At 39.5% G+C, this 288,358-nt stretch overlaps 1 protein-coding gene across 1 annotated transcript; it reads right to left on the bottom strand.

Annotated features, from left to right (window-relative positions):
- Positions 1 to 80,003: 80,003 nt before the first annotated feature.
- Positions 80,004 to 280,585, bottom strand: LOC134534814 (neural-cadherin-like). Its single transcript, XM_063373458.1, has 27 exons — positions 280,483 to 280,585; positions 278,438 to 278,557; positions 230,557 to 230,672; positions 208,585 to 208,749; positions 180,711 to 180,848; positions 178,953 to 179,139; positions 167,540 to 167,773; positions 162,548 to 162,720; positions 159,289 to 159,438; positions 156,336 to 156,641; positions 155,426 to 155,699; positions 138,074 to 138,282; positions 136,255 to 136,418; positions 131,449 to 131,617; positions 130,270 to 130,470; positions 120,546 to 120,817; positions 119,623 to 119,828; positions 119,304 to 119,446; positions 117,877 to 118,137; positions 115,296 to 115,631; positions 108,726 to 108,839; positions 102,178 to 102,364; positions 99,220 to 99,409; positions 89,050 to 89,291; positions 85,744 to 85,944; positions 82,985 to 83,143; positions 80,004 to 80,850 (listed from the first exon to the last, which is right to left on the bottom strand). The coding sequence occupies exons 1-27, from the start codon at positions 280,583 to 280,585 to the stop codon at positions 80,741 to 80,743; spliced, it is 5,130 nt and encodes a 1,709-aa protein (XP_063229528.1). The 3' UTR covers positions 80,004 to 80,740.
- Positions 280,586 to 288,358: the final 7,773 nt, after the last annotated feature.

The following is a 288,358-nucleotide window of genomic DNA, read 5'->3' as shown; positions in this document are numbered from 1 at the left end:
AGTAAGTGCCAGCCATGCCACCGCCCCATTGACCCTTTTTTTAATCACAGCAAGAAATGATAAAGCGTGGATTTTCCAAACTTAATTAACTTACTACGTAATCTGATTGTTCAGCAGTTGGTTACATTCCGCGTGCAAAAAAACTATACTCGACAGACGTAGAAGTGTAAAGACCGTCAGCGTTAGACAATGACTTAAACTGTGAAAGGCCTTTTGTTTTAAGCCAAAATTTTGGAACTAGATAAATTTTTAAGATATTTATTGGGATGTTAATATGTGTTAATATGTTGTTACATTACGCTTATCAGATGCAAAAGTTTATCCTTTAATATTTATAGTTGTACTATGCCTGGCGCGTCAGAGGTTGTTTTAATATGTTATATATATATATATATATATATATATATATATATATCTTTAGTAATATTTTTTTTGGGGTATTTATATTAATTCTTCGGAGCTCCGAAGTCTAAGATCAGAGTATACCGTTGGTAGTAATTGTTGAAGTATTTTGTGTATAGTTTAATAGAATTTTTTTTTAAATATAATACAGTATGTATTGGAAGTGGTTCGCGCCGATTTGTGAGAAATTCTCTTATGATATACTTATCTAACTATTAAATGGTGCCATATAAATATCTCTTTTTTTTTATAACTTGCTGTCCCCTCTCACTGTTCATAATCTTACTAATAGTGTTGTTGTGTCTGCTATCTGTTTGGATTCAAATATTTTTTTTTTGGGGTTTTCCTGCGCTCGCGGTACGAGTCATTAGAGCCTTTTTACGGTGTGGCGAGGCGCGGGAGTTGTACGTGTTGGCTAGGGTCAGGGCCAAAACGTTACACCAAGACTGCGATAGGATGGTCATGTACACTAGCACACCACAGACCCCAGAGAGCAAAGAGTTAAGCCTACAACAAACTGGATTCATGGGGGATAGTATTTTCCAGGCTGTACAATGAAGCCAACAATCTGAACCAGGTATATGCATGCTGGAACTATGTCTGTAAAACATACATGCCATATGATCTTCTGATTGATCACTCATCGATTAACAGTCCATTCGAACCCACTGCTTCCACCCAGACGGTTTAGTGAGATGGCCCGAAAAGGGGCCCAATACCCATCTACTAGTTCCCCAGACCTTACGACAAAATGTATAAGTTAAATACGACACTCTTCGCTGGCCACTCAGGCATGGCAGAAACTTGGAGAGCCATACAAAGAGGCTACTGTTGGGAGGGGATCAAAAGAGATGTGCAGGAATATGTAGGACAGTGCCATCTGTGCAATACCACCAAAACCTATTGCCCCTCGGGACACAGCCATATTCATCCTCGATGCCTCGAGACACTGTAGGAGACAGTGACAATCGACTTAATGGGACCCTATTCAAAGAGTTTCCAAAGTAACAGCTTCCTACTAGTGGTTACTGGTTACTGGTGGCCTTACCCTTGAGAACTTCTAAGACATCAAAGTGCTCAGAACCCTTGAGAATGAAATCTTTTCCTGCTGGGGATCCTCCCAGACAAATCCTTACACTTTTTCATTGATTTTGTCCAGATGGTGGACCCACATCTGGTACTATTTACTTTTATATAGTCACATATTTTAGAGATCATCGGGGAACGTACCAAACATAAACTTAAAACTTTATGATAGCGAATACATCCTGGAATATATTTCTACTCTTGAATGGTCATAAAAAGAAATAATGTAAATTTAAAAAGTACATAAGAAAATTAGAAAGACGGGTCCATTTTTGGGCGATGATTCTGCTATCTCTAAGATTTTTGCCATAACAATTGTATCGATGATTGCGAAATATTCGCTAGAATGCACTGAAACCACTTTCTAGTCTCGCGCAAGGCGCCATTTATTAAAACTGTTTGCCATTCTGTTTCCTCACTGAGAGTCGGTTTGAACTCGTTCTGGTTTACGTCCCGCGAGTTATGTTATGGCCGTGTCCCAAAGGCAGAGCTTATACGCTTCCTTACCCGAACGTCTTGGAATACCACACCTAGTTGTATATATAGCCCGGGAAAACTGAAGAAAAAAATCACCTGATGAGGTGACCGAGTGGTTACTACATTGGACTGCTAGAATTGTCGTGGCATAGATACCCACCCCAGAGTAGTGATGTCAAAAATTTTCAACAGATGGATGTATCGGTCTTTCGAGATATCGCTTGAATTATATCGATGCCAAGAAATATCGACTTGTAAATATCTATATTTGGGATACATCTGTATATTATTATTATATACAAACTTTTACCCAAGGTCTTTATTACATAATTATTATATACGTATATGTTATATTCAGTCCTGTATAACTGAAAGTCAATATAAATGGAAGTTCTTTATAGCAAAAATAATGTTTTTTTTATTTTTTAATTTTCGGTAATTTTTATGATTGTTATTGTTATAGACTTCTAAAGATTTAAGTGAAAAAGAAGCTAGCAAACATGCAAACATGTACCAAAGTTAATAATAAATAATAAAACAATAATTTTTAATAATTATTTTAAATATACTTATATATATTTTTTTCGAATCCATACTGAGAAGTGTTAATAGAATTATTACTTATATTTATCTCTCCCTAATCTCTTTTTCCCATACCATATCCCCACCCGCTAGTGACTCTTTAGAGTCTATTGGCAGTTTTCCCTCTGCTAACGACTTCTCGGGAGACTGTGGGCAATCCCCCTCATGCTAGCGACTCTCTGAAGACCGTAGGCTATTACCTCTAGCAAGAGACTCTTTGGAGATCATGGGCCAATTCCCTCTCCCCCTCTCCTCCTCCTTTCCCTGCAGGGGCCCATACCCTTACCTAAATCTCTTCATCATTCTTGGTAAACACAAGGATAAGTCAAGAAAATGTAATGGGGAACTTAATAATATTTTTATGAATTAATATAAATTATATACATTAGTTAATACCCTTGTGCGAGAGTCCTGATATCAATTATAAAGATTTCGGGGTAGTTGAAAATTTACAGATTTTTCGAAGACAGACCATTAACATGACATCATACCTCCTGTGGCAGAAAAGCCTGGTCCCTTTCCGCTGAACTTGCCTTGTCCTGCCTTGGCTCTGTTATCTATCGCTGAGCGGCCTGGGGAATTCCGCGGGCCTCCAGGGGGAGTGGCGCGAATTGACACTGCCTTTATGGACTGTTCAGGCTTCGGGTCAGCCCGGGATGACGCGACTTGTCCCAGCTGCTCTCGTCGGTTCTCGAAAGATGACCTTTGACTACTTAAGCAGCGACACCGGCCTCTGCGGGAGTTACGAGCGAGTTCTGAAAGTTCGGAGAGTTCCGTGAGAAAAGGGAAGTGCGACATCGACGAAGAGGGAGAGGAAACACCCCCTCCCCCCCGGGAATGGTGCGACACGGAGTTCTACTGGATCGCGAGAGTGCGGCGACTGAGTGGCGCGAGACTGTGTGTAAGGACAGGCGCAATGTAAGAAGCGAACCTCTGTTGAGACTAGCTACAGCGAGGAGTGCGAACTGCGGAACTTGACAGACATTTAGTGACTTAAGAATAAACATTTTTAAGTGCTAGTAACTTGTGATCGGACATTTTTAGTACAATTATTTATTATTAATGTAAATATTAGTAACTAATAAAACTGTAATAAAACCAAATTGGGCTATCCCTTACGAACCCAGTTCTCCCCACATAAGTCGTAACATATTTGGTGTCAGAAGTGGAATAGCCCTAATTAATAAATTTAGTCTACAGTTTTTTTAAACTAAAATTTCAGGAGTAGTAAAGTTAATGTTAATTTTCAGTAGAAGTTTAGGTTAGCCTGTAGGTCAAATTACACTGTAGGTCGTAGGACCGTAGTGATAGTGGCAGACTTGTAGTGTATGTGGATAAGAAAGATGGTTGCTGACAAATTTAAGAAAATAATGGCTTTCTTAGCAGAAATAAATAATAAAATAGAGAAGGGCTAAGAGGAAATGAAAAGGGGCCAATAAGAGATGAAGAATGAAATGAAGAACTGTCAAGAGGAGATGAATGCTACGAAGACAGAGATAGAGGACATCAAGAAGAACCAAAGAAGAAATGAAGAAGAAAATCGATGAAACCAGCATCCAGTAGGAATGCAAAGTGCAGTGTTTAGAGCAACATATAGCAGAACACGAAGAACTGACGGCGCAACAGCTAGCTCAACTCGAGCAGGCCACCGAACAGCGAGTAGCAGCTGTAACTGAAGAGTGCCATTGGATGATCAAGGAAGCTACATCTGCTACGAAACGGAATAGTTATTCCAGAGATGTGAAGTGAAAGGTGCAACTGGGCAGCTGCTGAAGTGAATGCTTGGGACGAGGAAGAAAGGGCTCTAACACTCGTCTTGGCCCTGCGAGTATCTCCACTAGAGCTGCTGCAGACCATACCAGTTACAGACCAGAAAGACTATAAAGTATTAGTAGAGGCCCTTGAGGTGAGGTATGGCGATCGTCACGTGGGCGAGGTGAAACCCAAGGACTCGCTGATGGTTCTATTACACCACCCTCCCTCATAACCACGATAAACTTCTCTGCTTCTTCCTGTTTTGCTAGAGATAGCTGCCGTGGTACTTGTTGGATTGGCTATGCATCACTTGTATTTAGAGATGGTAGACCTAGATTTGTTCTCTTAAGGTCAGTATCCCCTAAATAAATGATTCCTGGTTGCTTACCAGAAAAGCTGTGACTTCTTCTATTTCTTCATCTGTTAGATTATTTCGGCATTTCTTTAGTATATGTTCTAGATTTGGGTTCAGTGATTGCACGTCAAGACTTACATTGGCCTACCCAAGAGATTGGTTTAAAAACCATTGTTCGAGAATCGAGATTGGCCACCCTGACTGGTACAACCTCGCTGAACCTTGCAATGCTTCGAGCGACCAGGAGTGTATTCGATCCTAATGTCATATCTGGCGCTATCAGGTAGCTCATGTTGCCCCTATGGTCTACCATTATTCCAGCTGCTATTATCTGCTCATGGTTTGCTGGATTTGAAACAGATTCGTTAAATACCACTTGCATTACAAGAACTTCTAATTGGACGGGGGTAAACAAGGCCACCTCTTCATCTTTAATATCCAGTTCCTGTCCTTCAATGTCAATAAAGAATCAGTATCGATTCATGATGTCCACTCTTAAGATTACCTCATCGGTGATATCAGCAACAAGAAAGGTCTGTGTGAATGTCAAAGTTCCAATCCTTACCTCCAAATCCATATGTCCATGCACAAGTGAAGTGGCTGTTTCGAGTCTATATGGGATGGGTGTTCTCTTCAGCTTTTCTCTACTTACAATGTCTGTACGAACTATTTTAGCCGATGCACCTGTATCAACAGTAAGTAAACACTGTCTGCCATTGATCAATCCATTAAGCAACAAACTGTCATGGCTTCTACGAAATACAGATACAAGATAAAAACGAAAAGGCAGTAATGGTGACTATCGACAGAAGTGAAAACTTAAAACTTTGTTTTTAAATGTGTAATATGACAAACTTTCTACGTCAAATGTACGTAAGAAAATGATTTTGGTATTATATAACTAACATGTCTGTGACGCGAACCCATGAGTTTTGTTCCTACCAAAAATCGCTCAATACGGCTAAAGAAGTTTTCACTTCAATAAAATCTTCACTGAGTAACTGAAATCCATTTATTGCAATAGTAAATTGTCTAATTAGAGGTGTTACTATTAAATATCATCTCAGGAATTATACACTATTTAATACTGTAAACATTACATATGTGAATTTTATTAATCAATATCCACAAAGAAAGTTGGATGCGAAATGTATCATTTCTTTATTATTTACACATGGCACAAAGAGACCAACGCTTACAACTTTTAACATATTAAAACATGGCTTTGTTTTACGTTTACCTTCCGCATGGTCAATTAAGCAATTTACAAACTCATTTATTTAGTTTGATAAATTCCTTATAAAACCAGTGGCTGATTTATGAATTTATTTCAAGAGAGGATCTAAAAAAGAAATAATAAAATAAGAAGTTTTTTATTTTAAATTTACTTGAACAAGAAGTTTGGACAGTAACTACTCGAATCAGTGGGTTTGCACCGATGGATCGCAAAAATTGTCACAGTCACATCTCCACCGCATTTTGCACTAATTAATGACTTGAAATGGGGCGGAGCCAAGCAGTTCAAGTACGACAGGTTGAAGCGCCACTGTCAGCTGTGTGACAAATAATGCAAACCAACACTCACTCATAATGAAAAAGGCTTTGTTGATAGAGTTGCCCTGGACAAAATAATATTTAATTTGATTCATTCGAGGTTAGTTTAAGGATTTACCTCCGTCGAGGACTTTGGACACAAAAATACTTAAACAAAGAATAAATTTTTCATGTTTACATATATTATAACGATGTGTGGATAGTAACATGCGGTAGTAATGTGTTTGTGAAAGCCTATTGCTATCCACAGCAAAGAAAACGAGTAGGCCAGCTTTATTTATTTTCGTGCAGAAGCACACCTAACGGTTTAAAAAACCCTCACGCTTACATACTATGCGTTAAAGCAGGGTAGATAGTTTTTATTTAACTTTTTGTGTGGAAATGTTGGAGTATTTATGTACTGATTATATGGGTAACTGTTGGCTTATCACTAAAAAATAGTTCACTGCAAAATAAATCGCAAGTAAAAAACTCAGAAAATACGTATGCCTTATACAGCTTTAAAACCTAAAATACACTGTACAACGAGGGACGAAACAATATTTAACCATTATTTAATAAACACTTGAACGGGGGAAAAAAAAATTAAATGCTTCCTTGTGGCCATGTGCGGCATCAGGCAGCGAGTCGATTGCTTTGTGTCTCACAGTTCCTCCCCTTCCCCGTGTGTCACGTGACACTGTGACATCAGAGGGCGGGTACCTCAACTCATCCATTGGCACCATAGACTACAAAAAATTAGGATTTTTATAAAACTCTCTATACCACACAGGCTGGACTGTGTACACTAACAATAAAAATCAATGAAAAATGTATCTTATATTTAGAGAATAATTTGTCTCCTAGGAGATGACATTTTATTTACCATACTAGAAATTGCAGTGTAGTTGTGGCCTCAGCTGAGCTTACTCCAGCCACCATCCACGATGACAGTGATACATGACATACCATCATCATCATTTGCTTTTTCTATTGCTATACGTATTTCTTCAATTCCAGCTACAACTAGCCTATTTGTCAATGTGTTCTATCCACACCTGAATTATAACAAAACCATAACAACCAAAACACACGTATATAGGTATCTATATATTAATATTTGTTCTCCTCAAGGACTACGAACATACCTTTTCTACTTCAACTTACTTCTTTAAGAAAGTATTTTTGCTCATTGCTATGACATCCAGTACTCCAAGAACATTCTCGAACTGACAAAAACCGATCACCCATGTACCAGCACTGTTCTTGTCACCATGCCCCGTTTCTTCATTGCTTAGTGCGTACTTTCGATGACATGTATCACATTCAAATACCCATTTGCATTGGAGCCCAATGCGAATTTCTTTTTTGAAATCAATATCGCCAAATGTGCACTGCTTTGGAGTGTCCACTTCTTATTTGGAGGATTTTTGGAAACACACAGCTCGGGTTGATCATTATATTTCCTTTAAATTCATTCCAGGAGGATGTAGATTTATCTGCACTTTTCGTGACAACCAGTGGTGAGAAATCTTCGCATGTTTTTGGTGTCGATGTGCTGGGTTACTGAGTTGTACCTTGTCTGTGAAGTATCGTGGTGGGGGCAGGCAAGGTACCTCACACTCCACCTCAACCTCAGCACTATACCAACAGCGCGCAAAGACAAATAACCCCTTCTGCTAGGGGCATACAGAGCGTAATGTGTGGTAAACTAATAGTGAACAAGAAAGCAAAAGGCAAAATTAGAAAAAATATAGTATCAAATTTATTCAAATAATTAGAATCCAATAAAATCAGATTCAAAAATATAAATAAATAAATATATAAATATAAATAATAAATAGATGCTAACAAGATGATATATATATTTGTAAATAAGTGTATTATACAATCCATTAATATTCTGACAAAAGGACACTATAATAAGAACCTTTATAACACATAAGAAAAAGACGACGTATACATTATCCAGTAAGTGCCAAGAGGCTTAGTTACGTTACATTTAACCTTCTCCAAAGAGGTGTGCTTAAGGGAACTATGGAACAATGACACCATTAATTTTAAAACAAAATATAAAATACCGTAACATTAAGATTACCGCAGTAGTATATAATAGTTCCTCCGGGGACAGGCTTCAGGCTGTGGATTGGGATTGTCGGTCAGCCATATTGGATTGTGACGTCACGGCGGCCATATTGGATGGTTGTAACTTTGACCTTTGACCTTGACCTTGACCCCGACGGCCATTTTGGACCCGCCATCTTGGATCCGCCATCTTGGTTGAGCGTAATGGGACACAGCATAACGGGACACAGCGTAACTGGACAAGTAGTACCGTGACCATGACCATGACCAAGGCGGCCATATTGGATCCACCATATTTAAATCGAGCGCACCACTCATTATGATGAAATTTTCGTCTATGTCGCCATATTGATTTTTTTCTGTTCCACTGGAGGCCGCAATCTTGGATACCGTCGACTTTGTTTCAGCTGTTTGTTCCTAGATAGCGCCAGCATCGCTCTTGACTTTTTTCTGTTCCATTGGAGGCCGCCATCTTGGATACCGTCGACTTTGTTTCTGTTGTTTGTTCCTAGATAGCGCCAGCATCGCTCTTGACTTTTTTATGTTCCACTGGAGGCCGCCATCTTGGATACCGTCGACTTTGTTTCTGTTGTTTGTTCCTAGATATAGCCAGCGGCACTCATGTTTTTTTCTGTTCCGCTGCAGGCCGCCATCTTGGATACCGTCGACTTTGTTTCTGTCGTTTGTTCCTAGAGAGCGCCAGCATCGCTCTGTCTCATCACACAAGGTCGATGTTCCATTACCTGCCATAGCTATTATGAACCTTATCGACATTTTAAATTTAATTTTTTATGAAAAATTTATTGGAAACGCTGTGATTCGAACCATCGCAGCTCTGATATCTAGGTTGGAAAACATACGCCTTTAACCGCTCGGCCATCGAGACATTTACCAGACTGAAAATTAAATAAGGTATATATAAAAATAACATGCATATTTGGACTTGTAATTTTTTTAATTTAAAGTAATAATAGCACCACCTGTTCGAGACAGAACCATCATCTTGTATTAAGATGTAACTGTTGCAATTATCGTTATGATCGCCATCTTGAAAATCCGTCATTTTTATGCTAGAGATGCGGGAAAAAGTTCAAAATTCATTAAATAAATTGACAATAAATATAATGGTTGATTATATCGATTCCCGTCCTTGGTTCGAAAACGGTGCGGGCAAAAAATAAAAAAAAATACATCAGAACCTTCCTCCACAGAAGCCACCTACAGACTGATCTACCATCACCAATACCAAGGTTCATATATCGTCAGCTGATATGACGTCATGTCCGCAATCTTGTCTTCATACGCTGGAGACCCCCATCTTGTTTTCGTCTGCTAGGGTGTGCTGATACCATGTTAGTATAATTATCTGGTCACAACACCTTTGACCTTGACCTTGAACTTTGACCTTGACCTTGAACTTTGACCTTTACCATGAAAATTTGACCTTGACCTTGAAATTTGCCCTTAATCTTGAAATTTGACCTTGACCTTGAACTTTGACCTTGACCTTGTCGACCATCATGGATCCGACATTTTATGTTCAGTACATGCTACCAGGAGCTACCACCTGCTGGAGTACACCATCTTGTGTGTGTACTCGTATTATAGAGTACATTTACATCTGGATAATTTTATTCTAACCCGCTACAGTGCAGTAACCATTTATTACCGAGGAGCCCCCAGCCATCTTGAAATTCGGCCACCATCTTGTAATCATGTAATAATGTAGCTAGAAAAGCGGGAAAAAATCCAAAATTCATCAAAAAAATCACTCATTAACTTACATATCGATTCGATCCGCTCCAGTCCTTGGTCCGATACTCGATCGAAGCAATAATGTTTAATTTTATGAAAAAATAATAATTTCAATAAACCACGTTCAACATTCTTAAAGAGACTTTAAATCCTCTACTACCATCATCCTATCAGACATCAAGACCACCATATTGGAAATTCGTAATTGTAATGCTAGAGATTCGGAAAAAAAAAATCAAAATTCCTTAAATACATTTGTAATCTATATACTGATTGATTAGATCGACTAAGGTCCTTGGTTCGATCCCTGGTCGATACAAAACAACTTTAATTTTAAAAAAGTACCAGAAAAGTGTAAGGTTCGAGAAATAAAACACCACAAAGTCTTTTACACAATTTCTATCCCACTACAGAATCACTTGCGAAAGCCAGCAATCTCATAAACATTCAGCCCTGCATAGACGTGCAACGACTACTTCTTAGCTCCAAATGGCTCCAAATGCTCCAAACAGCCTCCAAATGGCTCCAAACGCTCCAAATGGCTGTAACAGCTCCATCTTCAATTGGTTCCAACTGATTCCAATTACTTTTCCTATCGAACTTGGCATGATTTCTAACATGTCTTTATCAGTATACATTTTGACCGGCAGTGGTAATGTATTTTGCACCTTTAAGTTATAAGTTTTATTCAGAAATCAGATTTCGATAAATGGTAGATACCATTTGGAAAGAAAATATATTAATTTATCTTCAAGTTTCTACACATACATTTAATTTAAGCCATTATGTATGTAGCCAGCTTCCCTCAGTTCTTTGAGTATGAAGGGTATTTCTTTGATGTTCGAATAGTTTCCTGCACAAAGCGAACCATGTAGAAGTCTTACCCGGTCAACCAATATTTTTGGATCTTTCCATGATGTGTAATCATTCTCTTCTACCACCATCTTCCTTGCACGTTTATTATAAATATTATGATCTCTGCTGTCCTCCGTTTTAACACCTACCACAAGGTCACATTCGTAATCGAGCCAGTGATCATCACAAGCTTGATCAGATTTATTTAATATATCACGACGTTTCCATCGTTTTGATCTCAGGACACCGCCACAGCCTTCGGTCTTGTCCGCTTTAGCTGCCTCAGCACAGTCTTCGATCACGTCGCCAGCTTCAGAGTCACTGTAGCAATCACCGCAGAAGGCATCGTCTTCACCCAGATTACCGTAAGAACTCGTTATCGTTGATGGCGAAGTGTCTGCATCGCCTTCATGCTTCCTTTTTTGGCGGCCATTATTTTTACAAAGTATGGACGATCTACTGAATATAGGCTTGAGTGTATTCTCACTTTTCACGGTGTTGATACTTCCATTAGTTTCAGTCTTCCCGAAACCATCAGCATTCTTCAATATTTGTTTCTCGTCACGATCCATCCACATCTCTTGAAGAACGCTGCATGGTATATATAATGAAAGACTCTTGGGCTCAAGAAACTAAACTATAGGTGGAAAGGATGATGCGGTTCCTAAGATTAAATGAAAGGAACTGTGATGATTTTTTTCTATATACTAAGATGATTTAATTGAGTTTGTGATGATGGGTTGACAGATTAAATAATAAAACTGGACTCATAGGCTTTTACAGAAAATGAGAATGGAGCTCACAAGATCATAGATTGTGGTTAATCTCTGACAACTGAAATGTAGAAACGATATCATAAAATGAGTTATATTGATGCAGCTCATGACAATATTGATGACAGCTATGATGATGATGATTTGAATCTGTGATAGTGACACGGATGCGGAGATTTTAAGACAAATAATATTATCAATATAGAAAAGATGGAAGCCGTAGCACGCCGATCGTGACGAGAAACAAATATTGAAGGATGCTGATGGTTTCGGGAAGACTGAAACTAATGGAAGTATCAACACCGTGAAAAGTGAGAATACACTCAAGCCTATATTCATTAGATCGTCCATACTTTGTAAAAATAATGACCGCCAAAAAAAGGAAGCATGAAGGCGATGCAGACACTTCGCCATCAACGATAACGAATTCTTACGGTAATCTGGGTGAAGACGATGCCTTCTACGGTGATTGCTACAGTGACTCTGAAGCTGGCGACGTGATCGAAGACTGTGCCGAGGCAGCTAAAGCGGACAAGACCGAAGGCTGTGGCGGTGTTCTGAGATCAAAACGATGGAAACGTCGTGATATATTAAATAAATCTGATCAAGCTTGTGATGATCACTGGCTCGATTACGAATGTGACCTTGTGGTAGGTGTTAAAACGGAGGACAGCAGAGATCATAATATTTATAATAAACGTGCAAGGAAGATGGTGGTAGAAGAGAATGATTACACATCATGGAAAGATCCAAAAATATTGGTTGACCGGGTAAGACTTCTACATGGTTCGCTTTGTGCAGAAAACTATTCGAACATCAAAGAAATACCCTTCATACTCAAAGAACTGAGGGAAGCTGGCTACATACAATAATGGCTTAAATTAAATGTATGTGTAGAAACTTGAAGATAAATTAATATATTTTCTTTCCAAATGGTATCTACCATTTATCGAAATCTGATTTCTGAATAAAACTTATAACTTAAAGGTGCAAAATACGTTACCACTGCCAGTCAAAATGTATACTGATAAAGACATGTTAGTAATCATGCCAAGTTCGATAAGTAAAGTAATTGGAATCAGTTGGAACCAATTGAAGATGGAGCTGTTGGAGCAATTGGAGCCTTTTGAAGCAATTGGAGCCTTTTGGACCCATTGGGAGCCATTTGGGCTATTTGGAGCCATTTGGAGCCATTTGGAGTGTTTGGAGCCATTTGCAGGCTGTTTGGAGCATTAAGAGCCATTTGGAGCTAAGAAGTAGTCGTTGCACGTCTATGCAGGGCTGAATGTTTATGAGATTGCTGGCTTTCGCAAAGTGATTCTGTAGTGGGATAGAAATTGTGTAAAAGACTTTGTGGTGTTTTATTTCTCGAACCTTACACTTTTCTGGTACTTTTTTAAAATTAAAGTTGATTTGTATCGACCAGGGATCGAACCAAGGACCTTAGTCGATCTAATCAATCAGTATATAGATTACAAATGTATTTAAGGAATTTTGATTTTTTTCCCCGAATCTCTAGCATTACAATTACGAATTTCCAATTTGGTGGTCTTGATGTCTGATAGGATGATGGTAGTAGAGGATTTAAAGTCTCTTTAAGAATGTTGAACGTTGTTATTGAAATTATTATTTTTTCATAAAATTAAACATTATTGCTTCGATCGAGTATCGGACCAAGGACTGGAGCGGATCGAATCGATATGTAAGTTAATGAGTGATTTGTTTGATGAATTTTGGATTTTTTCCCGCTTTTCTAGCTACATTATTACATGATTACAAGATGGTGGCCGAATTTCAAGATGGCTGGGGGCTCCTCGGTAATAAATGGTTACTGCACTGTAGCGGGTTAGAATAAAATTATCCAGATGTAAATGTACTCTATAATACGAGTACACACACAAGATGGTGTACTCCAGCAGGTGGTAGCTCCTGGTAGCATGTACTGAACAAAAAATGTCGGATCCATGATGGTCGACAAGGTCAAGGTCAAAGTCCAAGGTCAAGGTCAAATTTCAAGGTTAAGGGCAAATTTCAAGGTCAAGGTCAAATTTTCATGGTAAAGTTCAAAGTTCAAGGTCAAGGTCAAAGTTCAAGGTCAAGGTCAAAGTTCAAGGTCAAGGTCAATGGTGTTGTGACCAGATAATTATACTAACATGGTATCAGCACACCCTAGCAGACGAAAACAAGATGGTGGTCTCCAGCATATGAAGACAAGATTGCGGACATGACGTCATATCAGCTGACGATATATGAACCTTGGTATTGGTGATGGTAGATCAGTCTGTAGGTGGCTTCTGTGGAGGAAGGTTCTGATGTATTTTTTTTTATTTTTTGCCCGCACCGTTTTCGAACCAAGGACGGGAATCAATATAATCAATCATTATATTTTGACGTCGTCCCAAGTGCTCCTCCGGCTCGCTGAGGCCATTATTGCCCGTCGCTGCTTCAGGCTTGCGTGTGCGCCGGCGCCCGTGCGCAAAAGTGTAACAGGTTTTGTTTATGTAATTATGTAAGGGTGTGAATATCTATTTGTCTTGTTGTGTTGATATTGTGTTTTGTTCAAAACGGATAAAATGTGTTTCCCGGGCGACTGAGTCGCGTCTCCCCGCCTGTGACCATGTGGCTCCACGCACTCGCACACGAAGGAAAGAGGGGAGATTCATGTGCACGCGGCAAGGGGGGAGGCCGCTGAGACGTCGCGGAGCGTGGTTCGAGTCAGTCGCCAAGTGGCATGAGAGAGCGCGGACGCGAAAGTCACGTCACCGTCGTTCGCGTCGGCAGTTACGTCAGTCTTTCGTGTCATCGTCAATCGCGTCACTGCCAGTCACGTCACCGTCATCCACGCCACTGTCAGTCGCGTCACTGTCGTGTCACCGCCAGTTAGGTCACTGGTAGTGTCGTGTCGCGCTCAAGGTGCGTGGAGCCGGGCCTCGCCCTGATGGACTGTCACAGAGGGGAGCCGTGACAGCCCATGTACAGTGTGTGACGTGGGCATTAAACACACCTTAACGTCAAAAACTCTTTTATTCCACCTAAGTTAGGGTAGTTCCCTTGCCACGTGGCACGTACCCTCTCTACCGGAGCAGCTGGGCAGCGACTCCGAACCACGGGAACGGCCCTAACGTCGTCAAAATGGCACCCAACTAGTGTGGCTGACCATGAGCTTTTACATAGAAACGGACATGAAAAGTGCGGATTTTCAAAACTTTCGGGAGCCGCGAGAATGCTGCAGGGAGTCGAGCGTGGACAAGAGCGGCGCGGGAGCGGAAGCCGACGCGCCAAAATGGTGTGAGATTGCGCCGTCAAGCGATAAGAGCGCGTCACACAGGTATCGGGTTTCATTCGGCCGCGCGAGTGAGTTCGCTCTTCCCCCTTTTCCCCTTCAAGGGATCGCGCCGGATGAGCGCAGGCGAATTGCGCCCTTCGGGTCGAGCGGGAGCCGAGTCCAGCCGAGCGACGACGAGTACAGCCGAGTCGGACCATTCAAGATCACCGTGCCGCCGGGTCAACTTCCGCGGGACGAAGAGCGTGCGGAAACGGGACCTCCGACAGTGGAGGGGGGAGGCGGGCCATGCCTGTCTGTTCCCCGCCACCTGACGTCCCGGTCCGCCGCACGGGCCGGTCAGCCGCGCAGGTCGCGGAATGCTACACACCTGTGCGCGTGAATATGGACGGGGTCTGCCAGGTGTGTCATAAGCCACACGGAGAGGGCAGCTTGCGAGGGGAGGGCACTACACTATGGTGCTCATGTACCCCTAAGGAAAATACTGTAAAAAAGGAAATATATAACCATGGCACAGAGCGGGCCGTGATAAGGGAGCGCGTGACGTGCGCGATGGTAGGCTGTCCCGGGCGACCAGGCGAGACGGCGCGGTGCTATGTGTGCGGCACTGTCAGACACCGGATTTGCACGACTGCACGCGAATTCGCTGATTTCAGGGACGGACTATTTCTATGCGCAGCCTGTAACGACGGTGTGCGGCGCCATGGGGAGGCACAACCGGAACCGGTACCGCGAAATGCAAGCGTGGCGGTGTCACTACCTGTATTCACGGGGCGAGCACATGAAGATCCGCATGCATTTCTGCAAGCATGCTGGGACAGACTATCAAGACACGCGGTGCCCGAGGACGAGTTCACGGACAGAGTTAGTGGACAGCTCCGGGACAGTGCCCAAGCCTGGTGGGCGATGGCAGGCGAATACCGGATGTCTTGGACCGAATTCGTTACCCGGTTCGAATCCCGTTTTGATGACGCGCATTCCCGTGCCAGCTGTCGGTACCAGCTGTACTGTCAAACACAGCGGGCCGGGGAAAGCGTGGAAGGCTTTATTTATCAAAAGCTACGCCTCCACCGACGTCTGACGACAAGCGGCTCAGTCGCCGAGATACTGCCAGTGATTGTGGAGCTACTGTCACCGGAATTACGACCTTTCATGCGTAACGCCGCGGGAAGAAGCGTGGACGATTTCCTAGCCATGGCGAGAGAAACAGAGAGAGACATCCAGGCCATACAGAGTGCAACGGAGACCACGATGCCGTGGAGGCCCAACCCCACCCCGGCGGTGCTGTCACCAGAAGATGCTGGAGCGATGGTGCGGTACACTGGCCCGCCAGCACCGCCGTCCAGATCCGCCCAGTCGCCGGGGTCGCGGGGACGCAACCTTGAGCCACAGGGCCAGTCGCGGCTGACCTGGCGGCAGGCTGACCGAGGGGAGCGACGCGGAGGCCTGACAGCCCGCGAAGAGCGGCCTCCCCGCTGCAGGTACTGTCCAACAGAAATGTACCACTGGCACCGTGAATGCCCCGTCAAGGCCGCCGGAGAAGGGGGAAACGGAGGTGACACAACACCATCGGGAAACGCCTAGGTGAGGGCGATGAGACAGCTGGGCCCCGCTCTCCGAAACTCCAACCAGCCACGCCGCCCCACCTACCTGACGTCGGCGGGGGCGGTCCGCGCCGGCCCGACAAGCCGTGTCCCGAGTCATCGGCGAGCTATGCCGCTCGCCCCACATCATCGGCGTCCCCGCCAGCAGCTGCGGGCGCCAGTGAGCTACCGCCCCGCCCACCTGACGTCGGCGGGGGCGGTCCGCGCCGGCCCGACTGGCCGTGCCCCGAGTCATCGGCGAGCTATGCCGCTCGCCCCATGTCGTCGGCGTCCCCGCCAGCAGCTGCGGGCGCCAGTGAGCTACCGCCCCGCCCACCTGACGTCGGCGGGGGCGGTCCGCGCCGGCCCGACGGGCCGTGCCCCGAGTCTTCGGCGAGCTATGCCGCTCGCCCCACATCGTCGGCGTCCCCGCCAGCAGCTGCGGGCGCCAGTGAGCTACCGCCCCGCCCACATGACGTCGGCGGGGGCGGTCCGCGCCGGCCCGATGGGCCGTGCCCCGAGTCTTCGGCGAACTATGCCGCTCGCCCCACAACGTCGGCGTCCCCGCCAGCAGCTGCGGGCGCCAGTGAGCTTACGCCCCGCCAACCTGACGTCGGCGGGGGCGGTCCGCGCCGGCCCGACGGGCCGTGCCCCGAGTCTTCGGCGAGCTATGCCGCTCGCCCCACATCGTCGGCGTCCCCGCCAGCAGCTGCAGGCGCCAGTGAGCTACCGCCCCGCCCACCTGACGTCGGCGGGGGCGGTCCGCGCCGGCCCGACGGGCCGTGCCCCGAGTCATCGGCGAGCTATGCCGCTCGCCCCATGTCGTCGGCGTCCCCGCCAGCAGCTGCGGGCGCCAGTGAGCTACCGCCCCGCCCACCTGACGTCGTCGGGGGCGGTCCGCGCCGGCCCGACGGGCCGTGCCCCAAGTCTTCGGCGAGCTATGCCGCTCGCCCCACATCGTCGGCGTCCCCGCCAGCAGCTGCGGGCGCCAGTGAGCTACCGCCCCGCCCACCTGACGTCGGCGGGGGCGGTCCGCGCCGGCCCGACGGGCCGTGCCCCGAGTCTTCGGCGAGCTATGCCGCTCGCCCCACATCGTCGGCGTCCCCGCCAGCAGCTGCGGGCGCCAGTGAGCTACCGCCCCGCTCACCTGACGTCGGCAGGGGCGGTACGTACCGGCCCGATGTGCCGTGCCCCGAGTCTTCGGTGAGCTCTGCCGCTCGCCCTACATCGCTGGGGGCCTCGACAGTAGATGCGGGGCTAGAGGATACGCTGTCCCGGCTCGGGCGCATGGGTCCCGAGGAAGGCAGTCTACTGCGCATACCTGTCCGGGTGGACGGCCGGGAACTGGAGGCGCTGGTGGACACCGCCGCCAGCCACAGCTATATTGCCGCTCACCTCGTCGCCGGTGCTGACGTGACAGCTGAGGCTGGGACAGTCCTGCTGGCCACCAGGGGAGCTTGCGCGCCCACGTCTGGGCGCGCCCAGGTAAAAATTCACATAAGGGACCATTTTAGCCAAACAGATGCCATAGTGTTGCATGAGCTACGAGAGGAGATTATCCTGGGAGCCCCCTGGCTTGCACAGGTCGATGCCACAATCGAAGTCCGTGCCGGGCGCTTGCACCTTGGTACCCGCGGCCGTTGGACTGTCTACGGTATCCACCGGCCTATTCCATCCCCACCTCTCACAGTTGTAGGTTTGGATGAGCTGACCCACGGAGTTCCAGCCGAGCACCACGCCGACATCGATGAGGTGATAAGGGCTCATTCGCAAGTGTTTGCAGCTGCGGACCAGTTACAGAGGACTACAATTACAGAGCATAGCATACCCCTGGTGCCCCATACCCCTCCGTTCCAGAAAGTGTTCGGGTTCGGACCCCGTGAACAGGATGCCATACAGGCGCAAATCGAGGAGATGCTGGCGAGTGGCGTCATAGAACCTAGTAATTCACCTTATAATAGTCGTATCGTAATGGCCACCAAGAAAGATGGAACGCTGAGATTTTGCGTAAATTTCAAAGCAATAAATCACCTCACCATTCCGGCACCACCACCATTAATCAACATCACGGATGCCCTCGCTGGCTTGGGGAAAGCCACCATCTTTTCAAAGCTTGACCTCAAGTCGGGGTACTGGCAAGTGCCAGTATGCCCCGCCGACCGCCCCAAAACAGCCTTTACCGCCCCAGACGGCAGGCGCTTCCAGTTCTGTGCGATGCCGTTCGGCCTGATGGATGCTCCTGCGACCTTCCAGACCATGATGGTCCGTGTCCTGGATGGCTACATCGGCAAGTTTGCCCAAGCCTACCTGGACGATGTGATCATCTGGTCATGTTCGTGGGAGGAACACGCACACCATCTGGCCTTGGTGTTTGAGCGGCTCGCCAGGCACGGGCTGACGTGCGCCCCGAGGAAGTGCCACATTGGGGCGGAGGAGATAGAGTTTCTGGGCCATATTGTGGACGCAGAGGGATGCCGCCCGCTGCTCAAACAGCTGTCCATTATTGAGGGCAAGCAGGCACCCAAGACACGGAAGCAGCTCCAGAAACTCATGGGGCTGTTGAATTGGTTGAGGTCATTTGTTCCCCACTTCGCCTCGATTACCGCGCCGATTTCCGACCTGCTTTCACCTAAGCACAAATTCCGGTGGACCCAGGCCGCCGACCAGGCCCTGGGCGAGGTAAAACAACAGCTCCGCAACTGCCATACCCTGTCGCGGCTGGTGCCGGACGAACCACTGTTCGTGCAGACCGATGCCAGCCAGGAAGGCATGGGGGTGGTGCTGTACCAGCTGGACGGCCAAGGTCAGAGACGTATCGTCGAGTACGCGAGTGCCAAGTTTGGCCCAGCGGAAAGACGATACCATGTCAATGAGCAAGAGTGCCTCGCTGTGGTGTGGGCACTAAAAAGATACCGACACTACCTCGAGGGGCGCCCCTTCATTCTCCGCACGGACAGCCAGTGCCTCAAATGGCTGGATTCCGTGCAGGAGGGCAAGTCAAAGTTTACCCGGTGGGCCCTTCTCCTCCAGAGCTTCCACTTCACGGTGGAACATGTTCCCGGCCGGGAAAATGAGCTCGCTGACGAGCTTTCCCGGCACCCGGACCCCAGAACCATAGTCTACGATGATCAGGGGTGGGACAACCTCCTACCCCCGGTTCCGATTACCAACTATTCGGACCCGGCCCCCGACGATGCCCTACTGTACATGCTGCCTGGGCCCAGCACACCAGAGCCGGCCACCCAATTCGCCACCATGGCAGAGCTGGTGACTTGCGTGCGTGACGCCCAGCAGGACGACCCACAGACACGAGCCCGACTGGCCGAGTGTGGCGACCAAGCATTTCCCTATCAGCGTAGTCTCGATGGCATGCTTCAGACCCGTGGTGCTCGCAGAGGAAGCCGCTGGAGTATTCATGCACCCCCTGCTGCACGGCCAGCCATCCTACTGTTCTTCCACAGTCATGAGCTGGCGGGGCACCCTGGGGCTGAACAGACCCTGCGAGAAATCCGCAGGACATTCCACTGGCCGAAGGTCACGGCCGACGTTAAGCAGTTCGTGCGTGAGTGCCAACGCTGCCAACAGTGTAAGGCGCGTCGACCTGATGGCGTGGAGCAACAGGTTCCCCGACGCCCTGACCACCCATTCCACGAGGTGGCTCTTGACATTATGGGCCCCTACCCACGCACCTCCCGGGGAAAGCGGTTCATCATTGTAGTCACTGATTTGTTTACGCGATGGACCGAGGCGTTTGCTGTCGCCAATGTCAAGGCGGGAACAATCATCGCCCTACTGGACCGAGAGGTGTTCCCATGGTATGGGTATCCGAGAGTGCTGCTCACGGATAATGGAGTCCAATTTACGGGTCACAGCTGGCGGAAGGCATGTGGGCGGTGGGGGGTCCATCATCACACCACCCCTACCTATCATCCCAGATCAAATCCCACTGAACGCCGCAACCAAGACATTAAGACCCAGCTCCGTATCCGCCTTGATGAGGACCACACTAAGTGGGACATTCACCTCCCCACCCTCTTGTACTGCCTCCGCCGGCGCACGAACGAGGTAACGGGATATTCTCCAGCTGAGCTGCTCCATGGTCACAACTTAGCATTGCCAGCCGAACTGGGCGTCATTCACACAGAAGAACCTTTCCCGGTAGAGGACCTACGGGCTGGGGCACGCAGGCATCAGGCCCAGTTTTTGGATCATCGAACACCCCAGTCCCTAAATCCACCCCCGCAGATCATTCCAGGACAGTTTGTGCATGTAAGGCTCCAGCATCTGTCAGCCAAGGGCCGTGGGTTTTGCGCGGGCCTCGCGCCCAAGTGGTCCGAGCCCAGGGAGGTGGTGGCTCGCTTGGGGATGACCACTTACCTGGTGCGGCAGCCGAATGGCCGAATGGCCAAAATACACGGTGATGCCTTGCGGCTAGCCACGGTCCCGATGCCGCAGCAGCCGTCAACCGTAGGAGCCGCAGATAGTTTTACAGACCAGGACAGCCCCAGGGACCAACCAGAGACACCACGAGGAGGCCATTGTGCCAATTCTGACCCGATGCCCCTAGACACCGACCCTGGAAGAAACCACTGCAGTAGGGAAGGAAGGAGATCGGACTCACCTTTGGTGCCGACGAACTTCGGTGACGAAATGGTCACTGGCAATACCAACCCAGCAGGTTGCGAGGTTTCTTTAAATCCCAAAGCTCCAGTATTTTCCCGAGAAGCTACGCCCACCCAACAAGCATATGGGTATGAGCCCAACGGTTTCACCATGGACCACCTGGATGAGCTTGCTGACAGGCTGGACTCCAGGGATGCCCAAAACTCCGTCTTTAACACATCCCTTACCCCAATCCCTGATGAAGAGGACCCTGAGTTACCAACCATTGACACCATCCCTAAAATAGTATTCCCCGAGGAAGTAATGGAAGGGTTAAACGGGGATGGGTACCACCACCACATAGGTTATCCACCTGAAGGGCCCTGTGGTCCCGAGGAAGGGGTCATCATTGAACTCCTTGATGAGGTGAAGGAAGGGGACAGATCCCCACCTATGCACCCAGACACTGCACCGAATCCCCAGGTTCCGGAAATAGCCCGCCATTCCACTCGTCAGCGCAGGCCTCCCTCCTACCTGCTAGACTATTGGCCATGGGTACTCACCCAGCAGGTTACTCCTACTTCCGCCCATGGGATGCCAATATGAACGCCCGAGTGCCGAGTGTTAATGGTGAAGTGCGTGTGATCGTAGCATCAGCGGGCAAAATGACCTCGGGGAGGGGGGAGCATTTGACGTCGTCCCAAGTGCTCCTCCGGCTCGCTGAGGCCATTATTGCCCGTCGCTGCTTCAGGCTTGCAAGTGCGCCGGCGCCCGTGCGCAAAAGTGTAACAGGTTTTGTTTATGTAATTATGTAAGGGTGTGAATATCTATTTGTCTTGTTGTGTTGATATTGTGTTTTGTTCAAAACGGATAAAATGTGTTTCCCGGGCGACTGAGTCGCGTCTCCCCGCCTGTGACCATGTGGCTCCACGCACTCGCACACGAAGGAAAGAGGGGAGATTCATGTGCACGCGGCAAGGGGGGAGGCCGCTGAGACGTCGCGGAGCGTGGGTCGAGTCAGTCGCCAAGTGGCATGAGAGAGCGCGGACGCGAAAGTCACGTCACCGTCGTTCGCGTCGGCAGTTACGTCAGTCTTTCGTGTCATCGTCAATCGCGTCACTGCCAGTCACGTCACCGTCATCCACGCCACTGTCAGTCGCGTCACTGTCGTGTCACCGCCAGTCAGGTCACTGGTAGTGTCGTGTCGCGCTCAAGGTGCGTGGAGCCGGGCCTCGCCCTGATGGACTGTCACAGAGGGGAGCCGTGACAGCCCATGTACAGTGTGTGACGTGGGCATTAAACACACCTTAACGTCAAAAACTCTTTTATTCCACCTAAGTTAGGGTAGTTCCCTTGCCACGTGGCACGTACCCTCTCTACCGGAGCAGCTGGGCAGCGACTCCGAACCACGGGAACGGCCCTAACGTCGTCAATTTATTGTCAATTTTTTTAATGAATTTTGAACTTTTTCCCGCATCTCTAGCATAAAAATGACGGATTTTCAAGATGGCGATCATAACGATAATTGCAACAGTTACATCTTAATACAAGATGATGGTTCTGTCTCGAACAGGTGGTGCTATTATTACTTTAAATTAAAAAAATTACAAGTCCAAATATGCATGTTATTTTTATATATACCTTATTTAATTTTCAGTCTGGTAAATGTCTCGATGGCCGAGCGGTTAAAGGCGTATGTTTTCCAACCTAGATATCAGAGCTGCGATGGTTCGAATCACAGCGTTTCCAATAAATTTTTTATAAAAAATTAAATTTAAAATGTCGATAAGGTTCATAATAGCTATGGCAGGTAATGGAACATCGACCTTATGTGATGAGACAGAGCGACGCTGGCGCTCTCTAGGAACAAACGACAGAAACAAAGTCGACGGTATCCAAGATGGCGGCCTGCAGCGGAACAGAAAAAAACATGAGTGCCGCTGGCTCTATCTAGGAACAAACAACAGAAACAAAGTCGACGGTATCCAAGATGGCAGCCTCCAGTGGAACAGAAAAAAGTCAAGAGCGATGCTGGCTCTATCTAGGAACATACAGCTGAAACAAAGTCGACGGTATCCAAGATTGCGGCCTCCAGTGGAACAGAAAAAAATCAATATGGCGACAGAGACGAAAATTTCATCATAATGAGTGGGGCGCTCGATTTAAATATGGTGGATTCAATATGGCCGCCGAGGTCAAGGTCATGGTCACGGTACTACTTGTCCAGTTACGCTGTGTCCCGTTATGCTGTGTCCCATTACGCTCAACCAAGATGGCGGATCCAAGATGGCGGGTCCAAAATGGCCGTCGGGGTCAAGGTCAAGGTCAAAGGTCAAGGTTACAACCATCCAAGATGGCCGCCGTGACGTCACAATCCAATATGGCTGACCGACAATCCCAATCCACAGCCTGTCCCCGGAGGAACTATTATATACTACTTACCGCAGTACATACTACTCTCAGATATGGGATTACCTACACTTGATTGCCTATTCATTTTACAACACTTACGTGGGTGAGTACATGAGCCCTCAAACAAATACGTAAAACCGTTGATTCTAATAGGGCGTAAGTAAACAGTGCTTGAACACATCAATATGTATATTGTCGCGGGTTGAAATTTTGCAGGGTTGTTGAAATCAAATTTAGGGACTTTACTGACGGGACTCTGGGCTGGCTGCTCTGTTCACTCGTCAGCGCAAGTGGCGTGACCATGTAATTGGGGCACGGGGCCGGCGCGGCGCGCTGCGGGCTTGCAGAATTTTGTTTGTTTGTTTGGCCGCGCGCTGGCGCAGCCACGGGCCGCAGTTACTGGGGCGCGCTGTCGTAACAAGCCGCGCGGTGTGGCCTGCACATTGGGGTAGAGGGGGGGTAGTCTTCCCAGATGTTCTAGTTAGTTGTTTAGTAAATTTGACTTCAATAACGAGCTTTTGTTATGGTAGGCGCGGCAGGGCGCGCGAATTTAAGCGCAAGTGAGTGGTGACTCGCAGGCTCACTCAGGCGGAGGCTATGCGTCTCACCTGTGGTCACGAGTTGTTAGTTCGTTCGTGATGTAGGAATTCAAGCTTTCGGGCGGAGGCTATGGCCCTCGTCAGGGGTCACGCGTCATAGTTTTTAAAATGTAATGTTCGTTCGGGATTTCAAGGGCAGGAGAGGCCCCTACGTTATTCTTTTAAAGTAATCGATCAAGAAAGGCTTTTCGGAAAATGTGAGTATGGACTTATCTTTGTTTTAATTTTAAGTATTAATTATGATTTGAGGTATTCGGAAGGACTAGGGAAGTGTTTAGTGAAGTTCTCTCATTCTCTCTCTTGTAAGGTCGTTCAATCGTTAAGGAAGTAAAGAGATTATTGTTTTAAATTGTAATCCCGCTATTTAAATGTTCTTTAAAATGATGTTGAGTATTTGACTTTAAGAATAAAATAATTTTAATTAAGTATTATGTTATTTTGCAAAATCTCCTTAGTTCAGCTCTCACCAGACATCCTGTACGGGATGACGAACCTATGATCCTAGGTACAGTAAAGTATTTTATGAAGTTAAGACTAGTTGATGCCAAGCGAGTTGTTTCTATGTAAAGAGCTACGATTCTCGCCCCCCCCCTCTGAAGGTGGATCGTGACAGAAATGGCGGTGGCACCGGCTAGGTGCACGTGACAGAAATGGTAGAGTTCGCCGGATAGGTTCTATTTCTGGAGAGAGAGAGAGGTAGATTTTTATGTTTATTATTAAGTTAGTTTCAGCTTCTGATAGCAGGTTATTAAGAGTTTACTTGAGGAGAGGATTACGGAATTTTAGTCTATAGTGGAGGAAGTCTTTGAGATTTTTTTTTTTGACGTAACAGATGTTTATTTGAGGATACTTGTAAGGATAAAGTTTATAGTGATAAGTTGTTTTAAGTCGTTGAATTTATTGTAGATTTATATCGGGGATTATTACGTGAGGAGAATACGTTATAAGTTAAATGCTTATTAGAGATAATGCAAGTGGTTTAATTTAATTGAAGTTCATTTTAAGATTGTAGGTTAAGAGAATTATAATTTAAAATAAAGTTTTTTGTCGTAAATAGGAATTATTTTCAAGAGAAGTTTGTTTTGTTTTCGTGCGCGTAGGAGACGAGACGTACGAATTAAATCAGTCGAGGGAAGGATAAACGTTAGAAAGGAATTAAAAAGAAAACGAGAGTTTATGTAAAAGAGAGTTATAGAATTTATAGTGATGTTTTGTTTTAATTAGAAAAATGTTGAGAGTTGTTTCAGAACGACACGTCAGTGGACGTGGCAGAGTGAACACGTGACGGGGAGGTGCTGAGACCTAGCGGAGAACGGAGGAACCGCAAGCGAGGGTTGGCGCACCTGATGGAATTCGGTGACGTCACGGGCTCATACGGAGACGTGGACGACCGTGACCTTGTTTTGATCAGCTGTACGGTAACTTAGCGATAAGAAAATAGACTATTGGTTAAATAAATTTAAATTTAAGTGTGTTTTAGAAGAAGAGGAACTTTCAGTATGTAAGTAATTTATTTTAAGAAGTGTATGATGTATAGGCTAGAAGTGTTTCGTTGTAAGTTGTTTATGTTTTTGTTAGTTAAATTCTACCTCGGTTTTAAAAATATTTTTTTGGGATTTGTAAACATTATTAAGGAGGTACACTATAAAATCGATAAGCATTGAGAAAACTGGGAAGGCTAGATTTTGTGTGTAGAGGGAATTTACTCCAAAAGAACAGAGAGACAAAATTAATGTTTTCATTAGGGCGAGGGACCCTAAGGTGAGGCGTTGTGTCCCTGGGAAGAAAGGGAATTGTAGCGCAGACCATAGGAGATGGGCTGACTACGTGAATTAAGGGTTAGGAGAATCCTGAGAGTTGTGAGTAGTTTGGGGCAGGAGTTCCCCATGGTAGTACCGAAGTGGCTATCCTGTATGGGATAGGGTACCATTTCAATGAAGTTTGTTGGTGGGGTTAGAGCCCCCTGTGTAGTGGGCCTATAGCAGATTGGCACTACAGTGAATTTTTTGGTTATTTTGTGAGGTAAATTCCCTGGAGGTTAAGTAAGATTGGATTCAGTTAGGAAGGAGGGAAATGAGAAACATTGCTGTAGAGAGTTAGTGTACTTGCCTAATGTGAAATTGAATGTTACTAAATTAATTTAGGAGAAAGTTTTGTTCGGTAAATAAATAATAATGGAAGATAGCTAGATAATTAATTAATTTTTTTTGAGTAAGGTGTTTTAAGTAATGAAATAAAATAAGGTGAAGTAATTTGAATAATTGGGGAGGAGTTTCTTTAAGAGTTTAGATAATTGTTTTTGAATTTATTGAGATATTCAGCCAGTGGAGTTTGAGTATGAGAGATACAGTGAGATTTCAAGGAAATTGGTTGTTTATTAATTAGGACGAATGAGATTTTATGATTTAGAGTCAGTAAGCATAGTTAAATTTACGACATAATATTTGTTGACAGTTTACAGTTATTAAGGAGAAAACAGAGTAATCTATTTATTTTTATTTTAAGGGTTTGAAGATAAGATTATGAATTTTTTTTTTGAAAGTTTCTTGGGCATGTTTGAATAATTTTTATTTGGATTTTAAGAAATTACAGAGAAAATTTAATTGATTTACATTAGTTTGGAAGTATGGAGGTTTAGTGTTCGATTAGCCCTAACTTGATGGTCGGATCCCAAAAGAATGCCGTAAAACCGATAGCCAATTGAGAGGAATGCGGTAGGCGCTTGTGTAGAGAGGGGTTGTGGGAAAACTCCTTGGGACTGATGGCAGATCAGGGGCCCTAAATAGTGTGTGATGCTGTAAAACCAGTGCAGAGAAAGCCTGGTATGCTTAAATTTTTGGGCACAGGTTATGTAAACCTGGGGTTCCATGGGATTTAGTCATGTTAGCTGCTGTGAGACATTAAGATTTCCAGGCTCCATAGTAAATTCAATGTAAATTTTTGTTTTCTTAAAATAATAAATTTGTGTTTAATTTTTTTGAGATATTTGATTTGTAACAGTGAATACAGACCCCGAGGAATAAGAGTTGTCATGATGTGAGAGGAGAAGGTGGTAGGCCTAAAAGGGTACAGGCACCACAGAGGTTATTTGTATTGCATAATTTAAATATAAGGAAACTTGAGAATTTGAAATTTTGTTGTTGGTTTGTACACCCATAAGAAGAGTATAGGCAGAATTTTTATTGTTATGAGATGTCTAATTTAATTGAAAAGAAGAAAGTTTAAAGATGCAAGGTAACATTATTATTGTAATAATTGAAAGAGATTAAGAGGTAGAGAGAAATAGGCAGTTTTTGTTTGTAAGTACTAAAGTTTACATATAGAAATTTAGTAACTAAGAATGAATAATAAGTTAAGTCTAGTGTAAAAGTTTTTTTTAAGTTTGTTAAGTTAAGAGTCACAAGTAAATTTTTTTTTAGAGAGAATGTCTTTGATAGGAAGTATTAGAAACTTATGGGAATTTTAGGGTAACATAAATAATGTAGGTAATGAATAATAAATAGATGGTAGGTCTTAAGTTAGGATTAACATTTGAAGCAGAATTTAATTAAGAAGAAGGAAAATAAATAGGCCTAATGAAAAGAACAAAAAAGGATTTTATGGTAAAGCATTTTTTTTAAGTAATAAACAATGAATAATAATGTTGTTTCAGGGTAATGTGTACTAATAATACAATTTTTTTTTTAGGACCAAAGAACAGGAATTATGTAATTTAAATTAACATGTATTTTTGAAACTGTTACAGATTCCTTAAGATGAGCTGAGCAGCAGTCCAGTTTACAAGATGACAAGAGTTCGAGAGACAAGATACAAGATCACTGAAACAAGAGCCAAGACTGAAGATTCAAGAGAAGAGAAAGCTGGCAGCCATGGACTTACAAGTGGAGATTAATAAGGTCATGTAAAGTTTTATTTTTTTTTATGGAAGACAGTAACTGGAGTTTTTTTTTGTTATAAACATTATTTACAGAACTTTTTAGGTTATAGTAATGTAATGGAACTAGTGAGTTGTGGTAGCTGTCAAAAAGAACTAATACCTTAAGTTTAATTTTTAAAGTTAATTTTCTTAATTTACAGAGGGATTAGTAGTTTTTTTTAAACCTTATTTAGGTTGGAATTTAAATACAATAGCTTATTATAAATGTGTACGAACAGTTCAAGTTCACAGTACTGATAGGTAGGTCAGATGATCTTATTGATTTTGATGATTTGTTGTTTTGAGTTGATTTTTAGGTGTTGTGAATTAGACAATGAAATAGTTTTGAAAACTTAAATTATTTCAAGCTAAGAAATAGTAAAGTTAATTGTAACTCAAAGGACACCAGAATTTAATTTTTTTTTGAATTAGTAATGTTTGAAAATTTTATACTTTACAAGAAAGGTTATAAACAAACAGATCGGATGGAACAAGGATGCAGTAAATCACAATTTCATTTAGAATTATTGATTAGCTTTTGAGGTTATGAAGTAAAAGTAATTATAGTTTAAAAGTTTGAATAAAAAAAAATGTTTTTTTTTATTTGTTTGAAATAGAAAGTTTAAAAGTTAATTAGTCATGATCTAGGTGGGTGATGGGGTGGGAATTGGCCACTCTTTTTCCCTATAACCTCCCTAACATGGCCTTCTATTACATCTAACAGAAAAAAAAAAGAAGAAAAAGAAGACTTATTATTAGTTAGAATGTTTTTTTATGAAGATACCTGATGAACTTTTTTTTTATTGTTGGGAAGAATAGTAGCAAGATTAATCAGATGTTTTACTCAGAAGAAGAAGAAGAAGAAGATAAAGCAGTTTTATGACTCGACAAGCCAGAGATTGGTGTTTCCCCTCTGCGCTCCTATTGACTACGTTGTTTACTCTCATGGGATAGCTGGTTCGGCACCATGGAGAGAGATTGGTGGGCATTGTGGTTGCCCCCAGAAGAAAAGAAGAGTAGAAGAGGTTATGGGTGGGTCATGTGAACTGACCTTCAACCCAGTTACTTCGTGGGGACTATTTGCTGTATAGAGAAGATCAAGACTCAAGAGTTAGGGAAAATTATTGGAGGTCATGTTTCCCTTCCTTAAGTTTTTCCTATCAAATTATTTGCCTGATTAGATTATGCTAAGGGTGGGATACTTTATGTTAGCAGTTGAATTAATTAATTTTATTTTTTTGTGTGTTTGCATCCTTGCCCATCGATTGCAGTTTAGTAGTTAGTTTTGTATTTGTCAGGCGTGATGGTAATGCCTGTTGATGATGTTTCAGAATTGTAATCTGTTCGTGATGAGGATGGCACAACTCCGAAGCAGATGTGGGGAGAAGTTGTGAGCTGCCCTGGAAGCCAGTCCAGTAGCTGTTGGAGTTGAGTGGTGTTTGCTGATGGCCAGCCCAGGGAGCTACTCTTCTCGACAACACTGACTTCGAGGAGTTGCACCAACCTTCACGAGATAAGAGTTTAATTAATTGAAACACTGTAAGGACACTTAATTTTTTTTGAAGAACGAAAGAAGTATGGTAATAAACGGAAACTGAAAAAAAAAATAATAATAATTATCAAGAATTTGCACATTGTTTAACGAATACTGAGAAACTAAGAACAGTAATTTAATTTGTAAAGAGAGCTTCACTAACAGAACAATTTTTTTAGAATTGAGAACTCGAGCCTCTGAAGGTTCCTGTGAGAACAAACCAGATAAAAGTTTTACATTTAATTTTATGAATACTTGTTGTTTTAAAATAAATCTTATGCAGAATTTAGATGTATGTTCAGACAGCAAGGAACTAAGAAAATTATTATTTTTGTGAAATGAGGAATTTATAGTTATGGTTTAATGGAAAAAGACAATTTGTAATTTTGAGGTAGCTCGATGGGGCTCGAGCTCTGTGAGGGGAGGGTTATGTCGCGGGTTGAAATTTTGCAGGGTTGTTGAAATCAAATTTAGGGACTTTACTGACGGGACTCTGGGCTGGCTGCTCTGTTCACTCGTCAGCGCAAGTGGCGTGACCATGTAATTGGGGCACGGGGCCGGCGCGGCGCGCTGCGGGCTTGCAGAATTTTGTTTGTTTGTTTGGCCGCGCGCTGGCGCAGCCACGGGCCGCAGTTACTGGGGCGCGCTGTCGTAACAAGCCGCGCGGTGTGGCCTGCACATTGGGGTAGAGGGGGGGTAGTCTTCCCAGATGTTCTAGTTAGTTGTTTAGTAAATTTGACTTCAATAACGAGCTTTTGTTATGGTAGGCGCGGCAGGGCGCGCGAATTTAAGCGCAAGTGAGTGGTGACTCGCAGGCTCACTCAGGCGGAGGCTATGCGTCTCACCTGTGGTCACGAGTTGTTAGTTCGTTCGTGATGTAGGAATTCAAGCTTTCGGGCGGAGGCTATGGCCCTCGTCAGGGGTCACGCGTCATAGTTTTTAAAATGTAATGTTCGTTCGGGATTTCAAGGGCAGGAGAGGCCCCTACGTTATTCTTTTAAAGTAATCGATCAAGAAAGGCTTTTCGGAAAATGTGAGTATGGACTTATCTTTGTTTTAATTTTAAGTATTAATTATGATTTGAGGTATTCGGAAGGACTAGGGAAGTGTTTAGTGAAGTTCTCTCATTCTCTCTCTTGTAAGGTCGTTCAATCGTTAAGGAAGTAAAGAGATTATTGTTTTAAATTGTAATCCCGCTATTTAAATGTTCTTTAAAATGATGTTGAGTATTTGACTTTAAGAATAAAATAATTTTAATTAAGTATTATGTTATTTTGCAAAATCTCCTTAGTTCAGCTCTCACCAGACATCCTGTACGGGATGACGAACCTATGATCCTAGGTACAGTAAAGTATTTTATGAAGTTAAGACTAGTTGATGCCAAGCGAGTTGTTTCTATGTAAAGAGCTACGATTCTCTCCCCCCTCTGAAAGTGAGACGTGACAATATATACAATTCTATAATTACAAAAGAAACGTGCTGTCTGTCCGGGCATGGAGCTGCGTAACAAAGATCACTGAGCACGGAACCTAAAGGATGAGAAATGCGCGACCAAGATAAAAAATGGGTCTAATTAGCATACACGAAAAACGTAAGCAAGCTATACAATGGGACCCGCAAGTCACCACTAACGCAGCTATAAAGTAGTGCAACGGCCACGCCCGCCGTCAAAGGGCAATCAGAAACTCAGTGTCAACAGCTAACGCAACTTTAGTACTCATGACCACAAATTACCAAACGTTAAAAAGTAAGCTACCGACCAGAAAATGAAGCTTGCCATCGTCATTATGGCCGACGTCGCAGCACCACCGGCGAAACCGTGAACCCGAACAGAACAGCCCCAGCTTATGCTAAAACCAGAGCTATATACCCAAGCTAGAGGGCTCTAGTGTAGCAATCAGTAGGCCTGGAGAGGGGAGGAGCCTACGTCACGCGTAAGTTAGACGGCAAGGCGGGAGGAGAACTCAAGAGGGAGGGAAGGGGAGGAGCCGGCGGGCGCCGACGAGGTAAGGCGCACGCTTCATCTGAAATAAGAAAAGCATAGTTTCAGTATGTAATAATATGAGTAGTATAGGAATGTATGTCCGGGGACAGGGACCAGGGTGAGGATTGAGGAGTGTGCCGACCGCCATCTTGGATTGTGACGTCACGGCGGCCATCTTGGATGGTTGTGACCTTGACCTTTGACCTTGACCTTGATATTTGACCTTCAAAATGTGTCAAAATCGTCCAAAATTGGGCAAAATTTACCCAAAATTCCTCAAAAATCGTCAAAATTTCCATTTATGTGGAAAAAAATTCCGCCAAAAAATCTCAAAAAATTCCACAATTCAAAAATTAGGATTTCGAAAATCCTCAAAAGCCATTTTGCCTTAGAAAGAACCCAAATTACTGAAAGTGGCTTAAGCATCCTTAGAGCTAGCCGCTTTAAGCCGCCAAGGTCATGACCTTGAAAATTAGGATGTCATGGCAGCCATATTGGATGATGACGTCACCGTTGCAATTTTCGTTACGGTCGCCATCTTTAAAATCTTCATTTACTATCCGATTTTAATGAAAAAAATTTTAAAATTTATTAAAAATCCATTTAATAAAATTTAAAAAAAAAATATTTAAAAATCATACATTAACGACACGGAGCTCGGAGTCCGCGGTTCGAACCCGACGAGTGCAAAAAAAAATTAAAAATGACGACAGATCCTTCCCCCTAGGTGGCTGCTGGCAGACTGACCCCCACCACTTTTACCAATGCACATATACCATCAGGTAGTATGACGTCATGTCCGCCATCTTGTCTTCGATGCTGGAAGCCATCATTGTATCGTCGGCTAGAGTGCGCTGACACCATGCTAGTTTAATTCTTACCCACTAGAGTGCAGTAATCATTTATTACTAAGGTGTCCGCCATATTGAAATTTGGACGCCATCTTGAAAAGCCGTATTTATTTAGCTAGAAATTCGGGAAAAATTCCAAAATTTATTAAATAAATTTGCAATCAATATACTGATTGGCCCGGTCAGTTCCTATCCTTGGTTCGATACTCGATCGATGCAATATATTTTTATTTTATGTAAAAAATAATAATTTCAATAAATCATGTTCAAAATTCTTAAAGAGACTTTAAATCCTCTACTACCATCATCCTATCAGACATCATGTCCGCCATCTTGGAAAATTCGTAATTGACTTATTAATTCGGAAAAAGTTCAAAATTCATTAAATAAATTTGCAACCAATAAAATGATTAGTTAGATCGACTAAGGTCCTTGGTACGATTCGGAATGAAGATGAAAAAAAAATAAACATAATATAATAGTGGCAGGTCCGAGAAATAAAACAACACAAGTTCTTTCACAAAATAAACTTTATTACATAATTTCTACTTTACTACACGAACACTTGCGAAAGCCAGCAATCTTATAATCATTTAGGTCCGCAGCGGCGTGAAATGACTAATTCTTAGCTCCAATCGGCTTATACTAGAAAGAGTCCAGCCAGAACCTTTACAGACATAGTCCTCCTCTTCTTGACACAGTTTCTGGATACCGTTTTTAACAGTATGCTTCACATCGTTAGAACTGTAAATTACTGCAGCCGATGTCTTGAATGCACACTTCTTCACTTCGTCTTCGAATGGATACGGCTTTCCATATATACAGTCCAACCACAAGTTGTATTTTAATGGACCGTTTGTTGCTACATCATCAGTAAGCTGATTGATTATGTTCTCTTTGATATCATCAAGAAAATTACAAATGTCTTTCGACTCAGCTAACGTATTTAGATAATAGTAGTCTTTTAATGTCCCACGAAATGCAGACTGCGCCAAGTAGAACCCATTATCATTCACTTGTAATGCGCCGAACACAGTCTTAGGTTTATTTTCATGTTCAGACGTCATACCAATCGGTTGCTGCACATCGGTTTTCTTGCTTGTTCTCTTACGAGTCTCCAATCTAAAGCGAGGAGTCGAAGTTTCTACAGGTAGTTCTTCAGTAGACACACGGACTTTACCGTTGCATTTTTTCACATGTCGTCGCAAACTGTCAATACGTGTAAACCATTCATGACACCCATCACAGCGAAACTTTATACGAGATGGATTCTTCTTGCATTTACTGCGCTCATGTCTTCATGCATCATGAGAAAATGCGAACGACATATCACAGTAGCTGCAAGGATACCGTGGTGATGAAGACGATCCTTTCAGACCCGAACCAGATGATGTTGTTGCAGCAGTTACACCATCTCCAGGCATACTCTTATGAACATCAATACATCGTTGCTGCACCGAAACCTTTACTTTCTGCCGCACAGCAGGACCTTTGCATGTCTTCATGTGCGTTTTCATATTATCTTGTCTTGCAAATTGCTTGTGACATTTCTCACAAACAAACATTTTACGATAAGGGTTCTTAGCGCATTCTCTCCTCTCGTGTCGTCGAGTATTGCTGCTGTTTGTGAAAATCTTGTCACAGTAACAGCACCGATGTTCGTTAGTCGTTGTTGAATCACCAGTCATTGAAGTTTCCATCAAGGGCGAAACGAAGTTCGACGAGTTTTCCTGCGTAGTCAGCACCACCGGCATTAAAGTCTCTCCTGCTGACGGTATCGCGACTGTTGAAATCTCCTCTTTTGATGACGTCGTCTTTGCCGACGGGATCTGCACCTTCTCCACCGTAGCTGACGTCAGGGTTCCCGTAGACAATGGTGCGTCGTCCATCAAGTTCAGCGTTTTAGATGGTAAAGATGCTATCGAAGTCTCAAGAACAGGCAATTACACGACGTATGCACCAGTAGAATCAAACTAGGTGATCCTTACACCGACGACGTAAGTAACAAACTGAGCGACCTGCTGTCCAGGACTCGCTTATATACACGCACCGGTTGGAATAATACTCTAGTCAAATCAAGAACCAATTACTATAATACTCGAGTCAAAACACCATTGAAAGAAGAAGCGCACCAAAATAAGGTAACGCATTTGGAAACAAATTCATCAAATGAAATGAACACGCAATGCACGCACTTGCAGCTTTCATCTCAAGGTATCATTTAAATTTCATTCAAGCGAAGTATCAAGCCAATGTCACATCATATTATCATCCTATTGGTCATACTATCCTCAAAATTTAACAGTCTTATAAATCACACCAGTTATAGAAGGACTTATAGTTTATAACACACATCATTTCAGCCATTGTTCTTTAACAAATTCGAATTTAAAAATGTAAAATGTAAGTACTTGTTAAGTTGAAGAACCAGGTACGTAAATATATTATATACTTTATGGACACTGTAGGCACATAAACCCTGAAAGTACATATGTAAGAATGATATTTAATAAAACTAATATTAAATTGTATATTTAATCACAATAAAATACTTACATCAGATCAAAAAAAGCAGGTTTTATTCTATAAACCCTGCATTTCGTAGATCATGTTTCTTTGAGGATGCATAAATTTTCAACATTTTGCGAACCAAGTAGAAGTTTTAGCCTATTCTCCAATCATTTGGATTGACTCTCGATGATCAATTTGGTCTCGCGTGCTACGGCTTCCATCTTTTCTATATTAATAATATTATTTGTCGTAAAATCTCCGCATCCGTGTCACCATCACAGATTCAAATCACCATCATCGTAGTTGTCATCAATATTGTCATAAGCTGCATCAATATAACTTATTTTATGATATCGTTTCCACATTTCAGTGGTCAGAAATTAACCACAATCTATGATCTTGTGAGCTTCACAATATTCTCTATTGTTTTCTAGACATGGTTAGCTCCATTCTCATTTTCTTTAAAAGCCTATGTGTCCAGTTTTATTATTTAAACTTTCAACCCATCATCCCAAACTCAATTAAATTATTTAATTATATAGAACAAAAATCAACAATGTTCCTTTCATTTAATCTTAGGTACCGTATCATCCTTTCCACCTATAGTTTAGTTTCTTGAGCCCAGGAGTCATTCATTATATACCATACAGTATTTTTCAAGAGATGTGGTATACTACCAGTTCTACATACAAATCCATCCTATCATTGATTTTTTACACATAAAAAAACCTTCACGTTATTTTTACACGTTTTATTAAATTATCACTTCGACTGAAATAATTACCACTCATAGTAATACATACAAATCCATCCTATCATTTAATTGAATCACATAAAAAAAAACCTTCACGTTATTTTTACACGTTTTATTAAATTATCACTTCGACTAAAATAATTACCACACATAGTAATACATACAAATCCATCATATCATTGATTTCTTTACACATAAAAAAAACTTTCACGTTATTTTTACACGTTTTAGTAAATTATCACTTCGACTAAAATAATTACGACTCATAGTAATTTCTACAAAGAACTCTTTGCCCAAGACATTTTAACCATCATCTCCGAAAACAACCATGTCACGTCTATATCACAAAGTAAAAGAGGGTAGAGGAGTAAGGACAAACAAGTGCTAGTCACTCATAGGGTAAGAACCATGTGTTGGATACCTATCTCAGACATTGTAGCAACTCTGTATTTTTCTTACCTCATGTAGAAAAATATCTTCCTATACATACGTTTTTAAAATTATTCACGTACGTCTAGTCAAAAGTACCTAAATTCAAGCTCGTTAACCTCAAAGAAAATTTAAAAAATTCTCAAGGATAGAGGCAGAGACTACACGATCGTGACACGCATACCGTCACCCGCAAATGAACATTGACCCCTCGCGCATGAGTTGCAAGCTTGCAGAATGCTGCAACAGTCATATGTTTGCTCGAGTCATACATACATAACGTCGCCAGCCTTCCCACTCATTTCACGTAAAGCTCCAGTGAAATAGTAATAAAGCTCATGTAAAGTACTCGCTGGAATCAGTTTAAAAGTGCTAAACACGGATCCAGAGCAGAAAATCAGCCCTCGAATGTATAACTCGATACTATAAAAAAATTTGTAGTGTATATAACAGATTCAAACCCAATAGCATACTCTTTACGGTGAAAATTATAAGCGGAAAAATATTTTAAATCATGACCCCGGCTAGTATACATTTTTTTCGTGAACCCTAAATTCATGTTAGTAATCGGTACGAATGTGTGAGTAATTCGGACGAATAATCGCTTACCAAGTATCCAGAATCTTACTGGTACAGCCCAGCCAGTGCACCAGAGTACCCCGAAGTATGATCAATTGATTAACATTATTCAATTTTTTAATATCACCTCCGTAGTGTACACCAATATATGACAGGTTACGATTTAAGACCATAAATTTCCCACAAGTCTGTTAGTTTTATTTCGGGAAGTAATAAATTATTTCTAAGAAATAATAAATCAAGTTCCTATCAGATTTGCTCTAACGTTACGGTATTACATACACCAGCACTTTACCAAAACATCTCCCATAAAAAAATCCTAAGAATGCAGATAACATACTCAGACAAAAGTAATTTTAGCAAAACTGTCTTGAAGATTATTCGTAAAAATAATAAACACACAAACAAGTCAAAACGTGCATTACAACTCCGACCAAAATTACGTGTCACATGTAGTTTATTACATTAGGATGAATGAAGTAGGTTAAGAAAAATAAATGAAACAATATTTTTAATTCTATAATTTATTTAAAATTGTACATTTATACACAATAAAATCTGACATGGTATATATATATAATACATTTCTCAGTTCATGTGAGGATCATTTTTATTAAAATAAATTATTATATTTCGTTTTTAGAGTGACAAAATACAAATAATTCATGCAGATCACGTTACATCAGTTCAGGAGTGTAGCACCTTAGAGGACCAGAGATGATGCTAGAAACCCACCTTTACAAAATTTATAATGTTTTTTCAAGTATAATTTTCGTGTAACCTGTACACCGCACTTCTCACACAGAAATTTTACACGGTCAAGATTTCTTCTGCATCCATGCTTTTCATGGATGCGTGTACTTCGTAGTCGCTCAAATCGTTTACCACAGTAGCGGCACTGATACAGATATTCATCGCAATTACCATCGCTTCCCCGCTGTACAACTTGCAAATGAACTTTGCTTTTACAATGCCTAATCAAATTACTTTTGTTTGTGAAATGTACACCACATGGGTCACACGGAAATGTCACACGATTAGCGTTTCTTCTACAGACATGATTTTCATGTCTTCTTGCATGTTGACGGTATTTAAAACTTTTGTCACAGTAACAGCACCGATGTTCGTTAGTCGTTCTTGAATCACCAGTCATTGAAGTTTCCATCGAGGACGAAACGAAGTTCGTAGAGTTTTCCTGTGTAGCCAGCACCACCGGCATTAAAGTCTCCTCTGCTGACGGTATCGCGACTGTTGAAGTCTCCTCTTGTGATGTCGTCGTCGTTGCCGACGGGATCTGCACCTTCTCCACCGTAGCTGACGTTAAGGTTCCCGTAGACGATGGTACAACATTCATCAAGTTCGTCGTTTTAGATGTTAAAGATGCCATCGAGTTCACAAGAACAGGTAATAACGCGTCTTATGCACCAGAAGAATCAAACTAGGTGATCCTTACACCGTCGTCGCCAGTAACAAACTGAGCGACCTGCTGTCTAAGACTCGCTTAAGTATCAGCGTCCGCTTGTATAATACGCAAGTCAATACATCATCCAATGTTATTACTAAAAAAAATTAGGAATTTCAAGGAATAAAAGTTTAAATTATATATTGAAACAACTAATCGCACATCCTACATACACGGTTCATTTAGACTTACTAGAAGGATTAAGAGTCTCTGAACAATGGAACTTTCACAACCCAAACATAATTTAAACTAGGTACCCAAATTTAAATTTTATTATGTACAGCTACACATAACCTCCAACTGACTCCAAATGACTACAACACATGACCAAAATAATTTATACGATACCAGGTTAGGTCCAAAGTCAATTTTTTTTGTACCTCTCATCTACAGTTCAGAGGACCTTCAGTGTTGATATAGCTACAGACAAGACATGCCCAGTACCATACATCTTCAAAGCCTTCAAAGTCGATCCTTGTTAAGCCTTATGACAAAAGTCTCCAAAACAAGAGTCCTACTCTATAAGTTTACTATACACTTTTATGCCTTTTCATAGCACACATCGATAAATATATTCATAAATAACCCAAAATATTATCAGACCACTAGCATTCGATTTACGCACCAACATATTCATCAACACAAGTCCATTCTACATTAAGCTCCTCACTTATTTTCATCAGTCTACTCGGCTACACTCAGCACACAAAAACCAAAAGAAGTCAATTACCAACCTAGTATTTATGTACATTCGCTCATTTAACATGAGGTGCCCGCCATATTGAAATTTGGGCACCATCTTAGATATTTGTATTTATTGACTTATTAGTTCGGGAAAAATTCCAAAATTCAGCGAAAAAATCACACATTATTTTACATATTGAATCGAAACTTGCGTCGATCTATGGACGAAGCTGAAAATAAATTTAATTTAAATACCAGAAAGTGTCAGGTTCGAGAAATAAAACACCACAAGTTCTTTTATAAACATAATATTTATTACACAATTTCTATCCTACTACAGAATCACTTGCAAAAGCCAGCAATCTTATAAACATTTAGCCCTGCATAGACATGCAACGACTACTTCTTAGCTCCAACAGCTCCAAATGCTCCAACAGCTCCAAATGCTCCAACAGCTCCAACAGCTCCAAATGCTCCAACTGCCTTTTCTTTCAACAGCTGCAATGATATTGGGCTACAATGCTACGAGTCTAAGAGACTACGAGGCTACAAGGCTACGAGTCTAAAAGGATCTAGCTGGTTCCGAGTTATACATGGCGGTGAGACTGCATGACTAAAAGACCGCTTGGCTACGAAACCATATGTCAATGAAGCTACTCGGCTCCAACACGCAATGTACACACAGTACACACAGGAAACGGAACGTACACACAGTACACACAGGAAACGGAACGTACATACAGTACACACAGGAAACAAAACGTACACACAGTACACACAGGAAACGGAATGTACACACAGTACACACAGGAAACGGAACGTACACACAGTACACACAGGAAACGGAACGTACATACAGTACACACAGGAAAACGGAATTTACACACAGTACACACAGGAAAACGGAATGATCACACATACAGTAGCGGAAACACACACACACACACACACAGGCTTAGTGAGAAATCAGGATACAAGAAATAAATCATACTTTTTTAAAATATAAATAATTCATTTCATTTTTCAATAGTACACGCATGACAGTTAATCAAATGATTATTGTATGTAGCCAGCTTTTCGCAGTTCGTTAAGTATGGACGATACTTCCTCCATATGCGAGTAGTTTCCTCTACGAACAGATGCCACCAACAGTCTTAGCCGGTCAACCAATATGTTGGGATATTCCCATGAGCTACAATCAATCTCTTCTGCTACGTTCATCTTCCTATTATGTTTATAATAAATATTATTATCCCTGGTGTCTTCTGTTTCAACACCAACTACAAGGTCACTTTCGGCATCGAGCCAATGATTATCACAAGCTTGATTAGGATAATTTATTTTATTACGTCGTTTCCATCGTTTTGGTCTAAAGACACCATCACAGTCTTCGCTCTTGTATGATTTAGGTGCTTCAGCACAGTACTCATTCATGTCAGCATCACAAGATTGATCAAGATAATTTATTTTATTACGTCGTTTACACCGTTTTGGTCTTAGGCCGCCATCACAGTCTTCGATCTTGACCGCTTTAGGTGCTTCAGCACAGTACTCAATCATGTCAGCCTTAGTTGTGTCAGCACAGTCATCGATCATGTCAACCTCAGATGTGTCACCACAATCTTCATCCATGTCAGCTTCAGATGTTTCATCACAGTCTTCGGTCTTGTCAGCTTCAGGTGGTTCTCCATCTTTCACATTTTCATGGAGACGACTAGATATTGGTGTAAATATCTTTTCATTTCTAATGAGGTTGCTACTTTCTTCGTTTGTTTTTAATTTTAAATTATTGTTTTGATCTATATCAATATTTTTAGCATTAGCTTTTTTACAGTCTTCATAATTATTATTGACGTCTAATATTCTGCCTTCGTTCCTCTTCCACGATGTTGGAACACAGTCTTCGTTATCTTTATTCATCTTAGTTGTACAGTTCATGCAATGTCTATCCAAGTAATATCGTCTACCAAAGGATTTATGACACTGACTGCAATTAAATGGTATTTCACAAGGACCCAAACTACATTAGCTTCTCTCATGACGTTTAGCATTCTTTCTCAAGGTAAACACCTTGCTGCAGTATCTACAGTGATGTCGGTTTGATACAGCTACAGGCAACGAATCAGGGTACATGTTAGCTTCTGCGACTAATGGTAGATGAAAACTAAGAGTTGTAAATTAAACCATTACTTAAATAGAATTTTTTTTAAAATAATTATTTCGTCAGCGGGAGTTAAGTTATCTCATACAAAAGTACTGGTTGTAAGTAGTTCTACTTTTCATCAACAGTTGACTCCACATGTTGCTAGCTGGTAAATAATAATTATTACTTTTATGCCGGATGCGGGATGCTCACTAACGATCTGTTGAAAAAGGTGTGCTTCCCTAGATCTCAAGAGGAAGAACATCGTCCTTATTTTAAAAAAAATAGTGAATATCATCATGGCCTAGCGAGAATCACAAGATAACCTATTCGCATATTAGCATCCAGCATGTATCAGTTGTCTGTATAAGCAGTCAATGTTTTGTGTGGGATGCAGGATGCTCGTTAACGATCGCAACAGAAGGAGGGCTTCGCTAGAACTCAAGGGGAAGGGAAATCTTCGTGTGTGATAGAGTTTCTCAGTTTTTTCATGACGTAGTAATCGTCTGATTAATGATCTTCCGTTTTTGTCTGATTTCCACCTGATAAAAAAAAATTTAAGTACCGATTTGTTAATATGAATTCGGAAATTTATACGAAACTCTGAATAAAATTACCTGTCTTAGACACCAAGGACAATGCAGTCTGTCTTACATGTTAATGCTTCTCAGCTGTCCCATAGCATATTATTTGTCTGAGTAAGGTTATTTTATTTTAAATCCACCTAATAAAAATATTGTAAGTGCTAATTTATTATCATTTATTTATTATTATTATTATTATAATCAAAAGCATTTGATGAGCAAAGATAGAGTTATAGTACAAGCCAGAATTTTATGTATTTTTTGTTTTTATTTTAAATTTTTTATGATTTTTTTTTTTAATATTTTTTTTCCCTCTAATTTTATGATATCAAGAAAACGCGTGGTGGTTTTCTCCGTGTGCTTCTGATTATTCTTCTCATAATTATGGTGGTTTTCTCCGTGTGCTTCTGATTATCCTTGTCAATATTATGAAGGTTTTTTCCGTGTGCTCCCGATTATTCTTGTTAATATTTTAATGGATTTTTCCAAATGCTTTTAATTATTCCTGGCTAGACATCTGATGGTTTTCTCCGAGTGATCCTGATTATTTGTGAGAAATCGATCTCTGCATGAATGAATTTTTACTAAATGCGTCATGTCATTTTATTCAGAGTTACATTTAATTAGTGAAATCCTGCTAATAAATTAGCACTTACAATATTTTTATTAGGTGGATTTAAAATAAAATAACCTTACTCAGACAAATAATATGCTATGGGACAGCTGAGAAGCATTAACATGTAAGACAGACTGCATTGTCCTTGGTGTCTAAGACAGGTAATTTTATTCAGAGTTTCGTATAAATTTCCGAATTCATATTAACAAATCGGTACTTAAATTTTTTTTATCAGGTGGAAATCAGACAAAAACGGAAGATCATTAATCAGACGATTACTGCGTCATGAAACAACTGAGAAACTCTATCACACACGAAGATTTCCCTTCCCCTTGAGTTCTAGCGAAGCCCTCCTTCTGTTGCGATCGTTAGGGAGCATCCTGCATCCCACACAAAACATTGACTGCTTATACAGACAACTGATACATGCTGGATGCTAATATGCGAATAGGTTATCTTGTGATTCTCGCTAGGCCATGATGATATTCACTATTTTTTTTAAAATAAGGACGATGTTCTTCCTCTTGAGATCTAGGGAAGCACACCTTTTTCAACAGATCGTTAGTGAGCATCCCGCATCCGGCATAAAAGTAATAATTATTATTTACCAGCTAGCAACATGTGGAGTCAACTGTTGATGAAAAGTAGAACTACTTACAACCAGTACTTTTGTATGAGATAACTTAACTCCCGCTGACGAAATAATTATTTTAAAAAAAATTCTATTTAAGTAATGGTTTAATTTACAACTCTTAGTTTTCATCTACCATTAGTCGCAGAAGCTAACATGTACCCTGATTCGTTGCCTGTAGCTGTATCAAACCGACATCACTGTAGATACTGCAGCAAGGTGTTTACCTTGAAAAAGAATGCTAAACGTCATGAGAGAAGCGAGTGTAGTTTGGGTCCTTGTGAAATACCATTTAATTGCAGTCAGTGTCATAAATCCTTTGGTAGACGATATTACTTGGATAGACATTGCATGAACTGTACAACTAAGATGAATAAAGATAACGAAGACTGTGTTCCAACATCGTGGAAGAGGAACGAAGGCAGAATATTAGACGTCAATAATAATTATGAAGACTGTAAAAAAGCTAATGCTAAAAATATTGATATAGATCAAAACAATAATTTAAAATTAAAAACAAACGAAGAAAGTAGCAACCTCATTAGAAATGAAAAGATATTTACACCAATATCTAGTCGTCTCCATGAAAATGTGAAAGATGGAGAACCACCTGAAGCTGACAAGACCGAAGACTGTGATGAAACATCTGAAGCTGACATGGATGAAGATTGTGGTGACACATCTGAGGTTGACATGATCGATGACTGTGCTGACACAACTAAGGCTGACATGATTGAGTACTGTGCTGAAGCACCTAAAGCGGTCAAGATCGAAGACTGTGATGGCGGCCTAAGACCAAAACGGTGGAAACGACGTAATAAAATAAATTATCTTGATCAATCTTGTGATGCTGACATGAATGAGTACTGTGCTGAAGCACCTAAATCATACAAGAGCGAAGACTGTGATGGTGTCTTTAGACCAAAACGATGGAAACGACGTAATAAAATAAATTATCCTAATCAAGCTTGTGATAATCATTGGCTCGATGCCGAAAGTGACCTTGTAGTTGGTGTTGAAACAGAAGACACCAGGGATAATAATATTTATTATAAACATAATAGGAAGATGAACGTAGCAGAAGAGATTGATTGTAGCTCATGGGAATATCCCAACATATTGGTTGACCGGCTAAGACTGTTGGTGGCATCTGTTCGTAGAGGAAACTACTCGCATATGGAGGAAGTATCGTCCATACTTAACGAACTGCGAAAAGCTGGCTACATACAATAATCATTTGATTAACTGTCATGCGTGTACTATTGAAAAATGAAATGAATTATTTATATTTTAAAAAAGTATGATTTATTTCTTGTATCCTGATTTCTCACTAAGCCTGTGTGTGTGTGTGTGTGTGTGTTTCCGCTACTGTATGTGTGATCATTCCGTTTTCCTGTGTGTACTGTGTGTAAATTCCGTTTTCCTGTGTGTACTGTATGTACGTTCCGTTTCCTGTGTGTACTGTGTGTACGTTCCGTTTCCTGTGTGTACTGTGTGTACGTTCCGTTTCCTGTGTGTACTGTGTGTACGTTTTGTTTCCTGTGTGTACTGTATGTACGTTCCGTTTCCTGTGTGTACTGTGTGTACGTTCCGTTTCCTGTGTGTACTGTGTGTACATTGCGTGTTGGAGCCGAGTAGCTTCATTGACATATGGTTTCGTAGCCAAGCGGTCTTTTAGTCATGCAGTCTCACCGCCATGTATAACTCGGAACCAGCTAGATCCTTTTAGACTCGTAGCCTTGTAGCCTCGTAGTCTCTTAGACTCGTAGCATTGTAGCCCAATATCATTGCAGCTGTTGAAAGAAAAGGCAGTTGGAGCATTTGGAGCTGTTGGAGCTGTTGGAGCATTTGGAGCTGTTGGAGCATTTGGAGCTGTTGGAGCTAAGAAGTAGTCGTTGCATGTCTATGCAGGGCTAAATGTTTATAAGATTGCTGGCTTTTGCAAGTGATTCTGTAGTAGGATAGAAATTGTGTAATAAATATTATGTTTATAAAAGAACTTGTGGTGTTTTATTTCTCGAACCTGACACTTTCTGGTATTTAAATTAAATTTATTTTCAGCTTCGTCCATAGATCGACGCAAGTTTCGATTCAATATGTAAAATAATGTGTGATTTTTTCGCTGAATTTTGGAATTTTTCCCGAACTAATAAGTCAATAAATACAAATATCTAAGATGGTGCCCAAATTTCAATATGGCGGGCACCTCATGTTAAATGAGCGAATGTACATAAATACTAGGTTGGTAATTGACTTCTTTTGGTTTTTGTGTGCTGAGTGTAGCCGAGTAGACTGATGAAAATAAGTGAGGAGCTTAATGTAGAATGGACTTGTGTTGATGAATATGTTGGTGCGTAAATCGAATGCTAGTGGTCTGATAATATTTTGGGTTATTTATGAATATATTTATCGATGTGTGCTATGAAAAGGCATAAAAGTGTATAGTAAACTTATAGAGTAGGACTCTTGTTTTGGAGACTTTTGTCATAAGGCTTAACAAGGATCGACTTTGAAGGCTTTGAAGATGTATGGTACTGGGCATGTCTTGTCTGTAGCTATATCAACACTGAAGGTCCTCTGAACTGTAGATGAGAGGTACAAAAAAAATTGACTTTGGACCTAACCTGGTATCGTATAAATTATTTTGGTCATGTGTTGTAGTCATTTGGAGTCAGTTGGAGGTTATGTGTAGCTGTACATAATAAAATTTAAATTTGGGTACCTAGTTTAAATTATGTTTGGGTTGTGAAAGTTCCATTGTTCAGAGACTCTTAATCCTTCTAGTAAGTCTAAATGAACCGTGTATGTAGGATGTGCGATTAGTTGTTTCAATATATAATTTAAACTTTTATTCCTTGAAATTCCTAATTTTTTTTAGTAATAACATTGGATGATGTATTGACTTGCGTATTATACAAGCGGACGCTGATACTTAAGCGAGTCTTAGACAGCAGGTCGCTCAGTTTGTTACTGGCGACGACGGTGTAAGGATCACCTAGTTTGATTCTTCTGGTGCATAAGACGCGTTATTACCTGTTCTTGTGAACTCGATGGCATCTTTAACATCTAAAACGACGAACTTGATGAATGTTGTACCATCGTCTACGGGAACCTTAACGTCAGCTACGGTGGAGAAGGTGCAGATCCCGTCGGCAACGACGACGACATCACAAGAGGAGACTTCAACAGTCGCGATACCGTCAGCAGAGGAGACTTTAATGCCGGTGGTGCTGGCTACACAGGAAAACTCTACGAACTTCGTTTCGTCCTCGATGGAAACTTCAATGACTGGTGATTCAAGAACGACTAACGAACATCGGTGCTGTTACTGTGACAAAAGTTTTAAATACCGTCAACATGCAAGAAGACATGAAAATCATGTCTGTAGAAGAAACGCTAATCGTGTGACATTTCCGTGTGACCCATGTGGTGTACATTTCACAAACAAAAGTAATTTGATTAGGCATTGTAAAAGCAAAGTTCATTTGCAAGTTGTACAGCGGGGAAGCGATGGTAATTGCGATGAATATCTGTATCAGTGCCGCTACTTTGGTAAACGATTTGAGCGACTACGAAGTACACGCATCCATGAAAAGCATGGATGCAGAAGAAATCTTGACCGTGTAAAATTTCTGTGTGAGAAGTGCGGTGTACAGGTTACACGAAAATTATACTTGAAAAAACATTATAAATTTTGTAAAGGTGGGTTTCTAGCATCATCTCTGGTCCTCTAAGGTGCTACACTCCTGAACTGATGTAACGTGATCTGCATGAATTATTTGTATTTTGTCACTCTAAAAACGAAATATAATAATTTATTTTAATAAAAATGATTGTCACATGAACTGAGAAATGTATACGATATATATATATATATATATATATATATATATTTATATATATCATGTCAGATTTTATTGTGTATAAATGTACAATTTTAAATAAATAATGGAATTAAAAATATTGTTTGATTTATTTTTCTTAACCTACTTCATTCATCCTAATGTAATAAACTACATGTGACACGTAATTTTGGTCGGAGTTGTAATGCACGTTTTGACTTGTTTGTGTGTTTATTATTTTTACCAATAATGTTCAAGACAGTTTTGCTAAAATTACTTTTGTCTGAGTATGTTATCTGCATTCTTAGGATTTTTTATGGGAGATGTTTTGGTAAAGTGCTGGTGTATGTAATACCGTAACGTTAGAGCAAATCTGATAAGAACTTGATTTATTATTTCTGAGAAATAATTTATTACTTCCCGAAATAAAACTAACAGACTTGTGGGAAATTTATGGTCTTAAATCGTAACCTGTCATATATTGGTGTACACTACGGAGGTGATATTAAAAAATTGATTAATGTTAATCAATTGATCATACTTCGGGGTACTCTGGTGCACTGGCTGGGCTGTACCAGTAAGATTCTGGATACTTGGTAAGCGATTATTCGTCCGAATTACTCACACATTCGTACCGATTACTAACATGAATTTAGGGTTCACGAAAAAAATGTATACTAGCCGGGGTCATGATTTAAAATATTTTTCCGCTTATAATTTTCACCGTAAAGAGTATGCTATTGGGTTTGAATCTGTTATATACACTACAAATTTTTTTTATAGTATCGAGTTATACATTCGAGGGCTGATTTTCTGCTCTGGATCCGTGTTTAGCACTTTTAAACTGATTCCAGCGAGTACTTTACATGAGCTTTATTACTATTTCACTGGAGCTTTACGTGAAATGAGTGGGAAGGCTGGCGACGTTATGTATGTATGACTCGAGCAAACATATGACTGTCGCAGCATTCTGCAAGCTTGCAACTCATGCGCGAGGGGTCAATGTTCATTTGCGGGTGACGGTATGCGTGTCACGATCGTGTAGTCTCTGCCTCTATCCTTGAGAATTTTTTAAATTTTCTTTGAGGTTAACGAGCTTGAATTTAGGTACTTTTGACTAGACGTACGTGAATAATTTTAAAAACGTATGTATAGGAAGATATTTTTCTACATGAGGTAAGAAAAATACAGAGTTGCTACAATGTCTGAGATAGGTATTCAACACATGGTTCTTACCCTATGAGTGACTAGCACTTGTTTGTCCTATCTCCTCTACCCTATTTTACTTTGTGATATAGACGTGACATGGTTGTTTTCGGAGATGATGGTTAAAATGTCTTGGGCAAAGAGTTCTTTGTAGAAATTACTATGAGTCGTAATTATTTTAGTCGAAGTGATAATTTACTAAAACGTGTAAAAATAACGTGAAAGTTTTTTTTATGTGTAAAGAAATCAATGATATGATGGATTTGTATGTATTACTATGTGTGGTAATTATTTTAGTCGAAGTGATAATTTAATAAAACGTGTAAAAATAACGTGAAGGTTTTTTTTTATGTGTAAACAAATCAATGATAGGATGGATTTGTATGTATTACTATGAGTGGTAATTATTTTAGTCGAAGTGATAATTTAATAAAACGTGTAAAAATAACGTGAAGGTTTTTTTATGTGTAAAAAATCAATGATAGGATGGATTTGTATGTAGAACTGGTAGTATACCACATCTCTTGAAAAATACTGTATGGTATATAATGAATGACTCCTGGGCTCAAGAAACTAAACTATAGGTGGAAAGGATGATACGGTACCTAAGATTAAATGAAAGGAACATTGTTGATTTTTGTTCTATATAATTAAATAATTTAATTGAGTTTGGGATGATGGGTTGAAGGTTTAAATAATAAAACTGGACACATAGGCTTTTAAAGAAAATGAGAATGGAGCTAACCATGTCTAGAAAACAATAGAGAATATTGTGAAGCTCACAAGATCATAGATTGTGGTTAATCTCTGACAACTGAAATGTGGAAACGATATCATAAAATAAGTTATATTGATGCAGCTTATGACAATATTGATGACAACTACGATGATGGTGATTTGAATCTGTGATGGTGACACGGATGCGGAGATTTTACGACAAATAATATTATTAATATAGAAAAGATGGAAGCCGTAGCACGCGAGACCAAATTGATCATTGAGAGTCAATCCAAATGATTGGAGAATAGGCTAAAACTTCTACTTGGTTCGCAAAATGTTGAAAATTTATGCATCCTCAAAGAAACATGATCTACGAAATGCAGGGTTTATAGAATAAAACCTGCTTTTTTTGATCTGATGTAAGTATTTTATTGTGATTAAATATACAATTTAATATTAGTTTTATTAAATATCATTCTTACATATGTACTTTCAGGGTTTATGTGCCTACAGTGTCCATAAAGTATATAATATATTTACGTACCTGGTTCTTCAACTTAACAAGTACTTACATTTTACATTTTTAAATTCGAATTTGTTAAAGAACAATGGCTGAAATGATGTGTGTTATAAACTATAAGTCCTTCTATAACTGGTGTGATTTATAAGACTGTTAAATTTTGAGGATAGTATGACCAATAGGATGATAATATGATGTGACATTGGCTTGATACTTCGCTTGAATGAAATTTAAATGATACCTTGAGATGAAAGCTGCAAGTGCGTGCATTGCGTGTTCATTTCATTTGATGAATTTGTTTCCAAATGCGTTACCTTATTTTGGTGCGCTTCTTCTTTCAATGGTGTTTTGACTCGAGTATTATAGTAATTGGTTCTTGATTTGACTAGAGTATTATTCCAACCGGTGCGTGTATATAAGCGAGCAGGTCGCTCAGTTCAGTGAAAGTAAACACCGATCGAGCTGGGGATGCCGATACGAGTGGCATGCTGCTTGCTGCCGGGCATGGTAGGCCTGTGGTGCGTCGCGACGATATAATTTAAAATTAGTGGTAGAAGTCGTGTCCTGTGATACGTGTTTGCCCGGATAGTTAGTGCAAATAAACACCGATCGAGCTGGGGTTGCCGATACGAGTGGCATGCTGCTTTCCGATGGGTACCACTGCTGCAGGGCATGACTACTTAAAATTTTGAATATTTAAAACAATACGAGTGCTCTGTTCCCATTCGCCTGTGACTTTATATGTTGGCAGTTCTACCACTATATTTAAGTGCGTAGATATTAAGATACTAAATAAAGTAATATAATATATTAGGCTAAGAGAGAAAAATTAAAAATAATAAAAACAAAAAAATCAAATAAAATACCAAAAATATAATAGTTTAATTCATATTAAGTTATTAGCTTTAAGATATCTTAAATAATGTAGCCTACGCTCCGCACTAGCAGAGCGTACACATATTGAAATATGTTCTGTTTGTGTATGTTTAGTAAGTAAGGTGTTCTAATTTTCTTCTTTTAGTTTAGGTGCTACTGGAGGCGGAGTGGGTGGCCCGGTGTGGCCAGCCACCACCAGAGGCGCTCGCGTCCCTGGTCAGAAGATCCAGAACTGCAGAACAACAAACAATGCGGACATTTAAGTCCAAGCGCCCAAACCCCGCATGGTAGACTCTTTCTGCTCTGACCAACTCTTCTTCCTGAACCATCCTTCTTTCTCCCGTATTGAACCTGCCTGAAATTAATGCATGAAATTTGGCATCCCGCATGAAAGTGCCCAGGGTTTTCCCTGTGTCTATGCAGGTTTTACCTGGGCCCAACTTATCTAGTAGTTTAGTCTAGAGTTAAGAGTGAGGGGAGTTAGTCATGGCGCCAATCGCTGCCATGGCTGGCCAATCCCCTCCTAGCACACGATGCATGCGACCCTCTCCCTGCATGGCTAATCCCAGCATGACTAAGGCGTATAGGCTTCGGCCTGAGACGCACTTAGGTCCCTCCCTAACCCGGACCCCTCCCAAATACACTTAGTTTTAGTTAGGTTAGAAAAAAAAAAAAAAAAAAAGGTCGCTCAGTTTGTTACTTACGTCGTCGGTGTAAGGATCACCTAGTTTGATTCTACTGGTGCATACGTCGTGTAATTGCCTGTTCTTGAGACTTCGATAGCATCTTTACCATCTAAAACGCTGAACTTGATGGACGACGCACCATTGTCTACGGGAACCCTGACGTCAGCTACGGTGGAGAAGGTGCAGATCCCGTCGGCAAAGACGACGTCATCAAAAGAGGAGATTTCAACAGTCGCGATACCGTCAGCAGGAGAGACTTTAATGCCGGTGGTGCTGACTACGCAGGAAAACTCGTCGAACTTCGTTTCGCCCTTGATGGAAACTTCAATGACTGGTGATTCAACAACGACTAACGAACATCGGTGCTGTTACTGTGACAAGATTTTCACAAACAGCAGCAATACTCGACGACACGAGAGGAGAGAATGCGCTAAGAACCCTTATCGTAAAATGTTTGTTTGTGAGAAATGTCACAAGCAATTTGCAAGACAAGATAATATGAAAACGCACATGAAGACATGCAAAGGTCCTGCTGTGCGGCAGAAAGTAAAGGTTTCGGTGCAGCAACGATGTATTGATGTTCATAAGAGTATGCCTGGAGATGGTGTAACTGCTGCAACAACATCATCTGGTTCGGGTCTGAAAGGATCGTCTTCATCACCACGGTATCCTTGCAGCTACTGTGATATGTCGTTCGCATTTTCTCATGATGCATGAAGACATGAGCGCAGTAAATGCAAGAAGAATCCATCTCGTATAAAGTTTCGCTGTGATGGGTGTCATGAATGGTTTACACGTATTGACAGTTTGCGACGACATGTGAAAAAATGCAACGGTAAAGTCCGTGTGTCTACTGAAGAACTACCTGTAGAAACTTCGACTCCTCGCTTTAGATTGGAGACTCGTAAGAGAACAAGCAAGAAAACCGATGTGCAGCAACCGATTGGTATGACGTCTGAACATGAAAATAAACCTAAGACTGTGTTCGGCGCATTACAAGTGAATGATAATGGGTTCTACTTGGCGCAGTCTGCATTTCGTGGGACATTGAAAGACTACTATTATCTAAATACGTTAGGTGAGTCGAAAGACATTTGTAATTTTCTTGATGATATCAAAGAGAACATAATCAATCAGCTTACTGATGATGTAGCAACAAACGGTCCATTAAAATACAACTTGTGGTTGGACTGTATATATGGAAAGCCGTATCCATTCGAAGACGAAGTGAAGAAGTGTGCATTCAAGACATCGGCTGCAGTAATTTACAGTTCTAACGATGTGAAGCATACTGTTAAAAACGGTATCCAGAAACTGTGTCAAGAAGAGGAGGACTATGTCTGTAAAGGTTCTGGCTGGACTCTTTCTAGTATAAGCCGATTGGAGCTAAGAATTAGTCATTTCACGCCGCTGCGGACCTAAATGATTATAAGATTGCTGGCTTTCGCAAGTGTTCGTGTAGTAAAGTAGAAATTATGTAATAAAGTTTATTTTGTGAAAGAACTTGTGTTGTTTTATTTCTCGGACCTGCCACTATTATATTATGTTTATTTTTTTTTCATCTTCATTCCGAATCGTACCAAGGACCTTAGTCGATCTAACTAATCATTTTATTGGTTGCAAATTTATTTAATGAATTTTGAACTTTTTCCGAATTAATAAGTCAATTACGAATTTTCCAAGATGGCGGACATGATGTCTGATAGGATGATGGTAGTAGAGGATTTAAAGTCTCTTTAAGAATTTTGAACATGATTTATTGAAATTATTATTTTTTACATAAAATAAAAATATATTGCATCGATCGAGTATCGAACCAAGGATAGGAACTGACCGGGCCAATCAGTATATTGATTGCAAATTTATTTAATAAATTTTGGAATTTTTCCCGAATTTCTAGCTAAATAAATACGGATTTTCAAGATGGCGTCCAAATTTCAATATGGCGGACACCTTAGTAATAAATGATTACTGCACTCTAGTGGGTAAGAATTAAACTAGCATGGTGTCAGCGCACTCTAGCCGACGATACAATGATGGCTTCCAGCATCGAAGCCAAGATGAACAAGAACATGAACAAGATGGCGGACATGACGTCATACTACCTGATGGTATATGTGCATTGGTAAAAGTGGTGGGGGTCAGTCTGCCAGCAGCCACCTAGGGGGAAGGATCTGTCGTCATTTTTAATTTTTTTTTGCACTCGTCGGGTTCGAACCGCGGACTCCGAGCTCCGTGTCGTTAATGTATGATTTTTAAATATTTTTTTATTAAAATTTTATTAAATGGATTTTTAATAAATTTTAAAATTTTTTTCATTAAAATCGTATAGTAAATGAAGATTTTAAAGATGGCGACCGTAACGAAAATTGCAACGGTGACGTCATCATCCAATATGGCTGCCATGACATCCTAATTTTCAAGGTCATGACCTTGGCGGCTTAAAGCGGCTAGCTCTAAGGATGCTTAAGCCACTTTCAGGAATTTGGGTTCTTTCTAAGGCAAAATGGCTTTTGAGGATTTTCGAAATCCTAATTTTTGAATTGTGGAATTTTTTGAGATTTTTTGGCGGAATTTTTTTCCACATAAATGGAATTTTTGACGATTTTTGAGGAATTTTGGGTAAATTTTGCCCAATTTTGGACGATTTTGACACATTTTGAAGGTCAAATGTCAAGGTCAAGGTCAAAGGTTAAGGTCACAACCATCCAAGATGGCCGCCGTTACGTCACAATCCAATATGGCGGTCGGCACACTCCTCAATCCTCACCCTGGACCCTTTCCCCGGACATACATTCCTATACTACTAATATGCAGTATTATAAGCTTTAACATAAGGTTAATAAATGTACATAGCTCTACCTATGAACAGAGGAAAGAAATAGCTTTTCAAAGTGTACAAAGACTGAATATATCAATTATGAGACAAAATGATACAGAAAAGATGAATTTAATCTAATTGACAATTTTTTCTCAGTTATACCACTGGAAACACGGACCCAATTAAAGAGCGAGCCGGTCTATATTTACGATTGGTACTTTTAACCTTTAATTTACGTTTTCTATGAGCTCTTGATGATGAGTCATTTAACCCATTACTGAGTGTTGTGAGCGCAGGCCACGCTACAGTGACATCCCTATGCTTGCCGAGGTAGGATGATCCCGCCATGATTAGTCATTGCCTTCCGCGGGATGAAGGTGAACCCAGGAAGAAGGTTCGGAATCCCATCCCCGGCCGGGAATCGAACCCGTGCACCTTGACCACCAGCCAGATACGCTAGCCACTAGACCACCTGAAACTTCTATATCAATTAAAAAGTTACATTGTAAGAAAGTAGTGTTATATCATTTTGTAATATCTCTACCACTTAAAATTTTATAATGGTATTTACCATTTTCCTTTTTATAAATTTTGTGACTAAAAAGTTTCCTTTTTAAAAATTTACATGTAGTAAACCTACAAGATATCTGTAGTAAATTTGTACATTTTTTAAAGGTCTTGTAGTAAACCTGACTCATAATTCCAACATAGTTAAATGACCGTAGTTTTGAATAGTCAATAATTAAATCCTTTAATATTTATAAACAATTAACCAATATTTTACAATAGTACGTAAATCCATTTAAAAAGCAGCATGTTTGGTTTTTAAATTATTTGTCCGTACATAGCATGTGGTCCTGTCTATGAACGCCAGTAATTACAAGTGAATGATGTGAATTCCTCTGTTTACTGGGCTTCCAGTTAACAGTCGTTGAGTTACATTTAAATCGCAATGACTCTTTGAGTGTTCCTGAGATGTCTGCGGTGGCATCGTGGAAAAAAAAAAAAAAAAAAAAAAAAAAAACACTGGCCAAGTCGAACCAGGCTCGATTGCTGGCAGGAGCAAAATCCTTATTTTTACACTTTCGGAACACGGATGTCAGTGCCATTGCCATTGATTGGTGCGATTTTTCGTGGTATTATAAAGGTTGAACTTGTTAATTTCATATAACAAGATGGATGAACAAAATTAATGTAGCAGTAGTATATAATAGGGCATACTGGGACACGGGTTCTGGGTGTGGTGCCGGTGCCGGTGTCCGCCATCTTGGATTGTGACGTCACGGCGGCCATCTTGGAGGAGTGTAACGGGACATAACGTAACGGGACAAGTTTGACCTTGACCTTTGACCCTCAAAATTCGCCAAAATTGGGCAAAAATTGCCCAAAATTCCTCAAAATTCGTCAAAATTTACATTCCTGTGAAAAAAATTCCGCCAAAAAAAATCTCAAAAAATTCCACAATTCAAAAATTCCCGTTTTCGAGAGAAAAATTCCCGTTTCGAGGGAAAATTTCCCGTTTTTAGTCCTTAAAAATCCCAGCGGCTAGAAATGTCCATATGTAGGCTTAAGCATCCATGTCTACAGCCTACGATAAGCCTCTGACGTCATCATGGATTATGACGTCACTGTTGCATTTTCCGTTACGGCCGCCATCTTTAACTTTTTTATTTATTATCCGATTTTAATGAAAAAAATTTTAAAAAATATAAAAAAATTCAAATAATAAAATTTTAATAAAAAATATTTAAAAAATAAACTTTTACGACACGGAGTTCGGAGTCCTTGGTTCGAACCCGGTGAGGGCAAAAAAATTAAAAAATGGCGACCGATCCTTCCCTCACAGTGACTGCTGGCATACTGACTCCCACCACTTTTTTCATAGCATATATCATCCGGCAGTATGACGACATGTACGCCATCTTTAAATTTGGACGCCATCTTGAAAATCTTTATTTATTATCCGATTTTAATGAAAAAAATTCCAAAATTCATCAAAAAATTAACGTATTTGAATTCTGTTTGATTATACCGATGTACGTCCTTGGTTCGATTCCCGGCGAGAGTAAACGGTCGATCCTTCCTCCATGAAAGCTACCTAGACTGATCTACCACCACCAGTACCAAGGTATATATCATCAACTGGTATGACATCATGTCCGCCATCTTGTCTTCATCCGCTGGAGACCACCATCTTGTTTTCGTCAGCTAGAGTGTGCCGATACCATGTAGTATAATTATCTGGTCACTATACTTGTGTCCTCAACTGTTGACATTGAACATTGACCTTGAACTTTGACCTTGACCTTGAAATTTGGCCTTGACCTTGAAATTTGACTTTGTCCTGGAAATTTGACTTTGTCCTTGTCGACCATCATGGATCCGACATTTTATGTTCAGTACATGCTACCAGAGGATACCACCTGCTGGAGTACGCCATCTTGTGTGTGTACTTGTATTATAGAGTACATTTCCATCTAGATAATTTTATTCTAACCCGCTACAGTGCAGTAATCATTTATTACCGAGGTGCCCCCGCCATCATGAAATTCGACCGCCATCTTGAAATCATGTAATAATGTAGCTAGAAAAGCGGGAAAAAATCCAAAATTCATTAAATAAATCACTCATTAACTTACATATCGATTCGATCCGCTCCAGTCCTTGGCTCGATCCTCGATCGATGCAAAACATTTAATTTTATGAAAAAAAAAAATAATAATTCCAATAAACCATGTTCAACATTCATAAAGAGACTTTAAATCCTCTACTACCATCATCCTATCAGACGTCAAGACTACCATATTGGAAATTCGTAATTGTAATGCTAGAGATTCGGGAAAAAGTTCAAAACTCATTAAATAAATTTGTAATCTATATACTGATTAGATCGACTAAGGTCCTTGGTTAGATCCCTTGTCGATACAAAACAACTTTAATTTTAAAAAAGTACCAGAAAAGTGTAAGGTTCGAGGAATAAAACACCTTTAGTCTTTTACAAACATAATATTTATTACACAATTTCTATCCTACTACAGAATCACTTGCGAAAGCCAGCAATCTTATAAAAATTTAGCCCTGCATAGACGTACAACGACTACTTCTTAGCTCCAAATGCTCCAAACGGTCTCCAAATGGCTCCAAAAGCTCCAACAGCCTCCAAATGCTTAACACAGTTCCAAATGGCTCCAAATGCTCCAAACGGCCTCCAAATGCTTGACAGCTCCAAATGTTTCCAGCAGCTCCAAATGCTCCAAATTCTTGACAGCTCCAAATGCTTCAAAAGGCTCCAAATGCTCCAAATGACTCCAAAAGGCTCCAAATGCTCCAACAGCTCCAAAAAAAGGCTCCAAATGCTCAAACAGCCTCCAATGCATAACACAGCTCCAAATGGCTCCAAATGTTCCAAACGGCCTCCAAATGGCTCCAACAGCCTCCAATGCATAACACAGCTCCAAATGGCTCCAAATGTTCCAAACGGCCTCCAAATGGCTCCAACAGCCTCCAAATGCTTAACACAGCTCTAAATGGCTCCAAATGCTCCAAACGGCCTCCAAATGCTTGACAGCTCCAAATGTCTCCAGCAGCTCCAAATGCTCCAACAGCTCCAAAAAAAGGCTCCAAATGCTCCAACAGCCTCCAAATGCTTAACACAGCTCCGAATGGCTCCAAATTCTTGACAGCTCCAAATGCATAACACAGCTCCAAATGGCTCCAAATGCTCCAAACGGCCTCCAAATGCTTGACAGCTCCAAATGTCTCCAGCAGCTCCAAATGCTCCAACAGCTCCAAAAAAAGGCTCCAAATGCTCCAACAGCCTCCAAATGCTTAACACAGTTCCAAATGGCTCCAAATGCTCCAAACGGCCTCCAAATGCTTGACAGCTCCAAATGTTTCCAGCAGCTCCAAATGCTCCAAATTCTTGACAGCTCCAAATGCTTCAAAAGGCTCCAAATGCTCCAAATGACTCCAAAAGGCTCCAAATGCTCCAACAGCTCCAAAAAAAGGCTCCAAATGCTCAAACAGCCTCCAATGCATAACACAGCTCCAAATGGCTCCAAATGTTCCAAACGGCCTCCAAATGGCTCCAACAGCCTCCAATGCATAACACAGCTCCAAATGGCTCCAAATGTTCCAAACGGCCTCCAAATGGCTCCAACAGCCTCCAATGCATAACACAGCTCCAAATGGCTCCAAATGTTCCAAACGGCCTCCAAATGGCTCCAACAGCCTCCAAATACTTAACACAGCTCTAAATGGCTCCAAATGCTCCAAACGGCCTCCAAATGCTTGACAGCTCCAAATGTCTCCAGCAGCTCCAAATGCTCCAACAGCTCCAAAAAAAGGCTCCAAATGCTCCAACAGCCTCCAAATGCTTAACACAGCTCCAAATGGCTCCAAATTCTTGACAGCTCCAAATGCATAACACAGCTCCAAATGGCTCCAAATGCTCCAAACGGCCTCCAAATGCTTGACAGCTCCAAATGTCTCCAGCAGCTCCAAATGCTCCAACAGCTCCAAAAAAAGGCTCCAAATGCTCCAACAGCCTCCAAATGCTTAACACAGCTCCAAATGGCTCCAAATGCTTGGCAGCTCCAAATGCTTCAAAAGGCTCCAAATGCTCCAAATGGCTCCAACAGCTCCAAAAGACTCCAAATGCTTCAAAAGGCTCCAATTGCTCCAAGAGCTCCATCTTCAATTGGTTCCAACTGATTCCTATTACTTTTATCGAACTTGGCATGATTACTAACATGTCTTTATCAGTATACATTTTGACTGGCAGCGGTAACGTTTTTTACACCTTTAAGTTATAAGTTTTATTTAGAAATCAGATTTCGATAAATGATAGCTTCCATCTGGAAAGAAAATATATTAATTTATCTTCAAGTTTATACACATACATTTAATTTAATCCATTATTGTATGTAGCCAGCTTCCCTCAGTTCTTTGAGTATGAAGGATATTTCTTTAATGTTCGAATAGTTTCCTGCACAAAGCGATCCATGTAGTAGTCGTAGCCTGTTAACCAATATGTTAGGATCTTCCCATGAGGTATAATCAATCTCTTCTGCTACCTTCATCATCCTTGCATGTTTATAATAAATATTATCTCTGGTGTCTATCGTTTTAACACCAACCACAAGGTCACTTTCGTCATCTTGCCAGTGATTATCACAAGCTTGATCAGGATAATTTATTTTATTACGTCGTTTCCATCGTTTTGGTCTCAAACCACCATCACAGTCTTCGCTCTTGCATGCTTTTGGTGCTTCAGTACAGTACTCAATCATGCCAGCTTCTGATGTGTCACCACAGTCTTCAATCATGTCAGCACCACAAACTTGATCAGGATAATTTATTTTATTACGTCGTTTCCATCGTTTTGGTCTCAGACTGCCATCACAGTCTTCGATCTTGCCTGCTTTAGGTGTTTCAGTACAGTACTCAATCATGTCAGCCTCAGATGTGTCACCACAATCTTCAATCATGCCAGCCTCAGATGATTCATCAAAGTCTTCGACCTTGTAAGCTTCAGGTGGTTCTCCATCTTTCACATTTTCATGGAGACGACTAGATATTGGAGTAAATATATTTTCATTTCTAATGTGGTTACAACTTCCTTCGTTTGTTTTAAATTTTAAATTATTATCTTGATCTAGATCAGTAATTTTAGCATTAGCTTTTTCGCCTTCGTTCCTCTTCAGCGATGTTGTAGCCCAGTCTTCGTTATCTTTATTCATCTTAATTGTACAGGTCTTGTAATGTCTATCCAAGTAATATCTTCTACCAAAGGATTTCTGACACTGACTGCAATGAAATGGTTTTTGACAAGGACCCAAATTACACTCGCTTCTCTCATGTCGTTTAGCATTTTTTCTCAAGGTAAACACCTTGCTACAGTATCTACAGTGATGACGTTTTGATACAGCAACAAATCCCGTTTCAGGATTCATATTAGTTATTGAGACTAATGCCAGATGCAAACTAAGAGTTTTAAATTATATATATTACTTAAATAGAATTTTTTAATTATTTCATCAGCGAGAATTAATTTATCTCATTCAAAGGTACTTGTTGCAAGTAGTTCTGCTTTTCAATAACAGATGTCGCCACATGTTACTTGCAGGTAAATAATATTTAGTTCTTTTATGCGGGATGCGGGATGCTCACTAACGATCGCAAAAGAAGGTTGGCTTCGCTAGACTCCAAGGAGAAGGAAGTTCGTCCATCCTGTTAGTGCTTCTTAGATTTCTCAGAGATTATTTGACTGATTAATGATATTTTTTTTTTAAATTTCCACCTGATAAAAATATTACAAGTGCTGATTTATTGACAGAATTTCAATAATTAAATGCAACCTTGAATAAAAAAATGACATGACTCATTAAGTAAAAAATTTTTCATGCAGAGATCAATTCCTCATCAGTAACCAGAAGCACTCGGAGAAAACCATCAGATGTCTAGTCAGGAATAATCAGAAGCACCCAGAGAAAACCATCATAATATTGTCAAGAATAAACGGGAGCACACGGAGAAATCCACCATAATATTGACAAGAATAATCAGGAGCACACGGAGAAAACCACCGCAAGTTTTCTTTGATATCATAAAATTTCAGGAAAAAAAATAATAAAAAATAAAAATAAATTAATAAAAAATTAAAAAAAAAATAAAATAAAAAATACATAAATATATTCTGCTAGCTTGTGAACTTCTCATTGTTGAACAAAGATAGAGTTCTAGTACAAGCCAGAATTTTATGTATTTTTTATTTTATTTTTTTTTAATTTTTTATTAATTTATTTTTATTTTTTATTATTTTTTTTTTCCTGAAATTTTATGATATCAAAGAAAACTTGCGGTGGTTTTCTCCGTGTGCTCCTGATTATTCTTTTCAATATTATGGTGGATTTCTCCGTGTGCTCCCGTTTATTCTTGACAATATTATGATGGTTTTCTCTGGGTGCTTCTGATTATTCCTGACTAGACATCTGATGGTTTTCTCCGAGTGCTTCTGGTTACTGATGAGGAATTGATCTCTGCATGAAGAATTTTTTACTTAATGAGTCATGTCATTTTTTTATTCAAGGTTGCATTTAATTATTGAAATTCTGTCAATAAATCAGCACTTGTAATATTTTTATCAGGTGGAAATTTAAAAAAAAAAATATCATTACTCAGTCAAATAATCTCTGAGAAATCTAAGAAGCACTAACAGGATGGACGAACTTCCTTCTCCTTGGAGTCTAGCGAAGCCAACCTTCTTTTGCGATCGTTAGTGAGCATCCCGCATTCCGCATAAAAGAACTAAATATTATTTACCTGCAAGTAACATGTGGCGACATCTGTTGTTGAAAAGCAGAACTACTTGCAACAAGTACCTTTGAATGAGATAAATTAATTCTCGCTGATGAAATAATTAAAAAATTCTATTTAAGTAATATATATAATTTAAAACTCTTAGTTTGCATCTGGCATTAGTCTCAATAACTAATATGAATCCTGAAACGGGATTTGTTGCTGTATCAAAATGTCATCACTGTAGATACTGTAGCAAGGTGTTTACCTTGAGAAAAAATGCTAAACGACATGAGAGAAGCGAGTGTAATTTGGGTCCTTGTCAAAAACCATTTCATTGCAGTCAGTGTCAGAAATCCTTTGGTAGAAGATATTACTTGGATAGACATTACAAGACCTGTACAATTAAGATGAATAAAGATAACGAAGACTGGGCTACAACATCGCTGAAGAGGAACGAAGACGAAAAAGCTAATGCTAAAATTACTGATCTAGATCAAGATAATAATTTAAAATTTAAAACAAACGAAGGAAGTTGTAACCACATTAGAAATGAAAATATATTTACTCCAATATCTAGTCGTCTCCATGAAAATGTGAAAGATGGAGAACCACCTGAAGCTTACAAGGTCGAAGACTTTGATGAATCATCTGAGGCTGGCATGATTGAAGATTGTGGTGACACATCTGAGGCTGACATGATTGAGTACTGTACTGAAACACCTAAAGCAGGCAAGATCGAAGACTGTGATGGCAGTCTGAGACCAAAACGATGGAAACGACGTAATAAAATAAATTATCCTGATCAAGTTTGTGGTGCTGACATGATTGAAGACTGTGGTGACACATCAGAAGCTGGCATGATTGAGTACTGTACTGAAGCACCAAAAGCATGCAAGAGCGAAGACTGTGATGGTGGTTTGAGACCAAAACGATGGAAACGACGTAATAAAATAAATTATCCTGATCAAGCTTGTGATAATCACTGGCAAGATGACGAAAGTGACCTTGTGGTTGGTGTTAAAACGATAGACACCAGAGATAATATTTATTATAAACATGCAAGGATGATGAAGGCAGCAGAAGAGATTGATTATACCTCATGGGAAGATCCTAACATATTGGTTAACAGGCTACGACTACTACATGGATCGCTTTGTGCAGGAAACTATTCGAACATTAAAGAAATATCCTTCATACTCAAAGAACTGAGGGAAGCTGGCTACATACAATAATGGATTAAATTAAATGTATGTGTATAAACTTGAAGATAAATTAATATATTTTCTTTCCAGATGGAAGCTATCATTTATCGAAATCTGATTTCTAAATAAAACTTATAACTTAAAGGTGTAAAAAACGTTACCGCTGCCAGTCAAAATGTATACTGATAAAGACATGTTAGTAATCATGCCAAGTTCGATAAAAGTAATAGGAATCAGTTGGAACCAATTGAAGATGGAGCTCTTGGAGCAATTGGAGCCTTTTGAAGCATTTGGAGTCTTTTGGAGCTGTTGGAGCCATTTGGAGCATTTGGAGCCTTTTGAAGCATTTGGAGCTGCCAAGCATTTGGAGCCATTTGGAGCTGTGTTAAGCATTTGGAGGCTGTTGGAGCATTTGGAGCCTTTTTTTGGAGCTGTTGGAGCATTTGGAGCTGCTGGAGACATTTGGAGCTGTCAAGCATTTGGAGGCCGTTTGGAGCATTTGGAGCCATTTGGAGCTGTGTTATGCATTTGGAGCTGTCAAGAATTTGGAGCCATTTGGAGCTGTGTTAAGCATTTGGAGGCTGTTGGAGCATTTGGAGCCTTTTTTTGGAGCTGTTGGAGCATTTGGAGCTGCTGGAGACATTTGGAGCTGTCAAGCATTTGGAGGCCGTTTGGAGCATTTGGAGCCATTTAGAGCTGTGTTAAGCATTTGGAGGCTGTTGGAGCCATTTGGAGGCCGTTTGGAACATTTGGAGCCATTTGGAGCTGTGTTATGCATTGGAGGCTGTTGGAGCCATTTGGAGGCCGTTTGGAACATTTGGAGCCATTTGGAGCTGTGTTATGCATTGGAGGCTGTTTGAGCATTTGGAGCCTTTTTTTGGAGCTGTTGGAGCATTTGGAGCCTTTTGGAGTCATTTGGAGCATTTGGAGCCTTTTGAAGCATTTGGAGCTGTCAAGAATTTGGAGCATTTGGAGCTGCTGGAAACATTTGGAGCTGTCAAGCATTTGGAGGCCGTTTGGAGCATTTGGAGCCATTTGGAACTGTGTTAAGCATTTGGAGGCTGTTGGAGCTTTTGGAGCCATTTGGAGACCGTTTGGAGCTTTTGTAGCTAAGAAGTAGTCGTTGTACGTCTATGCAGGGCTAAATTTTTATAAGATTGCTGGCTTTCGCAAGTGATTCTGTAGTAGGATAGAAATTGTGTAATAAATATTATGTTTGTAAAAGACTAAAGGTGTTTTATTCCTCGAACCTTACACTTTTCTGGTACTTTTTTAAAATTAAAGTTGTTTTGTATCGACAAGGGATCTAACCAAGGACCTTAGTCGATCTAATCAGTATATAGATTACAAATTTATTTAATGAGTTTTGAACTTTTTCCCGAATCTCTAGCATTACAATTACGAATTTCCAATATGGTAGTCTTGACGTCTGATAGGATGATGGTAGTAGAGGATTTAAAGTCTCTTTATGAATGTTGAACATGGTTTATTGGAATTATTATTTTTTTTTCATAAAATTAAATGTTTTGCATCGATCGAGGATCGAGCCAAGGACTGGAGCGGATCGAATCGATATGTAAGTTAATGAGTGATTTATTTAATGAATTTTGGATTTTTTCCCGCTTTTCTAGCTACATTATTACATGATTTCAAGATGGCGGTCGAATTTCATGATGGTGGGGGCACCTCGGTAATAAATGATTACTGCACTGTAGCGGGTTAGAATAAAATTATCTAGATGGAAATGTACTCTATAATACAAGTACACACACAAGATGGCGTACTCCAGCAGGTGGTATCCTCTGGTAGCATGTACTGAACATAAAATGTCGGATCCATGATGGTCGACAAGGACAAAGTCAAATTTCCAGGACAAAGTCAAATTTCAAGGTCAAGGCCAAATTTCAAGGTCAAGGTCAAAGTTCAAGGTCAATGTTCAATGTCAACAGTTGAGGACACAAGTATAGTGACCAGATAATTATACTACATGGTATCGGCACACTCTAGCTGACGAAAACAAGATGGTGGTCTCCAGCGGATGAAGACAAGATGGCGGACATGATGTCATACCAGTTGATGATATATACCTTGGTACTGGTGGTGGTAGATCAGTCTAGGTAGCTTTCATGGAGGAAGGATCGACCGTTTACTCTCGCCGGGAATCGAACCAAGGACGTACATCGGTATAATCAAACAGAATTCAAATACGTTAATTTTTTGATGAATTTTGGAATTTTTTTCATTAAAATCGGATAATAAATAAAGATTTTCAAGATGGCGTCCAAATTTAAAGATGGCGTACATGTCGTCATACTGCCGGATGATATATGCTATGAAAAAAGTGGTGGGAGTCAGTATGCCAGCAGTCACTGTGAGGGAAGGATCGGTCGCCATTTTTTAATTTTTTTGCCCTCACCGGGTTCGAACCAAGGACTCCGAACTCCGTGTCGTAAAAGTTTATTTTTTAAATATTTTTTATTAAAATTTTATTATTTGAATTTTTTTATATTTTTTAAAATTTTTTTCATTAAAATCGGATAATAAATAAAAAAGTTAAAGATGGCGGCCGTAACGGAAAATGCAACAGTGACGTCATAATCCATGATGACGTCAGAGGCTTATCGTAGGCTGTAGACATGGATGCTTAAGCCTACATATGGACATTTCTAGCCGCTGGGATTTTTAAGGACTAAAAACGGGAAATTTTCCCTCGAAACGGGAATTTTTCTCTCGAAAACGGGAATTTTTGAATTGTGGAATTTTTTGAGATTTTTTTTGGCGGAATGTTTTTCACAGAAATGTAAATTTTGACGAATTTTGAGGAATTTTGGGCAATTTTTGCCCAATTTTGGCGAATTTTGAGGGTCAAAGGTCAAGGTCAAACTTGTCCCGTTACGTTATGTCCCGTTACACTCCTCCAAGATGGCCGCCGTGACGTCACAATCCAAGATGGCGGACACCGGCACCGGCACCACACCCAGAACCCGTGTCCCAGTATGCCCTATTATATACTACTTGTAGCATATTTATAATTTCACTTCACTACACATTTTATTTCTCTATGAACCATAAAATCAGTAATTTGTATTTATATCTTTGAAGTTAATACTTCTTTGCTCAAGTAATGATATTTGTTTAACGAATAAGAATGATGTTTTTTCACAGTTCATATGTAATATTATATGACGAATATTTGTAAAACAATCTGGTATTGGTGGAAAAGATTTAACAAAATTTATTGCTAGCTAATAAAAGTTTTGTTTGGAAGGAATAGAGAAAACGAAAGGGAATTGATATAGGAACTTCGAATAGGAAAGACATGATATTTTATGACTGCAGAAATTGAACTTATAACTAGTGAAATATTTTGAAGAATTATAAGAAATGATAGCAGACAGGAATAATATAAATGATTTGAAGAGAGTTATTGAAATAAAGAAGAATTATTAGTTATAAGAAGATTTGAGTACTACAAGGCGATCCCAGGAAGAAGACTACGAGTATAAACTACGAAGATCTGAAATCATATTAAGGCGTTCCCAGGACGAAGAAAGAAGTATTTATAATAGTCAACTGTACGAGAACATACTGAAACGACGAGAGGCGTTCCCAGGACGAAGACAATCAACGATAGGCGTTCCCAGGACGAAGAAGATCAACGACAGGCGTTCCCAGGACGAAGACGATCAACGATAGGCGTTCCCAGGACGAAGATGGTCATCTAGAGGCGTTTCCAGGACGAAGGTTTGAAACAACGAAAGGCGTTCCCAGGACGAAGACGACTCGTTAATACTAGGCGTTCCCAGGACGAAGGTACAAGACAGCGAATGGGCGTGCCAAGGATGAAGACGCAGCAGATTCATTGCTGAGGTCCTGGCTGAAAGAAGGCAAACCTAGTAACGCATATGTCGTTACCACGGAACTATAATAACAGGTCGGTTATATAATGATGAATGAATGTCACCACATTTACTAGCTTGCAAAACTGATAATCGGGAATAATTAATATCACTTGAAATCCCTTACTAAATCTTTTCACACTACCAGATTGCTAAAGTTAAGGACAACTTGAGTTAAAATTCACAAAATCGTTGTATACAAGCTAATCCAAGGTTTTACGAATTTTTCCACGACTTACCCAACTCTACCCCTGAATAGTCCGGACAACAATAAAAGAAAATTAATTAATGGTGTGTATTACAAATTAATTAAAATATAAGTAATTGTAATGGTTATTCATTATTACAACTTCGTAGAAGTTGTTGGCGCCCACAAATTAAATTAAATGATTCGTTCTTTTGTTCTTATCATGTAAATACACTAGAATGAGTCTAAGTACTTTCGAGTCTTATAAAGTCAAATATATTTATTATAAATAATAAAGAATTTGATAGCTAAGGCCCGTTTAGTATTTCCACTTAAACTCCTTCCTTTGATCGTATTTCAATGTTGCCTCCATAAAAACCTCTTATTTTCACTGCTGCTACGGAGACTATAGTTGGTAGCGTTACAGATCTTCCAAGTTTTGCGACACATCGTTACAAACCCATTGATTCGGGTTCTTTTGTTTGTTAAGAGATTTAACATTAGATCTCTAAATAAGTACCGTACACGAAACTAAACTACCTTTACATTATGATAAATTCACATCTCTATGGTTCTCAAACACCTTAAATGTACTTACTGGTATTCGACTTTACTTTCTTTGTGAAGCAAACTGCGAAACCCGCAGAAACATGACACACATCAGTGTTGGCAATTGGAATTAAACCAGTTAAAGTGTATGAAAACTTGCATGTTAAACCTATAACGTAAAATAATTATTTGGAAATTTGCATGTTATACATAAAACGTAAAATAATTCAATGGAAATTCGTACACAATACCTAGAACGTAAAATAATTCTTTATATTATTTTAAATTTTCCACCCAAGTTTTTTAAACTGTTGAGATATGACCCAATAAAATAATATTTAGGTACTAACACCAAGCGAGGCATACTAAGTATTATGAGTAAAGATTAAAATTCAATTATTTAACTTCCCTTTAAGATCTAAAAACCAAACGATTAGGTACTTGCATGTAATACCTATAACGTAAAATAATTATTTGTACATTTGCATGTTATACTTAGAACGTAAAATAATTCCATGTAAATTTGCACATAATACCTAGAACGTAAAATAATTCTCTATATTGAACTTTTGTAATATACACTTAAAAATAATAGTTTTTAAAAACTAAAATACACGCTTTTATAGAAAATCCAACTAAAAATAGAAAATAAATTTTAATAAATTTGAATTAAGATTAGTGTGAATAAGAAAAAAATGTATTTTATTGTAAAAAAGGTGTGGGGTGCTTTTTAAGATATTATCAAAATTATAATCCTTCTACTCATTTCTGTAAATAAAATATTTATAACTATTGACCCCATGCACCCTACGCTTTTTTTTACAATAAAATACATTTTTTTCTTATTTTCAGTATTCTTAATTCAGATTTATTAAAATTAATTTTCAATTTTTTAGTTAGACTTTCTATAAAAGCGTGTTTTTTTTTTAGTTTTCAAAACTATTATTTTTTTAATTCTTTATTTGGATTTTCTATAAAAGAGTGTTTTTTAGTTTTTATAAACTATTATTTATTTTTCATTTTTTAGACGGATTTTCTATAAAAGCGTGTTTTTTTAGTTTTTTAAACTATTATTTATTTTTCATTTTTTAGTTGGGTTTTCTTTATTACATCAATTTACAATTAAAGTGAGGTTGAGTAGATATTGGCTGCTTTTAAAACATATACCTATTCGATATAGCGTGTTGAAGAAATATAGTACACAATATTTTCAATATCCTACTATAAAAATCAATGATTTACAATAAAATTGGGAAGTCATTGATGTTTATTCTGTCAGTAACTTATCCGAGAAATGAGCGATTTGGGCGCCTGCTGTCTCCCTTGGATGAGATAGTCGGTTCTCAGGTTCCCACTCCGAAAATTTCATCTTATTCAAAGTCGGTAACTTATCCGAGAAATAGGTGATCAGCGCGCCTGGTAGTTTCCCTTCTTGGTATTGGCGTAAATACACTAGGTACCAGTTTTAGGAAAACAAAAAATTGCTAATGCTGATTATCCTAGTAAGGATAATGGGTCTAACTGTTTAAAATATTGAATTGTCATCGGTCCTTGATAAGTATGCCAAATTTTGAGTAAATCCGACGTTTTGAAGGGGGTCAAAATCATGTTCAAAGTTTCCGTTACATACTAACATACATACGTATGAAGCTAATAAAATCGTGTTAAAAAGAGGATACCGCCTAATATTTGAAACTCAATAATTCTTTGCTAACAAAAATCTAAGCATCAAATATTTTCATGGAATTTATTTTTATCTTAAGCTAGCTGCCCGACCCGGCTTCGCAAGGCTATACTAATGGAAAAAAATTAAGCCACATCTCCAATTTACAGTAATGGTAAATTAAAAAAAAATCAGTGAAAAATTATTACAATGCTGTATAATGTTCCGGAGAGAAAATGAATAGCACCGATTGTTTCCCGACTCGTGCACGCAACGTACAACTGATGTACCCGTACTTCGCTACGGCAGTCCACAGGCAGATCACTATTGCGCCGCTCATTATACATGCCCCTCTTTGTGGGTACGCCACTGCCGCGCGATGCCCGTTGCCATGGAGACGCAGAAGGCATGAAAAATGCAAAATCCTGTTCTCATGCGGACAAAGTACCCACTGTTGCCTGGTTTTAACCACCCATGGGATCTAATTTTCGAAAAATGTCATCCTGCGTAACATAAGGAACATTACTGTGAAGTTTCAAGCCTGTAAAATATATATACTTGAAAAAAAGGGCAATTTTCGATATTTAAAGTACCCGCAAAATTTCAAGGGTGATGAGGACAGCACTAACAATGAAATAGTCGTTGCCATAGAGACGAATGAAGCATCAACAAATCAACAGCCATTGCCATGGTGATTTCCTACCAAAAACTTGAAATTTTGATATATTACGCCCCCGAAACTCCCCTTGGGATTGGATTTCCGCAGAATCCGTTCTTAGTGAGCGTATTCATCACAAAATGAGTAACTATGCTAAATTTCAAGTAAATCGGGAGTATAGTTTTAGAGATCTCGTGATGAGTGAGTCAGTGAGTGGTATTTCGCTTATATATATATATAAGTCCTTGTCAGAATTCTAACGAGAGAGGAAAATTATTGATGGTCCGAAAAATGAAAATTAATTATAAATAATAAAAATAATTCTAGTAAAAGAAAAAAAAACAAATTAAACACAGAGAGAGGAAAAAAAACAATAGTTTAGGTTTGCGATTTAAAGTGATAAAAAGTATTTAAATACTAATTGAACTCTTATGAGGGTACTGATTGTTTCGTTGTTAATATCACACGGGTGTTTTTTTACTTGTATGGGAAAATTAAGAATGATAAGGCATCTAGTGCGTGTCAACAATGTTAATAGGCAATAGGAAATAAACTTCTAGCGCCTGCGGCATTGTCAACACACACTTCGTACGTGTACTGCATGTTGTATCTAACCCCCTCCAACGCATTTGATTCTAAATTGGACTTTTAGTAAGGATCCCTAATGTTATTGATAATATAATATAGCCTATAGCCTTCCTCGATAAATGTACTATCCAACACTGAAAGAAATTTTCAAATCGGACCAGTGGTTCCTGAGATTAGCGCGTTCAAACAAACAAACTAACAAACTCTCCAGCTTTATAATATTAAAATAGATACATATGGGTATTAGATATTTTTCATATTTGTGGCGAAAATTTTAAGTTTATTAATTTATTTGCCAAACACCGACGCTTTGGGGCACTATCGGTTACTGCTTTCATACTATAAGCTACGCTACGAGAATTTGTGTCGCTCTTGTCACCGAGGTTCATGGCACCAAAGAAAAATATATCCTGCTGATTTATTTTAGGGAAAATTACACATTACGGATTGATTGTGCGTCTACGTTGCTGTCAACGGATTATATAATATGCTCAAGCCTCTTAGGTAAATAATAATTTCACTAAGAAATGAGGGTTGAATCACATGTTCACTGGATCAGGACAAAGTTGTTGTGGCAGTATTAGTGTTAAAGAGACGTCAAAAGCGTCAATATATGTGAGCTAGCCTACATTTCACTCACTTCTGCAGGCTCTGTTAGTAATATAGTTCAAACATTGTACAGCAGAGCACAAATAAAGAAAGTATTCTCAATAGCAGCTAAGAAACAATGAGGTGTATAGAGTTTACACTGAAGCAAAATGAATATGCAGTCTAAGAGCTAGCCACGCAAAAAGGGTTGCAATTTATAGAGCAACGAATCCACTCAAATCTGTCCGATATATCTTCATTATTAATTGTTTTGGGAGCCTGACAGCGGTTTATCGGCGGGGGTGGAGTGATACTTACGCAGTGGGGTCGCAAATCAGTTGGTGTTCGATTAATAGAACTCTGGTTTTTTTGTGTGGTATTATAGCTATATGTTTTTAATTTGAATATAATATTGCCAGGCGTTTTGTTTTGGGGGAAAAGTAGCGCCAGGAGACGTTCAAGGTGTGTAAAAAAAAGTGCCGAAGTCGTCTTATTTATAGAGAGCTGGGACTAAATTTTTTCGTTACATAGAACTTTCAAAATCGAGTGTGCAAAAATACAGGCAAACATATTCAGCCAAACACCCCGCCAGGCCCCGACAAAGAATGATAAATCCGCGCTCGATAATCAGTCAGATGTTACAGTTGCTTTTGATTAACCACGTTGTATGTAATTATATTGTTATGCATTACAGGGAGAAACATTTTTATTCATTATTATTTGCTATTTTTAAGCAGTATTATCATTTACTATGTCCAACAAGCCGATAATCTCAACGATGGTGATCATATACATACACTAAAATCAACATAATTGTAGAATTATTAAATAATATTTATTTGCAATAAACAAAAATAACTTACCTTGTTTCAAATGAAAAAAATTGGTTGTCTGTAAAATCGGTTTACGGATGATAGTTTAACGTGACGTCATAACAAAACATTAATGAAATGATTGATCCAGAAGAAAAGGAAATATCGTATTCGGCCTGAGACTGAGCCGTAATAGGTTTTTGCAACCAAACCATTTAGGCATTAAAAATCTTATACTCTTTGAGGAAGAATTTTTTATTTTTATTTTTCTATCTTTTGTATGATAAAATCTACCTCTGCATACTTTTATGAATAAAATTGAATCATTTTTATTGAATTATCACTATTTTGTATGGATACAAAGGAGTGAAATGAAATGTACAATTTAATTAATAAATTTAATTTTATTTGCATTCATTATTCAAATATATTTATTACTTTTGAAATGTTACGTGCGCCGTATTTATTTTTACAAGTACAAAATAAATTTTTGCACCTGCCGGGATTCGAACCGACAACCTTTCAATTAGAAGATAGCCGCTGATCGCTTTTTTTTAAAATGTATTTATTATTATATTAAGTTACATATAATGCACACAAAACCAATGGAAAATTAAGTCAATAACATATTGGACAACATACTACATTCCTGTGTTAAAAAAAAAAAACTATTGTTTAAACAAATCTAAAAACAAATACAACAATACTTAAATACTTTCAGTCAAAATAAATAATACAAATATAAAAAAAAATTAATGGCAATTCATCTGAGGTCCGTAGTAAAAGGTATAAATATAAAAAGTAAAATAGATCTACAGACACATACAAATACTCTTTTAGTTTTCAGTTCATTATGTGGCCAAGACAGATTTAAATTTGTCCTTTCAAAACGAAAATAAGAATGTTCCAAACCATGTTCGCAGCGTGCCGCGGCGGGCCATGTTCCACCGCTCCTGTCGCAGGACTTGCACGAAGTCTCGCAGAGTCACCGGCCCCGTGACGTCCTTCAGGAAGTGTACAGCTTGCAGGATGGACCACGCCGCCGCTCTTCTCTTCACTGACGGGAACACGAAGAAGTCGCAGTGTATGAGACGCTCGTCGCTGACGTCACCTTGAGCATCGTTGATAAGTCGTCGCACTCTTGTGCGACACCAGTGCCATATCGGCACCGCGTACGTGCAGTCACTTATCCTGTGCAAGGCTGTATCAACACTACCACAGAGCGCGCATGTAGGGTCGTCTGTTAGATGTATCCTGTATTTCCGCATTGCAGTGGCTGTTAGATTATTGTAGAAACTGTATGCTGCCGATCGTAAATCTGAAGAAATATTATTGTCCGCAATAATTCTCCAAGTTCGCATCCAATGGATACTTTGCGTGCGACTTACTATGACTGGTACTGTCTCCCGGGATTGTATGGTTTTGTGATACAGATTTTTGACTGAGGCAGTTGAGTCTTCAGGCATGGCTCGTACGACAGAAGCAAGCGCTTCTTGTGCTCTTCGATATATGAGCGGCAGTCGCCCTGCTTCCGCCCAGACGTTTTTCTGGAGATCCGCGTACATGTCCGTCTGTCGTAATACAGTGGCGATAGCGGTTGCGTGATAAATTGCTTCGCATTTTGCGCCATGATCGACAAGTCCCAGCCCCCCTTGGTTCGTAGGTAGGTAGAGTTGTGGCCGGGCTAATTTAAAGATATGCGATTTCCACAGAAGATGACCGACGTACGATATAACACGAGCATTATATTCTCTTGCTATAGGAAAAAAAAATGTGACACATACCACATCTTTGCCAGTAAAAAAGTATTTACTAGGGATACCCTTTGCAAGATGTTCGTACGTCGATAGCTCATGCTGATTATACAAGTGCGCAAATTATTTGTGACTACGTCCCAGTTATGTTGCACAGTACGAGCTATATCTGCCTGAAAATACACACCTAGTATTTTAATCTTATCCATGGATCGAAAAGGGCGTAGTGATGTCAGTTATGTCCCCCGTCGTTCCTCTGCCAGTCGATATGCATGCCGTTTGAAAAGCCTCATGACGTTCGGTTTTACACACTTCTCCCACCAAATAGCGACCGAAGGAAACTGTTGTTTACGTCCTCGCCATCGTTGCCATTGTTCTGTGAAGTCAGCTGTCACTTCTGTATCTTGTAGCAGTTCCGTGTTGAGACGCCACGTGCCTCGCCCATACCGTGTGACCTCGGCAAATTTTTCATACGTGAATATTACCGCACAGTGGTCACTGATTGCTACTGGTAGTACCTCGTATCGATGCACTTTATTCAAATGCAGTGTTTTGATGTAAAATCAGTCAATCCGTGATCGGGTATGAGTCGTAAAAAACGTAAATTGTCTGTTTATCCTGCCGGTAGTTACATCGCTCATTTCTAGGTGAGTTATCAATGTAGAGAGGGCTGCGTTTGTGGGACACACGCCACCCTGGTGGTCATCTGCTTGAGTGATGCAATTGAAATCGCCACCAAAAACTACCTGGTTGCAAGCAGTGTTAAAGAAAGGTATCAAATCTACTTCGAAAAAGGTTGTTCGTTCCCGTCTCGCCTGAGTTCCGGAGGGCGCATAAATGTTCAGAAGCAGTACGTCGTGGATACGCCCTGCCATCACGCGGCCTGATGGATGGCAACGGAGGTCTTGAATTTCCAGTCCAGCGCGGGTTATTATCGCTGTTCCCCGTCCCCGATCGCCAACATTGGTATACACATTGAAAGATTGGAAGCCGCAAAAATCTTGTGTCACAACTTCTTGTAAAAACGCAATATCGACTGCCTGGGTTCGAAGAAATGCTTCTAGAGCCGATATTCGTGCAGGGACTGAGACCGCACAAATGTTTAACGTCACTATGGTGAGGACTGTAATCATTAATAAAAGAAAGCTACACTAAACCGCAACCACACGCAAACATTAGCTAGCCTGACAGACGTGAGGAAAGAGTTGTATCGTTTTGTTTACCTTCGCAATGCCTCTCAGTCGTGTCAGTCCGCTGGACAATTTACTGTATGATCTTGTCATTGTGAACTACGAATTTTTTCAATAACTGATTTGGCAAGTTCTAAGGATTCTCGTCGGTCAGTTTGCTCGGATTGTTCTGATTTGGAGAGCGCCATTGATTTCCTTGCTGGGCTTTTACTTCCGGTACGTCTGTCTCGTTCGTGCGGTCTTTTATCCCGCGCGCTGTTTTTTGTCACTTTGTGTGTGTCCGTGTCTACATTTTCACCTGCCTCCATGTCATCCGCCCATAAACCAGTTTGCAATACGTGTTCCATTTGTGAACCACCCTGTGTGTGTTCTAGGTTGTCGTTACGCGTAGCATGTTGGTTACTTGTTTCTCCCGCCTTCGCCTGACGCGCAGCGGTCAAATGCGATTGTAGGTTGACAGCTCGCTCCTCAACTGTTTCCGCAGCTGGCGTCTGCACGGGTAGTTCCCGGTCACGCGAGTGTAACGGAGGAAACTCCTCGTCACCAGAAGACATGACAGTCGCAGTTACCCGATTACGTGAGCTGCCTTCAGCCGTGTTCGGAGCGCCCCACCGGCGCGTGGCACGCGCGTCTCTCTCCTGGAGGCTCGGGCAAGCAATGCGCTCGTGCGCAGTGGACTGGCAGTAGCTACATGTTCGCGGCTGTCCCGGGTATATGATACCCGTCAATAGTTACATAGGACGGAATGTCTTTTTTAATTTCCATTTTCGCAAGACGAACTCCCGTTTTTACTTTATACTTGTATTTTGTGCCCCAAACCTCGTCTTGCAAAGTTACGACACGGCCGTATCCTACTAGTTCTGTACGAATTTTGTGATTTTCTATTTCTAGAGGCAGGTTCAGGATTCTTACCATTTTCAAGTTGTCAATGGCGTGTTCAATGGAGACGCTGATCCGTTCTTGATCGGCAGTGACGAATGATGACAGTCCGTTGGTGCGACGAAAAATGGCTTCACATGGTCCAGACGAAACGAATTTCAAAAATATACAGTTTTGGTGACCGTCAAGCTGTAACGCCTCGATTTGGTCTTCCGTTACATTCAAAACTGTATCTAACCACTCGTGGATTTCAAGGGCAGATGGCCGTTTAGCAAAAACTATATGCAAAGTATTTACTCGAACGTTGGACATGTTTACTAGACACTATATGCGACACAATCAAAAACTGGCGTCTCACTGCAGAGACGTTACCCCGTTTGTCACGTGAGTGACCCGCGCCGCGCTCGGAACACGATGTGCACTCGGCGGCGACCCGCACGGAACTATTATCGCTCAGCCACGAGGCCATATTCGTTAGTTCATAGTTTCAGATGTTATATATACATTTATAAAAATTTTGTTCACGGTAGGGGAATAATATTATTTCGTTTTTATAACTCGATTTTATAACAAATACGCATCCCAAATACACCAAACTTATTTATAATGTGTTACAATATTTTTTAAAACATTGTGCAAAAGATCCCGGTTGTAATTTGATTTATTATGTGTAACTGTAAAACACCATTGTTGGTTCAAAAAGTATTTGAATATTCAACATTACTTTTAAATAACTGTACCGATTGTGCTGAAAATCGGTGGACGATCGTTAAATTACATAATATTAATAATTCAAACGACGAAAATATGATTGAAAAGTCAAATCGATGGTCGTTCCAATCGAGTGGAAGAGAGATGCCACGCATGCGTAGGCCCTACAATGAGCATGAAGATAGATGCCACGCATGCGTACAATGAGCAAATAGGACACATCCGTAGTGGGGCATCCATAGTGGGACACTTTTTCGTGCGTGCAGCCGGCGTTCATCGATTTATTACACGTTGTCACGTCAAAAATATTTTAGATATTCTAGAGGCTTAACTAAACACAAAATGTTCGCGCTCAACTTTCATAAATAACTATAATGTAAATCAGTGCATGAAAACTGACCCATCCTGCCATCTATGAGTAGCCCCACTATTCGCATTTCTTGTGCTAAGTCTTGATGCGAGATTAGTCAACCCGCCTCACAGCACCGTCGCGAGGGAGAGGAAGATCCAGGCGCTGGCCCTGAATCTCTATTCACTGGCGGCTAACTTCTTACAAGAAGGCATCGAGAAGCTTGTGTTACGATATGACAAATACCTCGATCATTCTGGTGATTATATAGAAAAATTAGTAAGACACTGATGTAGATTTGGTAATAAAATTATTTTGTTATGTAAATTTGTCTTTTCTTTTAGCCCATCGATGGTTGAAAAAAAATCCCTCTTACAATATAATACATAGATAAAGAGTTAGTGCAGGAATGGTTTAGTGTTTACTCTGCATTGCACTTGTCCATACTAGTGCTGAGCAGCTACATTCCATAAAGTTCTCACTGGAAGTAAAGGACAACGAGGTTGCACAGCAAAGTGCTGTAACTTGTGGATCAGAATATGAGAATATACAAGTTAAGCTTGTAAATATAGTGTGATTCGTTGTTAGATTGTTGGATTTAGTTTCATGGGCAAGGACGAGGCATCTTCGATAAGCACTTTGTTTTAGTGAATAAACAATGTACTAGTCTTCAGAACTTCTGTTATAATTTACCGTGTGTCTGGCAGCCTACAGCCAGGCTTCTTTCACAGACATCGTTTCAGGAATTGCTATATTGGAAGTTCCCACGACCTAAGATGACCATTCCCTTATGTTATACCATGAGCTGGCACATGGCAACTCCCCTCCTATATCACAAGCCCAAGAACCTCATCCACTTCATTTTCCCAGTCCTACAAACTTATACCACATTTACACCCCGGTTTTACCCTTCTCATTGGTTGTGGCACGACAAACTGATGCTTGTTATTAAAAAAATATTTGACATAACTAAATATTTAATTAAAATATACGTTCGTTAAACTCTCCTATTTTTGATCGAGTGAGTAATTAGAAATTTACTACATGATTTTTCTTTTTCATGCCATTGTATGTAACTTTTACATAAATTTTTGTCCGCGTGTCAAGTGGTTTCTTTTAGGGTATCCGCAAGTATACGATTTAGGGTTCTTGTTAATGTAGTGTCGCTATTGGGGGATAGCCACTACGCTTAAATGTTCTGTAGTTTTCATGTATATTCAGTCAAGCCATGTATCATAACTTCCGCCCTTACGTAAGCATATTTCATCTCAATTCATTTTCATTTCAATGCAGCGCGTCACCGATGTTTGTCCTGCTAGAGATACAATCTAAGGCCAGATGGCCCTTAATAAATCACCAGCAACATAAGTACGTCACCTTCATTCACGACCTCGTTACCACTAGTACGTGTAGCGACAAACCGAGGATGTCTTAGGCAGCTCATGTACGAGGGTCGTGTACGAATAAAAACAAACATACCCGAGTTATCGTAATAGTAATTCAGTAATTAGTAACCTTCATTAGCATAGCGTCCCCGGTGGTTACAACAGCCGGCTGTTCTCTGTCAATACATGCTGTCTGTTGGCTCCGTGGTGACAATACGCCCATAGAAGAGACTTGGTTCTACCTGCGGACTAGCTTGCAGGCCCGTAATAATTATTATATATCATCATCAGCAACTTCTTAGCAGAATACTAGTGGGATGGTTTATGATTGTCGTATAGGAGTTTTGACCGGTCATGTGTGAGTCATATGTAACTTAACAGACTTAAAAGAAATTGTTATTATTTATATTTTTCCTTAAGAAATATTTGGTGATAATTATTCTAATGTGTGTCAATTATTGCTATTGTACGAGACTATAAACATGTATTCACAATTAATAAATATATATTTTTACTATATAGCCATTTTATTTTGGCTTGAAATAGATGACAATAGTATAGCATGAACTAGTATGTCGTCTTGCCGCCTTGCCGTGGTGAGTCGGGCACCGCTGGCAAGGTGTGCGGGGACTATGCACCCAGGCGTGACGTCGCCACGTGTCTTTAAGGCGGAGAGCCCAGTCACAGGGTGTAAGCTATACTAAGGATGAGGTCTGATGAGCTATCACGTGGCACACTCTCACAGATGCTGCCCGTGGTCGTCGAGAGCAGGCTCGTTGCCACATGTCCTGGGTGGCAGCCTGGCCAGGTCTTAGGGAGCTTGAAGTGATGGCGTCACGACTCGTGCTATCGCCACGTAGTCATGCGTGTGATGCGGAATTGGCTGAGCCGTGAATGCTCGGGTCCAGCGAGGGAAACCGGGTGCTACCGCCCGCGAGGTTGGGGGTCGGCACGACACACAAGTTATGCGTTAATATGAGTCAATTTACACTCGTACAATAGTTGAGAACTGACACGTCACAAACTTATATGTCCACGGGAGAAAATTAACCCCCATACATGCGCACCGTGGCCCATGTTACAAAACCCTAGCAAACAACTGTTACTGAAGCAAATGAAATACGATGGCTATTAAGTCCTTTCAACCGCGTGGGTATAGTTACGTAACAAAAGAAACTCCCACATGGGGCACAATCACATAATTCAAGCGGCTGGCGGGTTCAGGCCAGCTGCGGGGCTAGCCGTGCAGCCTGAAAAAATAAAGATTCAGGAAAAACTAATTTTTGTTGAGTGGATCGGTGAACACAAAGGATGATAGGCTCCGCGGTGCGATACGCGTCTAGCCACGCCAACGAGATATGACGAAATACCTCGTGACCCTGAATGGCCTCGGCCGCTAGGGGTCTCTTCCCGCAAAAAGACGCTCGCAACTGTGGTTTAGACGAGGCCAAAAATTTCAGTGAATCCTCATCACATCAATAATTTTTTTGTCTAAATTGTCAGTGAGAAAACATTGTCTAGTAATCCAGTACATAATTAATAAAACATATCTTAAAGCAGAAAGACCCCCGATCGATTGTCGCGCGAGTGGCGATCAATACGCTGGTGGCGGCGTATGTTCGGCGCAGCACCACGTTGCTCTCGGCCGACACTAGTGTGTTCGCTGCACACACGAGACTGCATGCACGTCCATAGGCCACGATGGCCTGTGCGAGCAGAGGCAGCAGTAGTGAGTGTCGTTAAGTATTTATATTAAAGTTAAATATTTGTGCTCAATCATGGTTGTGAAATTTTCATTTTTACACTATTTCGCTCAGCGTGGGCTCAAAATGATTGGACATCAGCCCTAAGACCTCAGAAATTATTACTTTACTGGTCGCTTTTGGTGATACCAATGATTTTACCATGTTATATAGCTCAGTGCCCCATACTGTGAAAAAAATTGCCTGTATTCCTTTATGTCATTAGCTCTGTTCGCCACAAAATAATACTGTAGACGCTAGGACATATGTCTTCCACGTATCTATTCCAGGCACAAGCTCGCCAAACGAACTAACAAAGCCGTTAAAAGTTATGAACTGCCCATAACCTCAATCCAACTACACTTTCAATTCCTCAACTAGTCACATCCCAGAATCGCGTAGGTACATTCGTTCCCCTCGTCGCCAATTCTATATTTCACCTTCCCTCGAATACACTATGTACTACCAAAACTCACATCATTCACTTCCACGTCCATAACAACTGCTCAGCTCACCACCTTGGCATGGGCTGGAGGAAGGAATGCCGAGTGTGAGAGATGCAAGGGACCTGAGAGACACCTAAAGGGGGTAGGATATTGAGTGAGGGGAGGACTCCTTGCCACTGGGTGAAAGACCAATTGCGAGTGTAACATATCAATCAATCAATGGCGAATATTAAATTTCTAACTGTTATACAGATAGTAGTTAATACATTATTTGGCACTTAGAAAACATATGGAAATTTTATTTCAAGATTTAAATTACGAAGACATGGCAGCAAAATATATTTTGCTTAGTAATTTTAAAAATTGGCAGACTAACTTATTTATGTAATTTTTTAAAACTTGTTTTCTAATTGAAAATTGATAAACATATTTTCTTGTAACCACAGAGTTAAAAGGGTCTTTATGCATAATAAGATTGGGAGGGAAGGTTGTTTTGATTTTTCTAATAGTCCTAGTTGAGTATTTTCTAAGTAATAAATTTAGGATTTTAAAAAAATAAGTAATAAGGGGTTCCCCCTGAAAAACTGTAAATAATTAAATTAAAAAAAAGAAATCACATATTTAAATTTTTTAATACAAAACTCAATATACATCACATCTGGCAAAAAAATAAATTTTTTAATGCACAATGTGCATTTAAATAAGATAATAACATGCATTAAAATTAAAACAATTTAACATACAATTTCACTTTTCAGTCACACTTTGAAATGTTACAATCAATTCAGAACTTCATTTAAAGCGATTTAACTTTACCTGACACTTTATGAAAAAAAAAACACATTAAATTAATTTACTGAAGAAACATTTCTTTGAGTATTTGATTACATAAAATATGTTTTTATTCCTTGATTTGTACTTGTGACCACATTAGCGCATAAATAAATAATAATTTTTTTTTAACATGGTCCATTTATTGAGGCAGGAAATCAATATATCTATGAAAATCACAAACATGCTTTCTGCACTTACATTCATTAAAACATGAAACATTTTTTTGCACTTACAGCGCATATAACAACAGCCTTAAAAACCTTATCACATTAAGTATAATCTAACATCATTTACGAAAGTTTTTCGAATGTCTTAAGCAGATACCACTATGTACAGAACGTTATATGTATCGTTTTATTAGACTCCATCAAAAAGTAAGGCATATCTTCTCGAACTACGTATGGGTTCCATCAGAACACGAAACATTCGAGAGATTCGTCGCTTCTGTTCCGCTGTGAGCGAGCTCCCTTCGCCGCGTCGTTACAAAAATCAGTGTGCACAGCCTGCGTTGATTCGTCACTGAGTTTCTTCGCTGGTTTCTTCGTCTCTATACATGCTCGAAAGCACGCTAAAGCGTGGGCCCCACGCATTCAGGTACTCAAAGTCTTGGTCATTCTCTTCAGTTTCTAAAGCAAGATATCCAAGAAAACAAATAAAATTTAAAACATGTACTATTTGAGTCATGAAATGCTAAAGAACAAATATTTTAATTTTATCCTGAGGGCTGGCTAATAACATTATGGTGATGAATATTTAACATCAATTATCTAATTAATACAAATTTAGCAATATGTTTCACATAAATATTCACTTACAAATTTTAAGATTTACCATTCTTATTATCTTTGAAAGATTTGTGCAATGGGAGTGCATGACTTGATATAAGTTTTTGGACATACGCCATTGCTAAGCACTTTTTTCTGTAGAAGAAAACTAAAAATTAAAAATAAATAAATAAATAAAAATACCCAAATGACAAAAATACACAAATTAAGCAAAACATTGCTGTTGTCAACAGGATATAAACACCACAAAATATTCCGTATCAGGAATATGGTCAACAAACAAAGAAAAACAAAGAAAAAGTACTAAGAGAACGAAAAAAAAAACCCACAAATCATGACGACACAAAAAAATTCAGCACAACGGATGAAACGAGACAAAAACACGACAAAACAAAAATATTAAAACTAGGTCTATTGTGTTTGTTTCGTCTTTTCGTTTTGTCGTGTTTTTGTCTTGTTTCATCCATTGTGCTGAATTTTTTTGGGTTCAATATTTTTGTGTTGTCATCATTTGTGGTTTTTTTTCGTTCTCTTAGAACTTTTTCTTTGTTTCTCTTTGTTTGTTGACCATATTCCTGATACGGAATATTTCGTGGTGTTTATATCCTGTTGACAACAGCAATTTTTTGCTTAATTTGTGTCTTTTTGTCTTTTGAGTATTTTTTTTATTTTTTATTTTTTTAGTTTTCTTCTACAGAAAAAGTGCTTAGCAATGGCGTATGTCCAAAAACTTACATCAAGTCATTTACCATTCTTGTTTTCTCTTTATGGAACATCTGAATGCAAGCTAGCATTAAGAGGTTTGTTTCAGATGGGCTATGTTTATGTGAAAGAAAATAAGTAATAAACAGTATCCAAATTGTGGAGGTGGAACATTTTAAGATACCATGCAGTGACCCACAAATTTTATGGTACACTATCGAAAGATATATATTAGTAGGTTTTGTGCTATTTCTGTTAGGTATTTATCAATAAAGCTTTATTTACATAAAATTATCTTAAAATAGGCTACATTTTATAATACTTATGTGAGTATTAGGAAAGTTGCTTCCTTTGAGTAATTTAATGGTATTACTCAAATAATGGTGATGAAGAACCTACTTATTAAAAAAGGCTAAATCAATGTACGTTTCATACTAGCTATATTTTTCACTTGTTTGTGTTAAAAATGATATCATGACTTTTAATACTTGATACAATAAACAGGATAGTCAGCACAAGATGAAATATGTTTTAATCTCTCTAAAAAAGTGTTGTATCTCAGTTACAGAAAAGGAAAAGTTAAAGTTATAACAACACAAGTCGTGTCATAGACTCAAGTTCCTAAAACCCCCAAGACTTTATTTATATAGTGGCTTTAAAACTACTTGGCGTCTCACCCTGTGCTCATCGATACATTCTAGGGATTGTAGTTGAGCACATGATCCTTACATCATGAGCAAGATACCGCAGTGAGCACGGTCACCAACCCTTACTTTATTTACTTGGATTTTTAATAAAATATTTTATAGAATCAGCAAATATATTTCACCTTTACCTAAGTTTCTCACAAAATGAGAATACTGCTCACCACAGTGAATTCATGATTAGTTTACATATTTGAATACCAAACGCATGTGGGATGCTCTTAAAAATTTATTTTGTGCAAATACAATTAAAAGAAAAGCTAAAGATTATATTTAATCTAGCTAGCATATATACTTCTGCTGTTAGATGTTTACATACGTAGGGTGGAATTAAAAAAAAAGCCCTAAAAGAACAAAAAATCTGCTTGGGAAGAATTAATTGTAGGTATCTGGAAAGCACAGGTAATCTGTTTACACTGCACACTCGTTGACGCTGTTTTCTCAGGACTATCGTATCGGTGTGTGCTAGGTTACGCTTTGTGCTTCTGCTTCACGCACACACAAGTTTTTTGAATGACCCAGCAGTTACGGATGGTGACTGGAGAGAGGACATGGCCTGTGTTTGTTACCTGTCGCCAGCGAAGATAAAGATCCCGACGTGCTACCGCCGCCTTCGAAAGCAAAATTCCGAAGGTCATCGAAAGGTGGCGCATTTTGATCACCATCGGCTGCTTTCCTGTATTGCTCGATAGCAGCTGAAATATTAATAATTCTTTCCAGTGGAATTTCTGAAAAAATAAAATAAATATAATAATTACTATTTGTAACTTAATATTATATTACAGCAATTAACGCAAATACTTTTCAAATTAATTTAACATATTAAAATTTCTTAATTTTTTTTTAAAAGGGTAGCATAAAAGGGGCTAGCGACATTACATTTTTTAAAGCAGCAATCGGAAAATTCTATTATTTGCTGTTAATGGTTTAAAAGAAACCTTTTTTGTTTGTTTGTTTTAAAAACTTGGAATTTAAACATATTGTATCACATTTCACGTGCCAGGCAGGTCATCTCCTTATGTTTTATTTGGACTGCAGAATTAATAACATTTGTTACATTTGTGACAGTAAAGTGTACAAATGATTTTGATGTTCATACTAACTTATCATTAAGATGGGAAACTGATATTTCAATACCAGAGCATTAGGATTTTAAAACAGATGAAAGGCAAGCCCGTAGGTGAAGAGATGTCTTGTTTTTTTTTGCCCGTTACGCCGCCCCATTTACATTATTGAGTCAATTTTGATATCACAGAATTTTGAACAGGATTATGGTTTCCAATGAAAAGGAAAGGTGCAGCCTGAAGACTTGAAGGTCCGCTATGCCTTTGTATCTAGAGGGATCGTGGTAGCCGTGAACGCTACTGTGTCATGCTCGTGCACAGTAGAGGGCTTGATCCCAACCCTGGCATCGCACAAATTCGTGAGCACCGAGTTGTCACCAAAGTGGTATTTTAACATTTGAATACGAGGATTGTAAATAAAGTAATGGCAACATACCTGGAAAAGAGACTTTAATGTATGTATAATAGAATTAACATTAATTACACCCCTTCAATATAATCACCAGCACAGTCTTGCCAGATGTCAGGAAGCCGCAGGACACTGTTGGCAAGGCGTTGTTTGTTGATGTCAGTGACGGAGCGTCCTACTGCTCGGATCGCAGATGGCACGTCAGGAAATCGGATGCCTCGAAGGGGTTATTTCATCTTAGGAAAGAGGCCGTAGTCACAAGGACTAATCACAGGTGAGAACAGAGGGTGTTCCAACACCTCCCAAGACGACCGTCGCTACAGATCATTTATAGCTTGTGCTACATGACAACGAGTACTCTCATGCAACACGATATGGAGATTGTCCCGTAATAAATGTGGAAGTTTGCGCCCTATAGCCGGACGCAGATGGTGCTGTAGAAATCGGCGATAGTAGACTGCATTGACAGTTTCTCCTTGAGGCACAGCATGTGTAAGAATGACACCCTCGTAGTCATATGCCACAATCAGCAATGCCTTCAACCGACTGGGTTCCTGACGAAAACATCTGTGGACGTGGAGAACCTGGGTGACGCCATTCATTGGATTGACGCTTTAATTCAGGCTGGTAGGCTCGAGCCCACATCTCATCAATGGCAACAATAAGCTGCAGAAATGCTTCTCCGTCGTTGCGGTGTCTGTCTAGGTAGCTACCCGCCAGTGCATAACGGTGCCATTTATGTACGTCAATGAGTCGATGTGGAACCCAGCGGGACGCAATTTTCCTCATATTTAGTCTTTCCTTCAGCATGTGCCACACCGTTGGATGACTGAACAAACTTCAGCGGATATTTCCCGGACAGTCCATCGACGGTTAATGGAATGGAGACCATTCACGATGTCAAGTGATGTTGAGGAATGGATGACCAACCTGTGAGGTGCAAATCCACAGGCTCAGCCCAACCAGCACGAAACGCTTTGACCCGTAGTGCAACCGTCCTATCTGGTAACGCATTCACGCCACAGGCTTCAGAAAATACTTTATAACATTGCGATGCATTTTTGCCAAGGAAAACATCCATTTTAATCCACAACCGCTGATCAATTTTTGTAAACATGCTTCAGAGCGGTAGAAACGACACTGTCCACTTCAATTCCACGCAGCAAATACCTCCCTCTACTTGACCGACGTTTGTATGTACTCTACACTTCGTCAACAGCGCCAACTCACTCCTCCGATATCCCGTTTACGTAGGCAAGATGTTCAGCGACTTTCTAGGCTACATTGCCACTACTTTATTTACAAGCCTCGTATTTTAATAATATAACATAAAGCTTACCTAAAGCGATTTTTACAATAATATTAGCTAATACCGACAAAATATAAAATATGGCGGCCGGCGATGGTAGTCCGCCTTGCAGGGGACAATAGAACAACCAGTAAACCATCGGGCAGGAATGCAGATGTAGGAGATGAATAGATATGACCATTATGGCCGACGAGTTCCCATCGAGTGACGGACACGCCTGATCATGGCCGCTCAAGTTTTTTGAAATATGTCTGATTATAAATAGCCTTTAAGAGTCATTACCCTTGGCTATACAAGTTGCATGTTTTAGTTTAATTTTTTACGTGATTGGGCAGATACTTTTAGGTACGAAAACTTTGGTATCGTTAGTAGTATATAGACATGCAGGAAACCGTCATATTTAATATACTCTCATGAAAATACCAGATTATGGCTTAGAGGTGAAGAGCAACTGTTTGAAAAAAAAATATTTAAATTATTTTAGTGTGCAACCGTAAGCTAATCCCATCATTTAGGTAATGCAATATATAACTTTTCTCTACTAACGCTGTTCTTTGGATGATCCTTCTGCCACAGCGCCTTCGACTGGTATCTGCAGTGGCTTTATGTCAAAGGCCATCATGTCGTCCTCCCCTCCCCCTTCATCATCGTAGCTGATGATGTTTTCTCTAACATCCTCCTCTGTCTTGGGGTACTTAGCTCGCGACTGTCTTCGTCGGTTGTATAGCACAAAAACAAACACCAGGACTGAAACAAAACATGAACGAGAATTGCTGCATCAGTCTTGCAAACATAGACAAGCACAGGCACACAGTGAAACTGCATTCAGAAACCTTTATACTACAGACAACAAGATTTTGCTCACAAGATAACCAATATAGAGTGAATTAAGGGCACACCATTTAACACCGTCAATCCAAAACATTTTTATATTCTGCCACGAATTTCTCAAAAGAGAGGAAGGAGGGGATGCAAATATGACGTAACAATAGTATTTAAGTCTCTGATGTTGAGTGAGCGTCATTCAGCTAGACTATGTTGTCTACATTTTGTACAGAGCGACAATTATATGCTTGTGATTTCGGCGAGACACAGACCCAGGATTTCGGTTTATGAGCTTAAATTGAAGTATTTTTGAAATCGGTCATTTAATTTCTTGGTTTTAATTTCAGTCATTTAAAGAAAAGTGTTTGAATTGATGTGATCTAAGCTTAAACAAACAAAATGCATAATTTAATTTAAAGACGGTAGCCGTTGCAGTGGATTTAAGGACCTTGCAAAAACAAAAGCACGAAGAATATTTTAAATTGAACAGTTTCAGATCAATTAAAAAAAAATCAAGTATACATATTTTAATATGCTGGCCACTAAGCTATAACAAAAATGCATAAACAATTTTTTAAAATTTAAATATGTAGGTACATATTACAGTTTTTTGTGAAAACGTCTTTGTCTAAGGTGAAGTTCATTGGTGTATTTCAAGAAAGCAATCTTACAAATAAATATATGAATGCATAAATTAAGGCATAACGTCTTGTCGGCATAGGAGGAATTTTAAAATGGTGCATCGATAACTCACAGGTGGGGAAACTAGAATACCACGAGAAAAAACCCCGGCTAATGAGAACGTCCGCCATGCCCATTTGCGAAATGCTCTGATTTTTTATTTCTTTATTTTAGAGGGTACATTTTTATTTAATAAAATACACAAATTGTGTTAAACGATTATTTCATCAAAAGCTGCATGACACCACTAAGGTTCAGTATTCGAGACCATGATTTGTAAATATTCCAAGGCCAATCTCTGACTTCTTTCATATCATTTTTTGCAACTGCAACCTTTCTTTGAATGCTAGCCCCTCCCGAGAAGTATTCTCGGAGCCGCCAGTGCCACACCATGCACCACAGCCTTAATAAAACCTCCCGAGAAAGTTTGTGTTTATACAATGAAACCTCTTCAGGAAACCCGACTTAAGACAATTTCCTGCATAGTAAGTTAACAATTTTTTACATTGAACCAATAATACATATAATTCTACAATTTTAATACAATTTCCCTGTTAATAAGTCTAAATTTTAGGTCCCTTGAGAAACTTAAACATGGATTTACTGTATTATATGATTATTCAAGAAATAATGAAATTTATGATACTTTAACTAATTAACTTCAAATTCATTCCAGATTTTTTTCCGTAGTAAAGATTCAGTATGTAAAAAAAATCATACATAATGTAGGATATTATAAAAAACTGCTAAATATAATCAGCAAATTTCTTCTTAGGCTAAGTAAAATATTTTGTGTTAGCTACAGATTGAAATGTATAATTTGAATATCAGCAAAAACTCAGGACAAAATTTAAAGAGAGAAACTATTTAGAAATTTACTGTACAATTTATTATAAGTGAATGAAGTGCTATACTCACATATAAATCAATTTTTACTCAAACACTTACAGTATTATGCTTGCACACCATAGAACTTAAACCATAGAAAAGAGAGGGAGGGATAGAAAGGCCACTCTCTGAATAACAGCTAGAACGCTATTTGCAGCGCTGTTGTGGCCGTGCACAGTACTAACCGTATAAACATTGGTGAAAGAATGACCTAAATAGCTATTTATGCTAAAACCACCTATGTCACAAGCTAGCATTACTATTGAAGTTTGCCATCTCATTTACAGCATTAAGAGGGTGGAGAGTTTTCAGCTTCTCGACGTTTATTCTCTGTATCCATTCATTGTATAATGTTACTTCGTAAACTGGGAAGTGGTGTCTAACAGCAAATTTATCATCGCGACCAGGCACACAGCATTTTCGTACACGTGGCGGCATTGTATTTTACTTAATATGTAACTTTATACTCAATTTAACAATCTTACCTCAATTAAAATATGACCACTAAATAATTGAATAAATAAACGCCAGATATTTTCCAGTTTCCACCTACGAAGCAATAAGCAAGTAGCACGCAAATAACCTAAAGTCCTAAACAAAAATACGAAAGAAAAATTGCAGCCATTATAAATGAGCTTTGGCAACGAATCGTAAACAAACATTGAGCAGTGAGCACACTAGCGCTCTTACGGCCGTGCACACAAACAAAACGTTGTTCAAGCATCTCTCTAATGAGTGCACATCCCGTGACTTAAACATTCCCATGTCATAGAGGAGTTGCAAACAGTATGAAGCAAGAACAAAATAAACAGTTGTGTGAGGTGTTGGCACTCCGCAATAAATAACTAATTAGAAAAAATACGGATGCGCCAATAAAATCAGCAAATTTTAAATACCCTATAAACATTAGTATGTGAAAGATTTGATAATCAAGAAAAAAATGATTAAAATATTTCATGGAAGGGAAATTCAGAAATTCAATCAAAAGCACCAGTGTGGCTGACAAGGACTACAAAATGTATCTCTACAGATGCAATAAAACACGTTTGTATTTGCCACCGGCTTCAATGCCCTGGAAATATTTGTTTAGCACGTCTGGGAACATTTTTGACACAAAAATAAATAGTTTTATTCCTTAACTTGTAAATGTATGTTTTTTTTGAATTAAATAATTAATTGGATTGAATGTTTATTTCTTAACTAAATTTTCTAAGTTTACGCACATATTCCTGACTTCTGAGATCTAGATTCGGATTCGAATATAAGATTCAGATTTGAGAAAAAGTGGATTCGACTTATCTTTAGAAAATTATGGATTAGAACTACGTATGAAAATCAAGATGTCCATCATAAAAAACATTACTGAAAATGTATAATACAGCGATTAATTTGGGATGCCAAACACCGGTTTGTAAACACGGAGGGGTGTGAAGGGAGGCGAAGCGGGCGAGGGCTCACCGGCGATGACGAGCAGGCAGAGCAAGATGGCGGCCAGGAAGCCCACGCCGAGCCGCAGCGAGCGGGCGTCGCGCGCCGCCTCGCAATTGCCGCCCCAGAAGCGCTGCGGGCAGAGGCAGCGGTACCCGGGCGGCGGGCTCTGGTTGACGCAGACGCCGCCGTTCAGGCACGGCTTGTCCAGGCACTCGTTGCGGTCCACGCACCCCTTCCCGTCGGCGGCCATCACGTGCCCCTCCGCGCACCTGCGAGCCCAGGCACCGGCCCCCTCCAGCTCTGTCGGCAACCACGGCCTCTTCAGTTCTGTTGTGGCCACAGTCATGCTTATGAGTTTATTTTTAAAAACAATTTGACTGGGGAGTTTTAAAAAGTTGTACACAAATTAATCGGACTCAGTTTCGCTCGAAAGTCGTGAATGGCAACTGATCGTTATTGGTAAAGTGGAAGGCTTTCAGATTACCTCACGATTGTGCAAACTACGACTGCTATTAAATCATTGAGGTTTTGTTAACATAAGGTAGATTTAAAAGTTATTTTTCTTTAATTCCAAGTAAACTTTACTGAAATAAGAGTTTAACTTATAAAACAATTCGTATACAATTTTTAATTTCTCGCACCTTTGACTATTTATATATTTTTCAGTTGTTTCATAATTTTATTCACTGTTTAATAGGCAGTATAAATAATTGATTCGAGTTAGTTAAAATATGGTACTGAAATATCAGTACACCCCAATTTAAAAACTTTTGAAATATAATTCAGGAAGAATGACACCCTTTCAATTAAAACCATAAATAATACAATTTATTGTCCTCTATACACTATCTCTCCATATATCTCTATCTCTCTATGCAACACTGTCCCAATCTCTATATCAATATCTTTACCTCTCCTATGTATATTAAATATATATTTCTCTATCTTTATATCTATCTATCCCTATCCCTATCTCTCTCTAATATATATGTTGGTTTGTTTTGCAGTCTCTTTTGAACCTTTTAACTCCCGGGGCGCCCTTGCATGTTATACTTGCGGGAAACAGTGTCGCAGATGGCTGTTCTGCTCGAGGGAGTAAGATGCTCTCAGGTCAGACAGGTTATACCCTGGATGCTTCTCCTCTCGAGGAACAGTTGCGAGGGCAAGTCGTCTGCCAGGTGTTTGCGTGTTATCGTCTACTTCTGCGTTGTTCGTTATGTTCAATGTGTTATGATATTTAGAACAATGAATAATTTATTTGCCACGTTATATATAACAATGTTTGAGAATTAAAATATGATTCTATTTCAATAAAATATTTATATTAATGTGTATTTATTTTATTACTACAGGTTATGTAAAGCATGTCCTTATTTATGATTGCAAGTTTCATTAAGCTCTTATCTCTTGTAGAATGATATAACATTTTGCGAAAGCAGTTCCACCTTCAAATGAATCTTTATTCGCCATCGTATTAAGTTTTTAAGACACCTGCTTTTGTGAAGGTAAAAAAAAATATAGTCATTCTATTGACGTACATGAGAGTTACCAGCTCTAACTGACCGAAGTTCATTTGCTACTAACTCTACAACTCCTAGGGAGCAAAAGTAACAGTAGTAAAACAAACCTTCTATCTCTAACGTTCTTGCTGTGGACAAGGTATTAAGCCATAATTACCGTCACCCGAGGTCTCGGGTTCGGGACCCGGGATGAGCCCAGTGATTGCTGGCGGAGATTATTTAGTTCTCTTCTTTATGAGGGGGCGCCAGGCTAGCCATTGTGATTGCGTGGGTCGTCGGCCCCAGCGTGGATCACTGGACTCGCGGCGATTATTAAGTTATTAACCTTACAAGAGCTTCCAAATAAAGCTGGTTCAGGCACACGGTTCTTACACAGTAAATATGAGTCTTCTCCTACATAAGTTACATGTTTGTTGTGGCAGCTACAACACTAGGGTGGATGTCACCACACACAATTATCGTCTGTCGCCATTAACGTGCGCTGTCGAGCGCAATCGCAAATGTTGTCGTCCTTATCAAGATGCACAGTTATGTTCTTTACCGCGTGACAGAGCGTCCGCCCTAGGCCGCGTCCTGTTGGCTAATGCCTCGCGGCAGCTTCGCGAACATCCTCCGTGCCGCGCGAGGGGTGCGTTCAGCCAGCGGGATTAGTTGGTATGGCTGTCTCATCCTCTCTGGCCCGCTTGGTGGTGTGGATACCTTCGGGGCATTGCGGTCCATTACATAGTGTGCCGGAAATGAGGCATTTCGGCATGTTTGTTTAATTTTTTCATAATTTTTAAATTATTTTTGGAAATAATTTTATTTTCCATATAAATTGGTTACATAAGGGTGTAGTTTTTTTTAAGTTGACTACCGCGACTCACTCCTGGTCGACCTTAGTGCGTGCAAACTCCGACAGAGGGAAATCTTTTACGATAGTTCACTTCGGGCCGGACGACGAGAGTTGCCGAAGGTTTCTGACGCCCCTCCACCACCTAGGACGAATTCCTTGTTTTAATTAGCGATGCGGCGCGGATGTGAGGGGACTCTTGCTCTGCACCATGGAATGACCGCGTCGGTAGTCAGCTGATCGCGTTTCGGGCTCCGTCCAGTTAAATCAAAGCTGACGCCGAGCAGCAGTACTAAGATGTTTTCTGATCAGAAAAGGGATGTTTCCCTATTTACCTTTTGGTTTTTTATTTTAGTCATCTCAGCATAGCCTCTACGTAGTAATCCAAGTTTCTCCGCGAACCAAATTTCTTGGCTGGTGCCGCATATTTTTTTCTTTTAACCGCGATGTCGGCCGCGCATCGCCCTCCATCTTCCTACCAGGCAACATGGCTGTGCCTAACAACTACTACCCTGTTTTGGTAAGTTCTCTCTTCGGTCCTTTGAACTTTGTCTCTTTTGCGGTCGTTTTCTGACCCGACCTTGTTCTGTCTGTGGTGCAGATCTGATTTTTTTTGTATTGGTCTGTCCACAGACATGGTCTTAGTCCCCCCCCCCCCCCCCCCCACCAAAGAGAAAGAAACCATCATGGGGAACTAAGCAAGCTCGGCGACCTCCAATTTTGAATTGGTGGTTTCGCCAGTGGAAGCCCTCACTCCCGGCCTTTTCACCATCAGCTACGAACCGGCAGAAAATATTCAGTTCGTGAGAGCAAGTGCCAGTGAAAGTTACTTTTGTTAGTTTCCAAATGTAATTTCAGATATCAGATTCGAACCAGTTTAACAGTTTTCGTCTCTTCAGCCATCTCGAAATTGTATATGTGAAATGATTATAATTAACCAATGATAAGCTAATATGGTGATTACAGATTATTGTAAAATGTTAAAACTTTACGGTTTATTTAAGAATGATGGGTTGTAAAAATAATTTTCTATTCGCGGCCCGGGTCGGCAAATGATTAGGTAAACTGAGCTCTTTTAAATAATGGTTAAATGATAGAAGTGTTTTCTCGTTATAGCTTGTAACAGAAAATCTTGAAAACAAACTTTGATCTTAAATAAAAGGATGCCTATAAACGTAACTGTTTGTTTTTATTACTTAAGGATTAAGGCAATAACGATCCACACTATGCTCCCAGGTCTTGATAGGGAGTTTACAAATTTTTGTTGGACCCACCCCGTGTCCGCCTCTGATGTTTAAACTTTGTTCTTAATTATTCTTTTCTGCCCGCCACTTCCAAGGCCTGTTTTGTCGACATCTTGTCAATATTAATAACAAGGACACGAGGGGCATTTCAATAGTCCAGCAGTCGCATCGGGCAGCAGCATTTTCGCTTGGGTCTACCTACCCCCTGCTCATCTGGCTTGTCCACTCGGACATGAAACGTTGCGTCAGCGAGTGTCGCCGGGTGACCCCATCCTCCTCGCGTTAGTGTTAGACTCGATTTGGCTTCTGGTTCGTCCGGTTCCGTCACACAGAGAACCGTTTCAGGTGGTTGATCATCCTGTTCCTGGAGTTCCCCTGTCACCATTTCTGTTATCGTGAGATGGGAGGGGTGGGCCCTGCATTTCCAGCTCGAGTCTTCCTCCCATCTTGGCGAGGGGTCTTCACCGATCTTTCCCTCTCCTTGCTTCGCGATCTCCGTGGCTGGTATTTCGTCATCGGATATTGGCTCTTCAGCGATGTCGCTGTTCCCCTTTTCGTCTGAAGGACGGTAGCTCTGTTAGCCGTAGGTCATCCCGGTGTATATTACGGATTCGTCGGCCCCCCAGGTTCACCAGGTAGGAAGTGGCCCCCAGACGACATTGGACCATATATGGACCTCCCCATCGTGGCGCGAATCCAGCGCAGTAATTGCGCGGCACTGCCGACAAGGGGTGGACTCGCGCGAACACGCGACTGCCGGCTCGTAATGGGTACGGAGGTCGTGTGGTCTGGGGGGTTATCTCCTGCACATAGCTGGTTTGTCACTGTTGTGCGACTGCGTGTTCGCTTTCGCGCCGCTGGTTGCGCTCCTCTGCCCCTTCTCCTGAATGGGGTATGGCATGGGTAGCCCACTCGCCAGGCAGGGGGAGATTATGACACTGGACCATTTCTGCCGGGATCATTCCATTGGCAGCGTTCACGCGACATTGGACACAGAATAGTGCATCAGAAATATGGCATACCCACTGGGTGTGGTCGTCATCGAGTCGTAGTCGCAGCTGTACCTTCAGCTCCTGGTTCCTGCGCTCGGTGGGGTTCGCCCTTGGGTGGTAGGTGGGTGTGATGTGGTGGACGACGTGCATCGTCCTACACAGGTTCTTCCATTGGGCTCCCAGGAACTGGCTACCATTGTCTGTGAGGGCGGATTCTAGATAGCCCCACTGAGGCAGAAACTAGTGGGTTAGGATGTCTATGATAGTCGATGCTAGCACGTTTCTACAGGGGTATGGTTCCATCCACCTGGTAAACACGTATGTTACGACTACCAGGAAGCGCTTGCCCTGTGGCGAACGCGGGTACGGCCCCATGATGTCGAGAGCGATAGTCTGGAACGGGTTGGTTGGTCGCCACGTCGGTTTTTGTGCAGCTGGCAGGTTTCACACTCCCAGACGTACTCGCGGACATCCCGGGCTGCCCCTGGCCAAAGGTAGTGTTGACTGACTGTTTTACGGGTCTGATCGGTACCCGGGTGCCCCATGAGGTCGTGGTCATGATAGAAGCGTAGCACTGCTTCGCAGGCCTCGGGGGGCACATAGGTCTTCCAGCTGGTCTCTTCCCCGGGTGGCTATTTCATAAGTCTCCCATCCAGATTCTGCCATGTCACACACCCTTCGCCCTCCGCCTGGCCTAGGCGCCTCGCGGCATCGGGGAACAGCTGTTTCGCCACGAGCATGCGGCGGTCCACGTCGGCTGCCGTGTTCGGGGGTGTGTCCGCTTCGCCTATGCCCGCGGTGATGCGAGCGCATGCTGGGCCAGGCCAGGCCCGGTGCGTGTGCCTGGGTGGTGGTGGTGGGGGGTGGGGTATGATGTCTCCCATTCTTCTGTGTCGAGTGCCTCATCTCGAGCATCCGGCTCATGTGACAGCAGATCGGGCAATTGATTTTTGACCCCGGTACGTGCTCGACTCTGAAGTCAAATGATTGGAGGAGCAATGCCCTGCGAATCAATTTGCCTTTTTGTCCCTGCATGGTATGTAGCCAAGTCAAACACCGATTGTCTGTTCGGAGGGTGAATTGTCTGCCTTCGAGGTGGGGCCGGTACTTCTTCACTGTCCAGACTACCGCTAGGCACTCTTGTTCATTACTGTGGTATCGTCTCTCGGCTGGTCCGAATTATGAGCTGGCGTAGTCGATCACTTGTCTGTCTCCTTGCGCGTCCACATGGAATAGCACTGCACCCACTCCCAGTGTGCTCACATCTGTTTGTAAGAAACGGGGGCACTCGGGATCCACCCGGGTCAATGAGTGGCATTGGGTGAATGCAAGTTTAACTTGATCGAATGCCTGTTGCACCAAAGGGCCCAAGTGGTAGCATTCTTGAGGCGAGAGCCAGTCTGTGAGGGGCGAGATGATTGGAGAAAAGTCCGGGATATAGCTGTGCAGCCAGTTTATTAAGCCTATGAATCTTTGCAGTTGTTTTCGCGTTCGGGGAGCTTCGGCTTCTGCGATCTTCTGCAGGTGGCCTAACTGGGGACGATTCCCACTCTCGCTGACGATGTGACCGAGAAAGTCTACCTCACCAGCCCCGATGTGGCACTTTGCAGGGTTTGCCATAAGATGGTGGGTGGCCAATCGCTCCATCACTAGGGCCAGGTGATGGCAGTGGTCCTCACACATTTCCGAAAAAACGATTACATCGTCGAGGTAGGCTATCGTAAACTGCCCTATGTAGCCTTCTAGGACCCTGTCCATCATGGCCTGGAAGGTGGCCGGGGCGCACTGTAGACCAAAAGGCATCGCTCGGAACTGAAAGTGCCTGCCATCAGGCATGGTGAACGCTGTCTTTTCCTTATATTTCCGTCTGATTGGCACCTGTCAGTAACTGGACTTTAGGTCCAGGGTGCTAAACACTCGTGCCCTACCCAGCCCGGCTATGGCCACCTCGGCACAAATATGCGGGGGGGTGGGGAACTGATGGTTACTGCATTCAGTGGCTGGAAATCAGAGCAGAACCGGAGGGACCCGTCCATTTTTAGGCTAGTACTATACCGGCATTTTAGTGACTATTCGAGGGCTCTATGATGCCATTCTGCAGTATTTCTGTGACTTGTACACAGATTACTCGGTGTTCGCGAAAACAATACCCGCGTGGGGGGTCGTACACTGGTTGGTCTGTGGTGGTAGGGATAGAGTGTTTGGCCACTGTAGTGTGCCTCAGTGGGTCGGCCACGGCGAACACGTCCTGTCGCTCGCGAAGGGCCCTGTTTACCCGGTCTTGGAACTCTGGGGGAACATTGTGCCGGAGGTCGGTCAATGTCAATACTTCGCCAGTTGGTGCAGGCACTCGTCCCATGGCAAACACTGTGAGTCGTTCTGTCAGGCCAACGTGGACAGGGGTGGCTACCTTCTCCAGCACTGAATCGGGCTCCGCCAGCCACGGTTGTCCCAACATGAGCTCCTCGTGTAATTCTTTTACAACCACAGCAGTGACATTAGTAACGAATTCCCGCAAGCTCACCTTGACATCTGCGTATCCGATCATCTGGCCAGCATGGGTGGTGGTGGCCAGGTGCAGCTCGCCAGAGTGTGGGTGTAGTGCTCCGAATGGCACCAGGGAGGGGTGGACGAACACGTGGCTCGCCCCGTGTCAACCAGGGCAGTTGTGGGTCGGTTGTTCACTTACACTGGGATGCGGAGTAAGTTGTCCGTGGTTCGACCGATCTGTCCCAATATCGGTGGCTGGTAACTTCCTGTTGGCACGAGGAAGGGGGTTTTACTCCCGCCTCCCCTGCGATCCGTTTCCCGAAGGCGGCTGTTGTGGTTGTGGTTGCTGTTGCGGTGGTTGCGTGGTTCCAGCCTGTGGGTAGGCTGGTGTCCGCGGGCATTCACTATGCCAGTGGTGTGTTCCTTGAGGGCAACCTTGATGGCAGGGAGGGAGGCGATTGAAGTATGCTGTCCCTGGTGGTGGGAACCCTGACACGTTGGGCCACCGGTGGTGGCGGTGCCTCGTCAATTGCCGGGGTGCGTCGTGTTTGTAAAGATAGCGGGGCTTGCAGGGCGGGTTGTCTCCAGCTGCTGGGTGGTCCCTGGTCTCCCCTGTGTGCTTCCGGTGGTTGTCGGCGCCAGACCTTTTGAAGGTTGCGTTCAGTCGCTACCGCCTGCTGGACATAGTCCTCAACTGTCGGTGTGTGGCAGACTCATAGGAAGGGCTGTAACTCATCCCGTAGTAACATGGTGACTGTGGGTAGTGCATTGATGGGATCAATATTCGGTGAAATTTGTCTGAACAGTTGCAGTTTGCTCGCATAATGAAGTTCTCGACCGGTTCTCCATCTCTCCGTGTGGAGCCGTAAAACTGTGACACACACTGTACTATAGGTGCTCCAGTGTTGAACCGGCGCTTGAACGGCTCTTTGAACTCCTTTCACGTGATGTCGAACCTTCCCAACAGGTTCCACCAGTTACGGGCGGTACCACACAGTTGTTCGCTGGTACTCTCCGCCCACTCATCCTGTGGTAACCCGCAGCGCGCCAGTCGAGTTTCACACTGTTGCAAGTATGCCTCTGGGTCCTCGTGTGGGGCTCTGCTAAACTCTGGTAGTGTTAGCCCGCTCATCAGGGGTCGGGGTGGGGTTGTCCAGCCTAGCTAGGCTGAGGTCGGCAGCTCCATGTGCACCGTCCTCTCCATGACATGGCCGGCGGGGTTGGGGGTTGCATCTAATTTGCTGTTCGTCTGCATTCCAGTTTAGCGCTTAATGGTGTTCATGGGCTGCGGTTTTGTTTTGGGTTGTAGGGGCCGTGTTAGTTCAGTTCCTAAATTTTCTCTCCAGATGTCATCCCAGTTAATCTTCCATTGTTGTGTTACTGGTTCGCTTTTACCTTGCACGAGGCTTGACTTTGGTGGGCATGTGCATGTGTTCCGACACTGCGAGGGGCCCGTCAGTTTATCGACGTTTTGTGGTCTGAAACATTGCGGACACACCAACAGTATCTTCGGTGGCCGCATTCTGTATATTTACGAGGTGGATTAGGTTGCGCGCAGCTGCTTCGCTGACGCGCGCAGTTGTTCACTCGCCGAGTCGCGGCCGCGTGGGTGATATGCAGGAAGGGGGGAGGATGGTGATGCGCGAAGGAGTGTTGGCTGAAACAGGCAAGGGGGGGAGGGTATTCCGAAGCAGGGAAGAGAGAGGAAGCGCGTGTGGGTAGGAGAGTGTGCGTGCCGAAGCGGAAGCACGTGTATTAGGGAGGGGATGAGTGAAGATGGTGGTAGGGGGTTGCGAAACAACAGAGAATAATAAAACGAGAGGAGCCACATTAGGGAGAGGGGAGGGAGTCCTTTGTCGCCTCACTCCGTCGTCGCTTAGTCTGGCCACGATTCCCTAGCACGTCCAAAATGGCCTTTTTTTTGGCCATTTTGCGCTTAATTTCCATTAATTTGCTTGATTAGGTAATTGCATTTTTGCCACACGCAGGGGCGCCATTTGCCGTCACCCGAGGTTCGGGTTCGGGACCCGGGATGAGCCCAGTGGTTGCTGGTGGAGATTATTTAGTTCTCTTCTTTATGAGGGGGCGCCAGGCTAGCCATTGTGATTGCGTGGGTCGTCGGCCCCAGCGTGGATCACTGGACTCGCGGCGATTATTAAGTTATTAACCTTACAAGAGCTTCCAAATAAAGCTGGTTCAGGCACACGGTTCTTACACAGTAAATATGAGTCTTCTCCTACATAAGTTACATGTTTGTTGTGGCAGCTACAACACTAGGGTGGATGTCACCACACACAATTATCGTCTGTCGCCATTAACGTGCGCTGTCGAGCGCAATCGCAAATGTTGTCGTCCTTATCAAGATGCACAGTTATGTTCTTTACCGCGTGACAGAGCGTCCGCCCTAGGCCGCGTCCTGTTGGCTACTGCCTCGCGGCAGCTTCGCGAACATCCTCCGTGCCGCGCGAGGGGTGCGTTCCGCCAGCGGGATTCAGTGCTGACAGGGTGGGGACCAGGCTTTACCGCCGCAGGAGGTACGATGTCATAATGAACACGAAAAATATTAGGATATTTGTGTGGATTTGATTTGATTCAGATTGATTGGCGCAGGGGCGACTCCGGAATTATTTTTGTGTAGGCTGTACCGAAGGGGCATATGCACAGTTTTGGTAGTCCCGGGGGGGGGGGGTGGGGGGTGGGGTGTTCTGGTCACCATATCAGAGGGTGGTCCGGGGAATTTTTAAATTTCAGGTGCAATATTTTAAGTTTTGTGGCTTTCTGAGGGTAATATATTTCTCTCTGAAGTCCAATATGTATAATATATTAATCATAAGAGTTATTATAAACGTATGAGCATATGCCTACATAACACACTTGAATACCTATAAAGGTATTAGGATTAAACTTGTGTTTATATAAGTTGAATATTACAACACAACTCGTACGTTTACGTAAAATGTTACAAATCAGCAGGCGAATGTATAGTTTGAGTTCATTGCCAACTGCTTTTTTCAAAATAAACCTAATGTTTAGTATGAATAGTGTATGTTTATAATAAGTTTAGTTTCCGGCTGTGGACTGTGAAGGCCCTCCTGGCCACGGCGGGCGGGCGCACTCACGCGCACTCGTGCTGGTTCCACAGGTCGCGGCACTGGAAGGGCTCGGGGCAAGCCACGCCGTCGCACGGGCGGCTGGACGCACAGCCGCGCTCCAGGTGGCGCGCCGTGGTCGCCTGGCCCCACTGCGTGCCGTTGGCGGCGGGCGGCAGCGGCAGGGGCTTGCCGTCGAGCCGCACGTCGTCCAGGCAGCCTGTGGCACACAGCGCCCCGCTCCCTCAGTGCCAAACTCACCCTATGATTTCTTTCTCAAAAACCTCATCGGTTCCACTAAACAGAATCAATTTTTAATCTTATCATTTTGACTTAAAAGGTTAAAAAAAAAAAAAAAATATGGAGATAGGTAATGTTGTATCCGCACCATCGATCTTTACAATGTTTCAGTACGGTAACATTACATTTTTTAAACAGGTTATATTTTAAATCTTAAATAGTTATCTTTCCAGTTTTAAAATTGATTACTTTTATTTTAAAATGAAATAAAAAAACATTCGTTTATTTATTTAACAATTTAATAATCTCAATTGTTTATTGAACTTCAATGACCGGTTAAAACAGAATGGAGAATTAAGTAGCAAGAAAAGTAGACCAATCTTTAAACACAAATTTTCAGAAAAAAAAAATACGAACAGCAAGATAAAAAGGTATAAATTTTACTAATTAATTTTTTTAAAAATGTTTTTTGACTATGTGGTCATTAGAGACTGATAAAATAAACCCAATAGAAAGGAGATCACCATGGCCCAGGGGCGTAGGAACCGGGGGGGACAGTGGGGACGTATCCCCCTGAACGTTTTGGGTGGAGGGGACTGTCCCCCCCAACTTTCTAGACCGTGATATTTTTATTTTATAATATTATTCTGCCCAACTTTATTTGTAATTTCTTCACTCATCAAATTTTATTTTAAGGAAACAATAATAATTTTAACATCGATGTATCCAATGGTTGGATACAAAAACTGCTTAAAAAGTGCTATTTTGCACTTTTAAAATCAAAATTTTCCGGTGGAGGACCCCCGGAACCCCCGTCTTTGTAAGAGGGGAATGGGTTAACATGACATCCAAATCATTATTTGTCCCCCCAACTTTATGAACACAGCTACGCCAATGCCATGGCCTTTAGTAAGAAACCATCATATCATTTTCGTGGAGTGATTTCAATAATCAGGATGACTGGATTGGGATTCATACCAGTTACACCTGAACGTGAGTTCAAAGTTTTGCTATTGTATCACTTCGCTTGGTGCAGTTGTCTCAGTGATTTCACTGCGCTAGTAAACTCGCCAAATGAAACATGAATAGTAGACTTCCGATAGTTCGGCACGTTCGGTACTTAGCAGGTGTCAGATTACTGAAAATGCCAGATTATAAGGCAATATCTTCAACCATTGCTAAACGCTAAGTTTTGGAGCGAAATGATCTCTAATATTGTGTTAGGCAGCAAAATTTTTTTAGCAGTAATATAAGGATATAAAAATGTCAACACAAATCCAGGCCAGGCCAAAACTAAATTTTTGCCAACGACTGCTGAGTTATTCTGAAGAAACACGAGCATGCCAATCATTTATGAGTGAACCCATACCGTGCTGAATGCGCCCGACTTATCCTAGGCCGTGCAGAACACTTTCGACTACCATTTAATGTGCGCACTGTAAACGCATTTTCGACCTTAGCTTAAAATTATAGGTTTTTAGTTTAAGTTCGTTTATTTGGCTGCCCGTACATTCCTCGCCGATGCCGAACCATCGCGAGCTCCAAACCGTTGTATGCCGGAGAATCAGAAGTCTACCCACAGGTACACCAAGCCCTCATGAACACAGAACAATTTGTCACTCCTGGTAAAATACCTGTACCCACTAATCAACTGACAATCGCTTCATTATCTAGCCAAATTAAATGTATACTAGTAGGTATTTGGAGATGTTAACTAAAGGAACACTAGAAGAACTGTAAATTTCAGAAGAAAAATGTGCTTTACTCAGGTTAAAAATGTATTTATTTATTTTGCTTAGAATTTTTAAATTCATGTGACAAAGCGAATCAACTAAACCGCGAGAGAATAAATCATTACTTTAAATCCCAAGTAAGCCATGTGAATATACGTAAATATTTTAGTTATAAGTGAGTGTTAGTTCACAGAGTAAGCTAACCTCTTCCACTTAAATAAAAGGTAACAATCAACAAAATAACCTGAAACTATTATGAATTACTCAATTATACTTACAAAATAGCAACAAAAGGAAATGTTTCGACACAAGAAATTATTTTTGATTTATTTGTAAGCAATATTATAATGAGTGTCTACAAATACCTGGTGAGCAATTTTAGGAATTTTTCAGGAGTTTAATAAAATTTTCTTACAACTTTTATGTATAACACAGCAATTTTTATAATATTAATAAGTAACATTAAACATAATGCAAAATAAATGTACTATTTGCAGGAACGTGGCTTTATTTGTTAGAAGAATTAAACTTTAATTAAAGGTTTGTTACTTCTAGTATCATAACTGTTTATTCCGAAAATTTTCGTGACTTTGGCCAGTCATTCATATTCGTTACTTTTTCCTGACATTCAAAATTTTCGTAACCTGTAGAGACCATGTTATATGAAGGGTCATCAAATACACGAAGGGTCTGGGGTGGAATAATGTTTTCGTGCTCCTTCCCTATTTAAACCCCAGAATTAAAAAAAAAAAAAAACGTAAAGACTCTAAGCTTTACTTTTGACATAACTGCAAAAGTGATCTGTGTGTATCGCATAACTTGTAAGGCATCCTATGAATTATATTAACAATATACATGTAATTTCGTAAACCAAAGCATAAACAAAGTATCGGAAACTCAACCTGGCCCCAGGGATTTTGCCCCCCCCCCCCCCTTACCATCTAGCCCACCACTCTCGACGGCCATGGTTATATAGGTTTAGGTTAGTAGCATCTGACGAGCTATGTGCAGGAACCTTGCTTGTAGTCTGCGTAAACCTCGAAGGTGCGGACTCCGGTGAACTCGGCCTTCCCGCCGACGTAGACCCCCTCCTGCTTGTCAACCAGCAACCACTGGTGGCCCATCGTCAGCAGTGTCTCGTTGAACCTGCGGCCCTCGCCACCGTCCAGCTCCAGCATGGCGGCCGAGCCGTACCGCGTCACCTGCAATCATCACTCGCCGTCATGCATTACTACGACTGTCACTCACCATAACTTTCACTTGCTGTCACAGAATCACTGCGAATGTCACTCGCCATCATGCATCACCTGCAACCTTCACTTTCTGTCATGCAACACTGCAATTTTCACTTACTATCATGCATCACCTGACTCAATGAACACTTTCTGTAACGCAACACTGTGACTGTCACTTGTTATCATGCATCACCTGCATCCTTCATGTTCTGTCACGCAACACTGTCACTTGCCATCATGCATCATTTGCAATAATCACTTGCATTCACACAACACTGTGACTGTCACTAGCTTTTTTTCCATCACTACAACTGTAACTCGCCTCTCGGGGTAGCTGTCCTTTAATGTATCATAATCATGATGAATAGGCGTATCCATTTCCCCATGGCTCTTGAGAGCCTACGTTGCTTGAGTTATTCTCTTCACGGGAGTATATGCACTAATCAGGCACGCGTAAGAAACTTGCATCGAGTGACAATGAATGATATGTCACTCGCCATTGAGCATTATCTGCAACCATCATATCCTGTCATGCAACACTGTAACTGTCACTTGCCATCATGGATCAGTGGCAACTATCATTGCTGTCACATAACTCTGCCACTGTCACTTGCCATCTTACATCATCTGCAATCATCACTTGTTGCCACACAACACTGTGACATTCACCTACCATCAAGAACCACTTTGACCATCTCTCACCTATAATCGTCACTGTGAACATTATCAGTGATCATTCGTCACTGCGGCTGTCACTTTCCGTCACACATCACCTGCGACCAAGTGAGGCGGTACAGTTGTGAAATAACAGGCTCAGATTGGATAGGCCATGGGTTGCTATGGTTTCGAATAAACTGATTCGGGTTTCCCATGTTTTCCCTAAATCACTTTGAGGAAATGCTGTAATTGTTCTGCTCGCTAAGATTATTCCTATCGCAGAATTGTGATGTTTTATGTATGTCTTTAATTAGCTCGTTTTCACAAGAGGTAATACCAAAATAAAAAAAAATATCATTCCACTACTGAAGAACTGTAATTTAAAGAATAATTTCAAGTGATATTCTTTGTTTTTCAGAATTCAATTAACTTAATTGTAAGTGTGGCAGTAAGCATACTCTTTGTAATAAAGAAAAATAAATGCCTTTGCCTTATTTTTATCTTTTGTTAAACAATGATGTGGTTGTTTCATCATCCTTGGGTTTCATTGCACTTTCAGCATGGGGGAGAAACTCTAATTGCCGACTGAACCTAGTTTTTGAAGTAGATTTGGGCCCTTCCAGTAGATAGTAGCTTTCTTAATATATTGCTGACATACCCTATTGACTGTTAGAAATAATGCATCAGTTATTATCAAGCAAACAAACAGGTGAAAAATTAATTTACTTTAATTTAGTAGCCAAATATTTTGTGGTGTGGCATACCAGAAATACTGCATCATCTCACTGATTTATATAGAACATGGTTTTTTTATTAAAAAACAGTATTAAGTGTTTTTTGCACTTCTATTAAGAAATTAGAAATCAAGTAGTTAAATTATTATAAAGATAACATTTTGGATCTGAATCACTCGCCTGAGATTTTTTTGCTAGTAGTTATTAGCGTGAGTCATATCCATGGAGGTATTCGTCTCATAAGAAATACGTGAGACAAGTGATGTCTGCGATCTTGGTGGCATGGAGTGTAACTATAATTTTTACCATGTGTTTTAAGTGCGTGAGAGTAATAGCCTATGGCGGCGTGGAGTGAAAATAGCTTTAAAACAATGCAGTAAACTGTCTCGCGCTTCGTCAATGATAATTGGCCACACTTTCTCATATGGTCCTATTATGATATTTGGTTACAGATCATAGCGCAGTATTCGCGTGACTAGTATAAACAAATTTATATTGCAAGTCTTAAAAAAGGGCTATTATTTTTTTCTAGAGTATATTAAGTGATTACGAAAGTTTTGGGATATAATCTAATCGACAAGTACTCTCTGTCTTGTTTTATAATATTCGCGAAGTTAAGCTGTCAGTGACAGTGCTAATCTTGTGATTAGGGAGTGCATTATATTTTGCGAATAAGCAAGAATTCTCACAAAGGAATTTCCTAATTGCGTGAGGAAACTCGATGCTTGGAGAGACTTTAAAGAACCGTGAAAATAATTTTAAAAAAGTACTGGATAACTTATTTAATATTGCACATGCTAATGCCTTTGAAAGAATCAGAATAAAGGAAGACAAAGCATTTTTGAAGAAACAGAGAGAACCTGGTTGACCGGGTTGCTTGGCTTGTGTAGACTAAAAACTGGCGGACAAAGAAGAGAGAGCAAGGAAAAGACGATTACACGAAAAGGAAAGAAATATAAGACCAAGGGAGATATTGGCTGTCGTATATACTTATACTGCACATAATTTGGAACATCCACAAGATTCAGATGAAGAAGAGATTCTAAGCTCTGAAGTCAGCTTGCCGGAGGTTCTCTGCCCTGAAAAAAATTTGAAAAGGGGTAGAAAGATTCTGATAACACCTAAAATTGTTGCAGCTTTAGATCAATGCCAAATAAGCATAAGAGACTCCGTTTATAATCTTCATACGGTTTTAGAAGCGCTAAGTCTAAGTAGCGATGATTCCCCCATTAACAAAATTTCGATCCAGCGAATTCATACTCAAACGAGAATATCCAGGGATGAAGCTATACAAATTGACTTCCAGAACAACGTCCTTGACATAGTTACAGTCCATTGAGATGGTAAACTACTACCAGGCTTTGATGAAGAACGTTTGCTAGCTATCGCTTCGTTTGACGACAGAGAAAAACTTCTTGCAATACCAAAACTTGAGAGTTCTTCTGGTAAACATCAAGCCAAAGCTGTCTCAGCTGCCCTCTATGACTGGAATGTTAACAAGGTACACATAATGTGCTACTACACAATATAATAGAATACTGGCCGCTTTAATGGGGCCTGCGTTCTTTTGAAACAGACTTTAGAAAGACAATTGTTACTTTTCGCTTGTCGCCATCATGTTTATGAGTTTGTACTATTAACTCGATTCGAAACCAAAATAAAGCAAGTCACTAACAGCCCAGACATTACGGGCATCAAAAAAATAAGAGACAATTGGATAAATATTGATTCCAATGACGTTGAGCTATGTCTTGATTTATTAAAAGAACAAGTTGCTGATACAAACATTACATCTTTGTTAATTTTTTATAAGAAAGAACTGGACAAAATCTTTGTAAGAGACGATTATTGCGAATTGGTCGAACCATGTGTGGTGTCTTTAGGAGGAGATTCAGAGAAGAATATAAAAATCAATCCCCCTGGAGCTTAGCATCAGGCGCGATGGCGATGGCGATTTACTCCTTAAAAATATGTTTGCTTCAGTCTCAACTCAGAATGACTGTGAAGGATAAAAATCCCCAACAAGATGTTTCCTTGTTTATCGTAAAATTGTATGTAAAACCTTGGCTCGAATGCACAATGGTGATTAAAGCATGTAACCAAGAATTGTGCTTCTTGAAGGAGTTAAAAGATTACGAAAAAGTTGACACGATGATTAATGATTGCCAACTTAACAAGAGACCGAATCTCAGATTTTGGCAAACACAATATCCCATCGAAGAAAGAAATGTCTCAAACGTTGTTCGGTAAGCTGAACTTTTTTGTCATCTTCTGATATTTTTTTATAACCAACCCGTTTTTGTTTCAGATAAAATGCTGGATGATTTTGTATCAGAAAAGAGCAGACAACAATTTCTTTCTCGTCTTAAAATCTACGACAGTTATTTCAGGAAGATATATTTTCTTGGAATGATAATACCGCTTTTATGGAAGCGAAAAGAAGAATAAGTGTTTTGAAGGTTGTAATTGACACTGCTGCTGCAAAATGTTTATGGACTTATCACAGCTGACGAAAAGCAGAATCAATTCCTTATGCGCTGTGTCCAGGAACATAAACATTTGTATCCGGACTGTAAAAAAAGTACCCTAAAGAGAAGTTACCCTGCATGATTGTGGTTATTTTATGTTTTAATAATAATAATAATAAATATGTCTCTTATTTCATTTTGTATTTTACTTACTACATAAAATTGAATTTTTAATAATTTTATAGAAGAACGAAATTTTTAGCCCAAAACCCGATCTTTGAAAATTTTTGGGTCTTGGTCAGAACGGGTTGTAATCGCGCTAGAAAGATAAAATTTCATTATTGAGTATGGTTTAGTATTTATAAAAGATATAGTTTGTAGTATGCATTTCAAAATTTGAAAGAAAAAAAAATCCCTCATATAAGGGACACTGTATCTAAATACGATATATAATTCTTCTGTACGTGTATATGTGACTGGATTCCTCCTCAACGGCTGGACCGATTTTGATGAAATTGTGTGTGTGTGATTAAGTTGGTTCGAGAATGGTTTAGATTTACAATTTGATCCAATAGAAAAAAGTTTTTTATTTAATTTAATTATGTTATGTTATTGATCTTTGGATGGTTTAGGTTCAGAGTGTATATATATACATATAAATGTGTTTGTTGTGTATTTATTTATGTGTTTTGATTAATCTTTGGATGGTTTAGGTTCATAATTTGATCCGGTAGGCAGCGCTGCAATCGCGTTTTAGAATATATATATATATGTATATATATGTATGTATATGTATGTATATATATATATATATATATATATATATATATATATATATATTTAAATTTTTGGCATATCAGTCAGACCTCAGACCCGTTAGTTGGTGCTGTGATCGGATTCTAGGAATTTTTATATTTTGTTGCATTTTCGCATATCAGTTACTTGCGTCGTAGCTTAGTGTTGTTATTACATTAAAATTAAAATAGAATTGCGCGCTTATTGAGAATATTATATTATTTATTGAAATAACGTTTTAAAGTGTAGCTTAATTAAAAATAAACATTGTGCAAATTTTTGAGGTGCAGTATTGAAGTGAGTATTTTAAATGATTTTTCGTGAATTTTAATTATGTTTACACGCGCATTCATTATCATTCAACTTAACCTACAAATTTAAATTGTCAGTTCTCATTTGAGTGTACGTTTTAAATGTAATGAAACAATATACATTGTGCAAAATTTGTAAGGTGCAGAATTGAGTGAGTATTTTACATGATTTTTCATGATTTTTAATATTGTATACACGTGCATTCAATAACAATCAACTTAACCTACACTTTTTAATTGTCAGTTCTCATTTTATTCTATGCAACTTATGACGTATTGAACGCCTCTTTGAAAATAAAAATATAAGTTTGTAAAATAAATTATAACATTTATAAAATAAAAATATAAATTACTCATTATAATTATAGTTTAAAGTATATATAACAATTGGAGTTATATCTTTTTGATTTATAGTTTGTTAAAAAAAATCTTTTCGAATTTAAAGAGTTTAAACAGAACAACATTTGTCTGATCCGCTAGTGTATATATACACTACTATATTAATTTATATATATATGTATATATACATATAAATATATAAATTAATGTTTGTTTGTCCCTATGCGTTCCTATACCATTCATACGACCGCGATGAAACTTGGTGAGTTGTTATGCGCATGCCCGCTGAGGTTTCAGAATTAGTACAACAATTTTACAATAGGTGGTGAGCAAATCGTTTCAACAAATGTGTGTATTTCATATAGTTTAGTGGCAGTTCGTGTGTTTTCTGTGTATGAGTGAGCACGCATTACAGAATTAAAATGAATCAAATACAAACAGCACCATTTCAGTTCGTGTGTGACATAAACAATAGGTGGTGCGCGAGTCATTTCAATAAATTAATGTATTTCATAGAGTTTAGTGGCAGTTCATGTTTTTTCGTTGTATGAGTGCGCACCCATGGCAGATTTTAATTGAATTAAATATAAAAGAGAGATAGTTAAATATATATATACATAGAGATATATAGAGACATATAGAGATATAAATATATAGATATAGGTAGAGGATGGAGATAGAGCGATAATGGTGTGTGTATATAGATATATAGGTAGAGGCATATATATACATAATTAGAGAGATAAAGAGATGGTTTGAATATGTTTACCTACGCCAAATTACAAAAAAAAAAAAAAAATAACGCATTGCAACGCATGCTGGGAATGAGCTAGTAAACAATATTTTATCGGTACTTTTTTTTTTATAAACTTCACAATACGCACACCTAGAGTTCTCCAAGTTATCAAACACAATTAACTCTACCTACATATATAAAAATGTAACACGCACATGGACAATTGTCCGATGACAGACCTGAACCCCAGAGGTGAGACTTGTATTGGTTATCGCCCATAAACCGTACCTTGATTATGTGCCACTTGCCATCGTGGACAGGTACGGCGCTCAGGGCAAGGTCTTGCTCCTCCGTCCTGACGCTGTTCAAGTTGTAGCGGAAGTGGAGGTGTCCACCTGTAATCTGAAACATGCTTGTTAAACTAGAAAAATGTTGTGCTGCCATACATCTTGACAGCATCTCTTTAAGGTGAATGGACAAGTGAAGGAGAAAACCGGTCTGGGAAGGAGATGTTTCGAGTGGAGTTAACAGAGCAAGTCTCCCATAGGCACTTAGCACGAAGCACCTCTCGGTTAACACCACAATGGTTGACACAGGCTACAACACCTCACTCTGGTGCTATGATACCCCTTTAGTAATCTCCTCCATTGTAACGAGATCTTCAGCACTTACTGATGAAGCCCACCTGTTTATCATGGTGGGGGTTGAACGTCACAGAAATGAGAGTGAAAGTGAAAGGGAAAGAGCGAAGAGTGGTTGGTGAAAGTTGCGGCTGTACCACCAGCTATCATACTAGCCTATTTTTCCCCGCTGTATGCCATACTATTGCCGATTTATAGTATAAAAATACAAAACTAGGTCACTGTGACCATGAGCTTACATAAACAGCTGATATAATCATGACTTGAAAAATATATTGGCATAAAAATAATATTCTTCAAAGTTGGGGAGGGCAGGGGTCTGCAATGCTACAACCTACTTTTTAGAATATCAATACGTGTCTTACGTTTTAGTTTTCTTAGACACGGAAAATATTTTTAATTTAAATAAATATTGTTTAAGACTTAGTAAAGGTAATATCCAATACATTTTAAACAGTTTTGTCTACATTCTATATAACCAATTAATTTAATATATACTGGTTGTGTGAACTAGATTTTCCCACTATTTTTTTTTCAATTTTTGTACAAGAATAAGTTGAAGCTTTTGTTTTTCATACTGATCCACGTACATAAGTATGTTCTCAGTTTGGTAAATAAACACAATCTCATAAGTAGACTTTATATACAGCGAATATTTAGAAACTGACAGCTGAATAATGTAAAGTAATGAACATAAAATACAATTATTAATGCAGCACAAGTATAGATAATTATTTATCATTAATTTTTTTAATTTATTTTTTAAATATATTTATCAGTCAAAATCTAAATGTTTGTTGAAATCCTTGCCAAACAAATAAACCTTATGTAAAATAGACAATGTGGGTAATATTCAAGGAAAACATAGTTTTTATTAAAATTAACAGCATAAATTAGAGCTCCCCCTCTTGAAGCGATTAGGTTTTTACTCGGTTTGAGAAAAAACTAAATATAAATTATATTATTGTTGTAATCTAACCCAATTATTTTTATAAGGGCGAAAAATGTGATTTTTTATTAAGGGAAAATGCTTACTTTCATGTTGAATATTTAATAGTTTAGGACTCTATCGCAATTCTCGTCTATTTTTTATATTACTTCTAACCAAAAAATGATGTGAAAATTAACGATCTTTGTTTCATTGAAAAACGGATCATATATGTGCCTCGTGAACAGTTCCTCAAATTCGAACAACGCGTGTATGCACATTTATTGCCCTCTATAATGTTTAACTTTGTAAAATTATCAATACTAAACTGAGTTTAAATAATTTAAATATTTAAAACATATTCTCAACCAAAACACTGAGATGCAAAGTATTTAGGAGCTAACTGTAATCGGGTACAAAATCCCTCCATTCAACGGTCCCTGTGTCCTCGGGGTTTCATGGGCCTCAAGGCAATGGTAAGAAAATATACTCTTCAAAATTGCCTATCGGTGCATATAAGGGCTGCCGGGATATTGTAACCAGCAACGGGTGGGAGGATGGAGAAAGATGTTGGCCCTACTAGTGTAGTTAACCTAGTTTGGCCACAAACCTCTAGGGGTGTACTCTGTACCTTAGCGATCGAAATAATTGCTGCGATGGAGCTTCCTACTACAACAATTCTTCGGCGAAACCAGCCAGAAAATCTAACCTGGGCTCGCGACATCAATACATTATACATAATGAATGATGCTAGTAAGCCTAGTTTGCAAATGAAGATGTGTGTGAGAAGATCGAAGAATGAGGGCAAGGCAGACGGAGGGACGTGTGGTTGGGTCACCATGTTGAACAGACCATTTTCTCTTCATAATAATTGACAAGCTGGTTGCTAAGCTGCATTATGCTGGATGCTATCAAGCCTAGTCTGCAAATGAAGCTGTGCGAGCGGGTAGGAGAAAGACAGTGTGCCGCCAATTAAAATTTTTCTGTACAAATGTAAATTTGAATTTTAAAAATTATTATTTTAGCAGTAATTTATAGCTAAAACTTAAACTTATTCCACTCACTGCACACTCCCACTTTATCTTTGTCAGGCTAGTTACCCAATTCCTTCCCAGCGACGTATCTGTTTTTTGCCAACCATCTAACGAGCCAGCATTGTTACAGCATTGTTCATAAATCAAACCAAAGTGTTTAGAAAGATAATCACGCTAAATGCTACCATTTTTGTTACATTGAGGCCGTGTAGGTAAATCAGATTAAATACATAAATATTACCAACGACATTACACACTGCTGCAATGGTGGATCTTTTATTTTCACAAGGAAATGAGGAATGAACAGAAACAAGGTGTGATTCCATCTGAATATAATTACTCTATATTTATTTAAATGATAAAACCTATAACAGTTGAATGAGAGACAAAAGTTAAAGTTAAAGTTAAAGTATAATTCCAATTACATAATTAAAAGAGCTCTCGCTTATGTTAAAAATATATAAGGGTCAGCCCTAAATTAATTATTAAAGGTTTCACTTAATATAAATAAACAAACTCAATTAAATTTAAAAAAATACAAAGCGGCATAAACAATCCCAATTCAGATGGTGAAAGTCCAGAATGAGAGTATTGTATAGTTATTATTTCTTCGAACGTAGTGATTTAAATGTTGTTCCAAAAGGTTCATAAATACTATAGGACCGGAGGTCTGAAGTTCGCTGGACAGAGTTCAGCAGGCAACATGGTGTCAGGGCGCCTGTTTGTTGGAGAGGAAATGTGCGAAATGCGGCTAGGACCGCATCCGGCTCTTGGACCCTGTCTGTGAACAGTCCGAATCAAACTTGATCAGAACTGGTACACAGACAGCAAACTGGGCAGAAAATGCCCGCAAAAAGATAAGGGGAGGTCGGGGGAATAAAGCTGATAGTAACTCACCAGACAGGGAAGTTGGCTTCTAGGGTCTGAAGCGTAGTACGTCCGGATCTGAAGATCGCGGAAACGCGGGAGTCGCGGCTGTTTCCATAATTTCAGAAAAAAATATTTAAAAAAATAAATACTATGCTGTGTACTGTACAGACGGACTAAACTACTTAAAGAATTTATATGGATAGCATCCCTTGTCTAATTGATTACATCGTCGGTTACGGCCGGACAGAAGTCTTGATGTGCGTCTCGCCGATCCGCCGATAATCTAATGAAGTCCGTCTGGAATCAAAACACAAAGTGTGCCCGGAAGGGACCGCGTCTCGTAATTAAAAGTGATAACACAATCAAAAGGTGGGGGGAGACTTTGGTGTCCGGACCGAAAGGTTCCGAAGTTCTCCGAGTAGGAATCACAAAAAACTCTGACTTCGATATCTAGAAGTTGGTAGTACTGGCCGATTTTAGCGCTACATGTTGAGTGGTGTCTGAAACAAAAAGGGATCGACTAGCCCGAGACGTCTGCTACAGCCTGGGGCTAATGATGCAGTCGGTGCTGCTCTTTGGTGGCCTACAGGGGAAGGTAGCTGGGAGGTTAGCAATGTCGCCACCAGGTGTCGCAGGCATGAGCTCCACTTGCTGGCGACAAGTGAAGAAGTTACTTTTTCTGCCGCTAGATGTCATGTGTGGTCCATATTTGCACATATGTTTTCTGTGGAAAATCGTCCTTGAAGTAGGCCACTGCCTGGCAACGATCCTGGGCTAAATTCTGAGAACCAAAAGGGGGGGGGGACTGGGGGGTGAGGGTGGACAAAAAATGCAATGAGGCTGGGAAAGAGCGTCCTAACATGACTTTCTATGAGTGAACCTAAGACGTATGCGTGACGGGAAGAGCTGTTGTAAGCTGGTCTCTGAGAAGTGGCAACAACTCGTCCAGAGCAAATTTAGTCATGCAGGGATATAATGTTACAGGCCACGGACATGACTGCAAGCGGGAGAAATGTCATCCGGGCTGCTAATGATGTCTTTAGACTTGCAAAAGATCAGATTGGCCTCTGAGAAAAGGTGCCTCGGACCACTGCAGCAAAGTTTAACTAAGTAGAGTACACCATTCTAGCAAAGTGTGAATTACCCAATTGTAACCAAATTATATGGAAAATAAAATTTCCAAAAATAATTTAAAATTATAATAAAAATTAAAAAAAGTTCTGAAATACCTAATTTCCGGCACAGCATGCAGGCTCGTTTTATCCCCGCTTCTGTGCACGTCTGTACACGGTAACACTGCCTGTCACTGTGACCAAGACCGCTTGTTCTTGCAGTCTCCCAGAATCCCGCTTTTCTGAGAGGCCACCTTACGCGAGAAATTTCTGCCATGTCCAATTATCAGTTTCTCCCACATCCTGGCATGTCCCCAGGCTCAGTAGAGCACATTTCCCACTGCACCTGCAAATTTCCACCTCCCCCCTGTCTCCAGCCTTTCCTGAGAACACTGCCTAGAGCACTGATGGGTCCTTAACCCCGGGCAGGGACGACCTGTCTCAAGCTCTGGACATGAGTGTTCAAACGTACCGCCCCTGACATCTAGTGGCAAAATTAGCAATAACTCAGAGCGGGTGTCAAGCTCAGCCTGCCCCTGGCAACTCAAGCCAAAAGCAGTGCCCTGTAATTCTTTTCCAAGCCACCAGAGCACCCCACAAGTCTTCTCCATAATCCCCATGCTTTCGAAGCAGTCTCGTGCGAGATATGTATGAATCGATTTCTTCTCGGTTTGACCATTCCACAGTAGATCGCGATGCGATCGGCCTCTAACACCAACATCGATATATCCAAGTCAGTATTTCTCGACCACCCCCTCGGAAAACTTCGGAAACTTTCGGAAATTAAGACGAGGTCCCCCCTTTCTTTTGACATCAAGCGCCCGTTTTTAATTAACGGTCACCTCGCTCTACAAGGAACTTCTTGCCACGATGTCAGACTGACTACTTCCTTTCTTGGCCAGCCCTCAGCAAGATTCCACTTCCGTCGTCGTACGAGAATGTAGTCGTCTCGTCAAGGGACTTTTCCGTAAGTTAGATAGTAGTTAGTCTGTCTGTGTTTTCAATGTAGAGATTTTTATATTTCGGCTAAATTTTAATAATTATAATTCTAAATAATGAGTGGTTCCACGACAACCGCCCTTGTTCGGTACTGTCATCGCTCACCTCCTGGTGGGCTTACTTCCTGAGAGTTAGGAGCAACACCCAGTTTTGGTGAGTATCGACAACCTTACTCTTCCCCGAGCATCTCAGTTTTTGTGGACATTTTTGCTCGTTTAATGACTGTCTGTAAAAAAGGCCTAATCCTTTTGAATGTGGCTTGTTCACAGACAGGGTCCAAGAGCCTGGAGTCGACATGGCACCACAAGCTCTTCTTCGTGCTCGGTGACCAAGGTCTGCTACAGCACCCTGGTAGCCCATCTATACCCAAAATCTTCACCCTCGGCCCGCTATATTCAAACATCATATCTCCAAATTCTCCGCGATACCTGCAGCATGCCAGTTAGGCTACTACTTCGATTATCCTGAGAGATTTGACGATTATTAACTACAGGACATTAATTAGGCTATGTTCTAAGAATTTAAATTCTGGGATTGTTTAATTTTATTTTTATTTTTGTTTTACTAAAACGAAAAAAAAAAATCTTAAAATGTTTTGATTAGGGCCGATCCATATAACAAATTTTATAGTATCCATGTATTAGTAATCAGGTATTTTAAGGTTACCAACTTATTTACCGAACACATGTATTGTTATTAACCCTTTCCTGCCTAGAAATGTAAAAAAATTGAATTTTGTAATTTTTATTTCATTTTTATATTTAAGTAGGCATAAAAGGAGGCCATAATTTTTTCCAAATTTTTTTATTTATATTTAATATAATTTTTAATGATGGGACTTTTAAGTCCTGACAGGCATTCATCATATGTCCAGCTCAACAAACAAAAAAAAGGCGCTCCAGACTGGTGCAGCGCTGCCGTTTTAGTGCTGCAACCTCTTGGCTGTCAATCGAACTTCTTCGACAACTGGCAGAGCGGAGCTATACAGGGACCCAGAGGTCCCGACAGGCAGCATGTGGTTTCAAACATGCACACACTATTTCTATGGGGCTTCAAACATTGTGGGACTCACAAGTACCGCCAGGCAGGAAAGGGTGGTAATGTATTGTGTACTCATCTTCCCTCATCTATAAGAGACAAATAAATAGAAAGCACACATAAAGATAATATTGCACTTGTTTTTATTTATGCATTTAAAACTTAAAGATCCACCAACTCCCAAAATGTACCCAGGGAGTGTAACAACAGGAGATGAAGGGAGTGGAGTGACATACCTCAAGCACGGCATACTCCTTGCCGTGCTGGTCGCTGAGCCTCAGCAGCTCCCCGCCGAGCTCCCTGGTGCGGAAGCGCAGCTGGGTGCGCGACAGGAAGCGGTCCGGCTCGAACGAGAGCGCGTACTTGACGTAGCTGAGCTCCTTGAAGGTGGCGGGCACCGTCCTGGTGACGCAGTCGGGCCCAGTCCAGCCCGGGCTGCAGAGACAGCGCGGCGCAGACAGCCCGCCCTCGCAGGAGCCGTGCTGCCGACACTGCGCGCCGCACGCCCGAGACATCATCGCGCAGCCGGCCTCGCTGCCCCGCGACAGCCCGGGTTGCTGCATGTCGTACAGCTGCGCCCAGCACACTCTAGCTTTCACCCCCCAGCTATCTGATTCTCTCCACGACAGCCCGGGTTGCTGCATGTCGTACAGCTGCGCACAGCACACTCTAGCTTTCACCCCCAGCTATCTGATTCTCTCCACGACAGCCCGGGTTGCTGCATGTCGTACAGCTGCGCACAGCACACTCTAGCTTTCACCCCCAGCTATCTGCTTCTATTCACGACAGCCCGGGTTGCTGCATGTCGTACAGCTGCGCACAGCACACTCTAGCTTTCACCCCCCAGCTATCTGATTCTCTCCACGACAGCCCGGGTTGCTGCATGTCGTACAGCTGCGCACAGCACACTCTAGCTTTCACCCCCAGCTATCTGCTTCTATTCACGACAGCCCGGGTTGCTGCATGTCGTACAGCTGCGCACAGCACACTCTAGCTTTCACCCCCAGCTATCTGCTTCTCTTCACGGCAGCCTGGGTTGCTGCTTGTCGTACAGATGCGCACAGCACACTCTAGCTTTTCCCTCAAGCTATCTCCGGTAAGGTGGAGGGGGTGTGAAACTTCAGTTCTGGTTGTTTCTCGGTTAGGTACTGGTTTATGAAGTTTTGAAATCAAAATATAACAGAAGGTGAACAAAATTCTCATAATTTTAAGAAACAAAGTTTTAACAGTCTGCTTGTGAGAAAAGAATAATCTTTTTGTCAGCAACCAGATATTTTAGTTACGTAAGTATTTTCACAGAGAATATATGGCAGTTATCACTAATGAATCATGGTCATGTGGTAAAGGTCGTGGGCTAGATTATAAAACCCTGGAATTACTATAATTTATATTTACCTTAGAGGTTTAGAGCCCAATATTGTCTTTGCAATTCCTCTGAGAAGCTTTCGTTCATAACATCGCAGCGTAACACCGAAAATTGTATCTTTTACACACAAGGTAATGACATTACTAAGAGCTAAGATGTAAAGTATTCTTAAGCTGATATTCTGCAATGGATAAGAATGAAGCACTAAGCGTACACATAATGAACTTTCCTCCTGAGACAGAGTCAACATACGATGAGTTGAGACATGATCAATGGAGCTGGCTGCCTTACCAAGGATTTGTCGCTGCAGCTCGCCCGATAAATGCATGCAGAATGAATTTTATGAAAAAAAAAAAAAATGTATCTGGGAATAACCCATCAAATTACACCCACATCAACCACATTACCCATTTTCAAACCATTCTAGATTAGTAGTTATGTTGGTGTTAAAACTGCCGCAGTTTGTGCCTCATGCTGGAGACCCGGGTCGTGACTAGTGGTGTTTCTGGTGCCGTGGCCTTGCCGAGTTGTGTCCAAAGGGTGACAATCTAGTCTGTGGGTCGTAGGTCACCGGCCCAGGGTGGTACACTAGACTTAGACACGATGACGTTTAGTGCATTATCGTGACTGACACATTAACTGATTTGCAGAGAGTCGAAGTACAGACCAGCAGAATATTCTACGAGCTGCTGTTGTCCGACTTTAGCTGACGTACACAGGGTGATACACATAGACAAAAAAAATGGCTGATGGCAAAATCAAATAACACACAACTTCCAGTCGCAGTCCACACGGGTTCCTTATTGATAAAGAAGGGATCGGATAGAGAAAGCAGGGTGTTCCGTAGTTTAGGTCAATTTTGGGTGGCATGTCGAATCAATGTTACATTAGTGTTTAATATAACTAAAGTTCCTGGCAGATGTTTGTACAGTAATTATTAATTTTCCGTGAAAGGAATACCCCGCGGAATAGTCGCGAGGCCGAGTGAATTAAACGTGGCCAGGAGAAGCCCTGCCGTGTAATTTGACCAAGGAACCTGCCCGAGGAAAAAGGTTTCAGTTGATTTAAACAATTCCCACAGAAGTGCTAGTTGGCTGTAACAAACATTATGGACATCCACTGAATTCAAATCCTCTCTGGACTGTGGCCTGCTGGAGATTACTGCTGGAAGATGGAGCGAAATTAAGCCTTGTCACAAGCCTAGTTACTAATAGGCTTGCGAAAATTAAGTTGAAACTGTTATGCTACAGGAAGATATAAAAAATTTTGCGATTACGCTAATTATTATTCTAACAGAAATATACGGAAATTAAAATTTAATGAAGCATCAGTTTTCAAGCTGTTAAGTCGAGGGACTGGATCTTTTCTTTATACGCCGGTAACATAGGTCGTGCACCAGTGTGCGAACACATTTTTTCATCCCCCATTGAGGCGCAGTGGACAGACGGTACCTTGCTGTTGTGCACGAGGTTCCTGATGCAGCCGTGGAAGGGGCGGCCGTGCGGCGCGGCCTGCCAGCGGTACTGCTGCGGGTCGAACTGCGCCACGTGCAGGCCCCCCAGCTGCAGCGGGGTGTTCACGTTGAGCTGCTCGTCGAAGGGCGGCACCGCGCCGCGCGCCAGGCAGCTCGCGCCGTCGAAGCGGGGCAGGGGCGCGTCCTCCGCCTCCAGCACGGCGGCCGCGCGACACAGGTCGACCATCAGCTGCACGTCCTGCGCAGGGCCCTTCATTCAGAACAACACCACTGCAGAGTCTTCATCACGGCGATCTGTGGTTCGGCCCCAATCCAGCCGCTCGGGATCACAGATCTGTGTGGATTCCATGCTGCATTACTGCACTGCTGGCATTCTTTAGCTTACTCACAGTTTAACTGCTTCTGCCAGGAGTGTATGCAGAATTTTATTTCAGGGAGGGAGAGGGGTGGGTAGAACCACTTTGATTGCTGTTTGCTTTCGAAGTGTTTCCTTTGGTGGGAATAAGTTACTATTTTTTATTTTATTTTTTAGAATTTCCTCTCTCCCCCTGCATATATATCCCTGGTTACTGTCACTTTAATTTCATTTACAGTATTTACTGTTTTCCTAGCACTTTACATGTCATATTTATATTTCACATATGATTTTCCTGTTAAAACTATGTTGACATTCAATATTCTGTCAAAATTGGTAACGTAGCATGTCTGTGGTCCCAAAAATGCCGGATAAAAAATCTTTGACTTTAAAACTTTTAAAAAAAATTATTTGTGTTAAACATATCGTCGAAAGCAAAATTATCAGAGAAGATAATAATACATATACGTACACAAAAAGTACGATGGGAAAGTAATCTTCTGTGGCCTATATTCTGTGGCGTAGGCAAGGAGGTGGATTGGGGGCGGGGATATATTCTCACAAAATGCTAAAAAATATTTAAAAATCCATCATTACCATAAAAAAAGCAAGAGTTTGAAACCAGGCAGAGGCAAAGTTGTTCTATCAGTCCTGCCATCCATCAAAACAAAATTCTGCGTGAACTCTTACCTGTCGTAAGTAACTATTTAAGCATTTTCCTGGAGTGATTTCGGGATGTCATGGGAATCAAAATCAAGATGGCTGAACTGTAATTATGTCAAGTTATGCTACTTATATCTTGTGATTAACATGTATGTTTACCTGTCTGTCGCAAAATTTCACTGTAAGTTGTTTGAAATAAATATTTTACTGGAAATACCTAAATTTTAAAAATTTACAAATTACGATACGTAATGAATCACTGTTAATGGATATACTAAAACAATTATTTCCTAAAATTAAACATGAAGTGAAAAAAAAGAGACTTTAGTGTACTAATATTGAATCACAAAACTTAAATAAATTAGTCAAATGTTGTAACAAGATACCTGCGTGTCCCAAAAAACATCAATCCGGTGCCACTTTCCATCATCGAGACTGTTCTTGGTCCTCACTTTGAGCTCTAAGGTTCCTGAACCAAAATCCACAAGAAGCCTTGGGCCTCCCTTGTCAAGTTCTAGAGAAATGAAATCTGTAAAAAAAGCAATGCAGCAATGAATGCATTTACGTTCTTACGGCTCATCCACTTTCATTGTGGTACATTTTTCTCCATAGCGACGGAAATTGGAAAATGAATTTATAATTTAAAATAAACGCTTAATGTTTTCGTGCCTCTTTTCTTATGATCACAGGTACTATGCAAACTACCTGAAATAAGTATTTCTTCTGGCTCGGGCGCAACTAATGGTCCATTATAAAGCAGCAGCCCATCGGGTTTCTTCGTGATGAACTCGAAGCTGAGGTGAGATTGTTCGCACATCTCCAGATGAGGAAACCAGGCCCATCCGTCACCGTTGAAACTGCGAGCGGTTTCTTGACAAGCGGGTCCGTCAAGACCCGCGGGGCACGAGCAGCTGCAAGAGAGAGAACAATTATAAAAACACGGTCAACTGCAAAGACGGGCAGACTTCCCCATGTGACCAGAGGTGAAAGCTAGGGGGTGGATAGAAAGGGGGATAGAATTTGAAAGTAAACATTTGACAAAGTGGTTATATCTCCACCCTCACCCACGAATGAAGTTATGTGTATGCTCTATATGACTATAACCAATACAATACAATTAAGTCACTAATTTAGAAACAGTGGTGATATACAGCTTACCTTCAAATAATGAAAACTTCTCAAATTTATAACGTACTTATTACAAGAAAAATGGAAATATACATTTAACTTTATCGTAACATAATAACTTTCAGTACAGTCAATAAGGCTCAGGCTCAGTATAGTTATATATTGACTAAAATGACCTAACGTCTCATTGAGGAACTATATTTAATCAAATTAAGATGGAACTTTGACTAGCAGTTGTTACGATAATTCATGAACAGAGTTTTGAAGTAGATTTTGCAGACATGAAGACTAATTCCTACAAATCTCTGCATTTGCTTGCCTGATTAGCATGCTACATAATTCAAAACTGGATTGCGAGGCTTACAAATATTTATAAAATTATCAATTTTTTGCTAAACACAATTTTATCATTACAATACCCAGCATTAAATAACTGGTACATTACTTGCTGTATAATGTGTAGAGGTAGGTCTAAAGCGATGGCCGCGGCAGCAGGCTACCTGACGCCGGAGGGCTCCTCCGAGCAGCTGCCGCCGTTGAGGCAGGGGCCGGCGAGGCAGGTCTCCGGGGCGGCGAAGTGCCGCGCGCCGCAGACGCAGCGCGCCGCCACGCGCACGGTGACGCCGACCAGCGCCGTGCGGTTAGCATCGACGAGGTGCGGCGGCGCGCCCACCGCCAGCTCGGCGGTGCAGCTGCCCGCGCAGGGCCGCCCCTCCGCCAGACACGCGCCGGGGCCCACCTGCGTGATGTTGACTCCGGCGTGGCTCTCCACCTGCCGCAGCGTGCCCGCTCCGTCACTCCGTCATTCCGTCACTTGTGCCGTTGTACTGTTTGGTGGCACTTGCTCAACTTTATTTACCTTATAATTATTATTTTTTGTTTTAATGAAGAACTGGTTTCCACACATTTTTATTATTCAATTTGGTATTTGTTAATTTAATATGTCATATTTAAATATTTAAAGTTTACTACTGAACAAAGTTGTAATTGTTTATAACAATTGTAACTAAGTGTAAATTAAAATTTTTGTAACACATCAATTTTGTTATTGTGCCAACGTATCTTCAAACTTATTATGAATCAAGATTTATTCTAAATTAATTATTTTAGTAAATATGTAAAAGAATATTTCATCAATTATAAGTTAATTCATTCTTTTGTGGTAAAATATTGTCAAGTAATAATCGATACATATTGTATTTCCAAAAGTATTCTCTACTAGTACTATGTTCTATGTTCTTCTTCGTCTTGCCGTGAGCAAGAAAGAACTTTCCTTTTTCAACACCTTGACGCCATGTTTACATAGTGATAATTTGTACCTGTTGGAGTTTGTGAATTTAACATGCTTTAAGCATTGTTATACCGCACTAAGTGGTGAGTTTTTCAGATATATTTATTAAGAACGTCTGGTAATGTTTGAAACACCGGGCGTGATAAAATATATTTGTTATTATGTTATTAGCGGTCGACGAGTGCCGGCCACGCTGTTCACTTGAATCTACCTTGTGCTGTGGTGTATGAGGCCTGTCCTCATCGGCCCTGAAGCCATGCAGTGACCGCATCTATCAGAAAAGCCGGCATCAAATTTATTTTTTGGCATGATCTACTAACATTCAAAAATAAAACCATGTGAAAATCCTTTTTTTTGAACTAAATCATGTCGGACATTTTCGCCTAAAGTCAACTACGCATTAAGTTATATATTTTTTTGGAACAACGTAACGACAAAACTAAAATATTATAATAATTAGAGAAAGAAAAATTATGTAACAAGTAATAATTATAGAAAAAGAAATTGTGTAACAAAAATTTAAGATACAAGTGTACATGACCAGTCAGCCAATTTTTGTCTGAACTAACCTTACATCAAAGCACTTCATTGAACCTTTGGTCCACAGGCTTTCAGTGTCGTCCTACCTTTCACCCTAACCTAACTAGGTTATAGAGGGAGGTAGTAGATGGCGCACACTCTGGGATAACTGAACAGAGCTTCACACGACACGGTTCCTAACTTTTTATATTGATAACATTTCAGGAGTTTTTAAGGTGCCCTTTATTCATTTCAAATTTAAATGGCTTCATATATGCATGAATATCAATAGAATTCATTTTTAATCACAGATTCCAATAAGTGAAATTATTATTATAATTATAAAAAAAATCTGCTGCCTCAACATTCGCAGAATAAACGCAGGTACAAAGAGTATTTGAAGGAGTTAGATACTATTGTGAAACACTTATAAAAAGCATGTGCGAAACATTGCTTTACTGCCAGAGTCCAAAACGAAACAATAAAAAATAAACACAACACAATCGGTCCTTAATTTTTATGCGATTTTGAATAAAACACATTTACTAAGGAGTTTTAATGGATTCATGGTGCAATTGAAGGACATTTTAAAGCCCTTAAGCAATAAGAAAATTAAGGAGGCGTATGATACCCGTATGTACAGTAATGTAATTTTACTGCGAACTTTGGATAAAAATGAAGATATGTAAAACACTTTGAATGTAAATAAAAATATATTCAATGCCATCTTTATACAGAAGAGTGTAAAAGTAATATGTGAACCATTTTTAAGATGTATGTTTGTTGTTTGTCGATATTCTAAATTTTATTTAGTTGATGGCGCATAATAGAATCGATCTATGTTTAATAGAAGTTTTACGGTAATTGATATCTAAATATGATTGTTCACTAAATATGCTTTTTCGTGCATATTTAAAGTTTTTACAAGTCAACAAAGTCTGGAGGATACCAAAATAGTCATTTTCCAAAATGGCCTGACATTAGTAAGGTGAAATGCAATAAAAAATAATTTAGGACATAAAAATTATAAAATTCAATTTATTTGAGAAGTTTTGAGTACCTATGATGGTGCAATGTATGTTTTGTATTGCCATTTCATTGCCAATATTATTTATAATAAATTTGAACAACTTTTTAAAATTATAGTAGTTCGAATATTTTTTAAGCACTATAATTTTTATTTTTATACAGCACTATAATTAAATTACTAGTTTTTAAATTGGTGTTAAAAATGTAACTATTAGTTCATACTCGGAATTTTCTTTTATTTACCACCCCTCTAATGTCAAAGATATTTATCCATTGGGTAATGGATGTATCTTGAGGTTTAGGGCCGATATTATGACCTCCGGCTAAATCCTCAGGTTAGCTAGCCTTCAAGTTAGGCTAGCCTCCGGTTAACGAACGAGGGGTGTATTATGACCCATACTTAGCCTGCAGTTGGCTAACCGGAACCTGACGATGCGTGTGGTGTAATAATGGGTGTGTTGGTAATGAAATAAACCAGAATTTGGTAACATTTGTTGCATGACAATTTTTTTTCTGGTAGAATGTTAGTCAGCTGTTTGTTTGTATTGTGATTCGTAATGTTTATAGCTGCAGTAAAGAAATATGCCGCGAACTTTATCTTGCAACAGATATAATTAAATTAACCAAAAAATACTTCGACGTCAAACCTGCTTTGTATTAAACCATAAAATTACAATTTACGATTCAAAACCGTGTGTTTTCAACTTTACTCTCGTATTGAAACTCATGATTTTGTTAGGTTATATATTAAGCCAAAACTAACGAAGTAGGCAATTCTATATAGACAAATAAATACGGATGACATTTTTGCTAGAGAACACTTATTTCTTTCATAAATTTATTTCATAATCAAATAATATAGACCCTGTTTTGGGAAAATACTTGTCGATTTTCATTTCACTGGTGTAGGTTTCATTTTTTTACTAAAAGTTTCGTATCACGTATCCAAATTAATCCGATCCTGATGGAATTAGTTTGTGGTATAGGATGCTTGCTGTTTTAATTTAGTAGGTCGAGAGATCCTAGACATATTCACTGGGGAAATAATTATGATTGTAAAATGTATACGAAATAAATACATTTTTACAAGACCTGACATATTTTGTTTGTATCGTGATATGTTAGGTATTTTGAGTTATGTCCAGGATTTTTCAACATTCTAAATTAAAACAGCAAGTCTAATGTAAAACAAGACCAACATATAAAGGGTCATGCCGATAGGATCAAGGGATAAACTTGGATACGGGAAGCAGAATAATTCCAGTGCTGTTTTCGTTTTGCACTTGCGTGCCAGGTAGATAATAAGTACCTAAAGGTTTGTAAGATAGGGAAGGGATAATTGGGTAACATTTATTTTCACATTCAATTGTATTCATTGAATTATAACCACGTCTGAAGTCGTATGAAGTGCATTTCATTCCCGGCATATGTCCACTGTATTACGAATAAAAATTCACAGATACAACTTCCACAAAAACACGCATTTTATAGGTAATAATAACCCTCGTTTTGTAATTTTAAAATTCACTTATTTACACATATTCTTAAGCAGGAACATTTAAGTTTATATACATTGCATACGTTTATGTACTTCGTGATCAATTAAAGTCAAATAATAATACACGACTCGACGAAAATAGAAAAGCGTGACTACACTTTCATGTCATGTAATTTTTAATAAAACTTTGACGAATACGGCGAAGCATTTTATATTTAGTAATAAATTATTCCATCGCATCCTGCAAATATTGAATAGAATTCCTCAAATAGTCATCATCACTATCAACAACTAACCTCGCCTGATACATCGCCATTTTATTTTGTGTTGCTTAGCCTCCGGTTAAGCAGCTAGCGGCCGGTTCATCGACCCGCTAGGTTAGCCGGAACTTTAACTAGAAGGTAGACGTTAACAGGGAGTCATAAAACCGAAATAAGAGCTAGCCTGCGGTTAAATTTTAGCCGGAACTTTAGCCGGGGGTCATAAAACCGGCCCTTAATCATTTACAGTCACATGTGCATTCTCATAGACTGCCATTAATTTGCATGTATACAAGAAGGTATGCAATGGGTAATGTCTGGAAGCAACTGTCAATTTAATTACGTATTTGAAATAAAATTCGGCACGAACGGGGCACATTTGTATGATCTCAGTTTATAAAGCAGTCTAGTAGTAGTGGTGGGAGTAGCGAAAATTTTTGTCTCTATGACAAGCCGCGACCAGTAACGTGAGTGAGAATCTCAGGGCCAAGTCGCAGCGACTTTGTTGCTTATAGCGACATCGCAGTCCCGAAACTCCACGATCGGCACATTTAGACGGACATCAAAACAGAACCATGTTTGTAATGTATCTGGGTGTGAGTGATTTTAGAAACAAATAATTTAATCACGTGTATTCGTGCATGAAAATGGAAGAACTATTTTAAAAATTTCTCCTAATGAAAAGCTTTTTAGATTATGATATTTTTATCTCGCTATTAAAATATTATTAATATTTCCTGCATGACATCAATAATTATATATTTAAAATAATTGAAAATAATTATGCTCAGAGAAACCATATTTTTTGTTGTCACGTTTCATTATACATTTCTCTATACAAGCAAATTCTCTCCAGTTATGTTTCAGAAATGTTTAACTACAGAATATTTATTTTGGAATTTTTAGATATGTAGATTCTTCACATTAATATAATAATGACCTCTTCGGTGCAGTAAAATTGTGGCTTCATGCCTGTTCATTTCACGGTAGATGATAACATTTAGGTTGAATTCACATGTTATTTTGTAGAGAGTAACTGGCCACGTTCGTGTCGCTCCTGTGTTGATGGACGAGTAGCGCCATGCGTGTCACGAGTCACTACTCAGTCGATGGCGACTTTCCCGCGGCAAGTCGCCATGTACTGAGCGGCGCTGTTACCCTTAGCGACCCATGACACACCTAGCGTTGGCTCTAGGAGAGCGTGACGTGATGTGAAATTGTCGCTGTCGCGGGTTGCGTACTGGCACTGCGATAGTTACGGCCGCGACAGCTACACGAGACATGGTTGTCACCGCGACAGTAAATATTCGCCATCCCTATCGAGTAGTCACTTTTTCAGGTGGGTCATTCCATAGTCCAAGACTTGGCAGGCCACAAACTGGCCCTCAGACAATGCGTTGGCCACAATTGAGTTCAACCATACACATACTTTCAAAATGCATCTGAATACATGCATTGGGCCTTAAGTCTGGTCAATATCGGATCCATTAGAGCAGTGGTTCCCAACCAGTGGTCCGCGGACCATCAGTGGTCCGCGAGAGCTAAAATATGGTCCGTGAAAGATTTCAAACTTTGAATGAACGCGCGTCGGTGAGCTAAAGCGAGCGCGGCACGCATGCGACCGGGGGAAGGGCAAGCAACTGACTAAACATTATGGTGCAAGCCGGTCAGTCGATCGCACGTTTTCTTTTGTTTTACTCAGCAGTGTTGTGTTAGTGATTCTGTTTAGCTGTTTAGTGAGTCAACATCTGTAACTCCTCAATATTATTATCGATATTTTGATAAAATATGAACAGGGTAAGTAGGCTACGAATTTTTCTCTGTTAAACTTTTTTAATAAAAACATGGAATTACAAAACAGAATGTGGACGTTAGTTTACGTATGATTCTTGTGTTTGTGTATTACAAATGTTCACAACTGTTAGGTACAGTTAGTTGAAAACCTAATTATATATAAAATAAAGCGATATGAAATTAAAAATTAAGATAGTAAAAGAACACTGGCCTCACAAATTAAAAAGTGGAGCCAGCTACAAAAATTCTTAAAAATATGCCATCATTAAATGGTTGAATTGTTATTATGCTGTTTTAGGTTTTTCTTAACGAAATAAAAAACACCGTTAACTCTTTTAATGCCACAGTCGGATAAATCGCCTTTGAGGAGGATCGAAAAATTGGCCTGAATATTTTTTTTTCTTTCAAAGACGCATTTACGACACTTGCAGTGCACTATACCGTTGTCGGTTTGACTCGCCCTACTATTGAGTTGCTTTTTCTCAAAATAGAGAGCAGAGCTGTCACGCTTGTGTCTTCCTTCCCTGATAGAGAGCAGGGTTCTCATGCTGTTTTCGAACAGCATGTGAAACAGATAGGTACTGCGTTTGTGCGCATTTCTTCGTTTTGAATTTAACTTTCCGTTGTGAGAAATTCAACTTTAATTTAAAAAAATATATATATTTTGATTCTTTTGTAAATATTAAGTGTTAATTATTTTCTACATAAGTATGTATTCCTGCTTATAAAAATTTATTTTGCAATTATTTACAAAAATTATATATTTCTGGCCAACAAATTATAAAGTTGCTTTATCAAAAAATAATAAGCATTTTCGTGGATATTATAAATTGCCAGTTATTATTTATTGTTGTTTATTGTGCGTTTAAAATCATTTTTGTAATAGTTGTAGTGATTATATTTTCCCGCGAAATCCTTAGTTCCAAGAATATTACTTTTATAACCATGCCCTACTCGCACGCCAATCCATTACAAATAATATAACTTTTTTCACGAGAACTTTAAAATAAAATAAATAAAAAATGCATTATATGTTTTTATTTAATCTTAAAAAATGACAAAGAATTATTTATTTTTAAGATGTAAAAAATTTATACTTCCATACTTAAGGGTAAAAAGTTATTAAAGGTAAAAAAGTAATTAAAGGTAAAAGGTTATTGAAGGTAAAAAAGTTATTAATATTTAACTCCAGATATGTAATTCATTTAAAAATGACTTGGCACTTTCAGTCTAACCGTCATAGAATGAGACAATTTGAGGCTGGCACCAAGAGGGTTAAGGGAAATTTAAGGTACCTACCAAGAACCTTGTTTTTAACGATTAGACAACATTATTTTTTAAATTGTTAAGTAAAGATTTAAGTTTGTAAAAAAAATGATAGCGAGGTTAGAATTTTTTGGAAGCCAGTTTATATTTATTTATTTAATGATTTACTTTATGAATTATGAAAAAATTTAGCTATATTATTTTTTATTCTTTTACTTGGCATTAAACATAACAGTGTACATTCTATTGCATTTTGGTTTTGTTTTCAGAAAATGCCGCCTAAGAGAAAATATTATAATAGTTACATTAAATTTGGATTTACTTCGATAGAAAGTAATGGAGAAATAAAACCACAATGTGTTATATGCGCAACTGTTCTCGCGAACGAAGGCTTGAAGCCAGCGAAATTAAAACGTCACCTAGAAACGATTCATCCATTGTCATGTCAAATGATATCGAGGAGCAACTTGTTTCAAGAATTAAAATGTCGCCATTCTTCGCTTTGCAGTGCGATGAATCCACTGACATTTATAATTGTGCTCATTTACTTGTTTTTGTCCGCTTTTTAGACGACGATATCATAATCAAAGAATAACTGTTGTTTTTTCAGGAACTGGAAATGACATCAAGAGGTATCGACGTCATGAATATAATAACTGGATATTTCCAGAAATATAGCATTATGTGGGAAAAGCTAGTCGGTTTCTGTACGGATGGTGCTTCTGCGATGTTAGGATCACATTCCGGTCTAGCAACTTTATCCCAGGAATCCGTCAACATTAACATAGCATTGTATCCTTCATCGCCAGGCGTTAGCTTCCAAGACTCTTCTTAAATGCCTTAATGATACAATGAAATTGGCCATAAAAGTAGTAAATGTCATTAAAAGCCGTGTCTTAAATTCACGCCTTTTTAAAAAACAAAATGTGTACTGAAATGGACTCCAAACATGAGAACCTCCTCTTTCACACAGTGGTTCGTTGGTTGTCGAAAGGCAATATGCTGGAAAGATTATATGAGCTGAGAGGAGAGATTGAGTTTTTTCTAGGTGAGAAAATAATGGAAGACTTACTAGTACAGTTTTCTGATTTGACATCCCAGATGCATTTGGCATATCTTGTGGATATTTTTACACACTTAAATAAGTTGAACTTGCAAATGCAAGGTTCAGGAAACAGACAATTAGAAGGCTTTTCAAATATTTTTAATTTTGAAGATAAACTTCGTGCTTTTATTTGCAAACTTAAGTTATGGATAAGTCAAGTTGGCGAGGGCAATTAGAGTGCGTTTGCAACATTGAAGGCACTCCTTGACGACAAAAAATATGTCATTTTTAGGGAAAGCATACAAAAAACATGAAATGTCTTTTGCAAATGTTGGTTGATGAATTCAACCGTTTCTTCCCAGAATATAACAATACAGAAGCTAGTGTGGACCAAAAACTGATACGCAACCATTTGACACTAACGCTAGAGAAGTTTCAGAAGAAATCCAAGAAGATCTTATTGAATTACAAAATGACAGGAATTGTAAGGACGATTTTGAATATGATTCTTTGGAGACGTTTTGGTGTAAGAAAGAAATTTCATATACTAAAATTCGAGAAATCGCTTTGCGCTATCTTATGCTTTTCTCAACAACTTATTTATGCGAACAAGGATTTTCTGCATTACTGATAATTAAAAACAAATCCAGGAATCGACTGAAAGTAAGTGATGATATGCGTGTAGCTTTGAGCAAAAATATTACCCAAAGAATTCAGGATCTTGTACAGAAGATGCAAGCTCAAAAATCTCATTGATGCAAACTAAATTGTGTACTAAAAATATATGTTTTCAATCATAACACTGTTACTTATTGTTTTTTTTTTTTTTTAGATTGCTTATGTTAAACGTTTCGATTAACATTGAACGATTAGGCTTAAAGTTTATTTCTAGATTGATACAGATTATTTTTTAACCTTGTGGTCCCTGCTAATAATAATGAAATTAAAGTGGTCCCTGATCAAAAAAAGGTTGGGAACCACTGCATTAGAGACATGAATGGTGGTGACGTGAGAATAACGCATTGGTACCTTCTCAATTCAAAGTCTGGATCGTATCCGACTTACAAAAAATTCGGATTTGACACAGCCGGGAATAAAACCAGAATTGCCTTGCGAGTGATTTGACCACTTGCCACCGAGGTTCCTTGGTATCTGAAAATACTGGGATTTACCTTCTAACTGAACCCCTATTACAAAGAAGAACCTCACTCATTAGTAAGTTTAATCTCATTGCAACATACCTGATAAGTACACACAGTTTTGGTTCTTATTAATTAAAGTACTTTAAACTGGAAATGTGACTAAATCCAAAACATTTTGCAGTGATTTGAAAAGTGTATACTTTGGATGGAAAGCCTTCCAAGTGAGGTATATATTATGAGAGTTTTTATGCAGATCGTCTGTATATGCAGTGTTTTCAGATCCCCACAATATATTAATGTTCAGCATATCATTAATGATAAAGTTAGAGGGTTTGTTGGAGTGCATACAGGGTGGACTCGCAGATGAAGCGACTACGCACCGCCTCCCTGTGCATGAGCAGCAGGCCGTTGAGGCGCACGGGCGGGAGGTAGCGCGCGCCCGACACGCGGGCCGCGAAGCGCACGTCCGTGGCGCGGGGCGCGGCCTCGCTCGCCTGCACGCTGAACACCAGCACGTCCTGCCTGCCCACGCGCAGCACCTCCGCCAGCTTGTCGCGCAGGCGGTCCAGTCTGCTGCGGCCCTGCCCCCCAACCCAGCATGTTACGAATGACAACCATTTTAATTGAAGTAAATAAACATTATATTTGTACTCATCTCTGTAATTATTTAATTTTCTAGGAAGGTAGACAGCTATACTTTGTGAATTATAAAATGAATTTCTAAAAAAAAATTGGTTGTCTGTAAAGTAGGTTTACGGACAATAGTTTAACGTGACGTCATAACAAAACATTGATGAAATGATTGCATACTTTTATGAATAAAATTGAATAATTTTTATTGAATTATCACTATTTTGTATGGATACAAAGAAGTGAAATTAAATCTACAATTTAATTGATAAATTTACTTTTATTTGCACTCATTATTTCAAATATGTTTATTACTTTAACTAAGAGATTATTTTAACTATAACGTTTATACATGTTTGCTATTTAACTTCTTCCAATCTGTGTTATTCTGTTAAGGATAGGACGATGATAGGAAAAGTAGAAAACGAATGGGAGTGTTTCAAGTTTAATGTGCCTCGAAAAAGTCAAATCGATGGTTGTTCCACTCGAGTGGAAGAGAGATAGATGCGCCGCAAGCATACAATGAGCGTAACGGGACAAAGCGTAATGGGACAATGTGTGTAACGGGACAATTAGTCATCCTTTTTCGCGCGTGCAGCCAGCGTTTATCGATTTACTAGACGTCACGTCAAAAGATATTTACTGCTCTCCTAAACATTATTATTAATTTTTTTTTGACTTTTGTAGATAAGTGTGCGCCTTTTATCGAAATGCAAAGTATACCCGTGGGAACTAAAATTATATATAGATCTTAGTATTTAAATGGATTTGCCCAATTGATTATTTCAGATGTTCAACAGGAATCATCGGAAATCGGGATTATGCGGATCGTCATCAGCGTTGTTAAGACATGAGGGGTGGAATGATGACGGAGTGCGCCGAGTGGGGGAAATGGAAGCACACCAGCTCGACCACCCAGGACAGCGCACCTTGGCGTCCGACTGCGCGATGAAGTCCTCGTCTGTGACCCCGGCCAGCCGCACGGAGCCCGAGTTCACGACCGCCTCGTGGGAGATGTCCCTCACGGTCACGGTCACGTTCGCAGGCACGTCGTACTGGCCATGCTTGCGGTCAGACACCTTGAACTGCAAGTTGTACCTGGAAAAAATCTAAATTAAATTAGGTGGGACGACCAGACACCGCCACCGTCTAGGCCAAGATATTAGTGGCTTTCAAGTTCTCCACTCTCCAGAAAATACAGAAGCACTTGTGGGTGGAGCCATATCGTTGTTCTGTTATGAACATGACGTCTAGGTGGTGAGTTGCTTTCATGTGGGCTGTAACAACAGAGTGCACTTCAGATATATACTATTCAGGGCGTTTTAAAGATCACAATATCACTATTAATAATTGTGATTTTAGAAGCTAACCAATAACTGGCTGAAACAAAATCATGTAAAATCATGCCAATATGGATGCAAATGAAATACATAGGGATGTTCTGGCGACAATTGGAGTTCACTTTGTTGACGGAGTTATGTAAATGCTTTTTCGTTTGTTACTTAGTGACATTCCCACGTTTTGTTGGTGCAGTACGCCTACACGATGCTTCTCCTTACACAATATTAAAGTGAACTTAACTATACGCAGGTCTGAATGAAGAAGCCAGGCGAAACAGTCGCAGAAATGTCTGTTAAATATGAAACCATTCACGTGATACAATCCTGGCAAGTTAGCTGGCATCCGTGGAAATTGATTTATCAGGAATTTTTTTTGAACTTATGTGTTATAAAACTTCTATGAAGCCATCGTTGTTCGTCTTTAAATCCAGCGTTGAGATATCTTGCCTTTCATCGCAATGATCCGAGTTTGATTCCCAGCTGGATCACTCTCATATTTTTTTCAAGCAGAAAATGTTAACATGGAGGACGTGGCCAAGCGCTGGTGGCATTTCTCTCGGTTTTCTCCACCTGTTCGCATGGCCAGTGCTCCATACAAACTTTCTCATCACTAGGGATAATATTATATGATGAATTGCGGTAAAGCCGAAATAACAGATATAACACCAAAAAGCATGTCAATACACCAAAAAAATGATAAATAATTTACTTTTAAACCCCCAAGTAAACCAAAAAATTAATCAGCATATTTAATCAAATCTCAACCCAGATTAAAAATTTAACCTTTTACTATATTAAATTCCATAAATGTAAATTATTTAGCATGGAGTTATTACAAAATAGTAATAAATATGTTTGTGAAAAATTTCAGCTTTTTCTGATACTGCAACTGTTATCAGTAACTAATTATTACATTACGACATTAGTACATTTATTTAACACACACAAATTTGGTGATTTATTTTAATTGTTCCCAGTAGTTAGACATTCATTCATATTACATACTATTATATTGTAAATGTACATCAAGTAAGTGTTGTATTTGTTGAAAATGATGTTATCTACGTGAATAATCAATAACACCTAAGTCTCTTGTTCTAAAAATGAAAGTGTCCTAAGAATAAAACCATCGCGGCACAGGACGCAGATGTCGACGTCCTTCCCGCCTCGGGGAGTCCAGGGAGTTTCTTATCCTTACCTCCCGCTCGGCGTGCCGCGCCTCATGGTGACCATGCCCGAGTGCTGGTCCAGCGCGAACAGGGGTTGCTCCTGGCCGCTCCACTGGAACTGCTTGTCCGGCAGGTCCTCGGGGAGTCCAGGGAGTTTCTTATCCTTACCTCCCGCTCGGCGTGCCTCGCCTCATGGTGACCATGCCCGAGTGCTGGTCCAGCGCGAACAGGGGTTGCTCCTGGCCGCTCCACTGGAACTGCTTGTCCGGCACGTCCTCGGGGAGTCCAGGGAGTTTCTTATCCTTACCTCCCGCTCGGCGTGCCACGCCTCATGGTGACCATGCCCGAGTGCTGGTCCAGCGCGAACAGGGGTTGCTCCTGGCCGCTCCACTGGAACTGCTTGTCCGGCAGGTCCTCGGGGAGTCCAGGGAGTTTCTTATCCTTACCTCCCGCTCGGCGTGCCGCACCTCATGGTGACCATGCCCGAGTGCTGGTCCAGCGCGAACAGGGGTTGCTCCTGGCCGCTCCACTGGAACTGCTTGTCCGGCAGGTCCTCGGGGAGTCCAGGGAGTTTCTTATCCTTACCTCCCGCTCGGCGTGCCACGCCTCATGGTGACCATGCCCGAGTGCTGGTCCAGCGCGAACAGGGGTTGCTCCTGGCCGCTCCACTGGAACTGCTTGTCCGGCAGGTCCTCGGGGAGTCCAGGGAGTTTCTTATCCTTACCTCCCGCTCGGCGTGCCACACCTCATGGTGACCATGCCCGAGTGCTGGTCCAGCGCGAACAGGGGTTGCTCCTGGCCGCTCCACTGGAACTGCTTGTCCGGCAGCTTCTTGGGGAGTCCAGGGAGTTTCTTATCATTACCTCCCGCTCGGCGTGCCACGCCTCATGGTGACCATGCCCGAGTGCTGGTCCAGCGCGAACAGGGGTTGCTCCTGGCCGCTCCACTGGAACTGCTTGTCCTGCAGGTCCTCGGGAAGTCCAGGGAGTTTCTTATCCTTACCTCCCGCTCGGCGTGCCGCACCTCATGGTGACCATGCCCGAGTGCTGGTCCAGCGCGAACAGGGGTTGCTCCTGGCCGCTCCACTGGAACTGCTTGTCCGGCAGGTCCTCGGGGAGTCCAGGGAGTTTCTTATCCTTACCTCCAGCTCGGCGTGCCACGCCTCATGGTGACCATGCCCGAGTGCTGGTCCAGCGCGAACAGGGGGTGCTCCTGGCCGCTCCACTGGAACTGCTTGCTCGGCAGGTCCTCGGGGAGTCCACGGAGTTTCTTATCCTTACCTCCCGCTCGGCGTGCCACGCCTCATGGTGAACATGCCCGAGTGCTGATCCAGCGCGAACAGGGGTTGCTCCTTGCCGCTCCACTGGAACTGCTTGTCCGGCAGGTCCTCGGGGACTCCAGGGAGTTTCTTATCCTTACCTCCCGCTCGGCGTGCCACGCCTCATGGTGACCATGCCCGAGTGCTGATCCAGCACAAACAGGGGTTGCTCCTGGCCGCTCCACTGGAACTGCTTGTCCGGCAGGTCCTCGGGGAGTCCAGGGAGTTTCTTATCCTTACCTCCCGCTCGGCGTGCCACGCCTCATGGTGACCATGCCCGAGTGCTGGTCCAGCGCGAACAGGGGTTGCTCCTGGCCGCTCCACTGGAACTGCTTGTCCGGCAGGTGTTCGGGGAGTCCAGGGAGTTTCTTATCCTTACCTCCCGCTCGGCGTGCTGCGCCTCATGGTGACCATGCCCGAGTGCTGATCCAGCGCGAACAGGGGTTGCTCCTTGCCGCTCCACTGGAACTGCTTGTCCGGCAGGTCCTCGGGGACTCCAGGGAGTTTCTTATCCTTACCTCCCGCTCGGCGTGCCACGCCTCACGGTGACCATGCCCGAGTGCTGATCCAGCACAAACAGGGGTTGCTCCTTGCCGCTCCACTGGAACTGCTTGTCCGGCAGGTCCTCGGGGACTCCAGGGAGTTTCTTATCCTTACCTCCCGCTCGGCGTGCCACACCTCATGGTGACCATGCCCGAGTGCTGGTCCAGCACGAACAGGGGGTGCTCCTGGCCGCTCCACTGGAACTGCTTGTCCGGCAGGTCCTCGGGGAGTCCAGGGAGTTTCATATCCTTACCTCCCGCTCGGCGTGCCACGCCTCATGGTGACCATGCCCGAGTGCTGATCCAGCGCGAACAGGGGTTGCTCCTGGCCGCCCCACTGGAACTGCTTGTCCGGCAGGGCCTCGGGGAGTCCAGGGAGTTTCTTATCCTTACCTCCCGCTCGGCGTGCCGCGCCTCATGGTGACCATGCCCGAGTGCTGGTCCAGCACGAACAGGGGGTGCTCCTGGCCGCTCCACTGGAACTGCTTGTCCGGCAGGTCCTCGGGGAGTCCAGGGAGTTTCTTATCCTTACCTCCCGCTCGGCGTGCCGCGCCTCATGGTGACCATGCCCGAGTGCTGGTCCAGCACGAACAGGAGGTGCTCCTGGCCGCTCCACTGGAACTGCTTGTCCGGCAGGTCCTCGGGGAGTCCAGGGAGTTTCTTATCCTTACCTCCCGCTCGGCGTGCCACGCCTCATGGTGACCATGCCCGAGTGCTGATCCAGCGCGAACAGGAGGTGCTCCTGGCCGCTCCACTGGAACTGCTTGTCCAGCAGGTCCTCGGGGAGTCCAGGGAGTTTCTTATCCTTACCTCCCGCTCGGCGTGCCACGCCTCATGGTGACCATGCCCGAGTGCTGATCCAGCGCGAACAGGAGGTGCTCCTGGCCTCTCCACTGGAACTGCTTGTCCGGCAGGTCCTCGGGGAGTCTAGGGAGTTTCTTATCCTTACCTCCCGCTCGGCGTGCCACGCCTCATGGTGACCATGCCCGAGTGCTGGTCCAGCGCGAACAGGAGGTGCTCCTGGCCGCTCCACTGGAACTGCTTGTCCGGCAGGTCCTCGGGGAGTCCAGGGAGTTTCTTATCCTTACCTCCCGCTCGGCGTGCCGCGCCTCATGGTGACCATGCCCGAGTGCTGATCCAGCGCGAACAGGAGGTGCTCCTGGCCGCTCCACTGGAACTGCTTGTCCGGCAGGTCCTCGGGGAGTCCAGGGAGTTTCTTATCCTTACCTCCCGCTCGGCGTGCCACGCCTCATGGTGACCATGCCCGAGTGCTGATCCAGCGCGAACAGGAGGTGCTCCTGGCCTCTCCACTGGAACTGCTTGTCCGGCAGGTCCTCGGGGAGTCTAGGGAGTTTCTTATCCTTACCTCCCGCTCGGCGTGCCACGCCTCATGGTGACCATGCCCGAGTGCTGGTCCAGCGCGAACAGGGGGTGCTCCTGGCCGCTCCACTGGAACTGCTTGTCCGGCAGGTCCCAGTCGTCCAGGTCACGCACGTGCACGCGTCCCACCGCGCTGTCCCCGGCCTGGCCCTGCACGTGCACGCATGCACCAGTCACGCCCTGGACCGACTCGGCTCACGCACACTGGCATTAACCGCTGCCAGCATGTCCTAATGTAACGGCATGTCCATAAAAGAATGTCCCAGTTCAAACGGTATATTATAAAAGTTCACTTCAAACTGTTTTTTAACAAACCATACATCAAGTTGATGTTAAACGAACCTATCATTTCTTATAAATGTTCAATAAGTGCACCTCTGGTTGTCCGGCACACATCCAACCTAAAGTCCAATTCTTCCCACACTTTGGTTAACAAATCCCGGAGTAATGATAGCACTAGTCTCTTAAATGCTGTGTCTCAACTCTGGCAAATCATTAAGTAGCGGCGGAACGTAAACACGATCTTTTATAAAGCCCCAAAGGAAAAAAAAAATCGCATGACGTTATGTCTGTTGAACGTGGAGGTCAGCGAAAAAAAAGAGTTCTGTCGTCTCGACCATTACGACCACTCCAACGGTCAAAGAATTTGATGTTCAGCCACGCTCGAACAAAGATATGTCAACGGGGAGGGGTTCCATCCTGTTGCCAAATAAAGTTTACAGGTTCACCCTCTACAAATTGGGGAAAGTACTCTCAGGAGTCACCATTTTGCCTATGTGGCTCTGCAAGCGAGTAAAAAACAAAGCTGCACTCGCGTATGCGCTTATCTAAAACAGTTTGAATTACTCTTTAATTGTGACCTTGAACCAACACTCTACAACGCTTAGAGTTGATACTATTAAATTTATAATTGTGACATTATTTAATGGGTATACAGTTTTTTTAAATGGTAATACAAAACCAAAACATTTTTTGTTATATTTATTAAATTCAAATAAGTAGTTTAACACACAAAATTAATTAAATATTTAATTGCAAATGAAACGAAATTTTAATCACTAATTGAATTGTAGCTTATACATACAGAGTAGGCCTAACTATGAAATCTTACAATCTCAACAACACACTTCTTGCATCTGCCATGACACAAGTTTTGATATTTCAATTAGCAAATATAAACCGTTTAATCTTTGGAGTCACAAATACATTTTGACTGTGTAGTTTGCGATCACATTCTTTACCTATCCACTAGCTAATAAAAATAAATCAGAAGCAAAGAAGCTACGATCTACGTTGGGTTACTCCATGAAAAACTTTTAAGTGTTAAATTGGTATAAATATTTTAAACAAAAAATTAATATTTATATTCATCTCACTTTTAAGCGTGTTTCAAAAAAGCATGTTGCGTCCGATGTCAACCGTCGACAATGAATACAGTTCAAAAATATTTAAAACAAGTTATAAAAAGGAGACCTTTGGCTGAGCATTGTTATTTAAAAAATCTCTGATATCCGAATGCAAGCAGTCCAATCGGTGCTGGATTCCAAAACAGTGGCGGACGTGTGGGCGGAGCGGTTGGGTGGGGGGGGATCACCTTTCCCTCCACCAAACTTTTAGCTGGCGGACAAAACATTTGTTATAATAATGACTTTTCATGACGTCACAAATGCGTTAAAATGGCCTTTTTTATTATTTATCAAAAATTTTGACTTGCCATTCAACCGGGAGGTGTTCCGTACCACCCAAAACCCTCACAGGTGATCCGCCCTGCCCAGAACGCCCCCAGAACTGAGGAGTGCAGTCACCAGGTAGTTGTAAACGACGACGTGCTTGTAGTCTGGTTGCATGGTGTTGTCGTTGACGTCGCCGATGACCACGGTGAGGGTGCAGGTGCTGGTGAGGCTCGGCGTCCCGGAGTCCCTGATCACCACGGGTATGAGGTAGTTCTTCTGCTGCTCCCTGTCGAAGGACCTCAGGGAGGACACGACGGCCGCGCCGTCGCCGCTCGCCCCTCCTGCCGGGAGAACCACGCGTGCAGTTACAGTCCTCACTCACGAGTGCACTCAATTGCACTTTCATTACTCACATCTTAAATTTTAATGATTAAAGTAAATTAATTACCTAATACTTCAAAATAAATATCATTCAAGATTTTGCGTATAAAGTACTGTATCATGCAAATTTTCAACCTAATTAGCTTAGAAAACCTTTCTTGATCAGCTGTCAAGTAAATCATTTTGTCTAGTCAACTAAATTCAATACAGGTAAGGGCCCATGCCCATGCCCATGCCGGATTAGCAACATCAACATAGTTTAACGGGAATACCGGGGTTAATCAAAAATCGTGGATAATCTACAAAGTCAAATACATGCAACATATAGGCCTTGTAAAGCATGTGATAGATTTAAATATTTACCATGGCCATTTAGTGGTTTCTTACACAAAAATTAAATTATTTATTTAGTGAAAATTAATTATTTGAAATAAAGTATTTTCTTCCAAATAAATTGTCACTTACGATTGGCTTATACACGTCTCTAATCACTAAATGCAGCATATTGCAGAATTAATAAAATAACTGACTATAAACACTTATCATATTTAAAAAGGTATATATTTTCATATAACTAAATAATGTTTTAGATGTAATAACAGTTCAGTACAGTGTCGGCTAAGGGGCCTCCCTGGTAGAATTGTTCAGCCCGCTGGGCTACTGGCCACGTGCTGCAGCCAGTGCATGGGCGGAGCGAAATATCTGTGTCAATTGGGGGGAAGGGGAAGAAGCAAGGGGGAGCCAGTATTGGAGGGTTGAAGGGGAAGGCTCTTTTGTCATAGTATCTGCTGGAGTCCAGTTGCTGTGTTATCTGCGAACAAGGTCACGACAAGACCTACCACTACATACACCAACAGGATCAGAATCTCTATCGCCTTGCTTGCTTTTCGACAGTGTTTATTAACTTGAAAAATGAGATTAGTCTTGCGCTCCAGACTATATCCATGAATTTCAAACAACTTTTTTTCGTGTTTAAATTTTTTTTATTTTTTTTTTAATTCTCATACTACATAATTTAAGATATTTACATTCATTACAAAACAATCATGATCTCACCAAAAATGAATGAATAGCTCGTGGTTTCAAAACGTGGAAGGCTACTTAATAAAGTTTATTAAATCACAAAAATTCTTTCAAAATAATATTTAAGTGATGAGTGGTGTTTCACGTACAGTCACACATTTATAAAAATCTTCCGGACCGCGACGAAAAATCACCTCTTACTAATAGATTGTTATCTAAAACTGGGAATAATAAGATGGAAAAATTAAATATTTTTACTCGTATAGGCCTACATAAATTTTTTTTAAAAATAAATAACTTAACTACAATTTTTTTTTAAACTTACTTATTGAAGAAAAGATGCAAGCCAAACTCACTTCCCAATTCTGTAAAGAACAAAATAATGCCGGCAAGAAAATGTGCGCTCCGACGACACATTGTCAACTTTTTTATTCTAGGCCTCAGATCGTGTTTAGTTACGAAATATACTTTACGGACACGGCATGTTACTATTTACTGGCACTTATTACTTGTTTACCATTTGATTTTTCAGCATATATGATTTTAAAACGACTTTAATAATGCAAATTATGATTAATATTTGACCATAAACGAACTGGGATCCCGTTCCGAGCTTTTATAAAGACTGTTTATGTGCGGTATTGATTTTTTAGTTTTACAAAAGGGACTACAGGTGGATTCAGACGTCATGCTTATTTAGTCACTTTGTAGTTCACCTGAGTTCACAAATGATCGAAGGAGTTCGGGTGGTATGGCAGAACTCAGTGTGCACTGACTGTTGTGCTCAAGGTGTCAGTGAATGTATAGCTGGAATTAATTTTTACCCTAAGTACGTGATTTGGTGCGAGTAGAATAGGAAAGTATTTCCGAGGACAGGCCTCAGGCGGTGGATTGAGATTGTCGGTCCGCCATCTGGGATTGTGACGTCACGGCGGCCATCTTGAATGGTTGTGACCTTGACCTTTGACCTTGACCTTGAATTTGATCCTCAAAATCCGCCAAAATTGGGCAAAATTTGCCCCAAAATTCCTCAAAAATCGCCAAAATTTCCATTTCTGTGAAAAAAAGTTCCGCCAAAAAATTTCAAAAAATTCCACAAATTAAAAATTTCTCATTTCGAGGGAAAAATTTCCCGTTTCGAGGGAAAAATTCCCGTTTTTAGTCCTTAAAAATCCCAGCGGCTGAAAATTCCTAAAACTGGCTTAAGCATCCTTAACTCAAGCCTCAGTTAAGCCATTTCTAGGAATAAGGATACCATGACCGCCATCTTGGATTATGTCGCCACCGTTGCAATTTTAGTTACGGTCGCCATCTTTAAAATCTTCATTTACTATCCGATTTTAATGAATTTTTTTTTAAAAATTATAAAAAAATTCAAATAATAAAATTTTAATAAAAAATATTTAAAAAGCATACATTAACGACACGGAGCTCGGAGTCCGCGGTTCGAACCCGGTGGGTGCAAAAAAAAATTAAAAATGACGACAGATCCTTCCCCCTAGGTGGCTGCTGGCAGACTGACCCCCACCACTTTTACCAATGCACATATACCATCAGGTAGTATGACGTCATGTCCGCCATCTTGTCTTCGATGCTGGAAGCCAACATCATTGTATCGTCGGCTAGAGTGCGCTGACACCATGCTAGTTTAATTCTTACCCACTAGAGTGCAGTAATCATTTATTACTGTGACACCCGCCATCTTGTCATTTGGCCGCCATCTTGAAAATCCGTAATTATTTAGCTAGAAATTCGGGAAAAGTTCCAAAATTCATTAAATAAATCACTCATTAATTTACATATTGATTCGATCGATTCCCATCCTCGGTTCGATACCCGATCATTGCAATAATGTTTAATCTTATGTAAAAAAAATAATTTAAATAAACCATGTTCAACATTCGTAAAGAGACTCTAAATCCTCTACGACCACCATCCTATCAGACATCAAGACCACCATATTGGAAATGTGTAATTTTAATGCTAGAAATTCGGGAAAAAGTTCAGAAATCATTAAATAAATTTCCGATCAATATACTGATTAATTAGATCGACTAAGGTCCTTGGTACGATCTAGGATGATGCAAAAAAAATTAAATATAACTTCAATTTAACATAATAGTAACAGGTTCGAGGAATTAAACACCGCAAGTTCTTTTACAAACATAATATTTATTACATAATTTCTATTCTACTACAGGATCACTTACGAAAGCCAGCAATCTTATAATCATTTAGTTCCGCAGCGGTGTGAAATGACTAATTCTTAGCTCCAATCGGTTTATACTAGACAGAGTCCAGCCAGAACCTTTACAGACATAGTCCACCTCTTCTTGACAGAGTTTCTGGATACCGTTTTTAACAGTTTGCTTCACATCGTTATAACTGTAAATTACTGCAGCCGATGTCTTGAATGCACACTTCTTCACTTTGTCATCGAACGGATATGGCTTTCCATATATACAGTCCAACCACAAGTTATATTTCAAAGGTCCGTTTGTTGCTACATCATCAGTAAGCTGATTGATTATCTTCTGTCTGATATCGTCAAGAAAATTACAAATGTCCTGCGACTCACCGAACGTATTTAGATAATAGTAGTCTTTCAACGTTCCACGAAATGCAGACTGCGCCAAGTAGAAGCCATTATCGTTCACTTGTAATGCTCCGAACACAGTCTTAGGTTTAGTTCCATGTTCAGACGTCATAACAATCGGTTGCTGGGCATCTGTTTTTTTGGTTGTACGCTTTCGTGTCTCCAATCTAAAGCGAGGAGTCGAAATGTCGGCAGGTAGTTCAGCAGTAGGAGCACATATTCCACCTTTACATTTTTTCGCATGATGTCGCAAACTATCAATTCGAGTAAACCATTTAAGGCACTCATCACATCGAAACTTCATGCGAGAAGGATTCTTCGTGCATTTGCTCCGCTCATGTCTTCGTGCATCATGGGAAAATGCGAACGACGTATCACAGTAGCTGCAAGGATACAGTGGTGATGAAGACGAGCCTTTCAGACCAGATCCAGATACAGGCGTTGCAACAGTAGTACCATTTCCAGTCATTCTCTTATGAACATCAATGCATCGTTGTTGCGCCGAAACCTTTACTTTCTGCCGAACAGCAGGACCTTTGCATGCCTTAATGTGCGTTTTCATATTATCTTTTCTGGCAAACTGCTTATGACATTTCTCACAAACAAACATTTTACGATATAGGTTCTTGGCACATTCTCTATTCTCGTGTCGCCGAGCATTGCTGTTGTTTGAGAAAATCTTGCCGCAGTAACAGCACCGATGTTCGCTAGTTGTCAAATCAGCATCCATTGAAGTCTCCATTGATGGCGAACCAGCGTTCGCCGAGTTTCCCTGTGCAGACAGCACTAGCGGCATTAAAGTCTCTTCTGCTGGCGGTACCACGCCTGTTGAAGTCTCCTCCAATGTTGACGTCGTCGTCGTTGCCAACGAGATCTGCTCCACCATCGTCGACGCTGACGTCATGGTTCCCGCAGTCGATGGTACATCCTCCATCGAGTTCGTCGTTAAAGTCGGTAAAGATGCCATCGAAGTCTCAAGAACAGGCAATTACACGAATTATGCACCAGAAGAAACAAACTAGGTGATCCTTACACCGACGACGGCAGTAACAAACTGAGCGTCCTGCTGTCTAGGACTCGCTTATATACATGCACCGGATGGAATAATACGCTAGTCAAATCAAGAATCATTTACAATAATACTAGAGTCAAAACAACATTAAAAATAGAAGGACCATCAACGAAAAGGCAGCACATTTGGAAGCACCGACAACGAAAAGGCAGCACATTTGGAAGCACCGACAACGAAAAGGCAGCACATTTGGAAGCACCGACAACGAAAAGGCTGCACCGACAACGAAAAGGCAGCACCGACAACGAAAAGGCAGCACATTTGGAAGCACCGACAACGAAAAGGCAGCACATTTGGAAGCACCGACAACGAAAAGGCAGCACATTTGGAAGCACTGACAACGAAAAGGCAGCACCGACAACGAAAAGGCAGCACATTTGGAAGCACCGACAACGAAAAGGCAGCACATTTGGAAGCACCGACAACGAAAAGGCAGCACCGACAACGAAAAGGCAGCACATTTGGAAGCACCGACAACGAAAAGGCAGCACCGACAACGAAAAGGCAGCACATTTGGAAGCACCGACAAAGAAAAGGCAGCACCGACAACGAAAAGGCAGCACATTTGGAAGCACCGACAACGAAAAGGCCGCACCGCCAACGAAAAGGAAGCACATTTGGAAGCACCGACAACGAAAAGGTCGCACCGCCAACGAAAAGATAGCACATTTGGAAGCACCGACAACGAAAAGGAAGCACCATCAACGAAAAGGCCGCACCGCCAACGAAAAGGAAGCACATTGGAAGCACCGACAACGAAAAAGCAGCACCGCCAACGAAAAGGAAGCACATTTGGAAGCACCGACAAAGAAAAGGCAGCACCGCCAACGAAAAGGAAGCACATTTGGAAGCACCGACAACGAAAAGGCAGCACCATCGACGAAAAGGAAGCACATTAATTTGTCATTGACTCCAATATTCATTGGCTCCAATATTCATTAGCTCCAATATTCATTGTCTCCAATATTCATTGACTCCAATATCCATGAGCTCCAATATCAATTGGCTCGAATTGCTCCAAAAGGTTGCATCAGCCTTTTGGCTCCAACAGTTTTTTGGCTCCGATAGTCATTGGCTCCAATAGTCTTTGGCTACAATATTCATTGGCTCCAATAATCATTGACTGCAATATTCATTGGTTCCAATATTCATTGGCTCCAATATTCATTGGCTCCAATATTCAATAGCTCCGATATTCATTGACTCCAATATTCATTGGCTCCATCAGTCATTGACAACTATAGTCTTTTGGTCCCAAAAGTCTTTTGGCTCCAAATATATTAGGCTAGAATTCTTCGAGTCTAAGAGACTATGAGACCACATGGTTACAGAACTACGTGACTACGAATCTTCAAGTTTACGAGACTGCGAGGCTACAGAGCTACGAAGCCTCTAGTACACAGGTTTACGTGACTGCGAGGATACAGGACTACCAGTCTGCATGAGTACTTGACTACGAAGCTACTCGTCTACAAGGCTACAATTACAGCATCTGTTTTCGTCAGAATTTTCTCTTTTGCTCCAACTGCACCACCAGCATTATGTTATAAGATTACAAGGCCGCCTGCTTACGTAGCTTCAAGTCTACGAGGATACTTGGATACGTAGCTTCAATTCTACGAGGTCCTAAGACGTCATGACTACGCGACTTCGAGCCATGAGGTTACGAGATTACGTGACTACGAATCTTCATGTTTACGAGACTGCGAGGCTACAGAGCTACGAAGCCTCTAGAAAACGAGTTTAGGTGACTGCGTGGATACAGGAATACAAGTCTGCATGAGTTCTTGACTACGAAGCTACTCGTCTGCAAGGCTCCAATTGACACATCTGTCTTCGATGGAATTTTCTCTTTTGCTACATCTACACCATCAGCATTATGTTATAAGATTACAAAGCTACTTGCTTATGTAGCTTCAAGTCTACGAGGCTCCAATACATCATGACTACGAGACTACGAACCATGAGGTTACGAGACTATGCGATTGCAAGTCTTCAAGGTTACGTCATCGCGAGGCTATAGGACTACGAAGCTTCCAGAACGCATGGTTACGAGAATGCATGACTAATTGACCGCATGGCTACGAAACTTTATGTCTCTAACTGACTACAATAGCACTATTCAGTGGTGAGAGTTAATTTATTTCATGCAAAGGTACTTGCTGCAAGCAGTTCCGCTTTTCAACATCAGATGACGTCATGTTTTGCTTGCAGGTAAAATAATATTTATTTATTTTATGCGGGATGCGGGTTGTTCACTATCGGTCGCATAAGAAGAATGGCATCGATAGTCTTCAAGGAGAAGGAAGTTCGTCCTTCCTGCTAGTGCTTCTCAGATTTCTCACGGTCCGCCATCTTGGATTGCGACGTCACGGCTGCCATCTTGGATGGGTGTGACTTTGACCTTTGACCGAAACCGCAGGAATGATCGCAAGCACACGGATTAACCATCATAATATTGATAAGAATAATCAGGAGCACACGGAGAAAACCATCATAATATTGGCAAGAATAATCAGGAGCACACAGAGAAAAACGACACATGTTTTCTTTGATATCATAAAATTACAGGAAAAAAATATTTAAAAATAAAAATAAATTAATAAAAAAATTTAAAATAAAAACAAAAAATACATAAAATTCTGGCTTGTACTAGAACTCTATCTTTGCTCAACAATGATAAGTTTACAAGCTAGCAGAATCAGTTTATGTATTTTTGTTTTTATTTTAAATTTTTTTATTAATTTATTTTTATTTTTAAATATTTTTTTCCTGTAATTTTATGATATCAAAGAAAACATGTGTCGTTTTTCTCCGTGTGCTCCTGATTATTCTTGCCAATATTATGATGGTTTTCTCCGTGTGCTCCTGATTATTCTTATCAATATTATGATGGTTAATCCGTGTGCTTGCGATCATTCCTGCGGTTTCGGTCAAAGGTCAAAGTCAAACCCATCCAAGATGGCAGCCGTGAAGTCGCAATCCAAGATGGCGGACCGTGAGAAATCTGAGAAGCACTAGCAGGAAGGACGAACTTCCTTCTCCTTGAAGACTATCGATGCCATTCTTCTTATGCGACCGATAGTGAACAACCCGCATCCCGTATAAAATAAATAAATATTATTTTACCTGCAAGCAAAACATGATGTCATCTGATGTTGAAAAGCGGAACTGCTTGCAGCAAGTACCTTTGCATGAAATAAATTAACACTCGCCACTGAATAGTGCTATTGTAGTCAGTTAGAGACATAAAGTTTCGTAGCCATACGGTCAATTAGTCATGCATTCTCGTAACCATGCGTTCTGGAAGCTTCGTAGTCCTATAGCCTCGCGATGACGTAACCTTGAAGACTTGCAATCGCATAGTCACGTAACCTCATGGTTCGTAGTCTCGTAGTCATGATGTATTGGAGCCTCGTAGACTTGAAGCTACATAAGCAAGTAGCTTTGTAATCTTATAACATAATGCTGATGGTGTAGATGTAGCAAAAGAGAAAATTCCATCGAAGACAGATGTGTCAATTGGAGCCTTGCAGACGAGTAGCTTCGTAGTCAAGAACTCATGCAGACTTGTATTCCTGTATCCACGCAGTCACGTAAACTCGTTTTCTAGAGGCTTCGTAGCTCTGTAGCCTCGCAGTCTCGTAAACATGAAGATTCGTAGTCACGTAATCTCGTAACCTCATGGCTCGAAGTCGCGTAGTCATGAAGTCTTAGGACCTCGTAGAATTGAAGCTACGTATCCAAGTATCCTCGTAGACTTGAAGCTACGTAAGCAGGCGGCCTTGTAATCTTATAACATAATGCTGGTGGTGCAGTTGGAGCAAAAGAGAAAATTCTGACGAAAACAGATGCTGTATTGTAGCCTTGTAGACGAGGAGCTTCGTAGTCAAGTACTCATGCAGACTGGTAGTCCTGTATCCTCGCAGTCACGTAAACCTGTGTACTAGAGGCTTCGTAGCTCTGTAGCCTCGCAGTCTCGTAAACTTGAAGATTCGTAGTCACGTAGTTCTGTAACCATGTGGTCTCATAGTCTCTTAGACTCGAAGAATTCTAGCCTAATATATTTGGAGCCAAAAGACTTTTGGGACCAAAAGACTGTAGTTGTCAATGACTGATGGAGCCAATGAATATTGGAGTCAATGAATATCGGAGCTATTGAATATTGGAGCCAATGAATATTGGAGCCAATGAATATTGGAACCAATGAATATTGCAGTCAATGATTATTGGAGCCAATGAATATTGTAGCCAAAGACTATTGGAGCCAATGACTATCGGAGCCAAAAAACTGTTGGAGCCAAAAGGCTGATGGAACCTTTTGGAGCAATTCGAGCCAATTGATATTGGAGCTCATGGATATTGGAGTCAATGAATATTGGAGACAATGAATATTGGAGCTAATGAATATTGGAGCCAATGAATATTGGAGTCAATGACAAATTAATGTGCTTCCTTTTCGTCGATGGTGCTGCCTTTTCTTTGTCGGTGCTTCCAAATGTGCTTCCTTTTCGTTGGCGGTGCTGCCTTTTCGTTGTCGGTGCTTCCAATGTGCTTCCTTTTCGTTGTCGGTGCTGCCTTTTCTTTGTCGGTGCTTCCAAATGTGCTGCCTTTTCGTTGTCGGTGCTGCCTTTTCGTTGTCAGTGCTTCCAAATGTGCTGCCTTTTCGTTGTCGGTGCTTCCAAATGTGCTGCCTTTTCGTTGTCGGTGCTTCCAAATGTGCTGCCTTTTCGTTGTCGGTGCTGCCTTTTCGTTGTCGGTGCTTCCAAATGTGCTGCCTTTTCGTTGTCGGTGCTTCCAAATGTGCTGCCTTTTCGTTGTCGGTGCTTCCAAATGTGCTGCCTTTTCGTTGTCGGTGCTTCCAAATGTGCTGCCTTTTCGTTGATGGTCCTTCTATTTTTAATGTTGTTTTGACTCTAGTATTATTGTAAATGATTCTTGATTTGACTAGCGTATTATTCCATCCGGTGCATGTATATAAGCGAGTCCTAGACAGCAGGACGCTCAGTTTGTTACTGCCGTCGTCGGTGTAAGGATCACCTAGTTTGTTTCTTCTGGTGCATAAGTCGTGTAATTGCCTGTTCTTGAGACTTCGATGGCATCTTTACCGACTTTAACGACGAACTCGATGGAGGATGTACCATCGACTGCGGGAACCATGACGTCAGCGTCGACGATGGTGGAGCAGATCTCGTTGGCAACGACGACGACGTCAACATTGGAGGAGACTTCAACAGGCGTGGTACCGCCAGCAGAAGAGACTTTAATGCCGCTAGTGCTGTCTGCACAGGGAAACTCGGCGAACGCTGGTTCGCCATCAATGGAGACTTCAATGGATGCTGATTTGACAACTAGCGAACATCGGTGCTGTTACTGCGGCAAGATTTTCTCAAACAACAGCAATGCTCGGCGACACGAGAATAGAGAATGTGCCAAGAACCTATATCGTAAAATGTTTGTTTGTGAGAAATGTCATAAGCAGTTTGCCAGAAAAGATAATATGAAAACGCACATGAAGGCATGCAAAGGTCCTACTGTTCGGCAGAAAGTAAAGGTTTCGGCGCAACAACGATGCATTGATGTTCATAAGAGAATGCCTGGAAATGGTACTACTGTTGCAACGCCTGTATCTGGATCCGGTCTGAAAGGCTCGTCTTCATCACCACTGTATCCTTGCAGCTACTGTGATACGTCGTTCGCATTTTCCCATGATGCACGAAGACATGAGCGGAGCAAATGCACGAAGAATCCTTCTCGCATGAAGTTTCGATGTGATGAGTGCCTTAAATGGTTTACTCGAATTGATAGTTTGCGACATCATGCGAAAAAATGTAAAGGTGGAATATGTGCTCCTACTGCTGAACTACCTGCCGACATTTCGACTCCTCGCTTTAGATTGGAGACACGAAAGCGTACAACCAAAAAAACAGATGCCCAGCAACCGATTGTTATGACGTCTGAACATGGAACTAAACCTAAGACTGTGTTCGGAGCATTACAAGTGAACGATAATGGCTTCTACTTGGCGCAGTCTGCATTTCGTGGAACGTTGAAAGACTACTATTATCTAAATACGTTCGGTGAGTCGCAGGACATTTGTAATTTTCTTGACGATATCAGACAGAAGATAATCAATCAGCTTACTGATGATGTAGCAACAAACGGACCTTTGAAATATAACTTGTGGTTGGACTGTATATATGGAAAGCCATATCCGTTCGATGACAAAGTGAAGAAGTGTGCATTCAAGACATCGGCTGCAGTAATTTACAGTTATAACGATGTGAAGCAAACTGTTAAAAACGGTATCCAGAAACTCTGTCAAGAAGAGGTGGACTATGTCTGTAAAGGTTCTGGCTGGACTCTGTCTAGTATAAACCGATTGGAGCTAAGAATTAGTCATTTCACACCGCTGCGGAACTAAATGATTATAAGATTGCTGGCTTTCGTAAGTGATCCTGTAGTAGAATAGAAATTATGTAATAAATATTATGTTTGTAAAAGAACTTGCGGTGTTTAATTCCTCGAACCTGTTACTATTATGTTAAATTGAAGTTATATTTAATTTTTTTTGCATCATCCTAGATCGTACCAAGGACCTTAGTCGATCTAATTAATCAGTATATTGATCGGAAATTTATTTAATGATTTCTGAACTTTTTCCCGAATTTCTAGCATTAAAATTACACATTTCCAATATGGTGGTCTTGATGTCTGATAGGATGGTGGTCGTAGAGGATTTAGAGTCTCTTTACGAATGTTGAACATGGTTTATTTAAATTATTTTTTTTACATAAGATTAAACATTATTGCAACGATCGGGTATCGAACCGAGGATGGGAATCGATCGAATCAATATGTAAATTAATGAGTGATTTATTTAATGAATTTTGGAACTTTTCCCGAATTTCTAGCTAAATAATTACGGATTTTCATGATGGCAGCCAAATGACAAGATGGCGGGTGTCACAGTAATAAATGATTACTGCACTCTAGTGGGTAAGAATTAAACTAGCATGGTGTCAGCGCACTCTAGCCGACGATACAATGATGTTGGCTTCCAGCATCGAAGACAAGATGGCGGACATGACGTCATACTACCTGATGGTATATGTGCATTGGTAAAAGTGGTGGGGGTCAGTCTGCCAGCAGCCACCTAGGGGGAAGGATCTGTCGTCATTTTTAATTTTTTTTTGCACCCACCGGGTTCGAACCGCGGACTCCGAGCTCCGTGTCGTTAATGTATGCTTTTTAGATATTTTTTATTAAAATTTTATTATTTGAATTTTTTTATAATTTTTAAAAAAAATTCATTAAAATCGGATAGTAAATGAAGATTTTAAAGATGGCGACCGTAACTAAAATTGCAACGGTGGCGACATAATCCAAGATGGCGGTCATGGTATCCTTATTCCTAGAAATGGCTTAACTGAGGCTTGAGTTAAGGATGCTTAAGCCAGTTTTAGGAATTTTCAGCCGCTGGGATTTTTAAGGACTAAAAACGGGAATTTTTCCCTCGAAACGGGAAATTTTTCCCTCGAAATGAGAAATTTTTAATTTGTGGAATTTTTTGAAATTTTTTGGCGGAACTTTTTTTCACAGAAATGGAAATTTTGGCGATTTTTGAGGAATTTTGGGGCAAATTTTGCCCAATTTTGGCGGATTTTGAGGATCAAATTCAAGGTCAAGGTCAAAGGTCAAGGTCACAACCATTCAAGATGGCCGCCATGACGTCACAATCCAAGATGGCGGACCGACAATCTCAATCCACCGCCTGAGGCCTGTCCTCGGAAATACTTTCCTATTCTACTGGTGCGGTATTTAGGCTGTCAAAGAAGGTTCAAAAGATGGCTTAATTGATGTTTGATGATAACTACTTTTTTTGTCTGAAAAAATATCTCCAGCGACACCCCTAAATATACCACTGCTATTGTTGGATTTTCTATACAAATTATCAAAACAATTTTTGATAATCCTGCAACTTTTGTCACTGTCACTAGCTGGTCTTGTATCATACAAAAAAATTGTATGTTTTGTGTATTTATTTACGGCATGCAGCTCAGTTTTATAACGTTAGTCATACATCTGTAAAAAAAATAGATTTTTTTTAGAATAGAGAATAAGCAAGGTAGAATACAGTGGCTAGTTTTAACATCCAAAACTTGATAAAGTTTTTTTGTTGCTCACAGATGTTCAAATTTTTTTTATTTCATTTAATTAATATTATTTTAAAGACCTGCAAAAATGGAACAAATTATTTTTTAAAAAAATTAATAGCTCTTCATAAGATTATAATACCCTTTCAGGAATATTTGTACGCCACCATTTCAAATATATGTATCACTTGTGATAACATATAATTTAACTACAGCAACACGCTTACTGGAAATAATGCACTATAATTCATGATTTATGATTTGTTTTTTATGCTGTTCATAACTACGCTACACACGAAAAAATTTCAATACACATAAAACTAAGGAATGATGCTTAATATTTGAAATTTGTGTACAACACTAACAGAAATTTTAAAAAATAAAGTCTTAAATTTTTACTCAAAGGGTATTTCATTTATTCAGATCAACGTAGACTACACTTTCATGTCAATTAAGCCACATTAGTTAGCAAAAAGGAAGGGCACATGTGTATTCAGTGTTAACCACAGACCCTCCAGATCACAGAAAGAAGAAAAGAATGAACGACATTCATAACATTACATTTAGATCATACATTACGTGAAGTGAATGTAATACAGATCACAAGACAAAACTGCAAACGCGAGTTATAAAACGTTATCGCATGAAAATCCTATAATATTTAATGTTAACTTAAAAATCGCCAATATTCGCCATTCGGGAAGACAGCAGTAAAAAGACACGAGTTTGATTAATTTAATTAACTTTTGCAAAATCTTTTACAACCTAACTTGAGGAAAGAAACCAAATTCGCTTTTGGATTTTACGTTAAAATATCATACCTCGGTTCGCAATTAATTTAGAGTTTGCTGCGCTCGGTAGAACACGGAAGATAAGTAACCTCCAGGTATTAACGGTAGCAAATTTATAATTAATTTTGAAGAGGGGCTCAAAGTATCTGAACAAGTTGTTGACTTTCCTGATAATCCATCCAACATTACGTAAACGGTATCCTCGTCGCACTGAGCTATCCTCGCTGCTGATCTTCCATGAGCTGACTCTTGGCATCGGGACGTCGAGCTCGGGACAAATTTCTAGGTTACCCAGAAGACTGGTATCTTGATTTAACTCATACATATTTAGCTTTATTTATAATGTCACGAGTTGAGTGCAAAATCATTTATTTCATACCGTTCCGTCTTGCAGTTACAACAACAGTCGAGAAACTTGATCACAACAGCGTTTAACTTATATAGGCCCCTTAATCGGAAGTAGTGGACCATACAGATAATATTCAAGAATTATTATAAGTAGATGAAATATTAAAAAAATTAATAGGTGAACGCAAAATAATGCATTTAATTAAAATTATTTGCAAGGTTATTTCTTGCATTTTGGGATGTATTGGCAATCATGATTTAATTTTGATTTTTGAATAAACAAATTTAAGTTCATTAAATAGGCAACTTTTTATTGCATAAATTTCTGTTAAACAAACTTATTTCTTGCCTTTTATTACTTAATATAGTTGTAGGAATAAGTCTCTGAAAGTAGGCTATACATAATCTTTATTGAACATTACGATTGCTTATACAGTTAATTTTAAAGTGGATAATAATCTTGTAATAAATGACATATTGTCCATAATTACTTATGTTAAAAATAAGTTTGTAACATTTTTATGAAAATACACAAAGAAAAAACTTTCGAAACCATGGCTGGATGATCAAATATTTTATTACAAACTCAGAAATATATTAATTTTTTTCCCATGTTCACATTAGGTACAGCTGTGCGCGCACGCAATGCTGTGTTGTTAGTTTGTGCGCGTGTCAGCCGTGTTATTGGCATGGTGCGCGCGCAGCCGCCATAAATGTGGCGTGACGGTAGCGAGCAGTACCGCTCCAGACTGGTTCCCCAACAAGCACGTGGTGTTGTGGATAGGCATACCGACAGCGATCATTGAGCATTTATTTCAGTCACCACTGCCCCCCCCCCCCCCCCTCAAGGAGCGGTGGGCTCCGGACTGGCTCCGCCGAGCTGCAGCACGAGACGGCTGGAGAACTAACAATATTTACGGAAACGGCGGAAAAGAAAGCTCGGAATTTAAAGCGATGACAAATTAATCAATTTGTTCAGAAAAATATACCTTTCTGCATATAGTTTTACATTCTTTCATTCTCCCAAACAGTACAAAATTGAACCGAATTAGGACATTTGATGATTTTTTATTTTATATTTTAGAAGATATAATTAAAGTTTTAAAAATTTATGCACAAGTGTTGTTCCTTTTCGTCGGAGAAAATTTTTCGGATTCGTAGTTCAATAAATAATGTGCCATTATGTTCCAAAAAATATAGTGTTCACAAACTTTTTATCTCGCGCGTTTAGGACCAGAGCAGTGCCGGATTAGTGTTTTTTCTGGATTATCGAAAGCCAGTACAGATTTAGCCAGAATATAAACATAATACTAATCAGTAAAGTTAATGTGCATGTGATACACATGCCTCATAATGCATTTAGCTTCAAGATTTTTTTTTGTCATTTAGTGGGTTTCGTACAGAAATGTTGGACTGTTTGTTAAGTAAACATTAGTGTATTTAAATACAGCTCTTCTTCCAAATAAATCAATACTTTAGAAGGGCATATACAACGTCTCTCATTGCCAATGGAAACACAAATTAGTGAGAAACAAGTGCTTAGTCTATTTTCAGTATCTTGTTGCACGAAAATATTTAATTTTAGTGTTAATATTACAATGTATTTTACTAGCCACAAATCTTTCAAGCAAAAAGATACCAAAAAACGTACCTTATTCACAAAAAAAAATCGCAAAAATGTGTGAACATTAATTTGTAGAAAAATGTGAGTGTGAATTCATTTTCAGAGGTTTCTAATGAAAACTAAAAAAAAAAAAAAAAAAAAAACCTGTTTTTCTTTTAATAATAAATTTAATTTGGAAGATAGATGTCTTCAGAATAAAACAAATTCATACAAGGCAAAATTGGACCTTTAATGAAGACCATAAGAAAATGCATAAACAAGGAAATGTATCTAACCTTTAGCAAGTGGCCAGTTCGTTGTTAGAAAATAAGAAATTTTACTTCTGAAACATAAAATAATTTAATTTGCTAATAATCTTCCCAACAAATTTTATTAAAGACGGAAAATTCTGTGTCTCGTTATCAAAAAAATATATCTTATTTTCATCACCTAGTAAAGCATACGTTTTATTGATGTACGTGCAAATTTTATTTTCTATGGCTTCTTTCAGTAAAGTTGAAGAATATTTTATGGAAATAAGTATTAGTTTCAGTAGCTAGACGTCTAAGGAATGGAACCACACCAAAAGAGCAAATAAAAACCTTCTCAGGTGTAATAAGTATGCTCGAACTGAGCTGTGCACGAACAACATTGTGTAAGCGGCAATGAATTTTGAGCATGCCTCGGGCGGTTATCTGCATCTCGAACAGCCTTACACGTGGGGATGTAGAGATAAGCCGGCGAGCCTGCCAACAGCCAGAAGGGGAAGATAGGGGCGAGTATTGAACAAATAAGCCCACACGGATCTTCCTCTAAACTGGCTGCAGCACGAGCAGTTTCCAGAGTCCTTATAAACCACAACTAGAATATTCAGATTGGTTAATTTTTCAATTCAATTTTTTTTAACGTCTTGGGGCGTTTAAATTATGCAAGGGTAGTGACAATACAACTGCGACAATGCATCACTGATAGCAAGAAAATTATTTTTAATTAATTTTCAGGCCGCTTTTTAAGTTTTTGATAGGATTTCAGGAACATACTCAGAAGTTAATTTGGGGGCAGGGGAATGAAACCACTTTTACAGCTGTTTTACTTCAAACTCTTTCCATTTTTATGAGAAAATGATAGGCTTTTTTCGGATTTCGGGGGGAAAGGGGGATAAATCCCCCCATATACCCACCCCCTGCGTACCGCTCCTGATTTAAAATATCTGCAAACACCCCCCCCCCCCCCAAGCAAAAAAATTAGTGAGTGGCTTGCTCTGTGCTGGATTACATACTTTGTCAAACCAAAGAACGGATTAAAGAGTATAGCTGTATTTTTTGAGATAAAGTCTATGAATAAACTAAGCAATAGTTTAAGTCTCTGAATTTTTTAAAATGTCAAACCCTTCATATATACTAAATGCATAAATGCTTAAAATAAAAATAAAAATTGTAAAAATTCTTTACGAAATGACATTTTATAACTATATAAATCATAGCATAGAACTTTCGCTTACTTAGGTCACGTACTTGGGTCGTGATCAACTTTGAAAGAAGCCTTTATAATGTCATCAGCCGTGGGATCCATTTTGAACACAAATGGTGGTCCATTTTTTTTTGAGCGGTCATCTCTATCCGTGGCTTGGAGTTCAGCAATGATCCTGGGAGGATGGTTTTCTGGGAGAACTGGTCGGTAGTCTTTAAGCAGCGTGGGGGCGTTGTCGTTGATATCTTGCACCAACACCGTGAGTGTAGCAGTCGCGGTTTGGGATGGAATACCATCGTCTACAGCCAGAATTCTCACCTGAAACAACCACAATACAGTAATAAGTATTCTACATATTCAAACGTATTTTATTTACAGTATCAGGTTCGTATGCTGGATGTACAGTAAAATAAATGAGAACATGTTTATTGCAATATAGAAATATTTTTACAAACAATTGTTAGCAAGATATTAACTACGTTGTATATTACAATAAATAGAAAAAAACAATGCTTAACATTTACATATATTAGTGACAATTCACATAACCATTTAAAGCAGTGTTTAAAAACCACTGGCCACAACCTGGTATCGTACTAAAACATTTCAGACCAAGTCTCGAAACATAATTAGGGTGCATAAGAAAATAAGAATATAATTGTTTAATTTTTGTAAACATTTTTTCTGGACTTAATAAAATAACAGTCGTGTTTTGTATTGAGAGGTTTTTATGCTCAACTAGTGTTTTAATAGAACACGTTTCTTCGTTATTTTATTTATTTTTATTAACTTTTTAAATTGCAGAAACTACAGTTGGTATATTTCCAAATGCATGCAAGGTTTACTCATCGTTCTTAAAAAGTTTGAAGAAGGAATAAAACTATTACAATGCAGTACATACATCAATCTTATGTTACCGTTTCCCATTTATTTTATCACTTGTACTTAGTTTACCTTATGGGTGGACAATTTTTCGTGATCCAGACTCCTCTGCACAGACACAGATCCTTCTTCGTCGATGGCGAACTGTCGCTTCTGGTCGGAGGCGGGGTCTATCTTGTAAGCGACGGCGCTCTTCCCGCCTTGGTCGGGGTCCGTGGCGCTGAAGGTGACCAGGTTCCGACCGACAGCCGCGTTCTCGTACACGGACACCTCGATGTCAGGTCGCTCGAACTGGGGCTTATTGTCGTTTATGTCCCTCAAGCTGACCACCACCCACGAGTAGGCCACGTGGTAGGTGTCGTCACCATCATCAGGTCTCTAGCAAACATTATGGATTATCTGAGTGAGTTTTACACCTCGTCGTTAGACTTACAACCCAGAAAATGAATAATATTCACAAAAAAATCAATTAATAATCCGGATGAATGTGAATGATTACATAAAAGGATGAATTATAATTAAATAAATAGTTGAAAAACATTTGACTTCTCAAAAATATTATTCCACTTATTTGTCATTGTTCAGGGCTTCGCCTCCACAGAGCCCGACATGCCACCACCCCTCACCACCATTCTAAGCTCATGGCACTTTTGAACTTCTCGCCAGCGATGTGCGTTACGAATACCACAAACTACCGTAAGAGGGTGTTGTAGAGTTAGTGCCTCGTTCCGTTATTAAACATTAATACACATTGTAAACTTCCTCTCTTTCATCCCCAAGTGTACTTGTTATTTCGGAATCCCGTAAGTATTTTAACGTGTCTACTTTATTAAGTTATAACTCTACAAAAACGGACCCGAATTTACTAATGGCCGTCTGAGCATTGTATAATTGTTGAACTATTCTTAATAAATCTTTATAAGTAATGTCAATACATGTTTTTGAGGCTGAAATAACTTTGTCATAATTTCAGTGGGGAATTTTTAAAAAAATATTAATATGCAAATGGAACGAATTAGAATGCCCCTACGGTCATTTAAACTTGGCGTCTGACGCACTGTCCAGCGGCCTCGGCGGCCATCGCTTGTTCCAGTCGCGTCGCATCACATCGCCACTGGAGGTGACACCCCGTCAGCACTCCGAGCACTTCATCTCTGTGGCGCAAATGATCTTCGTCATCCCATTTGTTTTCTTTTATCCGCAGAGCTTACCTCGGGGTCTCAACTGCTTAGTAAATGAAATAGTAATCCTCTAGCCGGAGTTCGGTCACTAACGCAACCACGAGGTGGCTCTGTACATGACGAGAACCAGTCGCACCCGTTAGGCGTTTTTACGGTTTTACCATTTTGTTTAATTATGTGTACGAGAGGCGTGTGGAGCAGTAGCGCGTAATACCGAAAATAGTGTGTTATTTCTGTGTTCGCCCACGTGCGTACGAGTTACTGTAAGGCCGGCGTGGAACGCCAATAAGAGCCCACTTCAGTGCCTGATGCTGAGAGCGGGCAATGTGCAGATTGTACTGGTTATTGCGCCAAGGGGCATACGAGTCTCGCCCCCGCACAGGTGACATCACGCCCCGAGGACAGTGTCCCTGTCATGCGCTATAAGCGATCCAACATCCGAAAGCAAATATTGTAACAAAAGATACGGCCTTAAAACTTTGACAATCAATACGTAACGAGACCTACTGGTTAATATGGACTCAAAAACACTTTGTTATTAGCTGGAGCTCATGAATTATGAGTTCCATCAGGAAATGAGATGGTATCGTTACCTGTTTGCCAATTGAATGTGATTCCTCAGTGTAAAAAGCAACTTATTTAATTTGAAGAACTTCCTATTGATAACGATGCAACAACCATTGTAACTGATAAACATTTTATTAATGATTTCTCTGCTGCTATAATATTTAAGGAACAGTGGTTAACGTAGCATTACTCGTAACATTTATTTTCACAAATAATGAGTTGTTAGAAGATACTGTTACCAAATTCGCAGGGATGTCAAGAAATTTGAGTCGGTAACATGTAAAATGTTATTGAAGAAGCATGTGGTTTTTTGATGGCAGGCATCAACATAAAATATAAAATGCGTGAAATAAAACAGAAATAAATGCATATAATATATGCTAATACATAAGTGGCTTTATGTTTTAATCATTAACAGCAGCACTTGATATTATTTATAAAGATCACTTTCACGAACTAAATCCTTAATTTAATAAGAGTGTAACAAATATAAAAAAAAATATGGAGGAAAATATTTAATTTAGAACCATGTGCACTGTAATCATATTGAACTTTCTGTAGTTTAATCCTGTAGTGAATGTTCAGTCAAGTATAATAAACATCGTAACACACAAATATGTAACTACAACATATTACAAAATGAGAAAAAAATAACATTATTCAACCATTTCGTGGTTAAAATGAGATTTGAAAAATATTCTTAAAACATTTATGCTTACTAAAAAATTAAAAAGGCAGAAGTAAATATGGTTTGGCATTTGCAGTTAAATGATATTAGATATCAATAGGTGAAATGTGATTTGTGGACTGCTACTGTGAACTCAAAACATATTTATATTCCAATGGCGACCAATCGGTGTGTATTAGACTTAAAACAACTCTAATTAATATGATAGCATATAAAACTGTAAGTAAAAAGCCTTTCCAATTTTTTTGTGCTGTGGGCCTAAGCAAAAATAACTCATTTAAATAATAATTGATATAATCTTTCCACAACTAACAGTCATGAGAGCACTGAAAGAATTGATTGTTGTTACATTAACCTTAATCTTTCAGGAATAAAGTAGATGAAAATTAATTCTGTCACACAATTATTGACCAGTTACAGCTTCATTCTTTTTTTATATCCATCCAACAGTTCATTAGCAACAAACTCATTCGAACTATGAAGGTACCCCCAAGGAGCAACAGTTTAATGGCTGCTGTATGTCACAGAACAAAATAAGGTTTGCATTATGATAAATTATGTGAGAAATTATTGATAGGAGTATATTTACCTTATCTGTGACCTGTATCCTAAATCTGAAACCATTCCTTTGACGGCTGTCCTCAAAGTCCAAGGGTTGCGCCACTTTAAGAGATCCAGTGCCATCGTTGTTCTTGACCAGTAAGAACTTCTCAGCGCCGAACCCACTGTTTGCCACCACCTGCAACACGCGCAGTTTCAATAGGGCTCGGGTGTTGTCAAAATTCTCACAGTATTAACATGTGACTTAACAATTCTATTGGTTGGGCAGTGAATAGCTAGGTACAAGCAGAGGCGTCAGTATTATTACAGTGTAGATCCTTAGCCTATTAAACCTTAAAATAATGATGTAAATTATTAATGAGTTAACATTTTAGCTTTCGGTATATGGCATTTGGTAGGAGTAATTTGTAAATGAAACGAAACTTGCATGGAACGGAATTGTGAAACAGCGGTGCTGCTATCTGTGGCAGATGACGCTAACCAAAGTTCACAGAGACAAAGGAGAACTTTAAATTATTAACTGTTTAATGAATTTTAACAAGATGGGCAGTATTTTAATAATATTCCTTGTCGAAAATTAGGTCAATAGCCGGGTTTTAGTATTTTTTCAAGTCTTTTTTCTTTTATCGGAACAGTTTCATTATGTACTTTTTAACCTGTAGTTCTGCAAATCGAATGATTTTATAGTATACGTAGCTGATACAGCAGCGAATTATAGCGGCGGGTGCGGAAACTACGTGTAATTTGAAATCAAGAAATGTAGTTTAAAAACGGAATTTTCTTATATTTATCACGCTCGGAATTATTTTAAAGAACACTACATTAAATTTTGTTTCAGAGATTTGTATTATAAGTTTATTTAAAACATGGGAACAGATGAATTTGCTTGTTACCAAAGTTATATTACATATTACTGGCAAGTACTGAAAGTCTAACTCACAGTTTTTTTAAATTATAATTTTCTTTGCAAAAAGGTAATTTATAAAATAACAATGAAATGCAACACAATTACATAAATAAATTTATGTAAAAAATTTCCACATACTCAAAATTTTAAAAATAAAATACGTTACATAAAAGGATTTCTATGTACCTAAATTACATAATTTAGTAAGTAAATACAGCACTACATGTAATGGGAACTGTTAAGTACATATTGATGTAGAGTGATGAGAAGTTACACAAATATTGAGCTCTGAGAATGCTTTAACGAATCTGAAAATAAACGATTGTTAGAAATATAAACATTTTTGGAAGCCTGGCTTAATTTCTCTTTTGTTACCACTTCACGCCCTTATATTAAATGAGAAAAGTAATGCCAGTAATACGATTATTGTCAAACTACTTATTAAACAGTTATTTGCATAAGTTTATGTTACACTAATGGACACATACATTTTAATGTTTGATTAAACTTTTCAAGAGAAGTGGTAACAAATGAAAGTAAGCTGTAATAAAATAATATGTAAAAACTAATATTAATTTTACTTTTTAGTGCAATAATTCCTGAATATTTACGCTGTAGGTACTAATACTAGAAATACTAGGAAAATAATAACTGCCCTATATTGCTAAAAAGCTGGCTAAATAAATGTTACTACATGTTGTCCGAATTTCCAAAGAATATTTCAAGAAATGTATTCATTTTACTAAAAGATACAATGTAATTTTATAACTGAAATGATCCCTCAAAGTATAAACTAATTTTAAAAGAACTTAACTTACAGTATTACTTTGAATGAATTAAAAACAATGCATATAATTTAATTACAAAATATACTTTTTGGAAGAGTTTTTCTGGAACCCGTAGGTATGTGGTGGAATATGGCCTTCAAAATGTAACTCCAGGTTTGTAGGAAATTAAGAGTATGGCTACAGTAGTCTTTAAATATTAATTTGAATAAAACATGAAATGAAATTGAATTCCTACCATATAAGTTTTTATAAAAAATATTTTAATGTATTAAAAAATATGAAAGCAATAGTTTTTTAAACAGTGGTCAATTTTACTGTGCAGACTTTGATATTTATGCCGACTTAAATTTAAATTCCTCAGAAGTGATGATAAGCTGATGGAGAGGTAATAAATAATTAATTAATTAATAATTTTTTATTGAATGTTTTAATGGTAGTAAATTGATTAACCATGACAAAAGTCACACATAAAATATAATGGGTGACAACACAGTGCTGTTAGGAAATTTCTGGCATAAATTTAATAGTTTACAGGGAATGCCAAAACAAGTAGTTTTTTTTAACGATCATACTGTAGGTCCAGAAACGCAACCCTGAAGAGTTACAGGTGCGTACTTGAATTACGTGCACATCTAGTGGCAGAGAGGACATTCTGTATATAACCTAAACACATATTTGACCACATGATATGGAATATGTCTGGAACCGCCTCAGTAAGAATTCAATCAGATATGTTTTCGGAAATAAACATTTTAATTTGGTTTGACTGCCATTTTATAATTTTTGAAACAACCCAGTTAAGAAAGTATTAAACTATGGAAAAAAAGTAACATTTTTTGACACTTTAACAGCGTCTGTAGTTTCGATAAAGCAATTATTTTTCAACTTTGGATCTTGAAAGTGTGCCGCGGCCATGAGGGTGGAGGGTCAGATCGTTCTCCGATCACCAAGATGATCCGGATTTGATTCACAGTGGGATGAAACCCCTCATTTTCTGGCAAGTGTGAAACATGATGGATATTGGCGTGAGTCTATGGGTTTTCTTTAAGCGCTCTCATTTCACCCATTTGTTCATTACTTCGTTGCTCCCTTCTCATCTCATCACATCTTATCGTCTCCGATGACCCCAAAGTGGACGAGACGTTACGAAACAACTGGTTTACTCAAAATTAGGGGCCTGCGAGTATAAAAAAATAGATATCCGTGAATAATTTGATATTTGATTTCACATTAATTTTTTAAATATTTTTTTACTAATATATTCACCAAGTGGGACTCATCAACTAGCATGTATGAAGCTAACACGATTTAGTGAGAAATTTGGATTTGTGTTCTACAACAAATTTTATACTTTTTTTTATACGTGACAATTATCTACTTATATGATTAAATATTACATATTGAAAATACTCTATTTTAATGTATTATTTATGGTATCAACAAAACAGATCCTTGAAATCAAAATGTTACTTTTTTATTATTTAATTAAAATTTTACCGTATTTAGAATCAAATTTGTTTGGACTTGTGGGATTGCTTGAATATTGAAGGACAATGTTCGTGAATAAGAAAGCGGGGTCGGCAGAAGCAGACCTGGTAGTGGAAGTCGTTCACTTCGTCCTGGTCGTGCACGGTGACGGTGAGGATGGGCACGTCGGGCACGTGGTCGCCGTCCGTCTCGTCCGCCTCCGTGAGCCACTCGTCCCTCGTGAACACGGGCGGCATGTCGTTGATGTCCTCCACCCGGATCGACGCCGTGCCCGTGCCTGCAACCGCCGCGGCACGTCCTCTGCACACGCTTTACCGGCGCGCTCCACCGACCACGACATCTCACACCCAAACAGTGGCGTAGCCAGAGTTTGTGTATGAGGGGTGTTAAGAAGCATGGCCCCCCCCTCCCGTATTAAAGCGGGGGGTCCGGGGGTCCTCCCCTGGGAAAATGTGGATTTTAAGGTGTCAAATAGTGCTATTTTATCAGGTTTCGGTACTTAAATTTAAATATTGTAATGGTAAAAATTTTATTAATTTTAATATGAAATTTGTTTGAGTGATGAATAAGAAATTAATTAAAGATTTGGTGTTAAGGGGGGGGGGAATTTGAACAACTAACCCCCCCCCCCCTGGTTACGCCCCTGCACCCAAATACCACCATAAAGGCTAGGTTCACAATTAAAAGAAAAGCGAGATAGTAGCAGGCCATTCACACGACTTGTGTGAAATCGGTTGACGATTGAACTCTCAACTGTTAATTTTAACCAATGAAATTTTTGCGACGTATCCGATATTTGTTAATAGTTTTATAAGAATGAAACTTTTTTTTTGTTATTACATTTATCGGTAGTGGTTTTTTTCTAAGTAATCACAATAATTAATTTTTAAAACAGGAATTACCTGAGCATTCTAATATATCGACAATTTCTAGTGATTGATAAAATATAAACAGTTCTTAAGTCCCACCAAAATAGCACCCAACACTTCTCTCATACGCTGTTGCGTCTTGCGTTCACAACATAAATAAAATATATTTATTTCTCTTCTTTACGCACACCCTCTCCCATGCACACGACCGTCATATACGCTGTTGTTAATCAGTAGGTTCGAATCTTGTATGCACGACCTACTGTTACTGTTAATGTTATTTTTGTTTTTAAATTGTGAACACGGCTTAATGCTAGACTGCCGACAACTAAAACACAGCATGCCAACTTATTCTCAAGTACACAACACATAGGACCAACAGAACTGTCAAATTCAGCCAATAAAAAAAATTCTAGTTTTGTTTACAAGTATAGGCATATATTTTCACTTACCAAGTTTAATTTATGTACAATATGATTAAATGCACTAGATATTAAATACTAAACACGCAATAACGATGCACAGGAACTCGGACACCCAAGAGTGCTATGTAAATGTATATACCCCAACAACGCACCAGTTGCGTCCACCATGACACGCGCTTTTCACAGTTCTATTGGCAACAAGCCGTTCAGTGTCGGGAGGCAATCAAATATTTCAATGCAAAGCTTGTACGCGCAGTCTATAAACATTATTAATGCCTATACTTCATCGCTTCCAAAGTGAAAAAAACCATGATACATTACCTTACAGGAGTGCACGCAAAATTTCATTTGAGAAGGGGGAGGGGGGAGATAAAACCACTTTTCCCACTGTTTTCTTTCGAATTCTTTCCATTTGTTGGTGGAAATGAAACTTTTTTTTCAGGATTTTAGAGAGTGGGGAGGGGGTAGGCCCCTGTTCTTATAAAGTGTTTTCTTCCATCACGAAGCAGTTAAAATTGGTATAAACGTGCTCTAAAATGTTGTCAGTTGCAACAGTTATAGGGATAGATTAAGTTTAGGTTTAGTTTTGAGCATTTTCGACCAGAATAACGGAAGTAGTTTTGAAAATGGTAATATTTATTAATATGTTCGACCGCAAACCTACAGGAAAAAAATTAAAATACAAAATTTGTGGTTTTTAACACACTACTGTGGTAGGTACTTACGACACTGACGGTCCATTTACATCTTTATCATAAATTTTGAGATGCCAGGACCGGTACTTGTTCACAGTAGCATACACAATATTTCATTTGGGGTGAAAAGAGGGGAAGGGGCCAGTAAAGTGAATAGAAACTCTTAACATGCTGTTTGCTTTCAAATAATTTCATTTTATTGGTGGAAGAAAATATAATTTTTTAAGGATTTCTTAGTATTTGAGGAGAGGGAGGGGAAATATCCCCTCCATATCTCCCCCTGTGTTTACACCACTGTTTGCACACACAGATAATAGTTTTACGTATTCCACTGAAGTTAGTTGTACAATGTACAATTTGACACTGCTCTGCGTGAAGTGTTCCAAACGTTTTGTTTTGGCATCTAGTTAGTGTGCGCAAGACTAATTTTTACTGGGCAACGTAGAGTGTTGAGTTAAACGACTAGTAATGTACCAAAACATTTTGCAGCCAAACGCCAGAAACTGCAGTTTGACTACTAGTGCCTCGATTACAAAGAACAATAATGAGATATTAAAATCCCTTAGCATGGGCCAATTGTTGTGTGTATAACTAAATCTTGTTTATATGGTGCTTCAATAATACATGCGTCTATTATCAATATAAGTTTATTTATATTTACAACCATTATCACCATCATTTCTTTACATACGAATCTTTACAATTTGGGTATAACCTATATATATATATCTCTTTATATGCTGTGCATTTACTAAGTACGAATGTTGTACATATTTGATTAACACTTTACTTTTACGGCACAAGGTAATAGTAACTGCTCTTTAATGTCTTCCTTTACAACAAGCATAAGCAAAACTATGTCCGCCTATGTGTAGAACCAATGCTATATGCATATTGCCTGATGATTTTACGTAACATGTTGCGGAAACGTTCCTAACGTACATAGGGATTGGTTACAGTGTTCTCGTAAATATGTAAGCGTATATTTTACCTACACCGGCTATGCGCTAACGTCTGAGTAATAACGAAATAGCAAGCTAAATTAAATAGTGCTGGCGCACAACACGCAGTTGTAGAGAGCCGAACTAACAATATAAATTGCATACAAATAATGGCGGGCCCAACACTCAGCGATCGCCGTCACTATTACCAGCATTTACTTTGCAAAATGTTATGCCGCGAATTTACGGTTTCAAGATCTACGTAACACGAATCTAGGTTCATGACGGTCAGTCCGTATTCGGGCAGCATGACGACGCTGAGTGTAGACGTAACTCGTTAGCGCTAACCGGCGGACTGTCCCCTTAGACCTACTGGGCAGACAGCAACTATAGCGAGCTGAGAGCCCGCTTAAATACTCTAAAAAGAACTAAAATCACAGGTGTCGCTAGTGTTGAATCTAGAGGGAAAAAAGGGGAAGGATGAGAGGCGGTGGAGGGGGAACAAGACACCTAGAGTGGGAGTAGGGGAAATGAAAGGAGGTGGCGCTGCATCGCGACTGACGGCGACTGAGCGCAGCTACTGCTGCAATCTAATGAGAAAGGTTACAGCTATCACTTAATGAGCTACAGACTCTGCCAAGGTTGTTTGGTCCTTGGTTGCTGTTTTGATGAGGTGTTGAAGTTAGTTCCTTTTTGGTGTTGCAGGTTTATTTAACATGCTTTGTGTTTTCCAGAGTGTGCAATGAGCTACAGCGCTTTTTCTGAAGATACTCAAATGTGAAAATTTATGAGTTACATGTGTTTACATAAAACAAAACAAAGCTAGGACAAATTAAAAAAAAAAAACATCGCAGCAAAATTTTGTAGTGATTTTCAGGAAAAACTGGAAAACCGATATAACATTGACTAGACTGTAATCCATAAAAATACATTTCATATACAGCTCAATGTTTAGAAAAATGCACCAACATTCTTGGCCGAATTTATTTTAAAAACCTTAATAATGGCAGTAACAATGACTAGAGATTATACCCTGTTTAAGTTACAAAATACATATTTTTTTGTATTATGTATAAGTACATCACAGATGTAATATGGTGACAAAAATATATTCCAGTGATAGTAATATTTCATTATGAATATTTTCCTTTTGCTGTTTCTGTTTAAAGTTGGTTACATGCATGCTCTGCCATAAGCATGCATAGTAATGTAAGTCTTGGCAAAGACAAGGTTTGCATGGTAAATTTCTTCACAATGAGAAAGGCACGACCTTAAATAAAGATGTCACGACTATTTGGCAATTCAATCCAGCAGATTATTCGATATAGATATCTACTACCTATGCCAATAATAGACATACAGACATCAGTTACTGATATTTGCAATGTCGCAATTAATATGTAATATTTTTAAATACTGCTACACCGCATCAACATCGCTATGATTATTTGGGATGCCGGCAGGGCCGTAGACAGGGTTTTGTGTTGGAGGGGTTTCAGTGTAACCATTATATCATTTTTCTACGAGTAAGTTTTCTTTTTAATCGAGTTTCAAAAAAAAATTTCACCCAAAAAAATCTCAGGGAACATTAGAATTTTAGAAGTCCAATGTTTACTCTTATAAATTTTAGTAATAATTTTGTTTAAGAAAAGAAAAATGAGAAATTTTAAATTTTTGGTTTTTATTGAATTTGTTTTTTTGTTACTTTTTTCCTTAGGTCAATTGTATGATTTTTTCTCGTTAATACAAGTCATAAATACACATATATGAATAATATTCAATACACGTGACACACATGCCAAGTTTTTATGTAAAACATACTACTAGCTCGCTGTAGGAAAGGTTTTGATGGAGATTAAAAACTGACGAAAACTAGCTTCTACTGTGCAGCTTAGGTTCCCCCCTTCCTTCTTTGCGACAAAGAGGGGAGTGGCGGAAATTCTTTGTCGCAAAGAAGGAAGGGGGGAACCTAAGCTGCACAGTAGAAGCTAGTTTTCGTCAGTTTTTAATCTCCATCAAAACCTTTCCTACAGCGAGCCAGTAGTACTTACAGCAGCACCAGCTACTTGGAAGCACAACTCCTGCTGCTTGTGCACACGAGGCATGCAGGGTTGGACGTGGGGGAAGGAACGCAGCCCCACTGGGGGAAGGACGAGGGGAACGCACCCTTGAGGCCGCCGCCGTCCACGGCCACCACCTGGATGGAGTAGTCGGGAGTGCGCTCGCGGTCCAGGCAGCACACGGCGGTGCGGATCAGGCCGGTCGCCGGCTCGATCTCGAAGATGGGCAGCCCCGTCTCCTCCTCGATCACGTTCTTCTCGATGGAGTAGGAGAGCTGCGCGTTGGCGCCCTCCTGCGGGTCGTCGTGGTCCACCGCGGCGATCGTCATCACGGCCATGCCTGCGGCACGCAACACTGGTCACCGCGGCCAGTAGAGCTCACGTGTGGACGTCTGGATACTCAGGTACTTATAGAGTGTTGTTGAAACTTGCTTCTTTGGTAGGGACTCGAACCCACGTGCTCCCGAGGGCAATGCGACGAGCAAAGAAGCGGGAGGAAATACTCATGATTGAGATTGGGGAAAAAAAAAACTGTTTTGAATCCCAGTGCGAGCTGTTTCAGTCGTACTGCCTGCCCTGTGCTCCAACTGCCAGAGTTTGTACATTGATTATGCTGAGAGTGTGCATCAGCCTTGGAAGATGGTGCACACTTGGTTTTAGAAGTCGTAATAATTACGGGGCTTGCAAAATGCGGTGACGATGATGTTGATAGTTGGCTGCTGCGCGCGGGAGTAAGAGTCTCGATGTTCTTTGCGCCAGCTGCATCTCAGGTGTCACTGACCACACCAAGCTGAGTTCGCTATGTTCGCTATGTTCGCTATGTTCGCTGTGTTCGCTGTGTTGGCGACGTCACCGGGTGTTGGGTTCTCGGCTATTATTCTGAAACGTCGCTGACTTCGCGCGTGCGCAGATAAATAAAAAAAAAATCTGTTTTCTTGCAACTGTACTTCTGCGTTTGCTTTTTATGAAGTTTAATTTCTCTCAGTATTGTGCTTGAAATAGACAAGTCGATGGAAAAGTTAACTGAAAGATTAAGAAAATATCCATGTTTGTGGAATAAATTTTTGGAAGAATATAGAAGGCAGGATATCCAGAACAATGCCTGTAATTTGATTTCAAGGGAATGCTATTAAACTAAGTTGAATTTATCCTGAAATAATCCATGATTTTGGATTTATCTTCACACGCAACTGCACTGCTTCATCAAATGTTAAAATTCATAAAATTCTTTTGTTTTTGTATTAAATTCATGAACCCATTTATTTTTACGTTTACATACTACGAGAGCCAGCAGAATGACATAATCGTCGGAATCATTACTCGAATCTCACGGCATGCGTCTCTCCGAAATCGCGAACTAGACTTTCCTGTCTGGCCACCTGGCTTAGCTTTCTGTGTGGCATCGGCTTAAGGCGTCGTCCTAGTAAGATTTTTGAGGCAAGCGCGCGAGCCAACACGTGGCTGTGGAGCCTTGTAGGCGGAGCCGAAATGCAGTGGCCGCGAGCAGGGTGAGGGGAGGAAAGTAGGGGAGGAAAGTAGGGGAGGAAAGTAGGGGAGGAAAAGGTTGCGCAGGAGAAGATGCGCGTAGAATCATTCGACTGGCTGCGTTCAGCGAGGCTGTTCATGTACAATGGATTTCTAAACCGACCTGCCTCCAGCGCAAGAGCGCACGGCGCCTCGCGGCTTGCATACACTTTCATACCGAATTCGTTGTTTATATATGTACAATATTACTAAAATACTTGAAAACACTTTAAAAAAATATGTAACTGATTATATTTTTTCTATTTTAATATTTCTTGCATGTTAGAAAAATAGGGATAGCAAATTTAAGCATTCGTGGGGCGTTTCATCTCGTCGACAGTGAGGTTATTACAGAGATTACAACTCGGTTCGATTATAGAAACTAGGAAAGGAGCCAGCTATTGAATTTAAGAAAACTTAACGACTACCTTTATTATAAACAGTGAGTTGTGTCCATTTTTCTATGCAACTTCATATCCTTCTCTTTGCGAAACACATCCGTTTAGTTAAGCTCGCGGTTGCTAACGAACTAAAGGCACTAATAACAGTTTCGTTTAGAAATTTGTCAATAGATGGCGTTGCCTTTTATTTGTAACGCGCTTTCGTTTGGTGCATCACGTCTTCCCTATGGGTTACCTGCCTTCCCACAAAATGAAGTTGAAGATTGGCGTCCCGGTTTTGCTGATGCGTAGCCTTGATGCGCCGAGACTGTGAAATCAATGGAACTTTAAAATTTACATTTCCCGGTTTTTCAAGTTTATGTCTTACAGACTTGAAACTTAGTATTTATGTTCCTTATATTATGATTTGTTTATCCTGGGCAACGCCGGGTACTTCAGCTTTGATTTTGCGTATTATTAATTATGGTTTTCATAAAGAATAAAACTTACACCTTCATAGTAACGAGTATATGTGGAATTAATGTATTAATATTGCTTTTTCCATGTAATATTTTATATTGAGTCAAGTATTTTATTCTCTATGTTTCATCTCCGGAAGCATTGAACCAACATACCTACTTGAAATTTGGTACGCGTATTCCTTTTGCTAAGTGACTACCCGCTAAGAACAGATCTTACGAAAATCAGCTCCCAAAGGAAGGTTGCTGGGGCGTTAAAAATAAAAATTATTTTTTTTTATTTCAAGTATCTATGTGCCCTACATAATTGAAACTCGGCAGGGATGTTCCTTATATTACAAAGACATCAACTTAGAACGTGGTTTTCCAAACACTATATGGGAGGGGGGATTGTGGTGGCGTAATATATATATAAGTATATTTTTGTTTCTTTCATATACAAATATACCGTTTTACTCCGATCTCGATGATATTTTGACACTTGACATTTGAAAAACGAGGAAGGTCAATGTCTACGTGAGATTTCGGAAAAACATCCCCATCCTCCATTCCCACACCCATTAAAGCCAAATTTCAGTACATAATATGTACTGTCTCATGAGATTTCGAAAATAATTATCCCCATCGCCCTACAAGAAGTCTCTTTACGATGTGTTTAGCCCGGGCAACGCTGGGCACTTCAGCTAGTTGCAAATATTTCATCAGGCAGGACCTGGAGTTTAACTGTACACTGTGTGTAATAATTTCATATCACTTCTCACATTACTAATGTGGGTAGTAAATTAGGCCTGTTAACTAACACGTTGTTGTTTATTACATATGACCGTCTGTTTCCGTCGAGACTTCGATGCATGAGTACCGATCACATTAATGTAGGCTACTTGCACACTGAGTGATCATTGGTTCTTGTCCCGCTCCTATGTAGTTTCTCGGTAAACTTACCGGCAGAACGGTGGAGAAAGTTGAAACCGCATTAATAGAACTCGTTCGGCGCACAAATGTATGGCCTCCGTACCTGTTTCTATTTATGTCGAATTTTTTGTTGTCAAAATCGGCAGCTATAAAAAATACAAACAAATAAGCTGAATGACTAAAAGCAGTGATTCAAATGGTTTTAGAGAGGAAATAGAAAAAAAAAATGTAGAAAGAGCAAAAAATAATCATCTTCTGTCAAGTCTTCAGTAGGAAATATTTTACTGTAGATAGTATTGCGCCTGAATCAGTGGTGCAAAATTTGGGTGCCACGAACAGTTTCCCTATATTCTATATCGCATAGGCCGTACTAAAAATGTTCCCCGCAATTTTTTTTTCAGGAAAAAAAGTTGTCAGGGTATTTTATGAGTTTGTGTGTGTATCGAATTTCTTCAAACTTGGTACACATACTAGTTAGGTCACCTGATCTCTATGTACTTAATTCAAATGAAGTTAATATATTCCAAAATGACGGCCAATTCTAAATTTTTTTCGCTACAAAACCATATTACAGAAACTATTTTTTCAGCATGTCATAAAACTTGTACCACAAATAGTTTTTAGTAAGGTGTCTCGATTAGTATACATTTTGATCATTTCGAGTTTATTATTTTAAAATGTTATTTGAACCTGATATCTTAGGAACTATTTCCCCAAATTTCATCTAACACGGTACACATGTAGACTATTAGTTAGTAATAAACCTACCTAGCCTTTTTTGTAATTTTTTTATACCATAAATAAAATAATAAATATTCAAACTAATCGAGATAAACTATGTTTATAAGTCCCCAATACCCAGTTAAAGGCTACTTGACTATTAATTACCTTTAGTTTTCTTGTATTTTTTGAAGTGACTTTCAAAACCTTATTTTTGGAAAAAAAATATTGTAATTCTTTTTTTAACAGCTTTATTTACGTTTAAGATATGGATAATCAGAACAACACAGTCTACAATAAAGTGGAACAAAAAACACATCGTTTAGTTGTATTTTTGTCAGTATTCTGTTTTTAGAGCAATGATTGTACTTACTTGATGCTTTGTTTTAAAAGATACGTACTCGTAAACTAAGTTACGTACAAACAATCTGTACACAAATGAATGTTAAGTTATATAAATATTCCAGAAAAGAAGTGCATTATTATGATTTAACTTAATATGCTTTTGACAGTCCTGGATCATATACAAAAATATCTTAATATTAATTACATGTATTAAATTAGCGTCCGTTTCATTTTAAACGTAGGTTATTAACAATATTTTAAATTTAAATTGTTTAATATTATAAATATCAAAAAGGAGCCGAGAATAAAAAGGCTTGCGAACACTAGTCTCAGGAACTTGAGCCAAATAAAAATAAAAATAGTACTTATTTTAAAATGATATGCAAATTAACTCTCTGCACTGTTTATTTCCAATGACCATAACCACAGAAAGAAAGCAGCTTAACAAACATATGAGCAAGTAGAAAATTTGAATCACTAGTCTGCTAACAAAGTAGTATTTACATTTGTTCACAAACCTTTTCATATGTAATGTGCTCAGGAAAAGAATAAACATTTAAGATATGAAGGTGAAGGACACACAAGTAAAGGTGTAGATCCATACGTACAAAACCTTACAAAATAGAACATGTATTTCAATACCTATAATTTCAAACAAAAACACAGTTCTTCCAACATATAAATCTTGCCATCAAATGGACCTACTGATTGAAAACATTTACAAAACTTATTTTAAAAATATGCTGATTGTACATCGAAATCAAAATTACAGTCTTGGTTGCCTGCGTTAAAGAAACTATGTTTAAACGGACAGGTTTTTTGTGTCAGTATGTATACATAAAATCTAATTTGCGTTGACACATTCACGTTAACTTCACAGCGCCGTTATATTTAATCACTATATATATATGGATCTACACCTTTACTTGTGTGTCCTTCACCTTCATATCTTAAATGTTTATTCTTTTCCTGAGCACATTACATATGAAAAGGTTTGTGAACAAATGTAAATATATATACATATATATACACACACAACAAAATCTGTATTTACATTAACATTAACTGTTAGTATGTGTCGTATATCAATATAAAATATAATTACAATAAAATAAATGCAGATCAATGTTTTATAAATTGTACATGGGTTCTTACAAATATGAATAAATGAGCATCGGGAGCGTGTGCAAATTGTAGTTTGTTGTCATACTGAGGAAATTTTTATTTTTAGGGTTACCTATTAGTACTTTCACAATAATCACTAAAATTGTAATTGCCGGCAAGCATTGACAACATGGCTTTAAAAATGTTTTATTTAAATATGAGTCGTACTGGTATTGTGATGATCAGAACGGGTTATTGATTTATTCCTTCCGTTTTTTAGAATTTTGTGCTTCTCTTATGTATGCTGGTTCCCTTATCGACATATTCCGCGAATGTCTTGGGTCAATAATTTCAGGAAGTAAGCAGTGGTTGAAGAAAGTGACAAGTTTAGTAAGCATTTGTTTTTTCCAGAACTCTTTGTCTCTCTGTATATTCAGAGTTACCATACCTTGCGGAGTCCACACAACAAAATGGCAAATTTGTCTACGTGAAATATGTAGGAGACCTTGTGCTTGATACATATATTTATTGGATGATTTTATTTGAAGAATATCATTTCTAAAAAATTAATCTTTTCTTTAACAGCATCCATTGGTAGCATTAGTTTAGCCGATGAGGGACACTTGACTTCAAGTATTTCGTCGTCGCCTATTAGGCCATCAGGTGATGCTCCTAAAAATGGAAACTCTCGTCAACAATAAGTCCACATAGCCTTACCACAATTCCAGGATTTTCGCTTTCAAACTGAGCAGCTACCGGTACATTTTCAGTGCCCCAGAATGTGCTTGAATTTCCTTTGAAGACCTGATACATTATTTCTTTAACAACGTTGGCACAAGAAGTTTCTGCTTTCATTTTGCATATCCTCCCGAACATGGATGATGTCAACAGTTCAACTTTCCATTCATGACAAGAGCTTTGCTCTCTTGTTATTTTCTCTATGTTTTCTTTCTTTTCGAGTTTCATTGTCTGTAAAAAAATTTTCCTTTGCGTTGTCAAACTCAGGTTGAGTCATATCAGGTATGACCACAGCAGCTTGTGGGCCATAATCGCTGTCTGCACTGCTTTGTATGCGATTTTCGATTTTCTTTCTGTTTGGGAAGATCAAACGACGTCTTTTTTGGTATCCTGCTCTATTTTTGCGTCTGTCAACGAAATTATTCGTGTGGATTCCAGGAATTTTCTTGAGAGCAGATTTGTGAATAACTCGAAGCAACTCTCCGCTGGAATTCACAGATACCTACATTGTTATAAATTAAACTTACATTTCATCCAGACTTTCATTATAAGAGTCACATTTCATCGTTGTTTCGTTAGTTGTGTTAACGCTTCGGGTTTCTGCGTAAACATCACTCTTTTTGACTAATTTAACCACTTTCCTAAAACAAATTACACATAACTTAGTAGGCACAATTTATATACATAATTAAGATGATGTTTTTATCCCGATATACTTGGCGCTTGCTTAATTTAAAGTTTCAAATTAATTAGTCTGTTTAGCTACTTGTACAGATCTATTTCAAGCGTATTTAGTATAGTTACAAATAAAACAGAATACTTTGTAAGTATAATTGCTATAAATTTTAAAATTTAGATCTAATGGAATATATTTTATTTTGTATTTCCACTGCATTAAATAATTGTGCTTACCGGTTTCTAGCAGAATCCAGAAGGGCAGCCGGAGCTTGTCTTTTCTCTCCTGGCACCGAGTAGCATGCGCTTCTTTTTACACGCTTTATATTAGCTTCACCTGTATGTTTGTTTGTATGTTTGTAACCGACTCATTTGGGTGCGATTTTGACCCACTTTAAACGGCCATATTTCATTCAAACTTTGTAGATTTATCGAAGACCGATGACAATACACTAATTTGATAAGATTATTGCATTATTCAATTTGCAAAATAAGATTTTTGTCCATTTATATAATTTCACAATATTTAGTAGGCTTTGTTTATATCGCGCCGAAGACAAACTGAAAGAAAAGAGTTCGCACATTGTAAAGAAAACCATTTCGTTCATGTGCGAACTCTTTTCTTTAAGTTTGTCTTTGGCACGATATAAACAAAGCCTACTTAATATTCTGACATTTAATTAAATGAAAAGTGAGAGTGGGTAATGATTATTGTGAACAATATACTTTCTTGAAGCGAATATTATCTATATTTGTAAAAATATGAAGAAAAAAAACCTGAAATAAGGGCTTTAAATGTTGTTTCTTTCGTTAAATAGAGAAACACAATTACGGCTTTGTTTCATTTTACCAATTAACCAAGAGTGAAACATTATTATAAAACAACATTTTATGCAAATATTTCACGAAACATGGAAAAATTGAGGTTTGATTTTGCTGTGAAACCAACAGCACATGGGAAATCAAACACCATATGCATAACCTCAATAGCTACACCTGATGGGCAGATTTTTGAAATTCCACTCGAACACCAACCTGCAAATCTACACCAAGCAGTTACAAATACTCCAAACTTTGCCAAGGTCAGTAAATCATTAAATAAAAGACATCAAACACGGAAAATATGGATAAGTTTGACAGATGATATATAAAAAACATATTTGGATAGAGAGCAAAACTTACAGTTTAAGGATTTTTACCTGGAAGAAATTGAGGAAAAAACAAAAAGTGCTCAATCTATACCTAGTGTATCAAATAAAAAATTAGAAAAAATGTTAGAAATATTTCTTGAAGGAAAAAAAAAATTATATCTGAAACTCAAAATTTAGGGAAAATTGCAAAAGATTTCATGATTGAGAAATTCACGGGCAGAAACTCAAATGCTTACCAGTGGATTAACAATTTCAACAAAGAATGTGAACGTTTCCTAATCAAAGAAGACAAAAAGAAAATAGAAATTTTAAAACATTTCTTAGAATACTCCAGTGTAGTTTGGTACAACTGCATGCAAATGACACTTACAGTGGAATCCGACTGGAACAAATGGGAGAAAATTTTTTGTGAGACATTTGCAAACAAAGGATGGTCACCCATCAGATATTAGAGAAACTTCTGAGATAAAACAATATTTATCGATTTTATTTTAACTGCATATATTCAAAATCTACTTTAATAGTAAATTGATGTAATAACTATCAAGTTTTTTTACATTGTTATAAAATTTCTTTCATACGTCGATAAAGAAGTATCACTCTAAATTATAAATAAACCAAACTAAAAAGTAGAAAATAAATAATATTTTAAAAAATCTAAAAAACACGCTTTTATATAAAACCAAACTAAAAATATAGAAAATAAATTTTAATTAATTTGAATTAAGAATAGTGTAAAAATTTTTAATAAATATAAATTAATAATAGTGTATATAAGAAAATATTTTATTTTATTAAAAAAAAGCGTGAGGTGCTTTTTAAGATATTATCGAAATGATAATCCTTCTACTCATATATGTCAATAAAATATTTATAACTATTGACACCATGCACCCCACGTTTTTTTAAAAATAAAATACATTTTTTTCTTATAAACACTATTATTAATTTATATTTATTAAACATTTTTACACTATTCTTAATTCAAATTTATTTTATATTTTTTAGTTTGGTTTTCTATATAAAGTGTGTTTTTTTAGATTTTTTAAACTATTATTTATTCCCATAGCGCTAGCCTTTGCTTGTAGAAAACATAATGCAACGAACTCAATTCACACACCAAAGCACATCAACACCCATACTTTAAACACTGGCTGGGGCTTCCTGCCTCTTTCACTAAAACCTGTTTCCCGCCAACTTCGTTGCCTTCCTGCACCGCCCGCTGGGCCAACCCCTCCCCCTGCCGAGCCCCCTCCCTTGCACATCCCTTCTATCCCCTCCACTCTCGTCCTCCTGGCGCCTTCCGAAGCAGAAGCAGCACCGTCCGGCCGTGCGTGGAAGTGAGGTTTGCCGGAATCATGGCTTAGCTTAGAGCAGGCCTCAAAAAACCCACAGCGACAACTATGCAATTTTATTTGATATTTGTGTTGTCGAAGTATGTATCTATGTTCCTGTAGTCTCCAAAACCTAATAAATTTATAGGATATAGTTCAAAAATTGTGTTCAATTTGCTAATATTACGATAATTGAACCGCGAATTACTAAACTAAATTACGAATTTTACGAACACAGATGACTATAGAAACATCAATACATCTTTCTTGTTAATTATTTTTTTGAAATTACCCTGACAACTTTTCTCGAATAAGCAGGACATGCTTTACCGTAGCCGTCAGTTTATTGTCTCTATTTCTTACTAGGACGGCCCCTTAAGGGCCCGGGGACAATTAAACCACTTTATAAACCCTGGAATTTTTAAAAAATCTGCAGACTCTAAACGTTACCATGGCCACAACTTGGGTACTCAGAGCCTGGAAATTTAAAAAAAAAAAGTGTAAATATTATTGTAGGTGGTGAATTCGTGTATTCACCGATAAGTGAATATGAATATGCGAATACGATTATTTTATTCATGTATCGAATCCTCTAATATGCGAATATGAATATTCTCACGAAAATACGACTACAGCTGTATTATTATTCCCATCTGCAAATATCAATATATTCATATTCATACCTCTAAATACGAATATATTCATGCTCATATCATAGAAAATAATTTTTACGAATATACCTATTTGTATTCGTATTTAAGAATACAAATATGCTATTACTGAGACAGAATATAGTATTTATAAATCTAATCTGAGTATAATTTGAGGGGAAAATATCAACTTTTCTTAAGATAAGTTAGCAAAATTATCGTCGGGATTAAATTTTCCAGGTTGGCTGAAAAACCTTCTTTTAAATAGTTTATTGTTCAAATTTTCCATGGAAGATTATTCTCTGGTAGCTTTTCCGTAACTCCCAGACACCTGAGTAAGAATCCTCTCTAAAATATGAAGGCCCAGCAAAAGTAAATAGCCCAAGGTCCAGCTAAGTCTAGGGTTGTCACTGGCAGCTACGGTTTTCTTTGCCAACCAATTGAAAAACAGAGTGACTTCAACTTCAAAACAGACATCCACTCCATGAACTAAAAGGGCCTGCCACATTCGTGCAGTTGCGTCTGTCTTATGTCGGAGTTGGTGGTGTCGACGCGGTCGTGTGTACTTTACTGGATCACGTGACCTGTGACGTCAGGTACTGATGGCACAGTCCCGTGGAGCGGACCTTCTGGCCAGAGCTGGCGAACTGGAACTTCCGAGGTGAGACAGCACCATCTGAATCTGGTGTCATCGACAATATTCGCCAATTGAAAACACGATGAGAAAAAATTAACTGTAAAATCGCACGAAAATGATTGTTTCTTAGTAAAAATCTTTATTTAGGTTTTTTTTTATCTCTTTGTCTTATACACCATTGTGTTGTAGGTATTACCACAAAGCAAGGAAGGGTATTTGTTCGCAGCTTAGTTTTTTTCCAACTTAAAACGCAGTACCTACCCAATAATATAAACAAAACTTTTGAAATATGTGTATGCGTTAAAATAAATTTTCACTACCGAGTAAATTTGTTATTTAATCTCTATTTTGTATAACTGTCGAATAAAAATTCATAGCGCTCCACCACGCTGCCCTCCAATCCTAATCACGCAAACCAGATACATCAGGCAAGCGAAGGTGGCACACTGCTAGACCCGTTCTACAATGACACGTAAACGGAAACGGATTACGTAAACGTAGACGGATCTCCCGGAACATTTCACTGTCATGTCTGCTGCTTCCACAGTGCACTGAAAAGTAAAAAAAAAAAAAAAAAATGGAGGATAATGAGATCGAATTTTGCAGTTAAGAAGTATTAATTTAATTTAAAACAGAACGGGAAGAATTTACATATATGATAAAAATAAACCACAAAGTAACAATAGAACGCAAGATAGCCTATTTTTATATGTTCTCGAAACATTTTTCAACGTATTTAGAACATAAACAAACATGGCTACCATCGCAGCCAAGTACTCTGCTTGTATTGGTGGCACGCAGTAACGTAAACGGAAGAGCTGGTCCGTGCCCGCATGCGTGCCACTGTGGCATCTCCGCGGGGTCACGTACCTCTGGTGCCGTTCTCGGTGACCTTGCCGAAGTAGACGCCGTGCGGGAAGACGGGGGCGTTGTCGTTGATGTCCTTGAGGTTGACCTGCACGTCGGCGTAGCCCACCAGCCCCTCGCCACCCTCGTCCTGCGCGAACACTGTGAACCTCCACTGCGGCCGGCCGTGCGGCAGGTCGCGGTCCAGCGGCTGCGACACACGCGCGCTTCACTGATCCAGAGTCACGCGACACTCGGTAGGAGTACTTTCCTCAATGGAGCGGAAATGTGTATCCACGTTGCTGCCATCTGTGGCGGATGGTGCAAACCAAAATTCACAAAGCAAAAAAAAAAAAAAAGACAATTTATAGTATAAAATGTTTTTAATGAATTTCAACAAGATGGGCAGTATTTTAACGGAAATTAGGTTCAAAACCGGGGTTTGATATTTTTTTCCCAAGTCTTTTTCAACTTTCATCGGAGCCGTTTCATTATACACAGTTTAACCTTTCTCTCTGCAAATCGAATGATTCAACAGTCGACGCAGCTGCTCCGGTTAAGAATTATAGCGGTGGTTGCGGAGACTACGTGTGAATCGCCTCAAAAAATGCTATTAAATTTTTTTTTAATATTTATCACTCTCGGCATTATTTTAAAGAATTCTACGTTAAGTTCCGTGTCTGAGTTTCGTATTTTACGTGTATTTGCAACAGAAGAACACATGAATATGCTCATTACCGAGGTTAGATGTCACACATCTCTGGCGAATACTGAAAGACTCGCTCATTTTAGTTTTTGCTGTTGTAAAAGCAAAAGGTAGGTTATTTTATATCATTTACATAAATAATGCATAAAATCATTGTTAAAGTAAAACTTTTCCCGCAATTTTTTCGTTCCTTTTGATAGGGTTAGAGATCCGTTTTTTTACGTCTGGATGAGCTTTAAAATTGTGCAAAATTTCAACAAGTAACATAGCCTTATACGCACATAACGTCTGTGTCAAGCAGAAGGAGAAAACTCGTGATATTTCCTTTTCCAGTTCCCGTTTAAAATAGGTATACAGTAAATAACGGACGGTATGGTAGAATGCCAGGAAATCCAAGTGCTGTCCGTTTGCGACCGGCGCTTTTCAACACAAGAATTTTATTTTGCAGAGTGTTTGGAATTCATTTATTAGCATTTATTATTTTTCCTTAAAGAATAAATACATATTATTAAACCCCCATAACCTTCACGAGTTAATTGAATATTCAAAACCTAGCAGCGTACTAATTTACACTGCATGAAAACCATAAATAAAAACGATCGCAAATAATTTATTTTGGCGCTATATACTTACTGCGCTCTGGTGACTTCTTTCGATATCAGTAGTTTCGGACATTGTACATCGCAACTGTAAACAATGTGACGTAAATCACAGTAGGATAAGGACACAGAACGCCACCGATTCGGACTGTTGTAGATGGGGCTTAAGTTTTCGGAATATTTCACTTAAAATATGGAAGGAGGAAACGCATGACGAAACACAACAAATGGAAACTTGGCCGATGCTTCTGTTGCGTTTTTGATCTCTTGCGCAGGATATAAACCCAGACCAAGCCCTGTGTAGCGGTAACTGCTCGGGAACCGCTCTGTGTGGATCTAGGATATAAACCCAGCCCAAGCCCTGTGTAGCGGTACTGCTCGGGAACCGCTCTGTGTGGATCTAGGATATAAACCCAGCCCAAGCCCTGTGTAGCGGTACTGCTCGGGAACCGCTCTGTGTGGATCTAGGTTTGCTACCTTGAGCACGAATATCTCCCCCGAGGTCTGGTTGATGTCGAACTTGCTGTTCTCGGGAGTGTCCGCGTCTATGCCTTGACCCGTGAGGAAGTAGACGATGCTCTCAGGGTGGTCCTTATCGCCGTCTATCGCCGTCACCTGAAATAAACACACGGCATGTTCATCGTTATACACTCCATCACTTCACCAAGTAAGATTAAACTAAAAAAATATATATACTAGTTAGGTGTAAGGCATCTAAGACGCCCGTTATAGAATGATGAATATAACAAAAACTTTAAGTTGATATACATATTATATTTATTAAGAATTTAATTTCTTTTAATGTTGTGTAAATGGAAAATATTTCTGATAATGATAACAAAATATTTGACAAAAAAATTGTTTTTAATGAAGAACCTCTTGAAAAACTACATTGTGTGTGAACTGCCTTCGGTCATTCAATAATCTTTAATCAATTATAACGACGTACTCACGTAATCAAAACTGTTTTTCAGCGATAAATTAATATTTACTTACTTTGCAAAGTTAATAATTAAAATTCGAAAAGTAAGAAAACGAATGAAAACTCACAAATTAAAAAAAGCTTTTCTTTTAATTCTAGCGCAATCTTTTGGTGTAAAATTCAAATACACATACACAATACACATATAAAAATGATAAAGTGTTGCTGTGTGTACAGCAGCAAGTGCTGCTACCTGCAGAGTGCCGGCCTCACACTCCTGGTGGGCGACTTCCCGCCGCACACTGGCATTCTGCAGGCAGGCGCTATCTCACAGCGTTGTGCCGTCATAAAGTCAGTGACGAGCGTAACTGAATATAGGATACATGCATTCATTGCTAAATGCATGCAGATGGGCCAAAGCAACGGTCGTCCTCCCTTCTAGCCGCTGTTGGGATATTCCAGCGGTCAGCAAGTCACGGACGAGAAGGGCTTGACTTCACAGAGACGGTCCTAGACTTTGCAGGACCCCGGGTCCTAAACTTTGCGGGGCTCTAATATTTTGGAGAGGGATCTTACCGGGGGCCTTTGGGCATAGAACTGTCCCCCAGAGAAATAGGCTGTTCGGAGGTCCTTACCAGAAAATTGAACCCCCTCCCCCCTCTTTAAACCAATCTGGAACTTATACTTTGGAAATGGGTTAGCTAAGGGAACTGTCCCCCAGAGAAATAGGCTGTTCGGAGGTCCTTACCAGAAAATTGAACCCCCTCCCCCCTCTTTAAACCAATCTGGAACTTATACTTTGGAAATGGGTTAGCTAAGGGAACTGTCCCCCAGAGAAATAGGCTGTTCGGAGGTCCTTACCAGAAAATTGAACCCCCTCCCCCCTATTTAAACCAATCTGGAACTTATACTTTGGAAATGGGTTAGCTAAGGGAACTGTCCCCCAGAGAAATAGGCTGTTCGGAGGTCCTTACCAGAAAATTGAACCCCCTCCCCCCTCTTTAAACCAATCTGGAACTTATACTTTGGAAATGGGTTAGCTAAGGGAACTGTCCCCCAGAGAAATAGGCTGTTCGGAGGTCCTTACCAGAAAATTGAACCCCCTCCCCCCTCTTTAAACCAATCTGGAACTTATACTTTGGAAATGGGTTAGCTAAGGGAACTGTCCCCCAGAGAAATAGGCTGTTCGGAGGTCCTTACCAGAAAATTGAACCCCCTCCCCCCTCTTTAAACCAATCTGGAACTTATACTTTGGAAATGGGTTAGCTAAGTTATCTTAAGAAAATGTAACTTTATTAAAATTTGAAAAAAAAAAGTTACGTTCACGTTACAAAAGTTATTGAAATTATACTTCTTTAGTGAGCAACGGAAATACGATGGAGTGCGCGCGCACCATGGGCGGAAGTATAACATGGTGAAATCTATAAGGCATGCGCGTTTCTGCATACCCACGTGCTGAAGTCGTCCAGACAGCAGACCACTTGTAGTGACATGAACCTGTATTATACATTCACTCACGTGAACATCGTGGGACATACCAAACGTATCGGTGGGCCAATTACGTATTTGTGGCAGAAAAACAATTCTGGAATACATTTATATAAATGTTCATGGTCACAAAAGAAAAAAAAATCTGAGGGAGTCTTTTAGTACACGCCATTGATGTGTAAACATATAATACCGGTTATGAGCGAATTCACGTGTTCTCATGTTGCAAATAATCTTATAATGTGAAACTCAAACACAAAATTTAACGTAGAAGACATTAAAATATTGACGAGCGGGATTAATATACTAAAAGTATTAATATTAGAGAAAAAGATAAAAGTTATTTCTCTTTTTAAAACCTAACTATAATTTTGTTTAACAATATGGTACTCAAGGCTAGCCGAACAACCCGAGTACCGAAAGCGTCGCATGTAAATGCCTCAACACTGAACAGTGACGTTTCCCCCTATAGACAGGAATTATCACTTTATGCGTTTTTGATGATATACTTCCATTAAGCAAGTTGAGGGTGAAATTATAGTATGCACCAGAAATGCACTGAAATAAGCGCGCATTTCAAAACTGAGATTTAACAGGTTTGGAAGTCCAATGCGCATGTAATCAGAAACTGCTATAGCCACGAGTAAAGTCGTCAAGATGGTGGATCCACGTGTGGTTACACGCACCCGTATATAGTAACTTTCGCGAACATCGGGGTATGTACTAAGTGTATAGGTGTGCCAAAGTAAACATCATGGTAGTGAAACATCCTGGAATATATTTTGTAAAATAGAGTATTCATAAGAAAATATAACAGCAACCTTAACAATACCTAAAATTTATAAGACAGGAAAATTATATTGGGACGATCATGGAGTCAAATATATCTTACATGTTGTTGGTTCTCTAAGGCACTACAAACGTGGAGCTATCTTTAAGGCATATTTCAAACTAAAAGTTGACATCTAATAGAGCCCTACTGTGGACTTGATTTTCGACAAGTAATTTCATTAAAAATACTGCCCATGTTGTTAAAATTCACTAAAGATTTAATAATTTGTAGTTTTCGCACACATTTAAAGTTATTCTTCTATGGAATTACTAAAATATTAACCTGAAACAATTTAAAACACATATTATAACCCTAAGCATATGTTTGGAAAATTGATTTTGTTCAAACGATTGAAATCAATCTGTAAATACTTCCTACAAACAAACCTTAACCTTATTGAGCTGATTCAACGTTATTATTGTATAATACATAGTATTATATTATAACATTATTCAAAAGTAAAACAAAAATCCAGTAGTGAGATTTGAATCTCGTCTCTTTAGACCAACAAGCACGCATTATAACACTAACCTATCGGGAAAATTTGAGCAAACAATTTTAGGGAAGACTTCGCATTTTTTTATGACATGGCATAATACTTAACTTTGGATATTCGTTGAAGTCAACACTTGTGAACTGGTGCGATTAACATGGTAGTTCTAGTCGTCCACGTGAAATAAGTTACATCTAACGGCGCTTACAGACTATATACTGCTAGTAAATATGTGGTTGCAAAAAGGTATAGGTCTAGAAGATATGATTTATGACTTGACATAGGCCCCCTACCAAATATTGGGATAAATATACAAAAATTAGAATTAGAGGAAAATGATAAAAACAACTCGAGATGGCGGGGTCCCGCAGGGGCGCGTTACCGACGCGAAGACTGCACGCCAGTTCTGCGCCTGGCGCGTAGAGGCTGTAATGCGTGTGTTGCGCGAGCCAGAGTCGCCCTTAGCGCCCCGCGCCTCAGGAGCTCGTGCTCTCGGCCAGACGAGTCTCCCAGAGAATTCTCCTCCTCCTAGAGTAGTGGCAAGAAGCACGGCGACCAAGGCGCGGACCTCCTAGGCTTGTTATATGTTGTAGAGGACTTGGGTTCGAATGCCCGCCCGGCCATCACGATATCGGTTTTCCATGACTTCCCGAAATATAAGTCTATGCAAATGCTGAGATGGTTTCTTTATGCCCGTCTCGCAGCCAAGGAGACATTAATCCCAGTTAAAAATAATAAAAATATTGATTTCTATCCGTAGCTTCATTTTTTTCCCAGGGTTTTTAATGTTTTCCGGCAGACTTGGGAGTGCTTGAGGTGACGGAGCTGTTGCTGGCTCTAGTGTCGGAGACAGAATCCAACACGGCCACGGGAAGAGTGCATGGATGCGAATACACAGCCTCTTCGCACCAATGGAAACTCGCTGCCTCCTCGTGGATCATAGGGGTCTACCAAAGTTAGCTATGCCAGGGAGTCCTCGTCCCTCGACATCGTCAGATGTTGGCAAGGGGTATCTGGTGAGGTGGAAAAGCCCTCTCCGTGGACAACAGCTGTTTGTTCGGCCCTCAGGCCGTTGGGGCCCAAGGGCCTGGGCTCACCGTGAAGAACCAACGGCGTAATGGTAAAGGCTAGTCTGGGTGCGGCTTCTGCTGAGGAAACGGACGCAACCGGGTGTGAGGCACCGGGGCCGGTAGAGAGTCCTTGGGACCAGCTCCCGAGGCGTCTCCTGCGTCCCGGACCGCGGCAGTCGCCTGCTGGCCCACATGTCCAGGCAGTGTCCTGCTGTGGCTGGGACTCCCGCCGAGGCTTGCTCTACCGGCTCAGGACTCGCCCTGAGCTCAGAGCACGTCTGGAGGGGTGCCCTCCCGCTGAAAGGCGGTCACAGTGAGCGGCGAAACAGCTTCGGAAAGGTAGCAGAGGTTGGACGCACTTCGGCCAGATTGGGTTGTTTCAGGAGTCCCAGAGATGTGATAGAGTTGGTGATACTCGTACCATGGGGGATTCTTTTGAGTCAACCACAGGTTAGCCGAATTGTTGAAGGGGGAGGGGGGGTTCCAATGGTGCTGGTATGGGTTGTCTCAGCATCTCATTGTAGCTCCTCCTCAATCACCTCCAAGTCGCTATGAAATGGCGTACATTTCCCTGTGTTTCTAGGGAGCTCGTTTCGGTGGACTCAGCACTCACGGGAGTATATACTAGTAAATCCAGCACGTATTGATTAGTATTTCAGTATTGGCTGTAGCATGAGCGAGTGGCTCCCACCACACTTCTCCGAAGCCTTGCCGCTACTGCTCGCAGCCCTCCAGCCTGGCGCGGCGGGGAACTGAGCCGGGCAGAGGGGGGGTGGAGAGAGAGAGAGGCGGGGGAAGGACCGGGAACACGCTGTAAGAGGTTGTTGAGCTCATGTAATTTTCAAGTGAGCACCGCTTCTCGTGGCTCGTGCCCACAACGTCAAATATTTAATATTTGGGCTCAACACACATCCCGCCGCTCCAAGGTCTTAGGGAACGGAAATTTGATGGCTGAAAGCCCGACTGACTAGACCGCAAAAAACACTATATTTTTATTTAACTTACTAACTGTAAATTGTAAATTAAATTAGACACAGATGAAGTTTATGGGGAAAAAATGCACTTGGCCCAGAGAAGTGTATGTACACGACGAGTCTGAATTAAACCGAATTTCGGTTGCAGAATCGTCTGTTATATCGTTGTTTATCTGTTTATTATCATCGTTGGGTTTATCTATCTGTCGCCGTGTTGTACAAGGTCGGCATTTGTATTTATTTTTCTGATCTTGTTACAACTGTCATGTCGTTATCAGACCACTGTGTTTTTCTGAGCTGATATTTTTTTTACTATTTCTTCCACGGAATTCTCTGTGCGGTCTATGCATTTAAATTATGGCATCGGCTTATTTTGGCTTATTTTCTGGGTGTTTGTGAATTTATCTTTTTTTTTTGCCCATTATTGAAGTTTATTTGTGACATACAGTGCAACCTACAGTGCAGTGTGTCAAATTAAACATTTTAAACTAATATTTCCTATGGAAAGAATAAATCAGATCGTACGAAAAAATAAGTGGAAAACTTTTACGACTTGCAGTCTAATTTGCTTCCCGGGGCTGGTAAACGCCTACATATCTAGAGCTAAACAACAGGTTTATCACAAATATTGCTGTGTTTAATGTTTGGAGAAAAAAAAAAACACTTAAGTGTCCTCATATAGGCCAAAAATGTTTTTAAGGCAACCTTTTAAAGAAAAATTTGGTCACCCGGAACTCCCTCTTGTGTAGGAAGAAATACATCCTAAAACAGCCCTTTCAAATGTTTATTCTTATAGCTTCCTTTGGGACAGAAATACTTGCTATTATCATGGTACCAGGTCTATATCTGACTTATTTAATGTCATTTCTGTGTGCGTTAGTCCCTCCGGAATAGTCTTCCTGAAGTCAAAAATTGTCTATCTGTACTAGAATAGAAATTATGTAATATAATAACGTTGGTTAAAGAACTTGCAGTGTTTTATTTTCGAATCTATCATTAAATTAATGAGTGATTTTTTAAATGTTTTTTTTTTTTTTGGAATTTTTCCTGGATTTATAGGTCAATAAATACAAATTTCCAAGATGGTGGTCATAATGGCTTAAAGGATGATGGTTGGCCTGGACACTATGCATCTATTAAAATTATTAAATTTTCAAAAAAATTAATATTTTGCATCGCCCAGGGATCGACCTAAGCACAGGAACTGATCGAAACATTCTGTATACTCATCAAAAATTTATTTAAAGAATTTTGGTATTTTTCCTGAATCTCTAGCTAAATAATTACAAATTTCCTAGATTGTGCCCAAATGTCAAGACGGTGGGTTCCTCAGTAATATTAAATGATTACTGAACTCTAGCGGGTAAGAATTACACTAACATGGCGTCAGCGCACTCTAGATGGCGGACATGACGTCATACTAGCTGACGATATATACCTTGGTATGGGTGGTGGGAAGTCAGTCTGCAGTTGGCTTCCGTGGAGGAAGGATCAGTAGTTTTTTTTTTATTTTTTGCTCTAACCGGGTTCGAACCAGTATATTAATAAGTAATTTTTTGTTGAATTTTGAACTTTTAAATTAAAATCGGATGATAAATAAATATTTTCAAGATGGCGTCCGTAACGAAAATTGATACAGTGGTGGCATAATTCAAAATGTCGGGTGTGGCGTAAGAATTTTTTATTACTTTTTATTGAGAACTTTTTAAATGTTAATACATAACTGGTTTACTCTCGCCGGGAATCGAACCAAGGACCGAAATCGTTTAAGTAACTAAACATTTTAAGTACCTAAGCAATTTTAAAAATATTTTTTGGATTTTTTTTGGAATTTCTAGCTTTAAAATTACAGTTTTTCAAGATAGTGGGCGTAACGAAACATGTAACATTTATAGAATCCAATATGGTGGGTGTATAGAAAAGTGTAACGATGACAACATACTCAACCAAGATGGCGGGCGTAACGAAACATGCAACATTTATATAATATAAGATGGCGACCGTAACGGACATTTCAACGGTATTTTTAATAGTCTTTAAATCAAAATTTTAATATTAAATTTGTTATAAATTTTAGAATTGTTTCATTAAAATCGGATAGTAAATAAAGACTTTCAAGATGGCGACCGTAACTGAAATTGCAACGGTGACGTCATAATCCTATATGGGGGTCATGGCATCCTAAATCCTAGAAAAGGCTTATCGGAGGCTGTAGACATGGATGTTTAAGCAGTTTTTATGAATTTGTGTTATTTCTAAGGCAAAATAACTTTTGAGGTTTTTCGATATCCTAATTTTCGAACTGTAAAATTTTTTGAGGTATTTTGGCGGGATTTTTTTTCCAAAAAAACTGGAAATTTTGACGAATTTTGGTGAATTTTGGGTAAGTTTTGGCTAATTTGGCGAATTATGAAAATTTTGGCAAATTTTGATGGTCAAAGGTCAAGGTCATCCAACATGGCCGCCGTGACGTCACAATACAAGAGGGTGGTCGGCACCACGGCACCACAGCCTGAAGCTTGTACCCGGAGCCCATTTTACATATTTCTATAGTACTTTCATCATTTTTCGATATTCGATCCAATAACAGTAATAAATGGGGCACATTAGTAGTATATGAATGGGCATCCGACGGCAGGATTCAGGTTGCGGTGCTGTGTGTCCTTTCCGCCATCTTGGATTTTGACGTCACGGCGGCCATCTTGGACGATCGTAACGGGACACCGCGTAACGTGACACTTTTTCGTGCGTGCAGCCGGCGTAACGGGACACAGTGTAACGGGACATAACGTAACGGGACAAGTATATCACGGCGGCCATTTTGAATCCGCCATTTTTATGACGTCATTGTGTTCTCGAAAATTCCGGCGATGTGTTTTCCGCCATTTTGAATCATGACGTCACCGTTGCAATTTTCGTTACGGCCGCCATCTTTAACTTTTTTATTTATTATCCGATTTAAAAAAAAAATTTAAAATTTATAAAAAAATTAAATTAATAAAATTTTAATAAATTATTAATAAAAAAATTACATAAACGATACGGAGCTCGGAGTCCTCGGTTCGAACCCGACAGAGGCAAAAAAAATTAAAAAATGACGACCGATCCTTCCCCCGCGGTGGACGCAGGCAGAATGACCCCCACGACATATGTCAATGCACATATACCATCAGGTAGTATGACATCATGTCCGCCATCTTGAAATTTGGACGCCATCTTGAAAATCTTTATTTATTATCCGATTTTAATGAAAAAAATTCCAAAATTCATCAAAAAATTAACGTATTTGAATTCTGTTTGATTATATCGATGTACGTCCTTGGTTCGATTCCCGGCGAGAGAAAAACGGTCGATCCTTCCTCCATGAAAGCTACCTAGACTGATCTACCACCACCAGTACCAAGGTATATATCATCAACTGGTATGACATCATGTCCGCCATCTTGTCTTCATCCGCTGGAGACCACCATCTTGTTTTCGTCTGCTAGAGTGTGCCGATACCATGTAGTATAATTATCTGGTCACCATACTTTTGTCCTCAACTGTTGACATTGAACATTGACCTTAACCTTGAAATTTGACCTTGACCTTGAAATTTGACCTTGACCTTGAAATTTGACCTTTGACCTTGACCTTGAACTTTGACCTTGACCTTGAAATTTGACTTTGACCTTGAAATTTGACTTTGTCCTTGAAATTTGACTTTGTCCTAGTCGACCATCATGGATCCGACATTTTATGTTCAGTACATGCTACCAGGAGCGACCACCTGCTGGAGTACACCATCTTGTGCGTGTACTCGTATTATAGAGTACATTTCCATCTGGTTAATTTTATTCTAACCTGCTACAGTGCAGTAACCATTTATTACCGAGGTGCCCCCGCCATCTTGAAATTCGACCGCCATCTTGAAATCATGTAATAATGTAGCTAGAAAAGCGGGAAAAAATCCAAAATTCATTAAATAAATCACTCATTAACTTACATATTGATTCGATCCGCTCCAGTCCTTGGTTCGATCCCTGAATGATGCAAAACATTTAATTTTATATAAAAAATAATAATTTCAATAAACCATGTTCAAAATTCTTAAAGAGACTTTAAATCCTCTACTACCATTATCCTATCAGATATCAAGACCACCATATTGGAAATTCGTAATTGTAATGCTAGAGATTCGGGAAAAAGTTCAAAATTCATTAAATAAATTTGTAATCTATATACTGATTGATTAGATCGACTAAGGTCCTTGGTTCGATCCCTGGCCGATACAAATCAACTTTAATTTTAAAAAAGTACCAGTAAAGTGTAAGGTTCGAGAAATAAAACACCTCAAAGTCTTTTACAAACAAAATATTTATTACACAATTTCTATCCTACTACAGAATCAATTGCGAAAGCCAGCAATCTTATAAACATTTAGCCCTGCATAGACATGCAACGACTACTTCTTAGCTCCAACAGCTCCAAATGCTCCAAATGGCTCCAAATGCTCCAAACGGTCTTCAAATGGTTCCAACAGCTCCAACAACCTCCAAATGCTTGACAGCTCCAAATGGCTCCAAATGCTTCAAAAGGCTCCAAATGCTCCAAACGGCTCCAAATGCTCCAAATGTCTCCAAATGGCTCCAAATGCGCCAAACGCTCCAAATGTCTCCAAAAGGCTCCAAATGTCTCCAAATGGCTCCAACAGCCTCCAAATGCTTAACACAGCTCCAAATGGCTCCAAATGCTCCAAATGGCTCCAACAGCTCCAAAAGGCTCCAAATGCTTCAAAAGGCTCCAATTGTTCCAAGAGCTCCATCTTCAATCGGTTCCAACTGATTCCAATTACTTTTCTTATCGAACTTGGCATGATTACTAACATGTCTTTATAAGTATACATTTTGACTGGCAGTGGTAACATATTTTGCACCTTTAATTTATAAGTTTTATTTAGAAATCAGATTTCGATAAATGGTAGATACCATTTGGAAAGAATATATATTAATTTATCTTCAAGTTTATACACATACATTTAATTTAAGCCATTATTGTATGTAGCCAGCTTCCCTCAGTTCTTTGAGTATGAAGGATATTTCTTTAATGTTCGAATAGTTTCCTGCACAAAGCGATCCATGTAGTAGTCGTAGCCTGTCAACCAATATGTTAGGATCTTCCCATGAGGTATAATCAATCTCTTCTGCTGCGTTCATCATCCTTGCATGTTTATAATAAATATTATTATCTCTGGTGTCTTTCGTTTTAACACCATCCTCAAGGTCACTTTCGTCATCGTGCCAGTGATTATCACAAGCTTGATCAGGATAATTTATTTTATTACGACGTTTCCATCGTTTTGGTCTCAAACCTCCATCACAGTCTTCGCTCTTGCATGCTTTTGGTGCTTCAGCACAGTACTCAATCATGTCAACCTTAGATGTGTCAGCACAGTCTTCGTTCATGCCAGCTTCTGATGTGTCACCACAGTCTTCAATCATGTCAGCACCACAAACTTGATCAGGATAATTTATTTTATTACGTCGTTTCCATCGTTTTGGTATCAGACCGCCATCACAATCTTCGATCTTGCCTGCTTTAGGTGCTTCAGTACAGTACTCAATCATGTCAGCCTCAGATGTGTCACCATAATCTTCAATCATGCCCGCTTCAGATGATTCATCAAAGTCTTCGACCTTGTAAGCTTCAGATGGTTCTCCATCTTTCTCATTTTCATGGAGACGACTAGATATTGGAGTAAATATATTTTCATTTCTAATGTGGTTACAACTTCCTTCGTTTGTTTTAAATTTTAAATTATTATCTTGATCTAGATCAGTAATTTTAGCATTAGCTTTTTCGCCTTCGTTCCTCTTCCGCGATGTTGTAGCCCAGTCTTCGTTATCTTTATTCATCTTAATTGTACAGGTCTTGTAATGTCTATCCAAGTAATATCTTCTACCAAAGGATTTCTGACACTGACTGCAATGAAATGGTTTTTGACAAGGACCCAAATTACACTCGCTTCTCTCATGTCGTTTAGCATTCTTTCTCAAGGTAAACACCTTGCTACAGTATCTACAGTGATGACGTTTCGATACAGCAACAAATCCCGAATCAGGATTCATATTAGTTACTGAGACTAATGCCAGATGCAAACTAAGAGTTTTAATTAGATATATTACTTAAATAGATTTTTTTAATTATTTCATCAGCGAGAATTAATTTATCTCATTGAAAGGTACTTGTTGCAAGTAGTTCTGCTTTTCAACAACAGATGTCGCTACATGTTACTTGCAGGTAAATAATATTTAGTTCTTTTATGCGGGATGCGGGATGCTCACTAACGATCGCAATAGAACGATGGCTTCGCTAGACTCCAAGGAGAAGGAAGTTCGCCCATCCTGTTAGTGCTTCTTAGATTTCTCAGAGATAATTTGACTGAGTAATGATATATATATATTTTTAAATATCCACCTGATAAAAATATTACAAGTGATGATTAAGTAGCAGAAGTTCACTAATTATATGCAACCTTGAATAAAAAATGACATGCTTCATTAAGTAAAAAAATCCTTCATGCAGAGATAAATTTCTCATCAGTAACCAGAAGCACTCGGAGAAAACCATCAGATGTCTAGTCAGGAATAATCAGAAGCACCCAGAGAAAACCATCAAAATATTGTCAAGAATAATCAGGAGCACACGGAGAAATCCACCATAATACTGTCAAGAATAAACTGGAGCACACGGAGAAAACCGCCATAATATTGACAAGAATAATCGGAAGCACACGGAGAAAACCGCCACAAGTTTTCTTTGATATCATAAAATTTTCAGGAAAAAATAATAATTAATAAAAATAAATTAATAAAAAATTTTAAAAAATAAAATAAAAAAATACATAAAATTCTGGCTTGTACTAGAACTATATCTTTGTTCAACAATGAGAAGTTCACAAGCTAGCAGAATCTGTTTATGTATTTTTTTATTTTATTTTTTAAAATTTTTTATTAATTTATTTTTATTAATTATTATTTTTTCCTGAAAATCTTATGATATCAAAGAAAACTTGTGGCGGTTTTCTCCGTGTGCTTCCGATTATTCTTGTCAATATTATGGCGGTTTTCTCCGTGTGCTCCAGTTTATTCTTGACAGTATTATGGTGGATTTCTCCGTGTGCTCCTGATTATTCTTGACAATATTTTGATGGTTTTCTCTGGGTGCTTCTGATTATTCCTGACTAGACATCTGATGGTTTTCTCCGAGTGCTTCTGGTTACTGATGAGGAATTTATCTCTGCATGAAGGATTTTTTTACTTAATGAAGCATGTCATTTTTTATTCAAGGTTGCATATAATTAGTGAACTTCTGCTACTTAATCATCACTTGTAATATTTTTATCAGGTGGATATTTAAAAATATATATATATCATTACTCAGTCAAATTATCTCTGAGAAATCTAAGAAGCACTAACAGGATGGGCGAACTTCCTTCTCCTTGGAGTCTAGCGAAGCCATCGTTCTATTGCGATCGTTAGTGAGCATCCCGCATCCCGCATAAAAGAACTAAATATTATTTACCTGCAAGTAACATGTAGCGACATCTATTGTTGAAAAGCAGAACTACTTGCAACAAGTACCTTTGAATGAGATAAATTAATTCTCGCTGATGAAATAATTAAAAAAATCTATTTAAGTAATATATCTAATTAAAACTCTTAGTTTGCATCTGGCATTAGTCTCAGTAACTAATATGAATCCTGATTCGGGATTTGTTGCTGTATCGAAACGTCATCACTGTAGATACTGTAGCAAGGTGTTTACCTTGAGAAAGAATGCTAAACGACATGAGAGAAGCGAGTGTAATTTGGGTCCTTGTCAAAAACCATTTCATTGCAGTCAGTGTCAGAAATCCTTTGGTAGAAGATATTACTTGGATAGACATTACAAGACCTGTACAATTAAGATGAATAAAGATAACGAAGACTGGGCTACAACATCGCGGAAGAGGAACGAAGGCGAAAAAGCTAATGCTAAAATTACTGATCTAGATCAAGATAATAATTTAAAATTTAAAACAAACGAAGGAAGTTGTAACCACATTAGAAATGAAAATATATTTACTCCAATATCTAGTCGTCTCCATGAAAATGAGAAAGATGGAGAACCATCTGAAGCTTACAAGGTCGAAGACTTTGATGAACCATCTGAAGCGGGCATGATTGAAGATTATGGTGACACATCTGAGGCTGACATGATTGAGTACTGTACTGAAGCACCTAAAGCAGGCAAGATCGAAGATTCTGATGGCGGTCTGATACCAAAACGATGGAAACGACGTAATAAAATAAATTATCCTGATCAAGTTTGTGGTGCTGACATGATTGAAGACTGTGGTGACACATCAGAAGCTGGCATGAACGAAGACTGTGCTGACACATCTAAGGTTGACATGATTGAGTACTGTGCTGAAGCACAAAAAGCATGCAAGAGCGAAGACTGTGATGGAGGTTTGAGACCAAAACGATGGAAACGTCGTAATAAAATAAATTATCCTGATCAAGCTTGTGATAATCACTGGCACGATGACGAAAGTGACCTTGAGGATGGTGTTAAAACGAAAGACACCAGAGATAATAATATTTATTATAAACATGCAAGGATGATGAACGCAGCAGAAGAGATTGATTATACCTCATGGGAAGATCCTAACATATTGGTTGACAGGCTACGACAGTAGTATACAAATGTATTTCCTAGATCTGGCTTCTGGCTGAGGTGCTGAGGTGCCGGTCCACCATCTTGGATTTGTGACGTCACGGCGGCAATAATTCCTCAAAATTCCTCAAAAATGCCTCAAAATGACTCAAAATTTCCCGTTTTAAGAAAAAAATTTCCCGTTTTCGAGGGAAAAATTCCCGTTTCGAGGGAAAATTTCCCGTTTTATTCCTCAAAAATCCCAACGGCTAGAAATGTCCTGATAGAGGCTTAAGCATCCTTAACTCAAGCCTCAGTTAAGCCTCTATCAGGATGTGACCTTGACCTTTGACCTTGACCCCGACGGCCATCTTGGATCCGCCATTTTGGATGACGTCATTGTGTTCTCGAAAATTCCGGCATTGAGTTATCCGCCATATTGGACGATGACGTCACCGTTGCAATTTTCGTTACGGCCGCCATCTTTAACTTTTTTATTTATTATCCGATTTTAATGAAATTTTTTTTAAAAATTATAAAAAAAATTAAATAATAAAATTTCAATAAAAAATATTTAAAAAACAAACATTTACGACACGGAGTTCGGAGACCTTGGTTCGAACCCGGTGAGGCCAAAAAAAAATAAAAATGGCGACCGATCCTTCCCTCGTGGTGGGTGCTGGCAGACTGACTCCCACCACTTTTTTTCAAAGCATATATATATCGTCACCTAGTATGACGTCATGTCCGCCATCTTGTCTTCGATGCTGGAAGCCTTCATCATCATTGTATCGTCGACGAGAGTGCGCTGACACCATGTTAGTTTAGTTCGTATCCGCTAGAGTGCAGTAATCATTTATTATTACTGTGACACCCGCCATCTTGAAATATGGCCGCCATCTTGAAAATCCGTAATTATTTAGCTAGAAATTCGGGAATAGTTCCAAAATTCATTAAATAAATCACTCATTAACTTACATATTGATTCGATCCGCTCCAGTCCTTGGTTCGATCCCTAAATGATGCAAAACATTTAATTTTATATAAAAAATAATAATTTCAATAAACCATGTTCAAAATTCTTAAAGAGACTTTAAATCCTCTACTACCATCATCCTATCAGACACCAATACCACCATATTGGAAATTCGTAATTGTAATGCTAGAGATTCGGGAAAAAGTTCAAAATTCATTAAATAAATTTGTAATCTATATACTGATTGATTAGATCGATTAAGGTCCTTGGTTCGATCCCTGGCCGATACAAAACAACTTTAATTTTAAAAAAGTACCAGAAAAGTGTAAGGTTCGAGAAATAAAACACCTCAAAGTCTTTTACAAACATAATATTTATTACACAATTTCTATCCTACTACAGAATCACTTGCGAAAGCCAGCAAACTTATAAACATTTAGCTTTGCATAGACGTGCAACGACTACTTCTTAGCTCCAAATGGCTCCAAATGCTCCAAACGGCCTCCAAATGGCTCCAAAAGCTCCAACAGCCTCCAAATGCTTAACACAGTTCCAAATGGCTCCAAATGCTCCAAACGGCCTCCAAATGCTTGACAGCACCAAATGTTTCCAGCAGCTCCAAATGCTCCAAATGCTTGACAGCTCCAAATGCTTCAAAAGGCTCCAAATGCTCCAAATGCTCCAAACGGCCTCCAAATGGCTCCAACAGCTCCAACAGCCTCCAAATGCTTGACAGCTCCAAATGTTTCCAGCAGCTCCAAATGCTCCAAATGGTTCCAACAGCCTCCAAATGCTTAACACAGTTCCAAATGGCTCCAAATGCTCCAAACGGCCTCCAAATGCTTGACAGCACCAAATGTTTCCAGCAGCTCCAAATGCTCCAAATGCTTGACAGCTCCAAATGCTTCAAAAGGCTCCAAATGCTCCAAATGCTCCAAACGGCCTCCAAATGGCTCCAACAGATCCAACAGCCTCCAAATGCTTGACAGCTCCAAATGTTTCCAGCAGCTCCAAATGCTCCAAATGGCTCCAACAGCCTCCAAATGCTTAACACAGCTCTAAATGGCTCCAAATGCTCCAAACGGCCTCCAAATGCTTGACAGCTCCAAATGTCTCCAGCAGTTCCAAATGCTCCAAATGCTTGTCAGCTCCAAATGCTCCAAAAGCCTCCAAATGCTTAACACAGCTCCAAATGGCTCCAAATGCTTGACAGCTCCAAATGTTTCCAGCAGCTCCAAATGCTCCAAATGGCTCCAACAGCCTCCAAATGCTTAACACAGCTCTAAATGGCTCCAAATGCTCCAAACGGCCTCCAAATGCTTGACAGCTCCAAATGTCTCCAGCAGCTCCAATTGCTCCAACAGCTCCAAAAAAGGCTCCAAAATGCTCCAACAGCCTCCAAATGCTTAACACAGCTCCAAATGGCTCCAAATGCTTGACAGCTCCAAATGTCTCCAGCAGCTCCAAATGCTCCAACAGCGCCAAAAAAAAGGCTCCAAAATGCTCCAACAGCCTCCAAATGCTTAACACAGCTCCAAATGGCTCCAAATGCTTGGCAGCTCCAAATGCTTCAAAAGGCTCCAAATGCTCCAAATGGCTCCAACAGCTCCAAAAGACTCCAAATGCTTCAAAAGGCTCCAATTGCTCCAAGAGCTCCATCTTCAATTGGTTTCAACTGATTCCAATACTTTTATCGAACTTGGCATGATTACTAACATGTCTTTATCAGTATACATTTTGACTGGCAGTGGTAACGTTTTTTACACCTTTAAGTTATAAGTTTTATTTAGAAATCAGATTTCGATAAATGATAGCTTCCATCTGGAAAGAAAATATATTAATTTATCTTCAAGTTTATACACATACATTTAATTTAATCCATTATTGTATGTAGCCAGCTTCCCTCAGTTCTTTGAGTATAAAGGATATTTCTTTAATGTTCGAATAGTTTCCTGCACAAAGCGATCCATGTAGTAGTCGTAGCCTGTTAACCAATATGTTAGGATCTTCCCATGAGGTATAATCAATCTCATCTGCTGCCTTCTTCATCCTTGCATGTTTATAATAAATATTATCTCTGGTGTCTATCTTTTTAACACCAACCACAAGGTCACTTTCGTCATCTTGCCAGTGATTATCACAAGCTTGATCAGGATAATTTATTTTATTACGTCGTTTCCATCGTTTTGGTCTCAAACCACCATCACAGTCTTCGCTCTTGCATGCTTTTGGTGCTTCAGTACAGTACTCAATCATGTCAGCCTCAGATGTGTCACCACAGTCTTCGATCACGCCAGCTTCTGATGTGTCACCACAGTCTTCAATCATGTCAGCACCACAAACTTGATCAGGATAATTTATTTTATTACGTCGTTTCCATCGTTTTGGTCTCAGACTGCCATCACAGTCTTCGATCTTGCCTGCTTTAGGTGTTTCAGTACAGTACTCAATCATGTCAGCCTCAGATGTGTCACCACAATCTTCAATCATGCCAGCCTCAGATGATTCATCAAAGTCTTCGACCTTGTAAGCTTCAGGTGGTTCTCCATCTTTCACATTTTCATGGAGACGACTAGATATTGGAGTAAATATATTTTCATTTCTAATGTGGTTACAACTTCCTTCGTTTGTTTTAAATTTTAAATTATTATCTTGATCTAGATCAGTAATTTTAGCATTAGCTTTTTCGCCTTCGTTCCTCTTCCGCGATGTTGTAGCCCAGTCTTCGTTATCTTTATTCATCTTAATTGTACAGGTCTTGTAATGTCTATCCAAGTAATATCTTCTACCAAAGGATTTCTGACACTGACTGCAATGAAATGGTTTTTGACAAGGACCCAAATTACACTCGCTTCTCTCATGTCGTTTAGCATTCTTTCTCAAGGTAAACACCTTGCTACAGTATCTACAGTGATGACGTTTCGATACAGCAACAACTCCCGTTTCAGGATTCATATTAGTTATTGAGACGAATGCCAGATGCAAACTAAGAGTTTTAAATTAGATATATTACTTAAATAGAATTTTTTAATTATTTCATCAGCGAGAATTAATTTATCTCATTTAAAGGTACTTGTTGCAAGTAGTTCTGCTTTTCAACAACAGATGTCGCCACATGTTACTTGCAGGTAAATAATATTTAGTTCTTTTATGCGGGATGCGGGATGCTCACTAACGATCGCAAAAGAAGGATGGCTTCGCTAGACTCCAAGGAGAAGGAAGTTCGTCCATCCTGTTAGTGCTTCTTAGATTTCTCAGAGATTATTTGACTGAGTAATGATATTTTTTTTTAAATTTCCACCTGATAAAAATATTACAAGTGCTGATTTATTGGCAGAATTTCAATAATTAAATGCAACCTTGAATAAAAAATGACATGACGCATTAAGTAAAAAATTCTTCATGCAGAGATCAATTCCTCATCAGTAACCAGAAGCACTCGGAGAAAACCATCAGATGTCTAGTCAGGAATAATCAGAAGCACCCAGAGAAAACCATCAAAATATTGTCAAGAATAATCAGGAGCACACGGAGAAAACTACCATAATATTGTCAAGAATAAACGGGAGCACACGGAGAAATCCACCATAATATTGACAAGAATAATCAGGAGCACACGGAGAAAACCACCGCAAGTTTTCTTTGATATCATAAAATTTTAGGAAAAAAATAATAAAAAATAAAAATAAATTAATAAAAAATTAAAAAAAAATAAAATAAACATACATACATAAAATTCTGGCTTGTACTAGAAATCTATCTTTGTTCAACAATGAGAAGTTCACAAGCTAGCAGAATATATTTATGTATGTATGTTTATTTTATTTTTTAGAAATGAAAATATATTTACTCCAATATCTAGTCGTCTCCATGAAAATGTGAAAGATGGAGAACCACCTGAAGCTTACAAGGTCGAAGACTTTGATGAATCATCTGAGGCTGGCATGATTGAAGATTGTGGTGACACATCTGAGGCTGACATGATTGAGTACTGTACTGAAACACCTAAAGCAGGCAAGATCGAAGACTGTGATGGCAGTCTGAGACCAAAACGATGGAAACGACGTAATAAAATAAATTATCCTGATCAAGTTTGTGGTGCTGACATGATTGAAGACTGTGGTGACACATCAGAAGCTGGCGTGATCGAAGACTGTGGTGACACATCTGAGGCTGACATGATTGAGTACTGTACTGAAGCACCAAAAGCATGCAAGAGCGAAGACTGTGATGGTGGTTTGAGACCAAAACGATGGAAACGACGTAATAAAATAAATTATCCTGATCAAGCTTGTGATAATCACTGGCAAGATGACGAAAGTGACCTTGTGGTTGGTGTTAAAACGATAGACACCAGAGATAATATTTATTATAAACATGCAAGGATGAAGAAGGCAGCAGATGAGATTGATTATACCTCATGGGAAGATCCTAACATATTGGTTAACAGGCTACGACTACTACATGGATCGCTTTGTGCAGGAAACTATTCGAATATTAAAGAAATATCCTTCATACTCAAAGAACTGAGGGAAGCTGGCTACATACAATAATGGATTAAATTAAATGTATGTGTATAAACTTGAAGATAAATTAATATATTTTCTTTCCAGATGGAAGCTATCATTTATCGAAATCTGATTTCTAAATAAAACTTATAACTTAAAGGTGTAAAAAACGTTACCACTGCCAGTCAAAATGTATACTGATAAAGACATGTTAGTAATCATGCCAAGTTCGATAAAAGTATTGGAATCAGTTGAAACCAATTGAAGATGGAGCTCTTGGAGCAATTGGAGCCTTTTGAAGCATTTGGAGTCTTTTGGAGCTGTTGGAGCCATTTGGAGCATTTGGAGCTGCCAAGCATTTGGAGCCATTTGGAGCTGTGTTAAGCATTTGGAGGCTGTTGGAGCATTTTGGAGCCTTTTTTTTGGAGCTGTTGGAGCATTTGGAGCTGCTGGAGACATTTGGAGCTGTCAAGCATTTGGAGCCATTTGGAGCTGTGTTAAGCATTTGGAGGCTGTTGGAGCATTTTGGAGCCTTTTTTGGAGCTGTTGGAGCAATTGGAGCTGCTGGAGACATTTGGAGCTGTCAAGCATTTGGAGGCCGTTTGGAGCATTTGGAGCCATTTAGAGCTGTGTTAAGCATTTGGAGGCTGTTGGAGCCATTTGGAGCATTTGGAGCTGCTGGAAACATTTGGAGCTGTCAAGCATTTGGAGCCATTTGGAGCTGTGTTAAGCATTTGGAGGCTTTTGGAGCATTTGGAGCTGACAAGCATTTGGAGCATTTGGAGCTGCTGGAGACATTTGGAGCTGTCAAGTATTTGGAGGCCGTTTGGAGCATTTGGAGCCATTTAGAGCTGTGTTAAGCATTTGGAGGCTGTTGGAGCTGTTGGAGCCATTTGGAGGCCGTTTGGAGCATTTGGAGCATTTGGAGCCTTTTGAAGCATTTGGAGCTGTCAAGCATTTGGAGCATTTGGAGCTGCTGGAAACATTTGGTGCTGTCAAGCATTTGGAGGCCGTTTGGAGCATTTGGAGCCATTTGGAACTGTGTTAAGCATTTGGAGGCTGTTGGAACCATTTGGAGCATTTGGAGCTGATGGAAACATTTGGAGCTGTCAAGCATTTGGAGGCTGTTGGAGCTGTTGGAGCCATTTGGAGGCCGTTTGGAGCATTTGGAGCATTTGGAGCCTTTTGAAGCATTTGGAGCTGTCAAGCATTTGGAGCATTTGGAGCTGCTGGAAACATTTGGTGCTGTCAAGCATTTGGAGGCCGTTTGGAGCATTTGGAGCCATTTGGAACTGTGTTAAGCATTTGGAGGCTGTTGGAGCTTTTGGAGCCATTTGGAGGCCGTTTGGAGCATTTGGAGCCATTTGGAGCTAAGAAGTAGTCGTTGCACGTCTATGCAAAGCTAAATGTTTATAAGTTTGCTGGCTTTCGCAAGTGATTCTGTAGTAGGATAGAAATTGTGTAATAAATATTATGTTTGTAAAAGACTTTGAGGTGTTTTATTTCTCGAACCTTACACTTTTCTGGTACTTTTTTAAAATTAAAGTTGTTTTGTATCGGCCAGGGATCGAACCAAGGACCTTAATCGATCTAATCAATCAGTATATAGATTACAAATTTATTTAATGAATTTTGAACTTTTTCCCGAATCTCTAGCATTACAATTACGAATTTCCAATATGGTGGTATTGGTGTCTGATAGGATGATGGTAGTAGAGGATTTAAAGTCTCTTTAAGAATTTTGAACATGGTTTATTGAAATTATTATTTTTTATATAAAATTAAATGTTTTGCATCATTTAGGGATCGAACCAAGGACTGGAGCGGATCTAATCAATATGTAAGTTAATGAGTGATTTATTTAATGAATTTTGGAACTTTTCCCGAATTTCTAGCTAAATAATTACGGATTTTCAAGATGGCGGCCATATTTCAAGATGGCGGGTGTCACAGTAATAATAAATGATTACTGCACTCTAGCGGATACGAACTAAACTAACATGGTGTCAGCGCACTCTCGTCGACGATACAATGATGATGATGGCTTCCAGCATCGAAGACAAGATGGCGGACATGACGTCATACTAGGTGACGATATATATATGCTTTGAAAAAAAGTGGTGGGAGTCAGTCTGCCAGCACCCACCACGAGGGAAGGATCGGTCGCCATTTTTATTTTTTTTTGGCCTCACCGGGTTCGAACCAAGGTCTCCGAACTCCGTGTCGTAAATGTTTGTTTTTTAAATATTTTTTATTGAAATTTTATTATTTAATTTTTTTTATAATTTTTAAAAAAATTTCATTAAAATCGGATAATAAATAAAAAAGTTAAAGATGGCGGCCGTAACGAAAATTGCAACGGTGACGTCAACGTCCAATATGGCGGATAACTCAATGCCGGAATTTTCGAGAACACAATGACGTCATCCAAAATGGCGGATCCAAGATGGCCGTCGGGGTCAAGGTCAAAGGTCAAGGTCACATCCTGATAGAGGCTTAACTGAGGCTTGAGTTAAGGATGCTTAAGCCTCTATCAGGACATTTCTAGCCGTTGGGATTTTTGAGGAATAAAATGGGAAATTTTCCCTCGAAACGGGAATTTTTCCCTCGAAAACGGGAAATTTTTTCTTAAAACGGGAAATTTTGAGTCATTTTGAGGCATTTTTGAGGAATTTTGAGGAATTTTTGCCGCCGTGACATCACAAATCCAAGATGGTGGACCGGCACCTCAGCACCTCAGCCAGAAGCCAGATCTAGGAAATACATTTGTATACTACTTACGACTACTACATGGATCGCTTTGTGCAGGAAACTATTCGAACATTAAAGAAATATCCTTCATACTCAAAGAACTGAGGGAAGCTGGCTACATACAATAATGGCTTAAATTAAATGTATGTGTATAAACTTGAAGATAAATTAATATATATTCTTTCCAAATGGTATCTACCATTTATCGAAATCTGATTTCTAAATAAAACTTATAAATTAAAGGTGCAAAATATGTTACCACTGCCAGTCAAAATGTATACTTATAAAGACATGTTAGTAATCATGCCAAGTTCGATAAGAAAAGTAATTGGAATCAGTTGGAACCGATTGAAGATGGAGCTCTTGGAACAATTGGAGCCTTTTGAAGCATTTGGAGCCTTTTGGAGCTGTTGGAGCCATTTGGAGCATTTGGAGCCATTTGGAGCTGTGTTAAGCATTTGGAGGCTGTTGGAGCCATTTGGAGACATTTGGAGCCTTTTGGAGACATTTGGAGCGTTTGGCGCATTTGGAGCCATTTGGAGACATTTGGAGCATTTGGAGCCGTTTGGAGCATTTGGAGCCTTTTGAAGCATTTGGAGCCATTTGGAGCTGTCAAGCATTTGGAGGTTGTTGGAGCTGTTGGAACCATTTGAAGACCGTTTGGAGCATTTGGAGCCATTTGGAGCATTTGGAGCTGTTGGAGCTAAGAAGTAGTCGTTGCATGTCTATGCAGGGCTAAATGTTTATAAGATTGCTGGCTTTCGCAATTGATTCTGTAGTAGGATAGAAATTGTGTAATAAATATTTTGTTTGTAAAAGACTTTGAGGTGTTTTATTTCTCGAACCTTACACTTTACTGGTACTTTTTTAAAATTAAAGTTGATTTGTATCGGCCAGGGATCGAACCAAGGACCTTAGTCGATCTAATCAATCAGTATATAGATTACAAATTTATTTAATGAATTTTGAACTTTTTCCCGAATCTCTAGCATTACAATTACGAATTTCCAATATGGTGGTCTTGATGTCTGATAGGATAATGGTAGTAGAGGATTTAAAGTCTCTTTAAGAATTTTGAACATGGTTTATTGAAATTATTATTTTTTATATAAAATTAAATGTTTTGCATCATTCAGGGATCGAACCAAGGACTGGAGCGGATCGAATCAATATGTAAGTTAATGAGTGATTTATTTAATGAATTTTGGATTTTTTCCCGCTTTTCTAGCTACATTATTACATGATTTCAAGATGGTGGTCGAATTTCAAGATGGCGGGGGCACCTCGGTAATAAATGATTACTGCACTGTAGCAGGTTAGAATAAAATTAACCAGATGGAAATGTACTCTATAATACGAGTACACGCACAAGATGGTGTACTCCAGCAGGTGGTCGCTCCTGGTAGCATGTACTGAACATAAAATGTCGGATCCATGATGGTCGACTAGGACAAAGTCAAATTTCAAGGACAAAGTCAAATTTCAAGGTCAAAGTCAAATTTCAAGGTCAAGGTCAAAGTTCAAGGTCAAGGTCAAATTTCAAGGTCAAGGTCAAATTTCAAGGTTAAGGTCAATGTTCAATGTCAACAGTTGAGGACAAAAGTATGGTGACCAGATAATTATACTACATGGTATCGGCACACTCTAGCAGACGAAAACAAGATGGTGGTCTCCAGCGGATGAAGACAAGATGGCGGACATGATGTCATACCAGTTGATGATATATACCTTGGTACTGGTGGTGGTAGATCAGTCTAGGTAGCTTTCATGGAGGAAGGATCGACCGTTTTTCTCTCGCCGGGAATCGAACCAAGGACGTACATCGATATAATCAAACAGAATTCAAATAAGTTAATTTTTTGATGAATTTTGGAATTTTTTTCATTAAAATCGGATAATAAATAAAGATTTTCAAGATGGCGTCCAAATTTCAAGATGGCGGACATGATGTCATACTACCTGATGGTATATGTGCATTGACATATGTCGTGGGGGTCATTCTGCCTGCGTCCACCGCGGGGGAAGGATCGGTCGTCATTTTTTAATTTTTTTTGCCTCTGTCGGGTTCGAACCGAGGACTCCGAGCTCCGTATCGTTTATGTAATTTTTTTATTAATAATTTATTAAAATTTTATTAATTTAATTTTTTTATAAATTTTAAATTTTTTTTTAAATCGGATAATAAATAAAAAAGTTAAAGATGGCGGCCGTAACGAAAATTGCAACGGTGACGTCATGATTCAAAATGGCGGAAAACACATCGCCGGAATTTTCGAGAACACAATGACGTCATAAAAATGGCGGATCCAAAATGGCCGCCGTGATATACTTGTCCCGTTACGTTATGTCCCGTTACACTGTGTCCCGTTACGCCGGCTGCACGCACGAAAAAGTGTCACGTTACGCGGTGTCCCGTTACGATCGTCCAAGATGGCCGCCGTGACGTCAAAATCCAAGATGGCGGAAAGGACACACAGCACCGCAACCTGAATCCTGCCGTCGGATGCCCATTCATATACTACTCACATTATTTTTTATAGTAATAAATTATGTATCCAAGAAAATTTATATGAAGGTAAGAAACTGATAAAGATTAACGAACAAAATTATAATTGAATATCATGTTTAATTTTTAACATTTTTTTTATATATTCGACCGAAAAAGGGGCGAAATTCGGTCAATTTTTTATTATAAAAGTCTTATCTTTGAAGCTAATCAAGCAGGATGTAATTTATGTGGTATGATTTATAAACATGCAAGATTTACCATTTATTTTATTACAATTTGCTGCAATTATACATTTTAAATGTGAAATTTTGTAAACATGGTTTTAACATAGAACAATTAATATTTTCTAATCAAATCAAACGTAATTTAAGATATTGGAAATTATTAATAAACATACCTTCTCTTGTTCAACGTTCTTCGAAATATCACCTTTTAAGTTGAATCAGGGTTTAATGTTATTTAAAATAAATCATGAAATCCATTTAATCAGCAGGCCCTATTGACTGGATTAATTTTAACTTAATATAAATATAAGTTTATTATAATTATTTTGGAATTCACATCTGCGGTAAAAAAAAACATGATTTTTTTTTGTTTGGTTAACGGATATTGCCATTTTTTCTTAAATTTAAATTTTTACTTGGGCATCCTTGTGGAATAAAGAGGTGAGTGATAAAAAGGTTGGATATTTCATTCAAGTAATACTAAGCAAATTAAGAATCAACTAACACGTTAGATAATACATTTGATATCTGTACTCATTATTTCTAATAAAGACGTGACTATAACAAACATCCTTAAATAATGGGAGGTATTTTTAGTAAATTGAAACTATTTAATTATTCTAAGCATGGTTTAACAAATAGTAAATGAAAGTGTTAGTGTAAATGATGGCATAAAAATAGTTGGTGTTTAACAATTTTTAAAATTTGTTATTTCATGAAATGAAAAGGAGGCAAGTGTGATTTCATCAAGGTAAAATATACTCAAACACTCTTAAACAAATTTTTAAAACCAGATACTTTATCTATACTAAAATTAACAAGGCCTATCCGTATCTTTTTAAAAAAAACCTTTTTAAACGGTATTATTATGAAATAAATCTTTTATGCTCTCATGAAAAATTTATTGTTTCTATTTATCTAATAAAATATTTTGAAAAAATCACATACCTTTCTTTTTTGGCAAGATACCCTGAAATTGCGCGAGTGAAGCCGTGTGTTTTAAGCCATTAGTCAATGAAACAACTTCTACTTGCGCATCGCTCAATCAGAGCTCGTATTCGCAGAGGCTGAGTGCTCAGATTACCAAGGCGATAAGGGTTCGACCCCCGTTCGCGTTATGCAATCTGAATTTTTCAGCAAGTGTGAAATGTGATGGAAGTTGCCCTGGTTCTGCGGGGATTCTCGGGGCGGTCCCGATTCTCTTGTCCATTCATTCCGTCAACGCTTCATTCTCGCCTCATCATCCTTTATTGCCTACTAGCTGCTCGACCCGGCTTCGCACGGCTATACTAATGGAAAAAAATTAAGCCACATCTCCCATTTACAGTAGTGGTAAATTAAAAAAAATCAGTGAAAATTTATTACAATGCTGTATAATGTACCGGAGAGAAAATGAATAGCACCGATGGTTTCCCGACTCATGCACGCAACGTACAACTGATGTACCCGTACTTCGCTACGGCAGTCTACAGGCAGATCACTCTTGCGTCGCTCATTATACATGCCCCTCCTTGTGGGTACGCCACTGCCGCGCGATGCCCGTTGCCATGGAGACGTAGAAGGCATGAACAATGCAAAATCCTGTTCTCATGCAGACAAAGTACCCACTGTTGCCTGGTTTTAACCACCCATGGGATCTAATTTTCGGAAAATGTCATCCTGCGTAACATAAGGAACATTACTGTGAAGTTTCAAATCTGTAAAATATATATACTTGAAAAAAAGGGCAATAAAAAAACAAATTAAACACAGAGAGAGGAAAAAAATACAATAGTTTAGGTTTGCGATTTAAAGTGATAAAAAGTATTTAAATACTAATTGAACTCTTATGAGGGTACTGATTGCTTCGTTGTTAATATCACACGGGTGTTTTTTTACTTGTATGGGAAAATTAAGAATGATAAGGCATCTAGTGCGTGGCAACAATGTTAAAAGGCAATAGCGCCTGCGGCATTAACACACACTTCGTACGTGTACTGCATGTTGTATCTAACCCCTTCCAACGCATTTGATTCTAAATTGGACTTTTAGTAAGGACCCCTAATGTTATTAATAATATAATATAGCTTATAGCCTTCCTAAATAAATGTACTATCCAACACTGAAAGAATTTTTCAAATCGGATCAGTGGTTCCTGAGATTAGCGCGTTCAAACAAACGAACTCTTCAGCTTTATAATATTAGTATAGATAACAGCTAATATGTTGACGGGATGTTAAAGAGCAGTCTAACATGCCATTTTTGTCACATTTTCTTTTCATTACTATTTTTTGAGGGGGTTTCCTGTAAATTTATATCAAGAGTGCGTGACTTTTTAATGTTAAAAAATAAATTACAGTATACTTCCGGTGAGAAAATTTGTGACCCAACAACATATCGTTATTTTGTTTAGCAAAACCCATTGCTCCCTAAATACATATTAAACAGAAGAGAAAGAGAACAACTCAAAACTATAAACTTACTGCTAGTTTCAACACTATACATACTACCTTGTAACTCTTAGGATTAATTTTTATTTATGATAACAATAATACGAAGACGATATAAACATACACTTATGACTCCTAATGTAAAATAATAATGACATGGGTCTTTTAAATTAATGATTCAAACTAATTTTTTTTAGTTAGGTTTGGAGTTACGAGGTTTGCTAATTAACTTTTTGAATCTTTGGGTTTGAGGTTATCAAAAGTGGAAATTGTGCTCTATGAAAAAAAATATTTTCGGGTATGAGACTTGAAGAGGATGTAAAAAAAGGAAGTGAAAAATGATAAAAAAAAAGTTGATTAACGAGTTTTGCTTATTAGCCCAAAGAAACGCAAGAGAGCTATCGGAATAGACTCCACCAACCCGGCACTGAGGAAAGGTCTCAGTCCACCAGCCACTTGCGCGACTGGAAGTGGCGGAACAACAAGCGCGCCTCACCTGCAGCACCCTCTTGGGCAGGTTGCGGTCGTCCTCCTCGGTGATCTGCGTGCGGTACGAGGGCCGCTCGAACAAGGGCGGGTTGTCGTTCACGTCCAGCACGCGCACCGCCACCAGCGCGTGGTTCTCCGACGCGCCGTCCGAGGCCGCCACCCGCAGCTCGTACTGCGGCAACACGCGCTCACTCAGGCCCAGGGTGTCCACAGTTAGTACTTTCCTACTGGATCTAGTACTTTTGTTACTTTTATAGTGGTCTAGTACATTTACGCTCAGATATAGTACATTTTTCTTTAATATAATAATATTATAGTAACTCCAATATGTTTTATTATTAAGCGTAATTATTTTTAAAAACTATAAAATGTATGTGTGTGTGTGGTGTGATATTTAAGTTCGAGCATTGCATTGTCATAATAACTTCCTAACAAATTATAATTTAGTACTTTTTTTTTTTTCAAATCTAGTACTTTTCTCTTGCCTAAGTTGGTAAGAAATTTTTTTTCCTTGTGGACACCCTGCTCAGGCCGTGTCCGTGTCCGTTATATAACAGTCCGAACCCGTGGGCCTGATGTGAATGACGTAACATTGTAACACGGAAAACTACCCTGTCTACAATTGTGATGTCCGATGTCCGAATCTACTGAATCCTGAAGTAGTCACCAGAGCGCAGTAGATATACAGCGCAAAAAAAAAAAAAAATAATGTTTTTCAACTGTTTTTGTTTATTGTTTTCATGCATTGTAAATGAGTACGCAACCAAGTTTTGAATATTCATTTAACTTGTGAAAGCTGAGGGCGTTAAATAGTATTTATTTATCCTGTAAGGAAAAATGTTAATGCTAATAAATGAATTGGTGCGTTCGACCTTTGAAAACCGCCGGTAGCATACGGACACCACTGATAAATATTTTTTCCGTCTTCTTGGCTACCTACCACACCGTCCGTTATTTTCTGTTCAACATTTTGAAACGGGAACCCGATACGCAATTATCAGGAATGCTCTTATTCTATGCTACCAAAAGACACACATTGGGACACAACGTTCAAGTTGACCAGTGTATTCAAACCAGGGAGATTCGGACCATCGCCCACAGATCTCATGACGTCAGAGGGTCACGTGCACTAAACAGCGATCAGTGTTCGTGGAACACAATTTGGGACATTACAACAGTAGGCGGGCCTGTTTATAATGACACGGAAAACTGAGACGGATACTACGGAACATTTCGCTATGGCGTTTGATGTTTTCACAATGCATGTAAAAGCAATGAATCGCAAGCAATGATAATGGTTTTCAAATATTATTTTTATTTAAAAAAAGATTGCTACGAGTTCATAACATGATCAGGGTTTACATATATAATAAAAATAAACTACAAAGTAATAATAGAACACTATTAATCCGTGTACTTGCAAAGTACTTAAGTACGTAAACAAACATGGCTTCTTCCACGGCCAAACACTCGGCTTCTATTGGTCGCACGGAGTCACGTAAACGGAAGAGCTGAGAATCGCCGAGCTAATCCGTACGGGCCCATGTCCGCATGCGTGCTACTGTAGACACTCCGTTCCGTGAGCTCCATATACGCTTCCGTGTGATCGTAGAACGGACCTAGAGCACACCGCATACTTCACTTTCTCGTCGGTGTCGAACACAGCTTCAAATTTTGGGGACGGTGAACGACCATAAGACCGGTGGCATGGCAAACTTTAAAAAATAATAGTCCCTCGAAGGATTTTTTTTTACCGCGTTACTGATATATTGAATATTCATAGTAAAAACTATGGTTTTATCTGATTTTTAAATATACTAATATTTGTTAAAAAAATAACACACAGTAAATGTAAAATAATAAATTTTACAAAAAATAATATCATAACCCACTTCACAAGCCAGGTGTGGACTAGAGTAGATAACCTATGTTTTGTTTTCACTCCAGTTTTTATTTAAATTTTAAGCGGTTAATAGAAAGTAGCCCTATAGTAAGCTTAACAGGTTGTTAACATTAATATTTTTAATAAATAAATTTTATCTTAGCAAAAATTTAAGATGAAATATTAAATTTGTACACTATATTTATGGCTATTTTCTTAAGTTTTTACCTTTTAATTCATAAGTTACGATCGTATACATGCACATACTTGCCGATACTTCGTTAAAACATGCATACATTGTTATTTTTTTTCATTATATATGCTAATTATTTAAACATATCATTTGGAAATTATTCTAACAACCATTAATTACTTAAGTTTTCAATTAATTATAATCTATAAATTGCTTTTCAAAATGCTGATATTTCTTTACCTTGAATGTACGTGCAAAGCACAAATATTCCTTTACTTGCATAGTTCACTTCCAGTTAGAAAGTCTCTTGTGATGTCATTTCCGGGGACAAGTACGTATAGGCTAAGCATATACTTCAGACGAATTCTGACAAAAAAAATACACTAGCGAGTGCATGGCAGGCTAAGCGCATGGCTGTGCATATCACTTGGGTGAACTTGGTTCATGATTGAATTTTCATGCATTAATCTTAACGAGTAAAATTTCGCGATGAAACTGACATCTGTTACCATGCTATTAAATATATATTTTATCAATATGGAAACTGATTTTATTCCGCGAAAGCTAACAAGCATTCTGTGAACATAGGTTTTCAACATACAATAAACACATTTAAACTTATTTAGTTATATTGACCTCAAGTAAGTTTTAATACATATTTTTTATTTACTATTATCGCTTGTCACTTATTTAGATAATTGCAATTATTTATTTTTAAAGCAGAGGTATGAACAGTGTAATTTACAGCGGCAAAACTCTTACCACCGTGATATATTAATACAAGAAAATTATCAACTTCCACTAAAGCACACTCCTGCTCATCTCTCGTTGGCTGTTGCGCCCTGCGTCTTGAACATATATAAAACATATTAATTCCCCTACCATGCGCACAACCCTACTATGCGTGGTTATGAATCAATAGGTTCGAAATAATAGCTGTCAAATTTTGTAATGCGCACGACCCATTTTTATGATGCATTTAATTTCTCAATTTTGAATCCAACTTGAGTTTGTATTTAAACTATTTTTGGAAGCACGTTTCAATTCCAAACGGAACGGCTTATTTGCCAATAGAACAATAAAGAAAGGCACATCGTTGCAGCCAAAAACGAGTGTCAGAATTTGCAAATAAACGCACATGGTTTTGTTTACACCATCTCTGTTCGGCCGAGCCCGGGAGCAGAAGACTTGAAACAGTTTATAGCCACCACTAGTGTAAGATCACTCACATACAGCCATGGAGTTAGGAAATGTCAGGAAATGTCACGTTGTGGCATGGTTGAAGTCACTTTTGACCTTAGAGACGCCATATTAAAACATTGCGGAAATTGTGCTAGAACACGCGTGATGATGGTCGATAAGTATGAAATGCAATTTCCATCATTCCGTCACTTCCGTTTAATACAAATAAAAAAAACACACGAGAGTCTTCCAGTACTTGCCAGTATGTGTAACACCTAACATCGGTAACGAGCAAGTTCACGTGTTCTCATGTAGCAAATACACTTATAATACGAAACTCGGACACTAACATTTAACGTAAAATTCTTTAAAATAGTGACGAACGTGAAAAATACACGCAAATTGCGTTTTCAACTACTTTTGTGGACGCGAATCACACGTAGTTACTGCACCCGCAGCTACTTCGACTATTGAACCATTTGATTAGTAGACCGAAATTTTAAACTATTTAATGGAAGCGAAAAATAATTAAAAAAAAATACTGAACCCCGGATTTGAACCTGATTTTTGACAAGGAATTTTATTAAATCCCTGACAAGTAGTATAGGATAGTATTTTCTGGGACTGGCTTCTGGCTGTGGATTGATGATTGTCGACCGCCATCTTGGATTGTGACGTCACAGCGGCCATCTTGGATGACCTTGACCTTGACCTTTGACCTTGACCTTTAATTTGATCCTCAAAAATCGCCAAAAATGACCAAAATTGGGCAAAAATTGCCCAAAATTCCTCAAAAATCGCCAAAATTTCAATTTTTTTGAAAAAAATTTCCGCCAAAAAATCTCAAATAATTCCACAGTTCAAAAATTAGGATTTCGAAAATCCTCAAAAGTCGCTTTGCCCTAGAAAAAACGAAAACTCCTAAAAGCGGCTTAAAACTCCTAAGAGCTAGCCGCTTATAAGCCGCCGACCTTGAAAATAAGGATGTCATGGCAGCCATATTGGATGATGATGTCACCGTTGCAAATTTTGTTACGCCCGCCATCTTTAACTTTTTTATTTATTATCCGATTTTAATGAAATTTTTTTTAAAATTTATAAAAAAATTTAAATAATATAAATTTAATAAAATATTTATAAAAAACATACTTTTTAGACACGGAGTTCGGAGTCCTCGGTTCGAACCCGACGAGTGCAAAAAAAATTAAAAATGGCTACCGATCCTTCCCTCTCAGTGGACGCAGGCAGACTGACCCCCACCACTTATGTCAAAGTATACATATCTTCACCTAGTATGACGTCATGTCCGCCATCTTGAAATTTGGACGCCATCTTGAAAATCTTTATTTATTATCCGATTTTAATGAAAAAAACTCCAAAATTCATCAAAAAATTAACGTATTTGAATTCTGTTTGATTATATCGATGTACGTCCTTGGTTCGATTCCCGGCGAGAGTAAACGGTTGATCCTTCCTCCATGAAAGCTACCTAGACTGATCTACCACCTCCAGTACCAAGGTATATATCATCAACTGGTATGACATCATGTCCGCCATCTTGTATTCATCCGCTGGAGACCGTCATCTTGTTTTCATCTGCTAGAGTGTGCCGATACCATGTAGTATAATTTTATGTTCACCATACCTTTGTCCTCAACTGTTGACATTGAACTTTGACCTTGACCATGAACTTTGACCTTGACCTTGAAATTTGACCTTGAACTTTGACCTTGACCTTGAAATTTGACCTTGACCTTAAAATTTGACCTTGACCTTGAAATTTGACCGTGACATTGAAATTTGACTTTGTCCTTGAAATTTGACTTTCTCCTTGTCGACCATCATGGATCCGACATTTTATGTTCAGTACATGCTACCAGGAGCTACCACCTGCCAGAGTACTCCATCTTGTGTGTGTACTTGTATTATGGAGTACATTTCCATCTGGTTAATTTTATTCTAACCCGCTACAGTGCAGTAATCATTTATTACCGAGGTGCCCCCGCCATCTTGAAATTCGACCGCCATCTTGAAATCATGTAATAATGTAGCTAGAAAAGCGGGAAAAAAATCCAAAATTCATTAAATAAATCACTCATTAACTTACATATTGATTCGATCCGCTCCCGTCCTCGGTTCGATACCCGATCGATGCAATAATGTTTAATTTTATGAAAAAATAATAATTTCAATATACCATGTTCATCATTCTTAAAGAGACTTTAAAACCTCTACTAACATCATCCTATCAGACATCAAGACCACCATATTGGAAATTCATAATTGTAATGTTAGAGATTCGTGAAAAAGTTCAAAATTCATTAAATAAATTTGTAATCTATATACTGATTGATTAAATCGACTAAGGTCCTTGGTTCGATCCCTGGCCGATACAAATCAACTTTAATTTTAAAAAAGTACCAGAAAAGTGTAAGGTTCGAGAAATGAAACACCTCAAAGTCTTTTACAAACATAATATTTATTACACAATTTCTATCCTACTACAGAATCACTTGCGAAAGCCAGCAATCTTATAAACATTTAGCCCTGCATGGACGTGCATCGACTACTTCTTAGCTCCAAATGGCTCCAAATGCTTCAAAAGGCTCCAAATGCTCCAACAGCTCCAAAAAAAGGCTCCAAATGCTCCAATAACCACCAAATGCTTAACACAGCTCCAAATGGCTCCAAATGCTCCAAACGGCCTCCAAATGCTTGACAGCCTCCAAATGCTTGACAGCTTCAAATGGCTCCAAATGCTCCAAACGGCTCCAAATGCTCCAAATGCTCCAAACGGCTCCAAATGCTCCAAATGTCTCCAAATGCTCCAAACGGCTCCAAATGTCTCCAAAAAGGCTCCAAATGCTCCAAACGGCTCCAAATTGCTCCAAATGCTCCAAACGGCTCAAAATGCTCCAAATTGCTCTAAATGCTCCAAACGGCTCCAAATGCTCCAAATGTCTCCAAATGCTCCAAACAGCTCCAAATGCTCCAAACGGCTCCAAATGCTCCAAATGTCTCCAAATGCTCCAAACGGCTCCAAATACTCCAAATGCTCCAAATGTCTCCAAAAGGCTCCAAATGCTTCAAAAGGCTCCAATTGCTCCAAACGGCCTCCAAATGCTCCAAATGGCTCCAACAGCTCCAAAAGGCTTCAAATGCTTCAAAAGGCTCCAATTGTTCCAAGAGCTCCATCTTCAATTGATTCCAACTGATTCCAATTACTTTTCTTATCGAACTTGGCATGGTTACTAACATGTCTTTATTAGTATACATTTTGACTGGCAGTGGTAACGTATTTTGCACCTTTAAGTTATAAGTTTTATTTAGAAATCAGATTTCGATAAATGGTAGATACCATTTGGAAAGAAAATATATTAATTTATCTTCAAGTTTATACACATTTAATTTAAGCCATTATTGTATGTAGCCAGCTTCCCTCAGTTCTTTGAGTATGAAGGATATTTCTTTAATGTTCGAATAGTTTCCTGCACAAAGCGATCCATGTAGTAGTCGTAGCCTGTCAACCAATATGTTAGGATCTTCCCATGAGGTATAATCAAACTCTTCTGCTGCGTTCATCATCCTTGCATGTTTATAATAAATATTATTATCTCTGGTGTCTATCGTTTTAACACCAAACTCAAGGTCACTTTCGTCATCGTGACAGTGATTATCACAAGCTTGATCAGGATAATTTATTTTATTACGACGTTTCCATCGTTTTGGTCTCAAACCACCATCACAGTCTTCGCTCTTGCATGCTTTTGGTGCTTCAGCACAGTACTCAATCATGTCAGCCTTAGATGCGTCAGCACAGTCTTCGTTCACGCCAGCTTCTGATGTGTCACCACAGTCTTCAATCATGTCAGCACCACAAACTTGATCAGGATAATTTATTTTATTACGTCGTTTCCATCGTTTTGGTCTCAGAACGTTATCACAGTCTTCGATCTTGCCTGCTTTAGGTGCTTCAGTACAGTACTCAATCATGTCAGCCTTAGATGTGTCAGCACAGTCTTCGTTCACGCCAGCTTCTGATGTGTCACCACAGTCTTCAATCATGTCAGCACCACAAACTTGATCAGGATAATTTATTTTATTACGTCGTTTCCATCGTTTTGGTCTCAGACCGCCATCACAGTCTTCGATCTTGCCTGCTTTAGGTGCTTCAGTACAGTACTCAATCATGTCAGCCTCAGCTGTGTCACCACAATCTTCAATCATGCACGCTTCAGATGATTCATCATAGTCTTCGACCTTGTAAGCTTCAGATGGTTCTCCATCTTTCTCATTTTCATGGAGACGACTAGATATTGGAGTAAATATATTTTCATTTCTAATGTGGTTACAACTTCCTTCGTTTGTTTTAGATTTTAAATTATTATCTTGATCTAGATCAGTAATTTTAGCATTAGCTTTTTCGCCTTCGTTCCTCTTCCGCGATGTTGTAGCCCAGTCTTCGTTATCTTTATTCATCTTAATTGTACAGGTCTTGTAATGTCTATCCAAGTAATATCTTCTACCAAAGGATTTCTGACACTGACTGCAATGAAATGGTTTTTGACAAGGACCCAAATTACACTCGCTTCTCTCATGTCGTTTAGCATTCTTTCTCAAGGTAAACACCTTGCTACAGTATCTACAGTGATGACGTTTCGATACAGCGTCAGATCCTAAATCGGAATTCATATTAGTTACCGAGACTAATGCCAGATGCAAACTAAGAGTTTTAAATTAGATATATTACTTAAATAGAATTTTTTAATTATTTCATCAGCGAGAATTAATTTATCTCATTCAAAGGTACTTTTTGCAAGTAGTTCTGCTTTTCAACAACAGATGTCGCCACATGTTACTTGCAGGTAAATAATATTTAGTTCTTTTATGCGGGATGCGGGATGCTCACTAACGATCGAAATAGAACGATGGCTTCGCTAGACTCCAAGGAGAAGGAAGTTCGTCCATCCTGTTAGTGCTTCTTAGATTTCTCAGAAATTATTTGACTGAGTAATGATAATTTTTTTTTTTAATTTCCGCCTGATAAAAATATTACAAGTAATGATTGAGTAGCAGAAGTTCACTAATTATATGCAACCTTGAATAAAAAATGACATGCTTCATTAAGTAAAAAAATCCTTCATGCAGAGATAAATTCCTCATCAGTAACCAGAAGCACTCGGAGAAAACCATCAGATGTATAGTCAGGAATAATCAGAAGCACCCAGTGAAAACCATCAAAATATTGTCAAGAATAATCAGGAGCACACGGAGAAATCCATCAAAATATTGTCAAGAATAATCAGGAGCACACGGAGAAATCCACCATAATACTGTCAAGAATAAACGGGAGCACACGGAGAAAACCGCCATAATATTGACAAGAATAATCGGAAGCACACGGAGAAAACCGCCACAAGTTTTCTTTGATATCATAAAATTTCAGGAAAAAATAATAAAAAATAAAAATAAATTAATAAAAAATTTAAAAAAATAAAAAAAAAATACATAAACAGATTCTGCTAGCTTGTGACGGTTTTCTCCGTGTGCTTCCGATTATTCTTGTCAATATTATGGCGGTTTTCTCCGTGTGCTCCCGTTTATTCTTGACAGTATTATGGTGGATTTCTCCGTGTGCTCCTGATTATTCTTGACAATATTTTGATGGATTTCTCCGTGTGCTCCTGATTATTCTTGACAATATTTTGATGGTTTTCACTGGGTGCTTCTGATTATTCCTGACTATACATCTGATGGTTTTCTCCGAGTGCTTCTGGTTACTGATGAGGAAATTATCTCTGCATGAAGGATTTTTTTACTTAATGAAGCATGTCATTTTTTATTCAAGGTTGCATATAATTAGTGAACTTCTGCTACTCAATCATTACTTGTAATATTTTTATCAGGCGGAAATTAAAAAAAAAATTATCATTACTCAGTCAAATAATTTCTGAGAAATCTAAGAAGCACTAACAGGATGGACGAACTTCCTTCTCCTTGGAGTCTAGCGAAGCCATCGTTCTATTTCGATCGTTAGTGAGCATCCCGCATCCCGCATAAAAGAACTAAATATTATTTACCTGCAAGTAACATGTGGCGACATCTGTTGTTGGAAAGCAGAACTACTTGCAAAAAGTACCTTTGAATGAGATAAATTAATTCTCGCTGATGAAATAATTAAAAAATTCTATTTAATTAATATATCTAATTTAAAACTCTTAGTTTGCATCTGGCATTAGTCTCGGTAACTAATATGAATTCCGATTTAGGATCTGACGCTGTATCGAAACGTCATCACTGTAGATACTGTAGCAAGGTGTTTACCTTGAGAAAGAATGCTAAACGACATGAGAGAAGCGAGTGTAATTTGGGTCCTTGTCAAAAACCATTTCATTGCAGTCAGTGTCAGAAATCCTTTGGTAGAAGATATTACTTGGATAGACATTACAAGACCTGTACAATTAAGATGAATAAAGATAACGAAGACTGGGCTACAACATCGCGGAAGAGGAACGAAGGCGAAAAAGCTAATGCTAAAATTACTGATCTAGATCAAGATAATAATTTAAAATCTAAAACAAACGAAGGAAGTTGTAACCACATTAGAAATGAAAATATATTTACTCCAATATCTAGTCGTCTCCATGAAAATGAGAAAGATGGAGAACCATCTGAAGCTTACAAGGTCGAAGACTATGATGAATCATCTGAAGCGTGCATGATTGAAGATTGTGGTGACACAGCTGAGGCTGACATGATTGAGTACTGTACTGAAGCACCTAAAGCAGGCCAGATCGAAGACTGTGATGGCGGTCTGAGACCAAAACGATGGAAACGACGTAATAAAATAAATTATCCTGATCAAGTTTGTGGTGCTGACATGATTGAAGACTGTGGTGACACATCAGAAGCTGGCGTGAACGAAGACTGTGCTGACACATCTAAGGCTGACATGATTGAGTACTGTACTGAAGCACCTAAAGCAGGCAAGATCGAAGACTGTGATGGCGTTCTGAGACCAAAACGATGGAAACGACGTAATAAAATAAATTATCCTGATATAGTTTGTGGTGCTGACATGATTGAAGACTGTGGTGACACATCAGAAGCTGGCGTGAACGAAGACTGTGCTGACGCATCTAAGGCTGACATGATTGAGTACTGTGCTGAAGCACCAAAAGCATGCAAGAGCGAAGACTGTGATGGTGGTTTAAGACCAAAACGATGGAAACGTCGTAATAAAATAAATTATCCTGATCAAGCTTGTGATAATCACTGTCACGATGACGAAAGTGACCTTGAGGTTGGTGTTAAAACGATAGACACCAGAGATAATAATATTTATTATAAACATGCAAGGATGATGAACGCAGCAGAAGAGTTTGATTATACCTCATGGGAAGATCCTAACATATTGGTTGACAGGCTACGACTACTACATGGATCGCATTGTGCAGGAAACTATTCGAACATTAAAGAAATATCCTTCATACTCAAAGAACTGAGGGAAGCTGGCTACATACAATAATGGCTTAAATTAAATGTGTATAAACTTGAAGATAAATTAATATATTTTCTTTCCAAATGGTATCTACCATTTATCGAAATCTGATTTCTAAATAAAACTTATAACTTAAAGGTGCAAAATACGTTACCACAGCCAGTCAAAATGTATATTAATAAAGACATATTAGTAACCATGCCAAGTTCGATAAGAAAAGTAATTGGAATCAGTTGGAATCAATTGAAGATGGAGCTCTTGGAACAATTGGAGCCTTTTGAAGCATTTGGAGCCTTTTGGAGCTGTTGGAGCCATTTGGAGCATTTGGAGCCATTTGGAGCATTTGGAGCCATTTGGAGCATTTGGAGGCCGTTTGGAGCAATTGGAGCCTTTTGAAGCATTTGGAGCCTTTTGCAGACATTTGGAGCATTTGGAGTATTTGGAGCCGTTTGGAGCATTTGGAGACATTTGGAGCATTTGGAGCCGTTTGGAGCATTTGGAGCTGTTTGTAGCATTTGGAGACATTTGGAGCATTTGGAGCCGTTTGGAGCATTTAGAGCCATTTGGAGCATTTGGAGCCGTTTGGAGCATTTGGAGCAATTTGGAGCCGTTTGGAGCATTTGGAGCCTTTTGGAGACATTTGGAGCATTTGGAGCCGTTTGGAGCATTTGGAGACATTTGGAGCATTTGGAGCCGTTTGGAGCATTTGGAGCTGTTTGGAGCATTTGGAGCATTTGGAGCCGTTTGAAACATTTGGAGCAATTTGGAGCATTTGGAGCCGTTTGGAGCATTTAGAGCAATTTGGAGCATTTGGAGCCGTTTGGAGCATTTTGAGCAATTTGGAGCCTTTTGGAGACATTTGGAGCCGTTTGGAGCATTTGGAGACATTTGGAGCATTTGGAGCCGTTTGGAGCATTTGGAGCTGTTTGGAGCATTTGGAGCATTTGGAGCCGTTTGGAACATTTGGAGCAATTTGGAGCATTTGGAGCCGTTTGGAGCATTTGGAGCAATTTGGAGACATTTGGAGCATTTGGAGCCGTTTGGAGCATTTGGAGCCATTTGGAGCTGTGTTAAGCATTTGGTGGTTATTGGAGCATTTGGAGCCTTTTTTTGGAGCTGTTGGAGCATTTGGAGCCTTTTGAAGCATTTGGAGCCATTTGGAGCTAAGAAGTAGTCGATGCACGTCTATGCAGGGCTAAATGTTTATAAGATTGCTGGCTTTCGCAAGTGATTCTGTAGTAGGATAGAAATTGTGTAATAAATATTATGTTTGTAAAAGACTTTGAGGTGTTTTATTTCTCGAACCTTACACTTTTCTGGTACTTTTTTAAAATTAAAGTTGATTTGTATCGGCCAGGGATCGAACCAAGGACCTTAGTCGATTTAATCAATCAGTATATAGATTACAAATTTATTTAATGAATTTTGAACTTTTTCACGAATCTCTAACATTACAATTATGAATTTCCAATATGGTGGTCTTGATGTCTGATAGGATGATGTTAGTAGAGGTTTTAAAGTCTCTTTAAGAATGATGAACATGGTATATTGAAATTATTATATTTTCATAAAATTAAACATTATTGCATCGATCGGGTATCGAACCGAGGACGGGAGCGGATCGAATCAATATGTAAGTTAATGAGTGATTTATTTAATGAATTTTGGATTTTTTTCCCGCTTTTCTAGCTACATTATTACATGATTTCAAGATGGCGGTCGAATTTCAAGATGGCGGGGGCACCTCGGTAATAAATGATTACTGCACTGTAGCGGGTTAGAATAAAATTAACCAGATGGAAATGTACTCCATAATACAAGTACACACACAAGATGGAGTACTCTGGCAGGTGGTAGCTCCTGGTAGCATGTACTGAACATAAAATGTCGGATCCATGATGGTCGACAAGGAGAAAGTCAAATTTCAAGGACAAAGTCAAATTTCAATGTCACGGTCAAATTTCAAGGTCAAGGTCAAATTTTAAGGTCAAGGTCAAATTTCAAGGTCAAGGTCAAAGTTCAAGGTCAAATTTCAAGGTCAAGGTCAAAGTTCATGGTCAAGGTCAAAGTTCAATGTCAACAGTTGAGGACAAAGGTATGGTGAACATAAAATTATACTACATGGTATCGGCACACTCTAGCAGATGAAAACAAGATGACGGTCTCCAGCGGATGAATACAAGATGGCGGACATGATGTCATACCAGTTGATGATATATACCTTGGTACTGGAGGTGGTAGATCAGTCTAGGTAGCTTTCATGGAGGAAGGATCAACCGTTTACTCTCGCCGGGAATCGAACCAAGGACGTACATCGATATAATCAAACAGAATTCAAATACGTTAATTTTTTGATGAATTTTGGAGTTTTTTTCATTAAAATCGGATAATAAATAAAGATTTTCAAGATGGCGTCCAAATTTCAAGATGGCGGACATGACGTCATACTAGGTGAAGATATGTATACTTTGACATAAGTGGTGGGGGTCAGTCTGCCTGCGTCCACTGAGAGGGAAGGATCGGTAGCCATTTTTAATTTTTTTTGCACTCGTCGGGTTCGAACCGAGGACTCCGAACTCCGTGTCTAAAAAGTATGTTTTTTATAAATATTTTATTAAATTTATATTATTTAAATTTTTTTATAAATTTTAAAAAAAATTTCATTAAAATCGGATAATAAATAAAAAAGTTAAAGATGGCGGGCGTAACAAAATTTGCAACGGTGACATCATCATCCAATATGGCTGCCATGACATCCTTATTTTCAAGGTCGGCGGCTTATAAGCGGCTAGCTCTTAGGAGTTTTAAGCCGCTTTTAGGAGTTTTCGTTTTTTCTAGGGCAAAGCGACTTTTGAGGATTTTCGAAATCCTAATTTTTGAACTGTGGAATTATTTGAGATTTTTTGGCGGAAATTTTTTTCAAAAAAATTGAAATTTTGGCGATTTTTGAGGAATTTTGGGCAATTTTTGCCCAATTTTGGTCATTTTTGGCGATTTTTGAGGATCAAATTAAAGGTCAAGGTCAAAGGTCAAGGTCAAGGTCATCCAAGATGGCCGCTGTGACGTCACAATCCAAGATGGCGGTCGACAATCATCAATCCACAGCCAGAAGCCAGTCCCAGAAAATACTGTCCTATACTACTCTGACAAGCTTGTTAAAATTTATTCAACATTCAATTCCATAAAGTTTACCTTTGTATTTGTGAACTTGGTTCGCGCTATACGCAACAGATGGCAGCACCGTGGTTACACAGTTCCGTTTTTGCGCGACTTCCGTTACATTCATGAAAGTACCTCATACCGAGAGCTAAGATGTTACACATAAAAAAATAAATACATATTCCTCGTAATCATGGCACAGACATTCAACCGAACAAAGAGCGATTTCACGCAGCACCCATGTAGCGATGCACCGCCACCAACTGTATTTAGCATGTTACCATCACATATGTTAAATATGGTTATCTTCTGCACATGCCTCCAACAGTGGCTTATGTTTTTCCAGTAGCCTGTCAAAATCAACTGGTATTAACAAATTAACAAATTAATAAGTGCAAAGTTTATTTTACGCAACATCGACTTCGATAAACACAATCACATTATCTATGTCACCATGAATAAAAAATGCGACATATAACAATTTATAAATCAGCTAAGATTCGTAATAAAAATTAATGTAAAACTTGCTGACGATAACTGCACATTGAAAAAATAACATAATTTTGATATGCTAGCATTTTTGCTCGTTTTAACTGGATGGAATAAACGGGAAATTGGCAATATATAAAGAACCGTGTGCTGGTGATTATGAGTTGTAATTCTTGAATAATTCGACCGTTAACTAGCCCTTGGAACTTAGTGATATTAAGTGCACTAAGAGCAAACATAGATCGACGGTGAATGGTCAGGTCACTCGCTTGTCAAAGGCAATCGGAATTTCGTAAAGGGAAGAGGTGGACGCACATAGTGCTTTGACGTACTAAGAATGGTTCGTGCAACGAGGAAGATTAAATTTTTTTTTTTTATGGACATACGCCATTGCTGGTTTTCACCTGTGTATCACCTGACTGTATGTTCGTCTATGCCATCGTCGTTGTGTGGTCCAGAATATCTGTTCTTTGTATATTCATTGGAATTGTCCAAGTTAGTCGTTTGTTTGTATTTTATGTTCTTGTCGCACCTTCCTCGTCGTTGTCAGTCCATTGTGGTCGCCTGTGTCGTGATATTTGTTCCGACTAATCCCTTCCACGTAATTCTCTGTGTTGTCTATGCGTTCACAGATTTGACATCAGCTGATTTTGGCTTGCTTTTTGGGTGTTTGTGTATTCATATTTCTTGTCCAGTTGATAAAAATGTTTCAAATCATAGTTCTATGACATTTTGTAAACTGGACATGAGCCAGCTTTGCGCGCCACGAAACGTATTTTCGGCAGATTTACTGGCAAATAAACCGTCCGATGTAAGCTAAAACGGAATGAAACCTGAAATTCTTCTCAACCGAGACGAACGGTACCCACTTTTACCTCTCGTGGCTGCCTCTCGGTAACCGCTCCGAGAACTGCGTTTAATCAATGCCCGAAGAGGCATCCGTGCAGCATAATCCGGGCTTACGTGGGCTGTTTTATTTTTAAACCTCAGCCCCAACTGTTTTCCGTTCGCCGAGCAGCTGATTCCCCATCGATACTTCCAGTTATTGATATTTTGTTTCCAATTCCATCGCCGATATGAATTCAGCCGAGTAAATCTGTGGGTAACCCGTGCACCGCGGTTCCAGAGCGCGACTCCGGCCGATATTGTTGGAAGGGCGAGTTTGGAGGAGTGTTAGCGGGGGAGCGGGAGGCAAGTGGGGGAGGGGGAGGGATAAATTACATTTTCCCTGCGACTGTGCGGAACTCATTAGACAAGTCTTTGGAAACCGGATTAGCCCACGTACATAGGTGCATGCATCTTGCAGATTAAATGGTCCTCTTGCACTGCCATGCAAGGGAGTGTGAATTTACACATGTGTGGGAACCAGAGATCAAAAAAAGCACGAATTATAACACCGTCGTTTACAGTAAATATCCCGGCAAGGTGTGTAATGAATGAAGATGTCTAAATGGCCCTTTGTTCTAGTCAGCGTGAGGTAGCAGGTACTAATTTGCTTCCAGTGTTGAAGTGAGATGCCTTAAAAAAAGGCTATTCATACAAAGTCTAAATGACACAGGAACTTAATTTTTTTTATTGAGGTCCAAATACATCATAAGCGACGCGCTGCACGAGTTTGAATCTTACACATCAAATGTTTCACATTTTTGCTACGTTGAAAAAAATCTAGACGTTTATAACAATTATAAACCAAACATAATCCTCACATAATATTTATGAGTACACTATATGAAGACGTTTGTGATAACGCGATGTAATGATGAAAATCCCAAAAATATATTTCAAAGCTAATTTATATGGCATAATATGCACATATGCAAAAAAAAGCGTTAATACTCAGAAATTCATACAAAATTGTTTTCTAATAATTTGCTTATAAATAGAGACATTATTTAAGCGTACTGCTTTAGTTGCGGATCATTGATCTACATATGCCAAACTAAACCTGTAAGGCGTGATTATTAACGATTCTACTATTGTAGAACAGCTCCAAAACTCTCATTGATTTTATATTTATTAATTGTAATTAATACAAACATAAAAAGTGTAAAAAAATTCCAAGATGAAAACAGCGTATAGGTGGAATTTAATTTCCTCGTGAGATAACTACAGAGCGAGAATATTAAATATTGTTTTTATCCAACAAAAGAACACCGAAGGCGGATAAACAATATTGCATCAGTATTTCATGTGGAGCTTGTATAGCGTTTCTGCGGCACGGGGCGTGCGGAAAGGCCAGACAGACTCTGCGAGAGAAACCCTGGACCTGTTTTCGCGAGTAAAATAAACAGGGCCATGCGAAACATCCGGCTCTCGGATGGGGGAATCTTCTCTTTTGTAGTTGACTTTGGAGAGAGCATTCCTCTCGGGCCGCTGCGAGGAGCTACTGCCCTCCCCCCCCCCCCCCCCCCCTCAGCGCCTGCTGTGTGCTAACACCGGCGCACGGCGCGAGGACTGCTCCAGCATCACCTGCCCGCGCCCTCCCAGCAGACCGCCCGGGAGAGATCTGCCAGCATCCGTGGCTACACCTCACATCAAACTGCTCGGAAAAACAACGTTACAAACGCATATTTCCCTAATCGTGCGTACCAAAACAAGCAAATAAAAATTCACTCTTTCAGAATGACGCCAACTAAAGGATTGCAGTTTCGTACACTCCGTTCAGGATATGTTATTACGATTTACACAAAATTTCCAGCAAAAATTTAAACGTTGACAGTTAAATACTGTTATTACATTACAAAAATTATAATGCATACATGGTTACCTTGCAGTTTGTCTTGGGTTTATGATTGGGTATTAGCATTTTGTTTAATTATTTTTATTAAAATATTAATGGGTTTTTGCAAATTATTTTAAATAAAAGCATAGTAAGATACACGTATAATATTTTATAAAATGCTTTTTTTTTAAACAAGTTCTTATTTAATGGCTGTTATGAACTTAAATGCATTTTTGATGTCAGTGTTAGCATGCAATAAAATAATGAAATCATGTGTTAAATATCTTTTTTAACCGTTCGTATGTAGACTTCGTCTCGAAACTCTCTATTTTTAGCAGTCAATAATTATGAAATAAAACTTAAGTTTTCCCAAAATCCTGAAAGCCTCGAGGTTTCGGGTGAACATTACTTTTATTGAAATGCTTTTATGCAGTTTTATGAGCATGAATGTATGAATCCTCGTGGTGCATCGCTGTTGCACTCGTACCTCGGTCCGAGCGGTCGCCGCATGCGCACCGACAGTGGACGACACCACACAGCTCCATCACCACTCTCAAACCTTCATGGGATGGCTTCGTACTTATTGTTGCGACAGAATGCAAAGAATCCGATAGTCGTTTGCCTCCAGAAACACAGAAACAGAATATTAACTTTGGACAAACAAATGGGAGCAACTACACTTCGGTGGCCAGACAAGACAGCAAACAACCGAACACAAATCACTTCTTCAACGTCTTGAAGAAGAAAACTGGGACGCTTCTACAAACGTTTAAGTGCAAAAAAACTTTACAAATAATATTACACGTGCTATTAATGATTCTTCATGAACATTAGCCTTTTCGATAAAACATTATTCTCTTTTTTGATAGTGAGACTATGAGTTACAAGCAATGTACCCCACCTAAAGGAATGCGTGAAAAAGTTTTTGTGGAAATTTTTCTGTCTGGAAAGATTTTCTGTAAAAATATGACACCATATTCTTTTCAGGAAATTATTATTTTTTTCCCTATTACTAACGATAAATTTACGTACACCAGTAAAACATTACAAGCTTTCTATGCTGTAGCTTGTGCACGTATAAAATGCTTACTATTTATCCTCGATAACAAACGTTTTATATCACATGTAAAATTTACGTTACTATTATATTAAAATACAGGAAAAATGTTGATGTTAAAAAGTAGGTATACAAATGTTGTATATGCCATTATGTATATTTATAAATCGGGAATTCAGGAAAATAGTAAATTAAAAAAATGAGCTAAAAAACGTTGACAAAATTTATTGTATGTTTCTTTGAAAGTAAAACTTACTGGAAAAACTTCCGGTATGTAGGACATTTTCCGGTAAATTTAAGAAAAAAAAACATCAATACTATTCCTGAAATCCAACATCTCTACTACCCACACCTTTCAATCTTCTTGTTTTTCAAGGGGTGAGGAAAGTTAAAAATCTCTTCGAGATAAGCCCAACGTTTAGGAAAACAAAGATTGAAAAGTAAATTTGAACAGCTTGAACGTCAGCTAAGCCCTTGGGCCACAAGGTCCACCGACGTAACAATGTCAACAGCTTCGCTGCGTTCTCTGCAAGGAGATCGTCTCAGATGTGAATTAGAATTGGCATAGTTCGTATACACAAATAGTGACGTGTTTTGTACCTCACGACTCCCACAAAATTACATAAAACAAAAACATAAATTCGCTGTGTTGGTTTTTAAAATCTATAATATAGATGCGCGCGTGTGTGTGTCACTGACGTATTATCAACTTATAATCAAGCGTGGCGGCGAGAATTTTTTAAACTACAACTAGCTGTAATACTTGCCTAACTAATTATTTATACATTTTTCCTAAAGTAAATATTACACAGTAGTTTTGGAGCTGATTTCATATGAATTTGGTACCCTGAATTCAAATATGGCATTAGTTTTTGACTTAGACGGTCAAATTTCTAAGATTTAACTTTTTAGTAAAATGTAAGTTTTACGTTAGTTTAGGTTAAATCTATGAATCAAATCTAAAAATTAAACATGAAATTCTTATTATTAAATTACACAAATATTATTATATTATACAAATATCATTATATTATGTAAATATTATTAGTATATACTAATATTATTATGTATACAAAGATAGTACCAAGTCATCCATGGAATTATCTTCGAAAGCTTCTTTTTCGTGAACTTCTTGAATATATCTTGGAACAGTCCCTTTTTAAACTCCAGCAAAAATCTGCATCATTGATGAAATATTTCATCTTGCTCCTGAATGATGTCTCCTAAATTTTCAGGACAACGGTTTAGTTGGCTGTGTAAATAGTGCACCTTAATACTCATGTTGCACACAACGATATGAAATTTTTAAGCATATCGTTTAACAGTTCAACATGAGTTCTGATTTTCGTTGGCCTAGAAAATTTCCGACAGCTAAAACAAATGAAGTCCAGTATTTTCGCTCAGCCTCATTCATGGAATTTACGAAGGTTTGGTCTGTAACGAATTTTCTTATTTCTGGATCGTTAAATATTCCTGCTTTAATTTTATCCTTAATCAAGTGAGGCAATTTTCCCCCTATAAATGCAAAGCATGATCCGTCCTTATCAAGAGCCTTTAAAAACTGTTTAAAAAGGCCCAGCTTGATATGCAGTGGAAAGATGATTTTCTCTCGTTCAACTAAGAGTTCGTTAATAACTTTTTTTTCTCCAACGATCATGTCTTCTCTCTTAGGCCACTCTTATCTAACCCAGTGGTGTGTTTTATCTCTGCTATCCAAGAGGCACAATAAACAAGGATATTTGGTGTGGCCACCTTGCTTTCCGAGGAGAAAGTTTAGAATTTTAAAGTTCACACAAAGCACCCATTCATGTTCACGATACCTTATCTTCTCCAAGATCAAAGCTATGGTGCTATATGTTTCTTTAATTGCTGTTGAGTGAGCAATTGGTCTTGAACAATATTTGTTCCCATTATGTAGAAGAACACATTTAAAACTTCGCTTTGAACCATCAATAAATATGCGACAATCATATGGAACATATTCAGGAAGAATAATTTCTTTTCCAGGAGTCCTATAATAGCGAGGCAAATTACAAGATTTTCTTCATGAGAGAAGAACTGTAGCTGACCCTTTTTCTCTTGTACGGTAAAAAGTAATTTTGGTTCCTTGTTCCAGTAATTTTTTTTCTTTCAACCTGGATGACAGTAATTCAGAAGCTTCTTTTGACAGGTTAATATATCTGACGAGGTCATTTCACTCCTCCTGGTTGAAACGTTGGGGAATTGTTGACATCCCCTCATAATCACGGTCACCTTCATTAGTGTCATAAGGGTGGTTATAGGGACAACACTCGTCCTCAGAAAGCTCTGGAAGCTGGTGAAAAGCTGGGATCGGTACTTCCTCTGAGTGTGGGACTGGGCGTCTTGCAGAGACTAAATCAGGATAAGTCCACTTGCTACGGTTGTTTCGACTTATTTCAGTAATATTTACTACACAGAAATAACAGTCATCTATGTGGTTTTTGGGTGCTCTCGAAAGCATCGGTACGCCGAATTTCAAACTTTTTCTTTTACCGCTAGTCCACTGGCGTAAATGGTCTGTACAAGTTTTACAAACCTGATGCGGTGCCCAGGTTTTATCCTGATCACCGAGTTTAACATCGAAGTATCCACGATGAGCTCTTTACAAGGTCACTAACAGTCTTTCTGATATCTTTTAATGTACATTCTCCGCATATGTAGCAAAACACATCAGGATGATTTACACAACATCTTCTGCTGGAACTCATTTTTTATCAACTTCGGTCTATCCTGCACGGCTAAAACTCACCAACTGACCTCAAATATAGTTTAAGCGTTAAATTGAACGATGGGATTCCCATCCTGGGTTTCCCAGGGACGAAGTGGGGATTCTCTGCCTGGGATATCCCTGTGACGAAGTGGCTTGAGTCAAGCAGGAGGTATTACTTCTTTTTTCACACTTATCTCAAATGTATAACTGATAGAAAAAAATTACATATTTAGATTTTGCGCCATAAATGTAACTAAGATGAGTTCCCAAATTCTAGGCACAAATATTTTCTTTCTTGTTGGTCTGTGTTATTTATGAATTTTGAAAATTTTAGTTCAGTTGCAATTTTTCTGTAACCTAACTTAATGCTAAACAATAAAGTGTTGAGGCATTCGAAACATGGCCTACATTTAATAATATCATATGATTTTAACTATAAGGGCCCGATTACAAAGGTAATGTCCTAAACTTTGGCCGACGGACACTGATCACTTTTTGGCCTACGTGACCTTCTGATGTCATGAGCGGCGTGGGTGATGGTCCGAATACATTGGTCCACTTGGAATTTTCTCCGAATCTGTGTCCTTTGGTAGCCTAGAATAAGAAGAACATTCATGATGTTTGCTGTTTCTGGTTCCTGTTTCAAGGAACAGGAAGCCAAGAAGACCAAAACAAATGCGACCGTCGTTTTTTATTTTTAAGCTGTGTGATTATTATTAAATAATTAATATTTACTTTTTCCTTACCAAATAAATAAACATTATTGGGGTCCCGAAACTTTCACAACTTATATGAATATTCAAAACAGCTGCGTACTCATTATTTACAATGCATTAAAACAACAAAAAAAAAAACAATCGAAAAATCCTTTTTTTGGGCGCTATATATTTACTACGTTCTGGTGAATACTTTATAAATCAGTATATTCGGACGTATGACATCGCGTTGGTAAATATGGAAGTTTTCCGCGCGGCAAGGTGACGTCATTCGCGTTATGACAAGGACAGGTTCGGTGTGTTGTGACGGGGCTTGAAGCGGTGAGCGACGCGCGACTGCGGCTCACCTTGCTCTGGGTCTCGTAGTCCAGCTTGCCCGCCACCTGGAGCGCTCCCGTCGCCCGGTCCAGCGAGAACACGCCCCTGGTGTTGCCGCTGCGGATCTCGTACCGGACACCGGGCGCTGCAACACGCACAACCTCACTCTCACGGACCGCCCTCGGCCAAGTCGTGGCAAGGTGAGCTGTTACAACTCCAGTAACTCCAAACCGCAAGTGTTACGTAGTAGGCTCTGTATGAAAAAAAAGGATCGCTTTAAATCAGTTGATTTCTCGACCCTGATGATGCTGCAGAGTGAAAAGTTAAAAAAATCTACCCCTTCAACGCAGCTCAACCTCAAAGGCCGCGATACTTTATTAGACAATGTCAGCGAAAGCATGAATATACCTTAATATAATTATTGTCACTTGAACAGAAACAAGGAAGAGCTATGAGCGTCATCTGACGTTACCTGTGCAAGCAAAGCCGTGAGCTGGCGGGCAGTACTACCGCACTGCTGCATGCGACTATGTGACTTAGGCCGGTATTACAAACAACAAAAATAAGGGTTTAGGTGTTGAATATGCTACACCTATATCTTAACCTTATTCCTAATGCACGATAGGACACCGCCAGATGATTATTTTAAGGGACCGGACTTTGGTGTCCTATCCGTTGCTGATTTGTTGCCCAAATTCCGCGTATGTGCAGAGCTGACTTTTTCGTTGATTTTGTCCAGATGGCGGACCCGCGTCTGGCGCCATTAACCTGTATATATAGTCACTTTTGTGATCATCGGAGGACGTAGCAAAAGTGTTGGTGTGCCAAATGAAATTTTATGATAGCGAAACGGTCTTGGAATATATTTTTCAAAACTTTAATGACTATAACAAGAAATAATCACACTTAAAAAGAACTTGAGAAATTTTGAAAGGCTGTTCTTTTTGTGCGATGGTGCTGCTATCTCAAGTATTTTTGTCGTAACATTTGTATCGATGGTTACAAAAGTCCGCTAGAATGCGCTGAAACTATTTTATAGCCTTGCGCATGGCACCGTTAATTAAACGGGTTGCCGAATTGATTTCTTCCTGGGATTTGGTTTGGATACGTTCTGGAATACGGCCCGGGAGATAGGCAGTGCTTTTTCGCTACCTTACTCGAACGTCTTGGAATACCGCCCTTAATGCTGCGAATAAGTTCTTCAAACATTCAGTTGGATAGATTTTTTAATATAATTGGCCACGCTTAATGCTTTTGAATTGATGTTAAAAAGCGGCATTTCTTGGAAGCAGGCATCAGCATAGCCTGAAACTTTTTTCTCTTTTCGTGCGATAACATAATGCGCCTTCCTTAAGCAGTTTCCTGGAGAAGCATGTATGGTTTTGAAATTTCTACAGCATGATTCCGCGATAGATAGGGATGTATTTGTGATAGTGAGGCGGAATTGATAAGTGCGCCGCTCGCTGGTGCTTCTAGCGCGGTATCGCCTCTAAGCACAAAGCTGTGGACTTGCGCGCAGTCTTCTCGTCGTGTATCGTACAACTATGAGATTTGAGCGGTAACCATAAAATTAGATGACGGAGAAATGTAGATAAAAGTGTTATGCAAGACCCTTACGTGCTTTTAAGAACATTACTGGGCGTTCCATGTTAAAAATTTATTCTGAAAACATGCGTTTTAGCTCTTTTCACTCTTAAAAAAATACAGTTTAAAACGAAATACGTATGTGTGCCCGGGTAGGCGAGCCCCTTCAGTCTCACTGACGCCAAATAAAGGGGGATGCACAGGAATCAAAAGCAAATCTGGGTATCATCAGTTTTTAAGTTATAACTTTTTTCTAGCACCTGAATTTTAAAAATCTGGCAATGTTAAAGCATCTATTTAATAAACTCTAACACCGACTGACGGAAAACGCACAGCTTAAACCGGTGAGTCTAGAAGCATGGAATTTTGCACAGGAATTCCTTATATAAGACAGGTGATTACTAAAATGGATTTTTGAAAATTCATGCCCTAAAGAGGTTAAATAGGATATGAAAGTTTGTATGGAAGTTGGTCATTTTTGAAGTTTTAAATGTGGAAATTAATGTGTAGGCTTCTGTTTATGAATAAAAGTCAGTTTTATCAGCGTTTTTGGTAATTCATCAAAAATGTGGATCAAAATACTTTCCAATCAGGCACACGGCTAGAAGTATATAAATTATTGGAATAACTGAAGTTAATAAGCACTATCTGCTACAAATAGTTTATATTGTGATGTAAATTGCGTTTGGTATTGAATTAACTTTTAGGAATAACTAGGTCAGATAAAATACTGTCGAAACGGACTAGGTAGTGGCCTTTGAGATTCTCTTAATGTATGTTATCTGCTTTAAAGAAGGCATCAGACAATACAAAATTGTTATTATTGCATTACAAATTTTGCAATCAATATGACGTCTATGTATTCCTTTTAAAAATAAAGTCAATCTGAAAGAGATTGCATACAATTCTTTAGAATATAGTTACCTTAAAATTATCATAGAACCTGAAAATAATGTGCACACCTGATTTAAAAACATAAATTTGGTCACATTATATAATTAAATTATAAAAAATCATTAACATAATTTTAAAAAAGAAATTAACATTTCAGGATATTGAAAGCTTACTCTTGATTGAAATCTAAACTAAACATAATCATTTTCAAAAATTAAAAAAGAAAACATATGAGACAAGAAATATTAATTGTGCTAAGAGATTTACATTTTAAACAATGCAACACTATTTATCCTAAATTACTATGATCTATGAAAAATCATAATTCACCACAGTTATATGTCTGTGAGAAACTACTTCACACTGGGGGTTGCATTTAATGATTGCAACCTTCTCAGACGCAGGCCGAAGAAGTTGGTTGTGTTCTTCCACAACCTGGCTTATTACCTGAACTTTATTATTTTAATGTTGGGGTACGACACGAAAGATAAATTTATCATTCCTAACTCTGAGGAAAACCTGATTACTTCATTACTTCCTCCAAGAAGTTCTGTGATAAATTATGTACTGGAGTGTAGTCTGCGAGGTAGAGCGTGTGTACGAGTGTCAGTGGCTGAACGTAAACACCGACTTTGGACAGTTTCTGCACCTAAGAACAATGCAATCTTTAATTCGTAAAGATCATGAATCATCATTGTTGCAGATTTAGTATAAATTTATGACACAAAGTTTGGTGAAAAGTTTTGCGTGATTTCACGATTACTCGTTTCAAAGTAAATTATTAATGAAATTTCTCAAATATATTTGTACCATAATCCTAAGACTGTAAGGTAATATAAAATACCTTACGATAATGTAAATTTTTTCTTTGATTGTACTTCTTTAAATTTTTGCTCCTGGCTTAGGGATAGGTTAAAACTATTTAAAACGATAGTCAGTATTTACCGACAACATCCGTTTTATTGTCATGAAACTTCAATATGGGAAAATGTCTGTCTCCTGTATGAAGGATATATAATTTATTCCTTTAGTCAGGGGAGTTTTAAAACCTTCTCCCTGGGTTCAGGACCATGTGTTTGTGACGTACCTTTTACTTTCATCCCGCGGAAGGCATTGGCAAACAAACGCAGGATCATCCATTTTCGGAAAGTTTAGAGGCGTCACAGCTGTCATCGTCGTGGTTCTCACGACACTCAGTAACGTGTAATACGTCTCATCACACACTCGCTCTTATATGTAGCACTAATGGTTTATTTAGCAGGTGATTTCCTATACATGACTCTTTGAAAACAGAGTTAAACATTACACGGACACGCGCCGCACAGTGCAATGAGTCCGGCGAATGGGAGCGAGGACAGAGCGTGGACAGAGCGTGGACAGAGCGTGGACAGAGCGTGGACACAGCGTGGACAGCTGACGGACGATCCTCGCGCAGCCGGAGAATCCACCCGGAGCACCGAAGGGGTAACGAGGTGCAGCTTCCGTCAGCAAGGCCTCGGGGTTGTTTGACGGGGTCGAGTTGAACTTCTCTCTGTTGCGAGACGTATCAGCGAGACCCTGCGTCGATAACACTTTGCTTGCGGCGAGCCAACTGGACTCTCTCGGGTCGAAGCCGAGGCGAGACTGTTGATCGGGGGAAAGGTAACGCGTAACTCCAAGAGTTGCTATGGAGAACTTTGGTACAAAACAAGAATATCTCCCCTTTCACCAACACGCTGTTTTATGATACTGGTTTTTAGTTCACCAATGATTTGGTGTATTTGTGAAGCAGGATTTTAAAAACTGGAAACAATTACTGCGGTATTCCAAGATGTTCGGGTAAGGTAGCGAATAAGCACTGCCTTGTTGGGACTCGACCGTAACCTAACTCGCGGGCCGTATTCCAGGACGTGTTCAGATCCGAATACCAGGAAGTAAAAATATCGGCAACCGTTTTAATAAACGTTGCCATGTTCAAAGCTATAAATTAGTTTTAATGCACTCTAGCGGATGTTTCGCATCCATCGATGTAATTGTTACAGAAAACAAAATACTTGCTATAGCCGTAAATTTGAGGTGGAATTTTTTAACTTTGCTGGGTGGCTAACCTTCTAATAGCGAAGGACAATGACACAAATTACAACACCCACCTGATAAGATTGGTATTTCTTATGGTATGAACACCAAAACACAGCCCCTGACCTTTCACCCCTCTGACTTTATGTTATTTTGGTTTGAGATAGAACATGTTCTTATAAGCACCTACCAATCACACCAGTAAAATTACAGCGCTCATCTATAGGAACTGAAAAGTCTAATTCCAGGGTTCGTGCACTCTTATTTCAGCCAACGTTTTCCCTTTTCTTGTTTTACCTATCTCATCTAACATTTTATCTCTGTCTCATCGGTCTATCTGGTAAGATAGCAGATATGCTACAGTACACATCATCAGGACACATTTCAAAAAACACATATAACAAGCGGAATTGACTATAAGATGTTGTCTTGCTCAAAAGATATACAGTTTGCACTGTTATTTCCACCAAAACATTGAAACCAACACTGCCAGTCTGAAAAAGAAAACGAGTTTTCTTGTTTGATCAAACTTTCAAACAAATAATGATAAGTTTTAAGATTCTAATGTATTTGGCATTATATTTATTTTCAATTTTTTATTAAATATATTACTGTCCTATGTTTACTATTTAAAAAGGTTTCAATTGTGGTATCAGTTACATGTGGTTTAGTATGCGAGAATTATGTTTCATAATTTGTTACTAATTGATTTGTTTATTTAGTTTTTAATGTTCGTTGTAAGTTGTTCATCATGAGCTTTTTATTGTCTTTTATTTATGTAAGCGTAGATTTGCATGTTTGTTTTGTTATAACTTTACATTTAATTTTACAAAATGTATGTGCTTAAATTGTATATAAGGTGGCACGCTTATCTTAGCCACGTAAAATATGTCGATAAATAAATACATTATTAGGTGTGATCATGCGAAAGTATATATATATATATATATATATATATATATATATATATATATATGATTCAAATTAATATACAGTGGTGGAATACAATACGTTTAATTATTTGTCAGCGATAATCAGATATGGATTAATAACATCACATAACTTTATTACTAAATATTTTTCGTTGTAAGAAATAAAGATATTACATACGAAAAAAATACAAATAATGTTTTGTTTTTAAGTAATATAAGTTTCCCTGTGTTTTGTTCTTAAATAATGTAAGTTTCTCTGTGTTTTGTTCTAAAATTATTTTAATTTTCCCTGGGTTTTGTTCTTAAATAATGCAAGTTTCCTCGTGTTTTCCCAAAATTTTCTTGTCTGCAGGAACCTTAAATGTATAATTTGTATAATTTTTTTTAAGAATGTGCTATTTTGATTATTTTCAGTTGTTTAGCCGTCCATTTGCCCGAGCCTCATTGCGCTGGTTGGCCTTAAATCGTCAAATTTGACCAGCTGATTTTGTCTTGTTTCTTTTTTGTTTTTGTATTTATTTTTGTTGTCCATTCTTGAGGTTTTTCTATGCCATCCAGGGTAAATTAGTAATGGCCATTTGCATAAAAAAAATAATGTAATTTTATTATAAGTATTAAAAGTGTAAAATGATTTTAGGAAAAAAATTCTCTACGATTTCAAAACCGACTAAAAAGTATAAATAATTTATCCTAGCCTCATATAGATTCCTAACCCAATACAAATTTTCCTGTAAATGTATGATTATGAATTTTTAAAATCTATGAAAATACTTGTAAGATTTAAAACGAAAAACTTGGGGTGAATGGAATAGATAAATCATGCATAAATATTTCACCTAGGTCAATAAAATTTTTATTGCACTGCAAGAGATATGAACTGTTGTGTGACTGCTGTGTGAGTTTTCTTACCGCTTCTTCCCACACTCTTTACTATTGATGCGCTCCACGTTCTTCGTTTTAAATCTTACAAGTATTTTCATAGCACAATAAAACATTTACACGAACATCTGTATAGAGTTATAAATCTGTGTAGGGTTAGGCGAAATTATTATTATAAATTTTAGTCCATTTTAAAAATGTAGTGGAATATTTTTTATTTAAATATTTATTTTCTGATGATTAGTCCATACGTCGATGAAGTTTTCACCAAGAAGTTATATAGTGTTTGTGAGCTTCTTTCTGGCTGAAGAGAGCGCATAAAACCCTGTCTCGCTGGTTCAGTTTGTATAAAAAATATATAATTTAAGATTCGGCAAATTAAAGGCAGATTATTTCTTCTAAAGTAAATTATAAATTATTTGAACATTTCTGTATGCATTTCTCTCCTGTTTTTTATTTTGACGTGACAGCGTCTAATAAATCGATGAACGCAGGCTGCACGCACGAAAAAGTGTCCAGTAACGTACATTGTCCCACTACGATATGTGTGAATATTGCAACACATTATAAATAAGTTTGATGTATTTGGGATGCGTATTTGTTATAAAATCGTATTATAAAAACGAAATAATATTATTCCCCTACGGTTCTGCCATCTACGGTGACGACGCGAACCGAACGAATAGCGCTATCTATCCGCTTCCGCGGCAACCAGGCACTCGTTAATAATATTTTCCTTTGTTTATCGTGAGGGGCGTTATTATTAATGAATTATAAATAAAATTTCGTGCCCGGGGCCACAATTGCGTATCATTTTTAGCACTGGAAGACATAAAAACGTAAAATATTCTAGACGAATTTTAATCTCGGCCCCAGCGCACCTCGAGCGTCTGGGTTGGAGATTAGAGCCGAAATTCTTTCTTAAACTTACTAATACTTATTTTATTAACTGCAAGGGCATTTTTATTAAATTATACTTTTAATTTCATGACGAACAAACTTCGTCGTTAAATGTGCAATTGCGAAAAAGCGTGAAACATTCTCGACGATCTTGAAGTTAATGTATAAAAGTTATGGTTAAAATAATCTCTTTGGTAAAGTAATAAATATATTTGAATTAATAAGTGCAAATAAAAGTAAATTTATCAATTAAATTGTAGATTTCATTTCACTCCTTCTTTGTATCCATACAAAATAGTGATAATTCAATAAAAATGATTCAATTTTATTCATAAAAGTATGCAATCATTTCATCAATGTTTTGTTTTGACGTTGTCACGTTAAACTATCTTCCGTAAACCGACTTTACAGACAACCAATTTTTTCTTCTTCAAAGATCATATCAATAAGTAATAAAAATAATTAAATTAATATTTCAGAGTTTTATTTTACATTTTGAAATATTCTTAGTGCGGAGAAAATATATAGATTTGTATTTTCTCAGGCTGTGAAATTTAGGGCTAAATATGTTAATAAATTTGTATAGAGCATAAAATAACATAGCTGAAGAATTTTCAAAAGATTTAGGTTAAATGTTACATATTTTATGAAGTTATTCCAACCTATTAAAAACTTAAAAGACCTGGAGCTGTCGGGGATGTAGAAACCGCCTGTGGAGTGCTACGTTATGCATCCCGCAACACTGTACTGTTTTTCTCGTAGGCTAACGCCACGGATCCGGGGGCAAAGTTTAACAAAACCACACACTGTTTATACTCAACAGACAAACAATTAATATAGAATTGTCATCCATTTCTGAACTATGACCAGGTGGCGTGAACTAGGCACCGCCTGCGGAGTACTGCGTTATGCATCCAGCAACACTGTACGGTTCTGCTCGTAGCCTGATGCAAATAATCCGGGGGCAATGCTTAACAAAACCATACACATTTGTACTCAACAGACAAACAAACTGAAAAAAAAAAAAAAAAAAACAGAGATAATATTGCATTCTCATATAGTCCTGAGCAATATTCAAAGTTTCAAGTCTATAACTCATCGGGAAGTTATTTTAAAATATATTGCAAAATTAGTACCGAACAGACAGACAAGAAACCGTGTTTATAAAACCGTGGGGACGTGGTAATTAGCTACAATATATGTTTTAAATAGCGGAAACAACTCCAAATCAATGTAATTTGATTCGAAATCTTTCAAAAATTCTACACCAGAGTCGTCTTACATGTTGGATCAGTGGCCCGAGGTTAGTGAGAAAAAGGGTCCCGGGTTCAGATACTGGGCGCTGTGTTGCCCCTCCGCCTCCACACTGCGAAAGGCAACAGAGAACCATTGCAGGATCACCTCGCCTAGCCTGCTCTGGCCACGCTGTGGGGGGAAGTCCAAGCCAGCCTCCGCGGATAATCACCCAATTAGCATCGTGTCTGAAATAGGTAAAATTATTCAGTGTATTTGTCACTGTAATTCACTTTTTTATGAGTTAAGTTGCAGAACCATTACTTACATAGTTTCGGAATAAAATAAATTTTATTTATTTACCTCGCAGCAATGTTTAGTTAGTAAGAGTTTCCAGTTGGATCACCAGCTGTATAAAAGCATGTCCCACTATTAAAAATATATATATTATTTCTCTAATTTCCATGCTCTTCACAGGAAAATTTTAAAATTGCATGTTGAACCAAGTCTACCAATATAAAAATTATTACAAAACTGAACTTTTCATGCATTGTTGAAACAGTTTTGAAGGACTGCATTTTATGGAAGTGACTTGAGTTTCAGCGTCGGAAATTCTAATTCTTACGTCAAGCAATCTTTCCCTCAATGTTTCGGGCGTTGCAGGTGAAAAGTGACTTCAACTACGCCGAAGCATGCCGTCTCCTGACGACTCCTTGCTCGACGGGTTCAAGAGTGCAGGTCGGTGGTAGGGATGATAACAATTTATCGATATATCCAAAATATCTATATTTAAGGTTCAAAATATCGATAATTTGGTACCAATATTTTGGTTCCAATATTTTTGATACTTATATGTTGTTCCGAAAACATCGATTTTTTTTAAAAAAAATATTATTTTCAATTAAAAAAACCATTTTATTAAAATTAGATGTAGATAAATTTGGAAGAAAAAAAGAATAAAATGGTGGACCGAAGCCTTCGGAAGGAATCAATTACTTAAAAGGAGGGGAAAAAGGAACTATCGGCGTTCACAATAGAGATTTTAATATGTTGGTAAGTGGAAGCATTGCAATGCAGTGACAGCTCGACTGCTGGGCAAGAGAAGTGGCGGTGACGCGAAAGTAGATACGTAGCTCCGGTAACTGATTTTATATAGGTATTCAGTCGTTGCAGTGTTGTGATATGACGGAGTGATATTGTATTCATTGTTGTGACTGTATGGCTCCTCAAAGTGTCGCGTGGAGGCACTGTACAAAATTTTATAAGTAAAGCATTGGTAAAAGTTTGTAAAGTGTAATATACCGATATATCGAAAATATCGATACTTTCAGGCCGATATTTCATCGGGATCGATATAATCCAAGTGATGTATCGAAAGACCTATATATCGATGTGTGGAAAAGTTTTGCCACCCCTCGTGTCCTCGAGCTCGCCAGAGGTGGCCGATGGCGCGCGACGCGTGTCCCCCCCCCTCTCCTTCACCCCTGACCCCCGCGCTGACTCAAGGGACTGCAGTTGTTCTTCCCTGTCGAGCCCCGTGATTCGTAGCCCCTGGAGCAGAACAACTTCGGAAGCATCCGCTCCAACATTTATTGCCCGTGTCGTGGTTCCTGGGAGGGATCCCGTCTCGGTCGACTTGATTACAGTCGGAGGAACGTGTTCGTGATGACGTCTCTCCCAGGTGTCTCTGATACGCTCTGATTTTCACGACAGCCACGAGAACTACCGGCATCTCTTCACGACCGCCACGAGAACTCCCTGTATTTGATCTTCACGATCGCCACGAGAACTCCCGGCATCCGTGAAGGATGAGCCATGCGACGCTATGATTAAACTCAACGTCGCTCACATTTCATGTCAGTGTGAATCGTGCAAGTTAGCGAATATTGGCAGCCCTAGAGGCGGTAAGGTGACAGACGGTAGAAGAGGTCAAGCCACCAAGAAGACGGACGATACGCCAAGGCAATAACAGTAATGTAGGTATGCAAGCTCTTCACCAACAGCTTTGCTCGTGAGCTCTACGTATAACAGCGATTATTTTCGATAAAAATTTTTAATCTGGACTAAATAATAAGACAAAAATGTAAATTAAATTTCCTTACTCTAGACATAAAGCATCACCATAGAAAATATGTTTCTGCTTACTTATTTTATGTTGTAACGCAATAAAGCACTTACATATTGGAAAGTTAATTACTGTATTCATATTTAGTTTTAAGATGTCAGACGATGATGTCTGACTAATGATTGTTTATTCCTTATATGCATTACACTATGACCATTTATTGATTAAAAAATGTAGTGTAAACGTATATGTTTATGTATATGTATATGTATACATATGATATGATATATCAAGGACCCCGCCTACCGGGGTACACATTACGATGTGCAGAGCTTCAGAAAAAGAACGTAATTTAAAATATTTTCAAAATATCCGAGTGGTGTCTTCTTACAAAAAGCTTTCAAGAGGGTAGACAAGTAGTTCTGTTTCCGTATTTTGTTTTTAAATTGTATTTTTATGAGAGTGGAAGTAAAATGGCTTAAGCACGTGTTTTAAGAGTCATTTCAGGCATGAAAAAACGAGGACAAATTCTTGATAACCACCAAGGGACTTGCATTACACTTTTATCTTCATTTTCCTGCTCAATGAGGTTATGGTTACTTCTATAATATCATAGATGCTCCACGCACGACGAGAAGACTGCGCGCCAGTCCACAGCCTTGCCCTTAGAGGCGATGTCACGCTAGAAGTACCAGCATGCATTGCACTTACCCATCCCGCAACACTAACATAAATACACCAATGACTGGGCTGGTCGCTAAAAGTGTAAATATGAACAGAATCTTTTAGGGGTATCAATAAAATAAAAACCAAAGTGAGAAATATTCTAGCCACAACGAGCTAATATGTGCATGAAATAAGTAAACTAAAATCATACAATTTATACTAATCCTTCGGCTATATATAAGGTTGGTTGTGGATCAAACATCAACAGATAAGCAAAAATACAAAAACTAATATTTTAAAACTCTTTAAACCACTTGATTAATATATTTTTAATTATCTGCTTGACCATAAACAGGGTAGTGTAATGTTTTTAGAAAATACATAACTTTATAAGAATGCCTCTCTTTCACATCTCCTATACACCGATGTGTTTGCTGCTCACGTCTCTAAAATCCTTTCTCGACAGCATCCATAATCCAAGCTCTAAGGAGAAAATTGTTTTCTGTTCTTTTTACAAAAGGTTCCTTTAGAAACCAGTTGCCAAGGATTACTTTGTAACACTACAAGAAAGTAATTGTAACGTTGTCGAACAAAAGGCAATGTTTTTTTGCATATATTAAATAGGTTTTTCGAGATATTACTAAGTAATTTTTTACGAATATTTTTGCATAACTTTATATTTTAATTGATGTTTAATTAAAATATATATTTTGAAACCATAGAAAAGATAATCATATATTTCAATATTTAACTTAAGTAAATTTTGTTTTATTATTCTTATTATGTTTGCAATTAATACTGGAAAGCTATTCACGGAACGGTTTACAAATAATTTTTACTGTTGAAGGCACTAGGACAACACAAAGCATAAATTGCCCGGGGGAAGAATCAGAACATAGTATAACTGCGAACATTATTTTGTAGCGATACAGTTGTTTTCATGTAAATGTAAAAATTTAAAAATATCTTTAATTTTAAACGAATATTTCTGCTACCTTTAAAAATAATTACAATGTAGGGTATTTCCGACCTCGGTGCTAGCTGGACGTATCTCGTAAGCTACCCTGCGCACCAGATATAGCCGTAAACCTCCTCTGTCACCACGGTCAAAGTGTTCGTATTATCCTTCAAGTGGCATAGCTGCACTTGGTCAATTTTTGCTTATACCATGTATTCACCATCTCGACCATGTGTGGTCCAGTAATCAACAGTCTTGGGGCGTCCAGACTAGCAAACATACGAGGATTTGCTTGCGTGTACACGTAAATTGTGTTATTTTATTTAAAACACATTTGTGGACGAACGCTTTTGTGGTTTTACACTGTGCGTCACGGACAAGCCTCAAGAATGGACAAAAAAAAAGGATTACTCAAAAACACACGTAAATCAGGCAAAAATTAGTCAATATATAATGTTAAATTCATAAACAGCACATATAACTCAATGGAAGTAATTAGTCAGAAAAAATTATCACATCACAGACGAACACAATGGGCTGACAACGACGAGAGAGTTGAAACAAGAACAGAAAATACAAATAACAACCTTAGACAAAACAGTGAAGAAAAGACGACCCAAACTAGAATATTAATCAGTTATTCTGGACAGCTCGACGACGACGGCACAGACAAAACAGTACGCTTTATAAGACAAAACAGTTGCAACATCGTATGTCAGACACAAACAGTCTGAACCGTGCTATGTATTCTTGCAGTACTGTCACTGACGAAATAAAAGTAAACATACATATAACAGGAGATGTGGCCACGAAGAAAAAAAAAATTAAAAGCACGGAAAAAGTTACGTACCTCAAGACAAAGAAAACCATCCAGAGTTTCCATAGGGAAAAATCTCTACGGTAAAGTGAAACTGAGCTCATGTAGATGGAGGGCTCCATATCAGATGTAGATAAAAAAAAAGAAAATTAGATTTTGGAATGGAGAGAATTTTTACAGACGGAACCGAGTTCAGCGCGTGCATCCAAAATACGCCCCCTTTCTGCTGCAGCAGAAACGAAATCCTAAGCTGGAAATGAAATTTCAAGCCGAGCTGTAAAATATGGATGTTGCCCCCTGCTAGGACGGTAGAGAAAACTATGAGAAAGAAGAGAGAACGAGAGAAAGAGAGAGAGTGTGATAGAGAAGAGACGAGGCTCGCGCCACCTCACGTATTTTTTTATGAACCTCCTATGAGGAAAGAAGCCGGGAAGATTGTGACGTAACACGCTCTCCACCGAAATGAAGAAGATTTGCCGGAGCATAAACGGACTTGGAAATATTCCTGCCGCCAGCGAAAACCTTTGCCACCCTGACAACTCTGAAGACTGTTGAAAAAAATTGCGTGAAATAATCAACATGACTAAGTTATATCTAAAGCTACAATATATTCAAGAGTAGTCAAGACATTTTAGACAGGTGCTGCAATGAAAATTCGTACTTTGATAATTGAATATTTTTTGATGTAATAAATAAAATAAATATATATTCATGTAGTCATGTATCAATATTTTTTTCTTTTTGTGTATTTTATAAAAATTTTGAGGTGGCAGTCCAAACATTCTTTGCAGCATTTACTAACGAAAGTATATTAAATCTTGAATAGTGTAACAAAAGTATGAATTACAAAATATTATGGCTTGAATAAGGCATATTAAGGGGAAAGTTTGATTCATTTACGGCCTGAAATAAAACCATTATAAATTAAATTTATGAGATGAAAGTAATAAACCCTGTCAGACATCCTTTGCTGTAGAAAAAACGTTCTCCCGGCCGAAAAAAAATGAACGTCAGTTTAAACTTTATTCTGCTAAAACAAAAAGCGAGAAGAATATTAGGATTAATACTGTATTTGTTTGTAAATGGAAAATAAATATACATGTAAAATTACAGATATTTGTACATTTGTAAATTTAGGTGAAAACAACTTTATCACTACAAAATAATGTTCGCATTATTACTGGGTTCGGATACTTACCCGGACATTTATACTTTGTGTTGTTCCAATACCTCCAATGATTAAAGTTATTTGTAAACCGTTCCTTGAATAGCTTTCCAGTATCAACTGCGCACATAATAGCACTATGAAACAAAATCTTTTCCATAGTTTAAAATACAATTATGCTTAAATGAAACATAAATATAATATAAATTCATGCCACAGTTATCGTAGAGAAATACTCAGTATTATATCGAAAAACCCATTTCATACATTCAAAAATAACCATAGCCACGTGTTGTTCAAAGTTACAATATATTTCCTGTAGTATTACGAATTATTTCTCAGCAAGTATTTTCTAAAGGAATGTTTTTAAAATAACAGAAAATATTTTTCTGTGTAGAAAGATAGTTCGACTGGAAATGTGCATGCGTGTTTAGTTACAGTAATTATTTCGGAAGGGTCTGAACGATGGGGTGTCTCACTCCCTCCAGAGGCTACCATCGCACTGGACGAGAGGCAGCGGCGTGCAGATTCAAAAGACCGCCGGGGAAGCCAACTGGTCTCAGGAGGAGGTGGTTGAAGGGGGGAGGGGGGGGGGGGAGGCGGGGCGAGCAGGGTTGGGCGTATCGACAGAAAACTGTTAAAAGGGCCCACACCCGCCGCGCTATTTGAACCCAACTCTTTAAGCGAGGAGGCGGCGGAGCGAGAGATTGCTCTGTCTGGCCGCGGACGTGCGGGGAGAGAAGGATAACGGCCGCCGGGCCACGCCTCCCGACAATGGACGCGGCCCGATAAAGGAACGGCTCGAGTTGCGGCGACCCACACTCCGGGGACGTGTGCAATCTCCACATCCCGCTCCTCCAGGGGAGAGGCAGGGCAGTCCCTATCAGCCGAGCCACGGCGGACCTCCGGGCCAGTACACTTTGTACTCTTTTTACAAGGAAACCCTGTTGCCAACTATATCACTTGTAAAACTACATGGCAGAGCTGTGTAAAATTGCATATACCACAAAGCATTGCCTTGCAGTTTTACAGGTGATATCGTTGGCAACAAGGTTACCAAGGACTATTCTTGTAAAAGTACAAAAGCATTTTTTAGAGTGTAACAAACAGGTGGTATCTGCGCCTCTGAGCGGGAAACATACATAGAAAAAAAACACACACACGAGAAATAAAAGTGAAACTTTACTGATGGAGGTAGCCTTTAATAACAAATGAGAATGTGAGAAATTTTACTATAGTGCAAATATGCCATCGAGGCCCCACTCCTGGCTCTCTCTGCTTATTTCCGCCATACAGCGTCGCATTCCTGATTATTGATCCTCTGAGCTGCACACAGTCGTCACGCTTTGTTGACGTCATCGCCTGGACTAACTCCATCAGCGGCTGTGAAGATGTTCCACCACAAGCAAGCAGGCCAGTAGGAGTAGTATAAGGATACTGGATCAATGTAAACATAGAAATGTAAACACCGCGCCAGTACCCCCATGGGCGCCGCCATCTTGTCACGTGGGGGCCGCCATTGTTGTTGACATTGGTTACCAGGGCGCGCCACCGTCTGCTGGAGGCCGCCATCTTAGTTCAGCCTTTAGTTACCGGAGCGCGCCACCACGACGTTGGTGCGTCCCCGGGATCGAATCCACCTAGCGCCCAGGATTTTTTGTATACAATTCCCGCCTTCGGAGCGATGGTGGCGCGCTCCGGTAACTAAAGGCTGAACTAAGATGGCGGCCTCCAGCAGACGGTGGCGCGCCCTGGTAACCAATGTCAACAACAATGGCGGCCCCCACGTGACAAGATGGCGGCGCCCATGGGGGTACTGGCGCGGTGTTTACATTTCTATGTTTACATTGATCCAGTATCCTTATACTACTCCTACTCAGGCCGTCAGGGGTATTGTCGGCGCCCCCGGCTGGTGGGTCAAAGGAAGACTGGGTTCGGATCCCGGCATCGTGTTGCGTGGCCCATTCACCACCTCAGCCTTCTCAATGCCGTGATTTTCCTTTTATAACAATTATCACGTGGCCACTTACTAAACTATCACACAGCGAAAGCAAAATAATTATGTTCAAAAATCGAACTATTTAGAATGTCATAAGTTTTCGTGCAAAAAAAATTAACATCAGAATAATCACGAGGAAGAAATTAGTTTACAACTTTTTCATAATTTCAAGCGGTTATAGCTTTGCACTTTCGTGCTTTATAGACGACCGTGATTTTTCGTGCGTTATTTGCGTGTTGCGTATTTTTGCTCTTGAGTTTCTTGCGTAGTTTATAAATCCGTACTTAAGCCTCCGTGAAAAACCGAGGGACGTAAAATTGTAAAAAAAAAAAAATCAACTCAGTGCATGACAGTTCTCTTCGTTGTGTCGTATCTGGGAACCAAATATGTAGAAGGATGGGTCAGTTCAGAATACCCAAATAGCCTCGATCTATACTTCTCCTGACACACGTAATTGGATTCTTTTGTCTCGCTTTGCCGGAAAAGATTTTTTTCTATCGACTGGTGTTTTTGAATATATATATATATATATATATATATATATATATATATATATATATATACACACACACACACACACAGGGTTTTCCAGAACTCAAGTCAAGCTGAGAACAGTTGATAGGGAAATTAATGATGCAATGTTTTTCATTTTAATATGCTCCTTAGAACGCTCCTTAGAACTCAATAAGAACTGAGAATTTTATTTATGTCAGTCATGTTACTAAGTGCGGCCAAATTGAAAAGTCTATTCGTCATAAGTGTAGCCTACGTACTAGTGTTAAAGAAATATCAATAATAGTAGCCATACTGCTTCACATTGCTTCCGTGTTATCTCATAGCCATATGATAATTATAGGAAAAATCTAAAGTGTTATAAAATTAAAAAATAATAACTTAATATTTTGTTTAAGATATCATGTAAATGAAAGATACAAATTATAACGGTTTTTGATGCTTAAACTCACAGCTTGATTACATTTAAATGAGTTATTAATGGATACCGTATTAATATAATGTGTCAATTGTTTATGAAAGAAAACTTGGAATATTCAAATCCCAGCAATGAGTCATTCTGGTAGCACAAATTAACCATGATTACGAAATAATTGTTCAAATTCCAGAGTTTGGATATCACATTCTGTTTACTTTGTACGCTTGGAACAACGGAATTGTTTTCTCTTTTATTTTTTTAAACTTTTACTGTGGATGAACGGTGGGATGACAGCTTTAACCCACAAGCGGTATTGCACGTTCATTCGAAACTCTTCTTTTGTAAATTCTTTTGTACATTTGGAATTTTGTGGGGGCTGCGGCACTAATGCGTTTCCGATAAAATCACATTCAGCTGACATGGAACCTGGTGCTCTCTCATTTATAAATTTTCCTAAATGTTCGTCACACATGATATATACGTATATATTTAAATGAGCTTTTTATTTTGGAAAATATTTTAACGACAAATAGTTAGTTAAAATTTTTTTCCTTTGGTTTTTCAACTAAATATATAATTACGGAAGTCAATATACGAAGTAAAATTTAGAACAATGTAACTTACATACAGTCGTTATAAAACTAACGTTTGCTCTTCCATCATTTTTCAAGCAGTACGTATATTTCATAATAAAAAAAACTTGGAAAAAATTTGATTGCAACATTTGTGTAGATAAACTTATGTCTGTATAGTTACATAATTGTAAAAATAATAAATAATTTAAAGTAAAATAAATTATTTAAATAATTCTTGAAAATTGTAGTGCATGTTAATAAGGAGAGCTTATGGACGTATATGCGTTCTCTAATGTTGTTGCATCATTATAAAAATATGGCAAAATTTCTGTAGTAGTTATACTAAGCAATATTGCACATAGCCTAGAACTATCATGTGTTACAATATCTGGAACCAGCCGACCACCAAGGCAAAGTTAGTCTGAAACCAGAGTAATGTATGAATGTAGGTGGTGTTTTAAGCTGCAAGATGACTTTGTTTATTTTGTAAATTTCTCCCCCCCCCCCCCCCAAATCCTTCACTCAACTAGCCAACCAAAATGAAGTTGGTTTGGAGGGAGGAGGTAACAAATAATTAAAAACAAATATTTGGGACCATTGGGACATAATTAACAAGTTGTCACCAATCCGTGAATCCGATCTATATATCATCAAGGAAGTGGCCGCAGCCAGTCCTAATCTAGCCTGCGACACTAACTAACTGAATGCAACGTTGTTATAGTAATATCGCAGAGAGGTTGCCCCTGGTTGCTGCGTAGCTGCATCTCGAGTTTTCCACCGGAACGCGTCTGTCGATACGCAGTACAAAAATAACTCTGTACCTCGGAGGCATAAGACATTGTCACAAAAACCGTATTTTTCATGCGAGAAGTTGAAATAATTTTAAATAGTGGTTCACTTATGTACCAACTAGTTTCTACCCAAAATATGTACATTTTTGACATATCATAGATCTTAGTGTTGTATGCCACTTGAAAGGACTTCACACGGTGGTCAAGTTTATGGTTAAAAGTGCGTTTTTCCCAAAAGTTGACATAGTGTCTTAGGCCTCCAAAGTACAGAAATATGAAAATTTGTTAAAATGATTGTTTTGGATTTATATTTCCACACCAACGACTTCGGGGCCTGAAAATAATTGCAAACGCATTTGGAAAATGTGAATACAGGTTAAGGACTTAGCTGCATTCATGCTTCTTCGTTATTCTATATTAGTTCGAATTACTTATGCTCCGATACAAAGTTCGTGATAGCATTCTTTGCCTTCTTGATACTGTATCCAGTTTCCTTTAGAGATGGATCGTGGATGCAAATACTTCAGGTTACAGAAACAGCATGCAGTATCGTCTTCTTCATACGTGGATTATTAGCTGCTGGGACAATAGTCAATCTTTATCTTGGTGCAAGTTTTCTAAGATTGTTATTAATTTTTATATGCTTCACTGTGTTCCACAGACATCTTTCTGTCCTTACCTAACTTTCTAGACTTTTATTCAGCAATGGATTTTGGGGAAGTAATTTAGCTGTAGGTTTCCTTGCTTATTAACACATGTTGTAGGTCTGCTAGGGCTAGGAAAGCAAACAGGACTAGGTTAGTTCAAGGTTTCTAGGCCTGCACTAGAAGTTCCTTGAGCTAGACACTCAGATCTAGCTACATGTGTAGGCACACTTTCTGTTTGGGTTCTGTCAGTTCTACTGATATTATTTCTGTCAGAATTTTCTTCAGGCAGTGAAACTGGCTCGCAGGCTAAATATGACAAATATCCTTGGTCCTGAATTGTATTTATATTTATAGGATAAATACTTAAATTCGTGAAACCACTCTCAGCAATCCTAGACGTAGCTTATTATTTCCATACAACCTTGAAAATTCCCTCAAATTTAAATTTTGTATTTTTTTTTCCTGCCAGGTTGCTGAACAAATTTGTTGCAGGTTCACTGTAAAATGTTTTCAAAGGTTAAAAAAAACTGGCCCAAAGGCTGTGAGTCGTGTGACTGGGTAGGCAAATTAAACTGATAGAATTGTTTTCACAGAATTCCAAAGCTTGGATGGATTTGGGAGAAGAATGACCATTTAGAACTAATAGACATCAGCCTGCAAACCTTAGGTTTCTGAAAATAAAGAAAATATTTCACAAAATCATCCTAATTAATCCAACCACTTTCAGTCATGATTAATTCTGTGCCATTTGGAAAACCATCTTTATATACCATATGATATCGCTTCCCTTTGAAAATTACAAATGGATGAGTATAATGACCCACTGTCTTGGTAGAAGCCACAACGGTAAAGTTATCGCCTCTTTCAACACATTTTTGGCTGACAACCAATGGTGAACCCTTCTGTGCAAGAATTTCGCTGGCTGGTTTATTATTGAGAGGAAAACCAGACTCATCGCAATTATAAATTGCTGCAGGACTTGTCATTTATTGTACTTTGATAAGCTACTTTACCACAGACCAATGCCAGGGTGCCTTCTTAGAAATCCAGACATAAAGTTTGGTCCTGCCATTTTACATTAAAAAAAAATTTGGTAATTTATATATTTGAGCAAACGAAAATGCGACTTTTCTTACATCTTGATTTGTCACACCGAAACCACATTTAGAGTGTAGAACAATTATGTTTTTTAATGCTAATTCCTGTTCGTCTGTAAAAGTTGTTTGATCTGCTTTTTTGACTTGACAACGTCTAATAAATCGATGAACGCCGGCTGCACGCACGAAAAGAGTGTCTCGTAACGCACATTGTCCCACTACGGATGTCTCCTGTAACGCTCATTGTACGCATGCGCAGCATTACTCTTCACTCGATTGGGGCAACCATCTATTTGACTTTTCAATCATGTTTTCGTCGTTTGAACTATTAATATTATTTAATTTAACGATCGTCCACCGACTTTCAGCACAATCGGTACGGTTATTTAAAAGTATTGTTGAATATTCAAATACGCCTTTAACGAACAATGGTGTTTTACAGTTACACATAATAATTCAAATTACACCCGGGATCTTTTGCACAATGTTTTAAAAAATATTGTAACACATTATAAATAAGTTTGGTATATTTGGGATGCGTATTTGTTATAAAATCGTATTATAAAAACGAAATAATATTATTCCCGTACGGTGCTGCCATCTACGGTGACGGACACGAACAGAACGAATCGTGCTATATATTAGCTGTTGCGGGAACCAGGCACTGGTTAATACATATTTTCCTTTGTTTATCGCGAGGGGCGTTATTATTAATGAATTATTAATATAATTTCATGCCCGGGGCCACAAATTGCATATCATTTTGAGCACTAGAAGACATAAAAAAGTAAAATATTCTCGACAAATATTAATCTGTGGTTTTCATTGCTTATTACAATAACAATTTCGGCAATAAAGGTTAATTATTCTTGCATTTAAAAAATCTTATTACTAGTATAATTTCAAGTATTTATTCTTGTATTATTAAAAAAAGTAGCATATGTTGGTGAGTGCAGTAATAATAGGTTATGTTAGTATTTGATTACACTTTATTTATATGAAAACTTGTTCATAATTATATTTAAACGAAAAGTTAATGTAGTTTTCATTGCTTATTGCAACAAAAATTTCGGCAATAAAGGTTAATTATTCTTGCATTTTAAAAATCTGATTACTAGTATAATTTCAAGTATTTATTCTTTCATTATTAAAAAAAGTAGCATCTGTCGGCGAGTGCAGTAATAATAGGTTATGTAACAATTGACTAAACAATTATGGTTATTCATATAATTGATGATAGATATTTGATTACAATTTATTTATATGAAAACTTGTTCATTATTATATTTAAACTTTATAGCTAAACAGCAGTTTTTAAAATTAATTACAAGTCATCTACATGTGAACTGTTTTGTCGACTGTTTATAAAGTGAAGTGAAAAGTTAATGTGGTTTTCGTTGCTAATACAACAACAATTTCGGCAATAAAGGTTAATTATTCTTGCATTTTATAAATCTTATTTCTAGTATAGTTTCAATTATTATTCTTTTATTATTAAAATAAAAATGATTCAATTTTATTCATAAACTATGCAATCATTTCATCAATGTTTTGTTATGACATTGTCACGTTAAACTATCGTCCGTAAACCAACTTTACAGACAACCAATTTTTTTTTTAAATGCACTATTACGCCAAGAGCATAACGCCGCTGAAGACACGAAAATGGAATGCCATATGTCTTAGCTGCTGCGCATTTACTAAGGTATCTGATATTTACAGCATTTATTGCTTCTCTCATATTCTCCTCACTGCATGTTTGCGATGTTTTCCGCTTGTACTTACTTTTCCATCTGTCAAATAAAAAAAATCACTGTAAGTAAATCGCTCAATAAACAACATTTAAACGGATGACCTTATTCACCCTATGACACCTGACGATATTCACCCGATTGACGCGAAAAGTTCAAAAAATTAAGTTGGCTGAGCTGACAAACTAAAAAAAATGTAAAGAGATAATAATAGTATTATTATAATAATAGTATTATAATATTAGTATTATCTATCTTTGAAATAAAATCAACGAAAATAATAAAACTGTTAAAAACAGACACTCGTGAATTCTTACCTTTACAAAACTGCGGAAAATGGATCAGCAAACGTGATGGTAACGCGGCACACGTTCACAGCAGCTTTTAAGTTTTGCTTTTCAACACTAGATAGCAACATTGGCCTATTTCCTTTTCGTTTACCAGTACTGACGCCGAGAAAAATATTGTCCTGATTCGTTTCCTGACCATTCAGCTAAATCTCTGGTTGCCTGAAGTAAACCACAGTTTTTTTATAAAGAGGTAGAATCAAAATACGGGATTCATAATATACCTATAATGGGTGGACTAACGTCTTAAGCCACAATAGGTAGTTGCAAGACACAGGTCTTCAATTTACTTTTTACTAACCAGCGGCAGTTCAACACGAAGTGACTGATTGCGTCGAATATGCTCACGTCCACTAAACTTCTAACTGTCCAACGCACAGAATTCAAACATTTAGGAGAAAAGATCGGCATGCCTTTGTGTTAGCATCTATTCTGCGACGAATGCTTTATGGGTGCTTACATTGGGCCGCGCCTGCTACAGTCGGTAATGACCTCCCAGAAAGTACAATCAAATGATGCTGTTTTCTCACGAATAGCCAAACCAGCGAATTTGGACTATGCTGGGTGAGCCCTGTACCTGCAGCCTCTCCAAATTGATAAGGTGTATCTGCCTTTGAAAGCAGTCAGAGAGCACCTGCGGCCGGAATTATTGGTGTGGGGTTTGGACTCTTCAGCTCTCTGGCTGTCATGTCTCAATGTTTTGGAATCATTGTGAAGAAATAAATAACCTATGGAAATCCAAGGGCTGGTCAGCTGCCCATAGCTTGGGGTGTCTCTGTGGTTCCACATAGACTCTGTCGGAGAGTGCTAAGGAGTGAGCTCGGATGCTAGTTGGGCTACCTTCTGGCTTATAACTGGGCCTCAAGGTTTTGAATCCGAGGATCTCTGGTGCTCGTGGGTTGGTGCGCTCTCCGAGGATGTCTCTCTGATATCCCAGCTGTGAGTGCTGTGGGATTAACTTCTACAGTTGTCCATGTATGCCTAAGGCTGTTAACTGCAGGCCATGACCTGTTTTGCGGCTGACCTGGCCAGTGAAATGGAAGTGGTCTCCACTGAACCCCATATTGGGAAAGCTAAAGATCTGAGAAGTGTCCCAAGGTAGGCAAGGAAGATAAGAGAAATTAAAGTGCACTTTGTGAACTGCAGTGTTAAAACTGGGTGATAATTATCTATGATGTATGTCCAAACCAGGCTAATATAGGTGTAAATCATTTGCATTAACATAAGGGTTATACTGAGATCCTGATCAGTTCTAGGGCACCCATGTGGCATGTTCAGGTGGAAAAGTGACGACCATCTGATACATAGTGCCATAGAAAGTTGTGAGTGTCACAGGATGATCTGCAAAGATGTTGGAATCTGCGCTGAGGTGTTCATGGTTGGCCCTGGACCGAAAAAGTGGTCGGTTTCATGATTTGCTGGGAGAGGCCCTAAGGGATGGTTTCATCGTCAAAAGGAACCACCTTGGAGGTAGATGATTTCCTCTGAGGAAACTATCTACAAAGTACAAGGATAGCAACCTGGCCAGACCAGGAACGGTCTGATTGCAGGATATCAGGCCAATAGGCGTGACAGAGTGACTGACGGGGTCTTCGTATAGTCCAACTGTTGTGTTAGTCTGCAATCCCCCATGGTTTGGTAGGCCATACCTGCCTCCAAGCCTCATGGGAGATCACACATCGTTAATCCTAATGGGGACCATGTACATGTGTGTATCAAGTGTCTAGCGGCGTTGTTGCTGAGTACTTGCCAATTCTGATTGTGCCGAATCTCTGAAGAGAGAGGTCTCTTCTGAGGTTATTTAGGTAGGCTCTGGAGTAGACTGGAGTTGAACTCGTGGTGGCAGTGGTTAACCTTGTATGCTGTGTAATTCCTGAGGAACAGGCGAATTTGGCAGAAACTGCTTGGTTGTAATACTTTTAAAAACTTACAAGATTGGGGATAGTACTCCGGTCAAACCAATCACTGATGAGTGGAGGGTCTCAGGCCGGTGTGACTGAGTGGGAACTTAGTGATGAGAAACAAGTTCCTAGTCTTATGGTACGTTGGCCACCTCCTGCTTCCATTCTTAATGGGAGGCCACGCCGCGTTTTGTTTAATGTAAGGTTACAAGTAGGTTGCTAAATACTTGCTTTATATTGCTTCGGTACTAGGTACCTGCGTGTGATAAGCATTCGCAGCTTCGATATGAATATTTGGATACATGTTTTATCTTGATTGTCTCTTCCAGGTTACCTTTAAGAGGAATAGGCACGGGAAGGGGATGCAGTATGCCGGAAACATGTCGAATCTTGATGCTTTAGCATTATAGATCCGGAAATATTGCGGCTTTATTTAACAACAAGTTAAACTCGAAAACCTTTTGCGATGTCTTCCATTGGGCCACAGTTGTTCTGACCTGTCCTGATGTGGCATAAACCAAATAACAAACCCACAGCAACAGAGAGGTTGACTCGCCTTCAGGTTAATAAAGACTAGAATATCATCTTTCGGTGATAAAAACAAACGAATAAATTACTATGATTAGACGAAACACAGTTCAATCCATTTAAGCCTATCATCTCTTGAACAAGTGACATTTCCTGATGTCTGAAAATAAGGATATCTTGTTCTACTTCCACGAAACCTTCTCCCTGCGTCTTCATTAAAATAGCTGACTTTGTAATGCTAGTCCAGACAACACATAATATAAATAAATACCTCATTCATAATGTTCGAATTGGCATATTCCACTTTTAAAATATTTGACGGCAGTTTACATTCGTAGTGCTGTAGCCTTAGCCTTAGCTGTTTTTATGTGAAACGCCTGGCAGAAAGTCCAAAATGTTAGTCTATGATGCAGCCCATGCAAAGGATGGACTAAATGCAGGCGTTCTACAAGACTCCCAGAGAAACACCACGGCAGAATCCTACGAGACGTTAGTACCAGGAGTTTAATAGCAGTGCGTTCCAGCCAACTTCATCGTCGGGTAATCGATTTCTGGTGGTCGGTTCTACCAACTGAAAACATATTGGGTTATGCGATTTTAAAATGTTAACGTCTTCTCCACTGAAATAAAACACCTCCCAGTTCTCGCTTGGTTCCAAATACTGAAGATGCCTGCTACAGTGCAGAGCAAAAAGTCGGTATACAACTACTGGGGCGCGTCTCATTCTCGAATGCCAAAGTTAGTTTGTTATAATCTCGCTTGAGGTCGCCAAGCGACACGGCGGCGTTCCGCGCTCAGCCAATCAGAAGTTAGCGTCGACGGACCGAGAATTTATAAGTTCCGTCCCCCCCCCCCCTTTTATTGCTGTGGCGGGAGTCGTCTCTCTCTCAATTCCCTCTCGCACTATATTTATATCTCGATTTTTGTTCTCTCCCACGCTTTGCGAGCGGTCCTTCTCGCGTCATCCGTTAGCCATCCCTCATCTTCCTACCAGTTCCAACCCCTTCTCATACCCCTACCCAATCCCCTGCCCCCAAAGCGGGGAAGGGGCCTTCGTTTCCTTCAGCAGCCCGCGATGTTTCGCGAACCCCACCCACGCCTTTCCGATCTCGTACCACGGGAGACACGTCCCTGATGTATCGCGCTGTTTTCTGACCTAGTTACCCGTCGGCGCGACCAGGGTTGTCAGACGTACCGGATATCCAGTAAATATACCATAGGCTAATTTCACCTATGATACCAGGTACTAGGGTTATTTCTTTAATCTGCTGCATAAAAAAAATTATGGACATACACAAGGACAACAACTACAGGAATGGACAAGAAATATAAATACACAAATATCCAGAAAAAAAGCCAAATGAATAGATAACAGAGAATTCCGTGTAAGGACTTAGTCGGAAAAAATTACCACTGAACAGACGAGCACAGTGGGCTGAAAACGACGAAACGGTTACAACAAAAAAAAAGCAAATACAGACAAACAACAACCCTGGACAACATAGCGGCAGACAGAGGAACCCAACGACGCTACTAAACAGATAATTTGGACAACAACCAGACAATACCGCGATGCACAAGCGAACCCAGCAATGAAATATAACACATATTCTCGTCATTACAACGGCGACGGTACAGACGAGCACAGTAGGCTTCCTAAAACAAAACCATTGCGTCATTTTGGGAACCCACATCTGTTCCCGTCATCAGGCACAAACAGACTAATAGGGAACACTGGTCCCCCATTCTGACGGGGCCAATGACATGCTAATTTATTTATAACTTTGCAAAAGTATAGTGAAAACTATGACTAAAGTAATTGCATAGAGAGCCACTGCAATATATACCTATTACGGCTTATTTTCATATCATTCACGTCAAAATTAAATTTATTCGTTGCAGCGAAGTGCAAGTGGTTGGTTTTACATGCTACATATTGCCTTCATTATTAGTTTAGTTTCCATGAGAACAGAAAAAAAAATCAAGATGTCACCGCGTCTCGTAGAGTGGAAACTGTTATGCGGGGACTATGCCACAACCATCACCACGTGCAGCAAACATCTGAAGGAGACCGTGGCAGCAACAAGTGCAGCGGCAGCCGGCGACAGAGCAGCGAGACACCGCTCTCCTCGAGGTTTGAAACAAGAGGCACCAGGTGGCAGGAGCGGCGGAGAGCCGAGAGAGATGGCCCCTGGCTGCGCGCTCCGACTCAGCTGCGCCGCAGGGACTCGCGACGGTGCGTGCAGGGCGTCACGTAACACCGAGCCGCTCCTTGCTGCTCCCCCATTGTTGCTATTATATCCATCCGTGAAATATATTGTATAGGAGCAATCTGTCAAACAACCATGTCACCATTATGATTCCAATGCCTCATATAAAATAACTAAAACCTCCATGCCTTGCTCAATCAACCTCACAACACATAATACGTTAAAAGTTATAATTATAAATCCATAAACATTAAGTTATGTAAACATAACTATACGTGTATCAGGCCAGGTTCCGTTACGTAAAGGCACGAACGTGTGCACTCGTGATCAGTCGGTTCGTAAATCCGTCACGTGTCGGAATGGCAATACCAAACACTATATTTTCTTTCTTTCAAATTTGTACACTACAGAGTGTACAAAATAAACATTTTATTTATTTTACTGTTCAGAAACTCTTAATTCCACGGTTGTTACTAAAATATACATTACTGTGTGATATATACTTCTTTGCCAATTTATGTCCGTATACATGGAAATTTTATGCTTGATTTGGATTTCATGCATATCTATGTAACCAGTGCAGAGATTCAACAAAAATGTTCTAAAAAAAGAATGGTTGTTTTAAAGAACATAAAATAGCTAATACTACTGATGTTAGTAAGTTAATTATATGTATTTTACACCAATACTGTTTTCAAATAATATTTGTTTTGAATTGTGTTCAATTGATGACTAACAATATGCCAATCCCTACAATATCATAAGAAGCTTTACTAATACCACGTATCAAGATATTGTAATAGACTTGTAAGTTGTAACTAAATTAGGACCTTGTTCAAATGATCTCATCACTATGTGAAAATCATAGCATCGAATTGATAGCAGATTAAACTATTGACAATACGATATTAAACATTTCTTTTGTTATTTGAAGATATGAACTATGACTAAGAATGTAAATTAGGAATTGAATATTTATAATTGATAAATTAAATTGACACTCAGTGGTCCCGACTGTAGTGATCTTGCAAGCAAACTGAGCTTATCCAGGGACAAATAAAATTAAAACATATTGACGTGACAACGTCTAACAAATCGATGAACGCCGGCTGCACGCAGGAAAAATTGTCCCGTTACGCACATTGTTCCGTTACGCTGTATTCCGTTACGCTCATTGTTCCGTTACGCTGTGTCCCGTTACGCTCATTGTTCCGTTACGCTGTGTTAAGTTACGCTGTCGGCGAGTGCAGTAATAATAGGTTATGTTACAATAGACTAAAAAAATATGGTGATTCATATAATTGCTTATAGTTTATTTATATGAAAACTTGTTCATAATTAAATTTAAACTTTATAGCTAAACGCCAGTTTTTAAAATTAATTACAAGTCATATACACGTGAACTGTTTCGTCGACTGTTTATAAAGTGAAGTGAAAAGTTAATGTGGTTTTCATTGCTTATTACAACAACAATTTCGGCAATAAAGGTTAATTATTCTTGCATTTAAAAATCTGATTACTAGTATAATTTCAAGTATTTATTCTTTTATTATGAAAACAAAAATGATTCAATTTTATTCATTAAAATATGCAATCATTTCATCAATGTTTTGTTATGACGTTGTCACGTTAAACTATCGTCCGTAAACCGACTTTACAGACAACCAATTTTTTTTGGGACAATATTAATTGCTTGATAAAATTTTTTAATAAAATTTCCTGATCACTAATTGCTAAAACGATTGTCATAAATAAAGATCGCTAGACAGAACTTGATCTTTCAAAGTTATTCATTGAATTGTGCATGTAGCTTCTAAACCATTCATCATTGCATTTAATGAATAGTATTCATATAAGTATACATGTATGTTGTAATATGTGTCTGTAATGATTATGATTGTCATTACTGTGCTATTAGTTAATCCTTTTTAAATACAAAGATCTTATGTAAATGCCATTAATTTGGTATTTTTACTATAGTTCAAGCTTAAATTCCTGACATATAATTGGTTAGTTACGCATTCATAAAACTTTCTAGCAAAGTCGTTACAAGATTCAGAACTATATGTTGTTATCTAGTTCCTGACACTGTGTAAATTTGAATTAGGAAATACTAGAATATTCAATCGGACTCCCTAAATTAAAGTACGTATAGGCCCTATGTTCACTATTGGCTTTCAATAAGTGATGCTTACAGCAAATTGGTGGCCAAAAACGACATAGAGTTTTGAGTATCAAGGTGAGTCAATGAACTATTTGTAGTTGAGACAGTTTACAAGAACGCTTAAAACTAACTTTACGACAATATGTTGTATTAGGAATCCATTCTACAATGTATTTTGCAATCTCCAGTATCAACTAGCTACTCACTTGTGCTCGTTATGCATACATTTGACAATTTTACTCGATAATGTGAACAAATGTTTGTCATTCCTACTTTAAGATCACGCCTTGTGACGTCAGTACTTGAATCGCCTGTGCTTCGGACCACGTGCGGATGACGCACGAGATTGGCCAGATGTAGAATGACGTCAGCGACGTATTTGTGTGAGGCGGGATGATATGTGCGACGCTCGCTGGTGCTTCTAATCTTCTAGCGCGGTGTCACCACTTAGGGCCAGGCTGTGTGGACTGGCGCGCATAGGGAAACTGTGAGATTTGAGCTGTGACCGTAACATTATATGGCGGAGAAATTTATATAAAGAGTAATGCAAGTCCCTTGAGTGCTTTCAAGAACCTCAATTGGATGTTTCATGCCAAAAATTTATTCTGAAAACACGTGTTTTCAGCATTTTTACCGTACTAAAAATAAAGTTTAAAAACTAAATACGGAAACAGAACTACTCTTCCCCACCCTCAGCATATTTTAAAATTATTTTCGTATACAGACCACAATCGAAAAACTTGAGTAGTTAAAAAAAAAAGTAGTAGTTTCTGAAGCTTTGTAATCCTTATTTGTGATCCTTAACTTGACGCTGACTTAGTTGACTCAGTTACGAAACTCCTGCCTTCGCGGGCCGGACTCACGACCATAGTGACAGAACTCGACGCTAGAGTGCAATGACGTGTACGCGCTAGAAGTCTGCACTCTCCGCCACCTTGCTGCTCGCACTGAACTAGCGCCGGCGAGGAGCCTCGCTGGCCACGGACTCGATTGCACAACCGAACAAGGACACGACGCACTGTCCACGTCGAGGGACAGCACAAAGTCCAAGTCGCCAAAACACTGCGAAAACTCGGATTTGGACCTGCCGGGGTCCGAACCCGGACAGCCATGGCCAGAGGCGAGTGATCTGATCAGTATTGGTGTGGGTGGAAAACTTTCCCGTAGAAAATTTTCTGTTTGGAGAATTTCGAGGAAATTTATGACCTCGTTATGTTTTTAGAAATTCTTATTTATTTTTTACACTGCCGACATAGATTTAAATAATTTAAAATATGTTGACATTGGCTACGTTTCTACACATTTTTGAAACCACTTTTAAAATTTCACGTTGCCATTTTATTGAATTTCAGGTAAAAAAATACTTTTAAAATTAAAAAGAAGGTTTAGAACTACAGCATATGCCAGTACATATAGTAAACGGAATTTAAAGAACTCTTAACAAAAGACGAGAGCCATTAGGTGATAAAAAAGACAAAATATCTCATATGAATCTCTTTGTTTTGGTGAAAATTTATCTACGTGTTTCAGTGAATGTGTATCTCGGAAAATTATACCAAAAAACCTTTTCTAGAAAACTTAGCTACAAATCTACTGAACGATAATCCCACTGTGAGCTTGTAAGATAACAGAGCTTAAATTATGGGTTGGGAGTGCTTGTCTCCAAGTGTAATTACATAATGTCATTGTGGTTCTACCAGTTTGCAGCCCTGAAATTACTTGGTGAATTTTGTGTCGAACCTCAACTATGCGAAAAAAGAAAATAGTGAAAGGTCTTCAATTCAGTATTCTTTGGTTCGGCAAATTATTTAATTTGATATTAATCGATATGCCTTGGTCAAATATTTTTTTCGTGGTGGATCCCAGCTCTTGACTTGGCATTACTGCGTTGGCGACGTTTTAAGTTCGCTCAGAGTTTTTCGTCACTGTCGGATTTCATATCAGTACAGTGTTTCCTGTTTTATGTATAGCAAGTTAAATTTCACATCTCACATTTTTCACGTTTGATTTTCCCGTTAAAACTAACCTGGCGTTTGATGGTCCGGTGAAATATCTCGTATTGACATTCCACTAATACAGAAGACTGAAATTGGGTTAAAACAGCACCTCATAACATTTGTTAGACGCTAGAGTTAGCAAGTATTCGATATGGCCTCCGACACAAAGTAATGCAGGATATATGTAATGTTTTGGACAATCAGCGCCGTGTCGCTGTGATTCATGCGAGTCGCCCTGGGCAGCCTAACACCGAGCCCCGCATGTTAATGTCGTTATCCGCCCGGCGCTGTCACTGCCCTCGGTGCATTTCAAATGTGACACGCGCGATCCGCCGTAACCGCCGCTCGCACGAGACACCGCGCCGATACGCCCCTGCCCAGAGGATAACACGGCGCCCGCGCCTACTGCGGTGCTGGCGCGGGAAGGCTCGGTCGCCCACTGCCGGGCTCTCGCGCGCAGGCCTTTCACGATGGCTTTTGTTTTAGTACTGATGGCTCACATTCCCAGTTTTCTCGAATCCCGATCTCGAATTAAAATTCCGAAGAGTACCCCTCGTATCAGAATCTTGGGCTTGAGCGTCCAAAATAAAATAATTCACAAATAATTTAAAAAAAAATATATATATAGATATATAAATTGTGGTGTTGAAACATTTAACATTTTAAATGATTTACTCATAAACTAAGATTTTATTATCAATGCGTTTTGTAATTCTACTTATATAATCACATGTTAAATATAAGCACGCTATTAGGCATGACGAATTCATACAAAGCAAATTTAAGTTAACCTGCAGATTTAAAGCATACTACAGGACGGTTAACAAAAGAATTAAAAATATCTTTCTGGGTCTTTATAAAAAAACAACAGGACAGTTATGCATTTAACAATAAAACTTCACGACTACACATTAGGCCTTAAATTGCATTAAAAAAACAATCCATTGACTCAGAATCGTCTATATGTTAAAGTTTCCTGGGTGGCTCCCACCTTAAACTCGTCGTGTTCCGGGCGCCCGTTACGAAGGTCACGTTGCGGCCGTTTCTGCTGTCGATGACGTCACTCGTCTTCAGTCCCCCATTGTAAAAGTACACTATCTTGGGGAACTGTAACAGGATAGGTACGAAGGAAAAAAATTGACCTAGCAAGCTTCATAGGTTATAAGTGGTAATTTTTAATTTAATTTATTTACTCTAATATTTTTCTTCGAATTTTTTTTCTCGAGTATAAAATCATTCGAATACTAAGGATTTGATGGTGTTTGAGGATTTGAGGATTTTATTGGCCCGTCCCTAATTCTAAGCGAAACTCTTCAGAGCGTAACGAAAAGTACAACGCTCAAGAGTGAGGTGCTCGATGGTGCAGGCGGGAAGGTGGAATCTCAAGCTCTCCACCTTATTAACAATTTCCACTTTCAAGTTTACGAAGATCGCTAGTTACATAATATCCAGAGGTATTCGTTAATCCATCGTTATCTTCGTAAATTAGCTGGGTACAAAGTTCACCTACTTTGAACACGAACTCACCAGAATAACCTTCGTATATAAGAAAAACATTCAAAAATTGACCAAGACTAATGCAAAAAAAACTTATTTCTTCCATGTTTTTGTTTATCCTGACAATACCGAAAAACAGAATTCGGAGTTTAAAATACAGGGTAGTTTATACCTAGTCTCCAGTTATCTGATACTACGAACAACTCTTCGTTTGTTTGATGAGAAATCTTCGTTGGAAAGTCCGTAAATGTACTGTAATTCTTAACAGAGCACTCCTCACTGTCGGGCAAGCGTTAGTGAAGCAACTGCGTTTTGCGTCACGCTTCTGACGCACTCGCCTGCTGACCGCCGCTCCTCATGGACACAGCCCGCTGGGAACACGGCGACACACACACTTGACATGCTTTTACTGACCTCTAGGATGTACTCCACAGTCCTGTACACACTTGTACAACTTGCTTATCGGCGGCACATTTCGTACACATGATGGCATTTATTATATTATTCTGTACTTTATTTCTTGGTTGATTGTTCAACTGAATTAATGAAGGGTAAAGTTTCATTTTTCTTTACTGAGCTTAACGTCTTTTCAATAGTCAGGGTATGATTTGTGTTGGTGACGCGGGATGATAAGTACGACGCTCGCTGGTGCTTCTAGTGCGGTATCGCCTCTAAGCGCAGTCTTCTCGTCGTGCAAGGAGCAACTATGATATTTGAGTGGTGACCATGTCATTATATGGAAGAGAAATGATGATGCAGGTTTAACGTCAGTTACTCGAGTGCTTTTGAGAATGTGTATTGAGTGTTTCATGCCTAAGACTTATTTTGAAAACAAACGTTTTAGCCATTTTCCTTATTCTCAAACAAAAACCACGTAACTCCATGTCTTCACATGCTTTTCTCAGATGTGTCCAATATCTTAGTTCAATTCTTTAAATTATATAACCAAAAATTACACTATAGAAACTCCCTTATGAATGAAACTTCGTAATTATATTTAGCTTAAGAATCAATCAAGTTTACATTCTACCTCTATTTTAAATTTATTCTAAATCGGTTTAATATTAAAGACGTGATTGATAAACATACATTCTAAACAGAACCTCACCTACATAAAAACACACCAGAATTGCAATTTAATTATTATTAGGATATGAGTGTGTAAGTGTGTGTGAATGTGTATGTGTGTGTGTACGTAAACAATCATGCAACGTGGTCAGTGGTGGCTCGTGAAATTGAACATTGCCGCAACGGATAATTTGGAAAAAAATATCAATGCCAGTACTTAAAAAGAAAGTCCAAACGAGTAAAATGTTCAGTGCTAAGTGCTGAATAATTTTTATTTTCATCCCATCGTTCAGAATACTACTCCTGGATTAGCAACGCAGGGGTAAATATGAGATAGAAATCAAACGGTAAGTTAGCTCATTCCTCATTTAGTTAGAAGGTCCACTGAAGGAGAGAGGCTGGAATGCACAAGGAAGGCGAAACAAAATGCAATGCTCACAGACTTCGGTTACTCCCCGTTGCTCCTCGGTCCTTATCCACTCTTGAACGAGTACAGATAGCGCTCCGTTGCTCTCGACCACCCTTAGAAGCATGGCTCTCCGTTCCACCCAAGTCTTGTTAGCGAATTGTCTTCAGGAAAACCAACAATAGAATGTATCCTATTATCACGGCATGGAGGACAGAGAAACATGGACATTTAGTTGAAATTTTTCGTGTTATGTAACCTACTAGCGACCCGCCCCGGATTCGCATGATTGCGATCTACTAATGTGGCGTCATTTAGATTTAATAAGTAACTACCACGTTCTCGTAAGTGTCCGGTGTTTTAAAATAATATATACCTACTAGCTGCCCGACCCGGCTTCGCACGGCTATACTAATGGAAAAAAAATAAGCGACATCTCCCATTTACAGTAATGGTAAATTTAAAAAAAATTAGTGAAAATGTATTACAATGCTGTATAATGTACCGGAGAGAAAATGAATAGCACCGATGGTTTCTCGACTCGTGCACGCAACGTACAACTGATTTACTGTACTTCGTTACGGCAGTCTACAGGCAGATCACTCTTGCGCCGCTCATTATACATGCCCCTCCTTGTGGGTACGCCACTGCCGCGCGATGCCCGTTGCCATGGAGACGCAGAAGGCATGAACAATGCAAAATCCTGTTCTCATGCAGACACAGTACCCACTGTTGCCTGGTTTTAACCACCCATGGGATCTAATTTTCGGAAAATGTCATCCTGCGTAACATAAGGAACATTACTGTGAAGTTTCAAGTCTGTAAAATATATATACTTGAAAAAAGGGCAATAAAAAAACAAATTATACACAGAGAGAGGAAAAAACAATAGTTTAGGTTTGCGATTTAAAGTGATAAAAAGTATTTAAATACTAATTGAACTCTTATGAGGGTACTGATTGCTTCGTTGTTAATATCACACGGGTGTTTTTTTTTACTTGTATGGGAAAATTAAGAATGATAAGGCATCTAGTGCGTGGCAACAATGTTAATAGGCAATATGAAATAAACTTCTTGCGCCTGCGGCATTGTCAACACAAACTTCGTACGTGTACTGCATGTTGTATCTAACCCCCTCCAACGAATTTGATTTTAAATTGGACTTTTAGTAAGGATCCCTAATGTTATTGATAATATAATATAGCCAATAGCCTTCCTCGATAAATGTACTACCCAACACTGAAAGCATTTTTCAAATAGGACCAGTGGTTCCTGAGATTAGCGCGTTCAAACAAACAAACAAACAAACAAACAAACTCTTCAGCTTTATATTATTAGTATAGATTAACTCGTACTGCCCACAACTATAGCATTTAAATGCAAATAATGTAGAGAGTTTTTTTCTCATGAGACAGCACAAACAGAATTCGTTTGGAAGTCACACGAACATTGGCTACATATAGCTAATTATGTGAGAAAGCATTCAACGCTCAAATCTATTCCTGCTTACTGTGGGTCATCAATAGAAGATAGACATGTGCTATCTAAAACTTTTCTGTAAGCCTTTTAAGACCTACAATTCTGTGGTACATTAATTTGTTGTATTAGTCATGTGTAAGTCAGGTTAAGCTACGTAAGCGCCCTAAAACCGTCTTTTTAGGACTTTCTTACAAAACATCGACATTTCTCTACTACATTTAAATTTAATATGAAAGTATTATATACACAAGCCCCCCGGAACCTCATATAAATGATGGTGGAAACCGTGTCAAAATCCATTGTGTAGTTTAGAAGAAGTAAGCGAACAGACAGACGGAGAAAGAAACTTTGTTTTATACTATTTAGAGAAGAAATGACACATTAATTTTTTGCCATTGTGATATTAGTGTGGTACTCTTTAATATTGTTACGAACGTGAGCAAGGCTAGGACACGTGCAGGTGCAGAGTTGGCTGGCGGCTGCCGCAACATGATATGCGCCGCGCGCGCCTGGAAGATAACAAGGATTGTCGCTTTCCCCCCTCCTTCACCCAACTCCCCGCGCGGTGCCCTGCCTTTCACACGTAACTGAAACCTGACAGCTGTGGAGTTACGCGAGCCGCCGACACGTGTTTCGAGAGATTTCTGCCGTCGGGTCGGCACGGAATGACGCGATTGGCCCCGGCCGCGCTCGCGAGTTCTGGAAATTGCAGCTGATAGATAAAACGAGGGCGGTGGCCTCGAGAGAGAGTCAGTTAAGAGTTCAGGCGGGAGCTTTTCCGCGGCGGTGTTTCCGGGGCGATAGTTCCGCGGGTGCGGCAGAGTGGCGAAGCCCTTGGACGAAGGTTCCAGGGCGAAGAGTTCAGTTCCGGTCGATAGTGTCGCGGGCGCAACGGAGTCCCGAGCAAAGTTCCGAGCGAGGCGTCGAGCGGATGCGAGGCGTCGAGCGGATCCTCGGCGAAGGCAAGTGCGACGGCGGCGGCGGAGTGCGGCGACGGAGTCCCGCGGCGGAGATCCACGAGAGGTGCTGCGGCGAGAGTTGCGCCAGAGTTGCGGCCCAGCGAGGTGTGTGAATTGTATAAACGAGTGACTGAGGAAGCAACATTATTTTTAAGTGCAATTGATTATTTGCCATTTTAGAAGATTAATTGTATGTTACATAAGTAGTGGCTATCAATAAAACTGTGTGTGTAATAAAATCTTTAATTGGGTTATCCTTTACGCACCCGCAGTAAAATCGTAATAGTATTATAGAAATTGCGATCCGAGGCCAGGCTTAAGACTCAGGCAAGAGGTGCCGGTCAATGACCTCATCAGCAATCTTGTATTATGACGTCACGGCGGCCATTTTGGTGTCAAATTTCCTCAAAATTTCTCAAAAATGGCTGGAAATTACTAAAAACTTCCCTATTTCAGGGGAAAGAAACCAGGTTTTACGGAAAATTTCCAATATAATCCTAAAAATCCCGATGGCTTAAAATGTTCTAAAAGTGGCTTAAACGTATTTAAACTTTAAAAAATCAAGTCACTAAGCCAGGATAGTGACCTTGACCTCGTAACTTTAACTTTGAATTTGACATTTGACCTTGAAATTGTCATTGTACCCTGACCTTGAACCTGGTGGCCATCTGGAATTACACCATATGGGATTCAGCCATATTTACATCGAGTGCCCCACTACCTAACATTGAACTTTTCGTTACGGCCACCATCTTGAAAATCTGTAAATTTTGAACTAGAAAATTTGGAAAACTTAAATTTAATAAAAAAATTCAATAAAATTTTTTTAATAAATAAACGCACTTAGTCTCAGAGTACTCAGTTCAATTCCTGGACTCCTCGGTTCGAACCCGGTGAGGTCATTCGATCTAAAATGGCGACAGATCATTCCTCTATGGAAGCCACCAGCAGACTTACGTCTCACCACTAATGTCAAGGCAGATATTATGCTAACAAATATTATGTCACGGCGGCCATCTTTGACCCTCCATCTTGTTTACATCTGCTGGAGGCTGCCATCTTGAATTATGACATTACAGCCGCAATCATGTTTTTTTTCTGCTGTAGGCTGACATATTGGATTATGACTTCATAACCACCATCTTGATTTCGTTTGCTGGGGCAGCCATCTTTATTTACATTTGCTACCAGGAACTATAGTGTCAAATAGTAAACATGTCGTCTGATAGAGAGTGTTACCGCCATCTTCATTTCAATACTCGACACAAGAGTGCTAGTGTTACTTAGTACACACATCGTATACCAGAGTGTACTGCCACCATATTGGTTTAATTTTTTTCTGCTAGAGTATCAATCATCAGACAGTCGTGACATCCGCCATCTTGATGGCTGTCTTGACCGGAATTATGAAAATCTGAAATTTTTCAACTAGAAATTCTGGAAAAATTCCAAAAGTCATCAAAAAAATCTCGGGGGAGCTGAATTGTTGCCCCTTGGAAGGGCAGCCATTCAGGATTTTTCTGGCAATGGTTTGTTTGTACAGCGACTGGAAGGGCAGCCCATCCAATTTCTGAAAACATGTTTCTTTAAGTTATAAATAATCCTGAAAACTTGCCCCTTGGAAGGGCAGCCCATTAGGATTTTTCTGACAGTAGAGTTTTTGAAAGGTTGTCTGAATTGTTGCCCCTTGGATGGGCAGCCCTTCCGGATTTTTCTGACAGTGGTTAGTTTGTAAAGTGACTGGAAGGGCAGCCCTTTCAGTATCTTAAAATGTGTCTATTTTCGTAATTTTATAATCCTGAATTGTTGCCCCTTGGAAGTGTAACCCATAATGATATCTTTAACAGTGGTGTATTTGAAAGGTTGTCTGAATTGTTGCCCCTTGGAAGGGCAGCCCATCAGGATTTTTCTGAGAGTGGTGTTTTTAAAGGTTGTCTGAATTGTTGCCCCTTGGAAGGGCAGCCCTTTAGGATTTTTCTGACAGTAGTGTTTTTATAAGGTTATCTGAATTGTTGACCCTTGGAAGGGCAGCCCTTCAGGATTTTTCTGACAGTGGTTAGTTTAGGTTAGGTTAGGTTAGGTTAGGTTAGGTTAGATTATGTCACTTTACAAACTAACCACTGTCAGAAAAATCCGGAAGGGCTGCCCATCCAAGGGGCAACAATTCAGACAACCATTCAAAAACACTACTGTTTGAAAAATCCTGAAGGGCTGCCCTTCCAAGGGGCAACAATTAAGACAACCTTACGAAAACAGTGCTGTCAGAAAAATCCTGATTGGCTGCCCTTCCAAGGGGCAAGTTTTCAGGATGATTTATAACTTAAAGAAACATGTTTTCAGAAATTGGATGGGCTGCCCTTCCAGTCGCTGTACAAACAAAGAATTGCCAGAAAAATCCTGAAGGGCTGCCCTTTCCAAGGGGCAGCATAATAGTCGCCCCAAAATCTCTTATTAAATTAGTGATTGATTCGATCGATTACAATGGTTAGTTCAATTCTTGTCAATACAAAGATGTCATTTATTTAAATATCAAATCAATTTACAAAAAAAGACAGGTCAATAAAAATAATATTTCAAATATGACATTAATTATACAAGTATAACAACTAGCAAATTCCAAGCATTTTTCGATTTCTATAGTCTTCTTAGAAGGTAAAGCGAGTTCTTTACGTGTGTTTTCCGGGCATCTCCACATACAGTCAATTAACCAGGCACGTTCAGTAGGGGGCAAGGTGCATCCAGTCGGTGACCAGGCACGTCTATTCTGTGGTCAGGCTAACATGCCCAGATGGTGGCAAGGTGCGCCCAGTCGGTTGGCTAGGCACACCCGTTTCGTCAGTTGGCCAGGCTAACACGCCCAGTAGGTGGCAAAGTACGCCCAGTCGGTGGCCAGGCACATCCCGTCTGTGGCCTGGAACGTCAGATAGGTTGGGCAGACACATTTTACAGGTTGGCCAGGCACAACTACAAGGTTGACCAAGCATGTCCATTTGGTTGTCAGGAAGATACAGCCAGTAGCCAAGAGGCCTTCATCGTCGATACTTGGCGGACACTTTAAACAGATCATGTACAATGTCAGACATGTAGGCCAAGTGTCTCTGAACCAAGGGGTAATATTTTTCGATATTTGGAATAAATACCTTTCAAACACGTCATTTACATATCAGGCATATAGGCCAATTGTCTTCGGACCAAGGGGTCAGGTCATGTACAATGTCAGACGTGTAGGCCAAGCGACTCTGAACCAAAAGGTCTAATTTTTCGATACTTGGAATAGCTTTCAAACAAGTGATGTACAATGTCAGGCGTATAGACCAGGCGTCTCCAAACCACGAGGCCAATAATGACCTGACTACAGACTGGCGATGCATCATGAACGAAAATGACGCACATTCATCAAAATTGTCACACACTGGACACACAATGGATACACACACGTAAAAAACGACATACACTCTTCATAAAGGACACACACTCGTCAAAAAAGGACACACACACTGAACACACACTCGTCAAAACGGAAGCACATTTGGAAGCACATCCACAAAAAGGAAGCACAATTGAAAGCCCATTCACAAAAAGGAAGTACCTTTGTACGAACACTCAACACAGTAGGATACGATTTCATGAGAGGAATGCGATCTCATCGTACTTGACTACGCGCGTTTAGTGAAAATGACGTACTTTTACACGAACATTCAACTCAATAGGATACGTTTGCCAATTTACGGTAGGACACAATGCCGCTAATGACTCCAACTGTCTTTGGCTTAACTGCTCCAGGGACATTTGGCTACAACACTACGAGGCTAAGAGGCTACATATCTCCTACTGGCTACAACAGCTGCATTCAGCTGTGAGTGTTAATTTACCTCTTTCAAAATAACTTGTTGCAAGTAGAACCAATTCCTCGGATCATTTTTTCTCTACTACTCTGATTGAATAATTTTTAGTTATTATTTATAACGATGAAATCATGGAAGACTAGTTTGCTAATGTTCTACAGTTTATACACAATATTTCAAACACGTTAATGATATTTATACAGCGTATATTATGCCTCAATATCAATTATTGTCTCGTAAACTAATACTCCTAGATAAGTCATTTAAGTGAATTTAAATTTCTTGTTCTACTACACTCTAATAATTATTTGTTTTACGCCAAAATTAGTAATACAAGTTATGATGGATACCGCATTAGCATGATAATTTTTTATATGATTGCATATGGTAATAACTTTATTTACATGTTTTGAAACGTTTCCATAACGAATTTTATAGGATAGTAATTCTTCATAGTTGTGTACTGAAATTCAGAAGGAAACAGGAATTTATTTTCACGCCTTAGCCAGTGAATACTAAGCTAACCAAGAGCACCGCGAGAATATATCTTGAAACAACTTAACTGGATAAAGCGTCGTTCATAAAACAAAAGCTATATACGCTACCATTCTGAATCGGAAGATAAATATTCTGTGACCCTTGCACATTTTCCACTGCCGGGGACACGATTCAAGCTGAACTCCCACCGGCAACCTCGCAAATTGCGAAACTAGCTCCAGTATCCCTTCTCCCCCCTCCTGTGCTATTGTTAGTGAATCTTACAGATTTACGCCCGTGATAAACTCTCAACAATCGAAGGACTAAATTGTGGGAAACACACACCGCAGTGCCGTCAGAGACGCAGCAGCCAATGCCTACGAAGGTATACCGATGTTTACGCAGTGAAGCGGAAATATGAATGGAAACACATTTCCTCAATATCTGGTGGTTAATATTTCAAAGCTGCAAAGCAGCAAGAGTTTTTCTGCTTTTTTTATTTTTCAAATAACTTGAAGATATGATATTAATTGCTTTTTTTTTTGGCTGATTACAACAATATTATTTTAGTAAATATACCAAGCAGTAAAGTTTGCATTATACATACAGACTGTATTGTAAATTGTGAAACCGAATCTACGTTAATAAAATCTGGCACTAGGAACTAAAACTACAGCTAGATAATGAGACTACGAATAATCATTTATAGTTGCTAATTTTATAAGTACAAAGCCAAAAATTTCTTGTTTATCGATGAGGATGTTAAAGTTTAAAGTCGCACAGTGTGTTCGCTAGTCGTATCATAATGTAAGTAACTCAGCTACCTTAATTGAGTAATGTACATTTTACACTATATATTCCTCTAAATTTTGTAGTTTTAATCTGTGGAACAAGGCCCAGTAGCTACAGTAACATCAAATTTATATACATATGTTTCCTTATTAGGGAAAGTGAATTTTATGCTGCTACACGTCACATAAACATGGAGAAAAATGATGGTGTTACTCCCAATTATTTAAATAAAATAATTTGGCAACAGCGACAAAATTCGTGATGGTTGTAGAACTTCATTCAGCTTAAATAATCCAGACGCTCAATGATCCAACTTAAATACTTTTATTTTAAATACTATTTATACTAAAAAATATTATTTACAAGAAAAATGTTGTTCAGCTTCAACTTGAAAGAAGTACACCAGCCTTGGAAAGGACTTTAGACCACGAGTCGTGTATTTGTTTTTAATTTATTTTGTCGTGATGAACCTGAAGCCGAAGTTTGTCGGTCGAATTCAGCATCACTCCGTATATATTGGACTTAGGTTGGTTTATCTTGGTTGTTACAGAAAAAAAACCCACCAAGAGTTGACAGAAAAAATGAGTACATAAAACATCAAATCATACATGCTTAGGCTACATAGAGCATTTCGTGAAAATAAATTAGTCATAAATAACGACAACGTAGACAAACAAGGTAGGCTGACTACGATGAGAATTTTTCAAATAGAACAGTTAATACAGTTAATACAACTCCGGACAACAGAACGACGCATAAACGAACCCAGTGGTGCAACGAAGCAGATAATATGAACGGCACAACGACTACAGCACGGGCGAACGCAGCAGACTTTCTAAGACTCCTTTCATGTGGTATGTAAACGACTCGATTCATTTATTCATATATTTATTAATTTATTTTGTTATAATTTTTCTTAGTTTGTATTGATTTTATTTTATTCAGTTAGCAATTGGAAACACGGAGTGTGGCGGAAGAGTTTCAAAAAATAAAATGTTTAAGACACAACAAGTATCCATGCCCTTCCCGGGGTTAAAACAAATAACTCATCGTGCAGAAGTTAAAGCTACAACCACCTGCGTTACAGAGGTCAAAAACGAATGTGTTTGTTGTTCATAGTGATCCCCTAATATGGGTGTAAATAATTTTTTGACAGTTTTCAGAGACATCATATTGGTTACAAAATTTTTCGTGCAAAAACATTTTATTTTTTATAATATAACATTTTTCTTCGTTAAAGCAGAGATTATACACTAAGAGAGCTACAAAGGACATAAAATAATGTATTATAACAGCATTGTTACAGTTGTAGATATTTCGAACAAATGAATTAAATACTCAACGATAATTATTTCACAATAGTAACCTGTTTGTGGCAACCAGTAATTATTAACCTCAGTAATTACTTAAATTAGTTACGTAATATGCTATAACGAAGTTAAACTTTGAAAATAAAGATATAACATTGTTTGAATTAAAAACGGTTGAAACCAAGGCGTCTTTAAATCCCTACAAACCCCCGATCTTAAACGACCATTAATACATTCACGACTATGCCATCTGTCGTGAGTGCGTGGGCTGTTCATACAATCTTGATAGATTACGTGCCTAGTCTTCGGATCTTTATAGTAATATTTCGGTTTCTGAATATTTATGTGACGCACCGTATATTACGCTCATTGAATTATGTAGTCACATGACACTAATATCCATATAATAACAAATCCTTGGTATCTTTACCATATTTGTCCACATTAATGCAAGTCTGACACTTCATTAAAAATTGTTTTTCACTTTTGCTTGACTAACAAAGTAATAATTAATATTGTAAGTAATCCCAAAAGTGTAAAGCTTGCAGCACGGTAAAAACTAGTTCAACCAACTTTATGTTACTTAGTCTACATTTGTGGGAAATTTTCGCATTGCCGGCATTTTGGCAATGAAATACCACGTCAAGCGAAACTGATTGGTGTTAATTGTGCAAGTTAGCCGATTTTACCTGAAAATTTAGTTTAATTATTGAAAATAACGCTTTTCGAAAATATCGCACTCTACTTACACCTGTGGATTTTGAAAATGAGCTAGCATTTATCCCAGTTGTTACAGGGATTTTGCGAACGAATACCGGTCACATAGGAGGTTGGTAATGGAATATGGAGCAGAGATTTTAGGCTTTATGTTTATATGTACGTACGAATATCAGCGGCATAACTGCCGTCAGGGTTAGGCTTTAATATTACTACTCGCACGATCGCATCAATGTAATTCGAGTGAAAGTTTGAGAATTACAACAGCGATCAGTAGAAACCATAAAATATTTATTCAATTCGTTAAACTACAGTTTGAATTACGAAAACTTGTGTGTTTCTGTGACGTCTTAAAATTGGACAACAGTTGCTTTAAACACAACCCAAAATAGTTTAAAAGAAAAATAAAAACTACTAGATGGCCTATTTACATTAAAGTAATTCGAAGCAAGATTTTTTTCTTTTAAAAAGAGCAGGCAAATGATCAAATGAATAGCACTCAACAAAATACAGGATCATCAAGTATAGTTTGCATGTCATTGTACCCGCGAAATGAAGGGGTATCTAGTAATCATTATTTTCAAACATACTCTATGCGTTCTCTTTGACTTAATTGCGTCGTGTAATTGTATTATTGGCAGTGGCATGTATGCGAGTAACTTGTAAAATATTATTTCAGAGATAGCAATGGAAGCAGTTCTCGTATGTGTAGAAAAAAGCACATAGCGTGTCTCATCCCTAGTTTGCAGTGTTCTTTTTAATGGGCATTTACGCTCTCTTTACACTTCACGATTTCTGCCACGAGCACTGTTCTTATTTTGGTGTGCTCTGTTGCCAGATGTACACCATAGAGCACAAAAGGTTTAGACACAACTTTATAATGCAATGAAAAAGGTTAATTTTTCTGAAAATATTTCGTAAAGGGAAATTTTGAACAAGAATTTTGGGAATTTTATTGATGTTAGTTATTCAAGAGCATCATCTGATAATATTTAATTTTTATTTCTGAGGATACGTTTTTGTCAACAAATTTTTTTATACAATTAAATGTTAAAAATTTAGGATCTGTTTAAGAATAGCAAGTAGTTTAATGAAATGCCTTGTTGTTACAAGTGACCTACTGCTAGAAATAGTACCTCCTGTGAAACTATTATTAGGGTTAAGGGCGCCGCGCCGGCTGGACGAGGTGTATGTGTGTTAGTGAGGCAGGATGCGCTCGCTGGTGCTTCGAGCGGGGTACTGCCTACAAGCACAAGGCCCTGAACTGGCGCGCAGTTCTCTCGTCGTGCAAAGGGCAACTATGACATTCTACCGGTAAACGTAGCATTATATGATACAGAAATGAATATAAATGTGAAATAAAAGTTCCTTGAGTGCTTTAAAAATTACTTTAAATATTATTATAAAAACACGCTTTTTGATATGTAACATATTAGCTCTCGGTGCAGAGCATTTGGTAGTCGAGTAATTTCGTGAATGGAACGGAAATTTATAAACACGGTGTTGCCATATGTGGTGGATGGAGCAAACCAAAGTTCACAAAACCAAAGGAAAACTTTACAGTATTAAATGCTTAGTGGATTTTAACAAGATATGCAGTGTTTTAATAAAATTTACTGTCGAAAATCAGGTCCAAAACTGGGGTTTATTATTTTTTAAATTATTTTTTCGCTGTCATCGGAGCCGTTTTATTATATAGTTTAAAATTTCTGTCTACAAATGGAATGATTCGATAGTCAAACTTACCTGCTCTGGCTGTGAATTATCGCGGCGAGTGCGGAAACTATGTGTGATTTATAAAAATAGTTTAAAACACAATTTGCGTATATTTGTCACGCTAGAAATTATTTTAAAGAATTCTACGATATACATCGTTTCAAATTTTCGTATTGTAAGTGTATTTGCAACTCGAGAACACACGAAGTTGCTCGTTACCGACGTTATATGTTACACATCTCTGGTGAGCACTGAAATAATCGCTCACATATCTTTTTTTAGCCTTTTTAAATCTTAAAAAATCATAGTTTGAAAATAAAATCCTGAAACAGAGCTACGCATCCGATATCGGCGTACTCTTAAATGCTTTTCGGAAACAGACCCCACTCGGATATCTTCATCAGTTTTCCTATTGCGTGCTTTCTTCTGAAGCTGTGCACACCTTATGTATGCCCTTCCGTAACACATCCGATTCGCGTTGTTATTTTTTTCCGACTGCTCATTACACTGCTGTCGACGAGACGTAAGAACCAATTTGAAAAAAAAAAAACCTCCGGTGTTGTAGTCAGCGGATGCAAGCACATTACGGATACGAAGAAGACCTCGAGATCGTAGCGCTTCTTGTGGCTCGTGTGATGCCGCTTCGTTTCTCGCGTTTTATTTTGCTTTGTATTTCCTCGGCCACACGTGCACTCGTTTTCGACAGGTGTAATTTGCACCGCGAACAAAGAGGAGTCGGCGAAACCTTACCGACGCGTTCCTTTGTGAAGGCAAAAACGTCGTGGATCGCAGGTTCAAAGATCGTGATTCGCTCCGCCGTCGCTGTTACCGCTCGGTGCTTTGTAGTTCGACGCGGGCTAGAGCGCGACAGAAATAAACACACTGTTTCCGAGAGCAAAAATACTAGATTTGGAAACAAACGTGTTGTACGAATGCTGAACAAATTTTGAAGTACGTTGTTCACAGACACGGAATGATGTACAGTTGGAAAGAGAACCCTCGTCCAACTGGCAGGTTAGGCTCCACAAAGTCTTTTAGGGAAAGAAGAAAGAACCAATTGAAAAACATTACACACACAAACACACACCTACACTCACACACATATATAATATTCATTTTTTGTATCTAAGAAGTCGTAATTGAAAGACACCATTTTGGTTGGATACTGAAAATAGATTCACCTGTGAAATAATAATTTGTGTTTAGCATGTAATATATAGTTCGTCAGAACGACTACCATTGTAATAGTATTGTTAATGGTTTTAGAAAAATTCAACAAATAGTTAAATTTAAACCTATCATCATGACAGATGGAATTCACAATATGACTCTGAATGCTAACAATCCGGGTAGTATGAATGTCAGGAGTGGTCGCAATTTACTCTGCACTGCGATCAGATATAGCGCGAGTCAGATTAGGCATTCAAATTTTTTTTTTTTGTAAATGGAGCAGAAATATTAATGAGAAATTACAGATATTTGTTAATTTGTAGGTTTACATGAAAACAACTCTTATATTTCCAAAAAAAATAGTGATCGTAGTAATACTGTATTTGGATTCTTACCCGGGAATTCATGCTTTGTGTTGTCCCAGTACATCCAGTTATATGTAAACCGTTACCTGAATAGCATTCCAGTATCAACTGCGCACATTAATAAGAACGATACTACAATAAAGTCAATTTGATGAATATCCGATTATCAAAAATGAAAGTATCTTTCTAGTGGTAACAGTGGTGTTTGCTGGCAACAGGTTTCCAAAGCAGCCTACTGTAAAAGTGCGTGGCGAGTGGGCCTCGCGTCTCCTCCGTGTCGCGTGCCGCGCAGCGACCCAGCCGAGGGCCTTCCGCGCATGCGCCTTCGTGGCCGTCCAGCGTCACTAGTGTTCAACTTTTCAAACTCCAAGAACAAACGTAAACAAAATAAAGCCTGTATCGTTACTATGGATGTACCTGCAAATATGATCTGTGCGTTTTGCATTGATTGTATAAACTTGTAATTTGCGTCCTATTTGGGTAAAAAAAAAGCATTGATAAAAAAGAGCATGTGTTCTCGTGTTGCAAATACCGAGAAATTTAATGTGGATTTATTTCTTCCACTACATTTCTGGACGCGAATCACACGTAGTTTAGTGCACCAACCGCTAGAATACGCTGCCGGAGCAGATACGTCGCCTATTGAATCATTCGATTAGGAGACGAAAATTTTAAAATATGTAATGAAAATACTTCGATAAAAGTGAAAAAGACTTTAAAAAAAAACCTCTAAACCTCGGATTCGGAACGGATTTTAGGAAAGGAATTTTATTAAAATACCCCATCTTGTTAAAATTAATTAAACAGCTAATACCATAAGTTTCCGTTTGGCTTTGTGAACATGGGTTGGCAACATCCGGTACAGATGGCAGCGCCGTCGTTACATATTTCCGTCCCATGAAACTTCCGTTAGGTACTTTCACTGAATTACTCCCACCAAATGCCGTACAGCGAGAGCTAAGCTGTTGCACATTAATAAACTCGAAACTCAACAATGGCCCCTCCGGTTCCCACTCCACTTACCCCCTTGCCCTGGACGTGGATCCTCGCTGCAGCATCCCGCTATCGTGGCGAAGGTGCGCGTGCACTGAGTCTGGTAGTCAAGTGTTTCGGAGCCCACTACATTCTTGGCGGTTCCGTCGTCTGCCCGGGCACACATACGGTGCGCAGAGCGTCAGGAAAAACAACGCGATTTCAAAACTACTCAAGATATACCAGTGGGGTGTGTTTACTAAAAGCATTTAAGAATTCTCTGGGGGCCGAAAAGTGCCTACTTTTGATTTCGGATTAAGTTTTTAAACTGTGTTTTAAGAAGAGTGAAAATGGTTAAAAGGTGTGTTTTTGGAGTAATTTATAGGCGTAAAAAACAGGTACAGGTTCTTGAAAGCACTGGAGGGACTTGTTACACATTTATATTCATTTCGCCGCCATATAATGTTATGGTCACCGCTCAAATTTCACAGTTTTTCTATGACGGCGAGAAGACTGCGCGCCAGTTCAGATACGACACCGCGCTAGAAGCACCAGCTAGCGTCGCACTTATCATCCCGCCTCACTGACACACATACACCTCGACCAGACGGCGCCCTTAAGGGCCCCGCCTACCCGGGCACACACAACGGTGCAGAGCTTCAGAAGAGACTCTAGAGTCTGCTTGATGTATCCGAGTGGTGTCTGTTTACGAAAACCATTTAAGAATACGCTGAGGGCGGATGGGTAGTTCTGTTTCCATGTTACGTTTTTAAACTTCAGGAGAGTGAAAATAGCTAACAAGTGTGTTTTCATAATAATTTTAAGGCATGAGGAACCCAGAACACTTTCTTGAAAGCACTCAACCTTAGTATTAAACTTTTACCTTCATTTTCTCTCCATGTAATGTTACGGGTAACACTCAAATCTTATAGCTGCCCTGTGCATGACGAGAAGACTGCCTTGCGCTTATCATCCCGCCTCACTGACAGAAATACAAACAGGACAAGCCTCTGTACATGACTGTGTGTCGTAAATTATATTTATCAAATACAAATAGTAATTATTGTTACCCGAGAAAAATAAAATTACTTGAAAAGGATTCTTTTTTAGTGAAAATTCTTTACAAACGGTAGGGTGGTTGAAGAGATGACGTCATCAGGGTGCAGCGAAAATTAAAACGATCAGAAGTGTGGCGCTCGGAGAAATTTTTTGAATAGCTGCAAACTTGCATATTTTCTCACTCGCATGTACCACCAAGGTACTACTTACACTGCTGTCTGTGAAGTTTAGTGGTGGCTACGTTCCAATTTTCGTTTCAGTTGGAATTGGGCTAGAATAATCGTCAAAAGTCGAAACATTGAGAAAGGCGCGGGCGTACAGGAGTTCAAACCGAAGTTGCAGCCTCTAGGGACGCGTGGAAAATCAGCGACGACGTCTTTCGCGCGGAGGAAAAGAAAAAAAAAAATTGAAGCCGTCCGGGGTAGCGCAATCCAATCACCAGGCGCCGGCTGTCGAAAGACGTTTTGAAAGGAGGGTGAGGGGTAAACTGTGGGGAGGAACAGCAACGGACGTCCAGTTCCATCAGGCTAAACCTCCAGGCGAGAGGTCGTGGCATTAGGCGTCCCGACGCGCGAGGACTCGTGTCTCAGACGCATGCCCCTCGAGGAATGCAGCAATGAGCGGGCTCGGGGCGCGCGGAGGGGGAGGGTGGTCCCAGCCCCCGCGCCCGGCCGTGAGAGCGCGCGCCTGCGTGTGTTGAATGGGATCGCCGGGGATTGTCGGAGTAGAGCAGGAGGAAGTCGGGAATTAAGGTGGCTTCAGGGAAGATTATCTCCTGGGGTTCGACGATTAGTCGGCGGGGAACAGCGTGCGGCTGGCAAGTTTATCAATGGCGATAACCCCTCCTTTCCCATCTCCCACACTCACACACACCCAACGACCATTTCTCGCTAGTGCGAGTGACGAGCGTCATTTATCCCCGGGGGGAGCAGAGAGAGAGAGAGAGAGAGAGAGAGAGAGAGAGAGATTGTGGGGAGGACCTCGCCCAGGACGAACGGCTTTGGCAAATTATTTCCCGCGCGGTTTAAACCCCCCACCCCTTGCCCTAGTCCTCTCCGTGAGGCAGACAATGGACGCCGCACTGACGCCCGACCCAGTACGGTCGCCTCGACGTTTGGTGGTAGCGTCCAGCGCCCCCATTGCCAAGTTTATAATTAATTAATGGTTGGCGCAGGCTTCTGGGTCACTCTCGGTCACCGAGTTGTCAACCTCTGTTCCAGCGCAGGAGTCAGTCACAGTAAGCGGAAAATCGTGTGTGGGCAGGGGCAAATATCAGCTGGTGACGGGTTGGGGGGTATAATGATGGAATTTAGATGTCCTCTTTGTGTGGACTTCTTGAGCTTGCAAAAATCCTAATCGTGAAACGGGTATGATTGAAGGCCCGGAAATTTCGTGGATTCAATGCGCTAAAATACACAGTACCTACCCGCATATGCGTTCTGCAGAACCTTTCCTTCTTTTGAGTGGGTCAATGTGATTTGGTCTATCTACGACCAGCTGGTAGTTGACTGGCTCACAGTCTTAGAGGGGAGTGTCGGAACGATTGTGATCCAATCATCAAAGCCATGCAAAGTTTTTCAGTCCAACTAGTGACCAAAAAAAAAAACACGAATTTCCTGGTCTCTAGGTATGATAAAAGTAATAATAACAACAAAACTATGTTTCAAGGAAAACATTTGGAATATTATAAAGATTTAACGCTTATTGGGATGCGAGTCCATTGTCCAACTTCCACATCATGCTCATATATCGTATTTTTATTAAATTTATTATGCCTGTGAACTTTATCATATATGTATATAATATATATGGGATTACTTTTTGAAATTGAGATTTAAGAGCACCGTAACTACAATTTTTGAATCATACGATATTATACGAGCTAAAAATTCTGACAATTTTAAATATTCCTGCTCTTTAAACCTCGTCAAACGCTAGCCTAAAATTAAATGATCAATGATAGCATTTGTGTGAATGACTACGGGAAACTATGGGGACGTAAATCAGGATGACTTTTGTCCAAATTCGATATCAGACACTTCCAAATAAAATCCAAATATTTAACTTTTTTTTCTTGAGTCGTATCTAAGGAAAATTCTGAGGAAACTTTGAAAAAATATATATCCTAGCGCAAGGTTTACAAGTTGACAATTATATCTATATTTGTAAGTTTTGTACCTGATACTATTTGCACATTAATTTGCTGTCCAATTCAACAAAAAAAAATATTGTAATTCGAATTGTTGTTACTATAAGATGGATTACACTATTATTAACTAATAACTGTACTTACCTAATAACTAGGAAAACCGAGTTTGCACGAAAAAAGAGATCAGATTTGCGACAACGAACTAACGAATCAATATATAAATTTTTTCGACTTCGTTCAGGAATGAAGTATATATGTCACAAATTGCAGAAGTGTGAGGTTTAAAAACTTACGTAGTACGACCTTTGCAGTTTCATAAACAACTCGTTACAAATAACCGTAATGATTGTTAATGAGTCTTCTTTGTATGAATGATACATTGTATGACATTAGCGAATAACACTGCAGTAGTATGTAAATGGGGCTACTAGATCTGGGTTCTGGGTGTGGAGCCGAGAGCCGGCTCCGCCATCTTGGATTTGTGACGTCACGGCGGCAAAAATTCCTCAAAATTCCTCAAAAATGACTCAAAATGACTCAAAATTTCCCGTTTTAAGAAAAAATTTCCCGTTTTCGAGGGAAAAATTCCAGTTTCGAGGGAAAATTTCCCGTTTTATTCCTTAAAAATCCCAGCGGCTGAAAATTCCTAAAACTAAGCATCCTTAACTCAAGCCAACGCTAAGCCATTTATAGGAGTATGACGTCACCGCTGCAGTTTCCGATACGCCCGCCATCTTTAAATTTACTATCCAATTTTAATGAAATAGAAAATTTTTTAAAATTTATAAAAAAATTCAATTAATAAAATTTTAATAAAAAATATTTAAAAAACATACGTTAACGACACGGAGCTCGGAGTCCTCGGTTCGAACCCGGTGAGGGCGAAAAAAAATAAAAATGGCGACCGATCCTTCCACCACGGAAGTCACCTACAGACTAACCTACAACCACCAATAACAAGGTCAACTAGTATGATGTCATGTCCGCCATCTTGTCTTCGTCTGCTGGTAGTCATCATCATCTTGTTATCGTCGGCGAGAGTGCGCTGACGCCATGTTAGTTTAATTCTTATCCGCTAGAGTGCAGTAATCATTTATTATTGCTGTGTCACCCGCCATATTGTCATTTGGCCGCCATCTTGGAATCGTGTAATTATTTAGCTAGAAATTCGGGAAAAATTCCAAAATTCATTAAATAAATCACTCATTAATTTACAGATTGATTCGATCAGTTTCAGTCCTTGGTTCGATACCCGATCGATGCAATAATGTTTAATTTGATGTAAAAAAAATAATAATTTCATTATTCCATGTTCAACATTCTTAAAGAGACATTAAAACCTCTACTGTCATCATCATCATATAAGCCATCAACACCAACATATTGATAATTCATAATTTTAATGCTAGAGATTCGGGAAAAAGTTCAGAAATCATTAAATAAATTTCCAATCAATGTACTGATTAATTAGATCGACTTAGGTCCTTGGTACGATTCTGGACGATGAAAAAAAAAATAACAATTTAACATAATAGTGACAGGTTCGAGAAAAAAAACAAAAACAACACAAGTTCTTTCACAAACATAATATTTATTACATAATATATATATTCTACGACAGGATCACTTACGAAAGCCAGCAATCTTATAATCATTTAGTTCCGCAGCGGTGTGAAATGACTAATTCTTAGCTCCAATCGGTTTATACTAGACAGAGTCCAGCCAGAACCTTTACAGACATAGTCCACCTCTTCTTGACAGAGTTTCTGGATACCGTATTTAACAGTTTGCTTCACATCGTTAGAACTGTAAATTAATGCAGCCGATGTCTTGAATGCACACTTCTTCACTTTGTCATCGAACGGATATGGCTTTCCATATATACAGTCCAACCACAAGTTATATTTCAAAGGTCCGTTTGTTGCTACATCATCAGTAAGCTGATTGATTATCTTCTGTCTGATATCGTCAAGAAAATTACAAATGTCCTTTGACTCACCGAACGTATTTAGATAATAGTAGTCTTTCAACGTTCCACGAAATGCTGACTGCGCCAAGTAGAAGCCATTATCGTTCACTTGTAATGCTCCGAACACAGTCTTAGGTTTAGTTCCATGTTCAGACGTCATAACAATCGGTTGCTGGGCATCTGTTTTTTTGGTTGTACGCTTTCGTGTCTCCAATCTAAAGCGAGGAGTCGAAATGTCGACAGGTAGTTCAGCAGTAGGAGCACAGACTCCACCTTTACATTTTTTCGCATGATGTCGCAAACTGTCAATTCGAGTAAACCATTTAAGGCACTCATCACATCGAAACTTCATGCGAGAAGGATTCTTCGTGCATTTGCTCCGCTCATGTCTTCGTGCATCATGGGAAAATGCGAACGACGTATCACAGTAGCTGCAAGGATACTGTGGTGATGAAGACGATCCTTTCAGACCCGATCCAGATACAGGCGTTGCAACAGTAGTACCATTTCCAGGCATTCTCTTATGCACATCGATGCATCGTTGTTGTGACGAAACCTTTACTTTCTGCCGCACAGCAGGACCTTTGCATGCCTTCATGGGCATTTTCATATTATCTTTTCTGGCAAACTGCTTATGACATTTCTCACGAACAAACATTTTACGATATAGGTTCTTGACACATTCGCTCCTCTCGTGTCGCCGAGCATTGCTGTTGTTTGAGAAAATCTTGTCGCAGTAACAGCACCGATGTTCGCTAGTTGTCAAATCAGCATCCATTGAAGTCTCCATCGAGGTCGTATCGTCGATCGTCGTGGTTTCCTGCACATCCAGCTCAGTAGTCATTAAGCTATCTTCTGCTGATGGTATCACATCTGTTGAAATCTCCTCCAATGTTGACGTCGTCGTCGTTGCCAACGAGATCTGCTCCACCATTGTCGTCGCTGACGTCAAGGTTCCCGTAGACGATGGTACAACATCCATCGAGTTCGGCGTTAAAGTCGGTAAAGATGCCATCTAGTTCTCAAGAACAGGTAATTACGCGACTTATGCACCAGATGAAATAATCTAGGTGATCCTTACACCGTCGTCGACAGTAACAAACTGAGCGACCTGCTGTATAGGACTCGCTTATATACATGCACCGGATGGAATAATACGCTAGTCAAATCAAGAATCATTTACAATAATACTAGAGTCAAAACAACATTAAAAATAGAAGGACCAGCAACGAAAAGGCAGCACATTTGGAAGCACCGACAACGAAAAGGCAGCACATTTGGAAGCACCGACAAAGAAAAGGCAGCACCGCCAACGAAAAGGAAGCACATTTGGAAGCACCGACAACGAAAAGGCAGCACCGCCAAAGAAAAGATAGCACATTTGGAAGCACCGACAACGAAAAGGAAGCACCATCAACGAAAAGGCAGCACCGCCAACGAAAAGGAAGCACATTTGGAAGCACCGACAAAGAAAAGGCAGCACCGCCAACGAAAAGGAAGCACATTTGGAAGCACATTTGGAAGCACCGACAACAAAAAGGCAGCACCATCGACGAAAAGGAAGCACATTAATTTGTCATTGACTCCAATATTCATTGGCTCCGATATTCATTGGCTCCAATATTCATTGACTCCAATATCCATGAGCTCCAATATCAATTGGCTCGAATTGCTCCAAAAGGTTCCATCAGTCTTTTGGCTCCAACAGTCTTTTGGCTCCAACAGTCTTTTGGCTCCAACAGTCTTTTGGCTCCGATAGTCATTGGCTCCAATAGTCATTGTCTACAATATTCATTGGCTCCAATAATCATTGACTGCAATATTCATTGGTTCCAATATTCATTGGCTCCAATATTCATTGGCTCCAATATTCAATGGCTCCAATATTCATTGACTCCAATATTCATTGGCTCCATCAGTCATTGTCAACTACAGTCTTTTGGTCCCAAAAGTCTTTTGGCTCCAAATATATTAGGCTTGAATTCTTCGAGTCTAAGAGACTATGAGACCACATGGCTACGAGTCTAAAATGATCTAGCTGGTTACGAGTTATACATGGCTTGCGAGGCTACAGAGCTACGAAGTTTCTAGTACACAGGTTTACATGACTGCGAGGATACAGGACTACAAGTCTGCAAGAGTACTTGACTACGAAGGTACTCGTCTACATGACTCCAGTTACCGCATCTGTCTTCGACGGAATTTTCTCTTTTGCTCCAACTGCTCTATCAGCATTATGTTATAAGATTACAAGGCCTCTTGCTTACGTAGCTTCAAGTCTACGAGCCTCCAATGCATCATGACTACGAGACTACGAGCCATGAGGTTACGAGTCTATGCGATTGCGAGTCTTCTAGGTTACGTGATCGCGAGGCTATAGGACTACGAAGCTTCCAGAACGCATGGTTACGAGACTGCGAGGCTACAATTCTACGAGGTCCCAAGACATCCTGGCTACGCGACTACGAGCCATGAGGTTACGAGACTACGTGACTACGAATCTTCAAGTTTACGAGACTGCGAGGCTACAGAGCTACGAAGCCTCTAGTACACAGGTTTACGTGACTGCGAGGATACAGGACTACCAGTCTGCATAAGTACTTGACTACGAAGCTACTCGTCTACAAGGCTACAATTACAGCATCTGTTTTCGTCAGAATTTTCTCTTTTGCTCCAACTGCACCACCAGCATTATGTTATAAGATTACAAGGCCGCTTGCTTACGTAGCTTCAAGTCTACGAGGATACTTGGATACGTAGCTCCAATTCTACGAGGTCCTAAGACTTCATGACTATGCGACTTCGAGCCATGAGGTTACGAGATTACGCGACTACGAATCTTCATGTTTACGAGACTGCGAGGCTACAGAGCTACGAAGCCTCTAGAAAACGAGTTTACGTGACTGCGTGGATACAGGAATACAAGTCTGCATGAGTTCTTGACTACGAAGCTACTCGTCTACAAGGCTCCAATTGACACATCTGTCTTCGATGGAATTTTCTCTTTTGCTACATCTACACCATCAGCATTATGTTATAAGATTACAAAGCTACTTGCTTACATCGCTTCAAGTCTACGAGGCTCCAATACATCATGACTACGAGACTAAGAGGCATGAGGTTACGAGACTATGCGATTGCAAGTCTTCAAGGTTACGTCATCGCGAGGCTATAGGACTACGAAGCTTCCAGAACGCATGGTTACGAGAATGCATGACTAATTGGCCGCAGGGCTACGAAACTTTATGTCTCTAACTGACTATAATAGCACTATTCAGTGGTGAGAGTTAATTTATTTCATGCAAAGGTACTTACTGCAAGCAGTTCCACTTTTCAACATCAGATGACGTCACGTTTTGCTTGCAGGTAAAATAATATTTATTTTATGCGGGATGCGGGTTGTTCACTATCGATCGCATAAGAAGAATAGCATCGATAGTCTTCAAGGAGAAGGAAGTTCGTCCTTCCTGCTAGTGCTTCTCAGATTTCTCACGGTCCGCCATCTTGGATTGCGACGTCACGGCTGTCATCTTGGATGGGTGTGACTTTGACCTTTGACCGAAACCGCAGGAATGATCGCAAGCACACGGATTAATCATCAAAATATTGATAAGAATAATCAGGAGCACACGGAGAAAACCATCATAATATTGGCAAGAATAATCAGGAGCACACGGAGAAAACCGACACATGTTTTCTTTGATATCATAAAATTACAGAAATAAAAATATTTAAAAATAAAACTAAATTAATAAAAAAATTTAAAATAAAAACAAAAAATACATAAAATTCTGGCTTGTACTAGAACTCTATCTTTGCTCAACAATGATAAGTTTACAAGCTAGCAGAATCTGTTTATGTATTTTTTTTGTTTTTATTTTAATTTTTTTTATTAATTTATTTTTATTTTTAAATATTTATATTTCTGTAATTTTATGATATCAAAGAAAACATGTGTCGGTTTTCTCCGTGTGCTCCTGATTATTCTTGCCAATATTATGATGGTTTTCTCCGTGTGCTCCTGATTATTCTTATCAATATTTTGATGGTTAATCCGTGTGCTTGCGATCATTCCTGCGGTTTCGGTCAAAGGTCAAAGTCACACCCATCCAAGATGACAGCCGTGACGTCGCAATCCAAGATGGCGGACCGTGAGAAATCTGAGAAGCACTAGCAGGAAGGACGAACTTCCTTCTCCTTGAAGACTATCGATGCTATTCTTCTTATGCGATCGATAGTGAACAACCCGCATCCCGCATAAAATAAATATTATTTTACCTGCAAGCAAAACGTGACGTCATCTGATGTTGAAAAGTGGAACTGCTTGCAGTAAGTACCTTTGCATGAAATAAATTAACTCTCACCACTGAATAGTGCTATTATAGTCAGTTAGAGACATAAAGTTTCGTAGCCCTGCGGCCAATTAGTCATGCATTCTCGTAACCATGCGTTCTGGAAGCTCCGTAGTCCTATAGCCTCGCGATGACGTAACCTTGAAGACTTGCAATCGCATAGTCTCGTAACCTCATGGCTCGTAGTCTCGTAGTCATGATGTATTGGAGCCTCGTAGACTTGAAGCTATGTAAGCAAGTAGCTTTGTAATCTTATAACATAATGCTGATGGTGTAGATGTAGCAAAAGAGAAAATTCCATCGAAGACAGATGTGTCAATTGGAGCCTTGTAGACGAGTAGCTTCGTAGTCAAGAACTCATGCAGACTTGTATTCCTGTATCCACGCAGTCACGTAAACTCGTTTTCTAGAGGCTTCGTAGCTCTGTAGCCTCGCAGTCTCGT

This window comes from Bacillus rossius, chromosome 1 (genome assembly GCF_032445375.1).
Source record: "Bacillus rossius redtenbacheri isolate Brsri chromosome 1, Brsri_v3, whole genome shotgun sequence".
Taxonomy (NCBI): Eukaryota; Metazoa; Arthropoda; class Insecta; order Phasmatodea; family Bacillidae; genus Bacillus; species Bacillus rossius.
This window is presented reverse-complemented; position numbering and strand designations above follow the sequence as displayed.

Bases quoted from the DNA above. Each gene is read 5' to 3' on its own strand.
- LOC134534814 (XM_063373458.1), bottom strand. From the start codon at position 280,585: ATGGGGGCGCTGGACGCTACCACCAAACGTCGAGGCGACCGTACTGGG. The intron at 156,642-159,288 runs GTAAATATACTC...AATGTTTGCTAG, and splicing joins GGATACAGGTCACAGATAAG to AGACCTGATGATGGTGACGA. The intron at 115,632-117,876 runs GTACCGTCTGTC...TGCTGGGCGCAG, and splicing joins ACCTCGTGCACAACAGCAAG to CTGTACGACATGCAGCAACC.